The following is a 267,853-nucleotide window of genomic DNA, read 5'->3' as shown; positions in this document are numbered from 1 at the left end:
GGATTTGGGATTTGTAATCAAAATAAAGTTGTAAAGTATGAGTACATTTTATTTATTTTTGGCATAACACCTTATTTTGCATTTGAAACTACAGCAAATACTATTTTAACAGATTTACTTTTTGTCCTCTCTCTTTGTGCTATAAATGTGAATCAGATTGCCAAAGGTTAGAAAAGATTAAGAGGATGAGGTAATGAAAGAAATATAGGTAGCATTAGAGAACCTGCAGGGACAACATGGATTTCTGTACTTGGAAACTGTAATAAGTAGAGCAATTTAATTAAAGCACACTGCTCCACCTATGCTGAGGATTTATTTATAGTGGTATACAAAGTAAACATGTAGCTACAACACTATAAAAGATCTGCTTATAAACTCACCACATTACTATTAGTAATTTGTTCATACAAGAATCATCGCCGTTATATAAAACACTTTTAATGGAAGGTCTAGGCTCAAACCTGATTTCAGAGTTAGGGACTGCTGCACATTTCTGAGAAATATAGAGAGAAAATAACAACAAAAATATTGTAATATTAAACATTTGACTCTCAGTCTGAAGCTCTGAGTGGGTGTTCTGTTTAAACAACAAGTGGACAAAATAAGACATTGAGAACGATGCAAATTCGACAGAAAATCTACACCACCTACAAATTATCTGATTATCTACATTAAAGACTACAGATTACTGTGACCAATATGAGGCCTCTGTTTTTACAGCATGCAAGTAACTATTATTCTCTGTCAATTATCAGTTTCATCAAATAATTTAAGACTAAGCAACTGTAGTAGAGAAACAGCAACTACTTAGTATAATTTGATTGAGCAGCTGCTTATTTCAAAGTAGTGTGCTTTCTGCTAATTTCCTTATGATAATTTATGGCATGTGAAAGCACAAATAGAAGGTGGAACTTTAATAATTGTTGTTGTTAACCTGAGGTTGAAGAAAGGTTTGATGCTGCTCTTCAAGTTAATCTGACTGGTACATATCTCTTTCTTGCTACACCAAATGGTCCATTCTTCGCATAAAGTAATTTCATATAGTTCTTTTCCCTGCAGTTCAATTCATTACCTGTTCATTTGTTATCCTATCTATTCTTCTGTAGCAGTACATTTCAAATGCATCTATTCTCTGCTTGTCTGTACAGTTTACAATTTGTAGTCCACACTTTTTTTTCTCAGAAATATATGCCCCAGATAAATACTTCCAGAAAGGACTTCCTAACATTTAAAATTATACTCCAAATATTTTCTTTTTCAGAAGAGATTTTTTTTTTCTGCTGTAAGACTTAATTTAATATCTCAGTTATTTTGTAGCCCAAATAGATAATGTCATTGGTAATAGTTAAAGTGTTTATTTCTTCTCTATAATTTCCATACCGAATTTTTTTATGGATTCATTCACTGCTTGCTCAGAGTACAGATTGAATAACATGGGGGATCGACTACAATACTATTACAGTCCCTTTCACATCTCCCTCAATTCCTATGGTTGCAGTATAGTTTCTGCAGAAGTTGTGGATAAGCTTTCATTTCCTACATTTTATCCCTTCTACTTCCTGAGTATCCCATCCTACATAGTCGAGAGCTTTTGCCAAATTTACAGATATTAAAAATGTGGATGCGCCTTTCTTTGGCCTACCTTCAAAGACTGTCTTGCATGCTAGTAAATTTCTCTGAAGCACAATCTGATCTAAATCGACATTGACGGACACACTCTACAAACAGCTCTGATACACATGGCAACTGGTATTTCTCCCACTTCAATCACATATGGAGTGTGTAGTGGTTTGCCTGCTTTATTTTCTTCATTTATTGTCCTCAGTATTGACGTACTGCATTGCTACAGGGGCTGAAAAATGGGGTTTGTAATTTGTGCACTGACTATGGTAAATAGTGAAGCCTACACTTGCACAGTTCAGCTGCGTTTCACTGGTGTTTACTTTCACTTTTCACAACCCCCCCCCCCTCCCCCCCCCCCCCCCCCAAATACACAGTTAATATGACCAACACACTATTGTTTAACTTTCCATAGGCCTCATCAATAGTCTCCAGGCAAACAGACACATACTGCTTCAATAGTTGACTGTTGAACATCTACAAGCAGTAAAAACATAACCACATGATTCACAGTTCTTTCGGAATAATCAGGTACTTATGGAACAGACACTGTCATTGCTTTAATACACAGCCTATTGGAGTAACACTCATTTCACTGTTAAGTTGATGCATTGTCGTCTTTCTAAACAACATAAGTTTCTCGTCTGAAACTTGGCCGTGGAATGACTGTCTCATGACCAAAAATTGGGCCCTTATATATCCTTAAAATAATAGGGGCCTAAACTACACACTGTTTGTAGTTAAATTTATAGAAATTACAATTAAAACTTAACTCATAAAATTAACTGAATACATCGAACAATTCCACCTTTTTAATAGTTTCTTCTACTGCAGGGGTTAAGCCGAATTATTTGTTTAAATCATGTAATAAACAAATATAGTTATACAAATAATACTTTTGACAAAACTGAAAAGAACTTGCTAACATGTTTTCGAATAGAGCTAAATAGATACTTTAAGATTACTATTATTTCGTGTTCCAAATGTTTATAATTAGTATAGAATTTATATTTGTTTATACATCAACAATAGAATTAAGTTATGAAACAATTAATGATTTCACCCTATAATGAAAGATACTAACAAGTAAGGTCAAAATAAATTATAAAATCAATTACATACATAAAACTAAGCACAAAATGAGATCAGCTGTTATATTCTTTAAAACTGAGGGCCAACCTTTCTCTTTTATGGAAATGCAGATTATACACATGGATCTTGAAAGAGAAAAAATGAATTTTAAGGAAGCAGATGACAAAACAAGAGGGGAAGTAAAAATATCCCAGCTTGCATCGTCACATCCTCCTCTCATTGGATTGACCAGATAGATAATCCAAATGGCTAACTGGGCAATTCAATGACCACAAGTGACACCAGAAATTGGGTTTAAAATCTACACAAAAAAATATTACATAAGAAATCCTATCAAAAAGCATAGCACATATACTTTTCATATCTATACTTACATGAACTGGCCATACAAAAATCTCCACACAGAATATTTACAAACAGCATATTGTACATTTGCACAAAAGTCCACAATTTATACTTTTAATTATGATGTCATTTTTCGGTTAAGTGAAGATTAGCTTTAAAGATATGTATCATTTTAGACAAGTCCTGTCTTGCTTAACAAAAAATTAATCCTCAAAAGTAGCAAACTGTACATTGCAGTTCATGTTTGGACAAAAAATTTCACTTGCTCAGTGTTTAGTAATTTTCACAAGCACTTTCACTTTCTCAATGAGCTTTTACACATTTTATCACCAAGTTGTTCCCGCCTTCAATAGATCCAAGTGGCAGTTAATAAGGAAATGCACTGCTATCTGTTTCCTTGGAGATGGTTCTCCTCCGCCACAGTACATGGAAAAAGAGAGAGAGAGAGAGAGAGAGAGAGAGAGAGAGAGAGAGACAAAATACCCTACTTTAGTACACTTACTTTTACTTCTAACTAAGAAAAGATAAGTTTAACACTAATGGAAAATTACATCATAAATAAAGACATAGATCTCATAACATTACAATAACTAGCACTAAATTTGACTATAGTACAAAAGGTGTGGACTAGAGAAATTTTTAAAATCAAATGCACGTTACACTACAAAACATTACTCTAAGCCATAACCGTCTGAAACTGGTTAAACTTGAAAGATTTTGGTTTCTTTTCCATTTGCAAAATAGCAAAAACTCAAGATGTCCATTGCCTCCAGTAAAAACTCAAGATGAACAGTAGCACAGATTTGCTAATCATTACATTATGAAAAAAGATTAGAGTCACCATCACATAACTTAATTACAATTCAGATCAAGATTGAGGGGATGGAAATTGTACCAAATCATTGCCCTACTTCTCCACTTTGAGTACTACTCTAATTGAAACAGGAAATTAAATCCTTACAAAATCTTACCAAACAGTTGACCTGTCACAAATATCCACATCAGTCAAGCACCACAGTTATCAGTTAATCAGCAAACTTATTGTTCTTCATTCCAGTATTGCCACTTTAAGCTCATAATTCCTCAGAGCACAAACAGAAGTTTTCAGATAACATATAGATCCAATGACGCAGCATTAGATTACTTGTACTTCACTCAAATATTGCTGCTTCTGTTAAGTTCTTATTCCCAGCTGTAGTGTCATGAATTGCACAATATAACCAGTACCCAATGTTGCCTAGTTCACAATTAGGTCATCATTACAGTTACACCACATTTGTTTGTATACAGTCATCTTCTGCATTGCTCAATCTTGGCTGTCAGCTCCATTATTTTATTTATATTTCTTACCTTGTTAGCTAGTGGAGTGCATTCTCAAAAAATGTCCCGTCCCTACTGCAGAGACAGGCTCCCTAACCATTAAGATTCTAACATTATTCATTATTTTCTTATTTCATTATCTAATAAATAAACACCTGCTCTGCTTATCTAATGCAAAATTAACTCTACTGAAAAACTCTCCACAGTAACAGATCCTTATGCTAAGGCAAACTTAACTCTCATTACCGATCAGACAAATATCATCACTTATTTCACTGTATCGTAGCCTGAAGGGCAATATACATACAAATCTTGCTAATACATTCCACACACGTTACTCCAGGCAACTTTGTTAAAAAGTTGTAATTCCTTAACGTTAGAAAATACTGTATCACGACACAGTTAGACAGTTATCTCACATATACCGATTGCACTGAACACAAACCCTTCTATTATACCACAGTTAATATTAAGATCTAGTATTCAAGATGGTTTTTTTTGCTCCTATTGCCTCTGCTGCTGCACTAATGAGCTTATTACTTCAGACATCAATTTTCTTCCATACATGCTGACACCTTTCATTTCAGTTTACCTTACCTCTTTGTTTGACAAAAATTCTTTAATCATGATATCAATTTACTTTCTTCCACCCTCTTACTCCCTTACTTATCACTAACATAATATAAAATATATAAATAATACTGGAGAAACCTTTTCTAAAGTCCACAGCTCGTGGTTGTGTGGTAGCGTTCTCGCTTCCCATGCCCGGGTTCCCGGATTCGATTCCCGGTGGGATCAGGGATTTTCTCTGCCTCGTGATGACTGGGTGTTGTGTGCTGTCCTTAGGTTAGTTAGGTTTAAGTAGTTCTAAGTTCTAGGGGACTGATGACCGTAGATGTTAAGTCCCATAGTGCTCAGAGCCATTTGAACAATTTTTTTTAAACTTTTCTAAAATATTCTTCTACTGAAGTATCCTACAGCACAAAATTACAAGAAAGTCGAAGATAGAATGGTTCCGATTCACTTATAAACTACAGATAGGGTAGGAGAAGAGTTTGACTGCCTCAGGAAACATGAAAAATGAGACAGACAGCTGAGGTAACCATTATCACCACATAATGAATGCAACACAGAATGTTGAACCCCCTATTTGGTAATTGCACAAGGAATTAGTCCCAAATATTACATCAATGCTGAGATTTTGGATCACCAACAAACTGCATTCCAACAGATGTTCTGCCAATTCCACAGTTAATAGTACCTCTCGTTTCACACTCTCTAATAGTGCGTGCCTCCAATTAATAAATGAGGTGTTGCGGCCCTCAACTACGTACCCACAGACTCAGAGTTGAAATATAAAAAGTTTTGGCTGGTTTTGTTGTCTAGGGGCTGGATACGTAGCTGCCACATTACAAACCAAATACTGCTGAGTCTACAGTATTCAATATGAATATACATGTGAATCAGATGGTCAAAGGTTGCTATCACTCAGCAATTGCGAATGTAATGTAGAAATTTATAAAAGAAAGATTGCAATTAAATAAAATCTGCAGGTACTATGTTGTTGTTGTGGTCTTCAGTCCTGAGACTGGTTTGATGCAGCTCTCCATGCTATTCTATCCTGTGCAAGCTTCACCTCCCAGTACCTACTGGAGCCTACATCCTTCTGAATCTGCTTAGTGTATTCATTTCTTGGTCTCCCCCTACGATTTTTACCCTCCACGCTGCCCTCCAGTACTAAATTAGTGATCCCTTGATGCCTCAGAACATCAGAACATGTCCTACCAACCGATCCCTTCTTCTAGTCAAGTTGTGCCACAAACTACTCTTCTCCCCAATTCTGTTCAATACCTCCTCATTAGTTATGTGATCTACCCATCTAATCTTCAGCAGTCTTCTGTAGCACCGCAGTTCGAAAGCTTCTATTCTCTTCTTGTCTAAACTATTTATGGTCCATGTTTCACTTCCATACATGGCTACACTCCACACATATACTTTCAGAAACGACTTCCTGACACTTAAATCTATACTCAATGTTAACAAATTTCTCTTCTTCAGAAACGCTTTCCTTACCATTGCCAGTCTACATTTTATATCCTCTCTACTTCGACCATCATCAGTTATTTTGCTCCCCAAATAGCAAAACTTGGTTACTATGTTAATGACTTTAAATGATGAGCACGATAGTAGAAGTACTTTTGAGAATGTGGTATATTTCTGCAAAATACTTATTGGTGTCGATGGTCCAGCAATTAAATAAAATATAAGTTGAATAACAGGGAAACAATAGATTCCTACTGCACGTAATTAGTTATGAACAACAACACAGCTCGCGAGATATTCACTTCCAAACGCACACTACGTCTTCACTGTAGAAACCACGGAAATCTCACAAGTGCACAAGTCGGTATTTCTATCTGCCGCGAACACGCGCAAACCACTTCACACTCTCCAAGTCTCTGCCGCGTCCGTCGCGCTATCACGTCCAGCTCTCCTGCGCTGAGTGGCTGTCCCTTGCGCCGCACTGTCCCGACCTCCTCCTCCATTCACTTTGGTAGTCGCCTCCCTTAGTAACGAGCGCTGTGACTGGCGATAACGCTTCCATCATGTCTCCGAGCCAACGCATACTCACAATCATTTTGAAACACATTCAAAATACTGGATTTACATTTAAATAAGTTGAAATTAAATAAATATTTCTACGGCTGGACCATAAACACGTTCTAACTCACATTATTAAATACATAATTCGCCTTCCTGCAATAATAATTTGCGTCGCACTACGCACGCTCACACGGATTTTCGCACGAGGTATTGATCAACTCACATCAGTCTTTCGACCAAGTGCCTCACAGAAATCGTGTCTGCCTCTGAATCCCGAGTTCCACCGTTTATTGTGACAAATCTGTCTACAACGGAAACCAAAAGCAGAAGCCCGCCCACATCCCACCTCCCAAAACCAACCAGGATCCTCTCTAAAGATCCCCTCCAGCGGAATGCAATACTTTAGGACCAAAGTCGCAAGGCAAACGACTGAATCACAGTAAGCTCAAATTCCCATAAGTTCTATTTAATTGACTTTTATAAATCCCTCCTACCTCCACGCATAAAAAAATGTGTACACATACAGTTACAATTTTAATGCCCTTCAAATTGACCACTAAATTCTTTACCACACTCTTATATAAATTGTGGTATACACCACTACTAACAAACACCGAACAACGCGCTCGAGTACGCGGCCGCCAAATACATCGCTGGGCGCACTTCTCTGGGCGGCCCGCTGCTTCCATCGCTGGCCGTCTTCACACGCACGCTCCCTTACGTGGCCGAGAAATACAGCGCTGGCCGCACTTCTCCGGGCGGCTCGCGGCTACCATCGCTGGCCGCCTTCGCGCGCGCGCGTTTGTCAGCACACAGCAATTGGCTGCGCCAGGAAACACTGCGATTGGTTTTCCCTGGAAAACAGCGACCCCAGCCTACGGCTCCATTAACTAGCAAGCCTTATACAGGGTGTTTCAAAAATGACCGGTATATTTGAAAGGGCAATAAAAACTAAACGAGCAGCGACAGAAATACACCGTTTGTTGCAATATGCTTGGGACAACAGTACATTTTCAGGCAGACAAACTTTCGAAATTACAGTAGTTACAATTTTCAACAACAGATGGCGCTGCGGTCTGGGAAACTCTATAGTACGATATTTTCCACATATCCACCATGCGTAGCAATAATATGGCGTAGTCTCTGAATGAAATTACCCGAAACCTTTGACAACGTGTCTGGCGGAATGGCTTCACATGCAGATGAGATGTACTGCTTCAGCTGTTCAATTGTTTCTGGATTCTGGCGGTACACCTGGTCTTTCAAGTGTCCCCACAGAAAGAAGTCACAGGGTTTCATGTCTGGCGAATAGGGAGGCCAATCCGCGCCGCCTCCTGTATGTTTCGGATAGCCCAAAGCAATCACACGATCATCGAAATATTCATTCAGGAAATTAAAGACGTCGGCCGTGCGATGTGGCCGGGCACCATCTTGCATAAAACACGAGGTGTTCGCAGTGTCGTCTAAGGCAGTTTGTACCGCCACAAATTCACGAAGAATGTCCAGATAGCGTGATGCAGTAATCGTTTCGGATCTGAAAAATGGGCCAATGATTCCTTTGGAAGAAATGGCGGCCCAGACCAGTACTTTTTGAGGATGCAGGGACGATGGGACTGCAACATGGGGCTTTTCGGTTCCCCATATGCGCCAGTTCTGTTTATTGACGAAGCCGTCCAGGTAAAAATCAGCTTCGTCAGTAAACCAAATGCTGCCCACATGCATATCGCCGTCATCAATCCTGTGCACTATATCGTTAGCGAATGTCTCTCATGCAGCAATGGTAGCGGCGCTGAGGGGTTGCCGCGTTTGAATTTTGTACGGATAGAGGTGTAAACTCTGGCGCATGAGACGATACGTGGACGTTGGCGTCATTTGGACCGCAGCTGCAACACGGCGAACGGAAACCCGAGGCCGCTGTCGGATCACCTGCCGCACTAGCTGCGCGTTGCCCTCTGTGGTTGCCGTACGCGGTCGCCCTACCTTTCCAGCACGTTCATCTGTCACGTTCCCAGTGCGTTGAAATTTTTCAAACAGATCCTTTATTGTATCGCTTTTCGGTCCTTTGGTTACATTAAACCTCCGTTGAAAACTTCGTCTTGTTGCAACAACACTGTGTTCTAGGCGGTGGAATTCCAACACCAGAAAAATCCTCTGTTCTAAGGAATAAACCATGTTGTCTACAGCACACTTGCACGTTGTGAACAGCACACGCTTACAGCAGAAAGACGACGTACAGAATGGCGCACCCACAGACTGCGTTGTCTTCTATATCTTTCACATCACTTGCGGCGCCATCTGTTGTTGAAAATTGTAACTACTGTAATTTCGAAAGTTTGTCCGCCTGAAAATGTACTGTTGTCCCAAGCATATTGCAACAAACGGTGTATTTCTGCTCGTTTAGTTTTTATTGCCGTTTCAAATATACCGGTCATTTTTGAAACACCCTGTATAAACCCGGCCGCCGCCGCAAACGATAGTTCATTCCATTCCGCTGCTCGACTCGCTGCGACTCACATCGTCAAAAAATGGTTCAAATGGCTCTGAGCACTATGGGACTCAACTGCTGAGGTCATTAGTCCCCTAGAACTTAGAACTAGTTAAACCTAACTAACCTAAGGACATCACAAACATCCATGCCCGAGGCAGGATTCGAACCTGCGACCGTAGCGGTCTTGCGGTTCCAGACTGCAGCGCCTTTAACCGCACGGCCTTACATCGTCACCACGCACGCAACGCCATGGTTGGGAAGCAGATTGCCGCCGCATTGGGAGCCCTCATCAATGCGATGGGGTTCACCGGCGGCCGTCAACGTCAACGGCAGCCAAGGCGCAAGCGAACGCAGCGGAAGGGGACGATGCTCCAGTGCTACAACTGTCAGCAGCTGGGGCACAACGCGCGCGGGTGTAAGAACGCCGTCGCGTGCTTGAAGTGCGCGGCGCCTCACGACACCCGCAGCTGCACGAAACCTCGTGGGGTGGCCCGCAGCTGCGCGAACTGCGGCGGGCCACACGCCGCCAACTCGCGTAGCTGCGGCTACCTCCGCGAGTCACGCCGTCTACCCCGCCGCACCACGCCCTGCGGCAACGTCAAGCGCCTCGACCGCGCCCCCCCCCCCCCCCCCCCCCCCCGGCTCCGGCGAGAGGGGTGCTAGCCGCGTCGCCTTGAGGCCGCCACCGATGAAGCTCTGGCCGGCTTCCAAGCCACCTTTGCGTCCGAAAGGGCCGCACCGAAGGAGGAGCTCGCAGCTGTGCATCGCCAGCTCCAGCAGCTGCGCGACGAGCTGTGGGCTATCAAGAAGAAGCCGCCAGTTCCCGCCGCCGCCCCCGCTGTGAGACGTCCGGTGGGGGTCGAAGCGGCCACGCAAACAACTGCCGCTCCCCCTCCTGTAGCAATGCAGGAGGTGGCGCCCATGGAAACAGAGGATGTGCCGCCTGGGCTGCCCCCTCTGAGGTGGCAGCCGCAACCAAGAGCGCTACAGCGCCTCCTGACTCCTCGCAAGCCGAGGAGCCAACGAAGAAGAGGAGGCCCAGCATACCATTCCCCACAGTGAGGAACATGCAGGTCGTCCTGAAGCACATCGCCGCAACACTGAAGGACGGGTCCTACCCCATGCCAGTCTATCCATACCCCTTCACCCCGCCAGACCAGCCTATACCTCCCCCATCCCCCATCGACCGATCCCCATGCGCACGTACATATACCGTGACATATTAATGGAAGCGCTCACGAAGAAAGAACTAGCCTTGATAGATTCACACCCCATCTTCACCCCCTCTCAATGGGACGACTTAGTAGACATTATAGCCCTACGGCTGAAGGAAGAGTTCCGGTCTGGTAGGAGGAAGGTGGATCCCGAAGATCAGGAAGCCTTGGAAGCCATTGCACGTCAACAACGACAGTATTAGTAATGAAAACCATGCGAGGCCAACATCACAGTAGCGGAGACTATTGCTAAAACCACCGGCCAGTCACTTAGGCCGTTCGTTTTCCATTCCGCTCACTGTCCCTCTCACTATCCTTTAATCTTTCTTTTATTAAAAAAAAATATATATATGCACAAAGCCAAGCCAAGCAGCACGATAAAGTCATGTAATTTCCTAGCCAAACCGTCATGACAGAAGGTGAAGTGCCTCGTGCGCTAGTACTTCGCACCCAGCCGAGGATATCTTCCTCCTTCACATGTGCAGGTCTGCAAACGATAGTTCTCATCGGGAAGTGCAGTACGCCGTGTTCCAGCGGCTTGTGGATGACTCCCCGCACTACTCGAGGTTACCTGGCTGCTCGGCGGAAATCTAGCGACTTTACTTGGAGAGACTGAACTTCACTGGACTTGGGAATAATTATGGGACGTGCACCCCACTATGCACATTTGGACATTGGTATAACCAAACTTTAATTATGCATTACTTCTGAGTGTGAGCCTGGGTAGACGCTTGGCTAACATAATTGTTAAAAAGTGATTTGTGATTTAATAAACCAGACTGACGAGGTTATTGTGTTATTCCTGGTTATAACACAAAGCATAAATCAATACATATTAAATTCATAAGGTCACTGACCTCCACACACCCTCAGTGCCTAAACTTCCCCCTCTTGCACACGTACAGTGCCATAATGAACTAACAAATTACTATTGAATTCCCAAGTAAAACATATAAAATATCCCTCAAAGATTACTACCACTAATTACTAATCAGAACAGCTTTTCATTTCTCCCCTTTCTCTATATACAGCCTCAACCCTGTCACGTTTCTTAGACCCAAAGGTTTTCCTGAGACAGGTTATTTTAAACGGTATGCATTTGGGTAAGGGCATTCTGGCACAACAAATGGTCCATGGTATAACTCGAATAATTTCTTAATCTTCCCATACACTTCGCTGGAACACTCTTTGGTGCGTACAAGCACTTTGTCCCCCACTTTGTACCATCGGTTTGTATCGCCCATCGTGTCGCCTTTTCCTTTCAGCAGCTAACTCTTTCATGCGGGACGTTACTGCCTGCTCTCTTTGAGCAGCCGATTCAGCTTTTCTCAGCGGGAATTCCACCGTTTCTATGAGTAGGAACTTTGGTCTCCCCCTGGTGATGACTTCCAAAGGTGAGTACCCCATAGCCTTACTTTTGATGCTGTTGAGTATGTCCTCAAACGCGCTCACCTACTCCACCCACTTTTAAAGACGATTGTTGGCATAGTCCTACAGAAACTTCCTACTTCCCACACAGACCATTCATACAGGTTACTCGCTGGGTGGTAGATGGATATACAGACATTTGTACACCATGGTCGTTCAAGAACGTGTTCCAATCGTTCGAAGTAAACTGTGATCCATTGTCAGACAACAGCCTTACTGGATTTACAATATTCTTAAAGAAATCCTTCTCCAGTTTGGTGATCAGAGGTTTCGTATTTGCTTTCCATATCAGATGCAGTTTAATGAAGTTAGAGATCACATCCACCACAACAAAGATGTACTTCATGCCGCCACGTCCTGTGGGTAGTGGGCCAAAATTGTCCATCGACTAGCTTTTCCTGAAATAGTTCACAACCTATTCCATTGTCTGAACTGTCCGACGCTAAACAGAAAGGGAGATTCATACCTGGGTAGTACAAGATCTTGTTGTTGTTGTTGTTGTTGTCTTCAGTCCTGAGACTGGTTTGATGCAGCTCTCCATGCTACTCTATCCTGTGCCAATGTCATTGGCGAAATTCAAGTTTTTATTTCTTCTCCATGGATTTTAATACCTATTCCGAATTTTTGTTTTGTTCCCTTTACTGCTTGCTCAGTATACAGATTGAATAACACCGGGGACAGGCTACAACCCTGTCTCACTCCCTTCCCAACCGCTGCTTCCCTTTCTTACTATTGCACAATTTATCTTTTATACCCTGGAATTCTGTTTCACATTCCTCGGTCCAACTTCAAGCTGCATTTTTCTTTAACAATTTGCATAAATTCTGAATATTCACTAATCCCTCCCCCAAGAATTTTCTGTAGAAACCGCTCAAGCCCAAATATGACTTCAGTTGTTTCCTGCTTTTGGGTTTTTTTCGTTCGACAATGTACTTTAATTTTTCGGAACTAGGTAAAATTCCTTGCGAAGTAAGGATATGCCTCAGGAATTGAATTTTTGCTCGAACAAACCCACATTTTGCGAGCTTTAAAGTCATGCCACCTCGTCTCGGAGCCATGAGTACCTCCTCCAAAACACGACAATGGTCATTCCACGTTTCTGTAGCGACCAATATATCACTACGTATATCACAAGTTTGCTAATTAGACTCTCCCCCAAGACATGATTCAATACTCTTACACAGACTGCCACAGAGACTGTAAGTCCGAATGATACTAACCTAAACCGGTAGCTTCACACTTCAAAAAGGAAAGAAGTGTACCGTCTGCTTTCCTCTGCCAACTGAATCTGCCAAAATCCCAGAGGTCAGATCAACACTGGACATTAACTTGATATTATTAAAATTCTACAGCAGTTCCTCCATATTGCCAGGCTGGTCTAATTCTCTTACAATTACTTTATTTATTTTTATCGCATCTAATACAATTCTTACCGAGTAATCGCGTTTTTTAACAATAACGATAGGATTGCAGTAATCTTTCCTACATCGTTCAACTATACCCCAATCCAACATTTGTTTTAATCTAACTCTGACGGCATCCTGATCAGCTATAGGTATTACATACGGTTTGCACTTTATTGGTTCATGAGGTTTCACTTTTACAGAGTACTCGAAATCGGTAACTACCACGTCGATCCGAGAATATGTCCTTGTAGCGGTACAACAACCAACACAACTCTGTTTTCCCCTTCTGATATACCCTTGACTGCACCAACCACTTCCTTAATTCTGTTATGCATATCGACTTTCTCACTCCAACACTCGGTTAGTATGGCATGAGCAATCTGATTTTCCCTTGTTAAAAGTCTTTTAAATTTTACTTGCCTTTTTTCATTCTGAAATTCAAATTCTATGCATTTCCCTACACAATTAAGCGAAGTATTGTATTTGCACAGGAAACCAGTACCTAAAACTACCACCTTTACTAGACCACTCTCTACAAAACATTCTATTTCGAATTTATTTTCTCCACATTTAAATTCTGAAAGTATTTATTGTCTCATTAGCTTACTCATACCACTAACTGCTGTTTTAATCCGAACGCCAGTGACTAGAAAGATTACTAGTTTCCTATTTTTGATAATGTTCATAAAACATTCCGACGCCGCTGACACATTATTACCTGAATCTAGAAGTGCATCTACCATTTCGTTGCCAACTTTAATTCCAATAATTGGCTGTACACTTACAATTTCCTTCCGTTCTAAATATTTCTCCCTTGGTAAATCATTTTCTATGTCTCGTCCCTTCTCTTCCAATTCTAGCGTTCACACATCCTGTTCTATCCATCCCTGAACCTCATGTTCATCCCAAAATAATTCATTAAATATTTCCTTCACGCCAAATTCATTCCTTCCCTTTTTCAAGCGCCTAGCAAATTTAAACTTTTCTGGTTTCCACATATTCAGCAGTAACGACTGTAACGTTCAAACGTACCAACGCCAGTCAGTCACACTAAAATCACACTCCTCCTTCGTATACCAATTTGTACGAACTACATTACACAAACTATCCCCATCCACACTATTTACTTCAGCCCCCTCTAAGTTTTCTGTTAGTTCTTCCACACATTTCGCCAATTCACTACCCACAGCAGTATTGGAACAAAGTTCATTCTGGCAACACTGCATTGTTTCCAGATATATCCAAGATGACGGGGATGACGTCATCCAAGATGGCGGCGTCTAGACTTGGCAACAGTGCTGTGACATCATTCAAGATGGCGGATTTTGATGGGAAGTTTGAATTTTGGCGGTAAGCTCGAATTCCAACAGGATAATGCATCACACCACGGTTATCTCTACAAAGCTAAGAGAATGGCGCGAAAGAAAGGACTAACCTCAGTCACCCGACTGCCACCTCTTCTAAGGATTGGTGGGAAAAGAACTTGGACATAAGTCTTTATTTGAACAATATCATGCAGCACAGCCAACCAGTGTGTTCACCACGAGGTCCGGACGCCAACTGACTTAGTACACAGCGCCACCACCAGTGGGTTCTCTCATCTGTGATGTAACCCTAGTCGGCAGGAAACAGTGTGTTTGCCACGAGGTCCGGACTCAAACTGACCCAGCACGCAGTGCCTCCACCAGAGGGCGCTGTCGTCCAAGATGGCTGCCATGACATCAGGTGATGGTGCAAGTACCATAATCCAAGATGGCGGCAAACTGTGAGTTCACCACAAGGCCTAGTACATACTGACACCACCAGAGAGCCCTACCGTGGATTCGTCAACTGTACCACGCCCACCTGGACTAGGAAGGAGATGTTTAACAACTCCACCACGATCCTCAGCCGACTGCCACGTCCCCTTACCACCCCATGTTGTTGGACTACCACGCACTAACGTGTACTAATGAGCACAGAGCATGACGTCATCCAAGATGGCGGCCGTGACGTCAGTTAATGATGCAAGTGCCACACCACCCTGGTGGGAAGTTTGCATTTTGGTGGGAAGATAGGTCAATTGGGCTACCTCTGCTAGCCTAAGAAAATGGCGCAAAAGAAAGGACACTTGGACTACCTCCACTAACCTAAGTCACCCAACCACCACCTACTTCTAGGGATTCGTGGGAAAAGGACTCAGCCTGCACTGGGCTGGTGGAGAGAGGAAGGAGTCTACTTTATTTATTTTGGAACAATTTATTTAGGGATGGAGTATATTTATTACACTGATACAAAACACACACTCTGACATGCTTGGGATCACGTCACACAGCCCACATACATGTGAACCACTAAAAGACTCTGCAAACATGCTTGCTAATCGTCAACTGTGAAAATCATGCACCAGTCTTTATTTAAACAACTCAAGCCACTACTGCTATCAAGTGTGTTCGCCACAAGGTCCAGACCCCAACTGACCTAGTGCACAACACCACCACTAGAGCGCACTATAATCCCTCTCATCGGTTCGACCACTTTCTGTCTATTGTCATTCCAACAGGACACCTCTGACACACAGATACCGACGTCACAGATCATGCTGGTCCACCGCTCTTGTGTCTGTGATGCACATATGGACATCACAGACTTGTGCAAGCACCCTCCCCCAGCCCCTGTCCACTAGACCACGCAGGAGGTTAACGGCAGCCCCTATGAAATGATGTGGCCCTCAGCTGTCAAACCACACATGCCCGTTAAGGTCCCACAAGCATGAGGTGGAGGCGCCCATTTCATACTTGACACCTGAGAAATTCCTCGCAAAATACATAATCACCTATGCGCAGGACGCCGGCGAAAGTTGCTTCTATTTTCGAGTATACAATCACTGTTATGCTGATGTCACAGAACTCCAAGGCGTGCTCACACAGCCCCCATATGCGAGACACCTCCGAGCAGCACGTGTCTTTACCACTGATGACAGAGTAGCTACAAACCTTCACAAATGCATCTAACAAGGTTCTCAATCTTATACTCATGTCACGTGACTATGTAAAAAATAGGAACCAAGTCGACATTGCGGAAATTGTATGGTGTCCCAAAAATAATTAACTCCCGCTTTCTTGATGTCTCAGCTTGTATGCACAAAAATTCTTGACCTAACAGAACCTGTTTATGAAAATAACGCAGAATAACGTCGAATGCAGTCTCTGTCGCGGACCTTACATGGTACTCACTTCATCATGTGTTACCCTTCCTTCTTTCAACACACACAAACATTTCCTCTGCTGTGTAGAGGCTCCTATATCCCAGCACAAAGGATGTGAATGAATTGAGCATTATGATTGGCTCTTTTCGAATTTACTGGTGCCGCCAGTATTGAAGAAACATCCACCTTTTCTTTCTTTCTGCATATGGGACTTCCAGTGGTAAAATTATTTTGCACAGATCGCTAAACTGCACTCACAGTTAAATCTGCAAAGTTGTCTACAGATCATCTAATACATACCAGACTCACAAGTATATTGGAAGCCAGGAACATATTTACCAGTTTAACTACAATTAAATATTATTACAATTGCCACAACAGTCTGACACCGATCGATGTACACATAATTTCTGCTCTTGACGGTTGTGCTTCTGAAACCAATCAGAGTGTCTATAACACACACAATTTTCCACGTAAAAGACCTCTCACGGTTATCAATGCGCTGAATCTATACGTCTCTCACAATAGGACATGCATTCATCCTATCTAGTCATGCCACAACATAAAACATATTAACTTAACAATGCATTATATATACACACTTTACACAATGTAAGCCACAGTAACTTTACAATACAATATACACTTTTACACAAACAGTGCAGATATCTTTTATATCTGTAGAGCACCCGAAAAAATTATGGTATGCCTACACTCACACTGGCTATATGTCACGATGCTCCTCTGTCCTACGGAAGCACCGTCAGCCTTTTCTTTCTTTCTGCAGACGTGGCATTCAGCAGCAATAAAGTATTTTACACGGATCAACATCTTACACTGACAACTAAACCTCGCAAAGTGCCATAGATATCGTCAAATACGGAAAGACTCTTACCCAATTACACTGGTCTCCCACTGAGGACAGTAGCTTGAATATTAGAGCTGAAACCGATATCCAACCCAGCAATATATCACCACATACTGTGTCGGTGTAGTAAACATACAATTCATATCCTCCACCATACAAATCATCCGTTTTACATCACAGCATTCTCAGCGGGCTGAAGTTGCTCTCAGAACTGTTCTAAAAATTCGGGATCGTTTCCCCTCGGCACAAACGAGTTATTGTTTCTGCACCTTACCTGCTTCCTCGCTTTTCTGTGCACATCGCCAGACTCGGGGATTACAAGAACACACGTATTTTCACATGGTTCACAATAATATTATACCATTTCCACCGTACTTCTTGATATCAAGCACTAGCCAGCATCATACCAATCGCTAGCGCAACATAATTCCCAAGATATAGACTTGAAATTATTTTTCTACAAAGACAAAACTTGAGTGAGGTGCAGCCTGCTGTAAACCACAATGTAACTAGAAACAAATAGAGGAAACTGATATTTCCACTCTCAAATACCGATGTCGGTGATGTAACAGGTGGGCGTGGCACTCGCGAAAATTCATTCCAAGTCCACGGTAGGGCTCTCTGGCAGTGTCAATATGTACTAGGCCTTGTAGTGAAGACAGTGTTTGCCGCCATCTTGGATAACGGTACTTGTGTCATCACCTGATGTCATGGCAGCCATCTTGGACGACAGCGACCTCTGGTGGTAGCGCTGTGTACTAGGTCAGTTTGAGTCCTGACCTCGTGGTGAACACACTGAATGGCTGTGCTGCATGAACTTGTTCAAATAAAGACTTATGTCCAAGTCCTTTTCCCACCAATCCTTAGGAAGAGGTGGCGGTTGGGTGACAGGTTAGTTCTTTCTTTTGCGCCATTTTATTAACTTAGTAGAGATACGCAAATTGACCTTTGTTTACTGCCAAAATTAAAAACTGGCGCCAGTTCATAGGAAGAAGTGGCAGTTGGGTGACTTAGGTTAGTGTGGATAGCCCAAGTGACCTATCCTCCCTCGATTTTCTTAGCTTAGTAGAGCTAACTGTGGTGTGATGCAATATCATGTTGGAATTGAACTTACGGCCATTTTTCTGGGGGAGGAGGGTTAGGTTAGTGGAGGTAGCACAATTGACCTTCTTCCTGCCAAAATCCAAACTTCCTGTCAAAATCCGCCATCTTGCATGACGTCACAGCCGCCATCTTAGATGACATCATGCAGTGTTGCAAGTCTACAAGCCGCCATCTTGGATGACGTCTTCGCCGCTATCTTGGATACATATGGCAACAATGCAGAGTGTGCCAGAATGAACTTTTTTCCGATACTTACAGCATGCACACCTTAACTGTATTTCCCCTCAAAAATATCGACACTTGCAGTTTCAACAAAATTACACATCAATTCACTGTTAAACACTTCATCTTCCTGCAATAATTCACCGATGGCTACACCATCATCACCATAAACATTCATCCCAGCAACCTTATCTGCTAATACACCATTTAAATCACTACAAAAATTCACCTCAGAAACCTTACTTTCCTCCACCGACAAATTAACTTTACGTGAATCGTGCATAGCTTTATGCTCCGCCACTTCATTACACAAATTGCTGATATCATGTCGTACAATTTTGGGATTTCCAGACTGCTACTTTCAGCTGCGATCAGACCAAAATCAGCACACATTGCCATTTCTATACACTTTTCATCCAGATTAAACCCTGATCCTACTTTACATACATTCTCACATTCACACTATGACAAACGTTTTAGATCCACACATTCATCAATAAGTTTCGTTTAGCCTTCGTTTGTGACTAGAAACGCGTAAATTCCTTCCTCCAAAGTATCAATACCAGTAGCTTTTACATCATTACATAAATTACTATTACTCAGTTCCTTTAAACAGAAATCATCTACCTCTGCCGATACAATTTTAACTTCAACGGTGTAACTAACCTGTTTCTGCGGGTTATTACGTTATTAATGGAGAGACGCAGTTTCTAGGTATCGAGGCCAAGTTGCAACAATATCACAACAAGCAATCATGAACAGTTAACATTCTTTAAAACACACATGAGATCGGACAGTTAGTGATGACAGTAGCTCAACAAACTCTAATGTTCAACCACGTGGTTGGCTACCCATGGATGAAAGATACACAAAGCAAGGAAAATTTACGAGAAGGCAAAGCTATTACGAGGTGCATTCACGTTCTAAGGCCTCCGATTTTTTTTCTAATTAACTACTCACCCGAAATCGATGAAACTGGCGTTACTTCTCGACGTAATCGCCCTGCATACGTACACATTTTTCATAACGCTGACGCCATGATTTCATGGCAGCGGCGAAGGCTTCTTTAGGAGTCTGTTTTGACCACTGGAAAATCGCTGAGGCAATAGCAGCACAGCTGGTGAATGTGCGGCCACAGAGAGTGTCTTTCATTGTTGGAAAAAGCCAAAAGTCACTAGGAGCCAGGTCAGGTGAGTAGGGAGCGTGAGGAATCACTTCAAAGTTGTTATCACGAAGAAACTGTTGCGTAACGTTAGCTCGATGTGTGGGTGCATTGTCTTGGTGAAACAGCACATGCGCAGCCCCTCCCGGACGTTTTTGTTGCAGTGGAGGAAGGAATTTGTTCTTCAGAACATTTTCGTAGGATGCACCTGTTACCGTAGTGCCCTTTGGAACGCAGTGGGTAAGGATTACGCCCTCGCTGTCCCAGAACATGGACACCATCATTTTTTCAGCACTGGAGGTTACCCAAAATTTTTTTAGTGGCAGTGAATCTGTGTGCTTCCATTGAGCTCACTGGCGCTTTGTTTCTGGATTGAAAAATGGCATCCACGTCTCATCCATTGTCACGACCGACGAAAAGAAAGTCCCATTCATGCTGTCGTTGCGCGTCAACATTGCTTGGCAACATGCCACACGGGCAGCCATGTGGTCGTCCGTCAGCATTCGTGGCACCCACCTGGATGACACTTTTCGCATTTTCAGGTCGTCATGCAGGATTGTGTGCACAGAACCCACAGAAATGCCAACTCTGGAGGCGATCTGTTCAACAGTCATTCGGCGATCCCCCTAAACAATTCTCTTCACTTTCTCGATCATGTCGTCAGACCGGCTTGTGCGAGCCCAAGGTTGTTTCGGTTTGTTGTCACACGATGTTCTGCCTTCATTAAACTGTCGCACCCACGAACGCACTTTCGACACATCCATAACTCCATCACCACATGTCTCCTTCAACTGTTGATGAATTTCAAATTCAGAAAATGAATGATTGCACGCTGTTCAAGTAAGGAAAACGTCGCCATTTTAAGTATTTAAAACAGTTCTCATTCTCATAGTTGCCCCATTACAAGCCAAATACTGCTGAGTCTACAGTATACAATATAAATATACACATGAATCAGATGGTCGAAGGTTCCTATCACTCGGCAATTGTGAATGTAACGTAGAAATTTATAAATGAAAGATTGCAATTAAATAAAATCTGCAGGTACTATCTTAACGACTTTAAATGATGAGTACCACGGCAGAAGTATCATTTAGAATGCCGTTTATTACTGAAAAACACTTATCAGTATCGATGGTCCAGCAATTAAATAAAATATAAGTTGAATAACAGGGAAACAATAGATTCCTACTGCACGTAATTAGTTATGAACAATAACAGAGCTCGCGAGATATTCACTACCAAACGCACACTACGTCTTCACTGTAGAAACCATGGAAATCTCACAAGTGCACAAGTCGGCACTCCAAGTATTTCTATCTGCCCTGACCACGCGCAAACCGCTTCCACTCTCCAAGTCTCTGTCGCGTCCGTCTCGCCGTCACATCCAGCACTCCTGTGCTGTGTGACTGTCCCTTGCGCCGCACTGTCCCGACCTCCCCCTCCATTCACTTTGGTAGTCGCCTCCCTTAGTAACGAGCGCTGTGACTGGTGATAGCGCTTCCGTCATGTCTCCAAGCCAACGCATACTCACAATCATTTTGAAACACATTCGAAATAATGGATTTACAATTAAATAACTTGAAATTAAATAAATATTCCTACCGCTGGCCCATAAACACGCTCTAACACACATTATTAAATACATAAACAGATTAAATAAATATATATCAAAAGAATAGAACAGAGGTAAGTCAGTAGCCTAATGTCTCTGTGCTTTCTGAAACACAGTAAATAAATGACCAATTTCTTCATGAATAGTATATATCGGATATAAACAAATACATAGATGAATAAATATATTTATAAGCATGCTACTACCTTTTTTCATGTAACTGTGGAGTACTTATGGCCTGACGCGATTGATAGTAATCGGCCACTTCGACCTCCAATAACTCATGTATTATTCAAGTTACATGCCTGTAATGTATACCAGGCTTACACTAATAGATTCCTGAAGACACATCGATCGACAAAATCAGATGAACCCTTTAGATTTTGTAAATTCGTTGCTGGGTGTTACTTGTATAATTTATTGCCAGATACTAAACTTTAACCGCCGACGAGCCACGCCCAGCCCGCGGAGAGGCCCCATCCTGGCTATGCCAACTCCTATCTCAGAATATTTTCAGGCCCCCACAACTCGCCCGTTACCTCACAATAGCTTACCAGTAGCACCAATACTTTTAAGAAGATGGCATCTGTTCTTTTGGACATGTCCGAAAGAACAGATGCCATTGGTGACCGTGCAGCTCTCAAGAATTACAATTAAATCAATACCATTAGCTGCTGACGGGCGTTGATATACAGGGTGCGTCAAAAAAAAAAAAAGTCTATACACACTTTGAACTGTCATAGACAATTAATTTCCAGTTATATAAGGTTAAATATCCGTGAGAAAGTAATGTTATGTTTCTTCAACAGGTGGCAGCAGTGGAAAGGAAGTAACTGCAACATGGCGGACGTGCGTTTGAGCTTTGAAGCGCGGAAGCAGATAATTAAGAGGTACTGGAAGTTTGAGAATGTAGCTGCGGTTCAAAAACAGTGGAGAAGTGAATATGGTACAGAACCATCTTCAAGGTTAACAATTACCCGTCTACGAGACAAATTCGAAATTCGTGGAACAGTGTGTGATGTGCATAAAGGTCGATAAGGGCGACCTCGTACAGCTACAAGTGATGATTCCACAACCGCGGTCTTGGAACTGTTTCAGCGTTCGCTTCAAAAATCTTCAAGGCAAGCAGCACGTGAGAGTAATGTAAGTGCTAGTAGTGTGCTACGCATTCTAAAGAAAGGCAACTTTCGTGTGTACATTCCAAGGCTGGTGCAACAGCTAAGTGATGACGATCCAGATCGAAGGTTAGAATTTTGTGAATGGGTTCAGGAGATGGTGAGACGTGAATCGGGATTAATGGTAGCATAATTTGGTCGGATGAAGCCCAATTCAAACTCAATGGAACTGTCAATACGCAAAATTGTGTGTACTGGGCTGAAGATAATCCTCACATTACAGTTGAAAAGGCTGGCAATTTGCCTGGTGTAAATGTGTGGTGTGGTTTGTCTGCAAGGGGACTCATTGGGCCTTTCCCCTTTGAAGGTACTGTTACTGGAGAAACGTACCTAACAATGCTTGCTGACTCCATATTCCCTGCCATTTGTGCATTATACGGTAATGATGAGTTTTATTTCCAACAAGATAGCGCCCCGCCGCACTATCATAGGGACGTACGAGGATACAATGTGCCAGGCCAGTGGATAGGATGCAGGGGACCAATCGAGTTTCCTGCACACTCTCCAGACCTCACGCCGCTGGATTTCTTCTTATGGGGCACAGTAAAAGATTTGGTGTACATACGTAAATCACGAAACCTGGGCACACTTTGGAATGAGATTCAGGCGGTGTGCGCAGAAACCTCATTGGACACTTTGGTACTGTGTACAGAATCAGTGGTGACTTGTACTCAGAAATGTATTGATGCTGAAGGCCATTTGAACATTAGTCACATTTGCAAAGTACATTTATTTTTCCAATTGGACTTTAAGCTTTCCATTTCCAGAAATTTAACATTGTAGAACTGGAAATAAATTTTCTATGACACTTCAAAGTGTGTTACATTCTTTTGATGCACCCTGTACATCAATGGGGACAGTTGGAAATGTGTGCCCTGACCGGGACTCGAACCCAGGATCTCCTGCTTACATCCATCTGAGCCACCGAGGGTACAGAGGATAGTGCGCGACTGCAGGGATTTATCGCCAGCACGCTCCCCACGAGACCCACATTCTCAACTTATAGTCCACGCACTACATTCGTAGTGCCTCTGCCATTATACCCATTACTCGCGGCAGACAATCCACCGAGTCCCGTAAGAGTTCAGGCAATTCATGTGCATCCGCACTGAAGGAGGTCATCAGCTGGTTAGCCTTAAGATGGCATCTGTTCTTTCGGACATGTCCGAAAGTGGCCCTCGGTGGCTCAGATGGATAGAGCGTCTGCCATGTAAGCAGGAGACCCCGGGTTCGAGTCCTGGTCGAGGCACACATTTTCATTGATGTATATCAACGCACATCAGCAGCTAATGGTACTGATTTAATTGTAATTCCAATAATTTTATTCCAGAAACATGCATCATTACTATACCCTCTGTGTTCTTAATAGACTCAAAAAATGCCTGTGAAATGCCATTCGAATCACTACCACTGTCCAGAAAACACTTAACACATACATCTTGTACACTTGGTGCTATTACAGGTTGATACACTTCCTTTTTACTTGCCATGTGATCTTCTTCATACAACAAATCCTCAATCTATTTCCTGGAAAAAATATCATTCTGCTTACCAAAATGATTATCATACATACTGTCACTGGGTCAACGGAGACATCCGATCCCACCCACCTTTGTCCTGTGACGTAAGGTGGCGGTTGTGTGTTATGTCACAACAGCGCGGAGTTTAGTTTATGAGTGTGTTGTGTTTGTAGATGTCGTTTTGTTGCTGCCGGTGGTGTCCTCTGGTGGTGTGTTTATGGTTTGCGTGTTGTGTGGTGTATTGGGTTCATTTTTGTATCGCTGCTTGCCAACTGTTCAGTTGTTGGTTGCGACTGTTCTTCAATAGAAATTTTTCTACAGAAATTGGTTTCAGTGAGTTAAGAATTATGTTTAAGTTATTGTAGTGTTGTTTGCTGTACGTCGTGTGGTAAGTCGTTTAATTGAATTCGTGGCTGCTTTTGTTAGGTATGGATATGACTGATAAATACAATAGTGCTCGTTTGCAGGCTGAAATGGGGGATGATAATCTCTTCCTCATTAAATTCTTGCAATTATTCGGACTGCTGGCTGAGGTCGTGAAATGCGGTGTGTATCGGAAGAACACGAGGTTGGCTAAAGTTCAGGCGCCTCGGATCAGGGACTGCTACATGCAGTGGTGCCAAAGGGTCTACCTTTGGCGCTACATAAGGCGTGGTACGTGGTTCGAGAGGTCTACGTTGGGCACGAGAGAGATAGTTTTGAAGATTTGTTATTTTTATTATAGATCTTCTCATAGTTTTTGTGCACATGCGACTGGTGTAAGCGAGAGGACTGTTTTTGACTTGTTTTCGTATTGTAGGGAAGTTTGTTCTGAATATACAGGGTGTTTCAAAAATGACCGGTATATTTGAAACGGCAATAAAAACTAAACGAGCAGCGATAGAAATACACCATTTGTTGCAATATGCTTGGGACAACAGTACATTTTCAGGTGGACAAACTTTCGAAATTACAGTAGTTGCAATTTTCAACAACAGATGGCGCTGCAAGTGATGTGAAAGATATAGAAGACAACGCAGTCTGTGGGTGCGCCATTCTGTACGTCGTCTTTCTGCTGTAAGCGTGTGCTGTTCACAACGTGCAAGTGTGCTGTAGACAACATGGTTTATTCCTTAGAACAGAAGATTTTTCTGGTGTTGGAATTCCACCGCCTAGGACACAGTGTTGTTGCAACAAGACGAAGTTTTCAACGGAGGTTTAATGTAACCAAAGGACCGAAAAGCGATACAATAAAGGATCTGTTTGAAAAATTTCAACGCACTGGGAAAGTGACAGGTGAACGTGCTGGAAAGGTAGGGCGACCGCGTACGGCAACCACAGTGGGCAACCCGCAGCTAGTGCAGCAGGTGATCCAACAGCGGCCTCGGATTTCCGTTCGCCGTGTTGCAGCTGCGGTCCAAATGACGCCAACGTCCACGTATCGTCTCATGCGCCAGAGTTTACACCTCTATCCATACAAAATTCAAATGCGGCAACCCCTCAGCGCCGCTACCATTGCTGCACGAGAGACATTCGCTAACGATATAGTGCACAGGATTGATGACGGCGATATGCATGTGGGCAGCATTTGGTTTACCGACGAAGCTTATTTTTACCTGGACGGCTTCGTCAATAAACAGAACTGGTGCATATGGGGAACCGAAAAGCCCCATGTTGCAGTCCCATTGTCCCTGCATCCTCAAAAAGTACTGGTCTGGGCCGCCATTTCTTCCAAAGGAATCATTGGCCCATTTTTCAGATCCGAAACGATTACTGCATCACGCTAACTGGACATTCTTCGTGAATTTGTGGTGGTACAAACTGCCTTAGACGACACTGCGAACACCTCGTGGTTTATGCAAGATGGTGCCCGGCCACATCACACGGCCGACGTCTTTAATGTCCTGAATGAATATTTCGATGATCGTGTGATTGCTTTGGGCTATCCGAAACATACAGGAGGCGGCGTGGATTGGCCTCCCTATTCGCCAGACATGAACCCCTGTGACTTCTTTCTGTGGGGACACTTGAAAGACCAGGTGTACCGCCAGAATCCAGAAACAATTGAACAGCTGAAGCAGTACATCTCGTCTGCATGTGAAGCCATTCCGCCAGACACGTTGTCAAAGGTTTCGGGTAATTTCATTCAGAGACTACGCCATATTATTGCTACGCATGGTGGATATGTGGAAAATATCGTACTATAGAGTTTACCAGACCGCAGCGCCATCTGTTGTTGAAAATTGTAACTACTGTAATTTCGAAAGTTTGTCTGCCTTAAAATGTACTGTTGTCCCAAGCATATTGCAACAAACGGTGTATTTCTATCGCTGCTTGTTTAGTTTTTATTGCCGTTTCAAATATACCGGTCATTTTTGAAGCACCCTGTATTAACTACAGGGGTAAATTGGGTGGGTCTGGGGTCGTGATGGAGGTTGACAAGTCGCAGTTTGGGAAGAAGTAGTATGGGAGGGGTAAGTCTCTGGTTGGTTTATGGGTGGCGGGGGGGGGGGGGGGGTGCGGCTGTTGTTTCTGGGGGTGGTTATTTAGTGTGTGTGTTTAGGGTTTTGGAGGGATGAACAAAGAGGGAATTGGTGGGATTAATTGAGGAGTATATAGAGGAGGGTAGTACAATAGTTTTAGATTCTTTTTCACCTTATAGGGGTTGGGCCAGGTGGAGTATGACCATTTAGTTGTTAATCATAGTTCAGAAATCACGAATTATGAGACTGGGGCATGCACAAATACGATAGAGGGGTTTTGGGGGCGGTTAAGTCAGTCATTGGTAAGGGGAAGAGGTGCTCTTCTAACCTTCAGTCTTATTTAGATGAGTATTGTTGGTGGAAGTGTGTCCCTGTGGGCTATTGCATTTTTTGGTTTTTTTTTAAGGGCTATTAGTAAAATGTATAGACCAAAGGTGGTTGGTTAAAGAGTGGGGGGCTGCAGCTCAGATGGGGGGGGGGGGGGGGGGAGTTGATTGTAATGTTTGTGGATGTGGGTGGGTGGGTGGTGGTTGTTTTATGATTATGTTGTAGAGGATCTGCTTTGTTGCAGTTGATTTTGAGTTGTAGTGTGTGATTGAGATTTGTTAATTTTTTTGTTATTTATTTGTTGATGGATGTTTGATTTTGGGGGGACGGTGAAGGTTGGGGGGGGGGGGGCTGGTAGGTTGTGGGTTGGTTGGGAGCTTGTTTTGGTTGCGTTTTTGTGTGTGTGTGTGTGTATGATTGTGGTGCTTGACCTAGTGTGTAATGCCAGAATTTTTTTGTGGTGAGTAGTCTTTTTTTTTTTAGTGTATTTTACGTGTGTTGTGATGTTCAGTGGGGTATTTATGTGTTGTGTGGTCGGTGGTATTTACTGTATGTGTTTTGGTTGATGTTTCGGTATTGGCACTTGGGGAAGTACTCTATTTAAATTCTTTTGGTATCGTTATTTGATTTTGAGCTAAATAGGTCAAGGGAAGTGTCCGATCCCAATGGGCTGTCGTAGCTACTATGGGTGCTTTGGTATCGTGAGCTGCTGTTGACCTATATAGGTTAAGGGAAGTGACCGATTCCTGAGGATATTGCAAGTGTAATGGAATTTTGTGTTGTCGTGTTGTGTCGTCGTTTTGTGTGGTTTGCGATGGTGGTGTGTGTTTATACTAAGTTTTCCCCACCCAAAAACCCCCAACTTCCCCACACTGGTCCTGTTAGATTGATTATATTTTTGGAGGTAGATGTGTGTGTTGGTTTTTTAATTTATTTTTTGCTGTGCTGTTGTCATGTTTTCGTAATGACGTCATAAGTGCCATATTGGAGTCGTCGTGAATGGTCGTTTCCGCCATAATGATGATGTCATTGGTCAAAGCAGACAGGTGGAATCAGACACTAATGTAATTCCTTGTTACTTTCTCTATGCTTTGGATTTTGTACCTCTTCCATGTTTATCTGCCTTTCAGTCCATTTTGAATATGCATTTTTAATTAATTTTGCCAGTTCTTTCCTCTACCACTAGGCACTCGTGGTTTCTACCTCTTTTTCTAGATCATTTCTAATGTGATCGATTTGGTTCTCAAGTTTAACTCCATTTTCAGCACATTGTTTCTCAAACATCTCCACCTTCCTACTATTGTCATCACAAAGTTTCTCTCTCTCTTCTACATATTTACTACTCAACATTAATTTCTCATTAGTATCATCACAATCTTTAATTACTGCCTCAAATGTCTTATTTAATTCTGAAAGATTAGTGCTAACTAGCTTAATTTCCTTTTTAATTCCTTTCTTCAGTTCATCCTTTAAGCTAACCATGTCAGTTCCAATGCTATCAGTTTTCTTTTTCACCATGCTTAAGTCTTTTTTCATTCTACTGATGTTATTTTCCACCCTACTAATGTCTTCTTTCGTACTCATATTGCTCAAAACACTCAAACTACTTGTAATTTGCCTTAACATCGCTTCCACTTTTCCGTTTGCCATAAACTTTTGCCCTTGCAGATTTTCGCTACTAGATTCCTCCTCACTAACCTTAAGGTTCTTATCTTTGTCCATTTCGCTCTTTACAACAGGACTTTCGTCCCCATCCTTCAAAGTTACATTCATGTCTACAGAACCAGTCGCACTTACGTCCTATTTGTTTAACAACTTAACCTCTACACCTTTGTCCTGACACACTGTCGTGTTCATTAAGGCCACTCATTATGTATCACTTAATGCAAAACAGGTTTTCTTATGAAATTGCCTTATTCGCTGCTGCTGCTGTTGTTGCAGTTGCCATCTCGGTTCTTTGTCACTCATCTGCATGGCCGCTGCAGTTGTCATCTTGATTTGTTGTCTGCTGCAAGTTGTAATTCTCTCGGCGATGAGTCTTTTTTATCTCCAGTCAGCTGCGTTCACCTGCATGCTGAATGGCTGCTTCCATAGAACCTGCTCGCTGATTGGCTGCTGTCATGCCGTGGCCATGAAACCTATGCGTTGATTGGCTCTTGCACCACTACACTGTATACCGCTGTTGAGTTCTCTGCTCAAAATTCGCGAGTCATTGTTTATTGTGGCTAAGTACAATATTCATCACATCGGGGAACCACATGTAGCGGTTGGCCTGTTTTATTTTCTACATTTGTTGTCCTCGGTGTCGACGTAACTGCACTGCTACACTGGCTGAAAAATGGGTTTTGTAATTTGGACACTAACTAAGGTAAATATTGTAGCCAGCAGGTGCACAGTTGCGTTTCACAGATGTTTACCTTCACTTTTCACAACCCCCCCGCCCCGCCAATACACATTTAATATGGCCAGTGCACTATTGTTTAACTTCCTATAAGCCTCGTTAAGGGGCTCTGGAACGCCCTATACTTGCAATGTTAAAATAACACTTATAAATTACATCTTTCCTCACAAAGTATTTGAGGTAGGAAGTTGAACTTTTTACAGATTATTTATTGGAATATGGGCTACAACTTAACACAGGGATTTTACAAAATTTTAGTTCAGTTATTAAAGATGATTTTTTTTCAATTGTAATGAAAATTCACAACATTTTTTTGCAATTTTTTATTTATATATTCAAAAATATACAGTTTTTTGGGAAAAGGCTGTGTTAAATTATGCAGAAGGTACTGTGTAACATTTACTGAAAGTTTGAAACAAATATGTTTGGAAGAATCCTTAGAAAACATGTAATTAGTATGAGAAAATAAAAGTTTTGGGATTAACTTTCTAGTGCATTCCAGGTCCATAGGATGGATTATCTCCATCCTCTGCAAACTCCTCCTCCAGCTTCCTCTTGTTCCTCCTCCTGTTTTCTCTTGCTTGTATTTCTAGACTCTTTACAGCCCTGTCTGCAGCCCGAAGGCGTTCCTTGTCTAAAGCAAGCATCGCTCGTTGTTGTGTTCGTAGATTTTGCTACCATTTTCTTCAGTTGCAGTTACTGCAACACTGTTCCAAAAGGTGGTCATGTATGAACACTTATCACATTTCAGTTGTATTTCACTAGCAAGTCCTACGTGCTTTATTATGGCGAGTTCCAGACCAACTTCACTACAATGAATACATCTTACACAGTTTGAAAAAATTCCTTTGAGAACCGACATATCAAATATTTCATTCACATCCGATTCGCCCATAAAACATTCATAGTTTTCACTCATTGAACCAAGCTTCTTCTGTGAAGTATTTTTCTTTCCCACTTTGACTGCTATGGGCTGGTGTACTTGAGAGGTTAGGTTCACTCACTTGGTTATCGTCTTTATTGTTTACAGTAATAACACATACCTTTGGCTTTCCAACATTTCTCCTTTTCTTAAAAGCCTTCAGAGGATTTTTAATAACTTTACTTTTACTCATTATTATACTTCAACAAAACAGAGACTCAAGAAACAGAATTAATTACGAATATTTTCGAGATAACGACAGAGTAAATAAACATGAAACAATCGACAATCACACCAGCGATATATATTGAACCATCACAGGTTAGCCACAACACACACTTTATATCACATCACTAAAATGTACCTGATGAACACGGACGTTAATAATAACACCATTTGACAGCAGTTTAACAGCGCCACAGTGGGTCACGCCCATGTAGAACACATTTCAAAAAAAATTTAAAAATAGTTGTAGTCTTCAGAATTGAATAAATTATATATCTATTAAAAGGTAATAGTCTGCAGATTCAGAAAACGCAAAAAAGTAAAAATTGAACTTTTCATGATTTTGAGCCTTTCCGGAGCCCCTTAATAGTTTCCAGGTGAACATCCACATACTGCTTCCATAGTTTACTGTTGAACATCTACAAGCACTAAAAACATAACCACATAATTCACAGTTCTTTCGGAATAATCAGGTACTTATGAAACAGACACTGTCATAGCTTTAACACACGACCTATTGATGTAACACTTATTTGAATGTTAAGTTGCATTGTCGTCGTTCTTAGTAACACAGGTTTCTCACCTGAAATTCGGCTGTGGACTGACTGTCTCGTGACAAAAAATTGGGCCCTTATGTATCCTCAAAACAATAGGTGCCTAAACTACACATTGTTGAAAGTTAAATTAACAGATATTACAATTAAAACTTAACTCATAAAATTAACTGAATACATCGAACAATTCCGTCTTTTCAAGTTTCTTCTACTGTAAGGGTAAAGCCGAATTATTTGTTTAAATCATGAAATAAACAAATATAGTTATACAAACAATACTTTTGACAAAACTGAAAAGAACTTGCTAACACGTTTTCGAATAGAGCTAAATAGATACTTTAAGATTACTATTATTTTGTCTTCCAAATGTTTATAATTAGAATAGAATTTATATTTGTTTATACGTTAACAATAGAATTTAAGTTACAAAACAACTGCTGATTTCGCCCTATAATGAAAGATACTAACAAGTAATAGTCAAAATAAATTATAAAATCAATTACATACATAAAACTAAGCACAAAATGAGATCTGCTGTTATATTCTTTAAAACTGAGGGCCAACCTTTCTCTTTTATGGAAATGCAGATTATACACATGGATCTTAAAGGAGAGAAAAAATGAATTTTAAGGAGGCAGATGGCAAAACAGGAGGGGAAGTAAAACTATCCCAGCTTGCTTCATCACAAGTGGTCTACTTATATGCTTAAAGTGCACACTACAATTAGCCTAATGTGCATGCAATCCACACAGGAACGATGCGAAGCAGGTTGTAGTGTATTCCCAGACTCTTCAGTTAAACTTAGTTTCTGAAACTTTGTAAACAGCCTTTCATGGGATGATTAACGTCTGCCAGTTGGACGATTAGCGTCTGCCAGTTCAGGTTTCTCCGTATTTCCATGACGATCTCACTTGACTGTGAACATTAATGCTGCCTTTCTTTGTATATGTTCAATTACTCTTGTTAGTCATACCTGGTATGGGACCCACACACTTGAACGATATTTTAACATGGGATGGTCAAGAAATTTATGAAACTTCCTGGCAGATTAAAACTGTGTGCCGGACTGACACTCGCACTCAGGATCTTTTCCTTTCGTGGGCAAGTGTTCTACCACTGCCAGGGGCCGCTCGTCAACGCAGATGCAACGACCACGGGTGGTTAGGCTGTACAGAAGGGACTTCTTGGTATGGAATGGGTGGCAGCTGTCAAAGTGGAGGTATTTCCGATGGTTAGTAGTTTTGATATGGACATCTACAATCCGTTCATCATAAGAATAAACCAGACGTAAAGTGTAAACAAACACAAATGTGATGATTGGTCAGAAGCTGCAGCACACGTACACTGGTGTTGTTACGCTCTTGGAAGTAGGTCCTACTTATGTATTAGGTATCCGATTACTAAGACACATTAAATGAATCTTAAAGACACCCAAATGTGTTAACAGCCATAACAATGTTTTCCTTAATCACGCTTTAGCAACGTAATTTTTTACTTCAAAAATCGTAAACAGTCGCAGCCTCTGCAGTGCTGTGCTCTTGATTGTCGCACTGTTAATGCGCAGTATGAAAATGGCTGAGGCTGCTTTCTGTTCTGTAGTGAAATACACACGTGGAACATGGTTAAAAAGAGCCGAGAAATAGGCTGCTCTTAATGTTTTTGATGAATTTACAGAGGTAATTGGCTTTAAAGTTTTCTCCGTTGTATACAATGCAGTTGAGCAACTACGTGATGTTGAATATGTAACACAGTAGGTAACATAATGGAATGTGAATACAATGCGGTAATTCATGCGTTGGTTCGAGCCTCCGCAGAATCAGTTTTTCCTTGTTCTATTTTAAATACCTACATCCCGTAATTATAAAACTCATCATCATTTTTTCATGAATAATGCACGTCTTCTTGTTTCTAATTACATACTGGATGCGAAATTCCTGTTTCCATTTCAAATACAAATCCTTAATTATCGATTTTTATGAAAGACGGTTCATAAAGGTTGTTTAAATTAAGAAAACATGTTGTTGTTGTGGTCTTCAGCCCTGAGACTGGTTTCATGCAGCTCTCCATGCTACTCTATCCTGTGCAAGCCTCTTCATCTCCCAGTACCTACTACAACCTACATCCTTCTGAATCTGCTTAGTGTATTCATCTCTTGGTCTCCTTCTACGATTTTTACCCTCCACGCTGCCCTCCAGTACTAAATTGGTGATCCCTTGATGCCTCAGAACATGCCCTACCAACCGATCCCTTCTTCTAGTCAAGTTGTGCCACAAAATCCTCTTCTCCCCAATTCTATTCAATACCTCCTCATTAGTTATGTGATCTACCCACCTAATCTTCGGCATTCTTCTGTAGCACCACATTTCGAAAGCTTCTATTCTCTTCTTGTCTAAACTATTTATCGTCCATGTTTCACTTCCATACATGGCTACACTCCATACAAATACTTTCAGAAAAGACTTCCTGACACTTAAATCTATACTCGATGTTAACAAATTTCTCTTCTCCAGAAACGCTTTCCTTGCCATTGCCAGTCTACATTTTATATCCTCTATACTTCGACCATCATCAGTTATTTTGCTCCCCAAAAAGCAAAACTCCTTTACTACTTTAAGTGTCTCATTTCCTAATCTAAATCCCTCAGCATCACCCAACTTAATTCGACTACATTCCATTATCCTCGTTTTGCTTTTGTTGATGTTCATCTTATACCCTCCTTTCAAGACACTGTCCATTCCGTTCAACTGCTCTTCCAAGTACTTTGCTGTCTCTGACAGAATTACAATGTCATCGGCGAACCTCAAAGTTTTTATTTCTTCTCCATGGATTTTAATACCTACTCCGAACTTTTCTTTCGTTTCCTTTACTGCTTGCTCAATATACAGATTGAACAGCATTGGGGAGAGGCTACAACCTTGCCTCACTCCCTTCCCAACCATTGCTTCCATTTCATGCCCCCTCAACTCTTATAACTGCCCTCTGGTTTCTGTACAAATTGTAAATGGCCTTTCGCTCCCTGTATTTTACCCCTGCCACCTTCAGAATTTGAAAGAGAGTATTCCAGTCAACATTGTGAAAAGCTTTCTCGAAGTCTACAAATGCTAGAAATGTAGGTTTGGCTTTCCTTCATCTTTCTTCTAAGATAAGTTGTAGGGTCAGTATTGCCTCACGTGTTCCAACATTTCTACGGAATCCAAACTGATCTTCCCCGAGGTCAGCTTCTACCAGCTTTTCCATTCGTCTGTAAAGAATTCGCATTAGTATTTTACAGCGGCGACTTCTTAAACTGGTAGTTCGGTAATTTTCACATCTGTCAACACCTGCTTTCTTTGGGATTGGAATTATTATATTCTTCTTGAAGTCTGAGGGAATTTCGCCTGTTTCATACATCTTGCTCACCAGATGGTAGAGTTTTGTCAGGACTGGCTCTCCCAAGGCCGTCAGTAGTTCCAATGGAATGTTGTCTACTCCGGGGGCCTTGTTTCGACTCAAGTCTTTCAGTGCTCTGTCAAACTCTTCACGCAGTATCGTATCTCCCATTTCATCTTCATCTACATCCTCTTCCATTTCCATAATATTGTCCTCAAGTACATCGCCCTTGTATAGACCCTCTATATACTCCTTCCATCTTTCTGCTTTCCCTTCTTTGCTTAGAACTGGGTTTCCATCTGAGCTCTTGATATTCATACAAGTGGATCTCTTTTCTCCAAAGGGCTCTTTAATTTTCCTGTAGGCATTATCTGTCTTACCCCTTGTTTGATAAGCCTCTACATCCTTACATTTGTCCTCTAGCCATCCCTGCTTAGCCATTTTGCACTTCCTGTCGATCTCATTTTTGAGACGTTTGTATTCCTTTTTGCCTGCTTCACTTGCTGCATTTTTGTATTTTCTCCTTTCATCAGTTAAATTCAGCGTCTCTTCTGTTACCCAAGGATTTCTACTAGCCCTCGTCTTTTTACCTACTTGATCCTCTGCTGCCTTCACTATTTAATTCCTCAGAGCTACCCATCCTTCTACTGTATTTATTTCCCCCATTCCTGTCAATTGCTCCCTTATGCTCTCCCTGAAACTCTGTACAACCTCTGGTTTAGTCAGTTTATCCAGGTCCCATCTCCTTAAATTCTCACCTTTTTGCAGTTTCTTCAGTTTTAATCTACAGTTCATAACCAATAGATTGTGGTCAGAGTCCACATCTGCTCCTGGAAATGTCTTACAATTTGAAACCTGGTTCCTAAATCTCTGTCTTACCATTATATAATCTATCTGATACCTTTTAGTATCTCCAGGATTCTTCCAGGTATACAACCTTCTTTTATGATTCTTGAACCAAGTGTTAGCTATGATTAGGTTATGCTCTGTGCAAAATTCTACCAGGCGGCTTCCTCTTCCATTTCTTACCCCAATGCATATTCACCTACTACGTTTCCTTTTCTTCCTTTTCCTACTGTCGAATTCCAGTCACCCATGACTATTAAATTTTCATCTCCCTTCACTACCTGAATAATGTCTTTTATCTCATCATACATTTCATCAATTTCTTCATCATCTGCAGAGCTAGTTGGCATATAAACTTGTACTACTGTAGTAGGCGTGGGCTTTGTGTCTATCTTGGCCACAATAATGCGTTCACTATGCTGTTTGTAGTAGCTTACCCGCACTCCTATTTTTTTTATTCATTATTAAACCTACTCCTGCTTTACCCCTATTTGATTTTGTATTTATAACCCTGTATTCACCTGACCACAAGTCTTGTTCCTCCTGCCACCGAACTTCACTAATTCCCACTACATCTGACTTTAACCTATCCATTTCCCTTTTTAAAAGACTAAGCTACCTGCCCGATTAAGGGATCTGACATTCCACGCTCCGATCTGTGGAACGCCAGTTTTCTTTCTCCTAATAACGATGTCCTCTTGAGTAGTGCCCACCCGGAGATCCGAATGGGGGACTATTTTACCTCCGGAATATTTTACCCGAGAGGACGCCATCATCATTCAGTCATACAGTAAAGCTGCATGCCCTCGGGAAAAATTACAGCTGTAGTTTCCCCTTGCTTTCAGCCATAAACATAACAATTTAATTTTTTAAGGCAAAAATGGAAAACCAAATCTTCTATGTCCATCATTTTATACCACAGAGGTAGATAAGTATCGTAGAAAACATGAGAAACTATCTTTTCACAGCATCGAGCGCATCATACAAATGTTGTATTTTTACATTTGCTACTGTACCATTACAATATGAACCCAACAGAACTGATTTAGAGACAAGCTGCGGGATATGGCCCGAGAAGTAACGAGACGAACTGGAACTAACGCACACTGCTTTTTCATATGCCACTGCCGAATGCTGGTGGGATATAGAACAGCTCGTCAAAAAAGAAGAGAAAATGCTGCACCTGGTTGGCCTTGTGAATTCTGTTGTTGATACGCTCATTATCAATGTAGCGGGTGACAATTCCAGAACTGAAATGTATTTATCGGATTCTGTTAAGGAAGGAGCTAAGAATTACCAGATGAGTGACTGTAAGTAATACCATCAGTGGCTTCAATATTTAACTATACGTTGAAATCCTTCAATATTCTCTTACGCTGCACACAGCTTATGCAGAAAAATACCCTGTGGTAGGTCAGGAATTTTCATCATTCTTGTTGTTAATTACAATAGTACGTTAGCTAAAAACGATAACATGTTGCGGTTTCATATAAGGAGTGTTGTTGTTGTTGTTGTTGTTGTGGTGGTCTTCAGTCCTGAGACTGGTTTGATGCAGCTCTCCATGTTACTCTATCCTGTGCAAGCTTCTTCATCTCCCAGTACCTACTGCAACCTACATCCTTCTGAATCTGCTTAGTGTATTCATCTCTTGGTCTCCCCCTATGACTTTTACCCTCCACGCTGCCCTCCAATACTAAATTGGTGATCCCTTGATACCTCAGAACATGTCCTACCAACCGATCCCTTCTTCTGGTCAAGTTGTGCCACAAACTTCTCTTCTCCTCAATCCTATTCAATACTTCATCATTAGTTATGTGATCTACCCACCTAATCTTCAGCATTCTTCTGTAGCACCACATTTCAAAAGCTTCTATTCTCTTCTTGTCCAAACTATTTACCGTCCATGTTTCACTTCCATACATGGCTACACTCCATACAAATACTTTCAGAAATAACTTCCTGACACTTAAATCCATACTCGATGTTAACAAATTTCTCTTCTTCAGAAACGCTTTCCTTGCCATTGCCAGTTTACATTTTATATCCTCTCTACTTCGTCCATCATCAGTTATTTTGCTCCCCCAATAGCAAAACTCCTTTACTACTTTAAGTGTCTCATTTCCTAATCTAATACCCTCAGCATCACCCGACTTAACTCAACTACATTCCATTATCCTCGTTTTGCTTTTGTTGATGTTCATCTTATATCCTCCCTTCAAGACACCATCCATTCCGTTCAACTGCTCTTCCAAGTCCTTTGCTGTCTCTGACAGAATTACAATGTCATCGGCGAACCTCAAAGTTTTTATTTCTTCTCCATGGATTTTAATACCTACTCCAAATTTTTCTTTTGTTTCCTTTACTGCTTGCTCAATATACAGATTGAATAACATCGGGGAGAGGCTACAACCCTGTCTTACTCCCTTCCCAACCACTGCTTCCCTTTCATGTCCCTCAACTCTTATAACTGCCATCTGGTTTCTGCACAAGTTGTAAATAGCCTTTCGCTCCCTGTATTTTACCCCTGCCACCTCTAGAATTTGAAAGAGAGTATTCCAGTCAACATTGTCAAAAGCTTTCTCTAAGTCTGCAAATGCTAGAAACGTAGGTTTGCCTTTCCTTAATCTTTCTTCTAAGATAAGTCGTAAGGTCAGTATTGCCTCACGTGTTCCAGTATTTCTACGGAATCCAAACTGATCTTCCCCGAGGTCGGCTTCTACTAGTTTTTCCATTCATCTGTAAAGAATTTGTGTTAGTACTTTGCAGCTGTGGCTTATTAAACTGATGGTTCGGTAATTTTCACATCTGTCAACACCTGCTTTCTTTGGGATTGGAATTATTATATTCTTCTTGAAGTCTGAGGGTATTTCGCCTGTTTCATACATCTTGCTCACCAGATGGTAGAGTTTTGTGAGGACTGGCTCTCCCAAGGCCGTCAGTAGTTCCAATGGAATTTTGTCTACTCCGGGGGCCTTGTTTTATTATTATGTATTATGGGAGATTTGCAGTGTATTATTTAATTTTGTTTAAAAATTAAACGACATTTGAAGCTGTATTGCTACTCTGCTCATCTCTTTACGTGTGAACTGCAGCTGGCCATGTCCAGCAGGCTAGCTGTACCAGCTGCCCAGCCAGTGCTGTCCAAGTTAAATGCACCAGTGAAGCTGTTGTTCCGTATTATTGTTAAGTCGATGTGTGCTTAACGCACAGCACAAAACATACCCTTATTATCGTACTTGACACTACTCGAGACAGCTTGGCTGCAGTTCCACATGATACTAAAATCCAAATGAGGTTCTTATGATGAACGGATTATAGGGAGGTGGTTTGTTGGGTTGAGTAGGACCAGGTGAAGCAAATAGGGGAGAGGCATTTGACGTTCTGGAAGAATGTGGACAGGGTGTCTTCACCCTCGATCCATATCGCAGGGTGTCTTCACCCTCGATCCATATCGCAGGATGTCTTCAGTGAATCTGAACCAGGTGAGGGGTCTAGGATTCAAGGTGTATAGGAAGGATTCCTCTTGATGGCCCATGAATAGATTGGCATAGGATGGTGCCATGCGGGTGCCCATAGCTGTACCTCAGATTTGTTTGTAGGTTATGCCTTCAAAGGAGAAGTATTTGTGGGTGAAGATATAGTTGGTGTTGGCAACTAGGAAGGAAGTTGTTGGTTTGGAATCCGTCGGGTGCTGGAAAAGGTACTGTTCAATAGCAGTAAGGCCACGGGCATGAGGGATGTTAGTGTAAAGGGAGGTGGTATCAACAGTGACAAGCAGGGTACTGTGTGGTAAAGGGACAGGAACTGTGGAGAGTCAGTGGAAGAAATGGTTGGTATCTTTTATATAAGAGAGTAGGTTCCAGGTAATAGGTTGAAGGTGTTGGTCTACGAGAGCAGACATTCTCTCAGTGGGGGCACAGTTAGCCACAATGGAGTGTCCTGGGTGGTTCGGTTTATAGACTTTAGGAAGCATTTAGAAGGTAGGAGTGCAGGGAGTGGTAAGAATGAGCAGAGAGATGGACTCCATGGAGAGGTTCCGGGATGGGCCTAAGAATTTGAGGAGTGACTGGAGATCCTGCTGTATGGTGTCACTGTGGCAAGGTTTGTAGGTGGATGTGTCTGACAGCTTGCAGGGTACTTCTGCCAGGCAATCCTTGCAATTCAAAACAACAGTAGTGGAGCCTTTGTCCGCAGGTAGCTTCATAAAGTCGGGATCAGTTTTTGGATAGTGGACTGCGGATGTAAAGTTAGTTTGCATCTTGAGGGCTTTGGGGAATGATGCTGAGGCAAGGTTCGAGGATAAGACACTACAGAAAATTTACAGAGGGTGATTTGGGGGCAGTGGGGGTGGATCATGGTTGGATGGAGGAGTTAACTGAGTTAGGCAGGATTCAACATTGGTATTCAGTTGAGCCTGTTTGGTAGGGTTGGTGGTGAATAAGTGTTTCCACTGTAGGGACTGGGAGAAGGAGACAAGGTCTTTAACAAGTCTTGCATGACTGAATTTGGGAGTGGGGCAAAAGGTGAGGCCTTTGGAAAGGACTGATATATCTGTGACGCTAAGGCTTCTGGAGGAAAGGTTCATGACAGTGTTGAGGGTTTGTTTAGGTTCTGGATTCTGTATGATGATGAGAGGGCGTTTTGGATGGTGGGGTGAATATAGTAGGCCTGCAAGACAGGGTTTTCAGCTATGAGGGAACGTGGAGGTGGTTTGGAGGCTGTTGTAGAGGTGGTTGACAGTGGTACTCCAAGGCAGACGTACAAAGTGAGCAGGGTGGAGAGCTTTTTGAGGTGGTGTTGTACATGTTGCTCTAGTTCCTGGAGGGCAAGAGTTTCAAAGTGTGTTATGGGTCCCAGGAATTTGGGATTGCATAGCAGGAGAATTCTGCAGATGGAGAGAAGGTACTGTAAGGAGGTTTGGCATAGCTGTTATGATTTTGCAGGACTATGTTGGTGAGCGCTGGACTGGCAGGATCTGAACATGTGGAGATCATTGTGGAAGGAGGGCTGGCAGCCGGAGGTGGGTAATATGATGGTAATTCCATCTGGGGCAATTCCATGAGGCAAACAACAATGCAGGAACATTATATGGGACTGGGTTCTTGCTATGGATAAAGAAACTTTTCTGTATTGACGCAGATGGTCCTTCCATCTGTGTCCATGAAGGCTTCAGTGAGACCCTCGGTACATTTCGAGAGGGACTGCTTGTCCCTACAGATGTGAGGACCACGGGTGGTTAGGCTGTATGGAAGGGACTTCTTGGTATGGAACAGGTGGTAGCTGTTGAAGTGGAGGTATTGCTGGTGGTTAGTATGTTTGATATGGACGGAGGTACTGATGTAGCCATATCTGAGGTGGAGGTCAAGATCTATCTAGGAATGTGGCTTGTTGAGTTGAGTAGGATCACATGAAGCAAATGAGGGAGAAGTTGTTGAGGTTCTGGAGGAAGGTGGATGAGTGTCCTCACCCTTGATAGAGATCGCATAAATGTCATCAGTGAATCTGAACTAGGTGAACTGTCCCAATCTTGTACAAAAACAAATCTCCCGTGCCTTATCTTTCCAGTCTCCCACCACCTCCCAAAGTTCCACCGTCCGACCACAGAGGAACATTCCCCTCTTAACTCTGTACCACCCAAGACTGGAGCAACTGAATTACATTCTCCGCCAGGGTTTTGACTACCTCTCGCTGTGTCCTAAAACAAGAAATGTCCGGCCCACTTTCCTTCCCACCCCTCCTACAGTCCTATTCCGCCGTCCACCGAACCTACACAATATACTCGTCCATTCTTACACAATCCCTGCTCCCAACCCCTTAACTCATGGCTCATACCCCTGTAATAAATGTTGATGCAACACCTGTCCCACACATTCTCCCATCACCACCTACAGCAGTCCGGTTACAAGCATCACCTATCCCGTCAGAGGCAAGGCTACCAGTGAAACCGATCATGCGATCAACAATATTAGGGAAAGGAAAGTTGCCACTCACCATATAGCGGAGATGCTGAGTCGCAGATAGACACAACAAAATGACTGTCACAAATACGGTTTTCAGCCTGTAAGGTCTTCCATCAAAAATGATGCTGAGTCACAGATAGGCACAACGGAATGACTGTCACAAATACAGCTTTCGACCCGTAAGGCCTTCCATTTAAAATAGACCCTCCAAACCCCCCCCCCCCTCAAACACACACACACACACACACACACACACACACACACACACACACACGACTGCAGTCTCAGGCAACTGTACCCACACTGTGAGCAGCAGCACCCGTGCATGATGGGAGTGGCGACTGGGTGGGGGTAAGGAGGACAGTGCAGTGTTGCTAGGGAGTGTGCAGGGACAATGTGGAGAGAGGGTAAGGCAGCTATGTGCAGCCGGGAGGTTGGGCGGAGGCATGAGGCAGGGGTGAGATGGGGAGGGGGTGGGGGTAGCGGAAAAGGAAAGAAGCAAACAAACTGTGTGCGATGGTGGAATGAGGGCTGTATAGAGCTAGAGTGGGCTAACCCATTGTTCCAGGAGAGAGACAGTAACATTTTCACTAGTTGGAGGGGCAAAGTGTGGATGACTGACTATTTTGACCTTTTAATATGTTTTGACCTTTTAATATTACCCAATATGGCTTTGCGGTGCTGGCACTGCAAACACCCGAAAGCAAAAGGAAACTACAGCCGTATGTTTTTCCCCCAACAGCATGCAGTTATACTGTATCCCTAAATGATGATGGAATCCTCTTGGGTAAATAATTCTGGAGATAAAATAGCCCCCTTTTTGACCTCCAGAAGGGGACTCCTCATGAGGATGTCATCATCAGAAGAAACAAACTGGTGATCTACTGGTCAGTGCATAGAACATTAGATCCTTTAATTGGGTAGAAAGGTTGAAATTAGATGTAGTGGGACTTAGTGAAGTGGGGTTGAAGGAAGAACAGGACTCCCCGTCGCATCAGTACATGGTTATCAACATAAAATAAAATATGGCCTAATAATTAATAAGAAAATAAAATGTGGGTAAGCTAATATACTGCGGTGTACCATGTCAATTCTGGGGAATACCATGATCCACTTCTGACCACTCAAGCTGACAAAAGGTGTTCATGGAAACCAGAAACATTGTTTAGGTAGTGTTTAAATGTGGAACATCCCACTGAGTGCACTCTGGTTTGGTGCATGTGCAGATGGGCTGTACATGACGTCAGCTCAGAACTTCAACATGGGGCAACGGCAAGTGAGCTCCTCCACCTGCTGTAAAGGGCCACTTATGCTTTGATATCACAGCTTGGTGGTGCCTTGGAAGTTACGAAGCAAAAAGCATGGGCAATAATGTCAACACCAGGACAAATGAAGATTATATATGAGGGTATTTCACTTGTCTCATATATCTTGCACACGAGGTGTTATAGTTTTGTCATGCCTGACTCTTGAAACAATCTCAATGATTCTTAAGAGAATGTTGTGTAGTATATGTATACATGTTGTAATCTATTTGCAGTTACAGGTTGAGATATCTCTTCATCCGCAATTGTAAATGAAATTGTATGGTGGAAGAATTAGGTTTATAATGCAGAAGAGTTATCACAAAACTGACTACATTATTTTAGTAGCCTGAGCAGGTTGGAGATCTCTTTCAGCATCAGACATGTCATAGTCTAGCGGCACTGTATAGCAGGTCCACTACAGTGAATAACATCACGAGTGGTGACCCCAAGATATTTATATGGTAAAAGTTGGCATACTTATCAGGAGATTAAATACCATAAAAGCCATGTGTGGAGTGGAACACATCTTAGCTAAACACCACTTGTTTCACCCTTATATGCAACATAGTGAATCATTATCATAACCAAGAGAGACATGAAAGCCCTAAACCCATCACAGTAGCACAAATTTATATCCCAACTAGCTCCACAGATGATGATGATGATGATGATGAGATTGAAAGAATGTATGATAAGATAAAGGAAATTAGTTAATGGAGATGGAAATTTGTAACGGATGATTGGAACTCTGTAGTATGAAAAGGAAGAGGAGGAAAAACATTAGGGTAATATGTACCGGGGGACAGGAATGAAAGAGATAGTCACATGGTAGAAAAAAAAATGGCACGAGCACTATGGGACTTTACTTCTGAGGTCATCAGTCCCCTAGAACTTAGAGCTACTTAAACCTAACTAACCTAAGGACATCACACACATCCATGCCCGAGGCAGGATTCGAACCTGCGACCGTAGCAGTAGCACAGTTCCAGACTGTAGCACCTACAACTGCTCGGCCACCCCGACCGGCACATGGTAGAATTTTGCACAGAGCATAATTTAATAATCGCTAACATTTGGTTTAAAGAAATAATGTTTTATTAGTGGAAGGGACCTAGGGACACTGGGAGGTTTGTGATTGCTTATTAAAGGTATGTTAGAGATGTTGAAACCAGATCTTAAACTGTAATACACATCCAGGAACTGATGTGGAGTCAATAATTAATTGGCTATGAGATTAAAAAAAAAAATACAAAAAGGTAAGAAGTTAAGATGATGAGACCCGAATATATTGAAGGAGTGAAACGCCGTTGAGAGTTTCAGAGGAAGATTTAGCAACAGCGGACTGAAACAGGAGAAAGGAATACAATAAAAGACGAATGGGTGGGTGCGATAGATGAAATATGGAGGACAACAGAGGATCATATCCTTGCATAACACAGGAAATGTGGAATTTAAGTGATGAAAGGAGAAAATATAAAATGCAGGAAACAGAAGGTGAAAGGAAATACAGACATCTAAAAAATGAGACTGAAGGAAAATCGAAAATGGTTACACAAGGATGGCTACAGGCCAAATACTAGGCTGTAAAAGCTTGCATACCTAGGGGAAAGACAAATGTCAAGCGTAGGAAAATTAGAGAGACCTTTGGAGAATACAGAAACAGCTGTATAAATATCAATAACTCAGATGGCAAGCAAGTACTAAGCAAGAAAGGAAAGGTGGAAGTAATATATAGAGGGTCTATATTTGGGAAACAAACTTGAGAACAATACTATAGAAAGAAAAGAGAAGTAGGTGAAGATGAGACTGGAAATGTCACCCTGCAAGAAGAATTTGACATAGCACTGTAAGACATTATGCTGAAAACAGGTCCCCTGGAGTAGACAACATTCTCTTAAGAATCATTGAGATGATTTCAAGAGTCAGGCACGACAAAACTATACTACCTCGTGTGCAAGATATATGAGACAAGTGAAATACCCTCAGACTTCAGGACGAATATAATCATTCCAGTTCCAAAGAAGGTAAGTGCTGAGAGGTGTGAATACTATTGAACCATCACATCAATAAGTCAAGTTGCAAAATATTGACATGAATCATACACAGAAGAAAGAGAAAACAGGTAGAAGCTGACCTTGGGGAAGATCAGTTAGGGTTCTGGAGAAATGTGGGAACATGCAAAGCAATAGTGACCCTACAATTTATCCTAGGAGATACGTTAAGGAAAGGAAATCCTATGTTAATAGCATTTGCAGATTTAGAGAAAGATTTTGACAATGTTGACTGAACTACACTACTTGAAATTTTGTAGGTATCAGGGATAAAATATAGGGAACAAAAGGTTATTTACAACTTTTACAGAAACCAGACTGTAGTCATAAGAGCTGAAGGACATGAAAGGGAAGCTGCCATTGGAGCAGGGAGTGAAACAGGGTGATGAGGCGTGTGAGTGTTAGGTCCAGTAAATCTGTTTGCAGAACAGGTTTGTGAGGTAGTGTCTGTCTGTACAAGCCCTCATGAGACCTTCAGCACATTGGGCAAGGGAATTCTCATCACTGCAGATATGACATCAATAGGTGGCCAGGCTATATGGTATTTTCTTGGTGTGGAATGGATGATAGCTGTTAAAATCTAAGTACTGTTGATGGTTAGTACACTTGATATGAACAGAGCAATCAGAGAGGTAGGAGTCAACATCCAACAAAGTGGTGTGTTGGTTTGAGGAGGATGAGGTGAGATGTGAGAGAAGGTCTTAATGTTGATAATATATAAGTAATTTAAAAATCTTATAAGATGTATAAAATTTAAAATGAATACCAACGAAATAAGCTTAGTATGAGCTAGCACCCCCCCCCCCCCCCTTCCATCCCTTACATGTTTTCTTTTCAAATCTTCTAAATTCAGTTATTGCAGCTTCTTTTTTTTGACATTCAAATTCTTCTGATAATTCTGAACGCGAGTTCCGGTAAGACTGAATTAATGATTTTGGAACATCAGGATTTGCAACATCTTCATTTGTTTCATTTATGACAGATTCACATATTAATCTTTGAGCAGTTAAAGTCTCATTTTTCATATTCTCAACTAAGCATTCAGAATTGAGTGAAAGACCATGCACTGCTACGAAATGAAATTGTAACTATCTTTAACAGTTGTGGATTGGTGTGTGTAAGAAATAATTCATTCTAAAAATTATCTAAATGTTAGTTAGCCTGTGAATAATTTTTGAGGAGTAGTTGTGCTGAAGGTTGAGAACATAAATTGTTGAAATCTACAGTAATTTCATCAGCTGCAATACCAATGATTCAATTATTTTCATTCAGAATAGTGAGGAGACTTTTCAATCTCCAACGTCTGACTTTGGGATAAAAACATGAAAGCAGTTGCAGCAACTTTTCTAAACTGTAAAAAAAAAAAAAAAAAAAAAAAAAAAAAAAAAAAAAAAAAAAAACCCAAATCCTAAGTCTATTCGATTGTTTTTATCACTTAAGTCTATACTTAATAAGGAGTCAACACACTTCAGAACATCTGTTTTGACACATCTTCACATTATATTTTGAATAACTGTTACTACAGAGCTATGCAGATATGGTGCCACAGGAACATTCATTTGATATTCTTTTAGGAATAGTTGTGACTCAGCTGCTAATGACAGACAGAATTCTACTGAAAAGAATCTGAAAGAGCCCCAGTTACAATCTTGAAGCTGGTGCTACTCAGTTTATTAGCATGCTGTAAACCTGCCACCGTTTTTTAATATTCCAAATAACTTCAATAGCCCGAGCAGCAACACTTTCATTTTCTACCCAACTGACTGCACAAAACTTTTGAAGATAAATATTTGATCCTGAATATTCTGTTAACTGAGTGCAACAAGCTAGTACATCCTCAAACAGATAATAAGTTGACCTTAACAATTGACAATATTCAATTAGTTGCTTCAGATCCACATTTAAATGTACCATGCATAATAAGGAAAGCACAACTGCACAAATCAAGTAACATTGGAGCATTGATTTCTTTAGTAGACTGCAGCTCAGATGTCAGATCTCTGAAAAATTTATGATAATATTTGATCTATCCATTGAGATTTGTAAAATTTTATTAAGGCACGTAAGAGGTAGAAGCATTGCCTTGAACAACAGAAGCATATCAACAATGAACAATGAAGAAAAGTAAATGTTAATCATCATCTACAAACTTCATTTCACCCCCCCCCCCCCCCCCCAAAAAAAAAAAATTGTTTCAGAATTGTGAACTTATATCCATCTGAGGTACTTGACAAACTTCAACGAATGACATATCAAATCCTATAACAAAACAATTATGAGAAGTAATAGATTCCACCAGTCTATCTTTATATGGGAGCAATCCCATAGAGAATTGAGTACACAATTTTAGTTCACTGCTGTTCCATTCTTCTGGCTATTTCACTATCAATGAACATTTTCTAAAATGATTATATGTCACTTCCAGCTGAGCACATTGACTTATAAGTAGTGTTGCAAAACAACTGTACACTACTGTTCAAAGTGGAACCTAAAAGTAACTGGAATTTCTTTGTAGAAATCATTTACTTTGTTGTTTTTCAAATACAGCCTTAATATACTTCAAAGTACTCTCCATTAGCATTACTTCACTTGTCAAAATGTTCATTCCAGTGTCAGAAGCATCTTTTCAATTTGTCCACTTTGATACCCGCTAGCGTCTTCGTGACACTGGATTTACGTCTTCGACATCGGCAAACCCTTCCCTTTCAAGTCTCTTTTTATTCTTGGGAACAGGAATAAGTCAAAGGATGCTAAATCTGCCTAATAGGGTGTGTGGGTCAAGTTAGTCATCTTTGCTGATGCCTGAAACTGACAAATACTGAGAGCTGTGTGCACAGGTGTGTTGTCATGATGCAGTAACTGCTCACCTGAATTCCACCAAGTCGAACGTTTTCATGCCAAAATTTTGCACAGTCTTTTCATAACCTCCAAATAGAATTGGTGGCTTACTGCCTGGTTTTTAAGGGACAAATTCTGAGCACATGATACCTTTGATGTCAAAAAACCTGATCGATGTTTTCACATTCAATTTCACATACCGATTTTTTTCCGGACAAGACGATCCAGTTGACTTCCATGGGATCGACTGTTGTTTACTTTCTGGATCATACCCACAGCATCATGAATCATCGTCTATGATAATTTAGTTGTCTTTGAATGGTCCTTCATTTCATGACAGTCTCGAGCACGATGATCCGTCTGATCTCCAGTGAGAAGTCTCAGCACAGACTTTGCTGCCCCTCTTCGCATCCCAAAACCAATGGTCAAAATGCACTGAATTGAGCTCAGGACGCCCTGGATAAGTCCTCAATTTGGTTGATGTCCTCCATTGACTGCATCAGAGATTTTTGCCGATGCTCTCGCTTCGAGCAATTAAGGGGTGACTAGCATGAGGCTGATCTTTGGTGGCCATTTCTCCCTTTTTAAACCAAGAAAACCATTTGTACACTTGAGTTTTTACTAAGAGCATGATCTTCGTAAGAAGTTTGTATCATCACAATTTCCACTGCGTTCTTGCCGAGTAAAACAACAAAATTTCATAGTGTACATTGTTTGTAAGAAGTAGCTACTTCCTTGTCACATCTGCTCTGTATGCGCACTCACAGAGCTGCTAGAGAAACCACATTAGTCGCTGTCGGGTAATGTCGCCTGGCAGAATGATTCGAGAGAAATCCTACAACAGCCCTCCAGTGGTACAACCTAACACTACAAGTACACAATGTGCACCATTAATATTTCTCTTTTTCTTTTTTTTTTTATGTCCCCCTCACTGGCTACCATAAGTATGTGTAACAATGGTAGTTTTCCTAATAGCTTTGGTCAGTTAAGATCATAGCCACACTTCCCATACATACATAGTGTTGCATATCTATTTGGTGTTACTTCATAGATAGATTTCTTTATGTATGTGAGATGTGTCTCACTAGATTCCCCTAAGAACCAGAAGTGGTGAACCATCCAGAAATGTCTGTTACCAAAGAATAAAGAGTATTTATAGAAAAACTGAATTTGTCAATGCATAATTCATGTCTTATGCAAATATCGTTGATCTGTGAAGTGAAACAAAGGAGTGTTGTCGTACAAATAAAGAAAACAATACAGATTTATCATATAGAGCTAGAAAAGGCTGAAGTAGCTTTCAACGAAAAGGTAAAATAATAAGAAATAACAAAACAAGAATACATCAAACATTGCTTCAATATTTCATCAAACTTACATAACACGTGTTTTTGTAAGTCGTAAACAACTTTTGCACTTATCAATAACAACAGGAAACTCATGTGTTTAATCACAATGTTCCACTGAGTACAAAATAACAACAATAATTCTAAATAAATATTTTTGTTTCGTGTTTCTACACATAAACTGGACTAGCATCAAAAGTAATTGCTTTGGCTGCATAAAAGCACCACAGAAGGTATGCCGTCAACTCGTACACAGTGTCATTTCTTTTGGTCATGTCCCTAAAGACAAACACATGCCCAAAAGAGTAGACACCATTTTCTGATCCAGCAGCCATTAAGACACAAAGGACTCAGACATTGGCTATGTGCAGGCATTGACTGAAAGCAATGGGGGAAGGTGAAAAATTGTGCTGGACAAGATTTGAACCCAGGTCTCCTGCTTACTAGGCAGTTGCTCTGACCACTATGCCATTAGGACACAGCGAACATTTAAACAGCAGGAAATACCCTAGGATGCCATACACACACACACACACACACACACACACACACACACACACATATATATATGGTGTCTGTTCTTTTGGGTAGGTGAAACGTCAGTGTCCATGGAGCGTAAACCTGTGGTGTGGGATAGTGAACCATCAGCTCATAGGCCGTTGTTTCATAGACGGGACACTGAATGCACACAGGTATCACAGCCTCCTAACAACTATCTTCCACAGATGCTTGAAGAAATTCCTCTGCAGACTAGCCAGAACCTGTGGTACCAACATGATGGTTGCATCGTTGAATTGGACGCAGAGGACCTGTGCCTTGGCCTTCTCGTTCTCCGGATTTGACGCCTGTAGACATTTTTCTGTGGGGAAAGGTGAAAGATGCTGTCTACAAGGACATACCAACTATACCTGATGCTATGCAACAACATGTTACTGCAGCCTGTTGAGGTCTCTGCTGAAATACTAGCACGGCGTGCAGCAGTCGTTCTATACCAGACTGGAAGTGTGTACTGCCACTGCTGGTGGTAATTTTGAACACAACTTGTGATTGTCAATTGTCTTGGTACTGGTCAGAATCCATATAACTATTGTATGCACTTGTGTTGCTCTTTAGTACACCACAAGTATTGTACAAGAGTCTGTGTGGGAAATTTTCATAATATATCTCATAAACAGCTCAGTCTAGAATGCTGCAGCTAACACCACTGACGTTCTAATTTATCCTACTTTCAGTTTTTTAATGTCAACAGGCATTGTTCCATTCAAAAAGTGTATGTTAGCACAAAAAATAAACTTCCTAAGTATTACTACAATCTGTTGATTGGCTGACAACACGAGCCCTTCACTACCGATCCATTCTGAGAAAACCGCACATCTTCAATAGCAAGTTTTAGGCAATTCATCCCAGGTACATGTAGTATGTTTCACAATTCAAAGTTTCCAGAGTATCTGTAACAGAACACAGAGGCATGACTACAGTTCTTAACAAATACGATATTATCCCAAACAATGATGTGCAGTAAGCTTCCAGCTGCAGTCCATAGATGGCATGCTATGTTGTGAAGACCATGCTGTGGTAATTTTTTAACATATATACGGCACTCACAAAAACATTCCCAGATATTTCCTGGTTGCATAAAATTCCCTGGTAATTCCAGATACTCCCAGTCTGTGGCCACCCTGCCCTGCCCACCAGCCCTGGCATCTGTGCATCACATTCCTAGCATGTACACCTGCCACCCACACTCCTAGCCACCAAACCAAGTGTCTCCCTCCAACCCACTAACTTCCCACTCCCCATACATCTTCCTGCCTTCTGCCTCTCCACCGTGCTCTCTCTGCGCACCCCATCCCATCCAGTCGATCTATCAAACTGCAATCACGGCATTGTGTGTCCACCTGTGTGTGCATTTTATCTGTGTATTTGTACAATGTTTCATCTGTGTATTTGTACTATAGCTCATGAATGGATTGATTCTGAAAGCTAGCAAATTTACTTTCTCTTTTGTGTGTGCATACTGATGACTAAAAGCTTCTTCATTCCTAAATTATTTACATTCTACCAGAACTTTCCTACCATGTTACAGCATCAAATGGCTACAAACAACGTTTTAGTGTAGTTCAAGATGCTCACTCAAGAATGAAATGCAAGTTGAACTTTACTGATAACACACTTCAACAAACATTTCATAGTCGGAAGTGGGCAATGACTTCTTTTGAACAATTTATTGTGACTGCTGAACTACATGTGAAGGAAACACTTTACAGAGTCACTGTCTGCAACAACAACATACCACTGTGTTATATTTTTTCTGATAGAGCTCCAACAATTCCCCTAAGCCACTACGCCATTTTGTACACACACAAATTTACTTTGTTGCTTAATAACAGTGAACACGTTCCTCTCAGTTTTTATTGATATTAAAACCTTACATAATCAGTCAGATGACTGTCAAAAACTTCCTTTAAATAAAAAGGGATCAGCAGCAGATGGGAATATAAGAATGCAGATGATTCCTGGGTTTCTGACTTCTAAATTTGCACACACACACACACACACACACATATTATATATATATATATATATATATATATATATATATAGTCAGCTGCTTAGCTGGGTTTGGCAAGTATGCATCAATATATAATTTAAAACAATCAAAATGTTTGAAATATGAAATCTATTTCTAATTCTCCTTACTTACAGATTTAATACATCTTAGAACAGTTGGGTACGAGTATAAAATGTTACTTTCCAGTTTAAAACACGTTTTTAATGGATGAAAGACTTCTATTAATGTAATAAAAATGAAATAGTTTTGTGATATACATATCTGCTCATAAAATTTGAAATATTAATAAAATACAGGCATCATATGAACAGTATTAATGAAACCAATGGAAGCACTAGGATAGTCAATAATGATAACAATAATAATAATAATAATAATAATAATAATAATAATAATAAGTGATTGTAAAATATACAACAGCATCAGAGATGGTAACTGGTCATTAAAAGAAACTCATTTCTTTCCTAGATTTACATTACTGGCAACTCAAATTGAAACAAATTTTTGCAAGGAACAATCTTATAATGATGGAATTAGTTTGAGAACTCCCATAGATGTCAAATATTACACCCTAGTTTCTAAAATAAGCTCAGTAGCAATTTAATAAACATACTTATGAATACATCCTGTAATCATACAGAAAATGAGTTGTGTGACAAGAAATATAATGCTACATGTAATTTACTTTATATCAGTAGAGAAACTAATGTAACAATGAAAAATGTGACCAAAAACAGCAAAGTGGTATCTGTTGCTAGGTGTACAGATTTTTACTTTTTGTAACTCATACCAGTAAATGAGTTATTGTTAATTACTTAAGCTCAACATTCATTTCAATAAGGTACTGGCATGCTGCTTAATATTACAGCAGCCTCATGTTTTGGCCTAACATTTAACATATACAGAGAGAAAATTTATGACTGTTCTTATAAATAGTTTATTACAATAAATGCAAAACATTGTATGAACATTATCAAGTGGGATAAAGATCAAACCACTGGCCTAAAAAGAAAATGCAAACTACCATACTGCACCATGATGGTATTAAATAAATAGCCACAGCTGTGCAATTTAGTTCATGTGAATTAAACCATACTGGCAGACTACATACAACAAAACAGTATCTGTAGCAAATAATTATAGTTACAACAGGCAAATTATTGGATCTCTTCACTCACAATAAACCTCAGTTGATTTCTCAAAGTAAACCTCAGTCAATTCCCTTTCCTGGACATAAACTGACTTAGTAGACTGCTAATACTATGATCACAGTATCAGAAAAGCACACTGCAACTCACTGACTTTGTCGCAAACTAGAACAAAACACTTATAAGTGATGTCATGAACCAAATTTCATCAGTCGAGTGCAATTTGGCAAAAATTAAAGGGAAATATTAATGAAAAAGTAAACAATTTTCTGTGCATGATTGCTAAATTTTAACAGTGATCGCACATGTAAAAATGAAAGTTATTAGCAATTTGCTATCAGTAAAGGTGAGCAAAAAAAGGCAGCAAATGATTGAAAGTTACCAGGGTTTGTTTGGTTTGTAATGAATCTGTAAATTCCAAATGATTGTATGAACACATTGTACGAGCTGTAGATTGTGGCAAAACTGCTTTCCCTCATTTCTCTGTGCTAACTAAAAAGTTATTTTAAATTTTTGTGGAAGTTAATAAAAAGGCTACAGTAATATATGGGATATCAATAACTTATTTTGTTTTAAATCACTGATTGTCTCCGAATTAAATCTCCACTGAAGAATTATACACTAACAGAAGATAATGGTCACAAATGCACCATCTGACAATGACTGAACAAAACTGCATAATAAAATATATACTAATCACACATACACAGTATACAACAGAAGTGGTAACTATGGGAGCACCTCAAACAATATTCAGAAACCATGTACGAACATTATGTCATGAAGAGTTTTTCATCAAATAAAATACAAACTGAACATGTATCACATGGGCTGCAGAAGGAAACTGAGTGCTAACACATAACACCAATTTGAAGTCTACCTGAAAGCCACTGAAAGAATAAAGAAATGAAAAAGGTCCCCCAGAAAGTTAAAGATGGTAGAAAACTGCAAATAGGATAATTATGTAGACAAATATATTATAAAATTTTTATGATGCAACATACATAGAATTTGTTTCTGAACGCTGTACAAGTACATATGGGAAATGCTATTAACCACTCTCATAACTAGAAGACTATATACAGTTTAAGCAGGTTTCGTTACATGAAAATAAATGTTTAATTAATTATCTTCTAGCTGTTGTTGGCACTTCATTCAGGGAACATCTGCAGATCCAGACATCTATCCACATGCCGTTCCAGAGCTTGAAGTACAAAGAAACTCATGTTGCACTTTGGGCAATGGTACAGGTCGTTCACCTGTCTTTCCTACGAAGGAAACAAATGCTTATTAATCAGAATTCTTCATTTATTGCCTCACCAATAAATTTAAAAATTTCTTAGGAGTTGTTATAATGTGTAAGGATGTTTCAACAGGAAGAGAAGGTTTTTAATTATTTCAAACTGCTGCAGATATCAAAAACTACCCAACACCATTAAGTATGCTGATGAACATGTTCAACAGCTCAAACAACCATCTATATGTTGCAACAAATGCCACAGACAGTGTTGTTGTTTGTTCAAATATAAATAACAACAACAACTCAAGAGAAGTAATTTTGTATGCACTCTAGAAACAGTGACTTCATTGTTCACGCATAAAAACCATTCCAATATTGTTTCAGGAAATATCTGACTACTTATACAAAGTTTGCGAGAGAGATAAAGAATTTATTAATGACATAGTCATTCTCACATGTAAGGTGAGTATGTCAAAGTTAACGAAGTTATGTTTGTATGAAAAATTTATGAGTGTAGAATTTCTTAATAAATGGTACAACATGTTGTCAAATAAATAAAAAACTTCCAACCTACGAAGCTGAAGGAATTGACATACTTATTATGGGGGAGTAGTCAAACTAGAACTGAAGTTGTGCTGAACATGGAACTGCAATTTTTAAGGAACTACTAGTTCTTCATACAAATTAACAGGTCACTGTTAAGGTGCTACAACAACAGAATCCATTGGAGACAAAATTTCTGCAGGTAACAAAGACACAAAGAAAACTTATGAGAGGTGAATTAGTGTAAAAAATGATCATTTTTCCATCTTCATTTCAGTTGTGTATGATAATTATTTTCTTTTATACTATCCAGGGCAGACAAGTACAAGAACAAGACCTGGAACTTTTCATTTAGCTTTTGTTCTTGACTGTGTGTGTGTGTGTGTGTGTGTGTGTGTGTGTGCTCTGAAAGAAGACCCTATCCAAAAGCTAAACTGCGTTTACATACATGCCTACCATTCAATTCCTTGACAATATAGTGAGTATTTATCTTAAAATCTTTCCGTGTATTTCAGCTGAAACCCTATTAAGTTCCTAACAATACTGCTCTTCAAGTCTCTCTTTATCCATTCACAATACATCACCTACAACATCCACTGGTTTCTCTTTGCTGATCTTGTCTTAATTTCTGTAATTCTTCTTTCCTTTACTTTAATAATACAAATTCTCACACAGCTGAACTGTCAAATAATTTACAAGTCCAGCCTAGTTCTGTGAAATCATTCATTATTTGATTAACATCTGTCTCTCTCACTGACACACACACACACACACACAAAAATAATAAATACTTAGTCTTGAGGTTTTGAATCTTTAGGGTGGTTTCTCTCAGGAGAAGCAGCCTGGTATACCAGAAGAAAACAAAATTTATGCACTTATCGGGAAAATGGTGTGTCTCTCTCTCAGTGGGTCAAGGAAGAGGAAAGGAACTGAAAGTGACAGCTAACAATAATACCTAAGATTAAAGAATATCAACAATAATATACACACAACATTCAGAAAAAAGTGAAAGCTGAAACTCCACTCAAATGACTGGAACCAGCTGTAAGGAAAAGATAAGAGGCAGAAAAAAAGTGCTTCACCTTCACTGTGTACGACAGAGAAGGAAAAATAAATAAATAAAATAAAAAAAAAAAATTACACATCCATAGTAAGGATAAATAAAATGCACTCAAGAAAAGTAAATGGAAAGTATTAGAAAAATGCAAAAGGAAAGAGAAACTACTGCAGCATAAGACATCACATGGCCCAAATTCAGAGTTCAGAAGCACTGGATTTATAGTGGGAGTTTCAGATGGTGTGTGTGCTAAAATGAGTGCACAGGTTCATGTGCTGCATTGCTGGGCGAGTCCGTTAGTAGATATTACGTTTACCACTGCCCACAGTTTGTCTAGGGCCAAACATTCCAAGACGGGTTTGATGGTGGTAAAGCAATATAGAATATGGGCAAAATTCGTAAGTTAGTTGGAAGCCCGTAAGTGTGGCACTCTACACAAGTGTATATACTTTATCAGTTAATATTGTACACAACTCATCAATTTATTCTAAAGAAAAATGTCTTGAAGATGTTATTTATTTGTAGTGCACTTGTATAATAGTACAGTTTCTTTGTCAAACGGCAGTGTTTATTTACAGCTTACTTGGTCTGTAAAAGGGGTCAGTCACATATTTAGCTTTAACTCCCCCCCCCCCCCCCTCCCTCCCTCTCTCTCTCTCTCTCTCTCTCTCTCTCTCTCTCTCTCTCTCTCTCTGTGTGTGTGTGTGTGTGTGTGTGTGTGTGTGTGTGTTTTACCAGCAGATTTTATTGTTTACTTACATGTGCTATGTGAGAAACAAAATTTAAGAGCTCTTTACAAATGAGTGGGAGTTTGAGTTGTCAATCTCCTGCCTACTTTACAATGGACAAAATGTCTCTTTTTAACAAACCATTCTCACTTCACTGGCCATACTAATAAGTGACAGCGTCAATGTTGTCTAATGCACTACTATAGGTAGATACTTCCTTTTTTTATATATATATTTATTTATTGTTCCGTGGGACCAAATTAAGGAGAAGTCTCCATGGTCATGGAACAAGTCAATACATGAAATTATAACACGTTAGTAGAAACAGATAAAATGAAATATAAGAAACATATTCAGGCAACAAGTCGTAAGTTTAAATAAAGAAAATCAACAATGTAACACTGGAATTTGCTTAATTTTTCAGCTCTTCCAGGAGCTCCTCGACAGAATAGGAGTGAGCCATGAGGAAACTCTTCAGTTTAGATTTAAAAGTGTTTGGGCTACTGCTAAGATTTTTGAGTTCTTGTTTTAGCTTACTGAAAATGGATGCAGCAGAATACTACACTCCTTTCTGGACAAGAGTCAAGGAAGTGCATTCCACGTGCAGATTTGATTTCTGCCTAGTATTAATTGAGTGAAAGCTGCTAACTCTTGGGAATAAGCTAATATTGCTAACAACAAAAGACATTAAAGAAAATATATACTGTGAGGGCAATGTCAGAATTCTTGAACTATTGAATAGGGGGCCGACAAGAGGTTCTCGAACTTACACCACATATAGCTCGAACAGCCCTTTTTTGAGCCAAAAATACCCTTTATGAATCAGAAGAATTACCCCAAAAAATAATACCATACAACATAAGCGTATGAAAATATGTGAAGTAGACTACTTTTCGTGATGAACTGTCACTTATTTCAGATACTGTTCTAATGGTAAATAAAAATTTCACAGTTATAATTACTTTTAGTACATGAAACAGTATAGCATGAGCTACAAAAACTAAGAAAAAGTACTCTGGACCATGCCTATAATCTGTAAACATAGATTACAATTTATCCTCCACAACAAGCTAAACAATCTCTCAATTCGAAATGCCACGTGCCACCAGCTAGACCACACCTTTCATCAAATATCTTTTCTTTGTATAACAATATTTTCACAACAATGCATAATTAACCATTTCTCATATGAGATCCAAACAAATTATTTTAAATGCATCAAGATGATAACTTGAAATTTTGAAGCGAGTACACCAGAACATTATGATCTGTACTGCTAAAATAAAATTTGAATAACAAGTTCAGGTTTCTCTCATTTGAATGTTTTTCTGTCTGTTGCATACAAATTTATCATAATGTTTCTTACCTCAGTTTGTCAGGTTAAGACAAGTTTCCACATGAAGTTCTAAATGATCCAACCTTGGAAATTGCCTATTGCACTTTGGACAGTCATATTTTTTTCGAGGGGGGATTTCTTCATTGTATATCTGTAAGACACATGAGATTTCTCTTAAGTCTAACTCACACTGCAGAAAAATCGAGAAAGCGAAAAATTCACCTGGGAATTAAACAGCGATATCAATTGTGACTGACATTTATACAGCACACACAAGAATATGGTGACAGAGTAGCACTTCAAACTACACGAAGTGCCCATTATTTCATTACAAACAGATATTGGCAAGTTTGTAATGGACCATGGAAGGAACCAGTGAGGGCATGATTAAGGAATCAGATGTGGAAGGCAACTCAAGGAAATTGCACCGATAAGACAGGCTGGTTATGCTGCTGGAAGATAAAAAAAAGTCTCTTGGGGCAATAGATATTGTAGAGCAAACCCTGGACAAATAGCACTGCGTGGGTGCGAGTGCTCAGGCTGCAGTCCCGCATAGCACTCTGAGTGCAGCGGTGAATGGAGCTGAGGAGTAGGAGGAAAAATAAGATTACAGCTGGATGCTGCTACACTAAGACAGTCCCTGATCACATGCCAAGCAGTTTCCTAGTTAACATCGAGAAACACAGCACACTTGAAATCTTCCCCCTGCTGTTCCTCATTTTTCATTTTGAGAATGTTGATCCATATCATGTGTATGTAGTGAATGCCCAAATTAATCAATATTTTATTCAGGCCCTATTACATGCAAATGCATTATTCAGATGATACTTTTGAGTATGTTGATTTAGTTTCACTGTGAACCACTGTGATTAAAATTAATGAAGAACTGAAATTATCATAATGGCATGCAATTGTAGATTTTTAGTGAGAAAAAGTTGTTTTGGGGATATAGACACATATCATTAGAAAGCTATAGCTTCTGACTTCACAGTAACATATTTCAATTTTAAGGAAACTAGTCAACTTAAAAGATAATAAGTATCAAAATTCAGACATGCCCAATATTACTTTTGCTTTTTGAGCCATTAGACCTGTTTAATTCCCACTTTTGACAATACACACTAATTGCCCAGGATTGAATGACAGACATCATTAATCAATTATGCATAAATTATCATTATTTAAAATACAGCAACTGTACTTGTAAATTTGAGGTTGGTTTATCCTGGTGAAAAGGCAAGAAAAAAATGTGTGTTTCGCAAATAACTCTCATTACTTCTTCACAGTGTCTCCTTTGAGGGATATACACTAAGTCCAGCGATTCTCCGACTTTCTCATTCCATTGGAAAAATAGGTTCTGTCAAACTCTGCAAAATACTCACTGACTGCCTATCACTTCCTCATTTGATGAAAATTTCTTCCTAGCAAGCCAAAGCTTCAAGTCAGGGAACAGGAAGATGTTACCTAGAACTAAGTCTTGTAAATAGGGTGGATGAGGAACCAACTGAAAGCCCAATTCACACACTTTCACTATTGTTATTGCTGATTTTTGGGATGGTGCACTATCTTGATGACAGAGCTCTTTTTTTGCGTGCCAACCTTGGTCTTTTTCAGCCAACACAAGTTTCAAAAAATCCAACAATGAAGTATATTAGGGTTCAGTTATGGTTCTGCTTTTTTCCAAGTAATCAGTGAGGATTATTCCTTGGGAATCCCGAAGAACGGTGGCCATCACCTTACCAGAAGATGACAAAATGGTCCTTGCCTTCTTCGTTACACTTTCACCAGCCTTTGTCCATTGGTTGACTGTCATTTTGATTCTGGTGTGTAATGATGGATCCAGGTTTCATCAACAGTCACAAATCGGCACAAAAAGTCTTGTAGACTGCAATTATGCTGAAATGTTGTGCCGGATGCACTTTTGGTCAACTGTAAGCAATTGCGGCACCCACTTTGCACACAGTTTCTTCACAGCCAATTCTCCATGCAGGATACTATGCACTCATTCAGTCATCTCCCGAACTTTTATTCAATGGTCTTCCATTATCATACCATGGATTTTGTCCATGGTTTCCTCTGTGGTGACCACAATTAGACAGCTGGAGCGTGCTTCATCTCCGGTGCTTGTCCTATCATGTTTACATTCATTAATCTAAAAGTAAATTGCTGCAGAGTATGCACGAACTTCATCCAATAATGAAATGTTAGGAGCTTCACCCATTAGATACTAAAATCTTAAATAAGACGATAGTTCTGAAGTGGAGGAGGAAATTAATATTAAACAGGTGTTATATGAAGTAGTCAAGAGGTAAAAGAAACGTGTGCGGTTGATAACATTACATCACTATTAGAACAGCTTATGGGTAGTTAAAGGTAGGGATGGACACAAATAATAGTGATCTCAAAAAGGACAATAAAGGTGACATTGGTAATCCAGATTTAAAACTGCACAAAACTAACAAAGAAGTTAGTGCAGTTAGTATCAACATTAATAATTTGGGCAAAAAGATCAATTCAGTAAACTTTAGTTTAGAAAAAAGTTACAAAAATATGGCAAAACTTTGGCTTCGAAATGAGATGCTTCTGAAAATGACGCGATATACGAAGGAATTTAAATGAAAAACAACTGTAGTAAAAAGATGGAAGTTGATGTTAATTCTGGCCATCTTGAAGTTGCAGAGGTAGATCAAACCTGTTTTAATATCAATAATTATGATATGACTTCCCTAACAGAGTGAAAAGATACCTCTGATGTTCAGAATCTGAGGATAGTTCAGAAAACTGTTGATGCAGATGCTCTTACCTCTGTACAAGTTGAAACAACATGTATACCTGTATTAAATAAAACTGTTGGCAAAGCCGATGGCATTATTATTGAGGAAAGTAAAAATTGTGTAAAATAAATGAAATGCAATTAGTAAAGTTGAGATGAAGGATATTCCAGCAAGGAATGAAACATCTGGAATGACTGGCAACATAAATAAGGCTTTGTTAACTTACCAGTAGAGCTATGTCCAAAATTTTTGAAGTTGGCAATGAAGTGAACTGTTTGAAGAAAGCTGTTTCTAACGTAAATGTGCAGGAGATAATTTTCAATGTGAATACGATGCTCAATGACGTGTTGTTTGAAAACTTGTAATGTTCAAAGATTTTGTACTTACTTGCAATGGGCTGCCAAATGTTTCAAAAATTAAATATTCGATTTCACTTAAAACAGCAAAACTAGATGGAGGAGCAGGGGGTCTGAGTCACTGAGAATCCATGAACAGGTAGAGGGCTCACTGAACTTCCATGAACACAGTACTAGGTGAGTTCTGTGGGTAGATTTCATTTTTCCTTTCTTTAATCACTCCTTTCTTTATCTGTCCCGTTCTTAGATTGCAAGGAAAAAAAAATCATCATCCACTATTTTCTATACGCCAATAAGAGGATGGAAGTATATGCTCTGTCTACCAAACTCATGACAAATGTCTTATACAGTTTTGGATTTTATAATGATGAAATATTTGTAAATAATTACAAAATCTTTTCCAGTTCAATGATTTGTAAAATTCAGAATGCATTAAACAATATGAAAGTTATACAGCAACAGTAGGTGAAAAAAATGCAGAGCAACAATACACACAGTATCATTCATATAAATGTCTGAGGCTAAATTTAAAGTTATGTGTTTAAATTAAAACAAAAGTAAAATCCATTTGCTGTAGTAATGTGCCATTGCTATAAAAAAAAATATTGCCATATTGACCTTCAAGTCAAAGTAAAAAAAAGCCAAATAACTTGTTATGCGATCCTTAATAATTTTCATGCAGGGACATATTTATAAATAGATACTTCCATGCTAGATTGGAGAAAAGCAAGTGGTTTTAAAGTAAAATAGTATCCTCACCTGGAACACTAAAATATAGTAAATAAGCTTTTGTCTGTTTGTAAGGAGACATAAATGTTCGTTAATTATGTAGTGACTTTATTGCTGTAGAGAGGTATTTATTAGAATCATTTTTTGTAAGAGAAGACAAAGCAGGAATTTTTGGAAATACCATTTTGTTATCTGGATGATCTGCATGGGTCATAGTCCGAAATTAATCAAGAAAAAAGAAAGAAAGATCACAATTGCAACTCTGACTGGTTTTTGTTGTGATAATATGCCTATATGATCTGTGACAACACTGAAGTAGTATACGTAACCCATAGTACTACACGTAATACATTATCTGTAACAGATAATCACATACTATTTTTCGTGAAATATATTGATTAACCGATTCATGAAGTAAAAACTTATGTGTGTATGTTTCTCTTTGAATGATACCAAGTAACAATGCTTTAAAACAAGTATATTGGTAACTAACCAGTTTCGATAAATGAAACAAATATGTGAAATTTTGATAGGAATAATCAACAGGGAGTTCTCAATTTTTTGGAATAATCAAGTAAAAATTGAGAAGTTCAGAAATTATGGCTTTGGTTCAAGAGACTTCAGTGATTGAGATACATACTGAATGACCGACACACACGCACACAATTTTGAGTCTATTTATCCATATCATGTATATGTAGTGTACGCCGAAATCTATTAAAAAGTTATTCATACCATGATGACAGATGGAGTTTTATGCTTTTCACTGCGTGACTTGATCCAAATGAGTATAAACTCGCATCGAATGGAGACACCAACTTTACTACATGACTGTTGATACTGATGCAGAGATGTTAGTGTGATGAGTGTGGTACGCAGGCTCATTACATAAAAGTTAGAACGGTAATGGCTAGCCATATACTAAAAATTTTTGGGTGGGGTGGGTTATCTAAAGACTTGTGTACGAATATTTTTGGATTTTGGAAAATATACGTTTATGAAACAGTTATGGTTGAAGTTCTCTATAGCTGAGGAGCTGTAGGTTCAGGCAATAATTTAGTTTACATTATGAGTAGCTAGTTAGTAAGTTATGAATGGTCACAGTAATATTGTGTGTGTCAACGCTGGGAATTACCTAGGGAAGTACAGTTGCCATATTTGAAATTATGATAATATAAGCAAACTTATTAGAAGTGTAACTGATTAGTGACGGGTTTCATTCAGTCCAGGGCAACCAAAGTATAATGTCACACTTGGAACTTACAAAGGTATAATGGCTCAAAAAGCAAAAGTAACATTGGGTGCATCTGAATTTCACTACTCGTTATCTTTTATGTTAATTAGTTTCCTGAAAATTTTGTTCCTGAAAATTAAAATGTGTTAATATGAAGTCTAAAGTCAAGCTTTGTAATAGCATGTCTCAATACTTCAAAAACCACTAACTAGCTCGATCAAAGATACCATTACATGCTGTTATGATAAGTTCAAATGGCTGCTACTTTTAATCCATACATTTCCCAGAAATACTAAACAAATCACTGTAATCAGCAATCTGAAAATTATCATCTGAATAAAGAATTTGCTTGTCCATTAAAATAATTGATATAATGGAGGTGGTTGTCCGTGAACTACATTTGGTACACATACTGAGATATCAGTATTATGGAAAGGCTAGTTGCTACTCAACTTATAGCGGAGATGCTGAGTCACAGATGACTGTCACAAAATGAGATTTCGGCCAACAAGGCGTGTGTCAAAAATGGACACCGCGCGCGCGCACATACACACACATGCACACGCACGCACTCACTCACTCACAGTCTCTGGCAGCTGAAACTGTGAAGAGACTGTTCTCGCGAGCGTGCGTGCTTGCACTTTGTGTGTGTGTGTGTGTGTGTGTGTGTGTGTGTGTGTGTGTGTGTGTGTGTGTCTATTTTTGACAAAAGGCCTTGTTAGCCGAAAGTTCATTTTGTGATAGTCTTTTAGTTGTGCTTATCTGCGACTCAGCATCTCCGCCATATGGTGAGTAGCAACTATCCTTTTCATAATATTGTTACATTCCATCCTGGATTTTTCACTTTTGGAATGAGACATATATTTAAGGAATTCTTGGCTGATGTCAAAAGCAAATATGCTGATGTTCTATATCACTCCAAAGTTAGGTGGTTAACTTGCAAACAAGTCCTGAAGAGGTTTCTTAATTTGCAGAAAGATGTCACAACATACCTGATGAGGAGTGAAAAAGAGGGCAAGTGGATCTGTATCTTTGTTGGACTGCTGACTTCACTTTTATGATCTACACCACTATTTCTCTCTCAATGTAAGGGCAGAACCACTACATAACATATGGCAGACGAAGCTGATGTTTCTAAAGAAAAAATTAAACCTATGAAAAAACCATGCAATTATTCCTACACTCAAGGCAGTAAACTGTAGACCAGACATGATTAATTCTATTTCAGTAACTGAAACACTTATCAAAGCTACACCAAGACCTTGCACGAATGAAGACACACAGTGTAGCATCCAGTTCAATGAGCTGTTTGTCCAATATAAAATGTTACCTCATGAGCAATACCCTACACTGCACAACCAAGCTGCTGAAGTTTTTCAATGTTATGTTCAACATGTGTGTGCCGTTTTTCCTTTTTTTCTGAAACTGGCATGTGTTGTTGTGTGGTCTTTAGTCCTGAGACTGGTTTGATGCAGCTCTCCATGCTACTCTATCCTGTGCAAGCTTCTTCATCTCCCAGTACCTACTGCAACCTACATCCTTCTGAATCTGCTTAGTGTATTGATCTCTTGGTCTCCCTCTACGATTTTTACCCTCCACGCTGCCCTCCAATGCTAAACTTGTGATCCCTTGATGCCTCAAAACATGTCCTACCAACCGATCCCTTCTTCTGGTCAAGTTGTGCCACAAACTTCTCTTCTCCCCAATCCTTTTCAATACCTCCTCATTAGTTACGTGATGTACCCACCTTATCTTCAGCATTCTTCTGTAGCACCACATTTCGAAAGCTTCTATTCTCTTCTTGTCCAAACTGGTTATCGTCCATGTTTCACTTCCATACATGGCTACACTCCATACAAATACTTTCAGAAACGACTTCCTGACACTTAAATCTATACTCGATGTTAACAAATTTCTCTTCTTCAGAAACGATTTCCTTGCCATTGCCAGTCTACATTTTATATCCTCTCTACTTCGACCATCACCAGTTATTTTACTCCCTAAATAGCAAAACTCCTTTACTACTTTAAGTGTCTCATTTCCTAATCTAATCCCCTCAGCATCACCCGATTTAATTTGACTACATTCCATTATCCTCGTTTTGCTTTTGTTGATGTTCATCTTATATCCTCCTTTCAAGACACTGTCCATTCCGTTTAACTGCTCTTCCAAGTCCTTTGCTGTCTCTGACAGAATTACAATGTCATCGGCGAACCTCAAAGTTTTTACTTCTTCTCCACGAATTTTAATACCTACTCCGAATTTTTCTTTTGTTTCCTTTACTGCTTGCTCAATATACAGATTGAATAACATCGGGGAGAGGCTACAACCCTGTCTCACTGCCTTCCCAACCACTGCTTCCCTTTTGTGCCCCTCGACTCTTACAACTGCCATCTGGTTTCTGTACAAATTGTAAATAGGCTTTCGCTCCCTGTATTTTACCCCTGCCACCTTCAGAATTTGAAAGAGAGTATCCCAGTCAACATTGTCAAAAGCTTTCTCTAAGTCTACAAATGCTAGAAATGTAGGTTTGCCTTTTCTTAATCTTTCTTCTAAGATAAGTTGTAAGGTTAGTATTGCCTCACGTGTTCCAACATTTCTACGGAATCCAAACTGATCTTCCCCAAGGTCCGCTTCTACCAGTTTTTCCATTCGTCTGTAAAGAATTCGCGTTAGTATTTTGCAGCTGTGACTTATTAAACTGATAGTTCGGTAATTTTCACATCTGTCAACACCTGCTTTCTTTGGGATTGGAATTATTATATTCTTCTTGAAGTCTGTGGGTATTTCGCCTGTGAAACTGGGATAGTCTAGCCAATATTAATGTTTAACAGATTTTAATCTCCATATCTCTGTGCACTTAGCTCTATCACAAATCATAGTTCCAGATACATCACATACTGTAAAATCGAAATGTGTACAAATTTGTTAACATTAAAACTTACAATTAAGTCTCTGTACATGAAGAATTTCCTAAAGAGGCTATGAAGTTCTGCTGATCATATTAACATTACCTTATATAGTTATTTAATTAAGTAATAAACTTATTGACATGCTGAATAAGCAAGTCTTCTGCCGACTGTTCACATTGTTCTCGCACAATATTTCAATGGTGTGACTGCACCCTGCTTTTGGTCCTCACTACGTCAGGCACTCTGTTTACCGTCCACACCCACCAGGGGCAGCTCTGGCTGTCCTCTCTTGCTGATGGTGCTCCAATCGCCATCCACACTTACTCTGCCCATCCTCTGGTATCACACCTGTTGTCTGATGCTCTGTTTCACATCCGCACTGCACCCAGCATTCTGTCCGCCAACTGCAGCTGCCTTGGCCATCCTCCGGTCGCCTTGGGCGTTGTGTGTGAAGCCTATCCCTGTTGGAGCAGGCATCTGTATTGCACTTTTCATCAGGCATTCCACACGCTTTTGTCTCCTCTGTGAGAACAGTCAGGTTCCGAGTCCTACATCTGCTACTGTTAGGCATGTTTTGTGACATATCACCTATGGTCTGGACTGCTTTGTCTGGTGCTCTGTCCAAGGGTTGTTTTCTTAGTCTGCACTCCCATTTGTATTTTTCATGGAATCTTGATGTTGCCACCACTGGGTTTTAAACAGCTCAAGTGCTGGATTCCAGGCAGCAATTAGCTGGCATCCAGTGTCACAGCTGATGAGATTCTCCATGACTGGTCTCAATAGATTCTTTTATGACACTGTTACAATATCTCGTGGTCTGTCACAATCTTTGTGTCATTGTAGTTCATTGAGTGACTGAGTTCTAGGCAATGCTCTGCTACTGACGATTTGGTTGGCTGTCTAAGTCTGGTGTGCCTCTGGTGTTCTTTACACCTAACATCTACTGTCCTGGTGGTATAGTCGACGTGTGATATCCCACACTGGCACTGCATGTTGTAAATACCTGGCTTCCGCAGCACCTTTACATTCCCCAGCATTGCCCCAATTTTAGTAGGTAGGCAAAATATGCTTCTATGTTGTGTTTCAAGAGAATTCTGCTGATTTTGGCAGAGGTGAGTCCAGCATATCTGCCATATGCTATTTTGTTATTTAATTCTCATAAAATTTGATGAGGAAACATGTAAATGGCATTTTCAGCTGAGCTACTCTTCTAAAATCAAAACTGTGATTTATTGAGGATATTATTGATACTCACAAGGGAAACTCCCCATCATACCCCCTGCAGTTTTGGTGGTAAGAGGGTGCAGTGGACACCCTGCCAAAAACTGAACAGAGATCAAGTGTAAAAACAGAAAGAAATTGTACTGAACTGTGAAAAAGCCAAAAAGTGAACAGTTCAAGCACAAGAAGCGCAACATAGAGTAGGAAAGAAGAGCAATGGTGTTGTGGATAAGTGGTCGTGGTGTTGGACTGCAAAGCAGACAAGCTGTAGTCCAAACTCCTTCATGTTTTTTCCTTCTTTGCTGTGCACTGTATTCAGATTTGTTTTTGTGTCATGGTGTAACGTCCATTTGCAACAGCGAGTTGTAAGGAAGGGACCTATAATCAAATTTGATCCTGCACAACTACTTTATTAGCAAACGAAAGGAAGTGACTTTCAAATGGGAACCACAAACATTTTATGACAAGGCGAGAAGTCATCCGAATTGTCCACCAGAAAACATGTCTGGTGCATCATGCCCCTAACTTGTACACCTGGTGTTGGAGATACCTCCTTGCCTGATTTGGGTGTCTCTGTGAATGTGAACACTTCCAACGAAATGATGAAAACATAATAGTTTGTCACATAAGCCGCAACAAATGAATACAACAGTTTTACAATAACACAGTTTCTCTGTGCTCTGTCAAAACGTACGTTTTTAACATTTTTGATGTTGCATTCCGTTTTGAAAGTCTTGACTCTTGAATTCATTTGTTGTAACATAGTTCACACCCGTTTATTTGTTGTTTTCATTTCTGTGAGACATCTATCTGGTATCTCGACTGCTCACACTGTTCATCACATTTACTTGTGACGGAAATGTATTCTTACTACACGACTCATATTCTGTAATCAATGTATAGTATGAAACCTACCAAAACTACAGAAAGAGAACAAATGTTTCAATGATGAGATGCACAGTTCATAATTGTGTGTGTGTGTGTGTTGGGGGGGGGGGGGGGTGTTTCATACACAGCTCTTGGACCATTCACTGTTTCTATTTTTCACTGCCCAGTACACCTTCATCCCGTTTTCATGCTTGATCTGTGTTCAGTTTTTGACAGGGTATCCACAGGGCCATCTTACCACTGAATCTGAAGGGGTGCGATGTGGAACCTCTCTCGTCAGGTGGGATTATTTTCTCGAAAACTTTGGAAAATGACATCTGTACTGAAACAGGTCAGTGGTTATTGACATCTCTCCTTTCACCTTTGTTACAGAGGGGTTTAACAATGGCATACTTCAATCTCTCTGGAAAAATGCCTTGAATTAGTGACGCATTACAAATTTCAGATAAGCTGGGACTTGTTTATTATATCCCATTACATTCTGATCACACCTCATAAGCTGTGGACTGTCCTTCCAGGCTTGGCAAAAGCTGTACAGCTTATTAGAATTTAGTACCCAGTTGCTGAGTTTGTTATATAGCATGACTCTTGAAATCTGAGCACCTGCTATGTAACAAGGGCCTGTTTCAGCTATCTCCAGAGATTGTAATGTACACTCCCACATATCCTTTTATTGTGCTAACTATGACTCCACCCATGTTAGCTCCCCCTCAGCCTTTTTCTGCCCTTCTACCTTCTTTGAACTGTAGTACACAACATTTAGTGATGCACTATCTCTGACCTCCCAATCCCTCCAATGCCTCTTTCTGCAGAATTTCCACCATCCTTCTGTACACCTTTGTCCACCTTTTGAATCTATTAACTCTTTTGCCCCTGGAAGATGAAAATTATGATTCCACAAGCAAGAAATATTGTTTTTTATTCATTTATGAATGTTTGTCCAAGCTGCACTGGTGAAAGCTTCACAAAATAGACCATAAATAGTTGTGTACATTTGAGACAAAAGATCAGTATGAAAACTGAAATTACACGACTTTTTCATGATGAGAGGTATGAAAATCGAAGTGTTATCAGACATGGAAAAAAAGCTACACAAAAATTTAATTTTGGTTTAATTTGTTGTTTTGTTTAATGCAAATGTGATGCTACATGATAGAGGCAGTTAAAAGTTTTTAACAGTATCATATTGCCCAACATAATTGTCTCAGAGTCCGAGACCTGGTCAGTGCAGAGTTTGCACTGAAGATTGCTGTTGAGATTGTGTAAATACAGATAATTATTATTCTGCTGCACTAAGAGAGTGGACTAATGGGCTCTTTTGGTATTTTAATTACTAACTGTTATGTCTGGAGATCAAGGCTAAGTTGCATTGAGGAATTACACACATTTGATGCACACAAACACAGTTAGGCTACAATTTCAGAGATATCTGTAAAGAGAATATGTGAAATAAAGGAACTGGTTAAAGTGTACATAATTTGATAGACTGATTTTTTTTTGTATGATCGTCGTCGGCTGATACTCGTATCCGAGTTTTCATTTCTCTCCTGAGATTTCCTTTGTCACGGTTCAGGCGTGGAAGTGTCGTTGATGGCTTAGCAATCCAATCCTAGCGTGGAACAGGCGGCCACAGACATTACAGCTGATGGAAGGTGGAGGACGTGGCTGAGCCTGGAGGAGTTTACATCTCTGGCGTTTGTCATTCTCCATTCTTCGACGTTCCAGCTCAAAGTTTTGAAGAGCATTTGAGGTAACTGAGCGCCAGCGACTTCGGTCTTCTGCTATTGTGGACCAGTTACTCGGATCGATGTTCAAGTTTTTCAGATTTTTCTTGTACTGATCCTTATAACGTTTGAGAGGGGCACCTCGTGGCCTTTTACCTGTGCTCACTTCGCTGTACAGCATTTGGCGTGGAAGTCTGTCATTTTTCATCCGCTGGACATGTCCGACCCATCTGAGTTGATGCCCAATGATAAGAGCTTCCATGCTATGCATTTTTGCTTTCTCTAGAACAGCCATGTTGGATATGAAGTCATCCCATTTCAGGTTCATGATATATCTTAGCTTCTGTTGGTTGAAGCGTTCTAGTTTCTTCAGATCGCAGCGATACAACGTCCAGGTTTCGCAACCATATAGCAGGGTGGAAATGACTACAGCTTTGTACACCATCAGTTTGGTGTACAGTGTTAGGTCTTTATTCAGGAAGACACGCTTTGTAAGACGACCAAATGCTACATGTGCAGCACGTACTCTATTCTCCACTTCTTTTCCAGATGAGCAGTTGGATGACAGTATGCTTCCCAGGTAGAGGAAATGGTCCACTTGTTCCAGGAGTGTATCATAGATGGATATGCTGAAGTCAGGAACAGAGGAGCCAGGAGTTGGCTGCGCCATCACCTTTGTCTTTGAAATATTGATGGAGAGACCAAATCGTTCGTACGCCCTGCTGAAGGAATCAACTGACAGCTGCAACTCTGCAGGTGAATGAGCTGGAGAGGCATTGTCATCAGCATACTGCAGCTCTGTCACACGAGTGGTACTGGTGAACCTTTTTGAATGGAGTCTGGACTGGTTGAATAATCCTCCATCAAACCTGTACTTTAGTTCTATTCCTGCATTGTTTACGGTTGTCTCGTAAAGCATAGCTGCCAGATACAATGCAAATAATGTAGGTGCAAGAACGCATCCTTGTTTAAGCCCACTTGTTATTGGGAATTCACCAGTCATTTCATTCTGGCAGAGGACCTGTCCAGTCATATCAACGTGGAGAGCTTCAATCAGGTCAACAAAATGTTCAGGGCAGCCGAAGCGTTTTAAGACCATCCACATGGCTTCTCTGAAAACTGTATCAAAGGCCTTTTCTAGATCGTAGAAAACAAGTAGTAAAGGCTTTTGCTGTTCTCTGCACTTCTCCTGTAGTTGTCGTGCACAGAAGATCATGTCAATTGTCCCTCTTGAAGGTCGAAACCCGTATTGAGACTCAGGTAGTATAGTCTCTGAAAGTGTCTGGAGGCGATTTAAAAGGATTCTTGCAAAAATTTTTCCAGTGACAGAGAGTAGAGATATTCCCCAGTAGTTACCACAGACGCTTCTGTCGCCCTTTTTGAAGATGGTGACAATTGTGGAGTTCTTCAAGTCAGCTGGTACCTTGCGGGTTTCCCACATTAATATAATAAGTGAGAAGAGTCTAGTTTTTAGAGGCAAGCCGCCACCCTCAATAAGCTCCATCGGGATGCTGTCAGGTCCAGGAGCCTTCCCAGGTTTCACACTCTTGAGTGCCTTGCAAAATTCTTGAAAAGTTGGAGGATCAGCCAGCCAGGGTTTTGGAGGGTGCTGTGGGACATTTTTGAGAAAATCTCCAGCGGCAGTAGAAGGGCTGTTTAACAGTGAGCTGAAGTGCTCTTTCCAACGATTTAAGATGTCCTGACTTTCAGTAAGAATGGTGGAGTTGTCAGCAGCTTTAAGTGCTCCTGATGATGAGCGGATAGGTCCAGACAGCTCTTTAATACCAGCGTAAAAGCCACGCAGGTTCCTTGCCTCAGAAAGATTTTGGAGTTCTGTGGCTTTCTGTTGCCACCATTTGTTCTTGATTACTCGTATTTCACTTTGACATTTCTGCTTGAGTTCTAGAAAGTGTGCTTTCTTTTCTGGGCAGGATGGATCTTGAGCAAGGGATAGGTAAGCATCCCGCTTTGCATTGATGATGGCTTGGATTTCTCCGTGGTTGTCATCAAACCAGTCACTTCTTTTCCGTGCACTACAATCAACAACATTCTCAGCAGTTTCTTTGATGATGTTCTTTAATGTGGTCCATTCTTGTTCGACGTCATCTGTGGTTGCTGGAGCTTTGTTAAGTTGTTCGGACAGTATGTCTTGGAAGTGTGAGCGAACATTTTTGTTGTTCAGGTTGCTTATGTTGAATTTTCTGCGTGGTGGGTTTGAAAAGTGGGATCGTGGCTTGCGATACTTTGGTACTCTCAAACGGCTGACTAAAAGTCTATGGTCCGTCCAGCACTCATCGATGTTTAGTGCTGCTTTTGTGATGAGAATGTCTTTCTTGTCACGCTGTCGCGTAATAACGTAGTCTATAAGATGCCAATGTTTGGAACGTGGGTGCATCCATGTGGTCTTATAGCGGTTACACAAACGGAATTGGGTATTGGAGATGAAAAGCTCGTGCTCAGCACATAGACCAAGAAGTAGCAACCCATTTGCATTGCAGTTTCCCACCCCTTGTTTACCCATGACATCTCTCCAAAAACGGTTGTCCCTTCCCACTCTGGCATTGAAATCACCAAGTAAAATTAATTTATCTTGAATGGGTATTTTAGAGAGAGTACTGTTCAGTTGGTGGTAGAACTGATTCTTTGTGTCTTCATCACTGTCTAAAGTAGGAGCATATGCAGAGACGAAGGTGATGAATCTGTCTGAACCAATGGGTACTCTAAGAGTCATCAGTCTTTCATTAATTGAGACAGGTGTAAGTCGAAGATCTTTCACTATTTTCGTTTTTACGGCAAATCCTGCACCATGGATGCGTGGTTCTCCTGCATCCTTTCCCTTCCAGAAGATGGTGTACCCTGAACGTACCTCACTAATGTGTCCCTCACCTGAGAGTCTTGTCTCACTCAAGGCAGCTATGTCTATATCTAGACGGGCTAGTTCTTGGGTGATAAGAGCGGTTCTTCTCTCTGGTCTGTAATTGTTCACGTCCAGGAGGGTCCTGACATTCCATGTCCTTATTGTCATAATCATTTCATTCTTCTTTTGTTTACGTCCGCAGTATAAGGAGTGACCTACTGGGTGCGGATTCCCAGCCCGGTTCAAGTGTGACTTCCGATGTTTAGCCCACATTTTCTAGGGCCTTCCCCATTCAGGGTGGGCAGCGGCCATCCTAAATAGGCCTGCCCAGTCGCAGATGCAGGACCGGATTCCCGAGTAGTCACACGGGTTCTCAGGAAGGCGACCATCACACACCTGCCGCCAGTGTGCAGGTCCAGACTAGTAGCTTCCAGCCTCACTCGGAGCCTGCTACCATCGTCCTTATCCCATCGCCATTGGTCTTTAGAGAAAATGACAGGAGAAATTGCCATTTGCGTGAATTTCTTTAAGGTGGATTACAGCTTGCGAGGAAGTGACCCACACACTATAATTCTGGAACAATTCATCACGGCACATATGTTTTTTTTGTATGATACACCATTACATTACACAGCTTCAATACTATTTTGTTAACAAAGGCGGCCGAATTTTACGACGAAGGAATTTCCAAGCTCGTCCATCGCTACGATAAGTGCCTTTATTTAAATGGCAACTATGTAGAAAAGTAGTATTTAAGTGTGGCTTTCATGTGTATTATTTATTTTTAATTCCAAAACGTAATGTACTTTGTGTATAGCCCTCGTATAAAAGGATAGTCTGTTACCATATAGCAGAGATGATGAGCCACAGACAGGCACAACAAAAATACTAATAGACACATAAGCTTTTGGTCAGAAAGCCTTCTTCTGAAACATGTTGTTGTTGTTGTGGTCTTCAGTCCTGAGACTGGTTTGATGCAGCTCTCCATGGTAATCTATCCTGTGCAAGCTCCTTCATCTCCCAGTACCTACTGCAACCTACATCCTTCTGAATCTGCTTAGTGTATTCATCTCTTGGTCTCCCTCTACAATTTTTACCCTTCAAGCTGGCCTCCAATGCTAAATTTGTGATCCCTTGATGCCTCAGGACATGTCCTACCAACCAATCCCTTCTTCTTGTCAAGTTGTGCCACATACATCTCTTCTCCCCAATCCTATTCAATACCTCCTCATTAGTTATGTGATCTACCCATCTAATCTTCAGCATTCTTCTGTAGCACCACATTTCGAAAGCTTCTATTCTCTTCTTGTCCAAACTATTTATCGTCCATGTTTCACTTCCATACATGGCTACACTCCATACAAATACGTTCAGAAATGACTTCCTGACACTTAAATCTATACTTGATGTGAACAAGTTTCTCTTCTTCAGAAACACTTTCCTTGCCATTGCCAGTCTACATTTTATATCCTCTCTACTTCGACCATCATCAGTTATTTTGCTCCCAAAATAGCAAAACTCCTTTACTACTTTAAGTGTGTCATTTTCTAATCTAAGTCCCTCAGCATCACCCGACTTAATTTGACTACATTCCATTATCCTCGTTTTACTTTTGTTGATGTTCATCTTATACCCTCCTTTCAAGACACTGTCAATTCCGTTCAACTGCTCTTCCAAGTCCTTTGCTGTCTCTGACAGAATTACAATGTGATCGGCGAAGCTCAAAGTTCTGTAACCTAAACATTCACACAAACAAAAATCACACCAGGTGCTCTGTCTGGCCTCAGCAGCCAGAGACAGTTGTCATGTGTGCCTCGGCTGCGTTTGGTGGGCCGCATCAAAACCATTAGCGGCCCACGATCACAATTGAGCGGATAGTGCAGAAAAGAAAATTAGCCACGGATCAGCTCTCAACATTATATATGACATTTTGAACATGAGAAAGGTTACTGGCCACTTGGTTCAGTACCTGTTCACGTCCGTTCATCCTGAATAGATGCAGCAGCAGGCCAATCCTGATGACTTTTTTATCCGTCTAATAACTATGGATAATGCTCGACATATGACTATAATACAAAGTAGCAAAGCAAGCATGAGAAACATGAATTCACCACTGCCAAATAAGGTGAAGATGCAACCATCACCAAATAATGTGACACTCAGCATTTTTGGGAAAGGCTAGGTGTGGTACTAACAGATCGTGTTCAAATGGGGTAAAGGGCCACAGGACCATATCACCAAAATCTCCTGACAAGATTACCAGATTAATTATTTCACATAACTAGAAGACGATGGCAGCATTAATATTGTTACATATTGACTGTAAGCTCCGTATTTATCAGATTTATGCCTACTCAGGAGCAAACTCCTACACAGATATACCGCCAATGCATCCTGCATTTGTCAACATTCTAAGTGACAGTATGGTAAGACAATACTGCAGGCAGTTTACCGACGGCTGAAATACTGTGTGTGATAATGACTATAGTGTCTAATTGCTCCGAGTGATAACACAACTGATGGAAAGCAGGTAGCAAGGAAAATAAAATTTAAGATAGCTTAAGGACAATGTAAAACACAAACCATGTGAATGGTCAATAGGGTCCTCCACTTTTTACTGTGACAATCTATTAGTTTCCAGTTATAACTAACTCATTACATCACAACAATAGGTTGTAATTATGTTCCCTGTAACATGCAAATATGTAAATTTTCACAGAGCAATTGTTTCACAATATCAGACTTACCTGATCCAGTCCTTTAGATATCTCACACTTTGTTATACAAAACAGTTACCCAATGGCTTGGTTTTCAGAAAGTGTAAGCAAGATGAGTGTCAAGGCAGCTCACATGTGTATTCAAAACAATTATATGACTGCAACAATGACATTCTTTCATCGCTATGAAGAGGAAGGTGGTAAGCTTCACACTCATGTAACAAACAGAGATGAAACAAGGGAGATACATGCCACAGCAAAATCCAAACAAAAATCCATGCACTGGCCACACTGTGTTTTTCCTGTGAAGACCAATTACAAGCAGACAATCTCACTCTCATATTATGAACAGAGATATAATGAGGGTGATGCATGGACACCAAAAAAATAAAGTCCCTGCACTGGTAGTGAAGTAATTCTAATGTGAGGACCAAATTCAAGCAGACAGTCTTTGTTAAAATAATCAGGTTCACTGTTTTCTGCAATTAATAGGGCATCTTCCTGATAAGTGTTTACTGTGAAAGGAGGCTGTAAATGCTGAGTGTTACTGTCAGACATGGGGAAGCCTCTGAAGGACAGTCCAGAAAAAGAAGTGTGGAATGTGAAGTAGAGGCATTATGCTTTTGCACAATACCACACAGACCACATCACACACAGTCACTTGCTACGGTTTGGATGGGAGACCTTTGAGCATTCACCCTACAGTCCCGACTATTCGACTCAGTGCAAGAGAAGCTGATGATGTGATCTAGTTTTTAGATTATATCTACTTCTTTTTTGTCATCTTAGCTCCTACAGTAATCATGTTAATTTGTATTTGACCACATTTTGAGATGAGATTTTTATCTATGTAACACTTGTTGAACCTGTTGCTATGAATGGATTTTATCAGCTTTATTTCAGTATTTCAAATAAACATATAACTATAATTTTGCTACCATTTGGTTAGCTGTGGTAACCAATGACAAACAAACAGAAAACTGAATAACCACTGCACTTCAAACACTGCTACTCAAAAAAACAAAAATTGAACACACACACACACACACACACACACACACACACACACACACACACACACAGAGGTCACTCAATGAAACCTGGTTAGTCAACACACTTGGTGACGAAAGTTGTCGCTACATAAACGTCTGCAAACCAATTTTGTAATAGTTGACGGAAAACCCTGTGTGGAATAAGAACACTTGCTTGGGAAAAAAAGCTATTTCAGGGGGAGGAAGGGGGGGGGGGGGGGGACAAACTCACGGTATAGAAGGGGGTTTAACACTGTAGTTCAGCTTTATTTTAACTTCTCTTCTTTATTACAGTACACATACAAACAATGACAATCTCTCTGGAAGCTGTGCACTGACAAATTTGAATAATTGACTTTGTGGGAACAGGTGGGCAAACACAAAAGACCTAAAATAAAAAGGAGAAAGGTGAACAACAGGTAAGTAGAACATGATAAATAAAACGTTGCTCATGTCTCATCTCAGTGATTATGTGGCTAAATGAGAAGTCTTAGTCAAGGTTGCAGCAACTGGTGGACTCTGAACGCTTTTAAAATATTGAAACAAGTCCAAATTAAGGTCGCCAATCTTGCTAGCACCTTTGAAATAGGACTGAACTTGTTACATCTCCAAAACCAATAATGAATGCCCTGTAGTTCTCTAACTGCATCCACCAATCCAAAATCCAGCTGTTATGCTGGTCCCAGCAATTTATGCCAAAAATCTGCATGTAAAGACAAAACAGGCTGAGAGTTTAAAGTCAACAGGGGGAAAAAAAATAATCAGAAAAAAATACAAATTTCCAGTTCCTCAGAAACAATGTAATTTACTGTTTTGAATTACACCTCGCCAAGTCTATCATTTTTATTAAAGACTGTACACTTCCTGTATCAAAAGAGTAGCTTTTGTTATCACAAAGGATCACTAAATTCTGCTTCAGGAATGTTAAAAACTTTATACGTAAAACACTACCACCACCACCACCACCACCACCACCACCACCACCACCCAGAGGCCAGTATTTGCTACCAGGTGAGTTGTCAGCTAGCTGACTTGCTGGTTTCGTTAATTCCAAGTCCTTCAATGAAACAGTTTCAACATTCAGGTTTTTCAGCCAATAAACCTCAGGAACAGAATGCAGGCACTTTAATGGATATTACTATTTCTGCAAATAGCACTCCTCCGAAAAGTGTGTTCCTGCCACAACTTTTCTGCAGATTATTTGAAACAGGTGTTGGAACACACTTATAATCTTAGAAAACTTGCTCTCTCTTATGCCAGCAGAGTAAACTTTGACCACAGGATGCTTGGATGGACTGCAGAAGGACCAAACCAGCTCCTCCACCCTGGACAATGTCTCCTTCCACTGGATGCTGGAAACTGGTACTGATGTCATCAGCAGCCAAAAAGATGACCCAGAAATGATTTCTTACAAGACTTCATCAGCGTGAACTCTAAGAAGTACAATTAAGATTAGTGACTTGTACAGATGAGGTAGGATTTTTTTTTTTTTTTTGTGTGTGTGTGTGGGGGGGGGGGGGGGGGGGAATTGTTGCTAATATGCATGTGGAGGATGGCCGTATAAGTATTGAAACAACAGCTCCGAAAAGGACAGCAGGGCATGCAAAAATTATAGTCATCTGCGAAGTTATTGAGATGGGGTACTGTACACAGTACCAAAACAATGAGAGGGGCAGAGAATTTCTGAGGAAACGCAAACATATAGGGTACAGGAACTAGTGGAGGTTGAGACCAGCAAGGATACAAGACTAAGGAAGGAAACACGTTAGGGTTGCATATCCTTTTAATATTTAGATTATTAAAAATGGGGCATAATTTAGCTGGACAAGGGCAGAAATGCACAGACTACTGAAAGAAACCCTATTGGTATACACCTGAAGTTATTTAGCAGGGAGCTTGAGTAAGACTTCTTCCAAACATTAAACTTGAGCCACAATAGCTATGCCTTAATCAGCACCACGAAAGTGTTGGAGGAACAGTTCCAGCTATTCAGAGGAGCCAGTAGTGGTGGGGGATAAAAACAGCATAGAAAGTGAAATAGCTGCCGATGAAGGCCAAATTATGTGAAGAGGGATGAAAATTGCGTAGAACATGAAGTAGCTGTTAATGTTGGATAAATAACACTGAGCAGCCTCCTCTGCAAGTAAGTAGTCAAACATGCCCCTGTCCATTGTTCCTGTGGACTGTTTGGTTACTTTCAAGCCCACACAGAATCCTGGGCAGTGGTTTCAATAAATACTAGGGATATGATGATTGCTTTCACTAGAGGTCTTCCATTTAATGTGACACGATAGACCAATGTCAAGACTGGGATAGGAAAAGCTGGTTGGCTGCATGGCATGAGACAAATTTTCCATTTAGATCTTTCCTGAGGTTATTACTCATGGGTGTTGTTTTGGGGAGCGTATTAATCATTTCAGGGTTGTCACATCACTGGTGGGAGTTTGTGGCTCTGTTTCTGGAGCTATTTTGAGTGGCATTAAACAGTCATTGGTAATGAGATTGCCAATATGACGAATTAAGGGAATGTGTTGAGCTTAATATGCAATGGGGGAAATTTTCCAATTACACATACCAGAAGCTTATGAATAGGACTGTTGTACAATGTTTAAGATTGTGGGGAATGAGGATAGTCTGTCTCCACCACAAGTCCAAACCATACAATGTTATGAATGAAACTGAACTTCATTAAGTGTTCAGAAATGTGGATGGTAAGGACAGATTCCTCTACATGAACCACAAGCAAGTTGCTTACAAGAGTGATACATGAACACCCATGGTTTTTCTGCAGTTTTCCTTGAAAATGTGATTATCCAATGAGAAGCAGTTACATGTACGTGTGCAGTTTTCTATGCTGAAGATAAAGAATAGGGGACATTTGGACTCAGCTGGATGTTCGTAATGGTGATGGTTCAAATGGCGCTGAGCACTATGGGACTTAACTGCTGTGGTCATCAGTCCCCTACAACTTAGAACTACTTAAACCTAACTAACCTAAGGACATCACACACATCCATGCCCGAGGCAGGATTCAAACCTGCGACCGTAGCGGTCACGCGGCTCCAAACTGTAGCGCCTAGAACCACACGGCCACTCCGGCCGGCTCGTAATGGTGATACCCAAAAGAAGTGTGGTGAGGGCATGAGAGAGATTGGTGTGATGACAGGAGGAAGCATGAACACGGGAAGAAGCAAGTAGCCTCCTGGTAATGCAATATGAACTGTGGAAAGAGGTTGAAGGAAGTCTCTTACATTGCAAGAATTAAGCTGAGAGCAATGATATTCAAGGTGCATGTCTTCATCTTCTTTTTCTTGTGCCTTTGTCCTGTACTGACACAGTGTCAGCATGGTTATTAATGGAGTTGGTGTGGTTAACTTATTCCGGAAGTGGCGCTTTGTAGCACACAGCCAACAAGAAAAATGGTTCAAATGGCTCTGAGCACTATGGGACTTAACTGCTGAGGTCATCAGTCCCCTAGAACTTAGAACTACATAAACCTAACTAACCTAAGGACTTCACACACATCCATGCCCGAGGAAGGATTCGAACCTGCGACCGTAGCAGTCGCGCAGATTCATATTGTAGCGCCTAGAACTGCTCAGCCACTCCGGCTCACACCAACAAGAAAAATCCTTTCAATGGAAACACAGTCAGAATTAGGTATTCTGTATTCTGACTGGTTGCTGATGATTAAGCCTGCGAAGGGCGGGATTTAATTGAATGATTCTGGTGTGACTAACTATTCAAGTAGGTGCTGGGAAGTCATACTCCACTTGTGGAACAGGGTTGGTGTAAAAACTTAGAGAAAGAGCTGCCATACAGTTCTCAAGCAATGACGTGTGATACAGGAGGTAAAATGATTAATAGTTATTACATTTTTTATCATTATTTGTAACCAATTTCATGGCATACTGAAGAAGGCCAACATTCTGCAGTGAGTATGTGTCTGCACATCAGTCGAGTGGCGCAGTGAAGGGTTATGTGCTAACTGATGTTTCCATTCAAACCAATTAAGACAGATTTTATCCTCAAACACGATGAATTTGTTAATGAAGTAAAATATACAGTACAAGTTATTACGAATTTTTTGTTCAAAAGACTAAATACTTGCAATATATGCTCATAAATTCATATAACTATAACCCTATTAACTACCTTCTCGAAAATTCTAGAAAAACTCATGCACAGGAGGATTGTAGACCATCTCAACTTCCACAGTATCTTAAGCAAAAATCAGTTTGGGTTTCGTGGCGGTCTTTGTACTGAACAGGCAATATTCTCTTTCAGCAACCAAGTTTTGGAAGCCATTAACAAAAAAATGTCTCCAGTGGGTATTTTTTGTGATCTTACGAAAGCCTTCGACTGTGTAAACCACCAAATTCTTTGGAAAAAGGCAGAATACTATGGTTTAGGTGGTACTGTTGGCTTGCGGCTACAATCATATCTACAGGATCGGAAGCAGACTGTAATGCTAAACGGCTCTTCTGGAGAACCTGCCTCATCTGAATGGGGCACGATAACGTGTGGTGTGCCTCAAGGCTCCGTTTTGGGCCCACTGCTTTTCCTCATCTTTATTAATGATCTTCCTCTTTGTTCTGAGACAAACAGCAAATTTACCCTGTTTGCCGATGATACCACAATTCTAATTGACGATTTTATTGATCATGATCTTGAAAAAACTACAAATACTGTTTTTAATGACATCTTAAATTGGTTCTCCTCAAATGGTCTCTCGCTCAATGCAGATAAAACTTATTATATGAGGTTCCATACATCACAAAGTAATCCCGATGAAATTAACATAAAATGTAGAGATCAACCAATACAGAAAGTTGAAGACACAAAATTCCTGGGTGCTTACATAGACAGTAAATGTAATTGGTCGGTTCACATTCTTCATCTATGTAAAAAACTTAGCTCGGCAACATTTGCATTACGGGTAATTTCTTCAGTGGCTGAAGTTGACACTATTAAGGTTGCCTACTTCCACTCATTGATGTCATATGCTATCATATTCTGGGGGAACCAACCACTTGCAAAAAAAGTTTTCACCATCCAAAAAAAAGCAATCAGAATAATGTGTGGGGTCCATCAAAGACACTCTTGCAGGCACTTGTTTCGGAAGATAGGTATCCTAACAACTGCTTCACAGTATATTTTTTCCTTGCTGACCTTTGTGTGCAAAAATTATTCCATCTACCAAGACAACAGTAAATTCCATGGTTATAACACCAGAAACAAAAACAATCTACATTTAGAAATGAAACGTCTCACTCTGGTACAAAAAGAAGTTTACTACTCCAGCATTAAGCTGTTCAATGCTCTACCACTACATATCAAATGTGTTCATACAGAACTGCCAAAATTTAAACAAGTTCTCAAAGATTACCTGACAGAGAAATTTTATTATACTGTGGATGAATACCTGAAAGAAAATGTATACCATCACTAAACTTATTGTGTCTAGAAGTAGTTCAATTGATTTTATTGTGCATTTGGGCATTAGCACACTTTTTGTAACAACAGATTGGCTGTACATGTATTTACTCTTGTAGGTCTAATATCTGATTTAACTTTGTGCTCTTATCTTTAACCTTTATTTGAAACTCCTTTTTCTGTCAAATGGTAGTTATGTTATCTAGCTGACATTGTATCTGTTACTTTATTTATAGTATGTCTTACTTAAACTATGTACAATTTTCCATTGAATTGCCCTTGTATTTATTGTAAGTTTAAATTCAAACCTGTACAATTTGACACGTTCCATATCCTTGTGATTGACTCACTAAGTGGATCTACGGAACAAGAAATAAATAAATAAATAAGGTAATTAAAAAACACTACAAAGTGACATTTGTAACTGTGACGCATGAAAGGTGAAACCAAGTCTTTTGCTTTTAGCAGGAGGATAGTATATCCTAGTAATCTAAAATATTAAAATACAGAAAGGTCAAAATGAAAGCAGTATTGAGGATGGTGTGCCATTCCAGAGCTTCCACACAATTGTGTTTCACTTAAAATGAAGTTCAAAGAGACTTATTTTACAGTCTTCAACACAAGATTTTTATATATAATTGGAAGGAGTAAAATCAAGAACTCACTGTCTAGATTACGTATTGGACAGACAAAAGGCATTAAAAACAAGACTGAAGTTTCTGGACAACGTCTTTCTTCAGAGAGCATGCACGCGTGCGTATGTGCATGCGCACGGATGCATGCACTCAGTCAGTCAGCCTAGGAGTTGTAATGGAAAAGTGAATTGTAAGAGACTGTGAAGATGAAGGTGTGAGTGTTGAATGAGTGGAAAGAGGGGGAGTGCTGATGATGGGAGCACTAGCAGAGATTCAGGGCAAGAGAACTGGGAGACTCAAATATGTGTTGTAAGAACAATTCCCATCAACATAATTCGCAAAATCTGGTACTGTGGTGAGTTGTGTTGAGAGGGAAATGGGGAAGGATCCAGATGGCATGGGTTGTGAAGCAGTAGTCTAACATGTGATCAGCAGCATGATCTGTCTCTATTGGATCAACTCCGCCTATCAGAGGCAGGGCCACCCACATCAACTTGCCAACCCAAATGAATGGCACTACCAAAGTATGGCCAACAGTAGGCTTGACCACTTAGTAGCAGAGTACACTGCTGAGTATGACATGTTCAGCTTAAAATGCCATCTGACAATTCATGCAATTTGGATCCTCACCTCCAATACTAGCTTCTCTGAATTAGGAGATAGGCATTGTCCTTACAACATGTCCTTCAATCATGAAATCCTCCTCACTTTAATCTTCATTATCCCCTGCACCACATCACTTTCCCCTTTCTACTTTTCACTCATTCTATATTCACACTCTTGTATCTGTAGTCTGCATCTTCTTCTGTTCTGTCTTCCTTTCCAGTCCACTCCTATACTTAACTGTGTGCCACTCAAAATAACTCCTGCTTTCACCAGTGGCACATTCCTATCTCATTTGCTAACTGCCTTCCCTCCCATTCTTCAGCCACCCTTCCCTTCATTTACCCACCTCCTTTCTCCCCTTGCCCACTGAACCTGACCTAATCCCCCATTCCAGTTGAGCTGCAGTCAGTAAAAGTGAGTGTGAGTGTGTGTGTGTGTGTGTGTGTGTGCGTGTGAGTGAGTGAGAGTGAGAGTGAGAGAGAGAGAGAGAGTGTGTGGGGAGGGGGGCGGAGGGGGGGGGTTACCTTTACTCATCCCATTATTTATATTCCACGCAGGACTTCCCATTATCATATATGTTTTGCAAGACTTCTCTTATCTATTCCTTTTCTCGCTTTATTTCTTTAATAGCACTCTGGAACTCTTGCATTTAATGAACGTGCCATTTAAATTAATACAGAAGTGGTCAGAATTTTTTATTTCTGGTTTTTAAATTTAGATTTAATATCTAATAATATCAGTATGCATACTTACACTCTGTCTGTCTTCTACATCTGAAGTTTGTTGCTGGTTCTGGCCATTTACCCTAGGCCTTCCTGGAGCTGAAAAGGTGTTCCAACCACTATTCAAACGACCTCTGAAAACATAAATGTAATAGGGAGCAAGTAAGATACATGCATTGCCATCAACAACATTTTTCAAGCCCAGAGAAAGAAGACTAAAGCAGTAAAAAACTTTTAAAAAATATGAAGAAACCATCATGTAACAGCTTTTGCCAACACATGTGAGTTGAAGAACTGCATGTGCAGTCTAAAAGTGCAGAACATGGAAAGAATTATGTCAACTGATTACACAGATCTTCAGGGATAACCAGCTATCATGCTGAAATCTGAAATGAGAATTAATCAAACTATTTCAGTTCACCAAAGTAATTACAGTCCTATAGTTAGCTTCCTCAAATAAATAGGAGTCCATATCTCAATATGTGTATAAAAATTTTAAAGTGTGGACTGCATTGAAGTTGCTCTAAACCCAACAACTGCTGCTGCAAGATGTACCTTCCAAGCACAAAACCTTAACTCCCCATCACTTATTCAGGCACAACCAGATGCAGTGTGAGTATAAAGTGTTTCCTTGATTTAAAAAAAAAAAAATATTTCTATGGGGCTATGTTAGATAGAGCTATGTGGTTTGCTGTAAATGATAGCTTAACTGGCAGAGTTCTTTATGGATATAATTCCACATGTGCTTCATTTGTTGCCCACAGAACGTCTGAATAATACTCTTATTTCACTCCATGCCTTTGCCAATGTCTCTCCTGTCACAGCCTTTACAACATCTCGTATTCGTGCTGTAAGAGCCTGCACATCATGAATTGGTGAACTGAACACTTTATAATAAACATAACCCCACAAAAAGATCAAGAAGGGTTATTCTCGTGTACGTGGTGGCCATGACCCCTATATCTCTAGCATGTTGGGGCTGAATGGATCTACAACTTTTTTGTGGTTCCAATAAGTGTTATAAAAACCGTCTTATGTTGCAAGGAACAATGTATTTACTCATTGATGACAGTTTCAGACAGTTTGTCCACTATCAACACAAGCATAAGTTTGGTCTTGCATTACATCTGTCATACAAGTGGAAAAATGGCCACGGAATCAACAACTGTGATATTAGATAACATGGCCTCCACATGTGCTCCTCGGTGTATGATTGGTGATGCAAGACTAACACTTGTGGCTGATTTGACAGTGGAAAACAAGTCTGAAATCTAGAATGAAATTTTCACTCTACAGCGGAGTGTGCGCTGATATGAAACTTCCTGGCAGATTAAAACTGTGTGCCGGGCCGAGACTCGAACTCGGGACCTTTGCCTTTTGTGGGCAAGTGCTCTACCAACTGAGCTACCCAAGCACGACTCACGTCCTGCCCTCACAGTTTTACTTCTGCAGTTTCATATCAGCGCACACTCCGCTGTAGAGTGAAAATTTCATTCTGGAAACATGCCCAAGGCTGTGGCTAAGTCATGTCTCTGCAATATCCTTTCTTTCAGGAGTGCTAGATCTGCAAGGTTCGCAGGAGAGCTTCTGTAAAATTTGGAAGGTAGGAGACGAGGTACTGGCAGAAGTAAAGCTGTGAGGACGGGGCGTGAGTCGTGCTTGGGTAGCTCAGTTGGAAGAGCACTTGCCCACGAACGGCAAAGGTCCTGAGTTTGAGTCTCGGTCCGGCACACAGTTTTTATCTGCCAGGAAGTTTTAAGTCTGAAATCGGTCATCGAAAAATAAAGATTCTTCCTGTGCAATTTAAAACAGTTTTCGTAAAAGCTATTGGTGGCCTCGATGTTGTACTGTCTCTACCAACCTACCGGTCTGGAAAGGTTTCACACAAGAAATGGCAGACAAACAACTCCCAGGTTATTGTGTTGTGTAATGTGCACATGTTGAAGTGTATCCATAAAAACTTCTAGAGTTGAAGTATCATTTGGTGTATTTGTGTAATGCTGCATGCAATACGTTATACATATTCTCTATGAATCTGAAGTAGTACTATTAATATAAATCAATCTTTTTCATACTTAGTGTACCAAATTCTACAGATAATAGAACCATACTGCTACAATTTCAAATCAGTAACTTCAAATTCTGAAGGTGGCAGGCGTAAAATACAGGGAGCGAAAGGCTATTTACAATTTTTACAGAAACCAGATGGCAGTTGTAAGAGTCGAGGGGCACAAAAGGGAAGCAGTGGTTGGGAAGGGAGTGAGACAGGGTTATAGCCTCTCCCCGATGTTATTCAATCTGTATATCGAGCAAGCAGTAAAGGAAACAAAAGAAAAATTCGGAGTAGGTATTAAAATCCATGGAGAAGAATGCTGAAGATTAGATGGGTAGATCACATAACTAATGAGGAGGTATTGAATAGGATCGGGGAGAAGAGGAGTTTGTGGCACAACTTGACTAGAGGAAGGGATCGGTTGGTAGGACACGTTCTGAGGCATCAAGGGATCACCAATATAGTATTGGAGGGCAGCGTGGAGGGTAAAAATCGTAGAGGGAGACCAAGAGATGAATACACTAAACAGATTCAGAAGGATGTAGGCTGCAGTACGTACTGGGAGATGAAGCAGCTTGCACAGGATAGAGTAGCATGGAGAGCTGCATCAAACCAGTCTCAGGACTGAGGACCACAACAACAACAACTTCAATACTTTCAGAGATATAAATTTTTACCTAAAACACTCAATAATCTTGCTGGCATTTCGAGACTGAGTTAGGGACTGTAACATATATAGTATCAATTAAAACTATAACCAAGAGGATAGATTCACATAATCTACATTTCTGGAACTTTCTTTAGTTTCACTGCCACATATTTCTGATGTAATTAACAGTACATTGGAAAATTGTTATTTAATTGTGTTTTGATTGTGTTTTTTGGAGAGACAGAGAGTGAATGGAGGTCATACATAAACTGAGAATGTGATATTTCATTAAAACTGTGTAAAAGTAAGTGTGAGAAAGTAGTTGTGTAATAGGGGAATTTGTGACATATCAGAGTGAGCTCGATTTTGTAAAAGGCAGCCAGAAGGGGCACTGAGTATTAAATTTGTTAGTAATTCATTTAGTGGAAAGGAGTCTTATTTTGTTTTCATTAAATTTTATTTAGTTTCGAAATTACAAAAGTTCTAGTCTGAATTACTAGTGGTAATCTGATTGGCTGGCATTAGAAATACAGCACATATAGAAGTGCTCAAGATGATCTGATTGGCTGCTTAACATACTAGCCAATAGGAATTCAGAATTTCATGCGCATTTGAGTAGTGCTTGATGCCTCAGATCTATGAGTCAATATAGTCACTCAGCGGCTGTCTTCTGGAAAACACCTATGTTCAATCACTCTCACTAAATTTGTACCAAAATGAAGAAATCTACACATTTGATAGGTTCTCACGCAGTTGATTAAAACTCAGTATTTTGAGAAAGTTTGAGATTTGTGAGTGATTTATTTTGGGAGATTTTGCATGTGAACATTTCAAGTCGTACATAAACTCCACGTAGCGTGTTTCGTGCAAATTATGAGACATATTATTGCAAATGTTTCTTCGCAAGAAGGCTACTGAATGACTGAACGTGTTAATTCGCAAGTGTTCGTGGGTCAGTGACTGTTTAGGACATTTAAAATATCTGGTCAGACTAAATATCTTCTGGCTGCTTTTGGGTGTGAACTTGTTACACAGACAGTCAGTAACATTGCATAACTGAAGTCAGTCTGTTAAATACGGACTTGATAGCTATTTTCCTTGTTTTAAAGACAATAAACCAACTAAAAGGAAATCTGTGACATTTTTTCAAATGACTCGTGCAAGAATCGCGAACAATCAAGTGTAACTAACTTTCAGCTACTACCCATGGACTGGAGTTAGGGGCCTTTGCGTGGTAGGTATTTAGTCGAATTTTCTTCAATGCTGCTTTTGTAGGCTAAACCAATATCTGCCATTGCAGAGTGAAGGGGCAGACAACCTGATACCTGTCCAGGTAGGTGGACAGATTGTTTGAAGGATAGTGAGAGAACGACCCGTCCTGTGACAGCACATAGTCATAAGGAAATGCAGCCATAAAAAAACCTTACAAAAACTGCATAACTGTGTCTAGCATAGTTCCTTACAAATAAATTTTTGTACTCAGGGAAAGACTTTGTGCTCACCCTGTACTCTGAGACCACCCCCACCAGTTTTTTAAGTGATAATAACCATCAAACTAAATCACTAACAGTGTGCTTCTGGGTGTTCTGATGATCTTAAATGTTACAACAAATACTCATTATGAAAAGGATAGACTTCTAGTCACCATATCGAGGAGACGTTGAGTCGCACTCAGACACAAAAAAAAAGACTGCTTCACATTTTAGCTCCGGCCAAAAGACCTGAAGCACCAGTCACATGCACATTTACATAAGCACAACTTACACACATGACCACAGTCTATGGCTGCTGTGGGCAGACAAAATGCATCAATGGGTGCACACTTCCATGGGAATGTAGTGGTGTCTTGAATTTTATTGTTCCTCTCACAATTTTGTCATAACAGACAGATAACTGATGGTGCTACTCTTCACAATTAACATAATGCAATAAAAACATTCAGAAATAATATACAATTACAGCTGTATCTATACTCTACAAACTAAAGTAAACTGTATGGTAGGAAGTATTTTCCTTTGTGTCAGGTGCCCAAGAGGGTTTCTAACAGTGATGTATTCAGGGGGTGGCCCGGGGGGGAAAGTCCCCCCGGAAATTGGAAATTCCCCCCTGAGAAATTCATGTCTATAGTTGTGGTGAAACATAAAAATTATCACCTGGTCTGTTAACTTGTACCGTTGTGACAAAATTTAAACTACACTAGCTGCTGTTGCTAACGAAGTTTGGAGTCAACTATGGAGAAGTCGTGATGACATGCAGTTTATACAAGCAAAATGAATGTGTAACACAATAGGTGGTGGCTGGGTCCCTATTGTTTGGTTTCGTTACTTATCGGTTCGGTTTGGAACACTTAGCGTCGATTGTTCTGTTTTTATTATTGTTATTATTATTATTATTATTATTATTATTATTATTGCCAACACCAACAAATTAGCAGTTGCTGTATAATAAGTGTGCGGTAAAGCTAAGCGTTGCAAGGTGTGTTGGCAACGCCGACTGTGGAATAAGTTAGCCTTTCCTCTCTCATGTCTTCCCTCACCGCACCTCCAATTGGCCTAACATGTAAGTTAATTTCTTAGCTACACAGCCCACCCTTGCTGCGAACTTTATTCTTATCCGCCACTCGTGTCTATACTTTATTTGCCCTTAGACTAAACCTGATGTCGCAAAACACGTCCCCGGGTATTGCTACGGAATTGGAAGTAGCATCTGACATTATAAAAGATTGTTTTCACTTTTTATTGCATTACTGGGAATATTTCCAAGATTTAAGAGATGTACAGATTTTTCCTAATCGATGAGTCCAAAGCTCAAACCAAATATTTGTGTACACTTGACAATGATTTCGCAATGTCAATGGGGATACACAGTTTTTGCCTAAAGAAGCGGTACATTCCACAATGAGTGGGGCGTTTGGCAACGCTGCTCTACGAGTATAATCTAAGCTTTCATTGTTGATAAAAACTCAGTGCAATGTTGAAACTGTTGTAAGGTTGTAATAGTCAGTCGACAGGTTACTACGGAAGTATGATGTGATTATGTAGTGTACTACGTGCGGTCTTCGTCAGTTTATAACATAAAAAGAAGTGTTAGTGCCGAAATACAATGTCGAAATAACAAACTTTAATTTCTTTCTTTTCTAATAAAATACAGTGTATTGCAAAAGACAAGGACGAGTGTGAGTCTACTGAAAGAAGTGCTAGTGATTGTGACGATGAATTGCATAGGTCTATCAAGTCTTCAGTTTCCCTTCCACAGTTTTCAAACGATAAATGTGCTATTTCTGGCCCATCCGTAAATTGCAATTCTAAATAAAGTATTGAACGCAAGATTAAGTATAAGCAAAAATGGTAAAGTAAGTACAATTGCTTGTACTTTGATCACGAGTGGGGTTGGGCTTTCTCCAAATTGTGTGAAATGCGTTTAAAAAATGATATCAAAGCTCTACAGAAAACAGGAGGAGTGTTCATTTCTGTACCTTTCACTAAATTTAGAAAAGCTACCGGAAGCCTGGGAAAACTAGAAAAGCACGCCAACTCGGAAAAAAATGAAAGAGCCATTGCACTTGAAAATTGTAGATTACAGGGATTAAATGCTCCAATTCAAACACAGATATTTAAACAAAATGAAAATGAAAAAGCTTTAAACCGCCAAGCATTGTCATCGTTAATTTGAAGTCTGTATTTCCTTAGTAAGGAAGCAATACCCCACACAACAAAATATGAACCTCCAAAATTGGTAAGGTAGTACTGAAAAGCGACATTAATCTTGAAAAGTGGTTAAAATTTCAGAGCGAAAGGTCCACATATCTTAGTAAGTATACTGCGTCAGAACTGTTGACTTGTTTGGGAGAGTCTTTAGACTTTCAGGATGAAACTCTTCTCCATGACAAATATTTTTCATTAATGGCAGACAAATCTACAAATGTTTCCAACCAAAGTGAACAGTCTTTAGTAGTTCAATATGTTGCACCGTCACCATCATTTGAAGTGAAAGAAAGGTTTTTATGTCTCGTTGAGTTGAAAAGCACTTCAGCTGAATCCATATTTACAGCAATTAATACTGAACTAAAGAAAAGAAAACTTTCTTATGACAGATTATTATCTTGTTCTTTCGACAGTGCTGCCAATTTTAGTGGTTCTATCTCAGGAGTCCGCGCTCGGTTGTCAGAGAGGAAGGGCCATAAGCTGTCATACATTCACTGTAGAGCACATGTTTTGTCAATTGCTGCCAATAACTCTAGGAATAAACACCCTATTATAAAATGCACATTACATGTTGTTAAAGACATTTACAAACTTTTTCATGGTTCTTCCAAATGAGAAAATGTTTTGCATGAAATTCAGTGTGCTTTCGAGCAACCTGTTTTAAAAATACCAGAAGCTATTGACATCCGATAGTTAAGTACCTATCGCACAGTTCATGCTATTTTCCTAACCTACAAGTCCATTATAATGGCATGTGAATATATACACAAGGACGGCGCTGATTTAACAAGTTTAGCTGGAGGAATCTTGTTAGAAATGATGAATTCCAATTTCATTGTAGGTTTAGTGATTTTAGATGATACGTTAAATGCAGCCCCAAACTTATGTAAAGTTTTGCAGAGACAATCACTTAAAATTTAGCAAATCCCTCTACTTGTTTCTGGAACTCTGGAACATTTAAGACACATCGACTGTCTTTGTGACTGTGATGGACATAGTGCAGAAAATGAAACTCTTAATAAAATTAAAAAACTGCAGGAGGACACAACAGGAGTTAAAGGTGTGCTATTCACGAACATAGAGGGGCAGATTAAAGCTATGAAAAGTGCAAGGAAATTTGTAAAAAGTATGATTGATGAAACTGAGCAACGGTTTGATGAGAAGGTAATAAAAGTGATAGAACTAAGTGCATATTTTGAAAGTTTTAAAAAATTTCTAGAGTTTAGCCATAATGGTTGTAAAGAACTGTGCTTGATTTTGGGACTTACAAACGTTGACGCTGTTATTGCAGACTTGCATTCTTTTAGGTACATTGTTAGTAATAAATTAGATGATACATCTTCTGATGCTGCTTCTTTCATTCTGAGAGCCGACATCGGCTACGAAGCACTACGGACGCTCACTGAATGTGTACTGTGCATTCCCGTTTCGACTTGCAGTGTGGAAAGGTCATTTAGTACAATGAACAGGGTGATCACAAAATTAAGGAAAAGGATGGATCAGGAAACGCTCCAAGCTTGTGTGAAGATTTCAACTGAAGGGGACGACGAGCCAACAGAAAGTTTTATTGATGACGTCATCAAGAGATATGCTGTAAAAAAGCCTTGACATATTAGTTTGATGTAAATGTGAGTTTTTTTGCATGCAATAAAATTATTTCATTATTTAATATAATTAACTTAGGCTTAGCCTAACAGCTTAGTACTTAACCTATATATTATTTAATTATATATTAGCTATTCACGAAAAATTTTAAATATTAATAGCGCTGCTATGTCTTTAGAATGCTATCACTTAAATTTTAAGCCTATAACTTTGTGTCCCCCCCCCCCCCCCCTCCCCATCCCGTCAAGCTATAAATCCCCCCTGGGGGAAAGTGGCTGTATTCATCACTGGTTTCTAATCCTTTTCTTGACACATTTTATTAGCAGACGTATCTTTATACTTTTCTTAGCTTTATGTTCAGCAGTATGATGCCGATTCCTATCAACATCTCCATTGAACAGCTAAATTCTGACCTTTTTGACGCATCAGATCCAATACACTTCCCTCAGATGTGTTATCTCATACGTTATCAAACAGCTAAATTTTGGCCTCTTCCTTCCCTCAGATCCAATACATTTCCCCTCAGGATTGGGTTAACTCATAAGTGCTCAAGATCATTTTCTGAAAATACATTTCTGCTATAATGTCACAGGGCTATTTGCCCCTGACTCCTGTTCTAAACACAGTTGACAAACAGTCCATAGATGGTAGATTGAAATTCTCCCTTATCATTATGGTACAGTCTGAAGAATTTACACATGACATTTTCCAACTTTTTTGTGAAGCAGTTCATAATTTTGGCGTTTTCTGGTGGCAAACTGTAAAAAAATTCTGATTTTCCAAGTATTATACACATTAGTCCTCATTAATGAGTAAGAGAAATTCTGAATTACTGTGCCATTAACTGATACATTTCTCTTCAGGTGTGTTGTGACCAGTGCATGTGTGAGCACATTAACAAAGCAATCAAGTCTCGTGGTTATCCACAACAGATTATCCCTAGAGGTGCTTTAAAGGAAACTCTTAATAGTTGAGTGGTACGTTCAGGTCGGAAAATGTGTCACAGTGCTCCAGTTTAAAAGCATAACAAATACTAACATTTCATGTAACTTGGTCTCTTCTTAATACATGCAACACTAGGTCATTTTATATAGCTACTTCCATTTTAAAGGAGTAAACAATGATGTTAACAGTAATAACGCATACTCAGGTACAAACTTTTTTGGCATTTGCATAATTTAAGTTTGCATAGGGAGTAATTAAGTTTGCTCAGGAAGTCACAATAGGTGTCCAAAACAGTCTAGTTTCAACTGTAACTACTCCCTTCTCAAATTTACGGTTACAGATGGTACTCAGCAAATGGCTAATCAGCACTAAAAATGCATAGAGTGCTCATTTCTTTTCTTCTCACATAGTTACAACATTACGAAAAGGATAGATTGCTACTCATCACATAGAAGTGGTGTTGAGTCACAGACAGGCACAATGAAAAAGACTGCTAAACATTTAAGCTTGCAGACAAAAAAGTCCACCTTCTGAAATAGAAACGGCACACACATTCACACAAGTGTGTGCGTACGTGCGTGTACACACACACACACACACACACACACACACACACACACACACACACATGCGCGCGTGCGCGCAGCAGGTGCTATAATGCATGTGATATGCAAGTGCCACTGCGTGTACACGCACATGCACACACACAAAATCTGTTATCCAATGAGTACATATTTGCACATCACATGCATTACAGCACCTGCTATGCATCCTCAATTTCTCCAAACAATATGGGTCACAAATAACAACAAAAGAAAACCAGCCACGCTGTGTCTTACAGACCAATTGAACCAAGGTCATGCATCGGAAAAATAGTGGAAAGTTTGTCAAAACATGACTGCAATGGTGGCTCAAAAAGTTACTTCTGCATAGTACTAAAAACGGCTTCAGAAAATGAATGGGAACTGATGAAAATCGTGCAATATTATCTTGACAACACTCATCCACACAGAATATCAAAAGGTGTCCCTCAAGCAGCTGTTCTCTGCCAAATCCTGTATACCACACATATTGCTGATAGTGAAGCTTGTTTACCACCAACTGTTAAACTATTACAATATGCAGACAGACAACATACCTACTCAACAGCCATGTCTTTCCATGATTCTTGCTACAGTCCACCATATTACAACTGGAAGGGGGAGGGGAGGGGGGGCAGGGAACAATATATCTTTGAGAACTACAGGTAGTGGTATTTAGACACAAATCCATACAGCAAATTGCAACATGAAGTTGTAGGCCACATGCCTCAGAAGTAAAATGGGGCATTCAGCTATTAGCTGCTTATTCTCCCCCTGATGTGTCACTAATGTCATTGCCAATGGTATATATCTCACAATACTTAACAGTTATTAATTAGAGAATACATTTTCTAACTTTTAAAACACAACTGTACTCAACTGAACACCGCATGTAATTTTACTAACAAGGGAAGGGTCTAACATGAGGGTCACCAATTTTGATCAAACCTTGCAAGGACATTCTATATTGGAAATAAAGAAAAACATGTTTCAGCTTTTTGCTAGACATTCCCTAGTTTTTGAAAAATCAAGGTCAAAGCTGATGAAGAAAAACTGTATTTTCAACACTATACAGTGAAACATTGTCTAAAAACAAACATTTTTTTATTAATATGAGGTCCACAGTTATTAACATTTTTGTGCTTGGGTATCCATCGTTCAGTGTGTCCAGCAGGAGGTTGGTGGCCAAGCAGTATTCTCACTTCACGCATCAGGCAAGTAGGTTCTGCCTCTACTGCATTGCCAAAGGAGTTTCCTGTTTCCCCTTTAGTGTTGTGCAAGACCTTTTGAACACCACATCATTGTTTGTCTGTCAGTGTCTCATACCTATAAATCAATTTTGATCTGGAATTGTCTTTCACCATGATGTTGCCCATAATTCACAGGAACATTCCATGTACATGTACCATCAGTTTTACTTTTGACAAGTCCACGTGGCATGTGCAGTCAGGTTCGCTAGAAATTCATGACTGGCTTCTAGACATGATCAAAGCACCTTTGGAAAACGTTCATACAGCTTACTTCAATTCTGAATCATGTGTGTTTTATGTCAAGTTTCTGGACCTGCTTCAGGTCGAGAGGCTCCTTTTGAGCCACGTTCAACAAGTCCCTTTCACTCATTGTGATGGTTCTAATAGTAAGGTTACTCTGGCAAATGCAGAGGTGGCATTTATGAACGTCAGGATATTTAATCTTCCACCCGAAGTTGACTATTCTGCTTCCGTTTTGAGGACATACAGAATAAATGGTTGGAACACTGGTCCACTGAACATCACTTACAAGTTTATAGTGGTATTCAATCCATTTACAAGTGTGTGGGTACTGCATAATATAATTTACACAGGAGGTGGAGCCCCTCTACACCCATACTAGCATGATGGTCAACTCAAAAGGTTACTGCCATCTCTGCATAAGGTTTAGTTATCAATAACGTGAGGCGTCACATGATGTGGGTACTGCGGTGTTTGCGTACGTATGGTTAAGGTTAACCAGGGACCTGTTTTATGCGTAGAGTGAACACCTCCACAAAAATTTCCCATGTCATGTCACCATCTTAAAATCCACTAATGATCATCATAAACGGTTTCCCAAGTAACAGTCATCGGGCCTAATCAAGTTCCTAAGAGGCAACAGGAGCCACTGCTTGATGGCCCTAGTGAAGTTCCACCATTAACCTCTTGTAGGGACTTTGCCACTGCAGCTTCTGCATCACCATTACTTCCACTGCAAAACAAGTGTAGGAAAATGCAAGAAGGTGAGGAGTCAAACGACCCCTCTTCTCTTCCACATCCTACTGAAAAGATTCAGTTGGAGGATGCCTCTCCCCTCACTGATTTCAGACCTGACAATAACATGTCAGCTGCTGTTCAATATCCAAAGGTATCCAGTACCCTCTCCGATATATCTTCCAAGACCAAATCACCACCTTCAGGATCACATAAGGATGGACTAGTGGCAGAGCTCCTTTCTACACTGACGGACTTGCCAGACATCCCTGAGCCTGTAATGTATTCCCACCCTTTTTTTGTACTCCTGGATGCCACAGACCACTGCTTATCAGAGCCAGATCAGCTCAAGTGTGCCACAGGAAGACGTGGTGACAGTGAAAAACATACCACTAACCATTCTGTCAATTTTCAGAAGCCACACCACCCACCTGTGGAGAAAGGGGTGTGCCGAATCCTTCCTCAACGCATAATACTGAATTTCTCTTGGACCCGCTCTCCCGCCCAACTCCAACCCCCGTTGTTACCACCTGTGGATGTTGTATTCCCGCAAAGCTGCTATAAACAGTGTTTTCAAACATAGCATGCAGCATTATGAAAAAAAAGAAAAAAAACATAAAGAGGGTGGAGGAGAGGGATTCAGCAATTTCCATTCAGATTCAACCACTGACTGTTATGGACTGTGAAACACAACCTCAAAGGTCACTTGCAAATAATCATCTGAATTGTTTTGGTAGAACTCAATGCAGGCCACTACTTTTCTTACCTCGAATGTGAACAGAATTTGTTCCAATCTTAAGACTTCCTGCTACGCAGCAATTTACTTACAACTCAAGTGCAGATGTGATATTTTTGCAAGACACGTTATTTGCTCATTTTTCTGTTCCCAGCTTTTCTACCTCCTGTAATGTTGCTCCTGAGCTATCTACTGGTACTGCATTATTTGACAGAGAGGAAATACCTCTGACCAATTTCGAAGTTCTTGATAATGGCCGAGGGATAGGGTGCACATTTTGTGACCTTACTTTAATACTACTTCATGCCCCTTCATGATATGGCCATCCCACAGTTTGAGTGTAATTTTACTAAGAGGATATAGTTTATTTGTTTTACAAAACTCCACAGAAAGATCAGTTAGGCAGAGATTTCAATTGTGTTTCACATCCTGTGGATCAGAATTCTAATTTTAATTTCAGTAAGGAACTAGACGATTTGGTGTATACCTTGCAAATATGTGATCCATGGATCTGTCACTATCCCACTCTCAGCAGGTATACGCATTTTACAGCCACTTCCAGCAACAGATTCAATCGTCGTTACTTTTATGATTCTTTGTGTGGATAAATGTTAGTGGTAGACATGATACACACTTGTGCCGCAGCTGTAACCTTGCAACCAATAAAACTATATTGCTCCACTGGAAGTTGAACACATCTCTTTTAAAGGGCCCTTCCCTCGTGATTACTGTTCAAGAGGTCTGAATTCTTAGCTTGTGTCCCCAGGACCGTTATCATTCTCTTAGGGAATGGTGGCCAGAGCATGCAAAACTACTGGTCCAGAAAGCATTTATGTATTACAGCAATTAGAAGAATTTCTGGCAGATCCAGGAATTTTATTACTCCATCTTAAAACAGAAGTTTCTTTAGTTAAAGTGACAATAAATGGAAGGACTGAGGGTGCAATGAAAAACCTGCTCATTCTTACAGGATGACTTGATTTCCTTATATCATTTTATCCAATTGAGAATGCTTCATAAACGACTCTCACTCACATCAACAGTCACATACTGACGTCACAATTGACATTGACCTTTATGACATCTGGGCTATTGACACAATTTTCCCTGATGCTTTTACTTCTCTCCTGGACTGTGCGATTACTCCTACATTTCATGATGATTCTACATGACCTTCCTTGATATGATAAATATTGCCTTATTGTTGGTTGATGCAAAAATTGCTGGGACTCAGTGGTATTCCTAAGGAATTTTATGTACATTTTTGGCCTCTTATAGGTGGTATCATCATGTCACTGGTAAATGAGGTGATACAGAGGGTACAGGGATTTGGGGGGGGGGGGGGGGGCAGTTTCTGTCCCTTTCATAGTCAGTAAAAGTGTTCTAATTCCAAAGACAACCAGACATCCAGACACTGATAAATTCAGCCCAATCACACTCCTTTGTTTACAAAACCGTTTCAAGCGGAGTTTACAGCCGTTTGTCAATATTGCTTGATAAAATTACTGCAGTTCACCAAAGCTGTGTCTAGACACACAATCCAGACTTCTGTAGTCAAATGCCAGGATGTCGTCTCGGTAGTTGCAGCTACTTCTGTTCCTGGAGCCTTACCATACTTTTTGTTGATTTCAATAAGGCATTTGACCGGTTCAGTCATAATTTCTAGATGCAGGTGTTTGAGGTGATCGGTCTCAATCATACTGCGTGTCAGGTATTATCCAATCTTTTTAATTGTATTCATGTGTCTGTTGTGGTGAAAGGACAACTTACTCCCCAGATAACAATCTGATGGGGCTTACTACAAGGAAGCCCCCCTTTCCATGTTGCTTTTTGTATTGTCCCTAGAACCTCTGCTTCACCATATTGCTGCTCAATTACATGGCTTGAAGATATTGGGAGAAACCTTCTCGGTGTGATTGTACACGGGTTACGGTATAGCTATCTCATATCGATGAAACATCCTTGATCAAGGACAGGTTGGATTCCTTTTGTTCTCTCTCTGGGGGCCGCAATAATGAATGGAAATGTACCCTGTTACCATTGCAGAGTTTTTGTCAAGTTTTCATTCCATGGGCACTGGTGCTTGCCGGCCACAAACCATTGGCGATCACCATGGACCATTGCACAATGAAAATGGCTGCACTCAACTGGTGAGAGGTGATGGATCGAATTCATCAAATACAAGACGCAATTTGTTAACACAAGTAAAGTTCCCTTAGCTTTCTTCATGATGCACAGATCTCAGATTCCTACATTTTCAGTGAAGTGTATTGTTGTTGTTGTTGTTGTGGTCTTCAGTCCTGAGACTGGTTTGATGCAGCTCTCCATGCTACTCTATCCTGTGCAAGCCTTTTCATCTCCCAGTACCTATTGCAACCTACATCCTTCTGAATCTGCTTAGTGTATTCATCTCTTGGTCTCCCTCTACGATTTTTACCCTCCACGCTGCCCTCCAACACTAAATTGGTGATCCCTTGATGCCTCAGAACATGTCCTACCAACCGATCCCTTCTTCTGGTCAAGTTGTGCCACAAACTTCTCTTCTCCCCAATCCTATTCAATACTTCCTCATTAGTTATGTGATCTACCCATCTAATCTTCAGCATTCTTCTGTAGCACCACATTTCGAAAGCTTCTATTCTCTTCTTGTCCAAACTATTTATCGTCCATGTTTCACTTCCATACATGGCTACACTCCATACAAATACTTTCAGAAATGACTTCCTGACACTTAAATCAATACTGGATGTTAACAAATTTCTCTTCTTCAGAAACGCTTTCCTTGCCATTGCCAGCCTACATTTTATATCCTCTCTACTTCGACCATCATCAGTTATTTTGCTCCCCAAATAGCAAAACTCCTTTACTACTTTAAGTGCCTCATTTCCTAATCTAATTCCCTCAGCATCACCCGACTTAATTAGACTACATTCCATTATCCTTGTTTTGCTTTTGTTGATGTTCATCTTATATCCTCCTTTCAAGACACTGTCCATTCCATTCAACTGCTCTTCCAAGTCCTTTGCTGTCTCTGACAGAATTACAATGTCATCGGCGAACCTCAAAGTTTTTATTTCTTCTCCATGAATTTTAATACCTACCCCGAATTTTTCTTTTGTTTCCTTTACTGCTTGCTCAATATACAGATTGAACAACATCGGGGAGAGGCTACAACCCTGTCTTACTCCCTTCCCAACCACTGCTTCCCTTTCATGTCCCTCGACTCTTATAACTGCCATCTGGTTTCTGTACAAATTGTAAATAGCCTTTCGCTCCCTGTATTTTACCCCTGCCACCTTCAGAATTTGAAAGAGAGTATTCCAGTCAACATTGTCAAAAGCTTTCTCTAAGTCTACAAATGCGCAAATATTCCTACTCCTCCCAACGATGGTGCACAAACTGGTGCAATTGTCTGGCTATTTCCTATGGAAAAGTCATATTTTTCGACTCCAGTGTGAAGTGGTAGTGAGGTCCAGTCCCCTTCGAGAGTTGGCACTTCCCGATATCAAAGTAAAGGCTTCAATGTTGTTTAAATGGTGTAACATCTTAATATGTACTCCAGCTACTCTCTCCATCACAGCTTGCTTATTTAGGTGTCTTTGACCGGACAGTCTGACTCCCTCCCTGCAGACACTGGCAAGATCAACTCTAAATTGTGGCACATACAAGAATTTTATACCAAAAATTTCCTGCAAAAGTTTTCTGGGAGCTGACATTTTATCAATGACACATCTTACCACCAATCTCTGCTTTCCCACTGGGAAGTACAATCATCCCTCTCTGCTGTTGAAATTGCCGCATCGTTGATATCCTGGAAGAAAGTGTGTGGTTTCACATTCTCCCTATCCTCCTGATAGAAGTTGGCTCATTATGATACACATTCATTCTTAATCCGATCCCGACCAACAAACGCCTCCATAGGATTGCTCTTCATCCAACTTATCTCTGTGACACCCAACATCAATCTGATATATCACCAAAGGGTCTTGTCTGTTGTGGACAAGAATACTGACACTGGACTCACCGACAACTGGTTTTCTTACTCAATCATCAGATGAAGCTGTTTTCTTGGTTGAATTTCTTCTCTATCTGGACTTTTCCATTTTCCCTCGGACAAAGACTATTTCAACTGTACTGATCCTCGGACACCTCGACCACTATGTAGCCAGGCATAATAATGATCATGACCCACACATTCTTCGCCAATTTACAGTGAATGCGCATTGGAAATGGCAGAAGCTTCCACTTTATCATGCTTTATTTGAGAATGTGTTGCGCCTTGTCTTTAACTGTTATGGTATTGGATAGTTTTTACCATCATCATGGCCAGATCTCAGGATTTGACCACTGCCCATCTCATTTCCACGCAAAGAAACTAGAAGCAAGAAACAAGAGATAGCAGTCGAGGCATTACATTAATAGAGTGAATGCTATCAAAATTCACGTGTTGGTACGGAACTAGTTGCCCATGCCTGTCTTGACATCTGATAAATCTGTTTTTAGCAATGTGAACCACTGTTTTCTACCAACAATGTACCAGGAAACATGTCAATGCAGCAAGATTTCATTCCTGCATTGCATACTGTGTAAGAAATACTTATGTTTTGCTATTTCTATGATAGGTTTCACCCCACTGATTGTGACAATTAGCATGAATAGACAATCAGTTAGGATTTCGCAATAATATACTTCAGGTATTTTTTGTGCAACATATCAAAATGAAAATAATTGTCAATACATTACAATATATACTTATTTGATTATTAATCACACCTGCCAATGTTTTACTTAAAGAAAAGTGTTCCGATTATCATGATATTATCAGAAACACCGAAAAAAATGCCACGACCAAGAATCAAAATTGGCTCAGCAGTTTAGTAGTCTAAAGCACCAAGCACATGGCCGCTGACCTTCCTCTGCTGGACAACACAAAAATGCTAGTAACTTGAACATTATTAACTGTGGACCCCATATTATATTAATAAAAAATGCTTGTTTTTAGATGATCTTTCAATGAAAATATAATTTTCTATCAGCGACTTTGACCTTGATAGTTTCAAAAACTAGAGGATATCTATCAAAAAACCAAAACATGTTCTCTTCAGAGAATGAAATTTTCACTTTGCAGTGCAGCGTGCACTAATATGTAACTTCCTGGAAGATTAAAACTGTGGGCGGGACAGAGACTCGAGCTCAGGTCTCAAGTTCGAGCCTCGGTCCAGCACACAGTTTTAGTCTGCCAGGAAGTTTCATGTGTCTCTTTATTTTCAACAGACAATGTTCTTGCAAAACTTGATCAAAATGGTTGACCCACATGTCAGACCCTTCCCATGTAAGTAGACGTTGGGATGTCCCGACTTAAAAAAAAAAAAAAAAAAATTAATAAAGAAGAAGAAGAATGGAAAATCATTTAACTTGCTTGGTACATAAGGTGAACAATACAGAGATTGCAAGAAATCTGTCATAAAAGAAACATGGGACATTATGTGAACTGTGGTATGGAAAATGCAACCACAGGTTATGTGCGATAGAAAATGTGTAACACTGCTCTAATCTATCTCTGTATGCTACTATAAAATACTCAAAAAAGGAAAAATATATATTCTAAGCTGCACATTGATTTACTCTAATAATCAGTAATGAAATTAGGCCACTTGAGTTGCAGGTATACCAATGATAGGCTTTTCATGTTCTGAGCACTGCATTGAGAAAGACTTCATCCACTTTGGTGTCACTTGGTCAAGATACATGGCTTGTAAAGAAAACTCATTTCAGAAAAATTGCTTCCCTGAAACAATTTGATGTCCCTTTCAGTAATGAAACTGTAATCAAATGCTGTTTCAGATATGTGTAGCATGTACATACTAGTGAATTCTGTTTTAACACTATTTTATATGCATACTCTTCACTACTATTGCCATGGCCAGTATCTAACAATTTTTACTGACAATTCTTTCTCTAAGTCAATGTAATTAATTTGTGGACAGAAGAGGCATTAAGCATTGGGTAATGCATATACAAACTACACTGAATTTAATACTATATTTCCTTTCATAATTATAAACAAATCAATCAGTTTACTGTTGTTTACACAAATTAAATACCATTAACACTGACTCATTGATTTTTTAAAATGTTTAGGTTTTTAATTTCTTGAAATAAAGCACTACAAAAATGTAAATTTAGTAACCTCTTAACTGACCTGTCAGGCCGACACTTCTCTAATTCTTCCCGAAGCTCCTTGTTCTGGCGGTGGAGTTTTCTTAGATCTTCAGCCAATTTTTCTTTCTCTCCTGCCAAATTAGCTCTTGCTTCTCTTTCAGCAATAAAATCTGACTGGTATACTTCCGCCTGACAAGCACAAAAATATTCAAATGTAAGTTTAATAGTAGCTCCAAGTCCAAGATATCTATATCTTGATTTCCTAATAACTTCAAAATTTATTGTTAAACCCAAGGAACTCCAATAAAACAACACACATGATCTACAGATTCAAATTAACTTTTGTCTGCTTATACATTACACAAAAAGAAACCTCATTACAGAAAGAACCCCAGTTATCAACATTTTCATCTAAAATGTAAATGACACTATTTTAGGTGCTCCCGGCCTACAATGATTCTGAACTCTACTGAAGTACTCAGCCAGGTGGTGTGTCCAGATGGTGAGATATGTCTGCAAGATAATCTGTTGCCATCCCAAATGGTCCTGATGACTGACTGTCTTCTGCAGAGTGGCCAGCATTGACTGGGTGCAGCTCTGCTTGGGAGGTGGCGGGAAGTGTGTAGTTGGGACATGAATGGCAGTCCTAAGTTACTACGTTATCACCACTGAGCCTCAGGGCAATTCAACTAATGACAAATCTCTCCAAGGATGACAGGAAAGGGCTTATCCACTACAGGATAACACCTACAGAAGTGAAGACAATCCACCCAACCCAGTGAGATGGTACGTCACCAAACATCACCAAAATACTTTCCTAAAGAACATAGTTAATGAGTCACTGCACCTCCTAGACTTTATGGACTACCAGAAGTCCAAAAAGAAAGGATTCCAGTCCATCCTATCCTAAGCAATACCAGCGTCCAATGTAGGGGCCAGCAGAACACCTGACAACAACACTCAACCCCTTCACTGGCAAATGCCTGCACCACATACAGAATTCTGAGCATTTTATCTAGCACCTTCAGAACTTCCAACCAGGGAAATAATATCTTATGGTGACCTTTGACGTAATATCACTCTTTACAAAGGTACCTCCTAAGACACTTGCTAAAAATCATAGGAGAGAAGACTGGGCCATCTCTAATGATACTCCATGAATTAACAATCATGTCAACATGTTTCCCAAGTGAAGGAAATTATTATGAACAAACCGAAGGAGTAGTGATGGGTTTCCCCTCTATCATCGGCAGTGGCCAACATGTTTAAGGAGGCATCTGGCAAAAGAGTCCCAGTGGCAGTAGTCTGCGAACTCATGCCAGTAGTCTGCGAACTTATATTTGTAAGAGATAATACCATCTATATGACTTTGGTAACACCTGAAACCACTGCGCTGAACCAGCTTACATTTCTGCTTGTCAAGCTGGATGGCACATAAGTTACTGTGTTTATCAGACATCAATGCACACATATTTATACTTGGATGCCTCCAGCAGTCATGCCCCCTCACAAAGTGAAGGTGACCTCAGCACACTAATTAAAAAGACTCATGAAATCTCTCACCAAGACAGTTCAGTAGTGACGTCGCTGCATCTGCACCTTGACACCTTGTTTTCCATAAAAAAAATGGTTACAGTATCCACCAGTTCCTGTACGCCATAAAGCTAAAGAAAGAAGCTTAGGCTACATCTTGCAGGGAAATAAAAGAAACATGTTGTGACAGAGTTTATCCCACAGTCAAGGGGGAAAAGAAACAATGAAAACTGGAAGAATACTCCAAAAAATAAAGTGCCAAGTGCATGTTTCGCCCACCAAAGGACAACAGTCTAGTTGCGGTCTGTCAAGGTCAACCCAGGACTCTGGAAACCCTGAGTCTATTGCATCCCAGGCCAGTGCAGGAAAATTTATGTACACCAAATTATCCACACAGCACAGGAAACATGCTAAGAGCATAAGTGTTACACAGATAAGGGACAACCAATGAAGGGATTGGTTGCAGAGCACTGCATTGCTCAAGGACATACCATGAATTGTGTCAGCACAAAATTGTTAGAGCAGGCGAAATAATTTTGTGATGAGTCTTAAAAGACTCTGCATAGAGTCATAAATGAAGACAGTGGTTTTTAACCAAGGAGGCATGGGACCCAATCTTGAATGCTTTCAAAGCAGAATGGCTGTCTGTGGGATTATCCACTCATTTGCTTCTGAAGAGCTAAGATCGCACCACGTAGACGAGTGTCTTCTGCATCAGCAGTGCCCAGAGCTGCTATGGCAACACAGAGCCTGAGGATCATAGTCTGTGTCCCAATAGTGTACACCCAAGCAAAGCTGACCAAGGTACTACAAGTCTGTTGCTAACCACAGGAGGGAGAGAATACAAAAACAGCAGCCAGTAGGATACAGTTTGCCAAAATATTGCACCATTGGGATGATGACACTTGGCTGAATGACCAAGAGGAGACAAAACTAAGCATGTGCAAAGACCTAAAATGTCTGAAATGACATTTTTCTATTTCAATCTATGGGACTTACTGGTTACCTTGTATGTTCTATGCATGCATGTTCCACTACAGATGTGCTGCCTTAATTTAAAGCCACCTTTTACTGATAGCTTCAGTTAAATCTTGTATGTTAGCAGCAGAATCCAGTTTCATTTACCAGTAAATCTTATTGGCTAACACTGTATTTGCTGAAGAGAAGAGGAGAACCACACAGTGTACTGGAACTGTGTACACTACTTTTAATACTGCAGCACAATTATTTCCTTGTGGAGCTCGCAAAATTATCCCTTTTTGAGGAATGTTACTTTTATTTTCTCCACTACGCAGAAGTTATCTGAATGTCTGTTGATGTTGGTTCTTTACCACAGACTATTTAACAGAATACATGGGATACTCTTTAAAATAACATCCACAGTTTCATTGTCCATGGCGGTATATGCAAGTACAATATCTATTTTCTAGTTTTTAAAAACACACAGTCACAAAAATAGTGTTTTGAAATATAAGGACAAAATATTTCTTTGTAAATGAAACATAGATAAAACTGAAAAGAATGTCTACTAAAACAGTTTAATTTAAAAACTGTTAATGTCATGCTATTGTCCTTTGTAATCCTCTTGGTTTGAAAGCTTGTCACTAATTTCACTGACGTTTATGCAATGGAGTCATACTGCATTTCACAATATATCAATTATAAAATAAATGAATTAATGGATGAGATAAATCTCTTAGACCGCAAATACATAAATTATAAATTCCCACTAAAATAACTGTTTATCTTCTGGAAATTCTTATGTGCAAATACCTGAGCTTTTAGTACAGGAATTTCTTCTTTTTCTTGCTCAAGCTTCTTTACTTCTTTAGTCAGTTCATCAATTCGTTGTTTCTGTTGTGTAAGAGCTTCTTCTTTTGACATCAGTTGTGCAGTAAGGTTGTCTATTTTTTCAACATACCCTCGAACTTGAAATTCATGGTATTCATTGTTTTGTTTTTCTTTTGTTTTCTGTTCCGCATGAAATTTTTCCCACTCTTCTAAAAGTTCTTGGTAGTCTGAGAATAATTTCTGAAACTGTGACTGAGCTTCAGCTAAGTTTATTCTGAAATGTAAAAGCCTTGTATGAAATCTCTCTCTTGCTCTTACACAAGATACTTTCTCACATTTGTAACGATGGAAAAACAGAAATAGCAAATTAAAAAAGAAAAAGAATCCCATAAACAAAATTTAGGTTGAAACCCTGAATAAAAAACTGCAATTCCTAAATTGTAGTTTCACCATTTTGTATCTTACATGCTATAACTAACACCACTATCGAGACTTCAGTAATGGCGTATGAGACTTAACGTACTTTTTATCATGTCCAAAGCTCTGTTCTTTTATTAATAATTGTCGTAAGTCATGGATTTCTTTCTTGAGATTTGCTATAATAGCAGAATCTGCACTTGGGATTCCATTCCACTGATTAACATTGTCAGCAGCTACCTGTAGCCAGCTGTCCAAAGTTGTGTACCTACAAAAGAAGGGCATATGAGAAGATATTTACCATGTACATCAAAACTAAAAAGTTTTAATGGCAAGTCTACTAGAACAATACTTTATCTAAGGAAATGAGAAAAAGATTGCGGGACTCAAGTACCTCCCAAGTAGTATCAATTTCTCAGTAATCTTACAATTAAATGTTTCCCTGGGACATTTAAGTCTCTTTATTATCTACAATAATGATCAAAGCAGAAGAAATGAATTAAAATTTGTACTGCAGCCAGGACTCGGACCTGGGTCTTCTTGCTTGCTATGCAGAAATGCTAACCATTACATCACCACAACATGATGGTTAACATTGCTGCACGAACTACCTAAGTTGAGTGCCCTCCCCAACACACACTTCAATTCATATCTTCTGCTTATTTTCCCTTACATTGTCACTACTGCCAGTGCTCTTCAGCACTGGAATAGCACCCCAGCATTGAACGTAATGGGAAAGTCCTGTACCATAGGTGATCTTATAGATCTTATAATTAATGTTTGCCTGAGAAATTTAATTATAAGATCTATAAGATCACCTATGGTACTGGACTTTCCCATTAAGTCCAACCTGGGGTGCTATTCCAATGCTGGAGAGCGCTGGCAGTAGTGACAATGTAAGGGGAAATAAGCAGAAGTTATGAATTGAAGTTTGTGTCAGGAAGGGCACTCAACCTAGGTAGTTCGTGCAGCAATGTTGACCATCGTGCTGTGGTCGTGTAATGGTTAGCATTTCTGCCTAGCAAGCAAGAAGACCCAAGTTCGAGTCCCGGGCGTGGCACAAATTTTAATTCATTTCTTCTGCTTCGATCATCATCGATCAATTTCTCAGTGGTTAGTCTTAAAATGATTTCAATATTGTTTAAGGCAAATCAGTATGGATCTCATTCAGAATCTTTCATGAAGGAAAAATTATTGGAAGAGAGAACAGCTGATGACCCCTAAGTGGTCTCATGTTGCCCCAATGACATCGTCGATGACTACCACAGTGGCATATGATCTCTGAGATTAGACAGGGGATCAACTGCAAAGCGTCATCTTGTCACATGATACCAAGTTTCTTCTTACATTACATTGATGGTTGTGTTCCGACACACCATTGTCCATGTGAATAGCAGCTTGAAACATGAATCACGCCTTCGACGCAGGTCGATGTGAGGGCAGTGATCTACTATGAGGGATATTCTCCTCTGCATCGATGGGATCTGTGGTAGTTACTTAATGCACAATGACAGCTGTGGAATACAAGCACATTGTTGTCAATCTTCGGTAACCATTCATGCTTGACGTCTTCTCCAATGGCGATGGCATCTTCTAGAAGGGTAACTGTATGCGTGATAAGGTGACAAGACTATAATCATACTGCAGTGGTTTGAGAAATGTGACAGTGAAATCTTGTTGATGTTTTGGCCACCAAATTCATCTGATCTTAACCTGATGGGACAAAACACACACACACACACACACACACACACACACACACACACAAATCAGTCTGCATTAATGGGATAATGATGTGGAAGGTAGGTGTGTGTGTGTGTGTGTGTGTGTGTGTGTGTGTGTGTGTGTGTGTGTGTGTGAGAGAGAGAGAGAGAGAGAGAGAGAGAGAGAGAGAGAGAGAGAGAGAGAGAGAGATTTCTGGACCGATAGTCTGTAGTGCAGCTGTTGTTCACAGGCACTGCAGAATGTCTACTACATCTTTTTCCTTAGATATATAGAAATGAAACACTGGCAAAGAAATCATCCCTAGTATCATGATATTAAAAAAGAAAATATTTATACATAATAGAAACAGATACATCTCACTATTCCTTTACTAAAATCTGATTAGATTTACAGTACAAATTCTGTTTTATGGTTCCAAAACCAATACATCTCAAATCTCCCAAGCAGATGCATTGTTGTACTTGACAATGCGTCGTATCATATAGTTCAATTAAATTAAGTTCTCAATCTTATTTCCCAAAACCAAATGAAAAAACGGTAAATTTTTTTTAATGAAAACTGAACCTAAGCTTGTATAGACTGTGGCCTTTTCGCCTTGTAGCTTCTCTGTGTGCTATAAATAGAGGTTAAATATGTTATGTTAATGGGAAATCAGGCTCTTCTGTGTTAAAGCAAAATGGTAACACAATCTCGCATGACATTCTTGAGTGTGTTTTGACAGAAGCACAAATAACAGTGACGAATGAATCAGCAATATATTTTGCACACCATGGAAAGTGCATATTTTTTTGAAACAACTAGAATATTTCTACTGGTGTCATGGTACTGTAAGCACTCAACAATTGATTAACAACTTGTCATAAGGTGCGCTGCTGTCATTGGAAGATGAACAAAATGTTGTAAATCAGAAATGGGAAGGAACAATACAATGTTTTAAATATTTATTTTGTGGTTTGTGGCTGTTACAGAATGTATTTTATTAAGCTATGTCTGTTTTGGTGAACTACCAATGGATCTTTGGAGTTTCATCTAGGGTTGTGCCACTTTATCACACAGTACAGGTTTTATGTTTTGTGTTTCAGTAGGTTTTGTTACATGTAGAAAAGATGACTGGCAGTTTGAGACTTTTCTTTCTTTCAAGAGAAGATGATTATCTGTGAACATGCATAGTTCTGTTTAAATTGGTTACAGAACCTTGTAAAACCTGCTACAAGACATGCTGCTACCATTTACTGTGTCAGTTATATGATTAGTAACACAGAAAGTTAACAACTTCACCTGCCAAGGATTGCTAAAAAATTTCACTTGACCTCTACCTTTTCACTATTTTTTTAGAATGAACGACATCAATGGATGGTTCTTTTAATTAACGTCACAGTCAGAAGTAACAATATGAAAAAAATATTTCTTGGTGTTTCGTTTCCTGATGTGGGAGGGGTTGGATGTAGAGAGTTATTCTTAAGTACTTCTCAGGTTTCAGAAGTTGACTGCACAAAAACTACCAGACATACAGAATGCACATACACACACCAGTGGATAGAACATCTCTCTAAGTTTTTAATTCACTTCACAGGTACACAATATGGGCACCATTTGTGATGTGACAAATGCCACTGCATGCACACAATTCACCGATACGAACTGTATGGGAAAACATGACAGCAGCTCACTTTGAAAATCCATCCATTGTGTTGCCTATGTAACTAATTTGATGTGACAATATGGAGCTGAGCAGAGGAATAACAATAAAACTTGAAGAAAGCACAAGTTGTAATTATAAGAATTCTGTAAATCATTAGCAGGTTTCCCTTGACACATACATTGCAAAGATAGTGGAAGGGTTACAGTGAAGCAGTAAAGATACTCCCTAATTCATTTCCTTGGGGTAAACCTGGGAATTTTTCAGAATTCTGGAAATTTTTCTTTGTTTTTGTTTCAGTACAGTTTTTGTTATTTTGATTGGTAATAACAGATACTCTAACAAAGAATTTTACTTCAGTCCACTACTGCGGAATAATACTGCAGCGATAAAATATAAATGAGGGAATAACACCAAAACGAAACTTAAGTTGCAAATAAAATGCACCATTTTCAATAACAAAATACAGTGCACACACAAGTGTCTGCCAACAGCAAAATGTAAAGCTTTAGGACAAAGACTACGCAATAATTTGTAACAACAACAAATTCCCACATTTTTCCTGCGGTGTGTGCACCTACAGTAAGTGAAGCTGCATGCGAGATTGTTTGAGTAACACTCTGTATCAGAGTTCAGAGACAGATTAATGTGAAAATTATTCCAAAGAATTGCAGTTTGATTGATTTTTTAGGAAAACAACTTGAAATTTGTTTTACTGTAAAATTAGCATCTACATCTACATCTACATCTACATACATACTCTGCAAGCCACCATACAGTGTGTGGCGGAGGGTGTATTGTACCACTACTAGTAATTTCCCTTCTTTTTCCATTTGCAAATAGAGCGAGGGAAAAACGACTGTCCATACATCCCCATAAGAGACCTAATTTCTCTTATCTTATGTTTATGGTCCTTATGTGAAATGTACCTTGGCGGCAGTAGGATCATTCTGCAGTCAGCTTCAAATACTGGTTCTCTCAAGTTTCTCAATAGTTTTCCTCAATAAGATCACCACCTTCCCTTCAGGGATTCTCGTTTGAATTCCCAAAGCATCTTCATAATACTTATGTGTTGATTAGAACTACCGGTACTAAATCTACCAACATACCTCTGAATTGCTTCAAAGTTTTTCTTTAATCTAAACTGGAGATCCCAAACACTCCAGCAGTATTCAAGAATTGGTTACAGATGAACACTTTCCTAAAACTCTCCCAAAGAACTGAAGTGGACAATTTTAGCTTCCCGACTACAATCTTTAAACACCCGTTCCATTTCATATCGCTCTACAGCATTACACCTAGATATTCAATAGAACTGATTGTGTCATGTAGCTCCCTACAAATGCTGTATTCGAACATTATGGGTTGTTTTTCCTACTCATCTGCATTAACTATTTTTTTCATTTAGAGCTATATATCATTCATCACAGGATCTTGTATCCTTCCACTGTCACACAAAGATGACACTTTCCCGTAGAATTAAGCATCAGCAGCAAATAGTCGCAGACTGCCGCTCACCCTGTCCATCAGATCAGTTACGTGTATAGAGAATAATAACAGTCCTACCGCATTTCCCTGAAGCACTCCTGATGACACCCTTGTCTCTGATGAACACTTGCTGCTGATGACAATATACTGGGTCCTATTACTGTAGAAGTCTTTGAGCCAATCAGATATCTGGGAACCTATTCTGTATACTCGCACCTTTACCAGTCTGCATTGGGGCATCGTATCAAATACTTTTCGGAAATATAGGAATACAAAATCTGCCTGATGCCCTTCATCCATAGTTCATAGTTCATAGGATACCATGTGAAAAAAGGGCAAGCTGAGTTTTGCATGAGCAATCCTTTCTAAAACCCTGCTGTATGTGGACAGGTTTTCCATCTAAGGAACTTTATTTTATTCAAACTGAGAATTTGTTCAAGAATTCTGCAGCAAACCAATGTTTGTGCTAAATTATACACTCACAAAAGATGATGGGGCCAATGATGTAGAGTCCTCTTTGTAAAACAAAATTGGGCTTCCATCTGGTCCTGGTGACTTATTTGTTTTAGACTCTTTCAGCTGCTTCTCTATATCATGAATGTATCCATACTGCAGTCTGTGCAATGTTGTGTATCTGTACAATCCTCCAGCAGGAATGATTTCTTAATGGCTTAATTTAGAACTTCAGCTTTCCTTTTGCTATCTTCTATTGCCCCACAAGATTGGCAAATGAGTGATGGGATAAAAGGCATTGAAGCACTTAGCTATTTTACGCAGGACCAGCATTTTCTGAGGTTCTTGGCTAGATTCTTTGCTAAGATATGATGGTGGTAGTTCCTGTATACTTTGCACATGTATCTTTTTACAGAAAGACATATTTTGTTTTTGAACCGAGAATGAAACAGCCTTCGTGTTTCTGCTATGCTGTTATTTGCTGTCTTTAGTTTCACAACCTTACCAGCAGAGGAAAGCATACGGTACAGAAGATTTTCACACTGCTTTGATTAGAAAGCGTGCATCGTCACTTGCAAAATATACAAAAAGCGGCACCACCAAGTTGTTGTAAATGCTGCAAACAAATACACCAATGAATTTAACAGTTGCTTTAGTCCTCTAGCCATTTTAAACACAACCTCAAATGGCACCAGCACCTCTCAATTGTGAAGGCGAGAACTGTTCTTCAGTAACCCATTTGCAGTCTCCTGGGCCCATTCTCTTTCCAACCCCTTATCTTCTATCCCTTTCTTCCCATTATAATCTCTCTCTCATTTGCTCTCTCTGGCGTGTGTGTGTGTGTTTGTGTGTAGAATGAAATTTTGTACTAATATTAGAATAAAAAATGCTTATGTCCAAAAAGTAATGGGTTTTCTTATTTTGTTTTTAGAGGGGCTCTCTTTCAGCCATCACTTGTCTGCATGTGAGTGGTTGCTGCTCTTCATTTTTGTTTTCTTTTCTTTTTCTGTTATTACCATTCTCACATTTACATTGTAGTAGTATTATTGCACATCGCAGAAACAGGAACTTTAACATGTAATTAAAATGTGTGTCAGAGCGCCTACGAAACGTGAAGAAGAATCCGTCCATGGAAAGCCTATAATTTTCTAGATTTGTCTGTTTCTTTGCAAAATATTGAAATATTTTATTCCAGTTAACTAATTTCAACAGACAAAATTATTGTATTTGGATGTTTTGGAGATACCTGTGGCTTTTTTTTTTTAATAAAAAAAAAAAAAAACACAACACACACACACACACACACTCTGGACAATACAATATGTTGTCACCACATCTGAACAATCGGTGACAGCAATTTTCTCGTCAAGAGTACGAGATAAAAGTGGATTCACCTTTGTTAAAAAGATACACATCTACACTGATTTGCAAATGTGAAGATAGTTCACTAATTTGAAATACCTTTCAGTCTTCTCGTCTAGGTTTGTATTGATTTGCTGTAGACGTCTCTCATAATTTTTCATGCTGGTAGCAAAATCAGTCTCTTCATTACTTTGCACATCCAACTGAGGAGAGGTAGAGCTCTCATCAAGCTGAAATCAGAAATAACTCAGATATAATTTGGACATACATAATGGCGAAACTATGATTGGCAAACAACTAAAGAATAAAATTTACTATCATTTGAACAACTCAATTAAAGATCAAGAATTTACTGTCTCCAATTTGCTGCAGTCTTCATCTTTCCACCCATGTTTCTCGCTCTGTTGCACCTAGAAAATCACTGATTATTAGAGACAATGACTCTTGTTATTGCTTCTGCTCAGGGGATGGAATGGCATTTCAAAAAACATTATACGAGTAAGTGACAATGAATAAGATAAACTAACTCAGATGTTCAGAAGGTCAACCGAAAATTTTGTTTATATAATTCTGTAGCTCAATGCAACACTCAACACAGTTACAATTGTAAAAAAAGGATGACGTATATCTCAAATAATGCAAAAATTAATTTCTTTGTAAAGAGAAACGGTAGGGGAATATTTTGTACAGATATAAAGCCCCAACAAAATGCACAACTGATTATCTTTGTAAAGTGCAATGTTAGAAATGTGAGAAAGGGCAAATAATTACTGCTGTATGTTGTGCTTCTATTTTCAATACATACTAATAATGATTGGTAGATTTTCTTCTATTATCCGGTCACAATCAAAATATCATGTACTTCCAATTATTTGTGTATGTGATTCATTTTGATATTATACTCATCCTGTAGGTATGTGGCATTCAAAAAATTAAATTTTTACAGTAAATTGTTTCTTACTCAAGGGTGGGTGCATTATGACCATACAAAATCAACAATTACTTATTTTCCTTTTGGCCAAGTATTTCTCCAAGTACCCTTTTAGATCGGTATTTCTCTAAGTACATGTACATCTGTTTTCATTGCCTGGTCTGTCATTCTCTTGTTCCTCAAAACTGTGTGAGTGAGAGCAAGTGCATGCGTGCGTGCAAGGAAGTGCATGTCATTATCATGGGAGTGTGCATTTGTGTGTGTGTGTGTGTGTGTGTGTGTGTGTGTGTGTACTTTTGCTAGGAAAACATCAAGAGCTCAAAAGCTAGTGTGAATGGTGTTTCCTGTTACATGTTTCTATAAGCTCCATACATCATTCCTCTATGGGGAAGTATTGTACATTAACTAGCCTAATGACAGTTTATCCAACCTACTATTTCAATCCTTTACTTCCATGATTGATTTTAGAATATCTTGATGAAGTGACACGATGCTGATAACAGTACTTACATGATTTGATCTGGAGAGCAGCTCTTCTCTTTCCAATTCTAACTTATGACAGTTCACCTTCAGCTCTTCTAGATCAGCCTTTATATTATCCATTTCTTTCTCTAATCGACTTTTTTGAGCACTCAGACGCTCATTGTCCATTATTAGCTGCCGTTTTGATCTTTCTGCTGCTTCAAGTTGTTTATTCAACTGCTCTACAAGACTGCTCAACTCTAGTTCTTTCTTACTTGGTGTTCCACATTCTGTTTTTTCTCCCTTTGCACTTGATGCTGCCAGCCTTTTCTCCAATTCTGCTGTTTTTTTCTTAAGCTCAGCATTTTCAGCTTCCAGCTAAAATGCAGCAAAACACAAAATCACTGTCAAAAAACACATCAAACAAAAGCCCAAAAAATTCTCGAATAATCAGTCAATGAAAAAATGAGGCACTGATGTAAAGCTGTACACAAAGATAAAAAATACTCATTGGCTCAAAAACAATCTAATTTCATTTTAAAAGGCAAACATTGCAAAGTACTTGGAACCCACTTGTCTTAATTAGAAAATGAGCAAGAAACACATTTTTGGTCACAAATCAACTGAAAATCAACTGATGAACTGAAAAGAAACTACATAAGACTGAGTGCAGATGCCATGATGAAATAAAGATGTAACTTCCTTAACAAGAATTCACTGCTTTCTTTGGAATTGGAATTATTACATTCTTTTTTGATGTCTGAGGGTGTTTCACCTGTCTCATACGTATTAAACATCCAGTGGAGAAGTCGATAAAAAATGTGTTCACACTGTCAGTATGTAAAATTCTCCGATGTTCTGACCACTTTTGCAAACAGCCTTCCTCAATATGTTTTTCTGACTGCTGAATGAGGAAAAAAGCTGTAGTTGTTATATACTGAATGAGAAAAACTGTAATTTCTGGTGGAAGAGGCTGTTATCCTAATCTGATAGGGTATCGAGGATGAGGAGGGGTGTTAAGACATCCTTTGATTGGTGTTTGCTTTATTTCTTGCCACTGGTGGAGATAGGTGAATGAGAAATTGATGGCAGTTGTGGCATAGCGCTGTTTACTTGCTGCCAAGTGCCAGCTGAGGTGGGCCAGTGCTCTGTATGCCTACGGCCACTGCAGCCTCCTACGAGCCTGCGTGTAGTGCTTTGCGAGAGCTGTTGTGCTTTAGCATTGTTAAAGCTGGCAGACAAAATGCTTGAATTCTGTACCTGTCCTCTCTATTCATCTTGGTGGGTTGCTTGGATATTTGTATCACCTCTCTAATCTTTCTTCTCAAGTTAAGTGTCTGTTACAGCAGTGCACAGGCTTCTCATAATAATAGCTGTCTGACGCTCTCATCTTCGTGTTCTGTCACCATCGACTCGATGTGTTGTCTTAGACAAACATATCTTTCATGTTCAGATAGCTCTGAAGGATTTTTAGTCTTGCTTATGTGGCTGTGAACTGGGCAATATCATTTTCTAATTAGTCCTTGAGGAGGAAGATTAGGTAGGCAATAGAAATATCCAAGTGACCCGCAAACATGAATAGAGAGGATGGGTACAGATTTCCAGTGTCTTGGCTGCTGGCAGTAACAGTGCTATAGAATGATAGCTCTTGCATAGCAACACACACACACACACACACACACACACACACACACACACACACACACACTCGAGGCCAAAGCAGGTGTAGCTACATACCTCAGCCAGTTAACAGCACTACACCATAACCGCCATCCATTTCTCATTTGCCCATTTCCACCAGTGGCAAGAAATAAAGCAAACACCGATCAAGCACATCTATTTCCAGCAGTTACAAGGAATATGGCAAACATCAATAAACGACGTCTAACACCCACCCTCCTTGTTCTCAAATACCGTACCAGATTACAATAACAGCCCTCTTCCACCACTATATAATATAAAAAGTTTCTCTCATTCAGCAGTAAGCAAAGTACTGGGGAAGCCTATTTGCAGCAGTGGCAGAAACTTTGGAGAATTTTACATATTGACAATCCAGTTACATACCCTGTAGACTTTTAATGATTGTGACAATTACTGCAGAAGCCTATGCTTACAAGACTGAAAATATTGCTAAGCTTTTGAATGCTAACTATTATATAGGACACACGCACACGTGCGCGCGCGAGCACACACGCACACACGCACACACACACACACACACACACACACACACACACAGGATGGGGGAGGGGAGGGGAGCTGCATTCTTCTGCTCAATTATACGGGATATCATACAATAACATCACAGTCAGGTAACTGCTTCAACCATTATGGCACATAAAAATAGAAATCTAATGTGCCTGCCCACCTGCAATTCAAGGTCACTTCCTCGTTTTGATTCCTCAATGTAACGTTTTAGCTCCTTGTTTTCTGCAATCAACTGAAATGTAAATAAAACACTCATAAATATTTCATTCATAGCAAGATAAAGAAGTAGAAGATACACATCGGTTAGCTCTCTCTCTCTCTCTCTGTTTCTCTCTCTCTCACACACACACACACACACACACACACACACACACACCAGCACCACCTCAATAACTCAACAAGTAACATGCCGAGGACCACAAAGCTGCAGAGACAACTAGACCATGAAAAGTGTGCATACCTTGTAACAAGGATGGAAATGCTTTAGATAGATAGACAGAGAGAGAGAGAGAGAGAGAGAGAGAGAGAGAGAGAGAGAGAGAGAGAAATAAATGCAAATGGAGTATTAACTAGAACACTGTGATCGTCTTCTTCAAGAAATGGGCCTTATTCTCAAATCACAGCATGTATACATTTTCAGGAAAACTTTGTATGTTTTGTTGTTTACTTGTTGATAGTTAACACTCAACCGCCACCATATTGATCTCAGAGCAGCAATGCACTGGTATACATTCAAGTGTAAATTTCTTTTACAATTTTTTTGAAATTATCAAAGTAGTGACGCCTTACTACTTGCACATTACACTGACTTAATAAGAGTACTGAAGGTGTAAAAAAACTGAACTAGATCTGTGATCCTAACGCTGTGGTCTCCTCTTGTTACTTACAAGTTAAGTTCTGCCACATTTGCATTTAGAATCATTGCATACCTTTGGGAGAGAGAAATCACTATGCTGATATATTTTGCATATTTTCATTCAATAATAAAAAAAAGTCATATGGAATAATGTTCTGGGGTAACTAATCTTTAAGAAAGAAGGCTTTCATTGCTCACAAATGTGCTGTAAGAATAATATGTGATGTGGTGGTCAACCATGATCGTCTTGAAGACACCTGTTTAGGGAGTTGACAATCTGACTACTGCTTTACAATATATTTATTCCCTCATTAAGTTTGTTGTAAATAATTCACTACATTTCCAAAGGCACAATGATGTACATAATTACAATACCAACAGAAAAGTGACATTCATCATTATTCCACATTAAGGTTGTCTTTAGCACAAAAAGGGGTGCACAATCCTGCAACAAAATTTTTTTTATCACTTATCCAGTGACATAAAATGTCTGACAGTCAGCAAAGTAAAACTTGAAAACAATCTGAAAAGTTAGTCCTTGACAACTTCTATTACATGGAAGAATTTCGATTATTGTAACGTGTAAAAGACAGTGTATAGGAATTACTAACTCACTGACGCCTCCTCTGCCTTTTAAATGTTCAGTGTTTAGCCAATTAATTTGCAATGTGAATGTAAAAATCACTCATTCCACATCATGATTTATTGTGCAAAATTATCCATGAAACTAACTAACTACACTTTTAGACAAACAAATCCTCCTTCGGAAATACAAAACAGGCATTCACACAAACACAACTCGCACAGACAAGGCCACTGTCTCTGGGCACTGTGGCCATGTGTATGTGAGTTACGTCTACATGAATATTTGTGTTTTCTATTTCTGATGGAGGACGTTTTTGTCCAAAAGCTTAAATGGTTTAGCAATCTTTTCATTGTGTCTGTCTGTGTCTCAACAGCCACTCTATATGGTGAGTAATAATCTATCCTTTTCCTAATATTGTTGTTATTCCATCCTTAACTTTACAATGTTTGATTAAACCTATACTCTGTAAGTCCTGTTACAATGATTGGTGGAAGGCACTTTACATACCACCATAATTTTGTCTCTTTCTTGTTATGTATGTCAATAGTATGCAGGAAAAACAGAAGTCAGTAAGATTCCATATGAGGTTGAATTTCACTGACTTTTAGCAGCATGATCATTCTGCAAGATGTATTTTGGAGGAAGTGGTACACTGCTTAAATCTTATTGGCACATGTGTGCTCAGAACTACAAATCTCTACACAATGAACAACACCTCTATTGTAGCAACTGGCAAAGGAGTCGAGCATCTGTGCGCTGCACTTTCACCTACTAACTGTGATGAAACAGACTGGCCTTCCTTTGCTCTTTTGCTTGTCCTCAGTTGATTCTACTTGGAAAGGCTCCCAGACTGACAAGCAATACCCAAGAATTTGTCAAATGACAGTTTTGTAAGCTACCTGATCCGGGGTGAATTATACACCTTTAGAGTTCTTCCAATTAATCTCACAGAGGCTACTGTCTTTCATAAAACTAATTTTATTTGGTCATTATGTTTTAAATCTCTGCTTAACTTCTTACTGGCATTTGCACACACAAGACAAAGCTTTACTTGCCTTTGTAAGAAGTTTCTAACAGTACCACAGAAGCAGGGCGAGTTTTTTCCAACTCCCACAACTTTACTCACACATCTGTTTGAAGCATATTGTACAATATTCTTGACATTTATATTAAATGAACGAATTTTGGAGAGATTGAAAGGAACTGAACATGGACGTCACCAATCCCTTTTTTTCCTTTTATAATCAATAAAGTTTTCCAGCAGAAGAAGGATGGACTACTAATTTGATCTTTGCACCATCATCTGAGGCAGAGGGCCATGTAAAAAGCAAAAGAAAGGAAAGAAAATATCAAAAGGTAAGTAACTGTAATAATGTAGTAGAAGTATGACAGTCCCCCTCTCCTCCCGTCCAGCTTGCAGTGGAGGCTGTGGAATCCCTACACAACATTTGAGCTTGCAATGGTGAAAGTGTTTTGCACCACATTATTAAAGGAAGGTTAGCGAACTTCTCTTTTTATTAATTTTTGTTGACATAACCACTGTCATTTAAGTAATTTATCTGTAATGCTGTGTTACTACCCCACTACTTCTCATGTCAATGAAGATTTACAAAACTTCATTTTTGAACAGAATGAGGTCCACCCCTCTGACAACAAGATGTTCTAAAATTTTGCTATGAACATTTACCTCACAACCCATAGGTTACTTGGCAGAAGCAGATTTAGTGTTTCTGTGCTAACCATCAGAGTGCGTCATGCAACTTTTTTTCCCCAACGGGGGTTTGTAAAAGAAGTCATTTATTTGCCATCTCTGCCAACAATGTTGACTTAATTAAAATGCCTTCACAGCTGTGGTGAACTTGGTCATGCAAGATGCCTTTCACTGGGTGCGGGATGAATTAAGTTGTTGTATGGATGTTATTGTTAATCAGGTTCAAGTTACATCACTGACATATCATTTATAGTTTTAAAGCTGCAGTTTACTCTTCTTATATGTGAATCTTTAATCACCAGAAAGACCGATGGACTGTATTAAAAAAAGGAGGGAAAAGTAAGGGAACATACACTTCAGATACTACAGCTTTTAAACCGTGGTTTGTGGGTTGTACTTTTTAACTGCATTGTGTTAGTCTTTCACGGAAGTATTAAAATTAATATTTCCCTTGTATGCAATACTCTGAACCAGCCTTTTCTTCACTAATGTAATATTTGGGGTGACTCAAAAATGCTTTACAACTTTGGAATGATATGAATTCTGCAAAACTGTTCAACATAATTTCAACACCGAATATGCTAAAGAACCAACAAGCAGGCCTACAATTTACTCTTTGCACAAAAACTTTGTTGAGACGGGTAGTTAATTGTGACATGATATATCACCAAATCACCTACGTGTTGGTGGTTACGTCTAACAGGTTAGGGACAGCTTTGCCCACAGCCCACAAAAATCACTGTGACATGCATCTTGTGAGACTGGCAATCCTCAAAAAACTGGCATGTACTGCGTAGACATTTACACTTGCAACCATACAGATTCACAATGGCAGAGAACATTAGTGACACAGATAAGGTTGCTCACAGGGAATTGTGTGTGGAAACGTTGCATCAGATACAGGACAACGAGACATTCGTTACACAGCAATGAGTAAACAATTAATATCAGTGGCATGGTGGACACCCACAACTGCAGATCATGGGACAGCAAAAACCCACATGCAACCCTGGAACACCTTTGTGACAACCACAAAGATAATATGTTTTGAGCCCTTAGCTGAAAGTGTACAGCCCTTTCTTCTTCTTCTCCTTCTTCTTCTTCTTCTTCTTCTTCGAGAAAACTGTCAGGGGTACTGTGTATCTGGATATGCTTGAAAACTTCTTAATTCCACAGAGCGATGAAGATGACCAAGACGGGATGATTTACTACCAGCAAGATGGTGCAACATATCGTTTCCTCATGGAAGTTGAAGGTTTCCTTGGTAATGGTTTCCCAGGCTGGTGGACTGGCTGTAAAGGGCCAATCACATGGCCACCTCGCACCCCGGACTTGACACCACTTGATTTCTTTCTCTGAGGTTTCATTAAAGGCTGTGCGCATGTTCCTCCTGTACCAAACAATTTAATTTATCTGAAAAACTGAATCTACCCTGCCGCTGCACAAGTTATGCCTGATTTACTACAAGTGATGGAAGAAATTGACTACTGGTGGGATGTTTGACACATCACAAATTGTAGACACATTGAACCAAAATAAAACTTGACACTTTTATGTGAAACTTCACGTTCTTTGCTACAAAATGACACATCTTGCAATTCTGTAAGTTATCTTAATAAGTGAAGTTCGGTGGCAGGAGGAACAAGACTTTTGGTCAGGCGAATACAGCATCATAAATACAAAATCAAATAGGGGTAATGCAGGAGTAGGTTTAATAATGAATAAAAAGATAGGAGTACGGGTAAGCTACTACAAACAACATAGTGAACGCATTATTGTGGCCAAGATAGACACAAAGCCCACGCCTACTAGCAGTAGTACAAGTTTATATGCCAACTAGCTGTGCAGATGATGAAGAAGTTGATGAAATGTATGATGAGATAAAAGAAATTATTCAGGTAGTGAAGGGAGACAAAAATTTAATAGTCATGGGTGACTGGATTCCAGAGTAAGAAAAGGGAGAGAAGGAAACATAGTAGGTGAATATGGATTGGGGGTAAGGAATGAAAGAGGAAGCTGTCTGGTAGAATTCTGCACAGAGCATAACTTAATCATAGCTAACACTTAGTTCAAGAATCATAAAAGAAGGTTGTATACATGGAAGAATCCCGGAGATACTAGAAGGTATCAGATTATATAATGGTAAGACAGAGATTTAGGAACCAGGTTTTATATTGTAAGACATTTACAGGGCCAGATGTGGACTCTGACCACAATCTATTGGTTATGAACTGTAGATTAAAACTGAAGAAACTGCAAAAAGGTGGGAATTTAAGGAGATGGAACCTGGATAAACTGAAAAAACCAGAGGTTGTACCATGTTTCAGGGAGAGCATAAGGGAACAATTGACAGTAATGGGGGAAAGAAATACAGTAGAAGAAGAATGGGTAGCTTTGAGGAATGAAATAGTGAAGGCAGCAGAGGATCAAGTAGGTAAAAAGACGAGGGCTAGTAGAAATCCTTGGGTAACGGAAGAGATACTGAATTTAATTAATAAAAGGAGAAAATACAAAAATGCAGTAAGTGAAGCAGGCAAAAAGGAATACAAACGTCTCAAAAATGAGATCGACAGGAAGTGCAAAATGGCTAAGCAGGGATGGCTAGAGGACAAATGCAAGGATGTAGAGGCTTATCTCACGAGGGGTAAGATAGATACGGCCTACAGGAAAATTAAAGAGACCTTCGGAGAAAAGAGAACCACTTGCATGAATATCAAGAGCTCAGATGGAAACCCAGTTCTAAGCAAAGAAGGGAAAGCAAAAAGGTGGAAGGATTATATAGAGGGTCTATACAGGGGCGATGTTCTTGAGGACAATATTATGAAAATGGAAGACGAGGTAGATGAAGATGAAATGGGAGATATGATACGGTGTGAAGAGTCTGACAGAGCACTGAAAAGACCTGAGTCAAAACAAGGCCCCGGGAGTAGACAACATTCCATTAGAACTACTGATAGCCTTGGGAGAGCCAGTCCTGACAAAACTCTACCATGGTGAGCAAGATGTATGAGACAGGCGAAATATCCTCAGACTTCAAGAAGAAAATAATAATTCCAATCCCAAAGAAAGCAGGTGTTGACAGATGTGAAAATTACCGAACTATCAGTTTAATAAGTCACAGCTGTAAAATACTAACGCGAATTCTTTACAGACGAACGGAAAAACTGGTAGAAGCCGACCTCGGGGAAGATCAATTTGGATTCCGGAGAAATGGAACACGTGAGGCAATACTGACCCTACGACTTATCTTAGAAGAAAGATTAAGGAAAGGCAAACCTACACTTCTAGCATTTGTATACTTAGAGAAAGCTTTTGACAATGTTGACTGGAATACTCTCTTTCAAATTCTGAAGGTGGCAGGGGTCAAATACAGGGAGCGAAAGGCTATTTACAATTTGTACAGAAACCAGATGGCAGTTATAAGAGTCGAGGGACATGAAAGGAAAGCAGTGGTTGGGAAGGGAGTGAGTCTGGGTTGTAGCCTCTCCCCGATGCTATTCAATCTGTATATTGAGCAAGCAGTAAAGGAAACAAAAGAAAAGTTCGGAGTAGGTATTAAAATCCATGGAGAAGAAATAAAAACATTCAGGTTCGCCGACGACATTGTAATTCTGTCAGAGACAGCAAAGGACTTTGAAGAGCAGCTGAACGGAGTGGACAGTGTCTTGAAAGGAGGGTATAAGATGAACATCAACAAAAGCAAAACGAGGATAATGGAATGCAGCCGAATTAAGTCGGGTGATGCTGAGGGAATTAGATTAGGAAATGAGACACTTAAAGTAGTAAATGAGTTTTGCTATTTGGGGAGCAAAATAACTGATGATGGTCGATGTAGAGAGGATATAAAATGTAGACTGGCAATGGCAAGGAAAGCGTTTCTGAAGAAGAGGAATTTGTTAACATCGAGTATAGGTTTAAGTGTCAGGAAGTCGTTTCTGAAAGTATTTGTACGGAGTGTAGCCACGTATGGAAGTGAAACATGGACGATAAATAGTTTGGACAGTAAGAGAATAGAAGATTTCGAAATGTGGTGCTACAGAAGAATGCTGAAGATTAGATGGGTACATCACGTAACTAATGAGGAGGTAAGAAGAGGAGTTTGTGGCACAACTTGACAAGAAGAAGGGACTGGTTGGTAGGACATGTTCTGAGGCATCAAGGGATCACCAATTTAGTACTGTAGGGCAGCGTGGAGGGTAAAAATCGTAGAGGGAGACCAAGAGATGAATACACTAAGCAGATTCAGAAGGATGTAGGCTGCAGTAGGTACTGGGAGATGAAGAAGCTTGCACAGGATAGAGTAGCATAGAGAGCTGCATCAAACCAGTCTCAGGACTGAAGACCACAACAACAACAATCTTAATAAATTTCTATATCATTCCAAAGTTGTGAAGTCCTTTTTGACTCACTCTGTGTAATGCAATGAATTCACCTACAAGTCAATCCCTTTTACTATTATCTCCCAGTTTGCAAAATCAAATGATCAGACCTCAGGTTGGTAGATTTCATTCCACAGGTGCTGTTGCGTCCTTGTTCCATTACTATTATTAAACATCTAAAAATTTGCAAATCCTAAATCAAAATAATGAAATTTAAAATAATATCATTTATTTTTCAGTCCCATTTACACATTTTTGAATACATGACTAGTTTTGATCTGGTTACATCATCTTCAGATCTAAAAGTAAAAGTAAATCTACTTATGTACTGTCCACCATTTTATGAAAGTAGAAAAGCATTGTACATAAATGTAGAATTTACCTACAGAGTTGTGTCAGCAACCTATTGTGTCTGTGTCAGAACCACTCATCAGAGTACTGTGGTATACATCTGGTAGTGGTAGTGGTGGTGGTAGTAGTAGTAGTAGTAGTAGTAGCAGCAGCAGCAGCAGCAATTGCCATCTTACTCAGTCCGAAGGCCGGTTTGATGCAGCTTTCCATGCTACTCTATCCTGTGCAAGCTGCTTCATCTCTTGAGTAACTACTGCAACCTGTATCCTTCTGAATCTGCTTACTGTATTCATTTCTTGGTCTCCAATCTATGATTTTTACCCTCCACTCTTCCCTCCAGTATTGAACTGTTCCTTCTTCTAGTCAGGTTGTGCCAAAAATTTCTGTTCTCCCCATTTCTATTCAGTACCTCCTTGTTAGTTACGTGATCCACCCATCTATCTTCAACATTGTTCAGTAGAAGCACATTTCAAAAGCTGCTATTCTCTTCTTGTCTAAACGGTCCAAGTTTCACTTCCATACACGGCTACACTCCATACAAATACTTTCAGAAAAGACTTCCTGACACTTAAACCTATCCTCAATGTTAATATATTTCTCTTCTTCAGAAACATCTTTCTCACCACTGCCAGTTTATATTTTATATCATCTCTATTTCGACCACTATCAGTTATTTTGCTGCCCAAATAGCAAAACTCGTCTAGTATTTTAAGTGTGTCGTTTCCTAATCTAACTCCCTCCACAGCATAACTTGATTTAATTCAATTACATTCCATTATACCCGTTTTATTTTTGTTGATCTTCATCTTATATCCTCCTATCAAGACACTGTCCATTCCATTCAGCTGCACTTCCAAGTCCTCTGCTGTCTCTGACAGCATTACAATGTCAGAGGCAAATCTAAAGTTTTTATTTCTTCTCCCTGAACTGTAATTCCTATTCCAAATTTTTATTTTGTTTCCTTTACTGCTTGCTCAATATACAGATTGAATAACATCAAGGATAGCCTACAGCCCAATCTCACTTCCTTCTCAACCACTGCTGCCCTCCCTTTCATGTCCCTCGACTCTTATAACTGCCATCTGGTTTCTGTACAAATTGTAAATAGCCTTTCACTCCCTGTATTTGATGCCTACCACCTTCAGAATTCGAAAGAGAGTATTCCAATCCACATTGTCAACAGCTTTCTCTATGTCTACAAAAAGTCGCAGGGTCACTATTGCCTCACATGTTCCAACATTTCTACGGAATCCAAACTGATATTCCCAGAGGTTGCCTTCTACCAGTTTTTCCATTTTTCTGCAAATAATTCATATTAGTATTTTGCAACTGTGACATATTAAACTGATAGTTTGGTAATTTTTCCATCTGTCAGAACCTGCTTTCTCTGGAATTGGAATTATTATATTCTTCTTGAAGTCTGAGGGTATTTCACCCGTCTCATACATCTTGCTCATCTGAGTTTTGTCATGGCTGGCTCTCCCAAGGCTGTCAGCAGTTCTAACGAAATGTTTTATATTCCCAGGACCATGTTTCAACTTAGGTCTTTCAGTGCTCTTTCAAATTCATCGTATCTCCCGTCTCATCCTGTCTTCCTGGCCAATGAAAGCTATTGGACAGTTTTCACACTTTAGCTTAGATATACCTGCTCCCGGGAATTCTAAGGTTTTTTTTTTTTTTGTTTGAGTGGTGTTTCAACCTGAAGCAAAGAATGCCATTAACCTCAAATCCTATATGTAAACTGGTACTATGAAAGGCTCCCTAGCAATTACTTCTGACACGCATCCTTTATAACACTTGGGCATAGACACGATTTTATGTTTCTGTTCACCTGTTAGTGTACTAACATCTATTTTATATTATTGCTGCCTTTTAATTTTCTGTAGCAACATTGTTAGTGTTGAAACTGGATACCCATTTTGCTTACTGCAACATGTTTTATAAGAGTAACTTCTCTGATACTACATTTTACCAAATGTAATCTGGTATGCCCATGACACCCCTCCCTCACTGTTCAATACTCTTGATTTTCCAACAAAAATTTATTTACATAATTTTACTTTTTATAAATTCAGTGTAAGTCTCTCTCTTTTTACCCAAGTTACTGTAGGTTATACCAAATGTAAATCCCTACCACTCCTCCCGCTCTATCATCTTTCCCCTCTCCCAATCCCCCTTGCTCCACTTTTCTCCCTCCCCCTCTCTCCTACAGTTACCTTAAAACATGGGCCACAGTTGCATACCAAAGTGCCCTGATGTGTGGTTCCGACACAGGTATGATGGGTTTCTGAGGCAACTACATATATAAAGTCTGCATTTATGTACAATACTTTTCACTTTTTGTAAAATAATAGACAGTAGATGTAATTCTTCAGCCAGACAGTAGATGTTAGGTTTTACTTTGTTTTTAGATCTGAAGATGATCCAGGGAGATCAAAAATAGTCTTGTATTTAAAAAATGTGCAACTGGGACTGGAAAATAAACAATACATTCCTATTATTTCAAATATCAATATAGTTACCACTGTCTAACAACAAATATGTTGGCAACTGAAAAAACGTGAAATGACAACCTTGTTGCAAAACAAGAATGTAATAATGCTAGTGGGTCACTTTATGAGTAACACAATGATTCTTAATGAAGTACAGCCTTTAAAAGTCCTATGTGTTATACTGGAATTCATGGCATGCTCTACATATGAGACATGGTCATTATTTATGTAAAGACAGATGTGATGTGGCCCAAACTGTTTTAATCCCAATCCATGAAGATGGTCTGTCACTGAACCCGGTCGATATTTGAGTTTTAAATTTTAAAAAAGAAGCAGCTGACAGTCAAACATGCATTTTATGCATACTTGACAGCTGTTAGTAGTTACCTTCCAAAAATGTTCTTTATGAAGACTTGTAGTACACAAGTTTTGCCATTCTCATGGCATTCATTCCCAGCCACAAACCCAACACACACTGCGTTTTGTCACAGTCTCTTACATCAGCAGATTTACCCGTTTTTTTTTATACACAGTTGGTCAAATGAGTTGTGCATATGAAGCATTGTTATATAGCTTGCACACACGTTATGTACCAGTAGTATTAATGAATAACTTTGATCTGCTTATATAGTTGTTGAACTCTGAGTTAAAAAACCCTTTGTTGATCAGTATGCATGCCTATTTCTGTGCAATTAGAAAGACTGCTAGGAAGCTGAATCTCATTTCCATGAAGAGCATTTGAAAGAAAGCTTGTTTAGAATTACAATTCTCACCTCCTCTTCTGAGGAATTGAAATTGAACTTAATTTTATGTTTGTTCAGAAACAGTGAATTTCAGATTCAATTATAACAAAATAGTGGGACAAGTTTCCGTTAATATGTACATGCAGAACCACGAATTCTGACAGAAATATTGTACACTTTAGTTAAAACTCAAAAAGAATAAACTGCCCAATAATAACCACTGATCAGGAATTACCTTCATTGTGAACTCCTTATTTTCTGCAAATTTTTCATTATTCTTCTGTTGCTGCTTTGAGAGTTCTTCCTGCCATGTTAGTAATATCTGGTAATTACGTTTCCAGCTTAGGTTATTCTGGAACAACAGCTCTGAAAAAAAAAAGGATCTGTTCAGACTTTGTACACAAAAACATTTTGTTCAGGAAACATAATAAATAGTGAACGGCAATCACATCTACTTCTCAGCCTTGACTTGTTTGCTTAACTTGAATCCAAATATGACATAATAAACACTTGGATCTAAATTTCAGGCTAAATTCAGTATGGAATGGGTAGCAACTAAGAATGTTTAAGGATATAACTCCAAATATTACTGGCAAAACATCACAAAATTACATCAACAGGTACAACAGAGGTATCACAATGAAACTCCATGTTTCTGTCCCTGAACTGATAGTGCCATGATCGTAAGTAACGCCATAAGAGATGACACTGTTAGTCATTGCATGTGTGTGTGCAGTTTTAGGATACCATTCACAAAGATTTTTGCAAGAGAGATACAACTACTTCAGAGTTCCGGCATCCATTTCGTATATGTTGAAAATAAAGGAGCAGCCTCCTTATAAACATTCAGCAACACTGGTTTATCTCCACTCACAGTAAACCATTTTCAAAAATGAATTTTGTAATGCCAAATTGTTCAGTTTATTCATTTAATAAAACACACACATGAAGTTGTTGAAGTTTTCAATGCAAAGACCAATTTGATGCAGTTCTAAATGCTAGTCTGTCCTGTGCATGTCCCTTCATCTATGTACAACTATTGCAGCCTATATCCTTTTAGCCAACTACAGCTTATCTGTCAGCTAAAGACATTCAACAAAGTAGTTAGGCAATAACTTTTTATTTTTAAGCCCGAACACCATGAAATGAAAAATCCAAGTCAAGAAAAAGAATAGCAATAAAAATCAAAGAGTAAAGAAGACTGCCCATGCGCTCGTCAGCACAGAATAACGCTGCGCTTTACTGCATATGCACAGATGATCTGGCAACTCTCACCCCCCCCCCCCCCCCCACACACACACACGCGACCACCAATATACACTTTAGCCAATTACAGCTTATCTCTGTCCACTAAAGAGATTCAACAAATTTTCACTCCACGTAGACACTATTTTCCATGACTTACCCTCACACACACACACACACACACACACACACACACACACACACACACACACACACACACACACCTTTCCTTCCTTCCAAAATTGACCATTCCTTGATGCCTCATTATGAGTGTCTATCAATCTATGCCTTATTTTTAGTCAAGTTGTGCCACAAAGCTCTTTTCCTTTTCATTTTCTATCTGGTCTATGTTATCTAATCTTCAGCATGCTACTGTAACACCACTTTCAAAATCCACTTTTCTCTTCTTGCATGTACTGTTTGTCATGTTCCATTTCCATAAAAGGCACCACTTCAGACACGTTCTTTCAAGAAAGACTTCCGAGCACTTAAACTTATACTCAATGTTAATATATTTTCTTTTTCATAAGAGATTTTTTTATTTCCAGTCTGCATTTTATGTCTGCTATACTTCCGCCATGGTCAGTTATTTTGCTGCCAAATAGCAAAATTTGTTTACTACTTTCAGCATCTCAGTTTCAGATCAAATTCCCTCAGCAGCACCATATTTAATTCAGTTAGACTCCATTACCCTTGTTTTAGGTACCTTTGTAAATGTTAATCTTACAATCTCCCTTCAAGAAACCATCCACACGATTCAAGTAATTTTCCAAGTCCTTTGCCATATTTTACAGAATTAAAATGTTCTGAATAAAGCCTCAAATTTTTTTTGCAAAAAGCAAATTTATGCTATCAGAGGTACAGTTTTATGTTTGTACTCTACTGGTTTCAGTCATTACTATCATCTTCAAGAAGAAAAACATTGTACATAAATGGACCACCCATACATTTCCATCATATATGAGCCACACAAATACAGAACATATATAATTTTCATAACAGTCTGTCTCAACACAGTCCATATAAACACGCTGTGCCTTGGCACAATTAGATTCATGCACAATTGGTGATAAACCAACACTTAACACTGTTGGGCTGGCTGGCCACTGTCTGCTATGAGCCACATGACTAGTGCAAACGGCACAACATCCACCGTGCCAAGCACCAGAGCCCTATGCTATATAAGCACAGTGCAGCAGGTACTCACCTTCAGACTGTGTTCTTATTGTCTACTTGTGTCAGCTTATACGTTTGTTGTTCATTTGTATGTGGAAGAATAAGTGTTGGTTAATTGCGGCTGCACTGTTGTTAACATCCTTCATTATGTTACGACATTTTCCTTTACATAGTCCTTCTACACACTTCTTCCAACTTTCAGACTTCACTTATTTGCTTAGTTACTTGCACACCACCTGTGCCTTTGATAGTCATAATCCTGCTTCTCACTTCTTCAAAGGTTTCTTTAATTTTATTATAAGTGGCATCCATTTTTCCTACCTACATGCATGCTTCTGGAAGTTGCATTTCTTCTCTAGCCATTGCTACACTGTTATTTTACACTTTCTCTCTCTCTCTCTCTCTCTCTCTCTCTCTCTCTCTCTCTCACTTTCCTGCATTCCTTTGTGCCTGCTTTATTTAATATCTTGTATGTTATCCCAGGCCAGGATTTCTGCTGTATCTTGTCTTTTAGGCTAGGTTTCCCTCTGCTGTCTTCATTATTTCATTTTTCAAACTTACCCATTTATCTTCTACTGTATTTATTCCCCACCCCCAAATTCGGGTGATCATTGATTAATGCTGACTTCCTGTGAAACTTTCAACAAACTCTGGTTGTTCCAATTTATCCAAGTCTCTTCACTTAGTTCCCTACCTTTTTGAAATTTCTTCTCCTTTAATCTGCATTTCATAACTGATGAATGATGGTCAGCTCTATTCAATTTACCTTTCTTCAGAGTTAAATCAAACTCTGCAATGTTTAAATTATGCTCTGTAAAAAATTCTACCAGGCACCTTTATCTTTCACTCCTTTCCCAGGTCCAGGTTTTCCCACTCTTCTATTTCATACTATTGATTTCAGTGCCCCAAGGCAATTAATTCTTTGTCTGTCTTAAGTTATGGAATATTTTCTTTCAACTCAGCATATATTTTGTATCAAAATCTTCATCTGCAGAGCTAGTAGGCTTACATACTTTTACTACTGTATTTGTCCATGGCTTTCGTTTATCTAAAACATGATAATCCATTCATTAAGCTGTTCATAATAGTTCAATCAAGATCTTGTTTTCCTATCTATTATTAGACTTACTCCTGCATTACCCCTCTTAGACTTGGTGTTGATAATCTGGTTCTCATCTGACCAAATATCCACCATCACACATCACTAATTTCCATAACATCCCATTTGAATCTATCCATTCCTCTTTTAAACTCCTCTCGCCTACTAAGATAGTTAAGGGATCTAATGTTTCAAATTCCAACCTCCAGAGAACACAATTTGTTTTTTTTCTGTAGAAGAAATCTTCCCTTGAATAATCCTCACCTGGAAATACAACTTATAATTTACAAGTTAAGTGTAACAGCCAAGTAACACGTTAAGTTGTTGACAGGCACATAACCAAGGATACCAAGGATTTGTTTGTATATCTCCCCCTCAAATGTGTGAGGAGGATGTAATTAGCTAGATGTATAAGGAAAGATGTGATGGGTTTGGAGTCTGAAGGATGTTGGGAGAGAGAGTGTTTGATGGTGGGATATTGGTGTATAGGAAGATGGCAACAATAGTGACAAGCAGAAATTCAGGTGGTAATGGGGATTGGGTGGTTGAGAGTAGGTGATGGAAGTAGTTTGTCTCTTTAATATGGGAGGCTAGGTTATGGGAAATTGGTTGGAGATGTTGATCAAAACTCACCATCTCATTCTGTATACATATAATTACATCCCCATAAATAACTGCTATTCCTCTGGGGAAGCTAAACACACAAATTCACAAAATGACAGCTTCCTATGCCAATCCATTTACAGGCCTTCTATAGAGGAAACTTTCCCTGCCACACGAAATCCCTAACCCCTTTTCTGGATCAGATTCACTGATGATATCTTCATGACCTGGACCCAGTGCCAAGGCATCCTACCATCAATTCTACACAACCTCCGTCTCTTCCATTCACTTCACCTGGTTCTCCATCAATTCAACGTGCCACATTCCTCTATGTTGACCTCCTCCTCTCTTATGACTCCATCCACACTCCTCTCCATATCAAGCTGACTAACCACCAACACTACCTGCACTCTGATAGCTGTCATTCCTCCCGCACCAAAAATTCACTCCCGTACCATCTGAGAACTCTAATAGTAGGACACCAAGAACGAAGTGCTTGGATTAAAATGGGTGCCAGACAAGGATGTAGTCTTTTGCCCCTACTATTTAATCCTTACATTGAAAATGCAATGACGGAAAAAGAGTAAGTGCGGGATTAAAATTCAGGGTAATGGAATATTAATGATAAGATTCACTGAGGACATTGCTATCCTCAGTGAAAATGAAGAATTACAGGATATGTTGAACAGAATGAACAGTCTAATGAGTGCAAAATATGGACTGAGAGTAAATCGAAGAAAGACAAAAGTAATGAGAAGTACTGGAAATGAGAACAGTGAGAAACTTAACATAAGAACTGGGGATCAGAAAGTCAAAGAGTTCTATTATCTGGGCAGAAAAATAACCGATGACCAACGCAGAAATGACTACATAAAAAGCAGTCTAGCACTGATATTTCTGGCAAACAAGGTCTACTAGTATCAAACGTAGGCCTCAATTTGAGGAAGAAATTTCTAGAATGTATGTTAGAGCTTCTGAGGGTTTATGTTAGAGCACAGCATTGTGTAGTAGTGAAACATGAACTGTGGGAAAACCGGAACAGAAGAGTATCAAAGAATCTGAGATGTGATACTACAAAAGGATGCTGAAAATTAGGTGGAATGATAGGTAAGGAATCAGGTTCTCCACAGAATCGGCAAGAAAAGGAATATATGGAAAACACCGACAAGGATTCTGAAAATTAGGTGGAATGATAAGGTACAGAATGAGATTCTCCACAGAATCGTCAAGGAAAAGGATATATGGAAAACACTGGCAAGAAGAAGGGGCAGGATGATAGGATACCTGTTAAGACATCAGGGAATAACTTCCATGGTATTAGAGGACACCGTAGATGGTAGAAACTATAGGGGAAGACAGAGATTGGGTTACATCCAGCAAATAATTGAGTACATATGTTGCAAGTGTTACTCTGAGATGAAAAAGTTGGCACAGGGAAGGAACTCATGGCGGGCCATGTCAAACCAGTCAGAAGACTGAGGACTAAAAAAATCTGGCCACCATCTGCAGTGATGAGAATTCCTTTGTCCAGCATGTTGAAGGTCTCCCTAAGGTCTTTACAGACATGCACTATTCCCCCAAACCTAATCCACAGACAGATTTCCCATACCTTATCCTCACACACCCCTAGCTCCCCAACCAACTCTTAGAATCATATGCGAAGGTGCATCCGCCCCGCCCCAATCACCCAGTTTATTCCGGACAGGAAAAACTCAATCACATCCTTCGGCAGGGCTCTGACTGTTTATCATCATGCCTAGGAACAAGGAAGATGTTACAATCCTTTCCACCCCTAACAAAGTGGTACGTTGCCACACATATAATCTACGCACTACCTTGGGCCATACTTACGCAGCACTCCTTGCCAATTGGGTCAATATCTGGGGAAGACAGAGTTATAAAACATGCTCAATACACACACACCCAAAATACTCTTCTTGAGTTCTGCTTAATATCACTGTCACCTTCATTGTTTTGCAGTTGTCCACGTTTTGATGTGACATGACTACCCGTGTCACTCAATTTTCAGCGAAGTGACCCAATGTGACAACTTGTGCTATTCAGTATTTCAGTGAAGTGACTCGATGTGAGCATTTACGCGTGATCACCGTCATAGTCTCAATAAAAATTTTTTCACTTTCCTGACCAGTCACATATTTTAGGAAGTGTTCACTGAATACACAGTGGGGCGAAACAAGTGCTGTATCACTGAACAAGGTACAGAGGTGGGCGAGTTGCCAGGACTTAACCCTACTCACTACTACCAATGCCACATCGTCATAACACACCTGCACTGCAACATAATTTAAGAGTGAAATTAAAAATTAAAATAACTTTCCCAAACTTTGTCAGCATACACTTAAGTATGTTAATGTTAACACTGTTAAGTCTCAGAATGATCAAATGAGTAAGTTAGGTAAAATATATGATCTTACGAAAAAAATAAGTAGTGCTGAATAATAGAACTAGAAAGCTAAAAATTGGTCATAATGTGCAAGTGTATGTGAAAATTAGAAGTTATAAGTCTCAACTTGATCAGAGAAATATTTTGGTAAAAATCAAAGTTTTTTACGAACAACTGAAGCAGCTAAATATTAGAATCATAAATCCAAAAATTCATACATAGCCTCAGTTGCACGTAAAAACATTACATAAATGTGACACCAATAAGCTACATGTATTAGTTTTCATATTATTTACTAAAAACCGGATTTGCAATGAAAACATCCTTATTCGTGGTAGATTAAGTATCATTTCTATTTGTAATAGAAAGTTCTAATTATAGCACTTGATTAAATTCATGAAATAATACAGCTGTACCATGTTTCAAGACTGTGGTTCCAAGAAATCTTAAAGAGGCAGCTCAGAGGTCATGTTCTACTATTGATACAGCTCGAAAAATTCTTGCCAGCAAAGTTGAAATGCAGTCCAGCTGAAACTATTTCAGTAACTAAAACAAACTTAATTCTATTTATGTAAACATTAAGAAGATTGTAAATTGTTAAATGACAGAGCTATTAATTAATACCTGTCCAAGAATGGGGCCATTTAGATACTGCTGTGCCTTAGACGGTTGATAGCATATGTTCCATTTGGTGGCCCACTGCATCCCTACATAAATATAGCCAGAGGGGCAGTGCAGTGTAATGGGACAAAACTATAGGAGAACTTTGTGCAGAAGTCAAGAGTCCAGAACTACAGCAAGGCCACAGCCAGACAGCAGATGCTGGTCACCAAACTGTAAAATCAACTCCCGTGTCATCAGATCACTTCGCACCAAGATACTGATCCGCTTGTGTCAAACACCTGCATGTGTTGTGCCTCGAATGATGTCACAGCTGGACAGACTTGAATGCGTTACTGGTAAACTGATGAGGACTGTATGCAGTCGCTTGGATTTCACGGAAGTAACTGTTCTGCATGCTGCCCATAATGTTGACAAAACCGTGTGGCAATTGGCAAGATTATTTTCCACATTTAAGGCAAGCGATTAACATCTGGTAATTGGAAGTCAGGATGATATATCATTTTACTTGGAACTTCCTGTAGGGGTCGCCTCTGAACTTTAATAGTGCTGTTTTCGGTAGGGAAATCATTATTATAATATTTTGTGTATGTGAACTTTTACAGAACACAGCAATCAGTTAAAACTCAAGCCTATGTTTGTAGCGATAGGCCTGATCCCGCTGAGTACATAGCAAGCAGGAACATTTTCTTTCAGTGAGCACAAAGAGTACTGTGGACCTGCAGAATGGAAATTATGGTAAACAGTAAAGGTAGGTGTAAAGCAAGCACAGATAATTTAGCTGTCTTTTCATAATGACATAACTAAGTATTGACCTTTTGATTATTACCCGCCACCCCACAGCAGGAGGTTTCAACATTGTTTCTCATGTCATTTCACAAATGTCCCAGATTCTCACGGATGAGGAAATTATGTAAGAGTTGCTACGAACCGATGATGAATAATCTCCATCTGAGGATAGTTCAGAAGGTGAAGAGGACAATGTTGAAATAAGCGAGCCTTATATGTGAGGATAAGTGGATTCAGAAAAGGTTGTTTCTTCAAGTGACGAATCTTCGAATTCATTTTGTTAGTAATAACTGCTACAGGGGTGAATAAAGATGAGTGGACTAAATAGCATATGAAACCAGTTAGTGACAGGGGAAGACCCAAAAGCCATAACATCATTTCTCATAAGCCAGGCACTTTTAGTGCTGGCCATAGCAGCAAAGACTTCAACAGAAATTTGTTCTCTTAATCTTGATCATAAAATGCTTGATGACATTGCTGTGCACACTAATTTGGATGTAATGAACATACGTGGACAGTTTGACAGATCTTGTGAGACACCAGATAGCAAGTCCTTCTGGGCCTCCCACTACATGCAGGAACTTACAAAGCTTCCCACCTCCATTTCAAAGGAAGGTGGGATAAAGGTGGGCCTGATGTATTTGCAGTTACTATGCCATAAATAAGATCCCTGTTGTTACTTTGCTGTGTACGCTCTGATGACAAAAGCTCTAGAGATGAGAGGAAAAAACTGAAAAGTTAGCTGCTGTGAGCTAACTTATCACACCGTTGCAAGGTAAGTATTTGAAGCTATATACTCCTGGAGAACATGTGACAATTGACACGCAACTAATTCCATTTTGTGGACGATGTTCCTTCTGACAATATCTGTCAAAAAAAAATCCAAAGAAATATGGCTTGGTAGACTCCATGATATTTAATCTTGTGAACTTTGAAATATATGTAGGTAAGCAGCAAGATGGTCCTTTCAACAAATCAAACAATCCTTCAGAAATAGTGCAACATCTTGTTATTCCTTCAGAAAGTACTGGCAGAAATATAACTACTGACACCTGGAACACCAGTGTGCCTCTTGTAAGAATTCTACTGAAAAAATGGTTGACATTAGTAGTAACATTATGAAAGGACAAAATATTATATTCCCCCAAAATTTTGGCCCAGTACACAAAGAACTGTAACTTCAAGTCTGTCTGGTTTTACAAAAATGTAACAATGGTGTCATATGTTCCAGTCTAATCATGATCTGTTGTACTCATCTCCATCTGTAATGATGGAGAGTTTGATGAAGATATAGACCCTCAGAAAAAGCTGGAAGACATGTTTCACAACCATACAAAAGGTGGAGTAGAAGAAACTGTTAAAAAAGGACCAACTTTTGATGTATTCAGTTAATTTAATGAGTTCAGTTTTAATTGAAATTTCTGTAAATTTAACTTCGAACAATGTGTAGCTTCAGCACCTATTATTGTGAAGACATACAAGGGGCCGATTTTTGGTCACGAGACAGTCAGTCCATGGCCGAGTTTCAGACGAGTAACCTGTGCTGGTTAGAACAACAACCATGCTCCAACTTAACAGTGTCATAAGTGTTAAACAATTTGGCCCTTTGTAAAAACAATGTCAGTGTCGGCTCCATATGTACCTGTTTATTCTTCAAGAACTGTGAATTATGTGGTTATGTTTTTACTGCTCGTAAATGTTCAACAGTAAACTATTGCAGCAGTATCTGGAGGTTCGCTGGCAAATTATTAATGAGGCTTATGAAAAGTTTAAACAATAGTGCACTAGCCATACATATATAACTGTATTATTGAGGAATTGTGCAAAGTGAAAGTAAAAGTCAGTAAAACATAACTGTGCATCTGTTGGCTATATTGTTTACTGCAGTCGGCATCCAAATTACAAACCCTACTTTTCAGTCAGTGTAGCAAAGCAGTATATCACCACCGAGAGCAAAAAACTAAGAAATTAAGCAGGTGGAACCACTACAACACCTCTGTCCACATTAAATCCAGCAGTCAGAACAGTACATGCATTTCAACAGCTGCCATCTCTTCCACACAAAAATATCCTTCCCATACCACCTGGCCACTTGGGGATGGTGTACCTGCAGTGACAGAAACTCCCTTTGTCAAATACACTGAAGGTCTCACAAAGGCCTTCACAGACAGGCACTATCCCCCAGACCTAGTCCACAGACATTTCCCATGCCATATCCCAAAACACTCCTAATCCTCTCACCACCTCCAAGAACCTCTGTCACTCAACATCAGCTAGGACTGGAAAAACTGAACCATGTTCTTCATCAGGGCTTTGATAACCCGTCATCATGCCCTGAAATGATGGACATCCTACCTGGGACCACATTCCGCCCTTCCTAAAGTGGTGTTCTGGTACCCGTCCAACCTCTACAACGTCCTAGTCCATACCTATGCCAATCCCAGTCCCAACCCCTCGTCAGAGGGATCATTTCCTAGAGGAAGACCCAGGTGCAAGATCTGCCCCCATCCACTCACACTTTCCAGTCGTAAGCTTGTCCTACCACATCAGAGGCTTATATACGAGCCTTTTATATTGGTATGACTATTAAGCAGCTTTGCACCGGGATGAATGGCCACTGCCTAGCTATGGCCAAAAACAAAGCAGCTTTGCACCGGGATGAATGGCCACTGCCTAGCTATGGCCAAAAACAAAGTGGAACACCTTGTGGCACAACATGCAGCTAACCATAACAAGCTTGATTTCAATGGCTGCTTCACAACCCGGGCCATCTGGATACTCCCCTCTACCACCAGCTTTTCTGAACTGCGCAGATGAGAGTTATCCTTAGAACACATTCTCCACTCCCGAAATTATTCCAGCCTCAACCTACGGTAACCTACTATCGCCACACTCGCCACCCAACAGTTTCTGCCCCCTCTGTCTTATTGCCTCTTCCTAATCCACACCCTCTAAGCCTCACTGTGTGCTGCCCTTTGCCAATGCACCCACCTGTCTTTTTGCCTTCTCCGCTCATCTCCTTTTCCGCAACCCTTCTCTCCCCCACCCCTCCCTTCTCTACAGCCTCTTGATGCTGTGCCTGGCAGCCTTGTCCTGCCATCTAGCACATGAACACCCTCTACGACAGACAGTGCTCTTCTCACGCCCCATTCATACCCTGCTATCCTTCCCCTTCCTAATCCAGATTGCTGCTTTCGTTCACTGCGGCAGTTGCATTCTGGCCAGAATGCCTGAAGACTGCAGTTACGTGTGTGTTAAGTGCACATGCTTGTGCAAATGTGTATGTTTTCCTTTCTCTTCTGAAGAAGGCTTTGGCCAAAAACTCAATGTGTAACAGTCTTTTTGTTGTGCCTGTCTGCAGCTCAAAGTGGAAACTTGTGTGAACAAAATAAAAACAAAATTTGAATGATATTATCATCTCTGTGCCAGACCAAGAATTCCTCCTCCCCCTGTACTTGTAATTACACTGCCAGACAATCTGATATGTACAATACCTTGCAGTTTTAGCATGAATGAAACAGTTACTCCCTTCCCTCCAAATGAAAAACATTATTCATTAAATATTTCAGTGCTACTTATGGGAGACCTAATTTAACAATTAATGCTGAAAGTACACAAGAATTATTAATATGAAAACTTTTGATCTTACAACACAAATGCTCCAAAATGTCAATCAACAACAAAAATGTTTGCATAAAAACAAGATAGGCTATGTCATAGATACAAATATTTAGCAGCTAACTATCCTCGGTTATTCTGGAATTGCTTCTGAACAAAGTGAATCCAGTCTGGAAACAGACAGGCAAAACTGACACACACTGGAAAGACTGTGATTAAACCTTACTACTAGTCTTTGAAACAGACAACATAGATCTGTAAAATGTGAGTTATAATGACATCGTTCTCCAAAATTTTTATCAGCTTGTTGACTAAACAGAGTACTACTATGGACCCCAAACTAAAAAGCTGTAACAAAATTTGACAGTTTACCTTTCAGATGAAGATTGTGCTGCACGACCTCTTCAAGCTTTTTGTGTACCTCTTCTGGACTCAAGTCAGCAGATAGCGGTTCCGGTAAGTTCGATGGTGTCTAAATGCATAGCATAGGAATCATAAAAATTATGCACATAAAAGAGATTGAACTGCGCAATTTTCTCTTGTATGCGTACCTGATAATCTGTCAACATAAGTTCATTAAAACTTGGTGGCTGTGAGACAATAGTAATATCACTTGCAGGCTGTCTTTCAGATTCATGAGGTGATGTTCCCAAAACAACAAACGATCCCTCACTTGACATTGAGGAAAGTGGGTCGTGTCCAGGAGTTTTTGAAGTCTCATCCTTTTCATTGACTTTCACCATTTTAACACTGTAAGCAGAAATTATAGACGTCAGTCACTTGACATGTATTTCTCTTAGTATTATCAACTCTTTTATAAACTAAGACTACTCTTTTTTCCCCAAAAACTGACAGATAAAGACCAAACTCACAATGTAAATATAGAAGTAGTGAACACGACAAAGCCTATATCTTTCTTTACACGTAAGTTGTATTTTCAGCAAAAAGCTCAATATTTCAACACACACACAAATTTATAATATAAAATTATGGTCACCTCCAGTGCACATGCAAATTCTGCAATCCATTGTAAACATATTCACTTATAATTATCTTACTGAACCATTCCACAACAGAAAATACAGGAACTATGAAAAATATGAGACATGCATTTAGATGCTTTAATTCTATTGTGTGGAATCAGAGTCAGTTTCCTGTTCTATTTTTAGTAGTGTCATGTTAGCATGAATGGTGCACTGTGGCACGAATGGGATGATATTGTCCTTGGGGTGGGGAACTGCCCCTAAAGGCGGAAGAATCAGCAATGATTGACAATATGAGGATGCAGAAGGCAGTGGAAACCACAGCACTAAAGATATGTAACATGCATCCACAAGACTTGTAGCCCGTAACTGAAAAAAAATGTCACAATGATCTCTCCATTGGCAAAAAGATTCTGGAATAGTCCCTCATTTGGAGCTCTGGGATGGGAGTGCCAAAGGGGAGATGACCATGTGAAGAAGATTGAATAACCATCGAAACGGTAATGTTCTACAAATCAGGGCGTGGAATGTCAGAATCTTGAACAAGGTAATGAAGCTAGAAAATCTGAAAAGGGAAATGCAAAGACTCAATCTACATGTAGTAGGGTCAGTAAAGTGAAATGGACAAAAGACAAGGATTTCTGGTCAGTTGAGTATAGGATAATATCAACAGCAGCAGAAAAGAGTATAACAGGAATAGGATTTGTTATGAATAGAAAGGTAGGGCAAAGAGTGTGTTACTGCGAACAATTCAGTGATAGAGTTGTTCTTATCGGAAATGACAGCAAACCAACACTGACAATGATAATTCAAGTATACGTGCCGACATTGCAAGCTGAAGAGCCAGAGAAATTATATGAGGATAAAGAGTAATACAGAACGTAAGAGGAGAAGAAAACTAATAGTCATGGAGACCTGGAATGCAGATGTAGGGAAAGGAGTAGAAGAAAAGGTTACAGGAGAATATGGGCTTGGGACAAGGAATGAGAGTGGAGAAAGACTAATTGAGATCTGTAATTAATTTCAACTAGTAATAGCGAATATCTTGTTACGGAATCACAGGAGGAGGAGGTATACTTGGTAAAGGATGGGTGATACGGGAAGATTCCAGTTAGATTACATCATGGTCAGACAGAGATTCCAAATTCAGATACTGGATTGTGAGACATACCCACGAGCAAATGTAGACTCAGATCATAATGCAGCAGTGATAAAGAATAGGCTGAAGTTTAAGAGACTAGTCAGGAAGAATCAATAAGCAAAAAAGTGGAATAAGGAATACTAAGCAATGAAGAGATACATTTTAAGTTTTCTAAGGCTATAGATGCAGCAATAAGGAATAGCTCAGTAGGTAGTACAGCTGAAGAGAAACATTCTAAAAAGGGCAATTACACGAGTTGGAAAGAAAAACATAGGTACACAGAAGGTAACTGTGAAGAAACCATGGGTAACTGAAGAAATACTTCAGTTAATCGATGAAAGAAGGATGTACAAAAACGTTCAGGGAAATACAGAAATACAAGACACTGAGGAGAGAAATAAATAGGGAGTGCAGGGAAGCTAATACAAAATGGCTCCAAGAGAAGTGTGAAGAAATCGAAAAAGAAATGGTTGTCAGAAGGACTGACTCAGCATACAGGAAAGTCAAAACAACCTTCAGTGAAATTAAAAGCAATGGCGGTAACATTAAGAGTACAATGAAAATTCCACTGTTAAAAGCAAAGGAGAGAGCGGATAGATGGACAGAGTACACCGAAAGCCTCTATGAGGGGGAAGTTATGTCTGATGAGACAGAAGAAGAAACAGGAGTCGATTTAGAAGAGAGCTTTGGAGAGAATTTATAAAATCATTGAAGGAAGTGGCAACAAAACAGCTATTCAAATTGGTGTGTATTAACATGACTAGTCTGGCGACATACCATCTGGCTTTGGGAAAAATATTATCCACACAATTCCGAAGACTACAAGGTCTGACAAGTGTGAGAATTTTGCACAATCAGCTTAAAAGTTCATGCATCCAAGTTGCTGACAACAATAATATACAGGAGAATCGAAAAGACAATTGAGGATGCACTAGATGACAATCAGTTTGGCTACAGGAAATGTAACGGCACCCGAGACACAATTCAGACGTTGAGGTTGGTAATGGAAGCAAGCCCAAGCAAAACCAAAACATGTTCATAGGATTTGTCGACCAGAAAAAGTGTTCAGCAATGTAAAATGGTGCAAGATGTTCAAAATTCTGAGAAAAATAGGGATAAGCTGTAGGGAGAGACGGGTAATATACAATATCTAAAAGAACCAAGAGGGAATAATAAGAGCAAAAGACCAAGAAGGGAGTGCTCGGATTCAAAAGGATGTAAGACAGGGATGTAGTCTTTCGCACCTACTTTTCAATCTGTACATCGAAGAAGCAATGATGGAAATAAAAGAAAGATTCAGGATTGGAATTAAAATTTAAGGTGAAAGGATATCGATGATATGATTCATTGATGACATTGCTATCCTGAGTGAAAGTGAAGAAGAATTATAGGACGTGCTGAATGGAATGAACAGTCTAATGAGTGCAGAATATGGAGTGACAGTAAATCTAAGAAAGCCAAAAGCAATGAGAAGTAGCAGAAATGAGAACAGCGAGGAACTTAACATCAGAATTGAGGTCACAAAGTAGAGGAAGTTCTCTACCTAGGTAGTAAAATAACCATTCCAGTTAGCAAGCAAGAAATCGAAGTCAGGCTAGCACTGGCAAAAATGGCATTCCTCGCCAAGACAAGCCTACTGGTCTCAAACTTAGGTCTTAATTTGAGGAAGAAATTTCTGAGAATGTATGCTTGGGTCACAGCATTGATTGTATGGTAGTGAAAGATGGACTGTGGGGGAAAACTGTAACAGAAGAGAATCAAACCATTTGAGATGTGGTGCTAGAGACAAATGTTGGAAATTAGGTGGACTGATAAGGTACAGAATGAGGAGGTTCTGAACAGAATCAGAGAGGATAGGGGGACACTGACAAGGAGGCAGAACAGAATGGTACAACATCTGTTAAGACATCAGGGAATGGCCTCAATGGTGCTAGAGGGAGCTGTAGAGAGCAAAAACTGCAGAGGAATACAGAGATTGGAATACATCCATCAAATAATTGAGGACATAGGTTGCGAGTGCTACTCTGAGATGAAGAGGTTGCCACAGGTGAGGTATTCATGGCAGACAGCATCAAACCAGTCAGAAGATTGATGACTAAAAAAAAAATCTTCTCCCACAGTTACGACAATTTCATGAACAGACAGATAACAAAGATTTTATTTGTCATCAGTGTTTTGGAATAATCATATGGCAGCTGCTTCATGGTAATGATCAGAGGAAATTTTTAACTGTATATGGATAGCGCCAGGAAACACAAATATCATCATCCAAGACTCGCAACACATCATATTACCTTTCCACTTATTACGCAGCTGATAAGACTGAAAAACTGATTGTACCAAGAAAATTCATTCACTCACAATTTTTGAAAAGCACATCAAGAACAATATTTCAAATACAAGAGAGCAATGCAGTTGACAGAGTAATGTTGTTTCCCCTTGCCTTGACAAAACTGGACAGAGGATAGAAATCTATCAATTTGTTTAGGCTTCATTTTCACTCCTTGATCAAAATAGCAGTACTTTTAAATATTATTATTATTTCTTTCTTTTCTCAGACGTTATGTCTGGTTAAAAATGGAAAGTGACATGGACCTTGATCAAGCGTGACTTCCTTTTGACTGTACCGTATATGTTATATTGCATTTAGGAACTTTTGGGTAATTGAACATGTATCAATAATTACGGATTTCTGTAGTTGTATATATAAGTTTGGATGTAGCTGTATTGCATTGATGTACTGGTAGATATTGTGTGGTATGACTCCTGTAGTTGATAGTATAATTGGTATAATGTCAACTTTATCCTGATGCTACATGTCCTTGACTTCCTCAGCCAGTTGGATGTATTTTTCAATTTTTTCTCCTGTTTTCTTTTGTATATTTGTTGTATTGGGTATGGATATTTCGATTAGTTGTGTTAATTTCTTCTTTTTATTGGTGAGTATGATGTCAGGTTTGTTATGTGGTGTTGTTTTATCTGTTATAATGGTTCTGTTCCAGTATAATTTGTATTCATCATTCTCCAGTACATTTTGTGCTGCATACTTGTATGTGGGAACGTGTTGTTTTATAAGTTTATGTTGTAAGGCAAGCTGTTGATGTATTATTTTTGCTACATTGTCATGTCTTCTGGTGTATTCTGTGTTTGCTAGTATTGTACATCCGCTTGTGATGTGATCTACTGTTTCTATTTGTTGTTTGCAAAGTCTGCATTTATCTGTTGTGGTATTGGGATCTTTAATAATATGCTTGCAGTAATATCTGGTGTTTATTGTTTGATCCTGTATTGCAATCATGAATCCTTCCGTCTCACTGTATATATTGCCTTTTCTTAGCCATGTGTTGGATGCGTCTTTATCGATGTGTGGCTGTGTTAGATGATAGTGGTGCTTGCCATGTAGTGTTTTCTTTTTCCAATTTACTTTCTTCGTATCTGTTGATGTTATGTGATCTAAAGGGTTGTAGAGGTGGTTATGAAATTGTAGTGGTGTAGCCGATGTATTTATATGAGTGATTGCTTTGTGTATTTTGCTAGTTTCTGCTCGTTCTATAAAGAATTTTCTTAAATTGTCTACCTGTCCATAATGTAGGTTTTTTATACCGATAAATCCCCTTCCTTTATCTGTTTTTTTCCACCGCTTCTATGTAGTCGCTGTGGTTATCCAATATGTAATCTTCTTGTTTAGTGTGTTTTCCCTTGACTACGCTATTTTTCTTACATTTGTCTGTTCCAAAAGCCATATAAATATCATTGCTGAATACTTCCGTTATCTTTAGTAATTGGTTGAGTTGTTGATTTGTTGCTGCCAGTAGTTTTAGATCATCCATGTATAGCAAATGTGTGATTTTGTGTGGGTATGTTCCAGTAATATTGTATCCATAATTTGTATTATTTAGCATGTTGGATAGTGGGTTCAGAGCAAGGCAGAACCAAAAAGGACTTAATGAATCTACTTGGTATATTCCACGCTTAGTCTGTATTGGCTGTGATGTGATATTATTTGAAATTGTTTGGATATTAAGTGTGGTTTTCCAATTTTTCATTACTATGTTTAGGAACTGCATCAATTTAGGATCTACTTTGTATATTTCCAATATTTGTAGTAACCATGAGTCGGGTACACTATCAAAAGCTTTTTGGTAATCAATGTATGCGTAGTGTAGCGACCTTTGTTTAGTTTTAGCTTGATATGTCACCTCTGCATCTATTATCAGTTGCTCTTTACATCCTCGTGCTCCTTTGCAACAGCCTTTTTGTTCTTCATTTATAATTTTGTTCTGTGTTGTATGTGTCATTAATTTCTGTGTAATGACTGAAGTTAATATTTTGTATATTGTTGGTAGGCATGTTATGGGGCGATATTTAGCTGGGTTTGCTGTGTCTGCTTCATCTTTAGGTTTCAGATAAGTTATTCCTTGTGTAAGTGTATCAGGGAATGTGTATGGGTCTACAGTGTAACTGTTAAAATAATTTATATTTAAAAACAAAGATGATGTGACTTGCCAGTGCTTTCGTATGGTAAGTCACATCATCTTTGTTTTTAAATATATTTTTCCCGCGTCGAATGTTTCCCTCTATTATATTGTTAAATAATTTAGTTAGATGTGAATGTGTTGAGGTGAACATCTTTAGCCAGAAATTTGCTATTTTATCTTTTCCAGGGGCTTTCCAATTGTGAGTAGAATTAATTGCTTGAGTGACTTCGTGTTTCAAAATTATCACTTCAGGCATTTGTGGTATCATCTTGTATGTGTCTGTTTCTGCTTGTATCCACCGTGCATGCCTGCTATGTTGTACCAGGTTTGACCATACGTTGCTCCAGAAGTGTTCCATGTCAGCTGAAATTTTTCTTCTATATCTAACATGTGTGTCACTTCGTGTTCTATTTGTGCTTGTTCTGGTGGCTGTCTTAAGATTTCGTTTTCCTCTGATTGTTTAATTGATGCCGCCTGTTCTTTGTTTGTTTGCTCTGGGATGTTTGAGTCCATTACTGTATTTTCTTCTTCTTCTGATTGCACATTATTTTGTTCCAGTATTTGTTGTACTTGTTGTTTGATGTTTTCTAATTCTGACTGGGGTATCCTGTTATTTTTTATTATTACACGGATCTGATCAGCTAGTCGTTGTTCTGTTAAAAATTTTAATTCTGGGTATCTGGTAATAAATGTTGTGTATGCTTGTGATCTGTATCCAGTTGTGTTGGTTCCTAGGTTTGTTGTTTGGTAATAACAGAACATGAGGTGTCGATTAACTTCATCTGACCATCTCATCCTCTGTTTTTGTTTTCCTTCTAGGGTGGTTGCAGGAAGCATTTCCTGCAAAACACCTCTATTTGGATTTAAATCATTTTACAGTTGGCTAGCAGTGTCGTTACCATTGTGGGCGGGCATAGGGTTCAAGCGTCATCCCCGACCATGACGCCCCTTGTCCGAGGCTTGTTTAGTTCTGTCCTGAACCAACTAATCACACTAAAAGGGGGGTTAGCCCTATTAGTGGTTTGTTCTTTTCGTCGCCTTTTACGACTGGCAGAACATACCGGAGGCCTATTCTTTCCCCGGGCCTCCACAGGGTTTATTATCATTATTTTCTTCTTTCCTTTCTCAGACCTTAGGTCTGGTTAAAAATGGAAAGTGACGCGGACCTTGATCAAGCGTGACTTCCTTTTAACTGTACGGTATATGTTATATTGCATTTAGGAACTTTTGGGTAATTGAACATGTATCAATAATTACAGATTTCTGTAGTTGTGTATATACGTTTGGATGTAGCTGTATTGCGTTGATGTACTGGTGGACATTGTGTGGTCTGACTCCTGTAGTTGATAGTATAATAGGCATAATGTCAAGTTTATCCTGATGCCACATGTCCTTGACTTCCTCAGCCAGTTGGATGTATTTTTCAATTTTTTCTCCAGTATTATTCTGTATATTTGTTGTATTGGGTATGGATATTTCAATTAGTTGTGTTAATTTCTTCTTTTTATTGGTCAGTATGTTGTCAGGTTTGTTATGTGGTGTTGTTTTATCTGTTATAATGGTTCCGTTCCAGTATAATTTGTATTCATCATTCTCCAGTACATTCTGTGGTGCATACTTGTATCTGGGAACGTGTTGTTTTATTAATTTATGTTGTATGGCAAGTTGTTGATGTATTATTTTTGCTACATTGTCATGTCTTCTGGTGTATTCTGTGTTTGCTAGTATTGTACATCCGCTTGTGATGTGATCTACTGTTTCTATTTGTTGTTTGCAAAGTCTGCATTTATCTGTTGTGGTATTGGGATCTTTAATAATATGCTTGCTGTAATATCTGGTGTTTATTGTTTGATCCTGTATTGCAATCATGAATCCTTCCGTCTCACTGTATATATTGCCTTTTCTTAGCCATGTGTTGGATGCGTCTTGATCGATGTGTGGTTGTGTTAGATGATACGGGTGCTTGCCATGTAGTGTTTCCTTTTCCAATTTACTTTCTTTGTATCTGTTGATGTTATGTGATCTAAAGGGTTGTAGAAGTGGCTATGAAATTGCAGTGGTGTAGCCGATGTATTTATATGAGTGATTGCTTTGTGTATTTTGCTAGTTTCTGCTCGTTCCATAAAGAATTTTCTTAAATTGTCTACCTGTCCATAATGTAGGTTTTTTATGTCGATAAATACCTTTCCTCCTTCCTTTCTGCTTAATGTGAATCTTTCTGTTGCTGAGTGTATGTGATGTATTCTATATTTGTGGCATTGTGATCATGTAAGTGTATTGAGTGCTTCTAGGTCTGTGTTACTCCATTTCACTACTCCAAATAAGTAGGTCAATATTGGTATAGCATAAGTATTTATAGCTTTTGTCTTGTTTCTTGCTGTCAATTCTGTTTTCAGTATTTTTGTTAATCTTTGTCTATATTTTTCTTTTAGTTCTTCTTTAATATTTGTATTATCTATTCCTATTTTTTGTCTGTATCCTAGATATTTATAGGCATCTGTTTTTTCCATCGCTTCTATTGAGCCGCTGTGGTTATCCAATATGTAATCTTCTTGTTTAGTGTGTTTTCCCTTGACTATGCTATTTTTCTTACATTTGTCTGTTCCAAAAGCCATATTTATATCATTGCTGAATACTTCTGTTATCTTTAGTAATTGGTTGAGTTGTTGATTGGTTGCTGCCAGTAGTTTTAGATCATCCATGTATTATTACGAGGGCCGTTCAGAAAGTAACCTCCGGTCGATTTAAAAAAATACACCAAGTTAAATAAAAATATTTTAATATATACATCTTACAACTACATCTTTGCACTATTTTTCTACATAGTCTCCATAGCGATTGAGGCACTTATCGTATCTCTTCACAAGCTTTGAAATTCCTTCTGCATAAAAATCACCCGCTTGTGCCTGGAGCCAGCCTGTGACCGCATCTTTGAGCTCTTCGTCGTCATCAAACCGCTGTGACCCGAGCCATTTCTTCAAATGCATGAAGAGGTGATAATCACTTGGCGCCAGATCTGGGCTGTAAGGTGGATGGTTGATAACGTCCCACTTGAAGGACTCAAGAAGGGCCGTTGTTCTGCGAGCAGAGTGAGGACGGGCGTTATCGCGCAAAAAAACGATACCGGAAGTCAGCATACCACGGCGTTTGTTCTGTATAGCCCGTCGTAACTTTTTTATTGTTTCACAGTACACGTCTTGATTAATGGTCGTACCACGTTCCATGAATTCAACCAACAACACCCCTTTGGCATCCCAAACCACCGTTGCCATCAGTTTTCTGGCAGAAAAATCTTGCAAGGCTTTTCTTAGTTTGGTAGGCGAATTTGAATGTGCCCAAATCTTTGATTGTTCTCTTGCCTCAGGGTTCACGTACTTAATCCAGGTTTCGTCACCGGTCACGATTCTGTTTAACAATGGTTCTCCTTCGTCCTCATAACGTGACAGAAAGTCTAATGCAGAGGCCATTCTTTGAGTTTTGTGGTGGTCGGTAAGAATTTTGGGCACCCATCGTGCACAGAACTTACGGTAACCCAATCTTGCTGTCACTATCTCGTACAAGAGAGTCTTAGAAATCTGTGGAAAACCAGTAGACAACTCCGACATTGAGAAACGTCGATTTTCACGAACTTTTGCATCAACTGTCTGAACGAGTTCGTCAGTCACCAATGATGGTCTACCACTCCTCTCTTCATCATGAACGTTTTCTCGTCCACTTTTAAATAAACGTACCCATTCACGGACAACTCCTTCACTCATAACTCTTGGCCTGTACACGGCACAAAGCTCACGATGAATAGCTGCTGCAGAATATCCTTTGGCTGTAAAAAACCTTATGACAGCACGCACTTCACATTTGGCGGGGTTTTCTATTGCAGCACACATTTCAAACTGCCACAAAAACTAAACTAGCGCAGGTACGACGTTCACTCGACCACGGCTTGATGCCGACTGACCTGTTGAGTGCGTGAACGCACAGATGGCGTCGCTACTCCCCCCACAACCCGCACTGTGACCAATTGGAGGTTACTTTCTGAACCGCCCTCGTATTATTATTATTATTATTATTATTATTATTAAATACTATCGAAGTGTGGTTCTCACAAGCATGCTGTACCAAAGACTGCAGTGGATTCCACTAAATGTTTCTGTTTGTAAGGCAATTAATAAATAAAACAAGCCTACACAACTTTTTCCAATAAAATTTTATTTATATTATTACATCAAAGTCTTTCATAAACTATCATTTATACCAATGGCTTTCATCAACATGATCTAGTTACTACTTGTTCTGTGCCACATTCAGACAATATAAAGTACAATTTCATCCTGTTCCTAGAGTCAGTTTGTCAAGTAAGTAATTAAATTCTAATTTTGACTGGATAACAGGCGTGGGGACTGATATACTTTATTGATATATTTTATATTAATTTCTACTGGCTGGTATCACAAAATGTGATTAAGCCAGTGCAGTGAATTGTACTTTGCTCACAGCAGCCAATACAACATTCAGTGTGTAACATTCATTCGACCACAATGTTTACTGACATTCTTAACTGGACCGCCTCGTGAGCTCTGTCAGCTGTAGGCCAGCTACTGCCAAGAACCGAGATTATGGAAGCCCCCATCTGTTGTCGCGATCTGCATTGGCAGACTGTTTCACAATGTAAATTGCGTCTTTTGTCTTTCTCTCCACAGTACATGGCTGCCTAGCAAGTATACAGTTTCCTGCAACTGTGTAGTGGTACTGCACTTGCTATGATGCACCACCACTGCAGTACATGACGTGTTCCGTTAGGTATGTGCTAACATGCCTGTAACATCAATATAAACTATTCCACACGTGCAATTCACTCCATAGCTTCCAAACGAGTACAGCTTGTCAACAGGGTCCTTTGTAGAATCTAGTGCATCTCTCATGTTGTTTCTGTTTCAGCAAAATGCCTTGAAATCCACTAAGTGGAGCACTTTTTCCCCATGTTTGGCTGATGTCCTGTATATATATATAGCAGGAGGACAACATGATTTTATTCAGTCTTCTGGTTTTGTTTTTTGCTGCCATTATGCTGCAATATGTCATGTTATCAATAGCTATTAGTTCTCATATTAGATTGCAATTACAGAAATTCTGTCTTCAAATGTCATATGTTGCTGATCCCACGCGAAATTTTGGTCAATTTATGCAGTACAGGATTCTTCACTTTGGACGACGGTGAAAGATGGTATGCAGGTATTTGTCAATGTTAGTAGGTTCCTTGTTCATTGTGCAGCTGAATGAGCTAACAGGCTACAAACATTGTTAGCCACCTCAGGTGAAAGATGTGCTTTGTTGAGCTCTATAGTTTTTGCTGCTTATCATGGAACAAACAGATGATAAAGTGTTCATGTTTGGGACACTGATGTAGAAGATATCACAAAATCTGCTAAGTATAAAATTTCAAATTTTACACATTTATGTACATATACAAGCTGAGTTCTTGATTTCTATTGTATACAAGTGGGGCAATGTGTGTAAAAAAAAATTTTCTCATGGAAAATCTAGATTCTAACATTATCCACACAAACTAAACATGCTGTTTGTGTCATTTTCCCATTATCCTTCAACTAACTGTACCCAAATATGTGGATGTATTATGACATGTTGTGTGTTTTCGAATACTGAGTACCGCAAAAAACACAATTTGTACTATGTCATCAGTTGTAACTGCACTTTACCATTTGCCCCCTTCCCTTAAGCAAAATACACTCTCTACACAAATTTTGCCACTGGCACTCCTCTCAGCTTGGCACTCCAAGTGGCCACTTTTGTTACTCGGGCCTTAAACTGGAGCTGAGTACAGTTGCCATTCTATAAATTTTAGTTTGCAGCAACATTTGGCTTGGAATATCATTTACCTTTAAAAGCAGTATAGGCAATTACATAATGAGAGCAAGTTTCTATCTTTTTCAGTTTGTTAACCAGTTTCTTAAGGAAGTATTGGAAAGTCTACAACTGTAACATAAATATAGTTGTAACAAAAACAAATGCTGTGGCATGTTAGTATCTCTTACATTGTGGTTCATTTATTTTTCCCCTTCAATAGCAGTGTATATTCTCTACATTTGGCACTAATATCTCAACTTCTGAGTTTGTTGGAGAAATTCACTAGTGAGCATAACTCCAACACAACAAAAGTTAAAAATTAAAATTTTCAAAGTAGCTTCATGCCTTTTAACCCATGTTTTTCCTCTTGATAAAATATAATATCAAAGTGTTAATCGCTTCAGTTCTTAAGAAGAACTTGAAAACCCTATAGTGCAACAAATCCTGCAATTAATAAGAATCAGTTACCATATTTCAAAGTTCTTTGTTTATTGTTCTAATAAACACTGCAGCAGCCACAATGCAATCCCACTATGAATGTTGTTCTTGGGCACGGGACAAGTTAGTTACTGTTTGTAAGTTGGATATTACTTTGACTGCTTACAAGTGACTGGAAGTTGCTGTGAATGGGTGTGTTACTGAGAGATATGATGCTTTGGTCTTCAGTTCACAGAATGGTTTGATGCAGTTCTCCACAGTACTCTCTCCTGTGCAAGCTTCCTCATATCCAAGTAACTACTGCAACCCACATCCATTGAAAACTGCTTACTGTATTCATTCTTGTGTCTCCTCCTACAATTTTTAACCCCCCCCCCCTCCCACACACACACACACACACACACACACACACACACACACACATACTGTTCCCTCCAACACTCCCTCCCTTGATGTCTCACTGTGACTTATCACCTGATCCCTTCTTTTAGTGAAGTTATAACACAAGTTTCTTTTCTCCTTAATTATAGTCAGTTCCTCCTCCTCATCAGTTATGTGATCTATGCACCTAATCTTCAGTATTCTTCTGCAGCACCACATTTTAAAAGCTTCTTTTCTCTTCTTCTCTGAACTGCTTATCATCTGTGTTTCACCTCCACCCAAGACTACACTACAGATAAATATCTTCAGAAAATACTTCCTAACACTTAAATTTATATTCAATGTTAACAAATCTCTCTTCTTTTCTTGCCATTGTCAGTCTACATTTTATATCCTCTCTACTTCATCAATCCTCAGTTATTTTGCTGCTCAAATAGCGAAACTCATCTACTACTTTCAGAGTCTTGGTTCCTACTCTAATTAGCTCAGCATTGCCTGATTTAATACAATTATATTCCATTACCCTTGTTTTGCTTTTGTGGATGTTCATCTTATATCTTCCTTTCAAATCTTTGCCCATTTCATTAAACTGCTTTCCCAAGCCCTTTGCTGTCTCTGACAGAATTTCAGTGTCTACAGCATGCCTCAAGCTTTTATTTCTTCTCCCTTAAATTTAATTCCTTCTCCAATTTTTTTTCTGAATGACATGTATTTGAGGTAATAAAGGTACATCAAATACTATCCTCTTCCATAAATATTATTTCCTCTCCAAAAAATACAGGACCTATCATGATTCACCGACTTGATTATCATGATGATGATTGGTTTGTCAAGTGCTGAACTGTGCGGCCATCAGCACCCATACAAAGCCCCAATTTTTACACAGTCCAATCTAGCCATCGTTACGAATGATGATGATGAAATGATGAGGACAACACAAACACCCAGTCCCCAGGCAGAGAAAATCCCCAACCCGGCCAGGAATTGAACCTGGTACCCCATGATCCAGAGGCAGCAACACTAGCCTCTAGACCCGACTGACTTAATTATGAATGGCATGTCAGTTGTCAGTTTAGTGCCGCTGTACAGAGGAGTCAGAGACCAGGGGGAACACAGTGTACAATGCCTATCCCCCTAATCAACAAGTCTGGGGTGCCATCTTCCACTGAAACTGAAACTGAGGCAGTGTGACAAACTTCACCTGTCAGGAAACCTCTCTCTCCTCTGTCACGAAGAAGCAAGTACTGGAGAGAAGGAGGCAGTTAACTGCTGGTAATTTGAGCAAACAACGGATAATGGTCCTCCTCAGAACAATTTCAGCAAGGGATAAGAAGGATCATCTTGTGTACTCAACTTGTATGCTTGGGGGCCACATTCAATATGCTTAAGAGGCTGCTCCAGCAGACACTGTGGAAACAGGGTGCAACCAGCTGTATACTGTGGTGCATGTTGGGATGAATGATACCTGTTGCCCGGGCTCCAAATTCATACTTGGCTCATTCCAGCAACTGGCACAGAAGGTTGAGGAGACGAGAACTGCTCATGAAATTTCAATTAAGTTCACATCTATAACTCTGCCCCCAGAACTGACTGTGGTTCCTTGGTCCTGAGTAAAGTGTAAGTTTTGAACTAGATACTTCGAATGATATACAACAAGCGAGGTTGTGACTTCCTACAATTGTGGAACTGTTGGATACAACTGACAGCCTTGAGTTGAGGTCCTTTTGGGTACGTCTGTATCAAAAGGATACACTAATGTGAAGTGGAGGTGGTGTATTTGTTGCAGCAGACGTGAAATTCAAATCCATCAAGACAGAAATGGAAGCTGCATGCGAGACTGACTGGTTAAGATTCAGTATCAATGGTGGGCAACTTAAACTGGATTCTTCTATCAAATACCAGGACCATCCCCCAGATGTAACTGAAAACTTTAGAGAAGACAGCCCGCTAGTTCATATTATCTTTGAAGGACACTTTAACAGTGCAATAATCAACTGGGACAATTACAGTTTTTTTAAGTGGTGTTGTCTGCTCCATGAAGCACAGACATTGCCAAGATGGGATGGCTTGTGTGCCTCAACAATACAGACAGCCATACTGCAGGTACAACAACAATGGAGGGGTATCTGTGAAGAGGCAAGACAAACATGTTCTTGAAGAGGGCAGAAGCCTTTTCAGTACTTGTGGGGGAGACGAGTCTGGATGATTGATTGATCTGGCCTTGTAACAACAGCCAACATGGCCTTGCTGGACTGGTACTGTGAATAGCTGAAAGCAAGCAGACAAACATCTCCACTGTGTGGTTAAAAGATTATCGCAACTCACTCATTCGGATGTCTGGGTGGAGACTACTCAGGATGATATCATCAGAAAAAACAAAAATGACAGTCTGCAGATCTGACGATGGAATGTTGGATCCCTTAATCAGGTAGGTGTGTCAGAATATTTGATATGCAAATGGGTAGGTTGAAGTTAGATGTAGTGCAGATTAGTGAAGTTTGGTGGCGGATGAATAGAACTTCTAGTCACGGTTATAAATACAAAATCAAATGCAAGTAATGTGTTGGAGGTCTAATAATGAATAAGAAAATAGGAATGCAGTTAAGCTACTATAAGTACCAAAACGAACACAATACTGTAGCCAAGATTGACACAAAGCCAACACCCACCACAGTAGTAAGAGTTAGTTTGTTTGTGTTTATGTGTGTGTGTGTGTGTGTGTGTGTGTGTGTGTGTCACTAAACTCTGTCAGAATCGGCCTACCAACAAATAATCAAACTAAACTTCTATAAGAAATTATCACATTGCTTTAATGTAAAATTATGCTACTTAACACCAGCAAGATGCAGTGCTTACGCGCATGTATATAGCACCCACTGCTTGCCCATTTTTCTATCACTTAAGCTTCTGCAGTGTTAAGCGCAAGTTGTTTCAGCTTATATTTGTTCTTCTTTCCCCATTGCTTTTGTAAAAGTGATCTTTTGTAAACAGAACTCTACCTACTGCATGCTGAATTTATGTACAGTATTACTCTGTCAGCAAATGTATTAATAATTTTATATGGATTGTACACCCATAAATTTGTTGTATTTTTATTAGCCTTGTAAAGGAGTTTTCATACTTACTTTATTATAAAATGCTGTTGTTCAACATAACCAAGGCACGGTTTACGCACATGTATTTAGTGCCCTCTGTATCCTAATTTTTCCTGGTCGCCTGAGTCTGTATATTTGCAGCAGTTGGCCTAGTCTCTGACATAAGGCACATGTTACTTAACGCAGATATTTTATCTTGAGACACCTATTGCATCATGTGATGTAATAAGTATGTTTACTTCAAATATTTTTCTACTAATATTGTACTATTTTTGTATATAAAAAATATTTTGTGACTCATGTATTCATTTTTAGGGCCAATACTTCTGAAGAAGATATTTTTACAAGTATCGAAACCATGGTCAAGGGATAATAAACCTCTATTTGCAACTGGCTGGCTGATTTTTCAATCTATTCTGAATTACACAGTAGTTATTTCTCAGCCATGTTTAAGATTTTAAACTAAACTCTGTCCGAGGAGGCGTCACTGGATGCAGATATGGAGGGGCATGTGGTCAGCACTCTGCTCTTTGGGCCACTGTCAGTTTTCATGATCGGAGGTGTTACTTCTCGATCAAGTAGATCCTCAATTGGCCTCACAAGGACGAGTGCACTCTGCTTGCCAACAGCAGTCAGCAGACCCAGATGGTCATCCATCCAAATGCTAGCCTAACCTGGCAGTGCTTAACTTCAGTGATCTGACAGGAACTGATGCTACCAATGCAGTAAGTCCACTGACAGTACAAGTTTATATGCAAACTGGCTTTGCAGATGTTGGCTCTGCGGATGATGAAGAGATTGAAAGAATCTATGATGAGATAAAAGAAACCAGTTCATCAGACAGGAAAAGGAGGAGAAAAGTTAATTGTGATGAATGACTGGAATTCGGCTGCAGGAAAAGAAAGAGAAGGAAAAATAGTAGGTGAATACGAATAGAATAGAATATTTTTTTAAGCCTTTCAGTATTTTTCATACAATTGGCTTCGTGAAAGTTTACAGAGGGTTTTAGTTTCAGTACGATATTCAAATAGCTACAGGAAGGGAAGAAAAGGAACTAAAGACCTTTTCTTCAGCATTATGTACAACAATGTTTTATACAGAAATTAAATATACACACAAGAAAAGAATCACAGTAAATAACTAGCTTATATAATATCAAAACATTTTCTTCATAAATCTAAAAACAAAGATGATGTGACTTACCGAACAAAAGTACTGGCAGGTCGATAGACACACAAACAAACAAAAACATACACATGAAATTCAGAACAAACGGTTGCTTCATCAGGAAAGAGGGAAGGAGAGGGAAAGACGAAAGGATGTGGGTTTTAAGGGAGAGGGTAAGGAGTCATTCCAATCCCGGGAGCGAAAAGACTTCCCTTAGGGGGGAAAAAGGACAGGTATACACACGCGCGCGCGCACACACACACACACACACACACACACACACACACACACACATATATCCATCCGCACATACACAGACACAAGCAGACACGTGTGTGTGTGTGTGTGTGTGTGTGTGTGTGTGTGTGTGTGTGTGTGTGGGCGGGCGGGCGCGCACGCGCGCGAGGGAGAGAGTGTATACCTGTCCTTTTTTCCCCCTAATGTAAGTCTTTCCGCTCCCGGGACTGGAATGACTCCTTACCCTCTCCCTTAAAACCCACATCCTTTCGTCTTTCCCTCTCCTTCCCTCTTTCCTGATGAAGCAACCGTTTGTTGCGAAAGCTTGAATTTCGTGTGTATGTTTGTGTTTGTTTGTGTGTTTATCGACCTGCCAGTATTTTCGTTCGGTAAGTCACATCATCTTTGTTTTTAGATATATTTTTCCCACGTGGAATGTTTCCCTCTATTATATTCATTTTCTTCATAACTTAGGTAAAACATATATTTTGATGATTGGTTTCTAAGAATTCTTCAGTTGTATAGAATTCGTTGTTTTTTAGCCAGGTTTGCAATGTATTCTTATATTTATTTAGTGGTACTGTTCGAGCTGAGCATGGTAACATATTGAAAAATTTTATGCTTATGTACTTATAGTTATTATGGACTACAGCAAGTCTTGTGGAAGGCAAGTCCAGCAGGTGACTGTTTCTTGTACTGTGTGCATGCACATCACATCTCATGTTAAATTTTTTCAGATTTTCTCTGGCATATATTAGATAGTTATATATGTACATGCTTGGCACTGTCATTACGCCAAGAGTTACCCCAAAGCAATATTCCATATTGCAGTTGGGAATGAAAAAAAGCATAGTATGAGTGGAGTAGCAATTGCTTGCTCACACTATTTCTTAATTTATACAATAAGAAAAGTACTCGTGCTAGTTTACTACATAGATAATTGGTGTGTCCTTCCCATGAGAGCTTTTGGTCTATGATTAGTCCAAGTAATTTCACTGTTTTGTTTTCATTTTTAGTTACTTTGAGATGAAGTATTATTTCTTCTGTTTTTGTTTGATTTATGCACAGCTGGTTAGCCTGACACCAATAACTAGCCATTTGCATCATTTCTCTATTTTTGTCCAGTACACTCTAAGTTCTCTCCTGTACTTATTAATGTCATATCGTCAGCAAATAGTATGTTCTTACATAGTATGTAATTCGAGAAGTCATTAACATAGACAATGAACAGAAAAGGTCCAAGAACAGAGCCTTGGGGTATTCCTCTTTCTATAGGGAGTATTTCTGACCTCTGATTATTTGCATATACAAGTTGTAACCTATTGCTTAGATAAGATCTGAATAGTCGGAGTGAGTCATCTTCAACGCCATAGTATTTTAACTTTTTGATGAGTATGTCATGTGACACCGAGTCAAAAGCTTTACTTCGGTCAATAAGTGTTCCAGACATTAATATCCTTTTTTCATACCCTTCATAAACATTGCTTACCAAAGCTTCTACTGCTTTTATAGTTGATAGGTGTGATCTGAAGCCAAACTGTTGTTCATTTAAAATTTTGTTGGTTTCAAAATACCTGTATGTCTGCTTATGCACACAATTTTCTACTAACTTGGATATGATTGGTACTATTGAAATGGGTCTGTAGTTATTTAGGAGGTTTCTTTCACCTTTTTTATACACAGGCAATGTAACTGTGAGCTTAAGACAGTCGGGGAATATTCCTTCATGAAGTACTCTGTTTGATAGTGAGAGAAGTGGCATTTCAGTTTCTTTTGCTATACATTTAATGATGAGATTACTGAGTCCATAATAATCTTCGGTTTTGGAATTACTTAATTTGTTTATTGACTTATGAATATCATTTAATGTAATTCGGGTCCAAGTGAACTTCTCACTTCTTGTCTGTTTTGCACAAGTGAGCAATGCTTCTGCATCAGAGGCAGAATTGATGGGTGGGGTGGTGACGCTATTCCCTTTTAATGACAGTCCAGGCAGCTTTACATTTATTTTTAGAATTTAAAATATATTCATCATTTGTACAGCACTTAGCATTTTTTATTTCTCATCTGTAAAGGTTTCTCATTTTAGTGTAATTTTCCTTGTCCCTATCACTGTTATAAGATTTGTCTTTCATAATCATCAGTAATATTCTGAGTTTGTTAAGTTGTGGGGTGTACCACTTTTTAGTATTTTGTTGCTTATGAGTAATATTACTCTGGTACCTTTCGGTTACCAAGGGGCATGTCATTTCTACTATATGCTTGATCTCTGTCAGGAAAACGGAAAAACATTTATTAATCGTTTTCTTGTTATCCATTACATGAGTCCAATCCATTTCTTTTAACTGGTTTAGCATTTTGTTTACATTAGATTCACCTAGAATTCTATATGTTACTTCTCTCTCTGTAGAACTGAAGGCTGACTTTTCTATTTGAAGCCATAGCCCTGCATGATCTGATATTCCTGATTCTATTACATCATATTGTATGGAGTCTCTTTGTACATTGCTAATTATGTTATCAAGGCATGCGTTCAGTCTAGTGAGTTTTTCATTGAGACAGTAGTAGTTTAATGACTTCAGAGTGTTAATCGGGGAAAGGAATGAAATAAGAACCAGCCTTGCAGAATTTGGCACAAAGCATAATTTAATCATCCGTAACATTTGGTTTAAGAATTATTAAAAAAAGGTTGTATATGTGTAAAAGACCTTGGGACAATGGAAGGTTTCAGACTGATTATATAGTGATAAGACAGAATTTCAGTAGCAGATTTTAAACTGCAAGACATTTCCAGGGACAGACATTGACATTGACCTTAATTTATTGGCTGTGAACTGTAGACCAAAATTGAAGAATTTGCAAAAAGGCAAAAAATTAAGGCATGGGACCTGGGTAATTTGGAAGGATTGGGGATTGTTGAGATTTTCAGAGAGAGCATTAGGCAACGACTGACTGAAACAAGGGAAAGGCATACAGCTGAACATGAATGGGTAGCATTGAGAGATGAAATAATGAACGCAGCAGAGAATCAAATAGGTAGGAAGACTAGGCCTAGTGGAAATCCTTGGGTATCACATACGTTGAATTCAACTGATGAAGGGAGAGAACATAAAAATGCAGCAAATGAAGCAGATGAAAGGGAATACAACAAATGTCTAAAAAAATGAGACTGACAGGAAGTGCAAAATGACTAGGCAAGAGTGGGCAGAGGGTAAATCTAAGTCTATAGAAACATGTATAACTACAGGAATGATAGATACCGCCTACAGGAAAATCAAAGAGGCCTTTGGAGAAAAGAGAAGCAGCAACATGAATATCAAGAGCTCATAAGGAAAACCAGTACTAATCATGGAAGGGAAGGCTGAAAGGTGGATGGAAATATATAGGAATATAGGAGGACTATACAAGGGAAATTAGAGGTGTGTGTGTGTGTGTGTGTGTGTGTGTGTGTGTGTGTGTGTGTGTGTGTGTGTGCGCGCGCGTAGGGGGGGGGGGGGGGGGGGAGGTGGTAAAAATTACAGAGAAAACAGAGAGACGAGTACATTAAGCAGGTTCAAATTGATGAGGGTTGCAGTAGTTATTCAGGGATGAAGATGCTTGCACAGAACAGAGTAGCACGGAGAGCTGCCTCAAACATCTTCAGACTAAAGATGATGATAACAATAAATGGTGTGCATGAAAAGACATCATTTGACATCATAATAAATGCATTCTCTGAAAACTATTTACAACAAATACTCTGGAAACTATTCATTAATGGAAATTCAAGGATGATAAATAGACTTGACCTTTTTGAAAATGTGCATGTCAGAAAATTGTATAAGCGACCATAAAGCAGTTGAGGCAACAATGATAATCACAGTACAAAGGGTAATATAAGATGTAGAAAGACTTGTTTGTTCAGTAAACAAGATGAAGAGGCAGTAGTATTACATCTGAAGGAGAAAACTGACACCTTTAGCTCTGTGCTGCAGCATTTAGCTCATTGAGGCTCAAGTTTAAAAGAAAAGTAGACCACCATTTAATAGATACTGGTATGTGCCTAGGAGAACAGTTGATGATGGGAGGCACCCTCCATGGTACACAGCCACCATAAAGAAACTTGTAACGAAACTGATTACTGCTCAATATGTGTAAAACGAAGTACGAGGCTTCAGACAGAGATGCTAACTGAAACACATGGGCAATCAAAAAGGCCTGTAAAAGCATTCAATAACTTCTGCACCAGCATCTTATTGAAAGACCTCTCACAAAACCTACAGAAATTTTAGTCATATGCAAAAGCTGTCAATGAAAACAAAATGAGTATCTAGACTCTGAGGAATGATATGGTGAACAAAATCTTCCACACTTGCTGTTACAATACTTTATTAAAAAGTCGTGACCAGTTTTGCGTCAGTGGAGATGCACCTTCAGGTGGTCTGTACAAGAAATCGGAACATTACAGAATTACAATGGTTTTAAAAACAGATGTTTCATACCATAAAGTGCCATATATCAATGAGAGCTGAGAACTCACAAGTTTGTTTATTTAAACAATCATGGCACAGCAAAGTAAATGCCGTGAGCCAATGCCTGGGAATGGGCTGCAACTATAAGTGAGAGGAAGCCCGATAAAACTATTTATATTTCTGACTGCTGTATAATTATGAGAAATAATTAAATACATCACATTAGAACAACTTAACTGTGACAGAGCAGTTGCAAAACCAGTTGTGACTTTTTATTAAAAGTATTTCAACAGGCAGAGGGGAAAATTTTAATCATCATGTAGAATTTTGCCTGTGGTTGCCTGACCTCTAAAATAATACGTTCTCAGGAATGACCATGAACTGAAATTAAGAGCAGAAAACCATAAGAAAAAATGCTGAACTCCATTTTCAAAGGTTCCTTTACTTGTAAGAAAGATACAGATGTACAGTGCCAATTTACTCCATTCGTTACTGCAAAAATGAATGATATAGATATTACTGTCAGAGGCATTGAGAAACAGCTAAAGTGAAACAAGACTCCATGGTTTGATGGTATCCCTGTCAGATTCTATACAGAATTTGCAGCCGAGTTATTTATCATTGTAACCACAATATACTATAGATCCCTTGAATGAAAAAGTGTGCCCAGTGATTGGAAGAAAGCATGACGGAATGTCTATAAGAAGGATAATAAGACTACTATCTAGTCTCACTGACGTCCATGTGTTGTAGAATCCTAGAACACATTCTAAGCTGAAACATTTCAAACAGAACAACCTCTTCCATGCTAACCAGCATGGAATCTGAAAATATTGATCATGTGAAACCCAACTTGTGCTGGGAAATTAGATAGGTGCAGTATTTCTTGACTTCCAAAATGTATTTGATTCAACTGCAAGAGCATGATAATATAGGCTAGCAAACAAAATTTGTGGCTGGGTTGAGAATTTCTTGGTAGGCAAGATGCAGTACATTATCTCCAATGCAGAGTCACAAATGGAAGTTACTTAAGGTGTGTCCCTGGGAAGTGTATTGGGACTTTTCTTGTTCATTTATGAATATATGAAGCTGGTACCATTGGTGATCTTGCAGCTCTCGAAGAATAAAATTACAGTGAAATCAGACCTTTAGCTGCTTACAGGCATCGATAAATATCAATGGGGACAGTTGAAAAATGTGTGCCCTGACTGGGACTCGAAGCCGGGACCTCCTGCTTACATGGCAGACGCTCTATCTGACTGAGCCACTGATATTTATCAATGCCTGTAAACAGCTAAAGGTCTGTTTTCATTGTAATTTCATTCTTCGAGAGCTGCAAGATCACCAATGGTATCTGTACAGATACCAACTTCGTACAGATAAGGCTTACCGGCCAATGATCTTCTTCAGTGCGGATGCACTCAGATTGCCCAAACTCTTATGGGAATCGGTAGATTGACTGCCGCAAGTAATGAGTATGGTGGGCAGGGACACTACAAATGTAGTGCGTGGACAAAAAGTTGGAAAGTGTGGGTCTCGTGGGGAGCGTGCCAGTGATAAGTCCCTGCAGTCGCACTATCCTCGGTGCCTCAGTCGGATACAGCGTCTGCCATGTAAGCAGGAGGTCCCAGGGCACATATTTTTCAACTGTCCCCATTGAAATTTATAGATGCCTGTAAACAGCTAAAGGTCTGATTTCATTGTAATTTCATTTTCTTGTTCATGTCATATGTTGATGACCTGACAGCGATATTAATAGCAATCTCAGACTTTTTATGGATGATGCAGTTATATGTAATGAAGTACTGTTTGAAAAATGCTGTACAAATATTCATAAGGAGACCTCTTTGGTTTTTTCATACTTACAGTACTGGCCACTGGGAGATCAGTGCCTAGACACTGATTTCCTAAAGCAGTACAACACAATTCTCAAAACAAAATTGCCTTTGGAGAGTTGAAGATTTATGAGTGTTGTCTATGATTAAACAATTGTATATTAATAACAAATTCATCAGTAGCTTCAGCAAGTAGCATAATGAGGTTGTATACTTGAGGCTCGCGGTTCAAATCTTGATAGCAGTCTGCCTTTGTTTTAACTTTTTAAATTCCATATTTATTAGTAAATGAAAACTTCAATTAACAAATACGGAATAATACTTAAATAAAAATAAAATTTTTAATTTTAATTACTGGTAAAAAAAATCAAATTTGATATGGACATGGGAAATGCCTTTTTGTTAAAATCTCAGATAGCTCTAAAAATATATGAGACTTTGGTAACAAGTGTATGTATTGTTGCAAACCTCTAAAACAAGTACTTCATTTCTGTTACTGACAAACTGGGGTTATCAGGTTCGCTGAACAGTGCGATGGGGTATCTGAGACCAATCTTTAAAAATAGCTTCAGTAAAATTTAAATGAAACGTCTCCCAAAAAAGTAGCGCCCATCATAAAATCCTTAAAATCTAAGTATTTTAGTGGGTATGATAACATATGAACAAAGTTAATCAAAGAGTGCCCATGTGAGTTGAGTTCTATCTTAAGTTACTTGTGTAATCAACCTCTTATTACTGGAACATTTCCAGACTGGCTAAAGTATGTCAAAGTTAAGCCTCTTCACAAGATGGGATATAAAGAGATACCATCAAACTATCGACCCATTTCACTTTTGCCAGCTTTCTCAAAAATATCTGAAAATGTTGTGTTCAAGCCAATCGTCTCCTTACGCATCTGATTGCAAATAATATATTGTCCGTCTCCTTAAGCATCTGACTGCAAATAATATATTGTCCAAGTCCCAGTTTGGATTTCTTAATGGTTCTGATACAGAGAAAGCTATTTTCACTTACAATGATAATGTTCTGCTTACACTGATAATGTTATACTTACAATGATAATGTACTTAATTCATTAGATAATAAATTGGACGCTACTGGCATTTCCTGTGACCTGTCAAACGCCTTTGACTGTGTGAACCACAAGCATTCTATTAATCAAATCAGAATATTATGGTTTCACCTGCAATGTTGCAAAATGGTTTGAGTCTTACCTAACAGGAAACAAAGGGTGTTGTTGCGAAATATCTGTGCAGTAAGCAGTCAGTCTTCATCTGATGGGAATTAATTACATGTGGTGTTCCTCAAGGTTCCATCTTGGGTCCATTGCTTTTTCTCATGTACATTAATGACCTCTCGTCTGTTACATTGGGAGATGCCAAGTTTGTTTTGTTTGCAGATGATACAAACATTGCAATAAATTGCAAAACAAGTACAGATTTAGAAATAACTGCTAATCAATTTTCCACTGACATTAATAAATGGTGTGAAGATAATTCACTGTCATTAAAATTTTAAATGACCCACAATATGCAGTTCAGAACCTGTACGAGATTTCCGAGCAGCATGTGAATGACATACGAAGACATGATGCAGATCGAAGAGGTTGACAGTGTTAAATTTCTGGGATTACAACTCAATAATAAATTCAGTTAGGAAGGGCATACCACGGAATTGCTTAAATGCCTAAACAAGTCCATACTTGCAGTGAGAATGATGTCAGACGTAGGAGATATAAATATAGAAAAAACTGCATACTTTGCTTATTTTCATTCTATTATGTCATACAGGATCATATTCTGGGGTAACTCATCAAACTGAAAAAAAGTTTTTAGCATGCAATAAGAATCATATGTGGTGTAAATTCAAGATCATCACACAGAAACCTGTTCAAGGGACTTTGTATTCTAACCACTGATTCTCAGTACATTTATTCCTTAATGAAATTTGTTGCAAGAAATATATCTCTACTTACAACCCATAACTTAATACATAGTATCGATACTAGGAATAAGAATAATTTACATAGCGACCTAAAATCATGTATCTCGGTTCACAAAGGGGTCCTATATTCAGAAACACATATTTTCAATAAATTGCCAGCAACTATTAAAAACTTGGATTCAGATAAAGCAAGGTTTTAAACAGAGTTTGAATGAATTTTTGATAGGCAACTCCTTTTACTCTACTGATGAATATTTTAACAGGGACTTTTACATCAGCTTAAGTAAAAATGTCTGTTAGATTTCAGTTTTGACAGCAATTGGTCACAACAGTCAAGATTATGTATTTTGTGTATGATACGTTTATTAAAAGTGCATAACAATGTTTCATTCTGACAGCGTATTAATTCTGTAAATATTAGCAGTTCCAGTTTATGTAATGTATTCACCTATTTTGACAATCTCCTGAAAAATGACCAGAGTAGTAAATATTATATTCAAATGTTTTGTTGTTTTATGTTGTACTTTCTGACATGTTCCACACCCACGAGAATCATCTCATTTTTTGGGTCTATGGAAAGCGATAATATTGTTCCGCCTCTAGAAATAAAAAAACATTCTATTTGCTGTTTAACATTTTTGTAACAAATTTTAATATATTGTGAATACTCATATCTTCATGCAAATAGTACTTAAAAATAAAAAGATGTTATTTTCGTTAAAAAAATGATTCCATATTTGTTAATTAACATTTCAACTTGTTAACGAATATGGAATTTAAAAAATGTTGGTACTAAATGGAGTCAAACCAGTGTCTTTACAATTACAATTTAACTATGCTGTGTGCTGAACTAATAATGACTTTGTTGACGAACTGCACATGTTTCGTATTTAACAGCAACTGGAAATATTCTAATCTTCAAAGGTCATTTTTCAAGTTTTTGTGAGAACTGCATCATACTAATGTAATACACTAATGTCCCAGCACTGACCTTTAAACATTGCAAGTACAAAGACTATTGGAGAAGGCCACTCTTGTCAGTCACATTTGGTAAGACTTTAGAGTGATGTAAATATTGTTAACATGCTTTAAATATTCAGAAACGTATTACTGGGCACTTCATAAAACACAAAATTAAAATATCCTAAGACTATAATATCAATGAGTTACAACTGCAGTCAGTCAGCTCACACAAATACCTACATGCAGCAATTTGTGGGAATATGAAGTAGAATTCTCACACAGGCTCATTTGTAGGTAAACCAGATGGTAGGCTTTTGTCCACTTATAGGAGACTTTGAAAATGCAGGCTGGGTCATTCCAAAGCAAATCACGCAGTCATGTCGTCCATCATCTCAGATTTTCACGAAACTTCGCACATTTGCTTATACTTATAATGTAAGAACATATGCAAAATCATTTTGCTCTAAGGCTAAAACTTTTTTTTTTTTTTATACTGAATTTTCACTGTAGTGATATTCTGATAACTAGAATCTGCAAGAATATCAATGTAAAATGGTACTTATCTACATAAATGCCCATAACTGATGTGTTTATGAAGCTTTTGATTTGGAATTTTTTTGTAAGTTAAGAGAAGCACATACTTAAAAGACATGTAATTATTTAAGAAGTAATATCAATAACTGTTTCACATCCACCATGCCCAGTGTCTGTGGGCAGCTCATTGCAGACCACCTTCATGAATCCAAGATACACATGCACATACCACATGGAAATTATTTTGTATTTTGTAATAGGATCTACATCACATATCATCCCTATTTAATCATAAAAAATTTGTCAATGCAAATGTACTGTGATATAGAAATATTTTATAATAACTGAATCATGTTCAATGGATGAATCATGGAGGGAGAAGCCTCTCTGACACGGCAAAAGTCAAAAATGTACATTTTATGTGAGTAAACAACAGAATGACTTAGACCTACAAAAATATTGCTGTATTACTGTGCTAATTTTAGCCCACATACAGACAAAAGTAAACTCATACGTCTTCATACACTATACATATTACCACCCAGTGTCTATGTGTAGCTCTGCACCTTCCAATGGGTATAAGGGAGTCTGGTTAGGGTAGCTTCTTCTTTTGTCTCTCTCTCTCTCTCTCTCTCTCTCTCTCTCTCTCTCTCTCTCTTTAAGGATTCCATACCTCAATCAGTAAAAACAGAACCCTTACAGGATTACTTTGCTGTTCATCCATCTGTCTGTCTGTTCAACTGTCAAAAAACTATTTTCCTGACGAATGGGTAGATGTATCAAATTGAAATGTATGTCATATACTGATGTATCCAATCCCTTGGTGGTGTAAAAAATTAAAACTTCTTAATCAAGGTAACTGATAGATATGATCATTTATATCACATACTTTGATACTTGCAATGTCATTTATTAAAACCTAAAGGGTATTTCCCATTGATCTAAGACCATGAAATTTGGCAAGAAGCAAGGCTTCATAGTACAAGTAAAGGAAAAAAAATCAGAAAACTGTTAACTTGTAATTGTGTCACATGAAAAAATTATTTCTTTTGGTATCTGACTTTGAACTTAAAATTAAAACATTCATGAAAGTCTTAGAAGACCCAGGACCAATATCTTGCCAGTATCAATGTCAATAACAGGCAAATATCAGCAAGATTCTGGATTCCTGGGATACCCGTCAATTTTCAACCGCATTTTATTCAGCAACCAGTTTCTGCGTTTTACTACGCCATCTTCAGGCCCCTGATCGATGTGTAGGAATAATCTACATCGCTTTTGATCAAAACAGGGGCCAGCAATACTAGTATTATTAGATATTTGTTGCAGTGACCACTTCAACCATCGCCTGCCGACTGAAATAAGGTTGCAAATTGATGGCTGAAAGGCGTTTAATTTGACTCCCTCTACCAAACAGCCGAGTCCCTCAACCATCGCTAAAAAGATGGACATACAGAAATATTGATTTTATAGTCGTAGAAGACTACATTTTTTCGTTATGTGAAGTGTAAAATTTTACATCTCTAAACATTTAAAGCAAGTTGTCAGTCTTTGCACCATTTTGAAATCTTATAAAGATCTGACTGTATATTTATGCAACTTCTTTCACATAGTACTTCATTACAGATCAGTGCATCATCTGCAAGCAGTCTGAGGTTACTATTAATATTGTCCGCAAGGTCATTAACATACAACACAAACAGCAAGAGTCCCATCACACTTCCCTTGTGCACACCCAAAGTTACTTCTGCAACTGACAATTACTCTCCCTAGAATATAACACACTGTGTCCTTCCTACAACAAAATCCTCAATCCAGTCACAAATTTCGATTGATATCCCATATGATCATACTTCTTACAATATATGTAGATGTGGTACCGAGTTAAATCTTTTCAGAAATCGAGGAGTACAGTGTATAGCTGACTGCCTTAATACAAAGCTTTCAGCATGTCGTGAGAAAAGCACGAGTTGGGATTCACATGATGGATGTTTTCAAAAGCAATGCTGGTTGGAAAGGAATAGGTCACTCTGTTCTAGGCACCTCATTATGTTTGAGCTCAGAATATGTTCTAAGATTCTACAGCAAATCAATGTCAAGGATACTGGACAGAAATTTTGTAGATCACTTCTACTAACCTTCTTGTAGACAGGTGTGACTTGTGCATCATTTCAACTACTGGGCATGCTTTTTGTCTGAGTGACATACAATAGTTTATATTTAGAAGAGGGCTAACTCAGCCGCAAATTCCGTATAGAATCTGATAGGCATTCCATCAAGCCCTGTAGCTTTGTTCAATTTTAATGATTTCTGCTTCATGGCAAAGAAACTGCTGTGCAGACATGCTTTGTTTGAGAAACAGTCTAGCAACCATGTATGCAGCAACAAGGAAGGAAAACTTTTATTGAGACAGTACCCAGGCGTTTAACAAACACCTTTTAAGATAAACCTACGTCTTGTAATATCTGCTTTTGTGTGAACTATGACCATATTAGAAAAAATTTTGAACTAAAGTATTTGCGACTTAGATTAGGGGAGGCTCATTTGCTTCAGCTAAAAGAGCAATAGTTGGTATGGACTGCACTGCCCTCATGCATACCTTAGGTGCTTTTTACTGACATTTGTATATATATAAATGACGTAGTAGATAATGTCGGAAGTTCCATGCGGCTTTTCGCAGATGATGCTGTAGTATACAGAGAAGTTGCAGCATTAGAAAATTGTAGCGAAATGCAGGAAGATCTGCAGCGGATAGGCACTTGGTGCAGGGAGTGGCAACTGACCCTTAACATAGACAAATGTAATGTATTGCAAATACATAGAAAGAAGGATCCTTTATTGTATGATTATATGATAGCGGAACAAACACTGGTAGCAGTTACTTCTGTAAAATATCTGGGAGTATGCGTGTAGAACGATTTGAAGTGGAATGATCATATAAAATTAATTGTTGGTAAGGCGGGTACCAGGTTGAGATTCATTGGGAGAGTCCTTAGAAAATGTAGTCCATCAACAAAGGAGGTGGCTTACAAAACACTCGTTCGACCTATACTTGAGTATTGCTCATCAGTGTGGGATCCGTACCAGATCGGGTTGACAGAGGAGATACAGAAGATCCAAAGAACAGCGGCGCGTTTCGTCACAGGGTTATTTGGTAACCGTGATAGCGTTACGGAGATGTTTGGCAAACGCAAGTGGCAGACTCTGCAAGAGAGGCGCTCTGCATCGCGGTGTAGCTTGTTCGTCAGGTTTCGAGAGGGTGTGTTTCTGGATGAGGTATCGAATATATTGCTTCCCCCTACTTATACATCCCGAGGAGATCACGAACGTAAAATTAGAGAGATTCGAGCGTGCACGGAGGCTTTCAGACAGTCGTTCTTCCCGTGAACCATACGCAACTGGAACAGAAAAGGGAGGTAATGACAGTGGCACGTAAAGTGCCCTCCGCCCCACACCGTTGGGTGGCTTGCGGATTATAAATGTAGATGTAGATGTCTTAGACCTCTGTCCAGAGCTGACCCAAAACAAAGGCAAGCTAAAGTTTACTAACAACTAGCCACACACTGGATTTGTGCAGAGGCTACAGCAGAATTCAGCATTGTGTCATCAAGTTGGAGTCAGCTAATGACAAGCCCTTAACTAAATGATGTCTATATGGCTGGAAAATGCAAACTGACTGCACTGTCTGACTGAACTCGCTGCATTTCCACATTGATATTTTTGTGCAGCCAACAAGTGCAGTTGACTGATTTATGATGTTAAAAGAAATTAAACACTAAGGCCATCAGAGCATTCTTACTTTAACAGTTAAAGCCCATTGGATTCCATGAGGGGAAAACAGTGGACAGTGAATCTGATCTCTCGTATCATCTGACATACACAGCCAATCATAAAAAAGTAATAAGACCGCAGTAACGTGGAGAAGGTGCGTGGGCCAGAACCAGCCACGGCCAACTGTGGCTAGTGCAGCAGCAGGAGGTCAACTTACACACCTAATGCATATCCCCCAGTCACTGCAAATTACTGGCAAAATGCTTGAGTCATAGAATTGTAAAACAAGGTGACGAGACAACAATGGCAAATAATAAATGAGAAAGTCTTTGGTTGGTTGTTTTGGGGAAGGAGACTAGACAGCGAGGTCATCGGTCTCACCGGATTAGGGAAGGATGGGGAAGGAAATCGGCCGTGCCCTTTGAAAGGAACCATCCCACCATTTACCTGGAGCGATTTAGGGAATCACGGAAAACCTAAATCAGGATGGCCGGACGTGGGATTGAACCGTCGTCCTCCTGAATGCGAGTCCAGTGTCTAACCACTGCGCCACCTCGCTCGGCTAACGAGAAAGTCTTTTGCGACAGAGTCATTAGATATAAAGTTCTCAGTTAACTTGCTGCATTGAACTTGGACAAAATGGTAGCCTCCATCATCAAAAGCTAGGAATTTTATCTCAGTATGATGTGGCAAGTTAACTAAGAACTTTTCAGCAAACTTTAAAAGCCAGTAAATAAACTACCCTGTAGGACAGAAACCAGACCCGCCATTTGGAAGTCATCACCAACCAGAAGAAGCAGTGAGTCATCCAGCTCCACATTCACCACAAGACAGTGGTGTTGGGGCATTAAAAGCATGTTGAACACTAACAGGATATGGGCAGCAACAGAGTGTTGTCACGAAGGCAACCAGGTGGGTCCTGTCGACTGAGGATGTGACCGTGTGTCAACCAGGTATGGCCAGTACAAAGTCAGCAAAGGACAGTAATAATGCCACAGACCCAGCAGCCTGGTGCAAGTATTTCAACTGGATGTCTCTTTGGTGACTTGCATGTCACTCAGCCAGCATCTGTCATATCCAGACAGTCTACCAACCAAGAACTAACCAGGCCCAAAGCTGCTAAACTTTGGGTGGGACTGGTGTTTCCAATGTGGTGAAGCCACTGGCAGCGGGTTCATAGTGGTCATCACATAGCGTGACATTCCTCATTCCAAGCCTCCAAAAGCTGAAAACACAGTGGTGACAGCACGCAGTATCCTCATCTATGTTTACTTCCATACTCCACAAGCCACCTCTCAGTGTGTGGCAGAGGGTACTTGGTGTGCCAGAGTCTTTTCTCCATTTTCCTGTTCCACTTGCGAATGGTTCATGGGAAAAATGATTGCTGGTAAGCCCCCATGTGGGCTTGACCCATCTTCATGGACTTTTTGTGAGAAATATCTAGGAGGAAGCAATATATTGGTTGATTCTTTAGTAAACTACACCTTAACAGTAAACCACACTGTAATGCAGAATGCCTCACTTGCAGTGTCTGTCACTACAGTCGGCTGTGCATCCCTGTAACACTTTTTCACTTACTAAGTGAACTTGTAATGAAACTTCTGAACTTGCTTGGATATTCTCTGTTTCTCCTATCATCATATCTGTTGTTGTTGTTGTGATCTTCAGTCCTGAGACTGGTTTGATGCAGCTCTCCATGCTACCCTATCCTGTGCAAGTTTCTTCATCTCCCAGTACCTACTGCAACCTACATCCTTCTGAATCTGCTTAGAGTATTCACCTCTTGGTCTCCCTCTACGATTTTTACCCTCCACGCTGCCCTCAAATGCTAAATTTGTGATCCCTTGATGCCTCAGAACATGTCCTACCAACCGGTCTCTTCTTCTCGTCAAGTTGTGCCACAAACTCCTCTTCTCCCCGATTCTATTCAATACCTCCTCATTAGTTATGTGATCTACCCATCTAATCTTCAGCATTCTTCTGTAGCACCACATTTCAAAAGCTTCTATTCTCTTCTTGTCCAAACTATTTATCGTCCATGTTTCACATCCATACATGGCTACACTCCATACAAATATGTTCAGAAACGACTTCCTGACACTTAAATCTATACTCGATGTTAACAAATTTCTCTTCTTCAGAAACGCTTTCCTTGCCATTGCCAGTCTACATTTTATATCTTCTCTACTTCGACCATCATCAGTTATTTTGCTCCCCAAATAGCAAAGCTCCTTTGCTACATTAAGTGTCTCATTTCCTAATCTAATCCCCTTAGCATCACCCGACTTAATTCGACTACATTCCATTATCCTCGTTTTGCTTTTGTTGATGTTCATCTTATATCCTCCCTTCAAGACACTATCCATTCCGTTCAACTGCTCTTCCAAGTCCTTTGCTGTCTCTGACAGAATTACAATGTCATCGGCGAACTCAAAGTTTTTATTTCTTCTCCATGGATTTTAATACCTAATCCGAATTTTTCTTCTGTTTCCTTTAATGGTTGCTCAATGTACAGATTGAATAACATCGGGGATAGGCTACAACCCTGTCTCACTCCCTTCCCAACCACTGCTTCCCTTTCATGTCCCTCGACTCTTATAACTGCCATCTGGTTTCTGTACAAATTGTAAATAGCCTTTCGCTCCCTGTATTTTACCCCTGCCACCTTCAGAATTTGAAAGAGAGTGTTCCAGTCAACACTGTCAAAAGCTTTCACTAAGTCTACAAATGCTAGAAACGTAGGTTTGCCTTTCCTTAATCTTTCTTCTAAGATAAGTCGTAAGGTCAGTATTGCCTCAGGTGTTCCAATATTTCTACGGAATCCAAACTGATCTTCCCCCAATGTCGGCTTCTACCAGTTTTTCCATTCGTCTGTAAAGAATTCGTGTCAGAATTTTCAGCTGTGACTTATTAAACTGATAGTTCGGTAATTTTCACATCTGTCAACACCTGCTTTCTTTGGGATTGGAATTATTATATTCTTCTTGAAGTCTGAGGGTATTTCGCCTGTCTCATACATCTTGCTCACCAGATGGTAGAGTTTTGTCAGGACTGGCTCTCCCAAGGCCGTCAGTAGTTCTAATGGAATGTTGTCTACTCCCGGGGCCTTGTTTCGGCTCAGGTCTTTCAGTGCTCTGTCAAACTCTTCACGCAGTATCCTATCTCCCATTTCATCATCATCTACATTCTCTTCCATTTCTATAATATTGTCCTCAAGTACATCGCCCTTGTATAGACCCTCTATATACTCCTTCCATCTTTCTGCTTTCCCTTCTTTGCTTAGAACTGGGTTTCCATCTGAGCTCTTGATATTCATACAAGTGGTTCTCTTTTCTCCTAAGGTCTCTTTAATTTTCCTGTAGGCCGTATCTATCTTACCCCTCGTGAGGTAAGCCTCTAAATCCTTACATTTGTCCTCTAGCCATCCCTGCTTAGCCATTTTGCACTTCCTGTTGATCTCATTTTTGAGACGTTTATATTCCTTTTTGCCTGCTTCACTTACTGCACTTTTGTATTTTCTCCTTTCATTAATTAAATTCAGTATCTCTTCCGTTACCTAAGGATTTCTACTAGCCCTCGTCTTTTTACCTACTTGATCGTCTGCTGCCTTCACTATTTCATTCCTAAAAGCTACCCATTCTTCTTCTACTGTATTTCTTTCCCCCCATTCCTGTCAATTGTTCCCTTATGCTCTCCCTGAAACACTGTACAACCTCTGGTTTTTTCATTTTATCCAGGTTCCACCTCCTTAAATTCCCACCTTTTTGCAGTTTCTTCAGTTTTAATCAGCAGTTCATAACCAATAGATTGTGGTCAGAGTCCACATCTGCCCCTGGAAATGTCTTACAATATAAAACCTGGCTCCTAAATCTCTGTCTTACCATTATATAATTTGATACCTTCTAGTATCTCTGGGATTCTTCCATGTATACAACCTTCTTTTATGATTCTTGAACCAAGTGTTAGCTATGATTAAGTTATGCTCTGTGCAAAATTCTACCAGACGGCTTCCTCTTTCATTTCTTACCCCCAATCCATATTCACCTACTATGTTTCCTTCTCTCCTTTTTCCTAAATTCGAATTCCAGTCACCTATGACTATTAAATTTTTGTCTCCCTTCACTATCTGAATAATTTCTTTTATCTCATCATACATTTCATCAATTTCTTCATCATCTGCAGAGCTAGTTGGCATATAAACTTGTACTACTGTAGTAGGCGTGGGCTTTGTGTCTATCTTGGCCACACTAATGCATTCACTATGCTGTTAGTAGTAGGTTACCCGCACTCCTATTTTCTTATTCATTATGAAACCTACTCCTACATTACCCCTATTTGATTTTGTATTTATAACCCTATATTCGCCTGACCAAAAGTCTTGTTCCTCCTGCCACCGAACTTCACTAGTTCCTACTATGTCTAACTTTAACCTATCCATTTCCCTTTTTAAATTTTCTAACCTACCTGCCCGATTAAGGGATCTGACATTCCATGCTCCGATCCGTAGTTTTCTTTCTCCTGATAACAACGTCCTCTTGAGTAGTCCCCGCCCGGAATATTTTACCCAAGAGGACGCCATCATCATTCAACCATACAGTAAAGCTGCATGCCCTCGGGAAAAATTACGGCTGTAGTTTCCCCCTGCTTTCAGCTGTTCGCAGTACCAGCATAGCAAGGCCGTTTTGGTTATTGTTACAAGGCCAGATCAGTCAATCATCCAGACTGTTGCACCTGCAACTACTGGAAAGGCTGCTGCCCCTCTTCAGGAACCACACGTTTGTCTAGCCCCTCAATAGATACCCCTACAGTACGGCCATCTGTATCACTGAGGCACGCAAGCCTCCCCACCAACGGCAAGGTCCATGGTTCATGGGGGGATCATATCTGGTACAAATCCCAAACTGACAAGCAATATTGAAGCCCAATCTTAGTCTGCTGTGCTAACTTATTTTCCAGGTTTCCCAATGTAAGTTGAGGTACAGAGGAAAACAATCAAGCTCCTAGTATCATGCAGGTCATTAAGCAGATCGTGTATGATTGAAACCGATGTGTTCTGAGAAGAGCATTGGTTCGAGGTCTGTAGGTTACTTAAAGAGTCACTGCAGATTACAAAATTTTTATGAGGTGGAGTGCTAAAACAAAGTTTGGCTTGGACAATGGCCACGAATTCTGCTGTAAATTCACTGCACCCATTTGATAGAAAGCACTGTTTGCGAACTCAAGAATGTGTGAAAGCATAGCCGATGTAGTCATCAACCTACAAGTCGTCCGTACAGATGGCTTCTGATACAGGAAATTAGCTTTGAGGAACAAATGCTGAAATGCAAGGGGTCCACTGTCACTTCCACGGGTCCAAGAAACAGGTTCAGATGAACGTTCAGATGACATCCCAGTGCGGGAGGTGGGGGAGGAGGCTATGAAGATGTCTTAACAATAGTGTTTAATGAAGGAAGGCAGGGGGCAGAGTGAAAAGACTCCACATGAACTACTCCTAGGATACCAAACCTGGGTCACTTTCGCAAATTGTGAATCCAGTTGCCCAGGAAAAGGATTTGTTGATCCAGCTGTACAGAGTAGCATGAATTGGTAACTGGAGGTGTGTGTGATCTATAGAGGAGGAATCCCAGTTTCTGTCAGGAGACTGTTCACAGAGCTCGTCCAAAAAGTGCCAGTCGTGAGCCAGATCCTTTGACAATGCACAGCCAGAGCTGTAATGCTGAGGAGGCAAAAACACCCACAATCCAGCTCAGATAGGATGAGGGCTTTCTAAAGATACAAGTGTGTGGAGCAGTCTGTACTGCAGGGGGTGTGATCGAGATAGTGTATAGTTCTGAGTTTCAACTGGCACTTCCGTTTAGAGTGGCAAATATGTGGTACCTACTTCAACTAGGTATCAAATATAAGTACATTGGCATAAGTGAATACCATATGTTTTGACAGAGAAAAGGGGGATGTCGTTGGTGAGGACCCCGGCTGCACTTTCCTTATGGCATTCAACAGATGGCACACAATAGCACTCTTGGTTGAAGAACTGTAACAAAATACATAAAGTATATCTAAAAACAAAGATGATGTGACTTACCAAATGAAAGTGCTGGCAGGTCGACAGACACACAAACAAACACAAACATACACACAAAATTCAAGCTTTCGCAACAAACTGTTGCCTCATCAGGAAAGAGGGAAGGAGAGGGAAAGACGAAAGGATGTGGGTTTTAAGGGAGAGGGTAAGGAGTCATTCCAATCCCGGGAGCGGAAAGACTTACCTTAGGGGGAAAAAAGGACGGGTATACACTCACACACACACACACACACACACACACACACACACACACACACACATGCATCCACACATATACAGACACAAGCAGACATATTTAAAGACAAAGAGTTTAAACTCTTGTGTGTGTGTGTGTGTGTGTGTGTGTGTGTGTGTGTGTGTGTGTGTGTGTGTTTATACCCGTCCTTTTGTCCCCCTAAGGTAAGTCTTTCCGCTCCCGGGGTTGGAATGACTCCTTACCCTCTCCCTTAAAACCCACATCCTTTCGTCTTTCCCTCTCCTTCCCTCTTTCCTGATGAGGCAACAGTTTGTTGCGAAAGCTTGAATTTTGTGTGTATGTTTGTGTTTGTTTGTGTGTCTGTCGACCTGCCAGCACTTTCATTTGGTAAGTCACATCATCTTTGTTTTTACATATATTTTTCCTACGTGGAATGTTTCCCTCTATTATAATCATATCATAAAATACATAAAGTCGTAGACATGTAGGAATAGTGAGACCACAGGATCCACTCCCCCCGTGAATCCACAAATCACTAACAGAAGAAGTATCACACACGCCCCTATTGGACTCCAGTCCTCTCTGTATGAGTGGTATTGTAGAATGCAGCTTCTCAAATATGAAACAACTCAACAGATAGAAAATTCTGGATACAAATTGGGAGGGGGCCACCGAAACCCCACTCATATACCACAATTTGTTGAGGTGTAGCATGTTTGGGCACTGACACAGTGCAGCAGTGTAAAAGTTTCCAAACTCTAGAATTCATTCACCACCGAACAAAACAGTCATCACAGAATAGCTGAGGATTCAGAAAGGGCATATGTAGTTTAGAGATGATGGACTGTTCACAGTCTGATATCAAAGCACCAGACTGAGAGCATTTTTGTGGAGCTCATGTGCTTTTATCTGTGAAGAGAATATGGTGATTTAGATTGTTTTTGAGGTTATGTACACAGGCAGCACAGATAATTGTTAGTTGAAGCTATCGAACTAGTAAGGAGGTATTCCTGCCTCTCTCAGGTGGCTTTCTACAAGATTCATCTGAAGTGCAATGGTTGTGATGTGACCCTGCAGTGATGTAGTGGATCCAAATGGTGTAACATCATGGGACTGCCTATCCACAGACCAAACTACCATAGTCCAAGAGACACAGTACAAGAGCTTTATAAACCTGCAAAAGAGTGGTGCAGTTGGTGCCCCAAAAAGTGTCACTGAAGCAGTGTAGAGCGTTCTGTTTAGTCTGGTAATTCTGTTTCAGCTCACATACATGAGACAGGCATGTCAGCTTATCATAATAAACTAGTCCTATGAAGTGGTAGTTTCTTCTATCATAGGTAATTACTTATGAAAATAATGGTACAGGTATGGGTGCACACTTCAACAATGACAGAAGTTCATTACACATTTTGCAAGTAGTGAATTTGAAGCCATGGGTGAGGGTACAAGCTTGTTTATAGCATCCTGTAGCTAGTATTTGGCAATATTTACATTCTAAGAACTGTCATAGATGAAGTAGCCACCACCATAAAGGGAATGTGCGACTGTACAGCAAACAGTCTCTATTAAGTCTGTTAATTGTTATTACGAAAAGGGCTACAATCAAAAAAGAGCAATGTAGGACCCGTTTTCCACTGTGTCTACCTGAAAACTGAAGAACCAATGAGATAAAAAATTCCAGATAAAAATTGGGAAGGACATCTCTAACATCCCACCCAGGCAGAGTAGTAACGGGATGTGCTTGAGAGGCTAGTTGGGCTAGTGTTAAGGGAAAGAGAATGAACACTTCGTTGTTGTAGATTGTACCTTGGTTAATATTTGCAACAAATTTGTCTTCATTTTACGGAATGGGAGCATTCTTATTTGTAATAAATCCCAAAGTATGTTAATCGGTCAAAGATTTTATATTCCCATATCCTGCTTTGTTTTTTACAATATGGGAAGCTGTCGCATGGAGAGAAAGATCTTCCCTAATTGTTGACATAAATCAGTGGTTTTCAACATAGAGTGTTCTCATGAATTGGTCTACTAGGCTCCACAGAATGAGTTATTTGCACAGTGCACTGCCATGCACCCGAAGAGCATTTAAATCACTCCATAGGAAGTGACTATAAGGTTTGATAGCACACTGATAGACCATTATCTTCACTTCCTCTGGCAGTGCGTCACCTCCGGAAGCCAGAATAAATACGTCTCTTCTACAATCCTTCGGACCTTACTGGGCACAATGAACACCTTTATGAAATACCCTATAATTCAACACCTGTTTCTAGGAGTAAGGTCACAATGAAAAATTATCCCTTGCTCTATACTGAAGCTCATGTGAAGTGTAACTGCGACTGATATTCCACCAAGCCTTTTCCATGAAAACAGGACCGGTGACTGGGAAGGAGATCGTGTTTATATTAAGGACATCTCGGGATCTTCAGACAATGTTTAACAATTTTCCTTGGGTTTTGCCAGCACATAGCAGCAGATTGTAATAAAGCCCACTGCTAGAGATTTAATGTACCTCTCACATCAACTTCTGGTGGCTTTTCCCCTGGTCATTACCCCTGTCATTCTTCCATTGTTACCACAATGTTCACTGTAGCATGGAAATCTAGAATCCATTTGCTTTGCGTATTTCTATTTTCTCATTGAAACTACTGTCATGTTTGTGAATTTCAACAGCTTTTCTGAACAAGCTGGTATTGTAGCTCTTATCGACAGCAAGAGCCGCCCTGACAGTGAATTTTACTATGTGATCGGCCTTTTGTAGTACCAGCTCCACGACAGCCAATTACTCTACAGGTCCTGCATTTATGTTTCGTGATCCAGTATTGATGGAGTGTCCAATCATTCCAACACAGACATTCCCACATGTACATAATATATGGCATATTCCTGACATTGTATGAGTGGCTCCCTTTTGTCCTTGCCAACCTGCGACACCCTTTGAGCTTCTTGGTTGATTTGTAAATAGTCTTTATGCCATGTCTGCGCAATATACACCCAATTCTACCTGTCACCCTGAGAATGTATGGCACAAAGGAAGTACCAAGCATTTTTTCTTCTTCTGACGTGTTACTTTGCTGAGTGTTAGGACCTCCACACATGGGAGCGATTCAAAGGTAATTTGTTGCCAATGTAATTTGTAATGGGTTGGCAGTGAAATGCTTCCCGTGTAGTTAAACAGGGCTTCGCGAACGGTGCAACTGCAGACTGACTCTACAGTCACTCACTGGCAACGCCCCCCCCCCCCCTTTTTTTTTTTTTTTTTTTTTTTTTTTTTTTTTTGCGCAGAACTGCTACGGTCATAAGCGCCCATTCTGTGGCTTAGGGAAGGGTAAAAAACCAAATGTTAAATCAGCAGCAATGGGAGTGAAACTCAAGAAGGAGATAAGTTAAAAATGGAAGGAAATCTTAGAAAACTACTACTGAAGGGCAGGTCGATTTCCCCAAAAAAGAGCTTCAAATGACCGATGTCATCTCACTGGCACTGATAAACTCTAGGACGTGATCGGCTGAGAGCGTGTCATCTACTAAAAATAGAAGATTGAAATAGGGGCACTGAAGTAAAAGGTGTCTCACCGCCCACAGTTGAGAGCAGCTGGGACAAAGCGGGGGAGGATCGCCACTTAAAAGATGTCGATGGCTAAAAAGACAGTGCCCTATCCGGAGTCTAGTTAAAATTACCTCCTCTCGATGATGAGGTCGGGAGGAAGAGGTCCAAGCACAGGGAAGAGGTTTTATGTCCCATAATTATCATCAGAAAGTGTAGACCAATGTGTGTGCCATTAAAAGAGCAACACGGCGAGATAAAATGCTCTGTAGATCGGCTAATAGAACCATGCGAACAGCTGACTGAGGAAGAGAGACTGCAGCCTTGGCCGCTTATCAGCTGACCCGTTTCCGTGGATACCAACGTGCCCTGGGATCCAGAGGAATGGCACAGAGATGTCCCCCAAGTGGAGGCAGTCCTGAATCCAGTGGACCAGAGGGTGGACAGGATAAACAGCTTGGAGGTTGAGGAGAGAGCTGAGCAAATCCGAGCATATAATATACTGTAGCTGCTTATGGCGACGGATGTATTGGATAACCTGGGGAACAGCGTAAAGCTCCGCAGTAAAAATCAAACACTGGTTGGGGCGCCAAAATCTATTAGGGGTGTCACCAACAATATAGGCTCTTCCAACACCAAATGTGGTTTTTGAGCTGCCAGTGTAAATAAATGTGGCATCCTCCATTTGTACATATAGAGCAGCAAATGCCCGACAATAAACTATGGGGCGGGGGGTTACTATCCTTGGAAAGCTGACAAAGATCCTGGAGCAGGCAGGTCTGGGGATGAAACCAAGCTGATGCAGTACCCCCATTTGTCAAGAAAGTTTTAGGAGAGTGAATGGAAAGAGAATGTAGCAGTTGCAGAAGCAGACTCCCGGTGGTAGTAGAGAGGAATGGCAGCCTGCCTACCCTAAATCCAAGGAGCCACCGAAAAAAAGGGCATGGGTTGGATGAGCAGGCATGGAAGACAGATGACTAGCATAACGACTCAGGTCAGCTCGCCGATTGGACAGCGAAGGTTCAGCAGTCTCAGCGTAAAGGCTCTCCATGGGGCCGGTGTAGAAAGCTCCAGATGCTAAACGCAATCCACAGTGGTGGAAAGAGTCGAGACGCCGAAGAACAGATGGCCATGCAGAGGAGTAAACTATGCTTCCATAGTCCAATTTCAAAAGCACTAAGGCGCAATACAGGCGGAGGAGGACCACTCAGCCTGCTCCCTAGGAGGCGCCACTCAGAACACGGTGGGTGTTGAGGGATTGCAGACAGCGAGCCAAAAGATATACAACATGGGAAGACCAGCACAGTTTTCTGTCAAATGTACGTCCCAAGAATTTGGTGACATCCACGAGCGAAAGATTGACGGAGCATAGATGTAGAGAAGGCAAAGGAAACTCCATATGACGCCAAAATTTACACAGGCAGTCTTACTGGGAGAAAAGCAGAAGCCAGTTTCAATGCTCTATGAGTGTATGGAGTGTAGCCATGTATGGAAGTGAAACATGGACGATAACCAGTTTGGACAAGAAGAGAATAGAAGCTTTCGAAATGTGGTGCTACAGAAGAATGCTGAAGATAAGGTGGGTAGATCACGTAACTAATGAGGAGGTATTGAATAGGATTGGGGAGAAGAGAAGTTTGTGGCACAACTTGACTAGAAGAAGGGATCGGTTGGTAGGACATGTTTTGAGGCATCAAGGGATCACAAATTTAGCATTGGAGGGCAGCGTGGAGGGTAAAAATCGTAGGGGGAGACCAAGAGACCAATACACTAAGCAGATTCAGAAGGATGTAGGTTGCAGTGGGTACTGGGAGATGAAGAAGCTTGCACAGGATAGAGTAGCATGGAGAGCTGCATCAAACCAGTCTCAGGACTGAAGACCACAACAACAACAACAACAACAACAACAACATGAGTGGAGGTGATTGAGACAACCTTGAAGACATCGTTCAAGAAGGCTGGTCTGTTGAGAGCTGTAGTAGATCACAAAATCGTCTACAAAGAGGGAGCCTGAGACATCAGAAAGGAGACAATCCATAATTGGAACTATATCGATGGCAAACAGTACAACACTTAGCACGGAGTCCTGGGGCACACCGTTTTCCTGGGAGAAAGTACGGGAGAGAGTAGTGTTCACCTGCACCTTTAATGTGCGCTCTGTCATAAATTCATGAATAAAAAGGGGTAGCCAACCTCAAAAGCCCCAAGAGAACAGTGTGCGGATGCCTGTCCTCCAATACGTATTACCGTTTGGCGTTTCCTGAGAAAATTGTTTATGATATAAGTGGAGGGAGCAACAAGATGGTCAACTGCAGAACGATGCTTTCAGAAACTGCATTGGGCAGGTGTTACAAAGGTTTCAGGACTCCAGCCACCAGCCTAAAACGGCAATTCACCATATGCTCCAAAACTTTACATACACTACTCGTGACAGATATGGGGCGATAGCTAGCGGGGAGATATCTGTCCTTTCCAGGGTTCGGAAAAGGAATGATGATAGCTTCCCACCATCTTCTGGGAAAAGTACTGTTGGTCCAAATTCAGTTATAAAGGCAAAGGAGATGATGTAGATTACAGTATGATAAATGCAACAACATTTGGATGTGGATGCCATCCGGCCCTTGGGCAGAAGAGTGAGAGGAAGAGAGTGCATGTTGGAGTTCTCACATAGAGAAAAAAAGTATTATAGCTTTTAGGATTTTGAGAGGAGAAAGCAAGAGGTCGCACTTCTGCTGCTCGTTTCTTCGGGAGAAAGGCTGGCAGGTAATTTGAAGAGCTCGAAATCACAGCAAAGTGTTGACCCAATCAGTTAGAAACTGCGACTGGATCCACTAACGTATCATGCGCGACAGGTATCCCAGAGATCGGGGAAAAACTAGATGTGCTGGATAACCGTCTACTTCGACTCCAAACTACAGACGAGGGAGTGAAGGTGTTAAAGGAGCTGGAAAAAATGTCCCAGCTTGCCTTCTTGCTATCACGGATGATGCGACGGCATCACGCACGTCACTGCTTATAGCAGATAAAGTTGCCCACCGTAGGATGGTGGCAGAAAACACAAGAGCACGTCTCCGCTCGTGTATTGCATCATGGCAGGTCTCGTTCCACCAAGGAACTGGGGGTTGCCGGGGCAATGGGGAGGTACGAGGTACTGAACGTTCTGCGACTGTAAGAATAACTTCTGTAACATGAGTTACCTGATCGTCAATGCTAGGAAATTGACTGTCATTGAATGTCGCTAGAGAGGAGAAAAGTGTCGAATTGGCTTGGGAAAACTTCCAGCATCTTGGGCGCATAGAAGGCAGTCGTGGCTGTAATCAAAGGACACATGGAAAATGGTCACTCGAGTGTGTATCAGCAAGAGCAAACCATTCAAAGTGCCGAGCTAGCTGAACAGTTTCGACCAAACGGTCCCAAATGAGGGAAGTCTGAGGTGGAGGCACACAAAAATGTCGGTCCCCCAGTGTCGAGGCAAACAAGATCTGCTTGGTGGAAGAGGTCAATCAATAGAGAGCCTTGTGAACAAGGACGTGGAAGTCACCAAAGCGGGTGGTGGGCACTGAAGTCCCCAACCAGCAAATAGGGGGGCAGGAGCTGACCAAGGAGATGAAGGAGATCGGCTCTTGCCATTGGTGTGGGCAATGGAATGTATACAGTACAAACAGAGAAGGTGTATCCAGAAAGGGAAAGACATACAGGACAGCTTGGTAGGAACTGTTTAAGGGGATTGGGTGATAATGGACAGTATCATGGAGAAGTATCATAAGTCCCCCGTGTGCTGGAGTGCCATCAACAGAGGAGAGATCAAACTAGACTGATTGCAAATGAAGGAAACAAAGCGATCGTGGGGATGTAGCTTTGTTTCCTGAATACAGAAGATGACTGGGGAGCAGGATCATAAGAGGATCAACAATTCATCCTGATTGGATCGAATTCTGTGGATATTCCAATGGATAATTGACATAGGGTGGACAGAAAAGGGAAAAATCTCACCACGGTTGCCGTCAATTCAACGACCACTGAGAGCCGGCGGCCAACGTGTGGAACGGCTTTCAGCCAAAGGCACAAGACCCTGATCTATAGGTTGTTCAGGGGCAGCTCCCGCTGCCAGTGATCGGCTGGTTGATCGGCCACCAGTGGAGCGCCTTGGCGATATGGAAGACAGCCGAGGGCAGCTACCACTGGGTGGCGCTGTACAGGGAAGACAGCCGAGGGCAGCTACCACTGGGTGGCGCTGTACAGGAGACATGCCGTGGCGGAGAAGGAGAGGAACTTTGTTTCTTATGAGCCTTCTTGGAAGCAACACGTTGAGATGAGGGAGGAATCGGTGGTTTTGAGGTCAACATACATAAAAAATCTTCGCGAGTAGGCTCATTTTTGGAAGTATGGGTGTCTGATTTTGGGGTCCATGATTTAGCAGGAGCCGATGAATAGTGAGCCTTAGAGTGAGAAGGTGATAGTGGGGGGATTGAACGGGTGATCTTCGGGCTGGCCGATCTGACGACCCTGGCACTAAAGGTGAGATTGCAAGTCTGCATGAATACCTCCTTAGTAGGCCGAGGAGATGCAAGGACAGTGCTATATTTACCCGCTGCGAGCACAGTGGGCTTTCTACTGGCGAATAACTTACGAGCAGCAAATGTAGACACATTTTCCTTCACTCAGATTTCCTGAATAATTCATTCATCTTTGAAAACAGGGTAAACTCTAGAGGAAGCAGCATGGTCACCCATAAAGTTTATGCTATAAGGGGATGGAGGTGGACAATCACCCTCATGGGCATCCCTGCCATTTGTAATGCATTTGGCCGTATTGGAACATGACTGGTTGGTATGATTAAACCGCTGATACTGATAGCAACACGTAGGGTTGGGGATGTAGGGGCGAACTTAAATTATCTCATATACCACTTTAATGTTCCATGGAAGTTGAACTCTGTCAGACGTCAAGAAGAGAGTATGGGTACGTACCAAGTACTTGCCAACCCTGTTCAAGACTCGATGTACAGCCATTACGCCCTGGTCAGACAGGTAATTTTGAATGTCCTCATTCAATAATCTTTCGAGTGAGCATGTATAAACCACCCCGTGTGGTGAATTTTAAGTATGGTGCCCTTTCACCCGGACAGGGAAGGTGTGCATCAGTATAGTTCGCAGCAATTTTTGTGCCTGGAGGGCACTGACTGTTTCTAACAGCAAGATGCCATTTCGTAATCGGGAAATAGACTTTACAGGACCTGTAATTGCATCCACCTTTCTGAATAATGAAAGGGTTGACTGTGGAGAAGTCTTTACCTTTGTCAGACTGAGAAACAACTAGGAACTTTGGCACTGATGGAAGAATTGTCTGTAGCTGAGACTCATCTAGCTTTCTCTTGTGGGCAGAAGTTGTTGACGTAGAGGAAACCATTGCGAAAGTATCTCCCATGATTACTGGCGTCTCTGATGGCGCACTCCTTCCTCGTGGGGGCCCTCTGAGGGCACTCACGCCTTACGTGATTGTCCACACCTCCCGGGGAACGAACGGAGGGACCAATAGGCACATTCAGAAAGTACCAGCTATGGTGATCACCCCTCCCTGGGCCTGGCCTTTACTAGGGGCTACATACGTGTCCTACCTGTCTACCCAGGGTGGGGAATTACACGTTACCCCATCACTGGCTACGTACGGGAACGTGTGGGTCGGCCTTCAGACACGTAAAGGGAGGAAAGAAAGAGAAAGGGAGGAACAAAGAAAAGGAAAGAAGAGATGTCTCAAACACCGCAGTGGAGAAGACGGTAAAGAGAAGAGGCGAGGAAAAGAGAAGGACAAAGGCAGGAAAGAGAGACTTTCCAGCATAGAGAGCAAAGAAGAGAAACTAGTCTTACAGTCACAAGTGTCCATCTCCGAACATAGGCACAGAACATACTCCCAAAGAGAGGGAGAAGGGGCGGGGGGAGGGGGGGAAGGATCGGGGATGGGGAGGGATGTGGAAAAGGAAAGTATGCAGCCCAGAAAGGAAAAAGAGCTGCACTAGCTCAGGGTCCCGAGCTCACCACACACGTATCCACAAAAGAGTTATGGACCCCCTGGGGCATTTGCAACGCGCTGCCATCCATTTGCCACCAACTCGGTGTCCGCATTGACAGGTGATTTGAGTTGTGTTCTCTAACACAGCTGTGTGTTGGTTTAATTTGAAGATGAATGAGCAGGCTGCAAACATCAGTTTTGTACGGAAGTTGGAAAACATCCCATTTTAATAACTACAAGTTCCTAATAGGCTACTGCAGGAGATATTTGACAGACAAAGCAAGGTGTTAAGTGGGAAAAGTACCTCATATTACATGAACAGTGTAGTGTACATCTATTGCTTAAAATAAAATTACCGGTACGTCGATGGAAGGAAATGTAAAAAAAATTGTAAATAATATCGATAGTATTCTTCTGCGTGACAGACAGCTTTTGTCATCCTGTAAAATTACACTGTCAAATGGAAACAAACAGTAAAAAGTCACAATTGGATACAAACAGTGAAAAGTCACAATTCTCCTACACATGTAAATACAATGGTGTTCACTTACAAAAAATTATCAAACAAAAATAGCCATTACCATATTACTGTGAATATAAATCTCAAGTTTTTTGTTTTCAGAATAAAAGTAACGCAGTGCTATAAATTTCAAATCTCTTTGTTACAGCTCCTTGGCTGCTACACACAGCCTGCAGTTTATATTTCTTTGATTTACACCCCAGAGTGTTCTTCGTTTTCTTATTCACGTGTGATAATAACAGAGAACCACCTGTTTCTCTGCGCTCGAATCTATCCTCGACATGCCAAGTGTAATGAAAAGATGCTCATGTGGGTCAAACAATACTCCCTCTCCAGCATGCTTACACACTGCACCTGTAATTTCACATTTCAGAGTTGCCCAGTGTGCATAACTCTATTGCCAGCTCATCAGCAACAAGCTGACGATGTAGATCACCAGCCCCTTGTGTTTCTTTTCAGTCGCTGCGGGTGTGGACGGTCTTAGGTTTTGTAACACTTCTTATACAACTCATGGGGCATCCATTGCTCCTCAAAATTGATCCAAGATGCTGCAGCTCACATTTGTCTTGGGTGCATTACAAGTGTATCAATCATTCCTCTTTTCTGGCTCGAATGATGATCTGGCAGTTTTGTGCAAGTATTGGTCTGTGTGTGTCAGTTTACAGTGCATGCTGTGATCCAAGTCCTCACAATTCCTTGTAACAAGCACATCTAGAAAGGGCAGCTGTTGGGCCTTTTCTACCTTCATAGTAAATTTTATGTTGGGTGTTCAGACATGTCAGGAAGTCACAGAGCTGTTAATCAGCTTGGCTCCACAAATGAATGTGTTGTCGACATACTTGTACCATGTCTACGGTTTACAACCTGCCAAGTCCATAGCCTCCAGGAAGATATATGACCTACTAGATCTGATGGCATACCGAAAGTTAAGTGCAGATCTGACATACTGAGCCATGTAGAATATGTTTTGATTAATCGAGGTGTCTTCTCTCTTGACAGACATACAGAGGAAACTGCATAACACAGAAGCCCTACCACCTCAGCTGTATGAATTGCCAAAAATCCATAAAGATGATGTACCATTAAGAACAATCGTAAGCATTCCTGTCTCACCAACATGTAAAATGATGAACATTTGGCCCCTCTGCTTTAGCTGCATGTGGGGAAAGTCTAACACACACAAAAATGACTTCAAGAATTTCACTGAGAAGTTGAAGAAACTAAAACTTGACCCAAACAACCTACTGGACACTTTGATGCTGTTTCTTTGTTTACCGAAGTGCCACTCAATGACTTTCTGGAGCATATTAGTTCTATTTTCCAGCAGGACATTACCAAGTTCTTTCACGCATGTCTTACCACGAGCTACTTTATGTGGAAAGGCAATTCCTATAAAAGCTGGAAGGTGTCCACATGGATATTCTACTTCAGTCTAGTGGTTGCCAATTTCTTCATGGAGAATTCCAAAAGACAGGTGCTAGACTCTGCACCTTGTAAACCTAGGTTGTCTCCGGTCAGCATAAAATTTACTATGGAGACAGAAAATGACCAACAGCTACCCTTCCTAAATATCGATCGTATGCAACGAAAACCTCATAACTCCAGTATGTTAAATTTTACAGGAAAAGCAGAAACAGTTTCTTAAAAAAAACAATACAAAATGATACAGATAAAACTGCTGTATGTGTAAATACATAGCAAAAGCCTAGTTATTGAAAAATTAGAAATGTCCATGAACTTTCAAATCTCTCTTTGATAATGGAGTTATGATTACTGGAATTACAAGGTTCTGACAGACAGATGGAGTTAGAAGTTTTCCATTGCCTATCATCGATATCCTGGTTACATGGAAGGATGAGAAAATTGGCTACAACCTGTACCGAAAACCAACACATACAGAGCTACCTGCACAAACAGTCAAATCATCACATGAAACAGAAAAAAGTAATGATTAATATGCTTGTAACACACTCAAGATGAATACGTGAACTGCATCACCTCAGATGAGAGTTGCAACATCTGGAATGCATTCTCAGAAGCAATGGGTGCTCCACTAGTTGCATAGAAAGTGTCATAAAATCTATCACTTGGAAAGGTGACATGCCGGAAGAAGAAAAATGTTGGGTATGGTCTTTCTGCCATACATCCTCACAGTGATGGACAGAATCGAGTGCATACTGTGTAAACACAGCATAAAGACTATTTATAAACTAATCAAGACAATCAAAGAGTGTCTCAGATTGAAAATGACAAAAGGGAGCCGTTCTCAATGTTCGGAATATACCACATACTGCGTACAAGTGGGGAAGTTGGAATGACTGGATAATCCATTAATATCAGAATCACCACACATAAATGGTATTGCAAATTGGGGCAAGTGGAGAAATGGCCTGTGAGAGACCAATCACATAATAAAATTTGCAAGAAGTGAGGTTCTCACTGTAGAGAAGAGTTACCACACCCGCTCGTTCAGGGAAGTCACAGAAATTCACAAACTTGACAATACTTTCACAAAGGAAGGAAAAAAGTTTCAGTTAAATGGATCTTGGATTCCTGTGCTGCTGCAAATGATCATTGTAAGTAACAACTGTGGTAATGCCCAAGGAAAAGGCTGCAGACGTAGGTGTGAAAGAAACATACTGTGTAATCTCAGGCTGGAGGCTCAACCCCAGTCTTGCACCAGCAATGGAGCATGAACATCTGACAATCTAAGCCACTTGTGCTGGCAAAACTGTTAAAACAATTGTCAGCTGAAGGTCTCAGGACAGAAACCAACAGGCAATACATCAGTAAGCCACCACAAAAGCTTCAACAAATTTACTGTGATTAATATTGATCCACTACTCATTTTATTTATTGAAGTAACTTCATCATACCTATCTTCAATCTGTTCTACAAAGAAAAATGGTTTTACATTTGAGAAGGACTTGCCACCTGTTCCGGATCAGACATGTACTGGGGAGAATATTTCTCTTCTTGTTTCTTAAATATGTTTCTCTCACATTACGTAGCTGTGGGGAAGAAAGCTGCGTAACTATCTAATCTTTCAGGTGAGACTGCTGGGTATGTGTGACCACCAACTTGAGCTAGTTCATTTCTCTTCACTGCAAGTTGTCTGCTTTGGTGGCAACCACTCTGACTGGGTGCTCTTCCTCAGAGCACTACCTGGTGGCGGAACCATTGCACAGAGTCCCTGTGTTCAAGATAGAGTAAACACATACTCTTAAGAATTCACGGAAAGTTCATGGACAGGAATCAACAACGTTATCCATGTGTGGTTAGGGAGCTACAGCTATGCAAGTATTTGGTGATCCCCTACCTGACTGGTTGACGGGTCTAACAGATACACCTGGTTACCAACAATTAAGCTACGCTCCTGGCAAAGTACGGCCAGTTGGCAACAAGGAAGCTATACTACATACCAAGTAAGATAAAACGGATAGACAAAGAGTGCAATTTCGGTACAGAAAAGGAAGAAGTACTGAAATAACTCGGGCCCCATGTTCATCATGCATGAATTCATAAAAGACGTGCGAGTCCCCTGAGGAGCAATAAATGTAAACACAGAATCTTAGTTATGGTAGCATATTGGTATGCAGCGTAGTTTGAGGTTTACATTATACTAGAGGATGGTAATTTTTTTTTTGAAATTTGTGGTAAGGTTCTATGGGACCAAACTGCTGAGGTCATCTGTCCCTAGACTTACACACTACTCAATCTAACTTACACTAAGGACAACACACACTCCCATGCCCCAGGGAGGACTCGAATCTCCGATGGAGGGAGCCGGATGGTAATTTAATTTGGTACATGAGCAAATATGTTTTCATCTGAAAATATGTTATGTTCTAACTGTAACTGTTTGATATTATTAGCTACAGTTAAATACATACTTACTCCAGGATTAAAAGCATATCACTAGTACAGTGTAACTATTTTGCCCCTGCTTGCAGGGACAATGTTTTAAAAGTACAGAGACACGTTGAAAGAATGATACGTGATGATAGCCCTACATCCTGGAAAGGCCACAAAAACCTTTTCATTCTCACAAAATATATACCCACTAACATGACTGGACACTACCAAAATTTCTCTTGCCAAAAACATGGGCAAAATCATGGTCATAATGGTAGGTCCTCAAGGGTTTAACATTAGCAAAGAATGGAGTGAGATATATGGGTACATATGTATGTGATAACATGTCAAAGAATATTAATCATTGGTAATATAGTGGATTTTGGGAGTAAATAAAGAATTTTCTGTTCAAAATGATGTATCAGTTGTAATAAAATTAGCACTGTAACACTATAATGATTCACAAATTTAACTCATTCCATTTTATTATTATTTTGACTCCCCACACCCAAGGGATTTCTCTTCACAAGATCCATTAAATACCGCAGAAAGCACTAACGCTTTAATCATTATATAAAAATAGTGCATATCAATCCATTTACAACATTAATAACCACGATGTGTGTACTCTCTCTCTCTCTCTCTCTCTCTCTCTGTCTGTCTGTCTGTCTGTCTGTCTGTGTGTGTGTGTGTGTGTGTGTGTGTGTGTGTGAGAGAGAGAGTGAGAGTGAGAGAGCGAGTGTGGTTAGGCAAGTGCATGCTCTTAGTAAGAGCATGCTTATAGTGTGGTCAGTAAGCTGATTAATTCATCAACAAGTTTTTTTATATAGGCTACAAACATTTTGGACTATTTTCTACATAAGAAACATTCTGACCATGTTTTGAAGTTTTAAGCAGCAGCCCTATACGCATAGCCCAGGGCTATTAGTCCATTATATGTGCTTAATCACAAGAGGAACTCTTGATAATGGTAAAGTAGGGGCCAAAACAACTCTTGTAAATTACTCATTTTCATGCACATCTCTTGGGAAAAACAACCCACATGGACAAGCATAGGTCTAATAAACAATACTGCAGATCTTTTGCCTACATTTTTCAAAGCAGGTTCCTCGATGAATTGATTTCCACAAATTGTGTCACATAAAACCTTGGAAAAGAGCCACTTCAGCGATTTTCTATGGTTTTTCATATATTTTATATGTAATACATTTTGTGAATACACCACACTTATGAGGGATCGTTATGGTGCTGAGCATGTCATGCATCTCCTCCATACTTTATGGCTGTTAAACTTCACACTAGGATGTATCATACACTCAAAACACCCAAAAACTTTCAAAAAACACCCAGCAACTTCCCTGACACCAATATTCATCACATGGATGCACCATCTCAAGTGCAACAAAACACCCTCTTCTCAAAAACCAACTTTCAAGCACAGTGCCAATATATGACATCACATGATTCATCTCCATTATGTCAGGGTGAAAGCCAATGCCCAGCAACCCCCTGAATGTCACCTACGTCTTTAATCGCAGAAATGTGGCAGGATGTTTGTATATCAACATTAGTTACAAGACACTCAAGGGATTGCAATACACATTTTTTTAATTTTGTACAACATATACAGTCAACAAATAAATGGGTTTTTACAGTTGTTACAAATTCTAGACAAACTTGGAAAAGAGATTTAATCAGCAAGTTATGGAGGGTAATTGCAAGCACCAATGTTATGTGGTATTATTGAGACTGGGAACCTACATGGAGGGAATAAACAGCTCCTCCCCCCCCCCCCGGCCATAGCAGAGTACCGTACTGTGGATACTCAGATCTAACCAATTCATAGGCTTCCCTCCTTTTTCCTAACCGTCATCATGTTATTCTGGATTTGCAATATTCGTAGTAGAGGGTGGCTGGATACCATCCCATGTGAAAGTGCGCAAACATTTTCAAAATGTTTGTGAATCATGTAACTGGGGTCAAAGATGGGTACCATCCAAGTTTTCTGCCAGTCAAATGTGGGAAACTGCCTAAAAACCACATCCAGAACACTGGCCCTCATCATTAATCCACAGGGTGGATTCAATCTGGCAACGTCGCATCTCCTTGCATCTCAGAAGCGTTGTGCCAGCACATGCAGCTGCTGGGCAAGTAGTTCCTTGGCTTCCATTAGTCAACATATTCCTTTTGTTGTTCTTTACTTATCAGTATAATCCTTTTCTACCCAATGGCTGAATCTGCTATCTTAGTTCCATTTCTCTTCCCAGGCATTTACCATGAAAGAGCTTTGAAGTAAAACTGTACAAACTGGTCACATCATCACTGTAAATTCTACAGCAGTGATCTATTCTCTTAACAAACATTTCTACCGAGTTCAATCTAAATCATTCAACTTGTAGCAAAATTTGTTTGCTTTACTTTGTTTTCTCAGCTTGCTACTATTACAAGAACAATATTTTATTTTTATAATTTATTAGCGAACCTAGCAATGCTTTGCAATTTCTTAGTGTATATGGTAAATGGATATGTCTTAATCACTTTCTGCTCCCTCTCTCTGTCCATCTCTTTCTCCCCCTCTCTATGGCCATTTCATCCCCAAACCTCTTTCTTCAATCCTTTATGTTCCTTCTTCTCTAACCTTAAGCCTTGTGTGTTACTGCAAACGAAACTTTGATTTGGAACTGAATTCACTTAAAATGGATGGGTAAATCAGTTGGGATCACTGGTATATGGGGTATGAAAAAGATCTCTGCAGTGTTGGATCTGTGAGGATAATAGCTTCAGTTACAGTATTTTGCACAGTTCTAATCTGTGAATGGGTAGGTTTACAAAGTTAGCATTAAATGCACCTTTCCTGTTTTCAGTCAAACTGACTAGAGAAACAAAAGAAAATAGCACACTGTTATCTATACAATTTTTGTGTAAAATTATGTAAAAGGAGAAAGAACATATATGGGTGAAGCATGTTGTCTTATGGTTGTCATAGTTAAAACTGACTTTGAGAAAGAAAACAAAACTGTACATTTTCACAGCACGGCATAGCACATTCTCTCTCACATTCAGTCTTAGCAGAAAACCTACATTGTTGTTTAAAAAATATATATAGCCTATGCCCGTCCAAATGTTTATTTGAGTACCATAATGCGTAAAAATTTAAAGTAAATCAGCCAATAATTTTTCAAGATTTTTGTTAACAATATTCTCTGTATAAGTATTACATATATATTTAAAAATGTGTAGTCTATGTCTGTCTGATGTTCATCTGAAGTAATTCGGTCAAGAAGTACTCGACATTTTTGGAAATTTCATTACAGAAATGAAAACTACTAGATACATTCAGAAAAACTGTATTAGATATTACACGAGTCCTTGATCAATATTTAAGTGAACATTATGCATGTGTATCACACATAAGCTACGACAGGTTATATAGGAATGTTTGATATCAGTTGTTGACTTTGACCAGTGACATAGGGAACAGGCAACAAATGCTGTACAAACAATATGGTGATTATAATGTGATGTTATTGACTTTATAAAGAGAACTAAGCTACAGATCAGTTTGTCAACATACCTCCATGCTTATTCTTTTAAACATCAGATTCATTGGCTTTGCCAACTCCCAACCAAACTGTTACACTCACACACTGACTACTTGCACATAGGCCTATTTCAAAACCATTAAGGTATGTTCTCAGTTGACTTGTCCATAACAGCAGGTATTCTGTCTAGAGTACGAATGTTTGTTTATTTTATACTGCAATTTTTATGTTATAGGCAGAGTACTCAAAACTTGAAATTAGAATAGTCGAAAAGAAACAGCAAAGCTCACAAAAGAAAAAAGACTACTGCTACGTATATACTTGGAACAATTTGCAGTTATAAAGATTGTTGGAGCTGCCTAAAATGCAACGAAGGGTAAAATACCTGGTTACCACCACACAAACATCTCTCTCTCTTGGAGACACTATCACTTAAAATTCACCAATGTTTTCATTAACCTCTTTTCTCCCTCACGGGAATGGATGGTAAATAAAAGTATAAATCTTTGCCATAAATTTGATTAAAAAAAAGTTAAATTCGGATATAATTAATTTTTCATCTTTATTTCCCTGTTCCTCTGGAATGATCCAAAAATCAGTTCGGCATATTATTTTTACCACGATCATATTATTGGTAATTTTGTTGCACAGAGTGTCAGTTGTAGCTAGTGTTGCATGTTCCATAGACCATTTTGCATGATAAGTTCGTAATGATTTGGTATGAGTAATTTTACAGTCACAATAATTTAAAGAAAAAAGCGTTCTATTACATTCTGATAGATCATATGTGTTCGCACAGTAATTTGACACTTCATAATGTCTTGCTATTGTAGGCCTAGCTCAAGTTCTAGAATTATTCTAAATCCCATGTACAAGTGGAGGTTTGCTAGCAGTGTTCGCATTTCCGAAAACGTTTTCATTCACTACGGAAAATGGTTACAACACTTTTTCGATTACGCAAATTTCTCCAAATAAGTGCGATGTGTTTTCCTTCGATGTGCGCAAAACTTTTATGATGTAAGGGAGGAGGGAACTGTTGAACGGAAGAAACTTCTAATCCACAACAAATTTACCGACAATGTTTGTGCCTGAAAACTTTACAATTCCTGCACAATGTCACTGCATAATAAACACACCCCTTCTTTACAGGGAATAAATTAATTTCGTCTCCGTCTTCTATTTTTAAAACAGTACTCAGCACACTGCTTTGACATTGTCACATAACGCTGACAATTTACTGTGTATGTACAGCATTAAACAGAACAAAGCCTAACGCAAAATTTCTAAACTATTCTAAACATATCAGTTAACAAAAAAGTTTAGGCAAGTTATTGTGCGTAGGCATATACAGAAAATACATATACCTCGTGTTTTATCCAACTGTAGAAGACGTCTATTAACAACGTTATCAGTGATCTCACCACACCTAACTATGACTACTACTCACAGCGTGACAATCGCGAATTTACGATATTTCGTTCATGTTTTGGTAATTATCACATAAGTGCGGACGTCCCCGAAGTGGACATTACCAAAGCTATTAATATTCTCCTAACCACTAGTCCTACAGATAAACTCATGAGTTTTTGTCAACTGTTTGTCAATTGTTTGGGAGTATCTCGGATAAAATTATGGAGTCAGGAGTCGTCTGCTAGTGGAAAATGTTTAGGTAAAACATCGAAAATTTTGTCATGTATGTGCATCAATAATCAGTGAACGTAAGACAATGTATGCGAAAGGAAGCACATCAGTTGATCCATTTGTTGCTGCGTTTGGAAATCCGTTGTTGGATTTGTGTGTAATTATTAATGACAGTGAAATTTTGAATAAATACGGTCTGCAGTTCGACGGACAGGCGGAAATTACCGAAGAAGAATTAGGCATAGTAGATGATATTCGAGTAAGGTAAGCCAAACAATTTTTTTTTCGTGAATGTGAAACTGTTATTATGAGACAATGACTTTCAGTTCGTTTGGCAGAATGATCAATAATGACTAAGAGTAATCACTCTCTAGATCTAATATTAACCCTGCTGAGCTGTCCGGGTCTATATGACCCAAAATGGTTATAAATTTCGTTTCGTGTTATTTAAATATCTAAAGAACTATGAAACTTGGCGACCTTTGTCTGAAAATGCAAGGGCAGTATGTGGTTAAGAAAGTTTTAAAATATTTTAAGTCATATGGTCAGTGTAAGCCGACATTAATATGATTATTCTAAAGTCAAATACTTTCTGGTTGTCTCATGTTTTATAGTAGTAATGACTTTCCTTGTTCATACTTAACGCTCAACATTCAAGAAGTCAACATCAGCGCTGCGTTTACAACAATGGACTTCTCAACTGTTGGAATTAACCATTGTTTCTGCTCAGTTTGTGTTATCTATCGTTTTGTGATCAGTCTGAATTGTTGACATCATGTTGATTGTATCATTGACTGACGCAGGGTTGGGAGAACACGGCCGCCCGTCTCATTCGATCGTCATCGGGAGTACTCCAAGTATGCAAGCAGCAGAATAAGTGATTTAAGTTCATTTGAAGTATTATTTTCTACAGCACTTCAGAATGAAATACAAGGGATGTCAAATATTGAGGGGTAACGAGTTTACGGTAAACAATAGACAAACATTGATGGTTCTCTTTTTCATGCATACGTATGACTCTTATTCCTTGCGGCTGTATATCGCTCACATGGGGAATCTACAATAAGTTTGTGGGATAAGGATACTCGGTGGAACATATTTCGAGCAACCATGTCCCTAGTAACATTCTGTAATATATCTCACTCCTTGAGGTTTGATAGGAAATCCACAAGAGAGGAAAGACGACGTACTAATAAACTCGCAGTATCTGGGAGAAGAGGTTATAAGTCCTTCGTAAACTGTATAATCCAGAGGAAAATGTGGTAGTTGACGCTCAGGTGGTAGAATTTAAAGGCCGCTGTCCATTCAAGGAGTACATCCCAAGCAAACCGGCAAAATATGGAATCAAGATATACATTCTGAGTGATAGCAAGTCTTCACATGTACAGAAAAGGAGAGTGGAGCGGCATCAGAAGAAAGTCATGGAATGAGAGTAGTTTCTGATGTTGCCTCCGACTTGCGGGGTCAGAATGTGACAACTTTTTTACATCATATAATTTGAGAAAGCTGCTTCTGGAAAGGAAACTGACAATGCTAGGAGCCAGAGCTTACACAAAATATGACCAACCAGGAGGTTCATAGTTTCTCATTTTACGTCACAAATGATACTACGGTGGTCAATTACATTCCCAAGAGAAATATGAATGTTGTGCTAATGAGCACGCCCCACCCTGGTTGGGAATAAGTGACAGGGCTGATAAGAAGCCAAAATTGATTTTAGATTATAATCCAACCAAAAGGGCTGTAGAGGCACTCGATCAGCGAACAGGTACATATACATGCAAACGAAAAACCAATAGGTGGCCCATGATAGTTTTCTACAGTATTCTTGACGTTGCTGCTTGTAATGAATGTCTTACGGACTTCGATTGACCCTTACTGGATTGCAAGAAAATTGACTAGAAGGAGAAATTTTTGGAGGAACTTGGAAAGTAACTGGTTGCAGAGCACATTACATCAAGGAAACATTTTCCAAGAACAGAAAATTGTTCGAGAATGGTGAGAAGCATCCAAGACCCTGAAGGATTGGTAGGTGTGGGTAATCAGTAACAACAAGAAACTCCACTAAACGTGCTCGCTGTGAGTTCTGTCCTTCAAGCAATGACAATAAAACTAACATGCTGTGTGGAATGTGTAATAAACACGTATGAAAAACGTACGTCACGTACTTGTGTCCAAGCTGCAATGAATGAGAAGGAAAGAAAATGACATGGACTGATAGTTGTTGAGAATGACTTTTGGTGGAATATACCGTGCATCAATATTAAAATAATAAATTTTCGTTAGTGAAGCTCTGTGTATTGTTCTTATTACTGTTATCGCTGTAATCATTAACAACATACTGTAATTTAACAACAATGTCGACCGTTTACTACTGTACGAAAAATATGTTTGAGTAGAAGTTTTTTTTCTCCAGGATTTCATTATGTCTGCTCATATTGACCTGACTTTACATTTGTGTAGTGCAAGTGAACAGAACAGTAAAGTTAATGTTTGTATTGTTCATTATATGTGGGTACATCGAACATTTCATTACAATGCTGTCGTGTAGTTGGATAGCCTTTAAGGCCGTACAGTACGTACTCTAATTAAATGTTTGCGTGTTGAAATTTACAAATTTTACAGATATTCGCCGCAGTACAGTGCGGGTGGAGCAGCGCAAAACTCATTACGGGTATTTCAGTGGCTCGTTAGAGAGCCATTTAAGTCGGTCTACTTCGGTGGTATCGGGACCGATGACCGAGGTGCGCTTCTTGAACGCCTAGTAAAAGATGCTGGCGTCAGTACCAGGTATTTAAAGTGGCGAGCAAATTTTTTGGAAAAATACCAATGTTGCTGTTCAACTGAGAGGCTGGCGTATTTCTTTTACGTTTATATTATGTAACCACTTACTCCACCTTCCTATTAGTAGTTTCATACTGTCACAGATATTTCATAGGCGTATTCGAAAAACACGACGATCTCCTCAAATCAGCTTCATACGGCGAATAATGGAGATAATGCAGTCACATGTACTGTGAAATTAGTGTTCATGTGACATGTGACACAAGATTTGTTCTGCACCACCGAAAGTAACTACAACGAGTATAAATTTTTCAGCATGAAAATAATTTTATATACCCTCATAAAAATCTACATCAATGCTCACTGTGAAGTGTGTGGCAGAGGGTACATACTACTGGACTGATTATTAGAGCTTTTTTTTCGTTCCATTCATGTAAGTAGTGTGGAAAAATAATTTTTAAATGCCCCTGTATGTGCTGTAATTAATCTAATCTTATCTTCATGATCGCTATGGAAGGGGTTATAGTATATTCCTAGAGTCATCATTTAAAGCCAGTTCTTTAAACTTCGTTAAGCAGGCGTTATTGGGATAGTCTTCGTCTATCTTGAAGAGTCTGCCAGTTCAGTTCACTCGACATGATAGTGACACTCTCCCATGGGTCAGACAAACCATTTCCGTGCTGCCCTTCTCTGAGAATGCTCCGTATCCCCTAACAGTCCTATTTGGTATGGGACCCACACACTTGAGCGATATTCTAGGATGGATCACACAAGCAATTTGTAAGCAATCTCCTTTGCAGGCTGATTGCATTTCCCTAGTATTCTACCTAAAACTGAAGTCTGCCACCTGCTTTAGTCAAAACTGATCCTGTGTCATCATTCCACTTCGTGTCCCTACTAAGTGTTACATCCAAGTATTTGTATGAGTTTACAGATCCCAACTGTGACTCACAACTATTATATTCATATCATTCTTATTTGTGGTTGTTTTGTGGTTTGCACAATTTTACAGTTTTGAACATTTGTACAGCTTCATTCGCACTATGTTTCATTGTAGATAACTGCATTATTAGCAAAGTGTCTCGGGTTAGTATTAATATTGTCTGCAGGATCATTAATATACAACATGAACAGCAAGGGACCCAACACTCTTCAATGGGGTACACCCAAACTTACTTCTACATCTGTCGATGACTCTCCATCCATGATAATATGGTGCGTCCTTCCTACCAAGAAATCCTCAATCCAGTCATATATTTTGTCTGATACCCCATATGAGTGTACATTTAGTAATAAGTGTATGTGTGGCAGTGAGTCAGATGCTTTTCAAAAGATCAGAAATACTGCATCTGCCTGACTCCCATGACACATGGTTTCACATAGAGCCTAATTGTTTTTTCTAAATCAGTGCTGGTTGGCATGGAGGAGGTCATTCAGTTTAGATACTTCATTATGATTGAGCTCGGAGTATGTTCTAAGATTCTACAACAAATGGATATCAAATATATGGGATGGTAGTTTTGTGGATGACTTCTGCTACCCTTCTTGTAGACAGGTGTCAACTGTGTTTTCTTCCAACTACCAGGTACAGTTTTTTGTTAAATTGTAGTTAACAAAGGGGCTAACTCAGCTAGGAATTGGGTATAGAATCTGATAGGGATTTCATCAGGCCCTGGGACCTTGCTCGGTTTTAACTATTTCAGCTGTTCCTCAATGTCACTGACACTAATATTAATTTCAGTCATCTTGTTGATGGTATGAGAATTAAGTTGGGGCAATACACCCTGGTTTTTCTTTACAGAACATTTAAAACCAGAGTTGAGCATATCTGCTTTTACTTTGCTGCTCTCAGTTTTAGTTCTAGTCTCGTCCATGAGTGAATGGATGCTAGCTGTGGTGCCACTAACACCCTTTGCATAAGACCACAATTCCTCTGGGTTTTGTGAAAGATGATTTTATAGCATTCCGCTATAGTAGTTACTGAAGGTGTCTTGCATTGCTCTCTTGACTGCCAAACACATTTCATTCAGCATCTCTCTATCTATAGCCCTATGTTTTGTTTTGTACCTATTATGCCGTAATCTCTGTTTCGCCAGAAGTTTCTTAACAGTGACTTAACACTATGGACGATCTCTCCCATTATGAAATGTCCGACTGCATACATGTCTATCCAGTGCATGGTCAACTATTCTTTTAAACTTGAGCCATAGTTCCTCTGTATTTCTTGACCAAACTTGCCTAAAACTGGCCATTTTCTTACCATCATTTCGAACATTTTATTGTATAACAGAATGATTTTAATAATAAATATATGCATATTGCAGTATCCCCCCACCCCCCCATGAACCATGGACCTTGCCGTTGGTGGGGAGGCTTGCGTGCCTCAGCGATACAGATAGGTGCAACCACAACGGAGGGGTATCTGTTGAGAGGCCAGACAAACGTGTGGTTCCTGAAGAGGGGCAGCAGCCTTTTCAGTAGTTGCAAGGGCAACAGTCTGGATGATTGACTGATCTGGCCTTGTAACAATAACCGAAACGGCCTTGCTGTGCTGGTACTGCGAACGGCTGAAAGCAAGGGGAAACTACAGCCGTAATTTTTCCTGAGGGTATGCAGCTTTACTGTATGTTTAAATGATTTGATGGCGTCCTCTTGGGTAAAATATTCCGGAGGTAAAATAGTCCCCCATTCGGATCTCCGGGCGGGGACTACTCAAGAGGATGTCGTTATCAGGAGAAAGAAAACTGGCATTCTACGGATCGGAGCGTGGAATGTCAGATCCCTTAATCGGGCAGGTAGGTTAGAAAATTTAAAAAGGGAAATGGATAGGTTGAAGTTAGATATAGTGGGAATTAGTGAAATTCGGTGGCAGGAGGAACAAGACTTCTGGTCAGGTGACTACAGGGTTATAAACACAAAATCAAATAGGGGTAATGCAGGAGTAGGTTTAATAATGAATAGGAAAATAGGAATGCGGGTAAGCTACTACAAACAGCATAGTGAACGCATTATTGTGGCCAAGATAGATACGAAGCCCACACCTACTACAGTAGTACAAGTTTATATGCCAACTGGCTCTGCAGATGACGAAGAAATTGAAGAAATGTATGATGAAATAAAAGAAATTATTCAGATAGTGAAGGTAGACGAAAATTTAATAGTCATGGGTGACTGGAATTCGAGTGTAGGAAAAGGGAGAGAAGGAAACATAGTAGGTGAATATGGATTGGGGCTAAGAAATGAAAGAGGAAGCCGCCTGGTAGAATTTTGCACAGAGCACAACACAATCATAACTAACACTTGGTTTAAGAATCATGAAAGAAGGTTGTATACATGGAAGAACCCTGGAGATACTAAAAGGTATCAGATAGATTATATAATGGTAAGACAGAGATTTAGGAATCAGTTTTTAAATTGTAAGACATTTCCAGGGGCAGATGTGGACTCTGACCACAATCTATTGGTTATGACCTGTAGATTAAAACTGAAGAAACTGCAAAAAGGTGGGAATTTAAGGAGATGGGACCTGGATAAACTGAAAGAACCAGAGGTTGTACAGAGTTTCAGGGAGAGCATAAGGGAACAATTGACAGGAATGGGGGAAAGATATACAGTAGAAGAAGAATGGTTAGCTTTGAGGGATGAAGTAGTGAAGGCAGCAGAGGATCAAGTAGGTAAAAAGACGAGGGCTAGTAGAAATCCTTGGGTAACAGAAGAAATATTGAATTTAATTGATGAAAGGAGAAAATATAAAAATGCAGTAAATGAAGCAGGCAAAAAGGAATACAAACGTCTCAAAAATGAGATCGACAAGAAGTGCAAAATGGCTAAGCAGGGATGGCTAGAGGACAAATGTAAGGATGTAGAGGCCTATCTCACTAGGAGTAAGATAGATACTGCCTACAGGAAAATTAAAGAGACCTTTGGAGATAAGAGAACAACTTGTATGAATATCAAGAGCTCAGATGGAAACCCAGTTCTAAGCAAAGAAGGGAAAGCAGAAAGGTGGAAGGAGTATATAGAGGGTCTATACAGGGGCGATGTTCTTGAGGACAATATTATGAAAATGGAAGACGAGGTAGATGAAGATGAAATGGGAGATATGATACGGTGTGAAGAGTCTGACAGAGCACTGAAAAGACCTGAGTCAAAACAAGGCCCCGGGAGTAGACAACATTCCATTAGAACTACTGATAGCCTTGGGAGAGCCAGTCCTGACAAAACTCTACCATGGTGAGCAAGATGTATGAGACAGGCGAAATACCCTCAGACTTCAAGAAGAATATAATAATTCCAATCCCAAAGAAAGCAGGTGTTGACAGATGTGAAAATTACCGAACTATCAGTTTAATAAGTCACAGCTGCAAAATACTAACACGAATTCTTTACAGACGAATGGAAAAATTAGTAGAAGCCAAACTCTGGGAAGATCAGTTTGGATTCCATAGAAACACTGGAACACGTGAGGCAATACAGACCCTACGACTTATCTTAGAAGAAAGATGAAGGAAAGCCAAACCTACATTTCTAGCATTTGTAGACTTCGAGAAAGCTTTTGACAATGTTGACTGGAATACTCTCTTTCAAATAGTGAAGGTGGCAGGGGTAAAATACAGGGAGCGAAAGGCTATTTACAATTTGTACAGAAACCAGATGGCAGTTATAAGAGTCGAGGGACATAAAAGGGAAGCAGTGGTTGGGAAGGGAGTAAGACAGGGTTGTAGCCTCTCCCCGATGTTGTTCAATCTGTATATTGAGCAAGCAGTAAAGGAAACAAAAGAAAAATTCGGAGTAGGTATTAAAATTCATGGAGAAGAAATAAAAACTTTGAGGTTCGCCGATGACATTGTAATTCTGTCAGAGGCAGCAAAGGACTTGGAAGAGCAGTTGAATGGAATGGACAGTGTCTTGAAGGGAGGGTATAAGATGAACATCAACAAAAGCAAAACAAGGATAATGGAATGTAGTCGAATTAAGTCGGGTGATGCTGAGGGAATTAGATGAGTAAATGAGACACTTAAAGTAGTAAAGGAGTTTTGCTATTTGGGGAGCAAAATAACTGATGATGGTCGAAGTAGAGAGGATATAAAATGTAGACTGGCAATGGCAAGGAAAGCGTTTCTGAAGAAGAGAAATTTGTTAACATCCAGTATTGATTTAAGTGTCAGGAAGTCATTTCTGAAAGTATTTGTATGGAGTGTAGCCATGTATGGAAGTGAAACATGGACGATAAATAGTTTGGACAAGAAGAGAATAGAAGCTTTCGAAATGTGGTGCTACAGAAGAATGCTGAAGATTAGATGGGTAGATCACATAACTAATGAGGAAGTATTGAATAGTATTGGGGAGAAGAGAAGTTTGTGGCACAACTTGACCAGAAGAAGGGATCGGTTGGTAGGACATGTTCTGAGGCATCAAGGGATCACCAATTTAGTATTGGAGGGCAGCGTGGAGGGTAAAAATCGTGGAGGGAGACCAAGAGATGAATACACTAAGCAGATTCAGAAGGATGTAGGTTGCGGTAGGTACTGGGAGATGAAAAAGCTTGCACAGGATAGAGTAGCATGGGGAGCTGCATCAAACCAGTCTCAGGACTGAAGACCACAACAGCAACAATTGCAGTATCTGTTTGTATAGTTCCCCTTGTATTTGTTACAGGTGCCTGGCCACCTATATTAGCAGACTGGTGTTTATGATGGCAAATATAAACAACTGGTACATTGTTTATAATCCTTTTTTTTTCTCAGAAACTGCATTACATCATATACACAGAAAGAAGAAACTACAAAGCAAAGGTAGTCCACACATCATAAGACAGCAGTGACAAGGATGAAACACGGAGCCAGATTACCAACATAATAACAACATCATTTAATCTGGCAACAGTTTTAACATTTCAGTAAGGTACTTTTGTTGCCCCATAAAAACTAAAATAAACCCCGTCCGAACAGGCCATGAAGGCCCAATGGTACCGCCCGGCTGCCATGTCACCCTCAGGCCACTGACGTCACTGGATGCGGATATGGATTGACATGTGGTCAGTACACCGGTCTCCCAGCCATATGTCAGTTTATGAGACCGGAGCCACTACTTCTCTCTCAAGTAGCTCCTCAGTTTGCCTCCCTAGGGCTGAGTGCATCCCGCTTGCCCAGCACTTGGCAGACCGGATGGTCACCCATCCAAGTGTTAACACAGCCCGACAGCGCTTAACGTGGGTGATCTGACAGGAATCGGTGTTACCACTGTGGCATGGCCGTTGGCTGTGTTGCTCCATAGCAAGTAATTTAGGTAATACATTGGCAGACAATTCCTTTGACTGCAAATACTTAACAATGATATCACTCATTTTTACACATTGCCTAATAAAATGTCCCTTAGCACAAACACGTTTAAATCCAGAATGCTGAACTGGATATTATGACAGTCTAATAGAACTCTCCTTCCCGTGAAAAATGATTACAGGAATTTTGTTGCCGTCTATTTATCAAGTTTCCTGTCAACCATCTCAGAGACACTGTGTCTTTGTCTGCAGAATGTAAAGTTGCATATTCAGCTTCCATAGTTGAAGTGGTAACATCCTTCAGTTTCTTGCTCTCCAGGAAATTATATTTTTCTCTGACAGAAAACTACTTCAATATTGTTACAACCCAATAGTTAAATCATCTACAAAATTTGAATCAACAAAACCAATTATATACAGATCTCTAAAATTCCAGATGTTAAACACAAAGCCATAGTTCATAATACCGTTGAGATAATGAAGAACTTTCTTTGCTGCCATCCAATGCACACTAATAAACTTACAAATGTTGAATTTAAAATACAAACTGCGTAAGATATTTCAGGTCGTGTATTAGTACTGTTATACAGGAAACATCCCACAAGTTCCTGATATGGCACTTGAACTTTATCATCCTGCACATACCAAAGCTTTAATCCAGTCTCCATAGGCATTTCTGTGGAAATACAGTCAAACGTTAACTTTAAAATGCATAGATAATCCCCGATACACCTTATTTTTATCATAACATTATTACAAAAGAATTAAAAATCATCTACATACAAGACAACAATTGCAAGACTTTTACCCACTTTTTATTGAACACACAATCTTCATCAGGATTCACAGCATGTCCCAGGTCTAAAAGGACAGTTTTTGTCTTTTTATATCACTGACTAGCTGTTTGGTTATAATAGAGGGAAACATTCCACGTAGGAAAAATATATCTAAAATCAAAGATGATGTGACTTACCAAATGAAAGTGCTGGCAGGTCAACAGACACACAAACGAACACAAACCTACACACAAAATTCAAGCTTTCGCAACAAACTGTTGCCTCATCAGGAAAGAGGGAAGGAGAGGGAAAGACGAAAGGATGTGGGTTTTAAGGGAGAGGGTAAGGAGTCATTCCAATTCCGGGAGCGGAAAGACTTACCTTAGGGGGAAAAAAGGACGGGTATACACTCGCGCACACACACACACACATATCCATCCACACATATACAGACACAAGCAGACATATTTAAAGACAAAGAGTTTGGGCAGAGATGTCAGTCAAGGCAGAAGTGCAGAGGCAAAGATGTTGTTGAATGACAGGTGAGGTATGAGTGGCGGCAACTTGAAATTAGCGGAGATTGAGGCCTGGTGGATAACGGGAAGAGAGGATATATTGAAGAGCAAGTTCCCATCTCCGGAGTTCGGATAGGTTGGTGTTAGTGGGAAGTATCCAGATAACCCGGACAGTGTAACACTGCGCCAAGATGTGCTGGCCGTGCACTAAGGCATGTTTAGCCACAGGGTGATCCTCATTACCAACAAACACTGTCTGCCTGTGTCCATTCATGCAAATGGACAGTTTGTTGCTGGTTATTCCCACATAGAATGCATCACAGTGTAGGCAGGTCAGTTGGTAGATCACGTGGGTGCTTTCACACGTGGCTCTGCCTTTGATCATGTACACCTTCCGGGTTACAGGACTGAAGTAGGTGGTGGTGGGAGGGTGCATGGGACAGGTTTTGCACCGGGGGCAGTTACAAGGGTAGGAGCCAGAGGGTAGGGAAGGTGGTTTGGGGATTTCATAGGGATGAACTAAGAGGTTACGAAGGTTAGGTGGACGGCGGAAAGACACTCTTGGTGGAGTGGGGAGGATTTCATGAAGGATGGATCTCATTTCAGGGCAGGATTTGAGGAAATTGTATCCCTGCTGGAGAGCCACATTCAGAAGCTGATCCAGTCCTGGAAAGTATCCTGTCACAAGTGGGGCACTTTTGTGGTTCTTCTGTGGGAGGTTCTGGGTATGAGAGGATGAGGAAGTGGCTCTGGTTATTTGCTTCTGTACCAGGTTGGGAGGTTAGTTGCGGGATGCGAAAGCTGTTGTCAGGTTGTTGGTGTAATGCTTCAGGGATTCCAGACTGGAGCAGATTCGTTTGCCACGATGACCTAGGCTGTAGGGAAGGGACCGTTTGATGTGGAATGGGTGGCAGCTGTCATAATGGAGGTACTGTTGCTTGTTGGTGGGTTTGATGTGGATGGACGTGTGAAGCTGGCCATTGGACAGGTGGAGGTCAACAGCACTTCTTTTCATGCCGATCACCTGCCACCCTACCTAAAACCTCTTTCCTCATTACCTTAGCCAGCTTCATCCTGACCCACAACTTATTCACTTTTGAAGACCAGACATACCAACAATTAAAGGGAACAGCCATGGGTACCAGGATGGCCCACCTGTCCAATGGCCAGCTTCACACGTCCGTCCACATCAAACCCACCAACAAGCAACAGTACCTCCATTACGACAGCTGCCACCCATTCCACATCAAACGGTCCCTTCCCTACAGCCTAGGTCTTCGTGGCAAACGAATCTGCTCCAGTCCGGAATCCTTGAAGCATTACACCAACAACCTGACAACAGCTTTCGCATCCCACAACTACCCTCCCAACCTGGTACAGAAGCAAATAACCAGAGGCACTTCCTCATCCTCTCATACCCAGAACCTCCCACAGAAGAACCACAAAAGTGCCTCACTTGTGACAAGATACTTTCCGGGACTGGATCAGATTCTGAATGTGGCTCTCCAGCAGGGATACGATTTCCTCAAATCCTGCCCTGAAATGAGATCCATCCTTCATGAAATCCTCCCCACTCCACCAAGAGTGTCTTTCCGCCGTCCACCTAACCTTCGTAACCTCTTAGTTCATCCCTATGAAATCCCCAAACCACCTTCCCTGCCATCTGGCTCCTACCCTTGTAACCGCCCCCGCTGTAAAACCTGTCCCATGCACCCTCCCACCACCACCTACTTCAGTCCTGTAACCCGGAAGGTGTACATGATCAAAGGCAGAGCCACGTGTGAAAGCACCCACGTGATCTACCAACTGACCTGCCTACACTGTGATGCATTCTATGTGGGAATGACCAGCAACAAACTGTCCATTCGCATGAATGGACACAGGCAGACAGTGTTTGTTGGTAATGAGGATCACCCTGTGGCTAAACATGCCTTAGTGCACGGTCAGCACATCTTGGCACAGTGTTACACTGTCCGGGTTATCTGGATACTTCCCACTAACACCAACCTATCCAAACTCCGGAGATGGGAACTTGCTCTTCAATATATCCTCTCTTCCCGTTATCCACCAGGCCTCAATCTCCGCTAATTTCAAGTTGCCGCCACTCATACCTCACCTGTCATTCAACAACATCTTTGCCTCTGCACTTCTGCCTCGACTGACATCTCTGCCCAAACTCTTTGTCTTTAAATATGTCTGCTTGTGTCTGTATATGTGTGGATGGATATGTGTGTGTGTGTGTGTGTGTGTGTGTGCGCGAGTGTATACCCGTCCTTTTTTCCCCCTAAGGTAAGTCTTTCCGCTCCCGGGATTGGAATGACTCCTTACCCTCTCCCTTAAAACCCACATCCTTTCGTCTTTCCCTCTCCTTCCCTCTTTCCTGATGAGGCAACAGTTTGTTGCGAAAGCTTGAATTTTGTGTGTATGTTTGTGTTCGTTTGTGTGTCTGTCGACCTGCCAGCACTTTCATTTGGTAAGTCACATCATCTTTGTTTTTTGACTAGCTGTTTGGTTTGAACTGTGGGAATTCATTTATTCCTCACTTGTATTTCTAGCAATTATCATGCAGGGTGTCCCATATAAAACCAGCACACTTCACACTCGAGTTCAAGTAGATGACGGGTACCAGGTAACAAGTTTTTTCCAGCCCAGTGCATGTCTTAGCCAAGTTATAGAGGATGTAGGATTATTGTGGAAGGGTTTTACAAAGCAAGATCATGTTGTGGTAGTGGGTGGAGTGGGAAACAGTATTGATATTGAACAGGGCTACAATATTGAGTGTGACAATAAAAATAACATTTGCGACAAACCATAAAAATGCTGGCTTGGTTCCTGCTTTTATGTGGTATTAATGCCCCAATTGAAAAGCTCTGTCAGGAGGGTCAATATGGAGCTAGATCAGCTGCTATGTCAGGCATAGGTTTGGTTCCTGTTAAGGGTATTGGTAGGTGGGACTTCACAAGACATGGCCTGCATCTCAGTAGGAAAGGGAAGGATAGTTTGGCTGAGATGATAGCAAAATCCTTAATGGAGGGGCACTGAAACTTGTGGGAGTACCTCTCTTTTAGGCTAAGATCAGTGTCGAATGATTCAACATTGAATGAAATTAAGCTTAATGAGAAGCTCAGGCAAACAGGTAATAGAGATGTTAAAATATCACAAGCTTCTCATAAATATACAGTGAAAAATAATGTTAGTATGTCACTAGATTGTGATAAAAGCACAGTGAAGAATAATGTTAGTATGTTACATCAGAATATTAGGGGATTAAAAAGCAAAGTAGATGAGCTTCTTGTTTGTTTAGAAGATTTAGAAACAGGGTGGAATAAATCTACTATGCCTGTCTTAACACCATGTAGTCACAGATATGGAAAAGATAAATGTAGGTGGATATAAGCTGTCAGCATATGTAAGTAGAGACACAATGGAGAGAGGAGGAGATGCCAAAACTTGTTCAGGGCAACATATAGAAGCATGTGCATGCGAGCATAAAGTAAATAATGGTACTTTTGTTCAAATGGCTCTGAGCACTATGGGACTTAACATCTGTGGTCATCAGTCCCCGGTACTTTTGTAATTGTAGCCATGTATAGCTCCCCATTGGGAGATTTTCAGCTATTATTGAAAAACTTGGATTTTTTGCTGTGCTATCTGTCAGAGAGAGGGAAGAAAATTATTGTTTGTGGGGATTTAAGTGTTGGTTTGCTGAAAGAGTCCAGTAGATAGCTTGACCTTCAAGTATTACTTGGTTCTTTCAATTTGACATCAGTTACTGATTTTTCTGCTTGGGTGGTACAGTAAAGCAGCACATTGATAGATGATGTTTTTATGGAAAAAGATAAATTTAATCAAATGAAAACTTCTCCTGTTAGGCTGGTATTACACTAACTTATTTCTTTGTCAAAGTTGATATATCAAATATTTATGTCAAAGAAATTTGATGGTGTAATAGGGAACTTTCAAATCTCACCTGTCATCAAATAAATATTATTAAATCAGGGTAGACTTACCGTGTTGGATGAGAAGGAAAGACACATCCCGCACGGTAAGTCTCCCCTGACCCGCGGTTTGGGATGTCTTTTCCAAAATCTACCCCATTTCCTAGACCTCTTCAGTCCTTTTCCTTCACCCTTCTTCCTTCCCCTTCGACCCTTCTGCCTGAAGAAGGAGCCACTGGCAACAAAAGCTTGCCAACTATAACGGTCTTTTATGTGTACACTTATGAAATTTGTTATTAATAACCCATTCCAATTCAAAAACAGTAGCGAAGTGCATAGCCACAATTCTAGAAGAAAGGAGATCTCCACTATTCTGGGTTAAATCTGACTTTGGCACCGAAAGGGATGTATTATGCTGCCACAACAGATGAATTTTTACATATGAAGTAGTAACTCTAAAAAAAATGTTAATTACATTGTATAAAGAAAACTTACGTTAAACTGACATGTTCCACATCATTACAAAATGCCGTAATTGTGATATATGAAACAAGTATGAATGTAATGTAATGAAACTAAAAATGAGTAGATAATAGTAATGTTACAGAACATTTAGTTACCTTCTTACAAGAGATGCTGGAACTGCTGGCCAAGGTCATCCAGACATCGCTGACTTCATATGATGATGTTACCAGCAACACACTGTGATTCTGCAGGCATTATGTCATTAATTTCTCTGTTAATGTTCCATTTAAGATCATCCGTTGTGTGAGGACTGGCAGCATACACATCACTTTTGAGTGTACCACTTAAATATTGCACAATGTTAAGTTTGGGGCTATAGGCCTCTCTTCTCTAAGTGGAGACGTTCTTTGTGCAGACTACATTGGTTGTCCTGCAACCAGTATCTGCAGTTCTTGGACTTTACACAGCCGGAAAAATGAGTCCCAGTAACCATTGGCAATTGATGTTTACAGCGAGATAAATAATGAATGCTCCTAACCCCACCTCCCCCCAACCCCCACCCCCTTTATCCACAAATTTCAACTCTTGCACCACACTCACGAGATAGGCTTTCAGGTTCATATTATTTAATACACACGAACCTGCTGCGATAACCTGCTTATCGATTTGCAGGGACTTCTCGTAATGTCCATGCGAATCCTGCCTGTAGTTTCAGGGATCCTCACAGTCGGTCACCTATTCCTCTGCACATTCTGAACAGATCCTACAACCCTCCATATCTTGTATAGATCTTGAATAGTGCTAGTCGTGGGAAGCTACCTACCAGGATACTTCGCTTGAAACATTCCTTTACATTCCTTGATGGAGCCTGTTTTTATGAAACACTCCACAGTATCAATTTGCTGTTCTATGCTAACTGCCCCATTTCTGTAACAGTTCACCACCACGAGCTTCTCACAACAACTGATGCGGTATAGGACTGCTATACTGGAGACTAAAAAAATTATGTGCAGCGTCAGTTACAAGATAATATGTGGGCAGCCCCCTATAAAATCTTGACAGAAAAGGTCCTCTGGTTCTGGCTACCTTGAGACGAAGATGACAGATGCTGTTACAAGGCTGGAGGGGTAGAGCAGAATTTTTGCTGCAGAAACTCCTTCCCAATGATGATGGTAACACTTGTGTAGAGATACATACTGGACTGGAACAAGAATATGTAACTGAAATGGTAGTTGGTCCATGTGCATACGAGGAGGTGGCTACAGAAATTGCGAGACTCAAGAAAGGGAAGGTCGAGGGCATCCATGCTGAAGTTCTTCAGCAGATTGCGCCACTAATAACAACTGTTCTAATTAAGACCTTAAATGAGGCATTACAGCCTCACATAATTCCCATAGCATGGAAAATGGCTAGTGCAGTAATAATAACGAAGTCCGTAGACAAAGATCCAAAGAACCCAAAATCCTATAGTCCTATCTGGCTTTTGAATAGTCTAGCCAAAGTGCAAGAACAACTACTGTGTGATAGACTCCAGTCTCGTAGAGGGTTTGTTGGATTGAATCCCCATCAATATTGATTCTGCAAGCACAATTCAGTCGACAATGCAATCAATCACGCCCTTGGCACAGGCAACCAAACGGAACAAAAATGTATGGTTGCAATTATGATTGACTTCGCAGGCATATACAATAATCTGTGGTGGCTTGAGATGTTTGCACATCTCAGAGAACTTTGGGATAAAAGGATGCCCACAGTGATCAATCTGTGGCCCCACCTCTTGGGACCTGTCAATCGAGCCCTTGTTAAATTTAGTTGAGAACCATGAGTGTGCTGATGGCATTGTGGCCTATGCCAGTGACATGTTATAGTCATTATGTCAGCAAATTCAAGAGCACAAATAGGAATGAGAGCAAGTAGCATATTGCGTGACATGGCCAGCTGGTGTACGAAACACAAAGTGACAATTTCTCTACACAAAATGTTGAAATGTGAAATGTATTTTATTCATCTCATAATGTCAAGGTTACAATTTGCTTATTTAAAATTTACAATAATACTTTGTGGAGAATTTACTTACTTGAAGTTTGTCAAACTTACAGTATTTACATCTGCTATAACTATCATACATTTTCATTCCATTTTAGGGATCCAGCTCAAAGTATCACTTCGTCCTTCATGAAATCTTCCACAGAGTAGTAGCATCATTCAATTAGAATATCATATAATTTGCTTTTTAAAATATTTACCTTCATATTCATTATGTCACACCCTTTTATTGTGTTGTGAATTTTTATGGCTATATACTGAAGAGTCTGACCATGCGGTTTTAAGTGATGAGAGGTGAGCATAAAGTTTTCTTTACATCTCGTGTCGTATGAGTGTTCAGAATGATTTTTTAAAAATAGATCAGCTTTGCTGCATAGGAAAAGAACTACCTCAAAGATGTATAAAAAGGGGACAGTTGATTTTTTTTAGCTCTTTAAATAATGGTTGACATGATGCCCTCGGCTGTGCAGAGCACATTTTACGAATGATTCCTTTTTGCAACTTCAAAATTCGGGTAACGTTTCCCAAAAAATTATGCCATATTGAATAATAGATTCAAAGTAGCTATAATATGCTATTTTCCTTGTGGCCATATCAGTGGCATAGGCTAAAATTTCCATTGCAAATGCAAGGCTGTTTAATTTATTTGCTAGATATTCTGTATGAGAATTTCAACTCAAAGTTCTGTCTAAGTTTCTTCCCAGGAACCTGACTGAGTCAAGTTCTTGCATTTTTTGATTGTTGTGAGTGATACAGGTTTATTCAATTTTTGACTGTTTGATTTTAAAGCTCATCATGTGCATTTTTGAAATGTTTAGCCTTAAACCATTTAGACTGAACCATATTTCCAGATTACGTAATGTGTTCATGACACACTGTGGTATGCTGTCAGAATTTTCATTTTCAATTAGGGCAGAAGTATCAATTGCAAACAAAGTTAAATGAGTATTTATATTGAAAGCAAGTCATTTACATAGAACAGGAATAAAATGGGTCCAAGGATTGAGCCTTGAGGAACACCTTGTGTGACAGTTTTCCACACTGAGAAGTAATCTGCTCCATTTGATGTTATTACTGCCCTTTGTTTCCTCTCCAAGAGATATGATTCAAAGCAATGTCCCTTATTCCGTATCTGTTGAGTTTTAAAAACATCAGGGCATGATTTACAGAGTCAAATGCTTTTGTGAGATCACAGATTATTCCTGCGACCTTATCTTTCCTATCTAGTGATGAAGTAATTTTTCCAATAAACTCATTTATCGCATCTGCTGTGTTGTTGCTGTGTTGGAAGCCAAACTGGTTGTGTGAAATGATATCATTCTGTGTGATGAAGCTTTGTATCTGTAAAGCAGCAATTTTTTTTCAAATATTTTTGGTATGACAGGGAGTATAGAGATGGGGCGATAGTTTCCCATATCATCTTTTGAACCATTTTTAAACAATGCTTTTACTTTCGCATGTTTCAAGAAATCAAGGAACTAACCTTCTTCAAAGGATTTGTTTATTATGAGAGAGAGAGGATGAGCTATTATGTTGTAATCTTTTTTAATTATTTTGGTGGATATCCTATCCCAGCCAGCAGAGTTTTTGTCTTTTAAGGAGAATATGACATTTTCAACAATTTTGCTGAGACTGTGTTGAATTTTTTAAGACATTCACTGGTATTGCCTTTTAACCCAAAACTACTGACTTTCTGATCATAATTTGCTATGTCTAAATCAAATTTTGCTACATTTATGAAGTACTCATTGAAGCACTCAGATATTTGAGCTAGATTTATAACCGATTTTTCTGTAAGTTTGACTTTTGAAATGTCTTGTTTGTGATTTCGGACACATAATTCAGACTTAACTACATACCATATTGTCCTTGTTTTATTTTCCTGCCCTAGAATGAATTTGTTATTTGCCATTTGTTTTGAAGCTTTCACAACTATTTTAAAAATAGTTTTATAGTTTCTAATATATTTTACAAAATCAGGATCTTTGTTGTACTTCAGCTGATTGTGTAGCTTCCTTTTCCTCTCACTGGATATTTTTGTTCCTGATGTGATCCATCTTATCTTATTTGGTGCTTTGTTGCAATATGATCTTGGAGGGAAAGCTTCATTAAATACTTCAAGAAAACTGTTTAAGACTGTACTAAAGTTTTCATTTGTTGATTCACTGTCCCCGAAACACCACTTAACTTTACTTGGTTTCTCGTAGAATATTTCAGTGTTTGTTTTATTGAGACTTCTTTTGATATAAATTTTTTTATACAGGGTGATTCAAAAAGAATACGACAACTTTAAAAATGTGTATTTAATGAAAGAAACATAATATAACCTTCTGTTATACATTATTACAAAGAGTATTTAAAAAGGTTTTTTTTCACTCAAAAACAAGTTCAGAGATGTTCAATATGGCCCCCTCCAGACACTCGAGCAATATCAACCCGATACTCCAACTCGTTCCACACTCTCTGTAGCATATCAGGCGTAACAGTTTGGATAGCTGCTGTTATTTCTCGTTTCAAATCATCAATGGTGGCTGGGAGAGGTGGCCGAAACACCATATCCTTAACATACCCCCATAAGAAAAAATCGCAGGGGGTAAGATCAGGGCTTCTTGGAGGCCAGTGATGAAGTGCTCTGTCACGGGCTGCCTGGCGGCCGATCCATCGCCTCGGGTAGTTGACGTTCAGGTTTCATAACTAACCTTTTTCGTAGGACTCTCCATACAGTTGATTGTGGAATTTGCAGCTCTCTGCTAGCTCTGTGAGTCGATTTTCCTGGGCTGCGAACAAATGCTTGCTGGATGCGTGCTACATTTTCATCACTCGTTCTCGGCCGTCCAGAACTTTTCCCTTTGCACAAACACCCATTCTCTGTAAACTGTTTATACCAACGTTTAATACACCACCTATCAGGAGGTTTAACACCATACTTCGTTCGAAATGCACGCTGAACAACTGTCGTCGACTCACTTCTGCCGTACTCAATAACACAAAAAGCTTTCTGTTGAGCGGTCGCCATCTTAGCATCAACTGACGCTGACGCCTAGTCAACAGCGCCTCAAGCGAACAAATGTACAACTAAATGAAACTTTATAGCTCCCTTAATTCGCCGACAGATAGTGCTTAGCTCTGCCTTTTGTCGTTGCAGAGTTTTTAATTCCTGAATTTGTGGTATTCTTTTTGAATCTCCCTGTATTATGTTGATTAGTTTTTGGCAGTGAGACAAACAAGGCTGAGTGATCAGAAAGCCCTAAGTCGAGACAGAATTTATGTACATTATCAAAGTATTAATTTGTTACAGTGTTGTCTGTGCATGTTGCTGAGTGAATATTTTCTCTGGTGAACTCCAAAAATTTAGTTTTAAACCAGACTTTTTAATTGAATCAAGAAATTTTGTTGATTCTTTATTGTCATTTGCAGTGTTTATATTAAAATCTGCTTCTATTACACTTTTTTTCTTCTTTTGTTTCTTTAGTTTATGTAGCAAGCACTGGAATTTAGAGAGGAAAGGTGTGACTAAAGCCCTTTCAGGAATTCTGTAAATTGAAATGACTAACATATTAAGGTCCTTAAGCTCTACGCAACAACTTTCGAATATGCAGTCTTCATGTAAACAATTAAAATCTGCTCTCACTTCATAGCTTCTAGAAGAGTCAAGCAGTATGCAGCAACTTCTGTGAGGCTTTTTCTCTCTGCAATAGCTGCTTGCAACATTGAAATTTTCAATTTTATTTAAAATACATATTGTATTAGAGCTAAGCCTGTGCTCATTTAAACAAATAATTTTTATGTTTTTACATTCTGAGAGAAGAATTTGTAACTCATCGAGTTTGTAACTTAGGCTGCTGGAAGATTTAGAATTTAAGCCATTTATATTCCAGTGCATCAAATAAGAATTTTTGTTTATTTTAATGGTATTAAGCATACATTTTCGTAGACACTCTTTAGCAGTTTTCTCTTCAGCTAACAGGCATTTTTCTCTTACATACCCTCCAGTAAATATTAGTTTCTGTTAGTTTTAATGATTTTACAAACATCCATAAACATTTTGCTGAAGGTCATCGATCCTAGTCTGTTTGGATGCAGTCCATCCTTGGCTAGACATTCCTTGCCCAAAAAGTTTTTTGAGTTTATAAATATAGCATCTAGTCTGTCACAACACTCATTTATTCTTCAATTGATTCAATGGATATAACTGTCACTCACCGACCACCTGTTTATGATTCCACTGACCACTATCCTGGAAGCGGGGTAAATTATTCTGGCTAATAGGATTATATTTTTTGATTCGTTAATAATTTCCTCTTTGCTGTATCCTCAGAGGGAATTTGTCCCAACATGGATGAAAACGGCTTTGTAATTTTTGTTCGCTTCTTTTTTGATGTTTTCTCTTGAATTTTTAATGCTTTTAAAATAGTTACTGAGCTGATGGGACCTAATTCCTGGGCGGACTTCAACTTCGCAGGTTGGCACTACGACATTTTTCAACATGGAGTCGTCAATTCTGAGAAATTCATTTTCAGGGCACATGGCGTTCTTCCTTGTTTGCATCGATCATTTTTTGGGACATGGTTGAGTCGCAGTTTTCTTCATGAATAAGATCCGCATATTCATTTCTAGGTGTCAGTACTTCTGATTGTCGTTTTATTGCTTCCAAGGATGCATCATTACCGTTTTTTGAAACACAGCTTGTATCACTCCGCATCCACAGATTTCCATCGTTTCTGGCAATGTAGTCCCCGCAGTCACAGTCTTTTTGGCACATAAGTTCATTGTTTTCATTTTGTAACGTTAATCAGTCATCCTTAAGGGATTCAATATCTTTCTGCAGCAATTGAATAACAGTTTCTTTTGCAGTCACTTCACTTTGGAGATCAATCTTTTCTTCACTTAAATAGGTCCGTAAACAATCCTGGCAGCACCACAAGAAATTTTAGGTTTACTTTTGCACACTTTTCATGTAGCCAGAAGTGACACTTTACACACAGAATTCCTTTTACAACACTTTTTTGCATTCCTTGCACACTGCGCTGCTAAATGTTTGCTTTTTTGAAAGAGCTGCACTATTACACTAACCTATTGGTGCCATCTTTCTTCTTGTGTAGTACTGAAGGGAAGCCTTAACAAGGACCCTTCCATCAAAACACTGGACTCGCATTCGGGAGGACGATGGTTCAATCCCGTCTCCGGCCATCCTGATTTAGGTTTTCCGTGATTTCCCTAAATCGTTTCAGGCAAATGCCGGGATGGTTCCTTTGAAAGGGCACGGCTGATTTCCTTCCCAATCCTTCCCTAACCCGAGCTTGCGCTCCGTCTCTAATGACCTCGTTGTCGACGGGACGTTAAACACTAACCACCACCACCACCTTCCATCAAATTAAGAGTAAATAATATGTCTAGGAAAAGGGTCACAAGGAATCTGGGTGGCATGATCAATGAAAAGTTATCTTTCAAAGAACATACACAGATCACTTCTGACAAGACAGAAAAACTATTAAAGAAACTGACAAGAATCAGTACAATAGACTTCCAGTGACCATTAAGATATATGAGAGTGTATTGCTGTGCAATTTTTGAGTCCATCATATGCTTCACGGCCAGTATGTGGGTGCACAAACTGAGCCTTCCAATAAACAAAGCCACTAAGCCACTGTTCAGCACAGGCAGAGAAGGGTGTTGTTACGATTGTCGGGTGTCTTTGGAACCACGTCAGTGGTTGCCCTCTATGTGGTCCTTGGTCTCTTTTCAATTGACATCACTATCAGGTACCGTGGTGTAGCATGTTGGTTAAAGAGGGGTAACAGAGATAGAGTAAGGGCTATAATAGTGGGAGACATAAACAGTAAACTACACTTAGAAGCTTGGCATTAAGGGCTGTAATAGGGGGAGACATAAACAGTAAACTACGTCTAAAAGCTTGGCATATTGATACCTGGCAGAGAGAGACTGGGACGTGAGTGACAAGGGCTGTAGGGTCTATGACTTTTTCACGGATATTAGAGAGAGACTTAAAATGAAATATAGAGACTAGAGTCGAGGAATGACATTTTCTGACCAGTCATGGGCCCTACTCTACGTATTTACACTACGTGAATCTGAGGGAGAGTGATGTATGTTCACGTGGGGATATTGGGACCTCAGAACATACAATACTGCTTTGCATGCTGTGTACACAGGCAGAACATCTGGACCTGAGACACGATAACATTTACAAGTCTTTTAGAGACTGGATTGAACTAGGTAACACAGCAGACAAAATCTGTAGACAGTACAAGAAGAATATGTCAGAGACCTAGCAGGCATAGACACAGAGAACATGGATATTCAATCCATAACAGTAGCACTGAAGATGCAGATGATAACACCATTGATAATGGCACATGTTCAGATATGGATAGTATAACAGTCTCATGCGTAATATATGGTACAATGTAGGAGGAATGAGACAATGTGATGAATTTACATGTGACAACTAGTAATCAAATTAAGTAGAAATATGAAAATCAGTGAATTTAAATGTGAAAATTGTGATAAAATAAAGAGACAGTTACAACATAAAACTATAAACTGTAAATGTAACAATAATATATACAATAAGTGAAATGATGATGATGTGATAACATGTAAAATAGTTGTTAGTTGTCGAAATAGGATAGAAAATTGCTGCTAAGAGGGCCACAGCGTGATAGCGCGAGGGCGCTAATGACCATAGAAGTTTTGCGCCCTAAAAAAAAAAAAAAAAAAAAAAAAAAAAAAAAAAAAAAAAAAAAAAAAAGCGTGATAGCGTCGTTCCGAGTCCTATCCCTCAGACTAGCACATATAGAATTCAAATTAAGTAATGTCAAGAAGTGTAATTTCAGTATAATGGCATTCTATGTCAAGCACCTAGCTCTATTTATACGAAAACCTAGAAACTTACATGTTAACAAAATGCTTACATTACATTTAGATATAGGCCAAAAAGGCTAAGGCTCAAGAAGTCCTCTCAGGTTTCCCTCTTTTGGCGCAGTTGGTGATAGGATCCATTTTTATTTTAACATTTTTATGTGTTAACAGTTGTAATTAATTTTTCACTTTTTCTTTTCTGGGGTTTTGTATTATGTTTATTTTCTAAGTATTGAAATGTTGCAAATAAATATTGTCAAGTCACTACAAACTAGTCCACCTCCACATAGCAGCACACAGGTATCGGCACATCTGTCACCCAAAGTAAGTACATCTGAGAGCGCATATGACTCTGTGGGGGGGGGGGGGGGGGGGTTATGTGGTGGCTAAGAGACCACCTGTAGGGAAAACAAAGGCAGCGAATCTAATAACAAGCAGAAGCTGAAAAAGAAAATCTGTGTCCTGCTTGACACCGAAATGTCATTGTAAGTATCTGGATGTAATGTTACAAAGCAATGTGAAATGTGAATGAGCATGTGATGATTGTGGTAAGAAAGACAAATGGGTGATTTCAGTTTACTGGGAGAATTTTGGGAAAGTGTGGTTCATCTATAAAGGAGTCCGTATAGGACACTAGTGCAACCTATTTTTGAGTATTGTTCAAGTGTTTGGGATTCACACCAGATCAGAGCAAAGGAAAGACCTTGAAGCAATTCAGAGGTGGGCTGCTAGATTTGTTACTGCTGGGTTAGAACAATGTGCAAGTATTGCAGAGATGCTTCAGGAATCCCTATAGGCAAGGCGGCATTGTTTTCGAGGAACACTTTTGAAAAAATTTAGAGAACCAGCATTTGAAGTGGAGTGCAGAAAAATTCTGCTGCCACCAACATACATTTCATATAAGGACCATGAAGATAAGACACAAGAAATTGGGTTACATATGGAGACATATAGGCAGTCAGTTTTCCCTCACTGTATTTGCAAATGGAACAGGAAAGGAAATGACTAGTAGTGGTACAATGTACACTCCACCAAGCACCTTGTGGTGGCCTGTGGAGTACATACTTAGATGTAGAAGATTTTCATTTTCCGTCCATAAATTGAGGGTCCACAGATATAGAAAAGGTTTATTTTTATATAGAGCTAAATTTGTTTTAAAGCAATTATCTTGAGCAGTTGGTTAGATAACCAATCTGTGAAGTAAACATATTGAATGTGATGACTAGAAATCAGTCTGAATATTTTGACTGAGTGAATATAATGATAGGAATTGGCAACTACAGGACAATTACACAATCGTTGATGACTTATTTCTGCATGTTTGATAGGGAGGTATCTGTACCTAACAAGTGTCACAAGAAAATAGTTACAAACTACCTGAACAACCATCAGCAAGCATTTCAAATATTGGGTATCTGTGCCATAACTTCAGAAGTATTGTTTGCCATTTGCTAGATACATTTGTCCTATGGAATGTTCAGTACTGAAGACCATTCGTGGCTCAAGAGGCATGTCAGAGATTTACTATAAAGCAGACAGAACTGCATAGCAGATACGAAAATACTAAACCTTAGGTGACAAAAGCACTTATTGTGTCACAAAGTGATTTCTTATCTGTGAAGTTATCAAAAAGTCTAAGGAAGTTATCATTTGTTGAAATGCCTATGATGGCATGAAAACAAAGATGACAAAATGAAGCTTGAAATACTATGTCTCTGGGTTCCTTCATTATATTGTTGCACTGATGTAAAAAAATATTATTAGCTCCTTATGTAGCTACTAATTCACCATAATAAAAAAAATTATTAGCTCCTTATGTGACTACTACTTCACTGTAAGTTATGGTTGTTGTGTGCCCTGAGCTATTTATTTGATCAAAAACCATGACACTTTTAATTTCATTTTTCAATGTGGAAGTAACTTTTTGATATATCATAGACATGTTAACGGTCACTAAACAAAAGCTTGTTTTATAGGCCATTCATAATTTTGTAGAATTACTGGATTTGTGCAAAAAATTTGAACTGACATAGCCATTGGTACTTGTATTTAAGGATGGCAGTTGCTTGTGTTTGTCAATGCCTTCGTTTCTGAGAATGCTTACCCTAATTTTTCTTACATCTATTTATTTATTTATTTACAGATATTCGTACAATCCTGGTTATCCCACTGGAACTTGCATTGCTCTCATCAATGGTGAGCACAGATCACTGGTGGCTCATATTGGGGCAGCAACCAAATATGACGGTTCATTACTGGATAGCAAGGATGTAACTAAATTACTAGAGTGTATAAAAGTGTTGTACATCGAAGGCTTCTTCTTGACTCACAGTTTTCCGGTGTGTGTTAGACTCATTGAGATATGCAAAGTAAACAAGATACCTTTAATCTTCAATTTAAGCGCTCCATATGTTTGTGAAAGTCATACACATGAGGTAACTGAGCTTGTTAAGGGTGCTAACATCATATTTGGAAATAGTGCAGAGTTTTATTCCCTTGCCAAGCAGTTGAATATTAAAAACAGTAGCTTAAAAGATATTGTTGTGAAACTTAGAGAAAATTTTAATAATTCTCTTGATGAGAGTAAACTACAGCATTGTGATGTATCACAGATCTTGAAGGAAGGGAAATTGATTATTGCTACTCAGGGCAAAAATTCTGTTATTTGTGTTTATGGGAAAACAAATACAGTTTTAGAAGTAAAAGTTGTAGAAATGGATCTCTCACAAGTGAAAGACACCACAGGTGCTGGAGATTCTTTTGTGGCTGGTGTTCTTGCAGGTATCTTCCACAACTGCAGTCTGGAAACCTGCATTCATTTGGGATGTTGGGCTGCTCAGGAAATTATTAAGCAGATTGGCTGTACAGTCCCTCCTTATCCTCCAGACGGTGCAAGAAAGTTCTTAGAGGGGTAATGTTTTGAAATTGTGATCTGAGTAGGATACTTGATTATTTTGGGATCTAGATTTAAATAAAATATTACAAAAAATAAATGCAATTTGTTATAGTTTCTTTCACTAAAAGACTGCAGAACCCTTTTCTACATGTGAAACTCAAAGCATCATATAGTTTGTGTGTATCTGAGTAAAGCTGTTAGTCACATTTCAATATTTTATTTTATTTGTAACCACAGAGAAAGTTTCCAAAGAAGGTTGAGAGATATCTTTACAGAACTGGTGTGTGGAGAATACTTGAAGTACCGTACATGAACATGTATGTGTTGATTTAATTACCCTTGTAACAAAAATATAATATAGTAAAGTACAAACCATGTCACTATTTGAGCCACTGTCTACATATAAGTATTGATACTTTGGTTGAGAAGTTGTCTCACTGTACTCATAACTCCCAAGTGCAGTATTGTCATCATATAATGCTGAAGAATGGACAACAGTGAAATTAACCATCGAACAGATGCACCTTTGTATAAAGTGTGCCGGCCACAAATAACATTGTCTTGTACCATTTCATTATTGCTTCAGCTAACTGAGTGCTAAGTTGTGTTGTCATATGTCCAAGTGAGCAGCGGTAATATAAAATCAGCTGCATGCTTGGTGAGAAAAAATGTATAATCCATAAAAGAAAATGTCGCAGATTCTGACCTAGTGGCACAATCCTACAACGAGGCAGTTGTATATGAAGCAATTAGCAGTCTAATAAGTGATTGGCTGTGATCTGATGCAACTGCACTGTTTAATGCTTCAAGTGTGTCATTACTGTGGGGTAAGAATTGTATGCAGTATCAGAGTGATATAATGGAAGTTTATTTTATTATTTTTTAATTAAACTGTGGTTTTGTTCATTTATGCTTACCTTGGTAACATGAAGACAGCTGTTCATTAAATGTATACAAAGTGTGCTGTGTGCCTGCTTGAGGGTTAATTGCACCAGATATATGTGAACAGTTTTTATGGCTGACATTCATATTGGTAAGAACTGTCAAGTCAGCCATATCATTATCACAATACTGAATTTTCGTGTGCCATATTCATTTGGCTGTTGATTAAGTGAATTACGTTCTGGAGTAATGTTGTGGCTCTGTTGTTGCATTTCGTAGAATGTTACTTAGAATAAAAATTTGATTTCCTTCCTTACTGTGTCAATACTACTTATTGTGATTTTATTTTATTTTTGCATTTTCTGAGAATATTACCTGTTGTGCTCATGTTGTAATTCTTTAAATAAACAAAATGCAGAATGAAATTTTCACTCTGCAGCAGAGTGTGTGCTGATATGAAACTTCCTGGCAGATTAAAACTGTGTGCTGGACCGAGACTCGAACTCGGGACCTTCGCCTTTTTCGCGGGCAAGTGCTCTACCAACTGAGCTACCGAAGCACAACTCACAACCCATCCTCACAACTTCAGATCCGCCAGTACCTCATCTCCTACCTTCCAAACTTCACAGAAGTTCTCCTGCGAACCTTGCCCGCGAAAGGCAAAGGTCCTGAGTCCAAGTCTTGGTCCGGCACACAGTTTAATCTGCCACGAAGTGTCAAACAAAATGCAGATGTTTATTAAATTATGTTGTAGGTGAGTCACAGCTAAAATTAATAGAAACATTCAAAATACTTTCCCAGAAGACTTAACTTCTTACGGAATCAATGTAGAAAGAGTTGCTAGCCCACAATTCTAAGGAATAATCATTCAAACCCAAGGTGAAGTCTGCAGAAAGTGAACTTCTTGTTAAAATAAACTATAATATGAGCTGCTTGGAGTACTGTTAGTGTGTTCTACAAGAGAATTAACTTCTAAAGGCTGATACATCAGACAAGTACATCTATAAATTCCAGCCCCAAGCCCATTGATTTTCACCTATGTATATGGTAAAGAACTGCTAACTTCCAAATATTTTAAGTTTCAAGTAGGACAATTGTTTAGCTTTTGTGTGAAGATAAAAACTTGATGAACATTGATAAGAATTGCACGTGTAATCTATTAAGTGCAACCTTTTGCTTGAAAGTTTTGAGTTGCCAGTTGTGACAACCCTACCTCCAGTGTTTCTCCGACATGTGGTTCACATTGCCTGAAGAACCTAGCTTCGAAACTTTAATAGGTGTGCACACATTTTCAATAACATCCATTCACATTTTTGACAATCCTTGTCACAGATGTCAGCAAAACACCAAGAAACTGTCGACAATAGCATGTCTAAGAAACGAACCTTCACAGAAGTATGCCTAGCCTGTAGCGTAATCCTGAATGATTTTGTATAAATAAGATGTGTTTTTAATGAGACAAATAAGTCAGGAAATGACCAATTACAGAATTTCAGTCTATCTGAACAGCATTGTGACGAAACCAGCTAGGATAATTTTACTTCCCCTCTTGTTTTGCCATCTGCATCCTTAAAATTCATTTTTTCATGTCGAACTAATTACCATTAATCCATAAAAGAGAAAGGTTGTACCTCAGTTTTAAAGAATATAATACCAGATCTAATTTTGCGCTTAGTTTTATGTATGTAATTGATTTTCTAATTTATTTTGACTATTCCTAGTTAGTATCTTTTGTTGTAGGGTGCAATCAGTAACCGTTTTGTAACTTAAATCCTATAGTTGAATTATAAACAAGTATAAATGCTGTACTAATTATGAACATTTGGAGGAACAACTAGTAATTTTCTTAAAGGATCTATTTGGGTCTATTCGTTAGCATGTTAGCAAAGCCAGCCCTTAATGAATTCCAAAGTAATTAAACAGTTTTGTCAGAAGTATTGTTTGCATAACAATATCTGTTAATTTTATCATCTAAACAAATAATTCAGCTTAACCCTTGTAGCAGAAGAAACTGTTAAAAATAAGGAAGTTTTTCATGTGTTCAGTTAATTTAATGATTTATGTTTTAATTGTAATTTTTATAAATGAAACATCTAACAATGTGTGTTTCAGTGCCTATTTTTGTGAGGATATATAAGGGCCCCAGACAGTCAGCCCACAGTCGAGTTTCAGACGATGAACGTGTGTTGGTTAGATCAATTTAACTGTGAAATAAGTGTAATACAAATAGGCTGTGTGTTAAAACAATGACAGTGTCTGTTCAATATGTACCTTAATATCCCCCAAAAAAACTGTGAACTGTGAAATTAGGTTTTTACTGCTCATAGATGTTCAACAGTAAACTATTGTAGCAGTATGTGGATGTTTCACTGCAACCTATTAATGAGGCTTATCGAAAGTTAAAAAATAGTGCATTGGCCATATAACTGTGTATTATTGGGGGGTTGTGAACAGTGAAAGTAAAGAACTGTGAAATGCAAACGTGCACCTGTGGGCTACATTCTTTAGAGTAGTCAGTGTTGAACCCCCATTTTTCAGCCAGTATGGCAACACGGTACATCGAGACCAAGGACAATCAGAGATGAAATGAAACAGGCAAATGTCACAGTGTGTTATCTAACTTGCCCCTCCATGGCATTACAGCAGATTGTTCAGAGTTCACATTACACACCTACTGACGAGTGCCTGTTGCCCCTTGATGCCCCAGTAATGCATAATCCGTCACGCATGACCACCAACATCCACCGCCCCTCCATTTTTCTTAATTGTAGAGTAGACCAGGGGGAAAAAGGAACAAATATGGACAGGCTGGGTCAGTCAGATCCAATCCAGAATAAGAAAGACATAAGTTTAAACAGCACTGCTAAAAATAATTCTTTTACTGTTTATTGGTATTTATATTTAGGATACACTTAGTATTTTAGAATAAGGTTTTATTCTTCCAAAAATCTGGAAATTAAATTATTCGGCATTTAAAAATATTCATGAATCTGTAAAATCATTTCTTGCAGTTTACAAAGTGTATGTCCTAACAAATTATGAATTTAGGATTTTTACACGCAGTATTACTCATTTTAGTGCATAGTACAATTGAATAAAAAAGGGTTGTCACTCTTTACGATATACTCATTGCTGATCTGTATTATCTGAACAATGTTCATATAAAATAACAGAATTTAACACATATAGCTACTTTAAAGAATTTTTACATTTTTTTTAATTGTCTTTGATTTTATAATGGTAAACTTGTTTGCCTTGTGGAATCACTTCCTTCGCAGTTATCCCAAACAGCTGTCGGATGTTCCTTGAAAGATTCTTCAGGTTAGCTCTCTCTGACATGTGGTTTTATCAATGCTGGCCTATGTTGCTTGAGAAATAACCTTCGTGAAATATCCAGTCTATATCGTTTTGTGTATTACTACAAATACATTTATACCAGTAATGTTCAAAATAACAAGACGTATCTTTTACAGTAACCAATGTCTTGTCTGCCTTTCAATGTTATATTCTGAACACAAGGCATCAACCACATTCACTGCATTTTTTGTTGAATTAAGTTACATAATAATCTCTAGCTTCTTCAGATCACCTGTTTCTTCATCAATTTCGTTGTTTGTATTCACCGATGACACATTTATTTTCTTTGGTACACATAAGAACAATGTGAAATTGTCACTAAGTCCCAATATTGATAAATGTGTTTGTGTATGTCCTGAAGCAAGAATTAAAAAGGAATTTCTTTTTTATTTTTGTGCGAAGTCCCCACAACCTATTTAATGTTTCCTAATAAGACTACAGCTTGTGAATCAACTGGTGAGGGTAATATTACTTCCTGTTTCCTTCAGTGGCCCTAGAAGCCTCGTCAGGTGAGTTGCTCACTGGGAAGAAACCTGCTAGTTGTTGCACATATTAAACTCAGATTTTTTATATAGTACAGTTTTGCATCTGCCAAGATAAATATATTCATCCCAATCTTTCCAGGTTTTGAAGGAATTTACATTCTGAAAAAACTTCGCCCTCAGAAAGTTAGTAATATTTCATTCATTGTAAGATACTCTCGTATTGTGTTATGCCTTCTGTAGTTTTTTTTTGTGAAGCCCAACGTAACATAACAAAAAAGGGCCATCTTATCACTTTATCGTTGATATCTTGTGTGAATATTACCTAATGTAATATTTCTGAAAAGAAAATGAAATCTTCACAGTGACATACTTGGGAGAGAATGTTATGTCTCTGTGTAATAGGTGTCCCAAAATTCTTCCATATTTATTTTGCCTCTACGAAAAACACCAGAAAAGTGCAAAAGACCGAAAAATACTTTAAACTCCTCATTTATAAGTTTCCTGGTCGTATTTGGCTGAATTTATAAAGAGGTTTCACAGCCTATATGTAAAGATTTGTGTCCTCTAATATCAAATCATCGCCGATGAATAGTTCCCAGGCCTTGACAGTCGTGAAACCTTTTCTGGTTTTGTCACTGACACACCAGGCAAATATGCAACTATATTGTAAGATCTGGTGCGAACAGCCATTTAGTTTGTCTGTCTCTGGAAATATGGTAAGATAATGATTCACTGGAAGAGGGGTGGCAATCAATCATGCTATTTGATAGAGAATCTCTGTTATACTGGTACTTCGTTCATCATAAGAATAAACCTGATGTAAACAAGAGTGATGATTGCCCAGCAGCCGTAGCTCTCTACACCGGTGCAAGGAAGTAGGTCCAACTTATGTATTACAAATGTTATTGCTAGAGACCGGATTATATGCATGAAAAGTATCAAATGGTTCAAATGGCTCTGAGCACTATGGGACTCAACTGCTGTGGTCATCAGTCCCCTAGAACTTAGAACTAATTAAACCTAACTAACCTAAGGACATCACACAGGATTCGAACCTGCGACCGTAGCAGCAGCGCGGCTCTGGACTGAAGCGCCTAGAACCGCACGACAATCGCGGCCGGCTGAAAAGTATCGAAATATGCTAGATCAAATAATAAAACAATATGTGCATTACATCTCAAAGTCAAAACTGTACGCATCAATTACGAGGAAGAGCACCAGCCAACGGAAAAGTACTCAGAAAATGATACAAGCGTTCTAAATGAACCGAGTTTTCGCGTGGCTGGTGCTCTTCCTCGTAATTGATGCGCACAGTTTTGACTTTGAGATGTAATGCACATATTGTTTTATTATTTGACGCATACCGCATTTTAAGAATTGTTCCTTTGCTATTGTTGTCGGTAACAAGAGGATGCGATGTGACTCGTAGCGAAACAATCGATATGTACAGGAACAAATTCGAGATGTACTGCACGCAGAGGAGCACGTCCAAAAACTCTGTAATATTTTATTTAAAAAAACAACATACAATCATGAATTTTTTGAAGAGCACTACCTTTTAATTAATACTATTGGAACAAAGCATCATTTACAATTTATTTTGCATTTTTCTATTATTGTAAACATAAACAAGTAAGTACTGTTCCAAATGTTCAGTAGTAAGATTGTGTCTTCGATCATTCAATGACGTTCTACATCAATTGACTTAACTGGACAGTATTTGAATTTGGGTGCTATGTTGGCACTTATTGTTTCTGGTAAAAAAAATCTCCTGTACCATTAATAAAACTATCATTTTGGCACAAGGGTTCAAAGCGTGGATTGCTGTTTTAAAGAACAGTTTGAAAACATTTTAGTTTCCTTGGGAATGCCTCCGGCAATAAGGAGTTCACGAGAATAATTTTGCCGGCCGCGGTGGTCTCGCGGTTCTAGGCGCTCAGTCAGGAACCGCGCGGCTGTACGGTCGCAGGTTCGAATCCTGCCTCGGGCATGGATGTGTGTGATGTCCTTAGGTTACTTAGGTTTACGTAGTTCTAAGTTCTAGGGGACTGATGACCACAGATGTTAAGTCCCATAGTGCTCAGAGCCAGCCAGAATAATTTTATTCATTAACTGAATAGATTCATCCAATGCCAAACCTTGAGTTTCAAGCGTTGTAATACTTGCTGGTACATGGAAAAAATAAGTGCTAACACAGTAATGTCTTTTTTAATACCGGAATCATTAAAAGCTTCCTTGCACTGGCAAACTGCCGATGCATCTACTCTACCGAAGTCGTTTACTAGTGGTCTCGAAACGTTCATTGTAAAACAACACGGCTTCGACCCACGTACCCCAATGAGTTACCACTGGTTCGGAAGGTAAAGGCACATTTGGTTGGTTTTCTTTGTAGGGCTTGATGCGAGCAGGAGCCTTTACAAACACTTTCTTTGTGGGTGAAATCAGTTTATTTGCATTAACAAACTTGGAACGTACTTCTTCAACAAGGCGATGTACTCCATGAGCAAAGAACGCCACATTAATCAAATTAGGATAAAATACTCTTAGTGCTTTTCCTGCTTTGATCATATAGGCAGCAGCATCTGAAATAAACAAAAACATCCTGTCTTCTGCAGAAGATTCTGGAAATATTTTTCTGATACCAGTGGCGTAGTGTGGTTGAAAAGGTTGGGGAGACTGCAGTGATTATAGGGAGACAAAATGGTGCAATAAACGATAATTTAAACAAATGAAACAAAATGCATCAAATAAAACAACAACAACTACTACTACTACCACTACCACCGCCACTAATAATAATAATAACTAACTTGTTCAAGAAACGATGATAAATTTGTAGAGCTCCAGCAGCAAGAGAAGAAGCACTTATATTTTCTTGTACACAAGTGCAATGCGCCCGTCTTTTCTTTCCACGAATAAGTCTATAACTCGGTCTACAAAGATCTGATCACTGGTTAGCTCTCCAAGTAGCGTCTTTTCTAATGCTAACGTGCTCAAATACGACAGCCGGATGTTGGACATTGAATTTCTTAAATAATTCTTCACTCGTTTAAGAGTACTCATGCTTCGTTCACTGCTTGCTATAGTTGTGGGTAGGGTCAAAACCAAACGCAGGAACTTCGTTGTTACTTCATAAACGGAGTCTAAATCATTGTTGACAATGTACTTTAAGAGGATTCTTGGAGATAGTGTTTTTTCTCATCAGCGTATATGTTCAGTGTTTTTTCTCATCAGCGTATATGTTCAGTGTTTTTTCTCATCAGCTATATGTTCCACAGTTCATTTTCAAGTTGTTCTTGTTTGAAAAAAGGGTACTGTTCTAATAATTGAAGCAGTTTCAACTTTGGGAATTCTTTTTGATAGTTCGGGAAACACTTTTCGTTCAAAAGTTCAACAAATTGAATTTGGGGAAAGTCTTGAAACCTTCTATCCATCTGAACAATTTGCAAATCCAATATCTCGTAAGTTAGTGTCCTGAGATATGTCTTTTGATTGTCACAGAATGATAAGTTGCCATTCAAACACAAGCTGCATTTAATGCATTCATCAACGAATGTTTCTGTTCTTAATTGTCGTACGTTTCTCAAAACAATTCTTATTTCGTCTTGGCAAGCAGTTATACTGACATATTTTGACTAAAGAACATTAAAGAGATGATTAACATAAACAAAGCACCCTCGGTAGAAGCAAAGCAAGTAGACAAACGTAGGATCATCCATCCGCCGTTTCATTCCCACAGCACAGCTTAAAGATTCTGGGTCCCACTGAGAGTCTGTACCATCAAATATACAATTAAAAACACTATATAGCCCTGAGAAATTACTAGATGTTGTTGAAACTGCCCTGGAACGAAAGTTCCGGCGAGTGTTGCTCGCATGTGACAGTTTAAATCCTTCCTCAGTTAGCAATACAGTTCGTTTTGATGATTTGCTTAAAACCGAATGGAATGCAGTAAGATCACTTACAAACATGCGTACTTGTCGTATGATTTTGGAGGAATGTAACAGTACCAAATTCAGTTGGTGTGCGTAACACTGAATAAACACCGCATAGGGACAGAACTGCTTCACCAATTGTTGTAGTCCTCTTTCTCTGCCCGCCGTTACTGAAGCGCCATCATATGTTTGACTAACCACTTTTCCTTCCACATTCCATTCTTTCAATACTGCATGAATAACGTTTGACAAACCTTCAGCAGTTTTATCTCCAGAAACATCGTAAAATCCAACGAATCTTTCCTCAATTTTGTCTGCAATGCACTACCTGAATGTTGTTGTTGTGGTCTTCAGTACTGAGACTGGTTTGATGCAGCTCTCCATGCTACTCTATCCTGTGCAAGCTTTTTCATCTCCCAGTACCTACTGCAACCTACATCCTTCTGAATCTGCTTAGTGTATTCATCTCTTGGTCTCCCTCTACGATTTTTACCCTCCACGCTGCACTCCAATACTAAATTGGTGATCCCTTGATGCCTCAGAACATGTCCTACCAACCGATCCCTTCTTCTGGTCAAGTTGCGCCACAAACTTCTCTTCTCCCCAATCCTATTCAATACTTCCTCATTAGTTATGTGATCTACCCATCTAATCTTCAGCATTCTTCTGTACCACCACATTTCGAAAGCTTCTATTCTCTTCTTGTCCAAACTATTTATCGTCCATGTTTCACTTCCATACATGGCTACACTCCATGCAAATACTTTCAGAAATGACTTCCTGACACTTAAATCAATACTGGATGTTAACAAATTTCTCTTCTTCAGAAACGCTTTCCTTGCCATTGCCAGCCTACATTTTATATCCTCTCTACTTCGACCATCATCAGTTATTTTGCTCCCCAAATAGCAAAACTCCTTTACTACTTTAAGTGCCTCATTAACTAATCTAATTCCCTCAGCATCACCCGACTTAATTAGACTACGTTCCATTATCCTTGTTTTGCTTTTGTTGATGTTCATCTTATATCCTCGTTTCAAGACACTGTCCATTCCATTCAACTGCTCTTCCAAGTCCTTTGCTGTCTCTGACAGAATTACAATGTCATCGGCGAACCTCAAAGTTTTTATTTCTTCTCCATGAATTTTAATACCTACTCCGAATTTTTCTTTTGTTTCCTTCACTGCTTGCTCAATATACAGATTGAACAACATCGGGGAGAGGCTACAACCCTGTCTTACTCCCTTCCCAACCACTGCTTAACTTTCATGCCCCTCGACTCTTATAACTGCCATCTGGTTTCTGTACAAATTGTAAATAGCCTTTCGCTCCCTGTATTTTACCCCTGCCACCTTCAGAATTTGAAAGAGAGTATTCCAGTCAACATTGTCAAAAGCTTTCTCTAAGTCTACAAATGCTAGAAACGTAGGTTTGCCTTTCCTTAATCTTTCTTCTAAGATAAGTCGTAAGGTCAGTATTGCCTCACGTGTTCCAGTGTTTCTACGGAATCCAAACTGATCTTCCCCGAGGTTGGCTTCTACTAGTTTTTCCATTCGTCTGTAAAGAATTCGTGTTAGTATTTTGCAGCTGTGACTTATTAAGCTGATAGTGCGGTAATTTTCACATCTGTCAACACCTGCTTTCTTTGGGATTGGAATTATTATATTCTTCTTGAAGTCTGAGGGTATTTCGCCTGTCTCATACATCTTGCTCACCAGATGGTAGAGTTTTGTCAGGACTGGCTCTCCCACGGCCGTCAGTAGTTCCAATGGAATATTGTCTACTCCGGGGGCTTTGTTTCGACTCATGTCTTTCAGTGCTCTGTCAAACTCTTCACGCAGTATCATATCTCCCATTTCATCTTCATCTACATCCTCTTCCATTTCCATAATATTGTCCTCAAGTACATTGCCCTTGTATAGACCCTCTATATACTCCTTCCACCTTTCTGCTTTCCCTTCTTTGCTTAGAACTGGGTTTCCATCTGAGCTCTTGATATTCATACAAGTCGTTCTCTTATCTCCAAAGGTCTCTTTAATTTTCCTGTAGGCGGTATCTATCATACCCCTAGTGAGATAGGCCTCCACATCCTTACATTTGTCCTCTAGCCATCCCTGCTTAGCCATTTTGCACTTCCTGTCGATCTCATTTTTGAGACGTTTGTATTCCTTTTTGCCTGTTTCACTTACTGCATTTTTATATTTTCTCCTTTCATCAATTAAATTCAGTATTTCTTCTGTTACCCAAGGATTTCTACTAGCCCTCGTCTTTTTACCTACTTGATCCTCTGCTGCCTTCACTACTTCATCCCAGCTACCCATTCTTCTTCTACTGTATTTCTTTCCCCCACTACTGTCAATTGTTCCTTTATGCTCTCCCTGAATCTCTGTACAACCTCTGGTTCTTTTAGTTTATCCAGGTTCCATCTCCTTAAATTCCCACCTTTTTGCAGTTTCTTCAGTTTTAATCTACAGGTCATAACCAATAGATTGTGGTCGGAGTCCACATCTGCCCCTGGAAATGACTTACAATTTAAAACCTGGTTCCTAAATCTCTGTCTTACCATTATATAATCTATCTGATACCTTTTAGTATCTCCAGGGTTCTTCCATGTATACAACCTTCTTTCATGATTCTTAAACCAAGTGTTAGTTATGATTATGTTGTGCTCTGTGCAAAATTCTACCAGGCGGCTTCCTCTTTCATTTCTGTCCCCCAATCCATATTCACCTACTATGTTTCCTTCTCTCCCTTTTCCTACACTCGAATTCCAGTCACCCATGACTATTAAATTTTCGTCTCCCTTCACAATCTGAATAATTTCTTTTATTTCATCATACATTTCTTCAATTTCTTCGTCATCTGCAGAGCTAGTTGGCATATAAACTTGTACTACTGTAGTAGGTGTGGGCTTCGTATCTATCTTGGCCACAATAATGCGTTTCTGAATTTGAGATTTTATTTTCTCATTAACTGCCAGAGTTATCATTTCTATTACATCATTCTGTATATCTGGAGAAGTTCCTTTAAAGGTTGAAGATGATGACAGATGGTCTCGGATTAACTGCTCTCCTTGATCTAGTAAATCCAACAATTCTAGATAGTTACCTTTGTTGCTGGAGGATTCGTCTTCTCGATGGCCGCGAAATGCTAGTTCTTCTTTACAAAGAAATACAATTGCCTGAATAAGACGAGCCAATACTTTCCTGCTGGATGCAACTTTTTTGTTGTATTTTATTGCTGTCAGACGAGCGGCTTCAGAAAGGGCGTGCTCAATTCTACTTTGTCCAATAACTGAAATGATTCTTTGTTCTGCATGTGACGTTTTGATATCTGATGAATTTGTGCTTTCCTGTCAAAGTTCTTTATTGTACAAATGCCCTCATTGCATCATTCCTTTTCACCACCAAACAGAAGACATATATAACAATATAATATGTTATTGACTGCATTCGCAGTCAGCCAAGCATACTTTTCGTAAAAGGCTGTCTGAAAAGTGCATTTTTGTTTGGCTTCACTTAAAACTACACTGAGTGTAGTAGTAGGTCGTTTGTCCTTCAATTCTCACTTTTTTTCGTACGTTAATGTAGAAAAAGGCGTGTTTAATAAAAATTATATAAGGTGTTCAGTTGCTGGCTCACTCATGTTGGCGACACAACAAAAATACGCACTAAAATCACACAATAATGATTAGGAACACAAACCGCGCGACTTCACTTCGTGTTAAAAGCCAGCATAGAAGCGGCAGAGACTAGTCTCGATACCTGCTGGCAAGTGCAGCGCACCGGCCTTAGTCGAAGAGGGGAAGTGGAGGGGGGCAGGCGCACACATCCAGGTAAGGGAAGGGAGGCAGAGACTGACAGCAGTCGAGTCTCAAGCAGGCAGATACACACCAATACTCAGGGTGCGGCGGCGCGGGCTACAAAGCTGGTGTCTTCGCACGTTTAGTGCTCTCAGTAGAAAGTTGTTTATATTTTTGTTATGAACTACTATTCCATCTTTTTTAAGCACGAATACAGGGGAGACTAAGTCTCAAAGTCTCCGCTCACGCTACGCCACTGTCTGGTACCCTCATTCAGAAATCTGGCGATCGTAGAATGTTTCTTTGCAGGCTGCGAAATATGAGGAAGAGAGCTCTTCTCTTAAAGCACCAACAATGAAATTTGCAATGTAACGACCACAAGTGTCTGTAGCTTCGTCAACTGAAATCCAGGTAATGCTGTCTTTGAGTTCGTTGCGTATTTCTTCCAGAACATTTACGTAAATTTTCAATATGTAATTTTGACACAGTGTTAATTCATCTGATATATTTTGATTTAAGCAGTATTTGCGCAGAAAGCCTCTGAGGGTAGGATTTGTTAAGTTTGTGAAGAGGAATATTGCTTGCAATGAATGCTTCACATAGATCCCATCTTAAACCGACTTTTCTGGCTACCTTTGGACAAATCCCTGTACTGCAACTTGTTGTCAGAAGTTGCTGTCGTGGTCCTTTCTTCTGCATTCCAGCTATATGTAGACTTATCTTGACATGCTGTTCTGTTTGAATATTTTTTTTTTATTGCACGAAACGTTTTTCTCGCAAACTCGACAATATAAAACAATTCTGTCATATTTAAATGTACCAGGATGGTCAGCTATCCACAAAACGACGTTTCTTTTTTCGGGCGACATGGCGCACAACACGGTACATACTAAACGTCGTAAACACATTCAACTGTGTACAAGTAAATAGAAAGATAAACTGAAACAATGGACTTGCGATTAAAAGCTTGCGTAGTTTAATTTGTTGCCAACGCGTACTGTATGGCAGCGAAGAGAATTAAACGGGGGCGCGGGCGCAGGCGCATTCACTCTGACTGTTCCTGTTCCTCTTCAGAAATGATTTTGCTAGGCAGTGGCGTCTCGGCTAGCGACTACACGCAGCTCTAAGTCGCGGTCAATCTGTGAGACATCAAAACTAGATCGAGCTAGAGGCCGCTCCTCTAAATTTTTAAAATGTTGTAAACATAGAGCGAAAATATGTATCCTCAGTAGTTTTTAGTTAAACTATGCAATAACCGGTGAAAAAGAGCCAAATATGCAACATGCAAATGCATATAATCCGCTCTCCAGTTATTACTATGTCACTGTGTATGAAATTTTAATACGTTTTGATGTTTTAACAGCCATCAACGTTTTTCTTAATCGTACTTTAGCTAAGTAATTTTTATTTCAAAAATTGTGTACAGCCACAGTCTCTGTAAACGCTAGTTGCTCTAATTGTCTCGCTGTCCATATGTACCGTTAAAATTGATGACACTCCTTCCTGCTTTGTAATGAAACGCGCGCGCAGAACCCTGTTAATGACTAGAAACAAGTTGTTCTTAATGTTTTCACTAGATTATAGGGAAAAATCAGCTTTGACGTTTTTTGAGAAACACTAAGTGCTAAATATAACATAGAAGAACTTAATTATACGCATGGCATGATCAGTAGCGTCATAGATTAAATCTCGGGTGGGTTGGCGGGCGGCGGTTGGAAACCCATTGGAAATTACAATTTTTTTTTGTTCGGTTTGAATACCTAAATCATTTAAAAATAAAATTCATCACGTATATGGTAATTAACTCATACTTAACCATCATTCTCAATAAAAATGCATATCCTCTAGTTTCTAATAACATAACGCCTGCAAAATCCTGGTTTTCGTTAAAAATACACATTCCTAATTATAGATCTTTTATAAATAAATTGTTTGGAGAAAAAATGTAAAATCAAATACACTTTGTTTGAATATGCCCAGTGTTTAGTAGGACAGGTGTCTCAACACGAGCCAGAGTGTGATAAGCGCGGTATAAACATAGAAAACAATCATTTTCATGGCGTCGAGCACACTGTACACATGCTGCGTTTATACTGTTGCCACCCTAAAATTGCAGTCTGAACGCAATAAAATTGACATGGATTCAAGTTTAGGAATTTGTCGCTAGAAATAACAAATGCCAAACGTATTGGAACTAGTGTATGAAGCTTTGACACACGTCACTGGCGAACAGTGGCGAATTTCAGAACAGCGCAGCCTAAAAGAGGACAAGGACATGTGGACTTTTTGGTGGTTTGGAATTCTGTTGCTGATTGCCTCGTTATCGACGCTGTGGTACTGAAATGTATTTCTCAAAGTCTGGTATGGAAGATGTTCAGAGATTACCAGTCGATTGACTGTAGTACCTTTGGTGGCTTCACTATTTAACTATGTGGTAAAATACAGGGTGTTACAAAAATGACCGGTATATTTGAAACGGCAATAAAAACTAAACGAGCAGCGATAGAAATACACCGTTTGTTGCAATATGCTTGGGACAACAGTACATTTTCAGGCAGACAAACTTTAGAAATTACAGTAGTTACAATTTTCAACAACAGATGGCGCTGCGGTCTGGGAAACTCTATAGTACGATATTTTCCACATATCCACCATGCGTAGCAATAATATGGCGTAGTCTCTGAATGAAATTACCCGAAACCTTTGACAACGTGTCTGGCGGAATGGCTTCACATGCAGATGAGATGTACTGCTTCAGCTGTTCAATTGTTTCTGGATTCTGGCGGTACACCTGGTCTTTCAAGTGTCCCCGCAGAAAGAAGTCACAGGGGTTCATGTCTGGCGAATAGGGAGGCCAGTCCGCGCCGCCTCCTGTATGTTTCGGATAGCCCAAAGCAATCACACGATCAACGAAATATTCATTCAGGAAATTAAAGACGTCGGCCATGCGATGTGGGCGGGCACCATCTTGCATAAACCACGAGGTGTTCGCAGTGTCGTCTAAGTCAGTTTGTACCGCCACAAATTCACGAAGAATGTCCAGATAGCGTGGTGCAGTAATCGTTTCGGATCTGAAAAATTGGCCAATGATTCCTTTGGAAGAAATGGCGGCCCAGACCAGTACTTTTTGAGGATGCAGGGACGATGGGACTGCAAAATGGGGCTTTTCGGTTCCCCATATGCGCCAGTTCTGTTTATTGACGAAGCCGTCCAGGTAAAAATAAGCTTCATCAGTAAACCAAATGCTGCCCACATGCATATCGCCGTCATCAATCCTGTGCACTATATCGTTAGCGAATGTCTCTCGTGCAGCAATGGTAGCGGCGCTGAGGGGTTGCCGCGTTTGAATTTTGTATGGGTAGAGGTGTAAACTCTGGCGGGTGAGATGATACGTGGACGTTGGCGTCATTTGGACCGCAGCTGCAACACGGCGAACGGAAACCCGAGGCCGCTGTTGGATCACCTGTTGCACTAGCTGCGCGTTGCCCTCTGTGGTTGCCGTACGTGGTCGCCCTACCTTTCCAGCACGTTCATCCGTCACGTTCCCAGTCCGTTGAAATTTTTCAAACAGATCCTTTATTGTATCGCTTTTCGGTCCTTTGGTTACATTAAACCTCCATTGAAAACTTCGTCTTGATGCAACAACACTGTGTTCTAGGTGGTGGAATTCCAACACCAGAAAAATCCTCTGTTCTAAGGAATAAACCATGTTGTCTACAGCACACTTGCACGTTGTGAACAGCACACGCTTACAGCAGAAAGACGACGTACAGAATGGTGCACCCACAGACTGCGTTGTCTTCTATATCTTTCACATCACTTGCAGCGCCATCTGTTGTTGAAAATTGTAACTTCTGTAATTTCGAAAGTTTGTCCGCCTGAAAATGTACTGTTGTCCCAAGCATATTGCAACAAACGGTGTATTTCTATCGCTGCTCGTTTAGTTTTTATTGCCGATTCAAATATACCGGTCATTTTTGAAACACCCTGTACCATCAGTGCGCTTTTGCGCCCCACGTAACTCATGCAGAAAAATTACCATTATTAAAGTCAGGAATTCTTACCACTCTTGTTTTTAATTACAATAGTATGTTAGCTGAGATTGACAGCATGTTTTGTTTCCATCCGATCACCTAAGAAGCGTATCGCCTGAGCTTTACCGTTTATTATTTCCTTCTGCCCCCCCCATGAACCATGGACCTTGCCGTTGGTGGGGAGGCTTGCGTGCCTCAGCGATACAGATAGCCGTACCGTAGGTGCAACCACAACGGAGGGGTATCTGTTGAGAGGCCAGACAAACGTGTGGTTCCTGAAGAGGGGCAGCAGCCTTTTCAGTAGTTGCAAGGGCAACAGTCTGGATGATTGACTGATCTGGCCTTGTAACAATAACCAAAACGGCCTTGCTGTGCTGGTACTGCGAATGGCTGAAAGCAACTGTGCTGGTACTGCGAATGGCTGAAAGCAAGGGGAAACTACAGCCGTAATTTTTCCCGAGGGCATGCAGCTTTACTGTATGATTACATGATGATGGCGTCCTCTTGGGTAAAATATTCCGGAGGTAAAATAGTCCCCCATTCGGATCTCCGGGCGGGGACTACTCAAGAGGATGTCGTTATCAGGAGAAAGAAAACTGGCGTTCTACGGATCGGAGCGTGGAATGTCAGATCCCTTAATCGGGCAGGTAGGTTAGAAAATTTAAAAAGGGAAATGGATAGGTTGAAGTTAGATATAGTGGGAATTAGTGAAGTTCGGTGGCAGGAGGAACAAGACTTCTGGTCAGGTGACTACAGGGTTATAAACACAAAGTCAAATAGAGGTAATGCAGGAGTAGGTTTAATAATGAATAGGAAAATAGGAGTGCGGGTAGGCTACTACAAACAGCATAGTGAACGCATTATTGTGGCCAAGATAGATACGAAGCCCACGCCTACTACAGTAGTACAAGTTTATATGCCAACTAGCTCTGCAGATGACGAAGAAATTGAAGAAATGTATGATGAAATAAAAGAAATTATTCAGATTGTAAAGGGAGACGAAAATTTAATAGTCATGGGTGACTGGAATTCGAGTGTAGGAAAAGGGAGAGAAGGAAACATAGTAGGTGAATATGGATTGGGGGACAGAAATGAAAGAGGAAGCCGCCTGGTCGAATTTTGCACAGAGCACAACATAATCATAACTAACACTTGGTTTAAGAATCATGAAAGAAGGTTGTATACATGGAAGAACCCTGGAGATACTAAAAGGTATCAGATAGATTATATAATGGTAAGACAGAGATTTAGGAACCAGGTTTTAAATTGTAAGACATTTCCAGGGGCAGATGTGGACTCTGACCACAATCTATTGGTTATGACCTGTAGATTAAAACTGAAGAAACTGCAAAAAGGTGGGAATTTAAGGAGATGGGACCTGGATAAACTAAAAGAACCAGAGGTTGTACAGAGATTCAGGGAGAGCATAAGGGAGCAATTGACAGGAATGGGGGAAATAAATACAGTAGAAGAAGAATGGGTAGCTTTGAGGGATGAAGTAGTGAAGGCAGCAGAGGATCAAGTAGGTAAAAAGACGAGGGCTAGTAGAAATCCTTGGGTAACAGAAGAAATATTGAATTTAATTGATGAAAGGAGAAAATATAAAAATGCAGTAAGTGAAACAGGCAAAAAGGAATACAAACGTCTCAAAAATGAGATCGACAGGAAGTGCAAAATGGCTACGCAGGGATGGCTAGAGGACAAATGTAAGGATGTAGAGGCCTATCTCACTAGGGGTAAGATAGATACCGCCTACAGGAAAATTAAAGAGGCCTTTGGAGATAAGAGAACGACTTGTATGAATATCAAGAGCTCAGATGGAAACCCAGTCCTAAGCAAAGAAGGGAAAGCAGAAAGGTGGAAGGAGTATATAGAGGGTCTATACAAGGGCGATGTACTTGAGGACAATATTATGGAAATGGAAGAGGATGTAGATGAAGGTGAAATGGGAGATATGATACTGCGTGAAGAGTTTGACAGAGCACTGAAAGACCTGAGTCGAAACAAGGCCCCCGGAGTAGACAATATTCCATTGGAACTACTGACGGCCGTGGGAGAGCCAGTCCTGACAAAACTCTACCATCTGGTGAGCAAGATGTATGAAACAGGCGAAATACCCTCAGACTTCAAGAAGAATATAATAATTCCAATCCCAAAGAAAGCAGGTGTTGACAGATGTGAAAATTACCGAACTGTCAGCTTAATAAGTCACAGCTGCAAAATACTAACACGAATTCTTTACAGACGAATGGAAAAACTAGTAGAAGCCAACCTCGGGGAAGATCAGTTTGGATTCCGTAGAAACACTGGAACACGTGAGGCAATACTGACCTTACGACTTATCTTAGAAGAAAGATTAAGGAAAGGCAAACCTACGTTTCTAGCATTTGTAGACTTAGAGAAAGCTTTTGACAATGTTGACTGGAATACTCTCTTTCAAATTCTAAAGGTGGCAGGGGTAAAATACAGGGAGCGAAAGGCTATTTACAATTTGTACAGAAACCAGATGGCAGTTATAAGAGTCGAGGGACATGAAAGGGAAGCAGTGGTTGGGAAGGGAGTAAGACAGGGTTGTAGCCTCTCCCCGATGTTGTTCAATCTGTATATAGAGCAAGCAGTACAGGAAACAAAAGAAAAATTCGGAGTAGGTATTAAAATTCATGGAGAAGAAATAAAAACTTTGAGGTTCGCCGATGACATTGTAATTCCGTCAGAGACAGGAAAGGACTTGGAAGAGCAGTTGAATGGAATGGACAGTGTCTTGAAAGGAGGATATAAGATGAACATCAACAAAAGCAAAACAAGGATAATGGAATGTAGTCTAATTAAGTCGGGTGATGCTGAGGGAATTAGATTAGGAAATGAGGCACTTAAAGTAGTAAAGGAGTTTTGCTATTTGGGGAGCAAAATAACTGATGATGGTCGAAGTAGAGAGGATATAAAATGTAGGCTGGCTATGGCAAGGAAAGCGTTTCTGAAGAAGAGAAATTTGTTAACATCCAGTATAGATTTAAGTGTCAGGAAGTCATTTCTGAAAGTATTCGTATGGAGTGTAGCCATGTATGGAAGTGAAACATGGACGATAAATAGTTTGGACAAGAAGAGAATAGAAGCTTTCGAAATGTGGTGCTACAGAAGAATGCTGAAGATTAGATGGGTAGATCACATAACTAATGAGGAAGTATTGAATAGGATTGGGGAGAAGAGAAGTTTGTGGCACAACTTGACCAGAAGAAGGGATCGGTTGGTAGGACATGTTCTGAGGCATCAAGGGATCACCAATTTAGTATTGGAGGGCAGCGTGGAGGGTAAAAATCGTAGAGGGAGACCAAGAGATGAATACACTAAGCAGATTCAGAAGGATGTAAGTTGCAGTAGGTACTGGGAGATGAAAAAGCTTGCACAGGATAGAGTAGCATGGAGAGCTGCATCAAACCAGTCTCAGGACTGAAGACCACAACAACAACAACATTTCCTTCTGTTTCAAAACCAAATGACATTCAAAGCTGTATTGTTCTCTGCTCGTCCCTTTTTATGCCTTAACTGCAACTGTTGACATAACCGCAGGTTAGTTGGATTACTTGCATGGCCAGTGCTGCCCAAGTTAAATGCGCCAGTAGAGCTGTTGCCCCATATTATCACGTGAGTCGATGCACGCGTAACGCACATCATAGAACTTATTCTCATCCGTACGTGACTGTAACTGAGACAGCTTCTGCTCCACATGAAACGAAACCCAATGAGGTTCCAGCGAAACACGGAAGAATACATGGTGTAATGTTTACATCAGGTTTGTCCTTATGATAGATGGAGTAGTGTGTTACCACAGTCTAACATAAGAGTCGCGACGCTTCGCCACGATTTTGTTGCCTACAGCGGCCGATAGGTTACACTGTGAGCTCGGCGCGATCGTGAAAGTGAATAGTGGATGTTTATTTTGATTTATACAATGGTTTTTACTGGCGGGAGCGTTTGTAGCGCAGTAAATTGCAGCAACAACAGGAAGAAGACACCACAGCTGTCTTTTTTTAGGTTTCCTAAGGATTCTGGGAGGTGTATACCATCATGTTACTAAACTGTATCGTCAGGATTCACTTGCAAACTATATGTGTATAAATGATGAATGTTTCGTTTTAGGAGCAGAATGGCTTGTTAATAGCAGACGAGAAGACCTTATGAAGAAAGACCCAGTTTACCTGTATAACAATATTATGTTTGGTTCGCTACATTTCGAACAAAACCAGCGCATGAACGCAGACAACAACAAACTCGTGTGGAATGCAGTACCCACACTGTTTGACATTCCAAATAAGCCACTTCAACTGACGATGAAGAGGAAACTGTCACAAAGATTCGACAGTCAATCTAAAGCAGTAAACCAGTCCTATGACACAGAAGCAGCCGGTTCAACTCTCCATGTATCAGTGCCAGATTCGTGTGAATCATCAACACAGACCTGCTTTGACGATGAAATGGTTAGATTAAGTGCAGCTGCTTGTGTCTTACAAAAGCGTGTGAAGTGCCAGAATGTGCAAATCGCTAGACTCCGAGCGAAACTATTATGGGACAAGGAAAGTGCCTACAGACAGCGCCAAAAACTGTATCAGAAGGATCAAGTGAACAAGGACAAACGAATGTTGAAGACTATAGGATCCCGATATTTAAGAAAGGATGCCCTTGACTTGTTGTTAAGCCAGATTAGCATGCCATTGAAAGAGAAACGTGCTGCAAGATGGAAAGACGAAAATAAGCTGTTTGCTCTAAATTTATTATATTACAGCACTCAGGCATACAGGTTTTTGTCAGAATGTTTTATGCTTCCATCAGTGCGTACATTACAAAGGTATATGGTAGGCATACAAATAAAATGTGGGATAAGTGACAATATATTCCATCTTTTAAACCAAAAGGTGCAACATATGATAAACTTGTGAATATGTCATTATATGAAATGTCTCTAATGGCAAATTTGACATATGACAGCATTTCTGACACTCTTATTGGTTTTGAGGACTTGGGGTTTACACACATAGCTAAAATTGCCAACAGTGTGTTGGTGGTAATGATTAATGACATTTTTTCATGTTTCAAACAGCCATTGCTGTACTGTTTTTGTAAAGGAACAGTGGGAGCTATGCATTTGACTGCTATATTTTATGAAGTAGTCAAAAGACTTAAGGAAATTGGCTTGGTTGTGAAGACCTGTGTGACCGATCAGGGTTCAAATTTTGTGGACTGGAGAAAGAGACTGGGAATTACACAAGACAATCCAAGTTTGGTATATGAGGAGCAGAAGATCTCTTTCTTCTATGACACCCCACATTTGTTTAAGATTATCAGAAACAACCTGACATAATTCATACATGAAATGATGGTTTGGTTGGTACTGCTTCTTGGAATGACATTTCTCAGCTCTATTCAAATGACTTGCACAGGAAATACAAGTTAGCTCCCAAGCTGACTAAAAAAGCTGTCAAACTGCCAGCTTTTTCAAAAATGAAAGTGGGTACTGCAGTTCGTGTGTTAAGCCACACAGTGGCAGCTGGTATTGACACACTTGTATTTTGTGATAGTATGCCATTATCTTAATTGGCACTTCAGACTTGTGTCAGAAAGTTAATGACATTTTTGATAACTTTAATACATACAGTGTGAAACGGCCTGTGCATCTAAGGAACTGTATTAGGAGTGATTCAGAGCATCTGGATGTTCTACATGTGATGAAGCCATGGATTCACTCTTGGAAATTTGTAGGCTGTGATGGGAAAGATTACTCCCTGAGGATAAAATGTGTAAAGGGGCTTCTAAGCAATATATGTGCTTTGGAAATGCTTGCTGCCGAGATACTGACTGGAACAAAATTGTACTAATTCTCACGTAAAATTAACCAAGACACATTCGAAAACTTTTTTTCAACTATAAGGCAGAGAGGTGGTTTTTGCAGCAACCCATCACCAAAGCAGTTTTGTGCTGCATTTAACAACTGTACACTAAGAAAACTGACAAACTCTTTTAATGTGGCAAGCAGTAATTGTGAAGGAATTGACTGGGGTCAGGCAATACTGGACATGAAATCTGCTCAAACATTAAAGGTCTCACCGTTGTTATGCAGTAGTGATACAAGTTCTGCAACAAAGCTACCAAATTTGGAAGTTCCAGCAGACCTTGGAGAACAAAACAGTATGAGATATGTGTTTGGTTACATCTTGAAGAAACTTTTTTCTTTACATAATTGTGTCAAGTGCAGGAATCTACTTGTAGACAACAGCCAGGACTTGATGCAAATGACAAATTTTATTGCCATTTCAAAAGTTATGAAGACAATTTTGGAAGCTTGGTTATTTGCAGTGAAAATGTTTGTTTATTTTTGAGTGATTGTGAAAATCAGATGGCTTCAGTTTTTGATGAACATTCTCACAAGAAAAACCGTGGTGAATTATATGTGGACTTGTTGATGGCTGTCCCAAGTTTTCCTCCTGGTTGTTGTGAAGAAACTAAGCTGCTGTTTACTCGTTTACTGGCTCAAATGTTGGACTCAAGACTTAGTTTCTAATAACAAGAAAGCAAATAAGAAACTGAAGACGTTGGCTGATTTGGGCTGCTGATTTCTTTGGTATGTATTTCGTTCACTTCTGTTGTTAGTCACTTAATTTTCCTTGCTTCTTTCGTGTGATGACATTATTTTTTCAGCACCTTGTTCACTGACAGATTGAAAATTATTCAAATATTTGGTTTTTCATTAAATGTAGTGTAATCAGCTCATTATAATGTTTTCAGCATATTTCTCCCACTATTTGGTAGTTGCTTGTCCCACTTAGAATAATATAAAGATGAAGGTCATACTTGTGGCAACAGGCGACAATGACAAACGCAGTAGGCCTACAGAACGATAAACGAGCTGTCGATCGTTTTTGCATGTAGAGGTACATGTCTGTGCTTCTTACATGTGAATCTGTGTGTTTATGATTCTTTTGATATCAACGTGGTAAGCTGCAATTCTGTCCAATGTCACAAGTGTTTCTTCACGAAAGTGTTGTAGCTTTCCACTCTATTCATGATTTTTGTCCATACTTGCGCTTATTTTAGAATCATTTTTAGAAACATATATGCCTTCTGATCCTACACAATCCCTTCGAGGCAAGGAAATCGGAAATTACGTAGGAAATGGATGCAAACAAACATTATGCTTACGACGCGTCTGACGTTCACCTTACCTGCCGCTTGGAGCGCTAGTGTCGCTCTATCTGTCAAATGGGAACAACTTTTACAGCAGTGAGTGTCGCGACTGTTATATTATACTGTGGTGTTACTGCGTGTACTCACGTTTCTGATAGGGATGGTGTTATTTTCGCTGTCCAGCTGTTGGTCACTCATTTTATGTTCTATGTTAAGGTCAAGATGGCGCCCACTAAAAAGTGCAGTGACACAACGCTCGTAAACAGGCAAAAGTTAAATAGTGCATTGGGTAAAAAGTGTCAAACTAGTTGTAAAATGAATCCTGTGTGTGAAGTGCAACAGGTGGCTGCATGAAAGGTATGCGAAAATATGCCTAAAATTTAGTAACGACGATATTCACTGGCCATGCCTTGACTGTTTGCAGGACGAAAACACAAAACTGGCTTCCACAATCAATTTGCAGGAAGAAATTATTTAAGTATTTTGTAGCATTATTGACGCTTTAAAAGCAGAATTATCAGTGTAGAAGCAAGAAAAGTGTGACCTGAAACGCAGGAAAAAATGTTTTTGATACAACAGAGTCGATAGGTGAAAATAACCTAGAAAACGGGCGGAATGATACAAACTACGAGGCTGTCGCACCTAAGGAAGAAAAGAAAGTCGCAAGAACCGAAAATAAATATATGTGGGTAAGTGTAACTTACAGTAAAAAAAATTCGGAACGTCACAGTAATGAGAAACAGAAAAAATGAATACCTTGTTATAGGCGATTCTCTGCTGAAAAATTCGGTTGTGCCGAATTCCACAAGGGAATGAAAACTCACCAGTTGAAGAATCAATTTAGCAACTTATTCAGGCTGGAGAAAAATTGTGTCACGAAATTTTAACCCTGGATAATTGATGCCAGTAGGAACCAAAATTACTAATGTTGTGTAGGTCGCCAACCCACAATTTTTAAACTAAAGAAACTTGTCGCCACGCCCTCCACATGGCCATGGAATTTCCCTGTTGCCGTTCGTTGGTTGACTGGCAGCGCTATGGTTGTTGGTTCACAGATATAAACGTCCCTCACCACGTCACTGCTCCAATGTGATATGCACATGTGTCAAATAGGTCTTGCTGTTTGTCTCCACCTCACGTCAGAGGTATTCACATGTAAGTTTCACTTCAGAGCACATACTCGTCACCTGCATTTTAGTCAAACAGTGAGCATGGCGTTTGAAGAACAACGAGATGGTTTTTGCTTATGGACTAGCCGACAGTAATGCACATGAAGCTTGATGGTTGTATGTGGAACAGTACCCAGCAAGACGCCACACACACCCACAAACGTTTCCAGCAATTCACTGGCGATTTGGTGAAACAGGCTTGTTAGTGGGATATCATGGTGATGCTGGAAGGCCTCGAACGCGACGGGATGCTGCATTTGAAGAGACTGTTCTCGAGCACTTCGAGGAAGCACCTACAAGTACTCGAGTGGTTGGACACGACATGGGGGTCACTCATCAGTTAGTCAGGTAGGTTTTGAGGGATGACGGCCAGCATCCATTTAGTTTTCACCCTGCCCAAGACTTAGATCCTGTGGCGGACTATGAACAAAGGCTAGTGTTTTGCCGGTGGTTTCTGTGACGTGTTGCATGAGATCTTGACTTCCCGATGAGTGCACGTTCCATCAGAATGGCCTTTACAACACTCGAAACCTTCATTACTGGGCAAGGGAAAATCATTACATCAATACAACAATGGACACCAAAAACGATTTTTGCTCAGCATTTTAGCAGGCATTGTGGGCGACCCATGTGAGTGGGCCGGTCCATCTACATCCTGAACTTACCTGGGCAAATTACCTTCGCTCTTTGCAAGAAACTCTACCCGGCTCACTGGAAGATGTTCCCCTGGACATACAGCTATGCATGTGGTTGCAGCAGTATGGGGAACCTGCACTTAACAGTCATGCTGTGATCAGATATTTAAATGAACTCTTCAATGGCCAGATAATTGGCAGAGGCGCTCTTAAGACATGGCCCCCATCACCACGCCACCTGACTTTTTGCTTTGGGGATTGGTTCAAATGGCTCTAAGCACTATGAGACTTAATTTCTGAGATGATCAATCCCCTAGACTTAGAACTACTTAAACCTAACTAACCTAAGGACATCACACACATCTATGCCCGAGGCAGGATTCGAACCTGCGACCGTAGCAGCAGTGCAGTTCCAGACGGAAGCGCCTAGAAGCGCTCGGCCACAGCAGCCGGCTCCTGTGGGGATTCTTCAAGGTTCTAGTTCACCAATCCAGACACGAACCACCTAGAAATGATGAGGAACTAATGGATTGCATTCAATATGCCGCCAGTCACATCAGGGAAATTGCAGGAATCTTTGAAAGAGTTCGGCAAAACACTGTTCGACATTACCAAGCTTGAGTCGCGTCAGAGGGTCGCCAGTTCGAGCACTTGTTTTTAGTTAACAATGTCTTGACTACAAAAAAGGCCCTTTTCAGGCCTGACACAATGTGTAAAAGACTGTCTGTATGCAAACCAACAGCTGTTGACGGCTTTGTTCCCAGTACGTCTTATTATGAAACTACACTGGATGTGTCGGGATGCCGACGGATTCGCCCTCAGAGTAGAAGGTTGGCGCACTACCACCAAGCGTGTGGACAACTTTCGAAACACGCTGTCTCTGGCATGCAAAGCATTTCCAGTCATGCATTGTCCAGAGCATCTGACAACAGTGCAATCCCACAGCCAATTGGAAAGTGTGGCGCCAAGTTAACATTGTTTAAAAATTGTGCATTGTCGATCTACACAACATTAGTAATTTTGGTTTCTACTGGTATCAGATATCCAGGGTTAAAATGTCCTGACAACTTTTCTCCAGCCTGTATAGTACATGACTTTATTTGTATATACACCATAGGAGAAATGTGGCTGCACTCCTTTTAAAGATGTATTTGGCTGAAGCACCTGGATAAGGCCATATTGTATTTTGTCCAGTCCATATTTGGTGTGCTTTATATTATAACCTACTTATAATTTATGTCTTGAAAATAACTGCTGTTCCAAAATATCAGCATATTGGGGATCTTGCGAAAAGATACAATTTATTGATACTGAACGTCAAATAATGAATTATCAGCGTTTAAAGGTTTCATTAGCTGTATGACACAAAACAAAGCTACAAATAATAAGTCACCTCTGTGGTGCGGTGGGTAACAAAAGTATTCGAGGGTCAGCCTGCCTTTAGCTGCGGTGGGGCACACAAACCTTGTTTGCGTCTCGCCTGTTGTGCTGCTTGTGAGCGAGCGCACGTTTATTTACTTCCTTGTAGTGGCTTGACTTAGAGTCCAACCATCATGGCGTTTTCTTACCGCCAAGCCGCAATTAAATTAACTTTTCAATTAGGTCACAAACGACAGAAGGCATATGAAGTTGATTGATTTATATGGGATGAAATTCTCCAGCTACAAGACGTTCTCGGAATGCATTTTCCGATCCTCACCACTACTGTGTACATAAAGCTGGCGAATGATAATCTGCGTGCCGACGTTGTGCGCCACCACACTAACGATCGTAAGTTTCGATGCTCTGACAGACATAGAGGGGCTGTAGTGGTCGATCATGCTGGTTTTGGCCTCCAAACCTTGTGGGTTTTCGAATACCCGTTTGAAGTACCGTCGGACGCTGTGGTGGCCACTTTTAAACCTGATGGCGACCCCTTCAGTCACTTGGCTGAAACGTGGAAGGTGTTCGAAATGTGCTGTGTCCTGAATGGTGTCCATGAGATAAAAATTGTACTACAGAAACACATGCCTTCCTACTTGGTCATTGCCAGCTGCAGGACTGTCGTCATGTACGATGGCCACCTGTTCAATATGTGACCAGGAAGACCATGTCCACTCTGAATGTCTCCAACGTAGACTGGTTCAGACACTGATTGGAGACGTCACTCCTCCTGTGGCACCCACTGTATTACCCCTGTCTTACGTGTTGGCGGCAGTGCTGCTTGCTAAGCCCCCTCTGAATTAGTCGGTACCCATGTCGTGTCCTCTAGGCAATGCAATGGACGTTTTTCCTGTCTCTCATACACCCCTGCGAGGCAATACAAATGAATGGAGATCATCAGCAGGCACAAGCTGTCTGTCCCAACCCCATAATGGTTGATCATGGAGCTGTACTTGACCATATGTCGGTCAATAGTCACCAGCCATCTAACGAGAACGGCATGTTAGGAAGCAATGGATGCCGAGGAAACAGAAGAGACAATGCTATACCCCTTCTGATGAGTGCGTCAGTTGGCTGTTTTCAGAGGATGACGGCCCTGCTACTGATGGTGCACTGACCTCTGATACCTGATGATGTGACGTCCTTCCTGCCTCCATCTCCAGTCAGCTTCCACCTCCAGACACCAACCTTCCCCACCTGCGTCTGATGCAGTTGCCTCCCATTCTGTGTCTGACGTTATGTGTGGGCGCACCTCTGGTAATGTTCCACTGAACTGGCCTGATAACACATCTATCTCCTGGGCGGATGATGTCAATGCTGAGAATGGACTTTCTGGAGGTGTACAGAATGATAGTTGGCTCCCTCCACATCACAGTGAGGAGCTCTTCTGTGGGGGCCTAACAGGGAGTTCCCTGTGCTTTCCCCATGTTTGAATCGCCTATCCTCCTGGTGATGACAGCTTTCTAGACTTATTGCATAGCCACGATGAATGTCAACGCTATTTGTGTATACCACATACTGGCTTTACTTGATGACATGCTGTATGCCACAGACAGTGATATAGCTCTTCCTCAGGAGGTGCATGTTACAACTTTCTGTGCTCCCCATGGTTTTACAGCACGTCTGTGATGCTTCCCCTATCGGTAGTGGATGGTGATCCTCTTACATGATGGCATACTCGATGATGCAGCTGCTTATCTTCCTGATGCCAGTAATATGGCTCTCACGTTTAGTGGCATCAGGATCATCAATGCCTATGCGGCATCTGGTTTGGGCTGCCACCGTGAATCTTCCACCTTCTTCCTAGAGACAGTCATGCCTCTCTTATGGAGTCATCAGGATGCATTGATCATGAGAGGCGATCTCAGCTGCACACAGGCCCCAAAGACCAATTACCATGTCTCCGTGCGCAGCGCTAGCGACAAATCTCCAGCACCTCAGGCTAGTGGGTTCTTGGAAGCATGTTCATGACGATCGTCTGGGATTTACTCATCTCACTAGCCATTCTTCCAGCCGATTCGATCGTATTTACATCTGCTGCAATATTGTCAATGGGGTGCAGGCTGCATTCTCTGACCGGTTCGCATATATCTGCACCATCAGTCTCTGCTGCGAAAGGGTGTGGCATGGCCGGGGACCATGGAAACTGAACATTATCCACCATACTTCATCCGACTGCCAGCAGCTCATTGAGACCAGGTAGGCAGCTTTTTGTCGATACTGTGATGCCTATCAGTCTGCCCTGTCATTGTGGGTGATCTGTGCAATGCCTACTGCCCACAAGGCCTTGATTGGTTGTGGAAAAGAGGTTGCGGCGTGGCAGTGATGGACTCAGGAATTAGATTTCACAATTCTCTGAAAATGTACTATGATGCCGTATTCGCCAGAGCACCAGGCGATGGCAAATCGTGCCAAGTCACAGCTCACATCCCTCCCTCGCCGCCATCATGAAGTAGCTATGGTCAGGGCACATGCACACAATGGGTTAGTACAAGAGCGTCTATCTTAAGTACCATGTCACAGCAGAATGACGCCACCTTTGGAGGAATTTGATTAACGTTCTTACGACTGATGATGGCAGAGTTTTGATATCCAACATTATGTTACGCTGTACTCTGAACAGCTTCACCAACCTGCCGATATTACGGCAGTCTCCAGACTCTCCTTTTGCTCGTTTCCTTTGGATGCTTGCTAATGTCACAGAGGGTGAAGTCCATGACGCTATCCAGGTAGACTCTATGAGCAGGTTGGCTGGCCCTGATGGCCTCCCACTGGAGTTTTATCATACATTTCGTCCTCTTCTGGCGCAATTGTAGAGGGAAATTTGTCAGGACCTTATGTCACCTTTCATGCCAATTCCAGACAGTTTCCTCGATGGTTTCCTCATTCCTAACCACAAGCCTTGGGTTACCTCACGGATCTGCTATTACCGCTCCTTGACGTTACTAAACAGTGATAAAAATTTCTTTACTTGTCTGTTGGCTGTGCAGCTTAAACAGACAGCTCGGTATGTGGTTCCCCCCAATCAGACTTCTTTGGGAGGTACTAATAATATCTGCACTGCCCTCTGCTGCTGTCGGGACATAATCGCACCTGTTCATGCTCATCGTATGTCTGGACATCTTGACTTCAGCCAGGCATTCGATCGCATTGATCACGACTTCCTAGAAGGGATGCTCTGCAGTATGGGCTATCCTGATATTACCATCGACGTCATAATGCATCTCCTTTATGGAGCTATGTCTCATGTACTCTACAATGGCTGTCTTACTGCTACCGTCTTGATCTGTTGATCAGTGTGTCAAGGCTGCCCGCTATCTGCAATGTTGTATGCATTCAGCATGGAACTGTTGCTATGTGGACTCCATCTACGCCTCTCTGGGATATCTCTCAGTGACCATTTACTCAGCTACACTGCATACACAGACAATCTCGAAGTCGTTCTTCACAGCGGTGCTAAGGTCAGGGAGTCACTGGCATGGGTTACCACCTACGGGAAAGCTTCTGGTAGCTGCCTTAACGTCCGCAAATCGAGCGCCATGGCTATAGCTGAGAGACTTCCTGCAGATAGTGTTACTCCTTTGCGTGCAGCTGATACTCTCTGATGCTTAGGACTCGATTTCGCAAGTGATCTGTGGTGGACAATTGCTCTCAACTGCCAACATCTATTTCCCAACTACGACTGGGCTCTTAGATCACCATTTATGAGCACTTGATGTTCTGAAATTCACACAATACATAAATGTATATTTGGCGTGACGTATCCCCCAAATAGCACAGACACTTTCTATTCCCCCATCCATGACCCGCAGCATGCTAGTGGCATTGGGTTCATTTGTTTGCCATGGCTTGCTATTCAAGATAAGGTATGAAACCCTCACCCTCCCATCATGTGCCTGACAGAACAGTAGTCCACTTCATTGGCTGTCACATGACATTATGGCGCCGTAGTCCTATGTGCCTTACCAGCCTGTTGCTGGATGTCTTTGAACCACACTTTTTCTCAGCACCTATCCAACTTTTGGAAGTCGTGCCGCCCTTCTTTTACTTCCACCACCTTTTTCTTAAAGTGGGCTACGTCTGCCCTGTGAAACTGCCAACGCAATTTACATCCACAAAGGCGATCTATGGTTTCCTTCAGCAACACAGGTCACTGAATGTGTTTGAGGGGAAGCTTTCCCACGTCGACTGGCGCGCCATTAGGCGATTGGTGTGTGCTCCTTATCTTGACATTGACATCCAGTCTGCATGGTACCTTACTGTCAATGGGAAGCAAGTATGCTGGTTATGCCTTCATAGGATTCACCTCACAGGCGCGTGTTGACTGTGATGTTATGTACATAGAGAGCATTGCCTGGTGTGCAGACTGGCGAGAGTGCCTGGTTCTTGGTGCAATGGATGTTGTCCCTTATTAAGCGCATGACTCCTCATTAGAAACTTAATCAACTGCTCCTCTATCCAGATGCGGGATTTTTGCCACAAGAAAACACGAACACTGTGAGGTGGATTTGTGGACACGCAGCTCACTACTTGTTTGCTAATGGCGAGAAAAGTATCCCTGGCTTTTGTCAGTTCCATAATGAACGCCATTGTGCAGTTGTCCTTAATCCAAAATAGAGAGAGTTTTCTTCCAGTTTCCTCTGCAGTGTCTTCGTTAACCAGCACCAGAGCTGGGGTGTTCCCGTCATGAAGAGTTGATCCCCGCCTCCTCCACACTTAAAACCGATATATTCACTGGTAATCAGAATGTTCTTCTTGGAAAAACTATACATTGATAGTCTCAATTAGTCTGATGTCTTGCAGCGACCTCCTTCTTGCGTGATGTCCTGATATTCTCGGTGGTATTAATGACAAAAATAAATAAAGAAAGAAAAATAAATAAATAAACGATGTTCATTGTACCTCTACTCCACATTCCCTACACTTTCCTTGGTTCCTGAAGGATGGGAACGGGACATGGCGGCCAGGCATTGGGTTGCGACCCCTGCCCACTTTGCCTCCACACTTCTCTTTGAGCGCCTGGATCAGCAAAAAAATTAATATTAATCGTCACGTTTCTGACAGCTTCTGTGACTTGGCATTATCAATCATTTACAATTTAAGCATGAAATACAGAAGTGAGAGTGAATACTCAAAACTTTGTCTGGTAAAAACAAAATATCACTCATCGACAGAACAAAAGACATAACGTATGAAAAGGAATTAAAAGGTGACTTAAAAGAAAATTTCCAATCTAGTTATCTTAGGAGACTTCTTTTCCAAACTAGAGCATCTTCAAATTAAGCTCATACAGTTTTTCTAGTTGTTTCAGTTACAAGGAAGAAGTTTACTTTTCTGCATATCACTATGTAAATGAATAGTATGCAGTAGACGGGTTCTCACTTTCAAAGATAGAAAATACAGCAATACTTCTAATTTTTGCACAAATTAGAAAACACTTAAGTACTATTCATACTACACACTGCTATCTAAATCGGATATGAAGAGGACAGAAGGTCACTTTCAAAGAAAGAAAGGACAACAATGGTAACCAGATTTGCAATGGATGAACCAGCTGAACATATAAAGAGCTTCTGCTTTAATTTGTCTGCTAGAATGGCTGCCGCAGTCACGGCGATACCTTAACAACAGAGACATTGTAACCTTCCTGTACAAAAATGATAATTTTTTAAAAAAATATCTTAACTCATGAAAACTGATAATTTTTTACGTTAGGAGCACTACACCATGGCCCTGTGAAATCAGTCTGAATAAAGTGAAAAATTCTTATCTCATGATGGTGTCGCCAGATAACGCTGTCTATATATCTGCTCGTGAATGGTACAGCTTAGTGCAATGCTGGCCTATCTACTAATACTGAACAACATTTGTCCGAGATCGTAATCATTAGAAAAACTGACTTTGCTTATTGACACAGCTGCACAGCTGGTCATCTGATTTCTAAAGAACACATGACTATGATCTGAGAAAATTTCTGAAATATTTAAATTTAAATAACTGGCTGGATCGGGACCAGTAATGATTCAAGGCAAAGTTATTCCTTCCGTTTTTTGTAGACTGGTAAAAATTATGTTCTGAAAATCGTTTACATTATTGATAAAGATCTGCAATCCATTGTATGAAAAACTGAATATTACAAATCTGGGTCAACTGCTGCTGACGAATCACAAAAAGATTGAAACGAATTCATATTAACATCCCAGAAAAGTGACTTAACTACGCACATGCAAATAAAAATATTAAAATTTACCTTACAATACACGGCTATGAACTGCGCTGTACCAGCGACAGACTACAACTGGCCTGTAGAAATGTGCGACTGCAGCTGCCCTGTAGCAGCGATCGACTGCAACTGCTCTGTAGCAGTGAGCGACCGCAACAACTGACAAGACTGCTCTGACCTGCGACTCTATTGCAGCAAAGATATTTTCTATCACAGGCAGTGCATGAGAAATACATCAAAATTACATTTGTTCCATCAGGGTGGTGAACCCCTCACAATACCCTCCATTGGCGTGTAAAGATTTGGCAGCAATGGTGAGTCAGTTGGATTTACCATGAGCAACAAATTTTTCTATTGCAAATAGATATTAAATATTTAGTTTACTAAGTCTACAAAATGAGTTTTGGTAATTAATATACATGTTTTACATAGTTACAGAGTATATATGAAATCACTGACAAATTATATAACTACTGGACATACAAAGGTAGTTATGAATATTAAGAATCAGATAAAGTGCACATGCACTGTATAAGTCTTTAGTATCTTTTATAAGAAGAAAGTGAGGAATGGAAAGGATTGCATCATGATTGTAGCACAGTGGGTTGCACATAGCTGCATTGAAAAGTCTGTATCTTTTCACAGAAGCACAACACCAGGGTGGTCCAGCAGAAGCATCTCAGAAGAATTGCAAAGGAGACTTCATCCAGATAGGTATAAATTCTTTTAGATGCAGCACTGAAGAGCAAATTGTAAGTGAAACAAGAAATTTAATTGGATCTACCAGTAACCTCTACAAAGTGTCCAGAGTGGTGGTGAGTGGTGCTATCCACAGAAGATCAGTCTGTGATAGATATATTGAGAGAACAAACCGTGATTTAAACGAAAACTGTAACCATCTAGGAGCTGTGTTCATAAATCCGAATAAATTCTTAAGCAATAAATGTTAAGGTAAAGATGGTCTGTACTTAAATAGCAATTTTTAGTAAAATATTCGGTGATACATGTAAAATTCTGCAAAATAGGGAAAGCTTATAAGAAATGATGGGGACGAGAAACAGGGTTTAGTAATGAAAACGGCAAGGCCGAAATAATACCCAAGAAAGAGCATGCTTGAGACCGTAAATAGAAAAGAATGCCCCTATACAATGCACTTGAATATAAGTGGTCTAAGTGTCGACTTTTCAAACAACAGTCACGAAGTGGACGAATTACAAATTATTCTATCTCAATGTAGAAATATCAAGGTTATTTGCCTCAGTGAACATTGGCTTATATCTGACAATATTAAAATTCTTAATAAAATTTCGAATTAACCAATGGCTTTTGTAGATGAAAGAAATCACATGGAGGCTCTTGCATACTTACTCATAGTGATATAAAATATGAAATAAGAAATGATTTTAATAATTTGAATGAAGAATGTATATTTGAAAGCTGCTGTACGGAGGTGAGGGACCTAAATGCCACAATAGTTTCTATTTATAGAGTACCAAAGAGAGCCACAATTGAAGCTTTTCTGGGGAAATTTCATTGCTTGCTCGAAAAACTCAGTAAAGGAAAATGATAGTAATAGCTGCTGACTTCAACATTAATATCAGAGTTGAACGCAATGATATGTCCAAATTCATTAACCTAATAAAAAATAAACTTCGTGAAACCCACTACAGTAAATGCACTGTCAGCTGCCTGTATTGATAATATTCTAACCAATTATGTATTTGAAGATGTTTACAAACTTTGCATTGATTTACGAATCTGGCCACTCTGCATTATTCATTGAACATCAAAAAGTTAAGAAAGAAATTCAATGTAACAAAAGCTATATGAGAAGGAACTTCAATGGAAAAAAAATCAGTTACATTTAGAAATACATTAAGAAAGGCTGAATGGCCTTACAACAGCTGTATTTCAAGTAATAGTAACTTTAACAATTTTTAAGTAGCTTTCTTGAAATATTTAATGAAACTTTTCCACTTAGAACCACATGTAACAAAACGACTAATAAACTTAAATGGATAACCCAAGGTATAAAAATTTCTAGTGAGAGGACAGAGAAAACACAATGAACTGAAATATAATAAAAACAGATGTTATACTACCTATGTTTAAAAAAGTTGTGAAGGCAGCCAAACAAATGGCAAACAAGATGTTCATAATACAACATAAAAATGAAACAAAAGCAATGTGATCTGTTGTCAAATCAGCGTTTTAGAGTTAGTAGTAAGGAAATGTCAAGCATTATAGTAGATGATAGCTTTATTGTAAATCTGGCTCAAATATCAGAGTGTTTAACTGAATTCTTAGAGTGAATTAAATCCCTTTGGAAGCGATCAAGAAGCTGAGTATCTTATATATTTTATAAAGTCTCGGTAAAGAATGTAGAAAATGTTGTACTATAATTAAAAACTAAAAATTCTGCTGGGTGGGATGGTATACCCACTAAAGTGATTAAAACAATGTGTGGCATAATAGCACCTCCCTGTAACTAAAATATTCAACCAGTCTTTCGAACAGGGATGCTTTCCCAATCTATTGAAGTATGCCGAAGTCAGATCTCTGTTCAAGAAAGAGTCGAGGGAAGATATGGGAAACTATCAGCCTATTTCTATTCTTCCAGCCCCATCAAAGGTGTTAGAGAGTGTAGCTGCAAACCAGATCGAAAACCTTATTGTAAAAATGATATTATTATAAGTAACCAATTTGGATTTCAACAAGGCAAAAGCACTCTGGATGCAATCAATAACTTTAGTGAAGAGATAGGCAAACATTGGATCAGAGGAGTAAAGCTACAGGTATTTTCTGTGGTCTCACAAAAGCGATTGACTCTGTGAACCATGACTTGCTTATCTACAAAGTAGACAAATACGGGATTAAAGCCAACATCATATTTACACAACAGAAAACAAAGGGTAACTGTCACCTCAGATGCAGTGAATTATTATTCTAAGTGGAGTACAGTATCACAAGGTGCGCTTCAAGGCTCCATTTTGGGCCCAATCCTTTCCCTATTCGATGTAAATGACTTACCCATAAATATAAATTCCCCATCAGATCTGATTGTAGATGATACTTCTGTATGAACTGAAGATTATGACGCAGAAAAAATTTCGAGCACCATTGTAAGCACACTGGATACCTTAGAAAACTGGTGCCAGTTAAATGGGTTGAAACTGAACATTGCAAAAATCCATATGGTACATTTCAAAACCAAACATTGGAAATATGTGGAGCTTAAAATACAACACAACACTCAACCTATGCAAGAAGTTGATACGGTCAAATTCCTGGGACTAAATGTGAACAAGAACTTAAGCTGTAATACACATATTGACTTCCTATCAAATAAACTAAGCAGTTTTGCATTTGCAGTGAAAATACTAGAAAATTCCACTGACGTAAGTACACGAAAAATTGCTTATCATAGTTATTTTGAATCTGTCATTAGGTTTAGGGATAATTTTCTGGAGAAGTTCAAGTAGTGTATCTCGAATACTGCAAAAAAAAAAGAATGTGTGATGCATGTGCACTGCAAGGCAAACAGAGTCCTGTCGCTCATTATTTAGTAAACTGCAAATTCTAACCGTTCCCTCCATATACATTTATGGCATAATTTTCCTACACAGCAGACTAAAATTACTTGAGGAGAATCATTTTAACCATACATATAACACAAGAAGAAACAATAATTTGTGGTACCCACAATCCTTTCCCTATTCGATGTAAATGACTTACCCATAAATATAAATTCCCCATCAGTTCTGATTGTAGATGATACTTCTGTATGAACTGAAGATTATGACGCAGAAAAAATTTCGAGCACCATTGTAAGCACACTGGATACCTTAGAAAACTGGTGCCAGTTAAATGGGTTGAAACTGAACATTGCAAAAATCCATATGGTACATTTCAAAACCAAACATTGGAAATATGTGGAAATTACACCCATGGGCTCTGCTGTATATGGGGTTGACATTATACAAGTTGATGGGCAAAAACATATTTAAAATGAAGGCAGAAATTTTAAAAACGAGGCTACAGCAGATTCTGCAGGAGAAATGCTACTATTCAATAGAAGAATTAATAGAGGATGAAATGATCATTTGAGCAAGGGGTAATTAAGTGTTAGATTTTATTGTATGTATGTATAACAAAATTGTATTATTATTATGATACTGTCTGTTAACATCAGCTGTTCTTTGTTTATGGTGAAATCTTACCACTATTTGACATGTCTCCTGTTCCTGAATCGAATAATTTAGATTATGTACATTATGAGACAAATAAACCACAATTCACAATATGTAGTGATCACTTTCTAATAACAGTCCTTCAAATCTGTCATGACTGACTGGCTGCTGCCAAGCCATTTTCGAACAGTTTTGTTGCGTGCAGTCAGCATAACAAGCAAAAGCAGAAAAAAGTTTAAATGGATGGGCAGGGTCTCTCAGATCCAAAACACGTTTCTTCCTGTGTCAACAATCAACTGCCAAACAAAGTGGCCTCTAAGAACGTTAACTGAAACCTACATTGAATGGCTAATTCAGAAGTAGTGCATTACTGAGGATATTTTTAAAACAAAATCCGACTGGGACTGAGAGATCCTGCCTATCCGTTCTTAGGGTTAACATTTTGGGTGACATCCATTTATTTCAGTCTTTGTGTTTACAACAAAATGTTAAGTTTTCGAAAAATATTTGCTGCAATGTCTCCATTGCAATAAATGTCATCTGTGCTCTTACCAAAATTTTGTTTAGATTTTAAATCACAAAGAAAATATTTTTCACCTGAGATAGTATTTATCATTACTAATGAATAATTTGTGGTGTTTTACAGATCAGTTTCATCTGAAAAACATGATCCATAGTTAGTTGAGAGATATTTTTTGTTGCTGTGATCACCTGGTGATTTACCATCGGACATCATGTTTAAAATAATCTTGTAAGCTTTTGCAGTTTGAAGTGTCGCCACTCGCAAATGTCAGTGGCAATCTTTCGTCATCGGTGCCAGTCATTTCAGGTAGAAGCCAGGTTCACATCGACGGTATAACACTTCTCCGTGACGTCACTACGACGTGTATATGCCCTTTCGACTGTCAGGAATGTCTATCGACTTTCTTGATCGTACAGGGTATGAGCGCGTCAGCATGGTGAGCCTCCTGTAGCACATAGCTCACATCTATTACTAGCTGCAGTAAATTAATGATTCTTATAAATAATGTGACTTGTTGTTTTTTACGAGTACGTAATTTCTTCCGAGCATTAGCTCGCTCAGGATGCGTTCATTTCAGAAATGCGGTCTACAAATGCACAATCATCATGTGTGCCTCATAAGTACTAATAAATGGAAACGTATTTATACGGTGCACACCAGTGAATAAATCACATCTTGCCTCATCTTATTCGATTTCACCTGTTTAGTGACTTCGTTGTAATTGATCTATTTATTTGTTTGAGGAACATATACACGTCATTATGTCACCATAATTAAACATAGTTTGAACACCAGAATAATAAATGTAGTATTACCATAACATTGTTCTGAAGCCATAATAAGATTGTAAACATGGGGTATCATGGTGCCTATGGCAGCGAATCTTGTAAGGTAGCAACTCATCTCCAATTGGTACACCCATTGCAGTTTTGGAAATTGTTGCTGCCTTTTGTTTATTTGAAACCGAGAATTTACCCACTTGATACTCGTTATTTTCATATTTGTTACGAAAAGTACTTAACTTTAAGGTCCATAACTTCTTCCTTTGCACTTGAAAGTAAATGAAACAACGAGGAAAACCAGCGGGAGGAGCATTCCTGTACTAGCACCAGAATACATTTCACCTGCATTTGTACATTAAGTGAAGATGTTATTGTTTGAAAAAATAAGTCTCTTATAATACCTAGCTTGTAAACTTTCTTTTATGTTTTAAATGCGACAGAGACTTAAGTTAAATTTTACCTCTTTTCCAAATATATGTCTTTTCTGTGCTTTCTATTCAGAGAGTGATACCTGGTATATTTTACCATATGATTAACATGTGTGAAATATGTGCCAGTATTTGCGTGTTTCATGTTTAATTTGCGAATGTTTGACACTAACAACTCACTTCTGGGAGAGAACGCTCTTATATCTACAAAACATCGAATATCACAAAACATAATTTTCGAAGGTTCCACAATCTTTGAGAAAAGCAGAAAAATTTATCGCACTAACAGGATTCGAACAGTCGTTGAACCTACAGTGTGTTTACTACTCAACTTACTACACCATTGCGAACTCTGATAATTGTAACCTCTACTTATGATTTACTACTGCTGATGTGGTTTCATTTCACATTTAATTATAACACATCGTACCAGTAACGCTGCGTTTTCGAGAGAGCCTTTATATTTGAAGCAGCATTCGTTCACAGGTCATACGTCGCAATTTGAAACCTATCAAATATGAGATTTAACCTAGTAACAAAATCCAATATGGATTCTCCACCTTCTCAGAACTCTATACGACCTCGAAAGTCGATTGACATCAACGATGGTTGAAACTGAACACATACACATCACAGTTACGTGGTTGGTTGGTTGGTTGGATTGCGGGAGGGGACCAAACAGCGAGGTCATTGGTCCCATCTGAATAGGGAAGGATGAGAAGGAAGTCAGCCATGCCATTTCAAAGGTCCCGTCCTGGCATTTGCCTGAAACGATTTAGGGAAATCACGGAAAACCTAAATCAGGATGGCTAGACATGGGTTTGAATCGTCGTCCTCCCAAATGCGAGTCCAGTGCGCTGACCACTGTCATAGTTATATTATGGAGTAGCGTTATAGAGGTGAACCTAGCCTCTTCCGTCACTTCAGAGGAGAGGCGAAATGTCTTTAATGTGTACCACCGTCAAGACACACAGTGGTGCGAAAGGGACAACTGGAATGATAATAGTACTAAAAGGGGTGAGAAAGCAGACAGTCACATGTGTCATAAAAATAATGTTTGTTTTTAGCTCTTTTCTATTAATTAATGAAATAGTTGTTATATTTTTTCGTTCTCTGCGTTAGCAAATAACCAAGAGATATGAATTATCGACCAATATTTAAAAATGCTGAATCATATTGCTTCAATGACAAAAGTTACAACTTTTTCATGAAGAATTATTTCTACCACAGTGAGGTGCATGAAAGAGGGTACGCCTCATGGTACCAGATATTAGGGTTCCTTCCCACTCCATTCACTTATGGAGTGTGGGAAGAATGATTGTTTGAATGTTTCTGTGCATGCAGTGATTATTCTATTCTCATCCTCATGAACCCTTTGTGAGCAATTGTTGTAGTCCATTCCTAGAGTCATCATTTAAAGCCGATTCTTGAAACTTTGTAAGTAGACTTTCTCATGATAGTTTATGTCTATCTTCAAGTATTCCAGCTTAGTTTCTTCAGTATAACATTCACTTATAGATCAAACAAACCTTTGACCATCTGTGCTACCCTTTTCTTTATACATTCAATGTCTGCTGTTAGTCTCATTTGGTGGGAGTCCCACACACTTGAGCAATATTCTAGAACCGGTCACACGAGTGATTTGTATGCAGTCTCCTTTCTAGATTGATTGCACTTACCCATTATTCTACCAATAAAACGAAGTCTACCACCTGCTTTACCCAGAACTGGACCTATGTGATCATTCCATTTCATATCCCTACAAAGTGCTACACCCAGGTATCTGTATGATCTGATCAATTCCAACAATGACTCATTGATGTTACAGTCATAGGGTACAGCGTTTTTTCATTTTATGAAGTGCAAAATTTTACATTTCTGAAATTTAGAGGAAGTTGCCAATCTCTGCGCCATGTTGAAATCTTATCAAGATCTAATTGAATATTTACGCAGCTTCTTTCAAATAGCACCCAATTACAGATAACTGTATCATCTGCAAAAAGCCTGATTTTACTATTACTGTTATCTACAAGGTCATTAATATACAACATGAACAGCAAGGGTCGCACTACATCCCTGGGGCATGCCCGAACTATTTCTACATCTGATGACGGCTCTCCATCCAAGACAACATGCTGTGACCCTACCAAAAAGTCCTCAATCCAGTCACAAATTTCACTTGGTACCCCATATGATCCTACTTTTGGCAATAAGCGTAGGTGCGGTAATGAGTTAAATGCTTACCAGAAATGAAAAATTAATGCATCCACCTGGCTGCCTTGATCCAAAACTTTCAGTATGCATGTGAGAAAAGCGCAAGTTGGGTTTAACGTTATAGACGTTTTCGAAATCCACGCTGATTGGCATTGAGAAGAGCATCACTTCTACTACCCATTTTGTAGATGGGTGTGACCTGCGCCTTTTCCCAAGAACTAGGCATGGATTTTTGTTCTAGGAATCTACAATATATTTAGAAGAGGGGCTAACTCAACCACAAATTCAGTATAGAATCGGACAGGGATTCCATCAGGGCCTGGAGCTTTGTTCAATTTTAACGATTTCAGCTGTTTCTCAACACCACTGGCATTAACACTTATTCCATTAATTTTTTCAGTGGTATAAGGATTAAATTTGGGCAATTCTCCTGAGTTTTCCCTTGTAAATGAACATTTGAAAATGGAGTTAAGCATTTCAACTTTTGCTTTGCTGGCCTCAATTTCAGTTCCTGTCTCATTCGCTAGGGATTGGACACTAACTTTGGTGCCACTAACAGCCTTTACATACTACCAGAATTTTTTTGGGTTCTGTAAAATATCACTCCAGAATTTCTTTGGGTTCTGTAAAAGATCACATGACAGTATTCTGCTACAATAGTCATTGATGACATCGTGCTTTACTCTCTTGACAACATCTCTCTTTATATAGCCTTGCACTTTGTTTTACACGTATTATGCAGTAATCTCTGTTTCTTTAGAAATTGCTTTACAGTGACTGTATGTCATGGAGGTTCCCTCCCATTATGAACTGTTCTAATGTGTACATATGTACCCAGTGTGTGGTCAACTGTGCTTTTAAACGTGAGCCAGAGTTTCTCTACATGCTCCTGCCCTGTACTTAAAGTTTCAAGTTCCTCATTGAGATATGACACTATTGATTTTTTATCTAGCTTACTGAACATACAAATCTTTCTGCTTATTTTAGTTGTCCTTTGCACTTTGGTAATCATTGTTGCCACAACTGCATCATGTGGACTTCCTCAAAGATGTCAGGTCTATTTGTTGCCATTAAATCCAATATACAGTATTTCCATCATGACTGGCGTTCCTAACTGTCTGTTCTATGTAGTTTTCAGAGAAGGCATTTAGTAAAGTTTCACACGATGCCTTGTCATGCCCACTACTAACAAAACTGTAATTTTTCCAGTTAACTGTTAGGTGATTAAAATCTCCACCGATGATTACAGTATGAATGGGGAACTTACGTACAAGTAAACTGAGGTTTTCCCTAAAGTTTTCAGTTACATCAGGAGATGAGTCTGTTGCGCAATAGAAGGATCCAGTTATCATATCTTAGCCAATCAATGTCATACACTGCTTTAATTTCTACCTCCATTTCCCATTTGCCTATCCTTTCGATATACACTTAAATTTTTCCCCAAAATCTCGCTGCTATCAATTTCAGATTTCAACCAGATTTCTGTACCTAGAATTATGTGAGGTTCACTGCTATTCATGAGCTCTTCAAACTCTAGCACTTGCTTGTGAATGCCTCGGCAGTTTACCATTAGAATTATAATACTCTCACCTGTGGCAGGCATTTCTTAGGATCTTACAATGATACTTCTGGGTTTCCTACAGCTAGCGTTATCTGGATTGGATGGAGATCTGTCTAACCTAAAAACCCTTGTGTGCACCCTACATGCAGTCAGCTATCTGAGTAGCAGTGTTTGATATGTATTGCACACCTGAACTATTTAGGGGAACTGTACAGTTCTCAACCTTATGGCACAAGTCCAGGAAGTTCTGGCCTAGCTTGTCACAGAACCTTCGAAGTCTCCGTTTCAATCCTTCCACTCAACTCAGAACCAAAGGGCCACAATTATTTCTGGGGACAATGCTACAAATTGTGAGCTTCATTGAAATTCCACGTGCAGGACTGGACGTCTCAACCTTCTCTGCCAGTCACTGGAGTGAGTCACGAATGGCCTCGGAGCCCAGACGACAGCCATTATTTGTTCCAATGTGCACCACAATCTGCAGTTTGTTCCACCCTGTTCCCTCAGTGACTGGCGGAATAGCATCTTCAACATGCTGAATGAGCCCCCCAGGCATAGACACCGATTGCACTTGGTATCCTTTCCTGTCCCTTGCTGCCATTTCCCATCATTTGCCGTACATTTCAACTGACGATGATTAACAGACCTGTACCCTTTTGTTTTTGCCTCCACCTGGCAGCAGACAAAACAGGTTTCCCCAAAACAGGTGAAGTGAGTCCCATTTCAGTTTCAGTGTACGACAGTAACCTCAAACTTGGGCTATCGGTACAACTCCCTGAGTCCTCCCTGGTCCCTGTCCACCCAGTACAGGACGCCTAGATCTACCATTGACACGCTATTTGCAGTCAAGTGGATGGGTAATGACAGATCCTGTACTTTCTGCAGAGGAGACGGGATCCACAGCAGATAATAGTACTTGAGGTACCTCTGGTATGGGTATCATAGGTACATGACTCTTGGGAGCTCTTTCGACACACCGATTCACAGCCTCTGGAAGGAGGAGGGGCTCTCCGTATAGAACCTCCATCAGTGATGCATTCAGGTCTTCCTTATGGGCAGAGCGGATGCTGAGTAAGACCCAAGGAAGATCCTCGGACAATAACCCACCATGGCACATGAGCACAGCTTTGAGAGTTTGGTGCCACTGTTCGACCAGGTCATTCGCCTGTGGGTGATGGGTTGTGGTGTGGAATTTGGCTACACTGCACAGCTCACACATTCGAGCAAAAAGCGTGGATTCAAACTGTCATCCCTGATCAGTAGTGAGGGAAGGAGAGCAGCCGAACCTCATGACCCAAATGGATATGAAAGATCGAGCAATGGTCTCTGCTGTTATGTGGACGAGAGGGATCACCCTGACTCAACGAGTTATGTGGTCGATCATAGATAATATGTATTTGTACCCCTGACAAGGGGGGAGTGGCCTGACCATCTCACTGTGGACATGCCAAAGGCGACCCCTTGAGACATCGAACTTGCCTAGTGGAGGCTGCGCGGGTCTGCCAACTTTACTACGCTGGCATGGGACACACGCACAGGTCCAAATGTGGCAGTCGTGCTACACGCCAGGCCAGGAGAAGCGTTCAGTGACGAGCCTTGTTGTGGCCCGCATTCTGCGGTGGGCCAAGTTGTGTAAAGCACTGAAAATCCCGCGCTGAAGAGTGGGCATACCAAGGGGTGAGGAGTGCCCGTAGAAATGTCGCAAAGGACTGGGGTCGTCGACTCATGCAGGACTAGATAGCGAGCGATGACTTGCTGGCTGAAACCAATTGCTGTGTATCGGTGTCTTCGGTGTGGAGTCGAGAGGGTTCATCTAAGTTCAAGGGTGCAGTGAGCACTGCGATACGAGATAGATAGTCAGGTACAACGTCGCCGCGCCACAGATGTAGAATGTGTATTAGGAATGTGATTCTTGAGTTTCTCCCGGCGTATTTGATAGTCAAAATATCCACGGGTGTGCTGCCGGTCTATAGTGTCCAACGGGCACAATATTTCGGCGATCATACATGTCGCCATCATCAGGTGAACTGACGGACTGAGCTCCTGTGAACGTGCCGGCACGGAGATCCGTACGCTATGGCTGCTCAGAGGGAACTGGGTTCGGTCGCGGCGGCGGCCGATTTAAATACCCTCCGCCCGCGGCGCGCTCCCTCCGCCGTCCGCGCCCCGCGCCACGGTCGCGCGGTGGAACAGATTGCGACGGCGTCTGAGATGACGTCGGAGTGATGGCTCTGTCCGCCGTGGTCGTCACAACTATACGTTTGCTCGATTTACTCTTGATTAATTGGACAGAGGCGGCCTGAACGATATAGCATCGGCAAATGTTTACCATACCCAGAAAACGACGGAGTTGAGCATAATCTTCAAGAAGAGGCAGGGTGAGAATGGTTTCGATATGAGAATCTGTTGGTCGGAGGCCGTTGGCGGAGACAGTATGGCCTACGAATGTAACTGATGTAGAACAGAGATTTATCGTGGTTGATCGGCACGCTGTTGGCTGTGAGGGCCGGATGGATAGCATTGGTGTGATCCTGGTGCTCCTCGGCAGAGAAGGAAAAAATCAGAATGTCGTCCAAATAAGCAAAAGAAAGAGGAAGAGGTAGCAAAATGGAATAAATGAACTGTTGCCACGTCTGCACAGCATTTTTCAAGCCATAAGGCATGTAACAGTATTCAAATAGGCCAAAGGGTGTGATGATGCCGTCTTCGGAATTTCCCGCGGGTGCATAGGGATTTGGTGATATGCCTCTGAACAATCTACGACAGAGAAGAACCTGGAGCCATGTAGTAACTGCGTGAAATCCTGGAATGAGGAATGGGATAGTTATCGATAATTGCCCAAGCGTTAAGGGACCTGTAGTCCCCACACATACATAAGGATGGTTCAAATGGCTATGAGCACCAGGCGACTTAACTTCTGAGGTCAACAGTCGCCTAGAACTTAGAACTAATTAAACCTAACTAACCTAAGGACATCACACACATCCATGCCCGAGGT

The 267,853-nt window shown here is 39.8% G+C and overlaps 2 protein-coding genes and 2 non-coding genes across 6 annotated transcripts; 2 read left to right on the top strand and 2 right to left on the bottom strand.

Moving 5' to 3' along the window:
- The first annotated feature begins 24,024 nt into the window (after window positions 1-24,024).
- Trnat-ugu lies at window positions 24,025-24,099 on the top strand. The gene has a single exon. It is a non-coding gene; the product is annotated as a tRNA-Thr (tRNA).
- A 29,574-nt stretch (window positions 24,100-53,673) lies between these two features.
- Window positions 53,674-195,368, bottom strand: LOC124615343 (optineurin). Of its 2 annotated transcripts, XM_047143149.1 has the most exons (13): window positions 195,179-195,367; window positions 139,338-139,536; window positions 139,159-139,258; window positions 127,467-127,597; window positions 116,274-116,345; window positions 113,954-114,283; window positions 112,612-112,742; window positions 105,952-106,113; window positions 105,411-105,702; window positions 102,145-102,293; window positions 83,476-83,578; window positions 57,633-57,753; window positions 53,830-53,966 (listed from the first exon to the last, which is right to left on the bottom strand). In XM_047143149.1, the coding sequence occupies exons 2-12, from the start codon at window positions 139,527-139,529 to the stop codon at window positions 57,634-57,636; spliced, it is 1,782 nt and encodes a 593-aa protein (XP_046999105.1). In that variant the 5' UTR covers window positions 139,530-139,536; window positions 195,179-195,367; the 3' UTR covers window positions 53,830-53,966; window position 57,633. The 2 variants fall into 2 exon arrangements, with proteins under 2 accessions (XP_046999106.1, XP_046999105.1); XM_047143150.1 differs by lacking the exon at window positions 57,633-57,753 and having other exon boundaries at window positions 53,674-53,966; window positions 195,179-195,368.
- Window positions 84,785-84,859, bottom strand: Trnal-caa. The gene has a single exon. It is a non-coding gene; the product is annotated as a tRNA-Leu (tRNA).
- A 39-nt stretch (window positions 195,369-195,407) lies between the features above and the next one.
- On the top strand, window positions 195,408-223,235 carry LOC124615345 (adenosine kinase-like). Of its 2 annotated transcripts, XM_047143151.1 has the most exons (3): window positions 195,408-195,719; window positions 198,081-198,245; window positions 221,285-223,235. In XM_047143151.1, the coding sequence occupies exons 1-3, from the start codon at window positions 195,541-195,543 to the stop codon at window positions 222,054-222,056; spliced, it is 1,116 nt and encodes a 371-aa protein (XP_046999107.1). In that variant the 5' UTR covers window positions 195,408-195,540; the 3' UTR covers window positions 222,057-223,235. The 2 variants fall into 2 exon arrangements, with proteins under 2 accessions (XP_046999107.1, XP_046999108.1); XM_047143152.1 differs by lacking the exon at window positions 198,081-198,245.
- Window positions 223,236-267,853: the final 44,618 nt, after the last annotated feature.

Source organism: Schistocerca americana, chromosome 5, assembly GCF_021461395.2.
Source record: "Schistocerca americana isolate TAMUIC-IGC-003095 chromosome 5, iqSchAmer2.1, whole genome shotgun sequence".
In the NCBI taxonomy this organism is placed as follows: domain Eukaryota; kingdom Metazoa; phylum Arthropoda; class Insecta; order Orthoptera; family Acrididae; genus Schistocerca; species Schistocerca americana.
The sequence above is the reverse complement of the archived record's forward strand: the minus strand, read 5'-3'. Positions and strand labels throughout refer to the sequence as shown.

Coding starts and splice junctions, on each gene's coding strand:
- LOC124615343 (XM_047143149.1), bottom strand. CDS start 139,529: ATGGTGAAAGTCAATGAAAAGGATGAGACTTCAAAAACTCCTGGACAC. Junction 116,346..127,466: donor ATAAGGAGTTCACAATGAAG/GTAATTCCTGAT, acceptor TTTACATTTCAG/TTGATTGCAGAAAACAAGGA. Junction 57,754..83,475: donor ATGTAGAAGACAGACAGAGT/GTAAGTATGCAT, acceptor TGTGTCTTACAG/ATATACAATGAAGAAATCCC.
- LOC124615345 (XM_047143151.1), top strand. CDS start 195,541: ATGTATGCGAAAGGAAGCACATCAGTTGATCCATTTGTTGCTGCGTTT. Junction 195,720..198,080: donor GTAGATGATATTCGAGTAAG/GTAAGCCAAACA, acceptor CAAATTTTACAG/ATATTCGCCGCAGTACAGTG. Junction 198,246..221,284: donor GATGCTGGCGTCAGTACCAG/GTATTTAAAGTG, acceptor ATTTATTTACAG/ATATTCGTACAATCCTGGTT.